Source organism: Urocitellus parryii, chromosome 5, assembly GCF_045843805.1.
Source record: "Urocitellus parryii isolate mUroPar1 chromosome 5, mUroPar1.hap1, whole genome shotgun sequence".
NCBI lineage: Eukaryota > Metazoa > Chordata > Mammalia > Rodentia > Sciuridae > Urocitellus > Urocitellus parryii.
In genome coordinates, this window is record NC_135535.1 from 35,066,590 (window position 1) to 35,354,947 (window position 288,358).

General features: G+C 34.4%; 1 pseudogene; it reads left to right on the forward strand.

The window, feature by feature from the left end:
- The first annotated feature begins 47,786 nt into the window (after nucleotides 1–47,786).
- LOC113184635 (NTF2-related export protein 1-like) lies at nucleotides 47,787–186,421 on the forward strand (annotated as a pseudogene).
- Nucleotides 186,422–288,358: the final 101,937 nt, after the last annotated feature.

Genomic DNA, 288,358 nt, shown 5'->3' on the forward strand with positions numbered 1-288,358 from the left:
CTTGTTGTTAGGACAAGGTCGTCCTTCCAAGCTCCTTACATACACAACAGGAAACCTATGTTCCCTTAATATTTCACATTAGTATATAACCTATTCTTTTTTCTTGTTTATTTATTGTTTTCAGTTGTTTTTGTTTTAGTGTTGAGGAATGTCACAAGGATTCTCTGGGGTTTGTGGTTGACTTTGCCTTTTATTTTTTATTTTTTTTTTAATACACCATAGACCCTATCAATCTACTGGAACACCATCAATTTCTTTCTCTTTTTCTCTTCCCCCTTTCCCCTCCCTCTCTCACACACTCCCTTTCTCATTGCATGAAAACTTTCTTACCCTAAAATCTTTTTTATGTCTATCTTTGTCATATTTTATTCTTATTCTTAAATATACATATTTTATGCATTAAAATTTCATTTCAATACCTGCCTTCCCTATACAATATTTAACACTTTCTCTGTGATTTCTGTATTTATTTATTGACTTCTGACAGTTTCTTAAATCCTGTCAAAAACAAAAATGTTGGCAGCTTAAATTTTAAAGGTACAAGTATATTTTATTAGCAATTATTGAACAGGGCGAAAGCCAGTCTACAAGAAAGATAAGGCTGAAGGAAAAAGCAGAAAAAAATTAGATTGGTTGTCTCCAAGTTACTTTCCTTGAAATATTATTGTCCTTAGGAGGTTTGGCTGCCACCTCCCTCCTGATTTTTTAGAAGGTCAGATGTTATAAGGGAATAGTGTAAGTTTTTATTTTGTGACATGGGACTTTAGCAAGAGTTCTCTATTCAAAAGTGCAAAAGCTCAGTCCAAATCAGTAGATGCTCAGAAAATTTATTTAAAAATCCTATTCCATTTTATTAAATTTTGTCTTGTGTGGCACATTATTGTGATATTGTGAGTCTACATTTTGCTACTTTAAGTTTATAGAATGGTTTTTATATTTCAGAAGGTACAGAAGGTATTAATGATGTTTGATTTGTACTATTGGTTATTTAATTTTCTATTTTCTTTCCATATACTTACATTTTCATAGTTTTGTTTATATAATCTGTATTGAATTTCTTTTCGAAAGTTAAAATATTTTAATATAATGTTCTCAAAATTTCTAGACAAATTATTATTGGAGGATTTTGGTGTCTTATGTCTTTCTCCTGTTTAGTGTGTGTGTGTGCGTGTGTGTATGTGAGAGAAAGAGAGAGAGAGAGAGAGAGAGAGAGAGAGAGAGAGAGAGAGAGAGTGAGAGAGAATATTGTTTATATATAGGGCCTTTATTTATGAGCATCAATTTGCTTTTAATGGAGGTGGTTATATCCAGGCATGTTCTTTCTGTAATAAAACAGGTTGTGTTTTTTATTAAGTCCCATCTACATTTATGAAAATATTCTCTCAATTTTAAACCAAGAACTTGAGCAGGAAGGTGAACAGTTTTTAATCAGTTATCTAATCCTTCAGTATTGGGGTTGTTGAGAAAAATATTGGACGAGTTAAAGTGAAGAAGCACCTAGAATAAATATGATACTTTTATGGTTTTCAGTGGTGCATGATAATTATACATAATAGTGTGATTTAATGTGACATATTCGTTTATGCACATAACATCATTTGATCAGTCTCATTCCCTAGTACCTCCACTGTCCCTTCCCTCTCTTCTTTCCCTAATCCTCTTCCCCTACTATACTGGTCTCCCATCTATTATTTTCTAATTAGTGCATTGTAATTATACATATCAATGAAATCCATTGTGGTATATTTGTACAGGGATATAGCATAAGTAGATTGATTTTGTTCCCCAGTACATACCCGGCTTTTCCTTCCTACCTCCATCTCCATCCCCTTTTACTCTATTGGTCTCCCTTCTATTTTTATGAGACTCTTTTCTATTTCTTTTTTCTCTTTCTCTAGCTTCAACATATGAGAGGCATTTGAGCTTGTATCCTTCTGTACCACAGTACTAAATCTAGCTGTCAAATATGCTGAGTCCTGTGATTCTTTAATGAGGGAGACTGTTCATGGGGACTCTGTAATAACTCCCACATTTTAGCAATTAATTTTATTTAATTCATCCTGTTGGTTCTTCATAATATGATCTTGAATCTTTTCGACAGCAAGAAACTTGCAATTGCTAAAATGTTTTCTTTTTACCTAAATTTATTTTTGAGGAAAGTATTTAGAACCTCAGATACAGCTGTCCCCTTTATAGTGTTGTTTGTGATTGTTGTTTTACTATTCTGAAGGGCCTGCTTCTTATGCTACTGTTTACTGCTTCACCATCTGAAAGCAGGAAGACCACCAATACAGGTCTAACGACTTAAACCAATGTAAAATATTAAAGGAATAGACGCTATGATACTGAGAACATTTAATATATAACTAACTTTGCCAGTTCCTAAACCAGATCTGACAGGGTCTAGTGCTTTCTATATTCTTTCTTAGAATCTAGTCTCTTACATAGAGCAATAAGAACAAATCCAGACTTTCCCCCTAGAGAATAAGATGAATCAATCAGAGACGATCGTAGCAACTCATTTTGTCAATCTCCACAGACTTGTGATGGAAGACAGTGTTAGGTAAACCAACCCATATCAGCACAATCACACAGCTGACTCGGGAGCAATAACACATACTGTTTTCTTTTATTTTTAAAGTTTCTTTTCTCTGTCTTGTTAATGTTGTTTCTACTTGGTATTTTTATGCTTTAATTTTTACTGATTATTTTTTGCATTGTTCTTTATTTGTATGTTTATATTTTAATATTATTTTACTTATTTTGATTTTTAATTATTTCTTTTCTAAGTCATGTGCCAGTTTTCTAATGATTTGAAAAAAAAATTGAGAAAATTAAGGAGGAAATATTACTTTGAATCATGGTTTCAGAGGATTTTGTCCATGGCCACTTAGTATAGTTGCTTTTAGGCCTTGTGGCAAGTCAGAACATCTTAGTGGGAAGCACATAATAAACTAAAGCTCCACATTTCATGACAGTTGTGAAGTAAAGAGGGGAGAAAGACTCAGACAACATATAGCCTTCAAAGTCATATTTCACCTACTTTCCCCAAATAGACAGCATCTCCTATAATCCTACCACCTCTCAATGCCTAAATTTTACCAATTCATAAATGAATTAACAATCCATGAGGTCAGAGGGCTCATAATCCAATCATATCCCCAAGTCTCCAGCTCTGAACACTGTCACATTGGGGACCAAGCCTGCAACATATGAGGTTATGGGGGACATTTCAGGTTCAATAAATATATATAGCTAACTGATACAGTCAAGAACTATTTGAAAAACATCACATTATATAAGCAATTAACATTTTCATGAATTATAAATCAAACTAACTAGGGATATGTTTTAATACTGAGTATTTAAAAAGAATTGCACAACAATTATCAGTGTATCGTTCCAGAAATAAATATCCAAAGAGTCAATGATATAAATAACCTAACATACCATGAATTTCCACCTGTTCTTTAAGTAGTGATTAATTGATTATATTCATTTGAATAACAAAACTTCCTATTACTGTCTAAAAATATAGATAAACATGATGGGAGCAAGTTGAGTTGAAATATTTGAACTTCAGATATAATTGGGGTTGTTGTAAGCAGTAATTTAAACTTTGACACCAAGAAGAAAATGACACATTATTCCCTTTGAGAAACTGAGGGTTTTCATATGTTTCTTAGCATGGTGGAACAACATAATAACATTGGAATTCTATGTTTATACTTTCTTAGTTATGAACTTTACTGCAAGGCACTCACAAAAAGAAAGAGAATAATAAGCATAATAATAGGAATGAGGTGATCCAAGGACAAGTTCATTTCTGCAACAATCAATCTGTGGGATTTGGCATGTCACGTTGCTTAATCCAAGACTCAGTTTTCTCATTATGTTAAAATTTTCCAGTGCTATCCTTTATAATCTAGGATGTCTTTGTATGAAAGTGATTTAACAATACACTCATATTGTCTTCAAAATCAGAAGTTTTATTCTCTCATATAACATGAAGTCCATGGGAAGAAAATATTTCAGATTGTATTTCTTCCTCCTATGAGTCTACTGACTCTTCTTTCCTCTATGTATTGGCTTCATTCTCATGTGGACAGTAAAATATCTTCAGCCATTTTGAATGGCATTCCACATATAATGCCTTCCAGAAAAAGGGAAAAGAGAGGGTATAATGTAAGCTCAGCATTCCAATCAAGCATCTTTAATCTTATTAAATCACTTTGGTTACATTCCACAACTGAACCAGTGATCTGGGCCAAAGTAATGCAATAGTTGAATGGGTGAAACTATCCAAGAATCACCTCTGGGATTCACTTCCTTGAGTAAAATTAGTTCTTTTCTAGAATAGAATTCCAGAGAGACTCCTTCATCCTAGGAGAACCTTGAAAGGCTCATGTTTGCTGACCCAGAATGGCCACAGTTTTTGGCTTATGTAATTAACACATTTTTGCAATAAAATATCTATGATAGACTTTACTATGGAGTATTATGAATATAACCTTCATGTTTTGAAAAATGACTCAGTTTTAAAGGAGTTGTTAAATAATGGAAGAATATAATCAGTGGTTTTTATGTCACTATTTCCTTAGGATATAAAAATAAATGGCCTTTTCAAACTCTGACCAACTTTAATACTGGATTTTTCCATTCCTCCTTTTCTATAAAATGGCTTTGAAGAATAGACTTAAGAGATACATGTGAAGAGGAGTAAAAGGTAGGAAAAAAGACAAATAATGGAGAAAACTTTCTCTAATAGATAACACGTTTAAAGTGGAATCAATATTAGAGAAAAATAGAATAATAGAAATTCTTCTGTTTTTCTACCTTCTAGTCACTCTGTATATAATTATTTTAATTTGTACAGATTATGAATTTGAGAAACAGAGATCTCAAAATTTTCCCATTCACCCATGATTCTGGGAAATGTTATAAGTATATGATATACCACCCTTATTCTTGATCCTTTTTACACCATGTTTAAAATTTAACACAAAACAAGTATTATATATCTCAAAAATCTAGAAGTGGAGAAATTAATGTTTTTCCCATTAAAAATGATAAGTGTTTTAGGAAATAATAATGTTTAAATTAGTTTAAACATATCTAATATATATGAATATATATACAATTTGAATGTTTTATGTTTAAGTTTAAAATACATTTAATCTTTAAGATGAACAAAATAATCCATGTAAAAATTTTTAATGTTTTCTACCAAATTTGAAGTTTTAGGAATTTTTCTTCTTTCTGGAAGATATATGTTTTTATATTTTAAGAAAGAGTCATAGGCTCTTCAAGGTATGTTCTTGAAGGAAAAATTTTAAGCAACACATCCACCTAAATATTTCATAGGTAAAGACAGCTGCTTGATACAGTGCAACATAATGTAGTTGTATGTTCACAAGGTCACTTTAATTGGCAATTTAAAAATCAATTTTCTGAAATTTTTAGTTTTAAAAAGATATATACAAAGCTCTGAAATGTTCTGTTGAAGGGAGTGGAATTCCAATGTTTTACCACGTGAAAATAGATTTAGTATTTCAGAGTGTGTTCATAGCCCCTTCAATTCCTTCTACTATTATAGTCAAGACTTTTTCTTGTGAAGACTCTCTCTTGTTCCTTAAAGCTTTAAAATATATAGTCTTATGCCCCACCTATTCTCAATATCTATGCTCCTATAACATGTATTTTCTTCATTAAACAGTTCATTCATTTCAACAAGGACATTTTAATTTTTTAAACAAAAAAAGTATGATAGCTAACCAAAAGGTGGACAGTTAGGGAAGACTTTGCATGAGACATACTAGAACTGAGAATGAAAAATTAATAGAAAAAAATGGATCAGAGACTGAAAGGGGCTTAGAAAATGAGTTAACTGATTGTATACAAAGCATATGCACACCAAATTGTGTCTTTAAACATGTACCTTGGATAATAATGTCCATCACATTCAACCATCATTTCTACCCCATGCCTCCTCTCTTCCCCTCCCACCCCTCTGACCTATCTAGAGTTCATCTATTCCTTCCACAGTCCCCCTCCCTACCCAAATATGAATCAGCCTCCTTATATCAGAGAAAACATTCAGCATTTGGTTTTTGGGGATTGTTTAATTTTACTTTAGCATTATCTTTTCTAACTCTATCCATTTACCTGAAAATGCCATGATTTTATTCTCTTTGATTGCTGAGTAATATTCCATTGTGTATATATGCCACAATTTTTTTATCCATTTATCTATTGAAAGACATCTAGATTGGTTCCATGGTTCAGCTATTGTGAATTGTGCTGCTATAGATATTGGTGTGATGTCTCTGTAGTATGCTGTTTTTAAGTCCTTTGGGTATAGACCGAGGGGAAGGATAGCTGGGTCAAATGGTGGTTCCATTCCCAATTTTCCAAGAAATCTTTACACTGCTTTCCATATTGGCTATACCAATTTGCAGTCCCACCAGCAGTGTGCCTTTTCCCTACATCCTCACCAACACTTATTGTTGATTGTCTTCATAATAGCTGCCATTCTGACTGGAGTGATAGGAAATCTTAGAGTAGCTTGGATGTGCATTTCTCTAATTGCTAGCGATGATGAACTTTTTTTATTATTTGTTGATTGATTGTATATCCTCTTCTGAGAAGTGTCTGTTCAGGTTCTTGGCCCATTTATTGATTAGATTATTTGTTTTTGTATACAACCAGAGATATGAAAAATTGTGCTCTATATTTGTGATAAGAATTGTAATGCATTCCACTATCAAAAATAAATAAAAAATAAAAAAATATTTAAAAGATTAAAAATATTCATCTTTTTCTATGCTTTAGACCATAGAAGCCAGCACTCACACTCCTGTCTCCATAGCTCTTCCTTTTCCAGTGTTTCATTATCTGGAATTATGCAGTGTATGTATAGCTTTTCAGATTGGCTTTTTTTCAGTTGATAAGATAGACTTAAAGGCCTGAATATTCCATTGTGTAGACGTTCTACAGTTTGTTTATCCACTCACTTACTAAAGGAAAATTTGGTTGGTCTCAAGTATGAGTAATTATGAATAAAACTGCCATAAACATCTTTGTGCAGATTTTTGCATGGATATACTTTTCAGTGCTCTGGGGAATACCACAAGTGGGTTGTATGGTAAGAGTAGTTTACTTTTGTAAGAAATGAGCTGACTGTCCTTCAAACTGGCTGTACTGTTTTCTAGTACCACCAGCAATAAATATTGAGAGTTCCAGTTGCTTCACAATCTCAGAAAAAGAAAATGAGTTAACTGAAAAGTTTGTATGTTTGAATCAAATACAGCAAAACATATCATTAATGAGGTTAAAGAGGAAGGAGGAGAATTATGCTTCAGGTTTCCTGGTCCCTTCCAGATAAATGCAAGATATCTTAAACTGGTGGAAAATGATCCTTGCTATTTCCCCTTTGCCCTTTCTTTCAACCCACATGCCCATCAATGGATGAATTGATTAAGAAATTTGTGGTTAATATATACAGTGGAGTTCACTCAGTCATAAAAAGGATTGAAATTATGGCATGTGCAGGTAAATGGGTGGAAATGGAAACTATCATGCTAAGTAAAATAAGCCAAATTCAGAAACTCAAAAGTCATATGTGGACGCTAGCATAAAATAAAGGGGGAAAGAAGGATAGGGTAATATAAAGAAACAATCAAATACAGATTAATAAATGAGAAAAAGAAAGTCAATTAGAATAGAGGAAACATGGGAGAGGGGAAGGAGGATGGAAAGGAAAAGTGTGGAGGAAAAGGGAAAGGAAAAATGGGGATCATGAACAGAAATTGACTTACATGCATGTATGAGTTGTCCAGATGAACCCAACTAGTAGGTATAATTATAAATCTAGAAAAATAGAAAACAAGGAAGGAAGGAATGGGGGAAGGAAGGATGAAAAAGCAGAGGTAAGGAGGTATGGCAGACATAAAATTCAGTTACAATTTCAACGTATTCTATGTAATTGGGGGCAAGTTAGTTTACCTCCTTAATAACTAGCAAGTTACTTTACTATCAGATTCTTAATTGTAAAATGAAATTAATAATATCTTGGAAAGCAGATATGAATATGAATTAATTTAGCAAAGGTAAGGTGTTGGTCTTTTATTGGTAAATAGAATATAATACATAAAATTGGCTTTAAAAATCTATCATAGATGAAACTCAATAGGAATAACATTATTTTTACTCTATTTTCATTTAGCATAAGAATTCCAGAAAGCAATTTTAAAAGTAACTCATGGTGTTACAGTTGGTGTGAACAAAAAAAGGATCTTTGATACTGACATTTAGATTCTATTCCTGATCTGAGAAATTTAATTTAAGAGATTATAGTCATCATTAAAACTCTGTTAACCCATAATTTAGCAGTTTTCAAAAAAGGAATTAATTGCATTCTCAAGTGAATTTTTTAGTGTACTCTTAAACATTTTCAAAAAGAAGCAATGCTGCAATAATTACCACCAATATCCAAATACAAAATAGCCTTGGAGAGCTTAGTTTATTAAAAGATGCTATTTGATGTCAAGGTTTTTCATAACCCTGCCTTAAGCTTCCCATTTAAAATTTTCTAAATAACCATAATAATTATCTAGAAACCAAGAATTTAGGAAAATTCTATTTCTGTCACTTAAACAATTTACTGAATATCAGTTGGCTAAAATTAATTATAGCTCCATCAACTCTTCTGTTTTTATTTGCAGTGTCCAACATGCAAGCCATTTAATAAGCTATTTATTTAAAACATTATTCAGAGCATGTGGTAAAAGGCTGAAGAATACAACTAATGTTGCTGAGTGAAGGCCTGGATGGGAGGAAGCCATGCGATTAAGGAAGGCCTGCCATCTGGCCAGGTTGTGCTTCACAGGGTGGCATTAACTTGATGAAACCATTAGATCAAATCCTGTTCTCACCAAACAACACCCAGAAACATGGATTAATACAAACAAAACTACAAACAACTACCACAAACCAAAGCAAAACAATCAAGTGATTAAACAGAAAGTAAACCTAAAACGGATCATTGGCACTTTGAACATTTCCTTCCAGTGTGAGTTATTTGCAGCTACTTTTCCAAATACACGTTCTAGGAATATAACATTTGTAAAGGCAAGTGTATTTGATGGCCAGCATCAGGTATAAGAAAATAGCTAAAATATTCAAATAACAGAAATGACAAGGATAATCAACTATTGATAGCACTGCATTGATACATACATGCATCAGAAATTGTTCATCTGAATAGTACAAAGTGGACTCTAAAAGTTTTTTCTCTATCTCTAACTCCCACAAAAGCAAGGACTCTGCTTTAATCATCTCCACCCCCCCCCCCCCTTTGGTACTTAATCTATTACTGACACAAAGAATTTTTTTTTTTTTTTTGTAACAAGGATCAAACTCAAAGGTATTTTACTACTAAGCCACATCCCCATCCTTTTTAAAATTTGTTGTTTTAAGCCTGGATCTTGCTAATTTGTTTAGGGTATCATTTGCTGAGGCTGGCTTTGAACTTACAATCCTCCTGCTTCAGCCTCTCAAAAACACTGAGATTGAAAGCACGAATCACTGTGCCTGGTTCAAAATTTTTAATTCAACTTTTCACTTTCTTTTTTTTCTTTTCTTCCTTCCCTCTTTCCTTCCTTCCTTCCTTCCTTCCTTCCTTCCTTCCTTCCTTCCTTCTTTCCTTCCTTCCTTTCTTCTTTCTTCTTATTTCTATAATGACAGATTCTCCTGTAGAGCAGTCTTTTAACTTTATTAATGCTACCAGTTTGGTTAATAATAAAGTAACTCTCAATTACTCTAACAGATAAAACTTAAAATCTCAGGGGTATAGCAAAATGTCCTTTCTCATCAGGGGCAGTCTAATGCTGGTTTTGCTAGAGAAGAGCTGTCTTACAAGTAGTGATTCAGAGATCCCAGCTCTTTTGACCCACCACGGCTTGTCACCTTCAACAGACATTTCTGAGTTTGATATGGGGTCATCTGCTTTCTAAACAGGCAGAATACATAGAGGAAGCAAAATTTTACCTCTCCAGAGTTTTTGGATGGGGTTAAGAAATAAAATGACATAAAACAGATTAACTGGAGAAAAGCATACAAATTGAAGTGTATATAAATTTGGATAAAATGAGTTTTACATGAAACAGGAGCCCCCAGAAGGAAAAGCCTAAATACTTTTATATTATGTTAAATAAAGAGGTAACTTTGGGAAAGTAATTAACTATGTGGGAGGCTGAAGGAAGAAAATTATTTTAAGGAGGTCTGTTTGTGCAGAATTATCTCATAACATCAGTAGAAGGAAGTTTCTTTTCTCCTGGTACAGGGAAGAAACTTTCACATGGGGGTGTTTATCTCCAACCTTCAAGAAGTGAAGGGGGGATCAGAATGTTTTGTATCTGCTGTTTGTCCAGATGCCTTTAGCTCACAATAATTTATATGCCAAAGTGGCATATTGTGGGTTAGCACATTCTGACAACTGTAAGGGCCTGAAAAAAAAAGAAAAAAAGTAAGGCTCTCAAGTGGGAGTTTACAGGACAAGCTTTAAAAAAGACTTTTTTCCCTCTATTCCATCAAGCAAGAACCAGTCACGTGACCACAGGTACCTGATTACAAAAAGATAGATGCATTTACTCTGCAGGCACTGATGACCTTCCAGCCAATTTTTCTACAATTTGTAATTGTTTCTGCCTGTGTTGTATTATTTTACTTAGGAAGATTTTAGTGGTTATCTCATCCAACATGTATGCTATGAATTCTCAGAAATTATTTACTGGGCTCTCTATGTTTGTGACTGCATTTATTTTGTTAGTATTCCTCAAATACATGGTTTGCTCCCTACTATTCAGGCCTCTGAAGACATGGTATCATCTCAGTGAAGCTCTACAGATGCCCTAACCTGAAATAATAAGCCTTGCTTATTCCCATCATTCTCTGGTTTTCCACTTTAATTTTTATCAGAGCATTCTTTATTAAATGACTTGTATTATTTCTTTATTTGTACAGTAGTTCACTTTCTTTTCTCTAACTATAATGTGGACACCATAAGCATATAATTTATTTCTCTTTTGACTGTTGAGTATCCCCAATCTTGAGAAATTTCAGTTCTCATTAAATATTTTAGTCAATTAAGTATTTGTCTTTCTGCAGGGCAAGCATAATGACATCACTGGGAGATAAATCATAAAAAGAAGAAAAAAAGTTTGATGAAATGTAATTCATCTTATAGATATTCTTAAAATCATGCCATTAGAATATCATTACAATTTTGATAATGTTAAAGATAAAAGCAATTAAAACAGCATTTGATGGCAGTATCTTCTATACAGTGACTCATTAAATAAGGTATTTTAAATTCATTTTTTATAACTTACTGATATATATTTATTATAGAATCAAGTTGCTGAAAGAGTGTTAGTATTACACTCTACCATTTAGACATACACTCAACACATTTCCTTTATATTATTAACAATTGTCAGAGATCCCAACCTTGAAAGACATTCGCCTTTTCATTTTCCTTAATGTAGTTACTCTTCTCAATAATATTTCGGTCCCCATATTTTTGGAATGAACTGTTTTTCTTTTTAAGTGATGCAAAAATGCAAAGTGGGATAGTAGCTATCACAAGATTTTCCAATGTGCTGTACTTTACAAAGTCATTAGGACATTAATATTCTTTAAAAAAAAACTTATTTTCAATTTTGGTTGCCCATTTTAATAATGCAAGGGAAGCTTTTCACAAAGCCTATTTTTCAAGTCTATTAGTCTTCAGAGAACGAAATAAGATAAGGCTTTAATTTGCTTCCTATGGGGCAGATTAAATTGATTCTCTTTATTTCTTATTTCATTATTGACACCTTTTGTTAAGCAGAGACATTATTTTAATGCAAATCTCAAGATGTGAAAGAATACTTGGTTGAGTTTACACTGAAGTCTTTCTGAAGAAATCATAATTAGAGTTCTTTCCTTAAGATTTTAATTACTTTTCTGGAACTGGCACAGCAGTAACCTTTGCCAAGAATTTGAATTCTCAGAAAACATGCTGGAAAATATCTTTTTTGAGATTAACAACCACATTTTCTCCTCAGATGCATGTGCACCTCACTTAATAGCTTCAGCAGTCAAGTCCAAGTGTGTAAGACAATGAGAATGGCATCAAGGCTCACATGTGTACCACTTGTTCATACACAAAAGGAGGCAGAGAGGAAATGTCATGTATGGATTATCTCTTGAGTTGGTATTAAAAACAAAGGAAATACCTTCCCATGAGGTTTCTGTGTCAGAGGGTACTAAGGAGTGACTATCAGATTAAGCATGCTTGAAAACTTGAATGGAATCTTAATAATATCAGAAGAAGATAGCTATGAAACAGAGGAAAAATTATATGTACTAGGAAATTTATGCGGCACTATGATACCTTGGTGACTAAAGTTAAAGGAACCACAAAAGCATCAGCTGACTTGTCGTTTATTTTTGACTTCTCATTTGACTCACTTATACTAATTGACTTTTATTAATGGGACATAACTTTCATACTTTTTGGAAAAGAATCCTATAGATAATCTAATTCTAGCAACTTTGTTTATAAAGACAATATTTCTAAGAAGACTATCATGTCCAATATTCTTTCACATTTGCTTCAGCACAGAGCACAAAGCACCTTGGAGAAGAGAGGCCTCAAAGACACCTCACAAGATGATATTAAAGTAGAAAAGACATGTAGTTATGAATAATTATAATTTGTACTTAGAATATTATAAAAAGGCAAATATCAAAATAATGCTTTTCAGGCTTAGAGGAACAAATGATTGTGTGCTAGGATTAGCTGAAATGTGGAATAAAATGACAAGTTAGCTGGGCTGTAGGATATATGCAGGATTTGACTGACAAATGTGGAAAGAACTATAGAGGAGGAGAATATAAAGCATCTTATAAAAATAAAAGGCTTAGGAGATCAACTTTATACACAAGATGGTCCTATAAAGTTGCAGAAAGCCAAACATATGTAAGTTGACATATTTTAAAAAACAAACTGTTTCTAGAAAATATGTGTATGTATGCATATGTATGTAAACATACATAGTGTGTATGCAATTATTTCGGTCTCTCACACACATACACAAACTCATTGATGAAATTTACCACTATGTTTTAGCAGAAATTCATTCAGTCTCAATAATATTTAAAATGATTTGGCCAAGCTTGAGCAAAAGGAGTATTGCTCAAAAAGTATCTCCACTGTCCGCCTCCTAGGGAGACTCTGATAACCACTCTGGGATGGTGACAATCTGCCCTGTCTGTCCAGATACATGCCCATCTTGCCTGCACATTCTCAGGATCCCTCTCCTTCCATGAAGCACTCCCTCTCCTCCTTCTCCTTTCTCTGTTCCTAGAAATGGAAACTACCTTTCTGCATAAACCACAGAGCCCTGAATGGGTGCTGCTAAAGTCTGAGAGGACAGAAGGTCACCAAGTTAGTAAAGGATAAGGAAGAGAAAAAGGAAGACAGGAAGGAGAAAAGAGTGTGGGGAAGGATATTACTTTAGTTTCTGACTCAATCCTTCTCATTCTTAAGACAAAATATTCTCTCCTTCAATATTCACTAATTGTAAGCAAATTTATGAGCGTGTGTATGTTTGAGGAAGTATAGTTTTCTTATCTGCACAAACTGGCTGGATCCTATTAAGAATTTGACTTGTAGATAAATAGATGGATAGGTTAAATCAGGTAAAATAGGTAGATCAGGTGAACAGTGGCCAGACAGCTAAATTGGATAGAACTAGACAGAGAGATAATTTCGATGAAGCCTGCACTCTCCCAATACGTGTGTTACAACACTATGATATGATGCTAGTCCATTAGGTTATACTATGTCCATTTTATGTTTTAAAATTCTTATTTGGGACCAATAATCTACATAGTTTAATTTTTGCAAAAAAAAATCCAAATATTTAAAAAAGTAGCCGGACATGATGGTACTTATCTGTAATCTAGGTGACTCAAGAGGTTGAGGTAAGAGGATCACAATTTTGAGGCCAGTCTTTATGACTTGGTGAGAGCCTTTCTCAAAATAAACAAAGAATTGCAGATGCAGCTCAGAGATGAAGTATCCCTGGGGTCAATCCTCTACTCCCAGAAAGATTTCTAAACCCAATTACTTTGTCTTTCTGAGTTTTTATACCACTCTGCAACTTCTTCAAATCATATTTTTTTTCATTTTTGCTTTTCTTTATTAAAATTTCATACAGAAGTCTATATTAAAACTACTTAAATATGCATTTATCTAGTTAGGACAACAAGTGAAAGTGAGCAGAAGAGTCTTTCTTCTATTGTGTTCTTACAAACATTTTGGAAATCCAGTCTAAAAAAATTTCTAGAACTAGGAAAAACAAATACAAAAACAAACAAACAAACAAAAAATCCCCAAGAATATTACCATTCTAAATAAAAGGAACTGACTGATAAATAATGTTTTTAAAAACAAGTCAAAATCATTATGCAACAACTGAATTTACACAAAGAGCGGTTCTAACTTGAAAAAGATCTAAACACTTTTTACTTTAATGTGAACGCTCAATATATAAAGTCAAGGACTACAATTGTGTTACTAACACATTCTGAGATGTGCCCTTAGGTGATTTTATTTTACAAACATTAGAATACATTTTTCCCAAACTGAGGATGGTACAGTTTACTACACATCCAGGGTGTATGGTATGTAGCCTAAGAATACATCATATTGTTCTCAGGCAACCAACCTGAACAGCAGGTTGCTGTACTGAATACACGAGGCAGCTTGAGCTTAATGGTATTTGTGTACCTACAGAAGTAGTACAGATAAAAATACAATCGGAAAAAAAATGGGACAGCTGTATAATGGAATTTACCATGAATAGATAGAGCATGCAGGATTGGAAGTTGTTCTGATGAGTCAGTGAGTGAATGTTTAGGTAAATGTGAAGGTTGACACTAGTGTGGACTCTTTGAAACTATACACTGAGGCTATACTAAATTTATTTAAAATTATTTTCTTAATTAATTAGCTCTATTTTAATTCTGTAAACTTGATTCTTTCTATTTTTTTAAATTAAGGCTTAAAATATACATTGTACCGATACAAATGCAATGTCTTTTGTTATCTTTATTCCATAGGGATTATTTTTGTTGTTATTGTTGTTTTAAAATTCTTTTTAAAAATTAAGACACAAACATGGATATTAGCCTAGGTCCTATAGAGGGTCAGAATCATCAATATCAGTTTGTTCCACTCACATGTCTTGTCCCCCTAGAAGACTTCAGGGTCAAAAAACCAAGTGAAGCTGGAGTGTCATCTTCTGGAATGACTTGTAAAGAACATGCCTGATGTGTTTTTCAGCCCTCATTTGTATAAGTAGGAGGAGTACATTTAAAATAATCATTAAAAGTACAGTATAGCAAATATGTAAACCAGTAGCATAGATATTTATCACTATCACATATTTATGTTGCATAGTAGTATAGATTATACTTATACACAATTGGCAGTGCAACAGGTTGCTTACACCACCATCATCATAAATATATGAATAATACATTGTGCTACAATGTTATAATAGCTATGAAGTCACTAGCCCACATGAGTTTCTCATTTCCATTATAATCTTGTGAGATTACCATCATTTATGCGGCCTGTTGTTGACCAAAAGCAACCAATTTTACCAACATCACATTTTAAAGGAGGAGCTTATGATATCAAGCTGGAAGAATGCAATGGGAACAAGTTTGGCGGGGGGACTTGAACATGAGTCTAAGACATTTTCAGTAAATGAGCAATACAGTACAGAGGAAATTCAGAAACTATCATGGATTTAATCTTTTCAGTATGGCTATCACTTTCTTTCCACTTATCTATACATCACAAGAAATATATGAATTTACCTTTTTATCCCATCATGCAACTAAGAAGTCCAAAAAAGTTAACTAATTTTAGAGATACACAACTAGCAAGTGGCTGAATCAGGGTTTCTCCTCAAGTATATTCATCTTCAATCCTAGAATTGTTTCTATGCTGGTAAAATTTAGACTCATAGGACCCAATTCTTATCACTATGCGTACTCTTGTGGAGTACATTTTGCACCTGCATTACCTAAGATTTCCACGATCCACACATTTTTTTCCTCCTTCAACTCTTATTGTAACTTTTAATATCCATCCCATAAGGAAATTTTGTTTTTGTTTTTGTTTGATAACAGTAAAGTATCCAGAGTCTTCAAATATAACTGGAAAGTATATTAAATTTATCATGAGTGGTCTTGGTCACCTTTGCATTGGTCTTGGTCACCTCTATATTTAAGGTTATTTTATTGTTTTCAATTTTTTCTACTATTAATTAGGTTGCTTACATATTTTGAGTAATAGACTCAATATTCTCCATATTGATTGTGCTTGTGGGTTTTTGAGTTGGTCCTAAAAAAAATATGAATCAATACATTCCACTTCATTTCCCCCTCCAGTGTAATTTGGCTGTATGTACTTCGGAATAAACAGCCACAGGCTGGTTATAAATCATTCTACCTATCTTCCTACTGACAGTCTGCAACCAGGTTGGTAGATTTCCCCAAGGGAAAGGGGAGCAGGGCAACTATGGGTCAGGATGTGCATTCCAACTATAAGAGCTTACATCTGGAATGTGCCTGCCTTTCACCTAAGGGAAGGAAATATCCACAGAGAGCAATTGTGAAAGACACAATTCAATTTCAAATGTATTCCTTTGTTTTTGCTTAGGGATTTTAAATTAAATTTCCATTTAATGATAACATAGATGTCTTATTGATGGCATTAAGATCATCAGCATTTGAATGTTTAAAGATTAGGCCAACAATGCTTAAGCAGACAAGCAGAGCATATAATTGTGATTGTGAAAAATGTGTCTATCACATCTCACTTGCTGAAAGTATTTAATCCCCAAATGAGAGCAATATATGATGATACAAACCTATTCTGTAGATTATAAATTTTAATATGTATTATGCAATTCAAATACACTGTCCTACAGATATATTAAAATTGCATAGAGTTTTTAAATTTTTCTAAGTAGTTTTCTAGTACCATTACAAGTACTCAGGTTGTTTTATCGGTGAAGTGTACTTTTTTTTTTTAATATGTCAATGGACCTTTTTATTTATTTATATGTGGTGCTGAAAATTGAACCCAGTGCCTCCCACATGCTAGGCAAGTGCTCTACCACTGAGCCACCATCCCAGCCCCTGGAGTGTACTTTTTTAACCCAATAATTCCTTCCCAAGATCCTACCTATGACATGTAATTTTCTAATAGGGGTATAATCTTTCCTTGAATATTTTCTTCTGGAGAAGGTAATGAGCAAAGATCTTTTCTACCTTGTTTTCAATATTGTCATGTTTTGAGTAATCTATTCCCACTGTATAATCTGTTGTAATGGAAATATGCTCATGTATCTATTTATGAAAGGCTAAGGCATTTCAGAAAATCAGCTTTCATGAGAAAATGGATAAAACCTCAATATACAAATTAGCAAAAAATTATGATAAACTGATTCTGACTACCTTGAGTCTAGTTTGTGCTCTTATACTTATTGTCTAATATTAATCTGAGCAAATGTTTTTATTTCTGAAATATAAACTCATGTATGTTTAAAATGAAGATAAAAATTGTGCCTACCTCAGTGTGTGGTTGTCCAGAATAAACATGTAAATATAAAGCACTTGGCATTTGGCACATAGTGCTCAATAAATGTTCTACCACCAATAAATTTCCACATTATATTTGAAGAGAATTAAAGTGAAAATAACACTGGTTCATTATTTTTTTGTTTGTTTTACATAAGGTTTATTTTACTCTCTTATTTAAGGAAGGCTTGTGACTGTCAAAGGCTATCATGTGGATGCTTAGTATCAAAGTTCCCCAGACTGTTGTCTTTCTCAAAGGCAGATGGTAAATCTGTCAGCAGTAGCATTTAGAACAGCAACCCAGATGCTTTTAAGCTCAGTGTGTGAAGCTGCTCCTCCCACCAAGAGTACCATTGGGCAAGATGCCAAAGGAGGTCCCTGAGGCAATTAGCTGCTTCTGAATTCAACTCTGCCTGTCTAGGAAGTCAAATGAATGCAGCCTGCTTGGCCATGTACCATTTAATGCAAAGAGCATGCTCCTTATTTATAATCAAGCCAAGCTTCCATATTGCAACCTGGCTGCCTTCTAACAAAAAATGTGTATGATCTTTATTGTTCATTAAAAAAAGTTATATTACTTTATAGCTATTCATTTCCTCTGTCAATAGAATAAAACTATTAGATTTAATGATCATTTATCTGTAATTATTTTGCACATGCACAGTTACCTTTAGTGATATATAATAAGCCCAATATTTATGAGTCCCTAGATGTAATTTGAACTATGATGACTAAAGTAAACATAGACGTCCTGCTTTTAATATTTGGTAAAGTCATGAGGCCACGGCTCAATATGGTTCAAATGATCTATAAAAATGATAAAGGAAGTAGAAAATAGTGTTATACAATAAAAATAAAGTAATATTCATATTTATAAAAAATATCTCCAATATTTGCTATGTTTTATAAGGATTAGTCAAGAGTTTCCTATAGTCTCTGATAAAATTCAATAGAATTGAAATATTCATTGTGTGTTTATTATGTATCAAACACTGCTCAAGTCACTTTGTGTTCATTTTCTGTAAACATCAAAATTAAGCTTCAAATAGGCTTATTATTTCTTTGTAAAAGAGAAGGGTCCTGACCTTGGTCACAGAGCTTAATGGGTGCTAGAGGGGACATTTAAATGCTAGAATGGTTAAGGTCCCAGCATTCTTTTCATTGTATCATGGAAGAGGAAACAAAGGGATTCTTTAACTTCTGGAGTCATGAGTTCCTCATATTCGAAGCAAAGAGTTGTTTTGTGGTTGTTGTTGTTGTTTTGGTTTTGGTTTTGTTTATTTATTTGTTTGTTTTCTTGAACATTCAAGACAACTATCCTCATGCTGAATATTTGAGGAAAAAGTTTTAAGGTTTCAGCTTCAGGGCTAGAGAACACTGATTTTCATCACTGGCTGTATGAAGAGATGAATACTTACTGTAGGAGGGAGCAGCAGGGAATTAAAAGCATAAATAAGGGTTACATGGTACCAGGAACATACAGATTTAAAAGGAAAGTTCAGAAAATTTAAATAACTCAGTTGGGGTCACATGAATAGATAATAGAACTGCCTTCTAACACATATCTTTCAGATGCTTTCAAACTGAGAAAACACAGAAGCTAATCATAGATCATAAAACTTGAACAACATTATAAACAGATTAGATATTACTCACTATCATAGCATGACAATATTGTTAAAAATAATCAAAGCAGACAATATCTCCCAGATTACTTAATAATTTTTAATGATGATATCTCTTAGGCTGTGTGTGTGTGCTACCATAAGTGATAGAAGAAGAAAGGAAGCTTGGAAAGTCATACCACATTATAGCTTTTATTTCATCTATATTTTGTATTCATTTATTTTTACATAGTGAAGATATATTGCTTGGATGTTTTATCCAAGGAACAGGATATGAGGTAATTACATTCTAAGTCTCAATTTCATTTTTCTAAATATGTTTTCTCATTATAATCTTCTCATTTTATCTTGAAAACTCAAATGTGCTTAAACTGCTAATTTATATTGCAAACTTATTGTTCTGCTTATGGTCATCATTTACCAAAAAGATGCTGAAGTGTTGCATAGGAATAGCTCCTGCCATTTGGCAAGGAGATAACTGAGTTGAGAAATTAGTTATAAAAATAAATGTTGTCTTGTACATGCATTAATCCTCCAGCTAAATTTACCATACTTATAATTTCTTTAATATAGTATATAAAACCAGATTTTTAAAAATCTGTTCTGAAGAGATTTGATGTAATTAGTTTCAGGTGTATTTCAAAATTTGCACTTTTAAAAGCCTCCCAGGTGATTTAGTAAAGGACTATTCAGGTGTCTCCCTGAAATTTCATCCCATAACAATTGACCCTTTCACTATAAAGACATTTAAATTTAACATAGTGCTGCAGTCTTGTATCTGGACACAAATAGTTGCTATTCCACAGGGAAACACAGATAACTGAAGAAAAAGGCATAAAATTATTATTTTTTTCAAGCACAGTCCTTGTATCAATTTACATAGACTTGATTAATACGTAGTATGTCCAATATTTTTGTTCACTTTATAGGCACAACAGAGCAGTATTAGAGCTACACTTGGAATCAAAGACTTAGACTGATGGAAGTTTCTAGAATCCCCTCATCAGTGAGAAAAGAACATAGGAGACTACATATGGCTTTCAAACCTTTATTTCAGAGAGGGAAACATTACTTCTATTTATATTTTACATCACAGGAAATTATAAATCTGTGCTAAAATCAAATATGATGTGAAATTCAATTAGACCATGTGACCAAAAGAAAGATGATCAGAATGATAACGATTTTAATGTCTACCTCACCTGCTAAACTCAAAGTAGTTATGACAGAGTGTAGAAGAAAAGTCTGAAAGCTCAGGTTTAAATATTAGTGTTACTACTCACTAGTTCTTTGACTCTATACACATTATTAAACTTCTGCAACCCTCTGTGTTCTTATCACATTGAATGCCCCAGGTCTATTTTCATGACTGAATGGAATATTGTACATAAAATGTGTTGCTACTATCTGACATGTAGTATGAGCTCATGAGCATTCATATTTTTCACAACTGAGAAATTATAGTTGATATTCCAAACTATTTATATCCTAAAACGTGTAGATTAATACAAAAAGGTAAGGGATATTCTTTATCACTGATTCAACACATATTTATTTAGCTGTTGGGTAAAACATAACAAGGATTGTGGTTCTCAGACTGTGAGCAGAAAACTTAGTACTCCTCTGATTGAACTAATCATTCTTCCTGTCTTCCTAGTGCTTCATATTCAGACATTACTGAACTCTATAAAGTCTTTTGAATACACAGAAATTATTAAGATAGACATCTCTTTTATTAAATTGAAAGATTGAAATCATTTGAAATTTTACTTATAAATGGCTGCTAGCCATGGAGCTTTTTAACTTGATATATAACTTAAGTGGGCCCAGACCCATTAGATAGGAGATTGAGGCCTCCAAGCTATCTAACGCAAGAGAAATTCTCTCTTTTCAATAGGTATGGTATTAAATCAAAAACCTTTATTTTCAATTATGGCACTTGAGCTTCTGATTGAAACCTTTCTATTGCTGCCTAGGAGGCATGCCAACCTTTCTTGTAATATAAATCAATCAATTATACTCCATTATAATGAAGCCTTTTATTTTCATGATTCTCAGGGTTTCTTAACAACTCTCACATTAAAAGATCAGATATTCAAAGAATGGACATTAAAAAAATAAGCAAAGTGAACATTTTGATTTAAAAGATGAAATAAAATGAGGTACACAAAACCTAATAATTATGAAAAAAACGTTTGTAAAAAAAATTCACCATTTTTCCATATTTTGTATTCAGTTTTCCTGTACACCTAAAAGTACTCTCAATAGAATAAAGCCTGTTAATTTTTTTTTAACGCAACCATCAGTTCCTACAGTGTACATGAAGGAGTATCAGGTCTAGAAAATGAGCTCAACTGAAAAAATCATGGCTGTTCTTAAACTTCTATATTGCAATATTGTGTGTACATAAACATAAATACTAAATGTATCTGTAGTATCAGAATTGAGATAAATTGGGTAAATATTATCAAAATGATTTCAACTTCACTAGAGATTTTAGGTGACCTAAGGGTTTCTAACGCATTAGAAGAGTTTCTGGCCCAAATGTCTTCCCCCAAACTCAGATTTCCACCCTTGTTTATATCTTTATATTTAAAATTTGATGCAATAAAATGAAATAACTAGCATATTATTCAATAATATTTTCACAAAGATTTTCTGATTCCTTCCTTTAAAAGTTGTAAGAGGAAACAAAGATAAAGATAATATAATACACTTTAGTTTACATCCTGGGAGTTCAGATGAAAGTGAACATCTCTGACTAAAATAGAATCTGTGGAAGGTTTAATGGTTAAATGTCATGACCGTCATATTCAGAAGCACCATTCAACCATGCCTTAAATGTGGCTGCTTTTCTTTTGAAAATTTTGAGCCTCAATAAATCTATTCCTAGCTCAAATCCCCGATAGTTTAAACTGAAATGATCAATATACAAGGATAATTATGAAAGAACAGAAAGCAACTCATTCTTAAGCCACTGTGCTTAATGATAAAAGAGTTAATATTGCCAGAAAGTAAGGAATCCCAAGAGACCTAAAGTATGTTCATCATTTAAGTTGGAGGATATGGACATATGGCAATCAAATTCCTGATCAAAATGTTTGGAGGCACTTTAATGCCAAAAATACTCTTTTGAGCATCATCTATTTAGACATTCATATGCCTCCAGAACATATTGGCCAATGAAACATATTTCCATTTATGTCCTGCCAAGTCTCACTCATTAGCTAAAAATTCTCATTTTGCAGCTTTTATAAAAATAACTTTGGCTTAACTGTACCATGTTTCAAAGTTAAGGTTTTTCTAATTTGTTTTAATTTGCAATATTACCAAAGTACTGCAACTTAATTTTTAGACATTAACTTCATCCTTGTTCTTGACTAAGTCTTTGATTACATGTGCATATAACTTTTTAAAGATATTCATTTGGAATGTTTTCTGGAATCTTTCTGGCAATGAAATAATCGAAATTCAAAAATAAATGAGAAAGAAGCAGTGCAGGGTTATAAAACAAATCAATCTGAATTATCCACTTAAAAGTTAACTATAATAGAATTCAAATGTATTTGAAAAGTGTAAATAACATTCATATATTTACATTAGTTTCAACCTTATCCTATATTTGTAGGATAACAGTTTTTGAAATGTTGATTGAAAGAGGAAATTAAATGTCTTCAATTGTAAAGTGAGTAAGTGAACCAATAGAAGTTAAGACTCCTTTTTAAGTTTCTAGGGGGTTACATATATCTAAGAAGATAGATTCCAAGCCTATATTCTCTCCTTTACTGTATATAAATATTATTTATATTTCTGTGGTTTAGATATGGAAATTATTAAAGACATCATATTCATTTTCTATTGCCAAGTAAAAGTGAATTCACACAATACCCATTCATTTTCTCATGTTTCCTGTAGGTCAACTGTGCAAGCCTGGAGTATTTAGGTTCTCTTTCAAGACTCCACAGGAATGGTATCAGTGTCAGTTTAACTCTGTTGCTCTTTTGAGCTTGACATCAATTTCTAAGTTTGTTGGTTGTTGGCAGAATTCAGTTCCTTGTGGTATATGCCTGAGATCTTGTCTTTCTTACTAGGTAACAAGCAGTAATTCTGAGGTCCTAGAAGTCCTACCACATAAACTATCCATGACACAGCAGTGTGCTCCTTTAAGGCCCACAGGAAACTCTCATGTCGAACCCTTATCATTCCTAAGGAATGATCTTAGGAATGATTGGGTAAGATGACTGAATAGTCTCCCTTTTAATTAACTCCATCAATGAATTTCTTAAAACCTTAATCACATCTGTAAAAATCCCTTCTTCTCTATATCTTAGCATAAGCACCAGTGATTTTTGACCACATGGATAAGGCCTGCTGACACTCAGAAAGATATTGCCCAAATGTAGGAGTCTTGGGAACATCTTAGAATAGGATGTTTAATTTACCTTAACTGTCTTTGGAGTCTCTGTGCAGTAGTTAAGATCCTTTTTCTTAATTACTTCTGATCTAGATAAAATAGAACATTAATATCTATATCTGGAACTAAATTAGCCTCAGTTTGCAAATATGCATATAGCAGAATTGTCGGATAATCACTGCAACTGAGATTATCACTGTGTGCGAGACAGAGATTGTACGGGCTCAACAACACATTTCAGTTGTCATAAGATTGTACTTGGAAATATTGCATGATGGTTTTATCACACTATCTAGAGAAACAGAATCAACTAAATCAATTATTATTTAAGTTTAAAAGACAACATACCCTTCATTTGAAGGCTTGTATTATCAGCAGCTGAAAAGTCTCATAGGAGCAGTGAACATGCTGACAACAATCAAGACATTTAGGGCAAAAATAAAACTTTAATCAGACAGTTTCAAAAGAAGTAGACAAATCCAACTTCATATGAAAGATGAAAGTTTCATAGTTAGATTTGCAGTTAAGCAGGATCTATGAGGCAGCAAAAACCACATTTCCCATAAGAGTTAATTCTCTAAGTATGTGAAATAAAAGTAATGTTTGTGAATCATCTGGAATTCCTTAACAAAACATGTTACATAAGAACCAAAATTGAGTCCTGACTCAGTCCATGTCTGTTATGGAGTATGGTGTGTTTACAGTTTTCAAAGTTAAAACAATGATTATATGCTCAGTCTAGAAAATAGGAATCATCTCATAAGCTGAAGTTACATAGAAAGGCAGGGGATAGAATTTGTTTTTACATATTGATGATTCTATCCCTAATCCTAAATTGAGATTTATGCCGATCCAAACTTTATGAAATAAGTTCCTCCACTTTCCTCATAATACTGTTATGTATATTATCAGAATAGCACTGTGAAAAGATAAATAGTAATAACTACAGGCAAAGTATGACAATATATAATATTTATGTTTTTTTCACATGCCTTGTCACCTTTGACATCAGATTTAGAAATAAATATTGGTAATCACATATATTTATATATTCCACAAAAGATTAGTGGGATTCTAGTATAGGGCAGAATTTATGGTAGAATGTAGACGTTTAGTAGCAAAATGATAAAACCAAATAAAGTATGATTTTTTTAGACAAAGTACTGGGCCTCTGCGTGGCTTTGTTTTATCCTGTATGAACTGCTCTGTATCCTCCTCATCCCAAGATTCACAATCTCTTTCCCTTGTATTTAATTTTACGTTACCATTTATATTTGTTTTTCTTTTATTTTTCTGAAAGCCAAAATAAATTTATTTCTTAATTATCTTGGTGCTTATTTTTTTTTTCTGATAAGACTGTATTTTTCCTTCAAAAACCATGTTAACAACATTTGATTCTAAGTTTTTCAAGCAAAAGATGAAGATTGTACTCAGTTTGTAAATAATGAAACTAAGTCCCAGAGAATTCAGTAGCAAACTGGAATGAAAATTCTGATATACATACTGAAATCTTTTTTTTTCTGTTATCCTGTGCTGTTTGGATAAACTCCTTTAGAGTAATTCATCTTAACTGGAGGTGGTTTTGCATATGCTCGCATATATATACACACTCAAGAACATTTAGCAATGTCTGGAGACTTATTAAGTTGTTAGGACAGTCTTTGGGTGGGCAAGGGAGCAGTCATATTAGTATCTGATTAATACAAAACCTGGATGCTTCTAAACATTCTGCAATTCTTAGCACAACCCCACAACAAAAACTCAACCAGCCCCAAATAGTAATCTGTCCAAAGCCCTTTGCGGACCTTGTATGGAACAAACTGGCATTATAGACAGTAAATAGGAAAATCTGGTATCTGGAAACTTCCAGTGAAATCCTGCTGTAAGACCGTCCGGATACACATGAGTTCTATTCAGCTCTGTCAGGTTCCACACAGCACCAGGGATGGGGTAACCTGCTGCAGCCACCTAGCCACACAGACTCCCAGAGAAGAATGCAGCTGCCCCAAATGCCAATCAACCTATTGACTGCAAGACACCATGAAGCAAGAGTCTACCCACTGAAACCTTATCGCTGCCTTTGATAGTCTCCCTTAAATAAAGAATCAGAGCCATTTTCTAACTGTTCTGTTCCAGGTCTTACCAGGACTAGAAGAACATATCAGGCACTCCCTTAAAACTAATTCTGACTTTGTCTCTTATTTCTTCACTAATTACTTCAGACTTTAATTTTCTCAGGTGGCTTATCCTCTACTACACAGGAAGAATTACCCTGGCAATGTGTTGGCTACCTTGCAATATTAATCATGTTTCTGTTAGGACATTCAATCTTAAAATATTGAAGAGAAAAAAAATTAAAAATACTCATTTGTATCATTGGGTGTTTTTGACATACTAATGGTATAAAGATAGTACCCAAGTTCTTTCTATTACTTTGCATGGACTAATCTACTCTTATTATTTTATGTGAATTAACATCAACAAAATAAATTATAATCATAAATAGAATTCCTTGAAATTAAATTCATGGTGTGATTTGACAAATATATATTATCTGCCATGTGTCAAGAGCTGTGGAAGACATATGAGCATTTTTTTCCACTTTCCTAAAGAATTTTTCTGAATCTCTCTTGGCGTTTTATGAGCTCTCTAAATTCACAGCCAAGATCTTTATAAGGAGACACAGGCTAAAAATGAAATTGTCAGTCTTCATATCCTTGAAAGTATATAGTGCAAACTGTATTTTATAAGCAATCATCCAATATAAACTATTCCATACAAATCTCACACATTCCAAGCCAATGGAACAAACCAGAAACAATTGTCTCTTTTGTATTATTTATGAATAAGTGACCAAGTCATGTAAAAAATAGATAAAATATTTTACTCAGAACAGACAGAAGGTTATTTGGTGTAGGATATTTCCTCTGACTTCTGAAAAGTATTGTGGCTATGTATAGGCAAAGTATGGTACAATACAGACTGCCTGCAGGTAGCAAGAGCAGAAAGGTAGTTCTGCAAATGTCATTGGCACCACGGGCCCACCCAAAAAGGTTTAAGATTAATAGAGTCCAAGATCAGAAGGGCATAATCAGCAGCTTCTCCACCATCATTCTGCACTAGTCAAGCACAGCTCTCTGTTCTTAACAAGGCAAGACTGATTTCTACATTTTCCTTTGTACATTCTCCTTAGTTATAGGTTTCTTCTACAACCTCTCAAGCTCAGCCATCAAAATGATAAGGAAATCAACTAACAGAGTTATTTGAGAACATGGCAATCCCTTCCTCAAAATAAGTATCTTCAATGAGCAAAAGTGCTTATGTTACTGAATTAAGTCAAAACAATTAGCACATACATGTACTGCCACAGAAAGTTTTTATTAACTTTTTGATCTATTTTATTTTTTCACTATAACAATGATGGTTATTATTTTATTATTATTATCCATGATATTATTTTGCTTCTATATTTCGTATTTTGAGTAAAAGCATGGAGTTTGTCTTGTCCAAAACTGTGTGCTTGTACCTGGAAGAATCTTGACCACATCCCACATGGGCAAGGGAGTGGGTACCTGTCAGAGGGATGGGCTGGCTGTGAAATAAAAGCTCTTAAAGTAATATATCAAGAAATAAAGACAAAAAGTCAAGAATTATATATTTTCAAAGCAGGGGCATGACCAGTTGAGCAGACCAGAGGGGTTTGACTTGTAACAAAGAAGAACCCTGTGCTTGCTTTATTTATATTGGTACAGATCAAAGGGGATCAGTATGTATAAGGTTTCAGTGTCGCAGGGGATCTTGAGTAAACATGTTGTTTGGTGCTGGGCAGGTATGGAGTTAATATGCCCATCTCCAGGGGCTATGTGTGAATTTAGAGCTGTGAGCTGGGTCAGGGCGCCTGCATGATCTGGGCTTTCTCCAACCAAGGAATTTCACCCAGGAGTTCCCAGAAGAGCAGCTTCCCTGCCTTAATGGCTCTAACAAATGTCCAGAGTTCACAAAGGGCTCCCGACAGAAGAATACACAAGAATCTGCCATATATATGTACTCAATAAATATTTGTTGAACAGATAGATAAATTGAAAGATGTGATATATCAAGTGTATTAAGTCTGGTATGGCTGCTGTCAGATCAGGCGGGTCAGGCTTTATTGAGATATCACTCCCCTGTGGAACTCCATCAGACCCACAGAGGGGACAGGGGAAGGGTCTGAGGAGAAACCACGTGGAAGCTCAACCAGACTGGACTTTTATGGGGCTTACAGCAGGAAGGGAAGGGCTTGGGACAGGAAAAGGTGTCTCTAGGGTCTCTTGCCCCCTTAGAGTTGGTCAGGGGAGTTGGCTGAATTCCAGGATTGGCCAGGGCGTCCTGCTGATTGACAGGAGTTAGTCAGGAGATCTGGCTGATTGACAGGCGTTTCCGCCGTCATCTGATTGATGTTCAAAGCAGCGCGGGCTGCTTTGTTCTAAGTTGCCACTAAGTCGCCACCAAGTCGCTGCCACCGACCTAACAGCTGCCATAACAAGTACCAAAAACAAGGTAGTTTAAACAAACTTTATTTTCTCCTCGTCCTGGAGGTTAGAAGTCCTAGATCAAGGCATGGACAGGGTTCTTTTTGCCTAGGCTTCTCTCCTTGCTTGGCACATGGCAAGATTGTAGTTTGCTCCATTAAGTCCCACAGGAGAATTTCAGTTTGAAATCCTGATGGTGTTTAAGAGCTAACCTGATTGGGTCAGGTGATTGATTGATTTATTTATTTATTTATTTTGCGGGGGGGGGGGGGGGGGGTGCACAATTCACACCTAAAGAAAATCCATTACAAAGGGAAGGTGATCGCATTCAGTTCTTATATACTATCAGTCTCATAACAAGTGGTTAATCCTTTTGTTTACAGGTTCCACACCATAAATTGCTTATTAAATAAGCTTTAAGCAAGACAGAAATTACAAATTAGACTTCTCTCAATGTGGGTGTTCTAAAATTAACTGGATATTTTTAGTTTATCAAATTGTACATATGTGTGTATATACATACACACACACACACACACACACACACACACACATATATATATATATGATATAATAGTAGTGTAAGAAATTTTGAAATATATTGCCTAGAATAAATAAAGGTGGTGACTTCTACAAACCTGTATAGCTAGGATTAAATTTAAAATATTAGAGATAATTTTTGAGATATTTGCAGCAATGATTTATCCACTCATAATTAAATTTTCTACAGAAATAAAATGTTTTGCCTCATTATAAATGTTCTCAATGGTCACAAGCTTAGTTTTGCTATTACACAATCACAGATATTAAATCTTTTAAAGTATTTCCTTATTTAAAATAAATTGCACTTTTTTCACAAGAAAAATGTATGAATCTTTAATTGGAAATACAATGATAAATTATATCAGATATTATCACATATATGTGTATGTATACAACTTATTTTACAGTGGTGGAGACTGACCCCAAGGTCTTGTGCATACCAGCCAAGCCCTCTACTACTACAAGCCCAGCTCCCAATACATATATTTAAATATATGACAAATGCATGAAATTTTATAGGCAAGGTAAAAATAATGCCTAATATCCTGATATTAAAATCTACTTCCTTCCTTCTGAAGACTTGTGAAAATGGTTAGCTATGTAATATCTCCCACATCTTTGTCTTATCAGGTTTTCCTTTTTACTATTTTGACATGCATGGATGTATGTCAGCATTGTTTACTTTCACTCTACATCATAATGACTTCCTAAAAAAATTCAGATTGTATTACTACATTTATATCAAATTCTAGAAAATTCAAATTAATAGTGACATAAAATCAGTTATTGGCTTGGAATAGGAAGGAAAGAAAAGTCAAGAAGAAGAAAGTTATAAAATAGCTCTAGTGTGAAAAGAAATTTTTCTTTTACTGTAATGTAAGTACTTTGATTTGGGCTTTTAAACAGAACCTTGATTCAGTATTTCTCTATTTATAATGTATTCATTGTTCATATGAATAGTTCATATTTATAATGTATTCATAGTTCTCTCCCTCCCATCTCCCTCTCACACACATGCACAATTTCTTTTAAAGGGTGGGTTATAGCTTTTTACTCTATAATAGGATCTTTATTTAGAACCAGTTCTACATATCTTTGAATGTATTTTGGAGGAAATCGTTTTATAGTACCTGCTTTAGTTTTCATTTGGGGGAGGTTATTTGGTACCTGTCTTTTTAATATTTTTATGTTTTCAGTAATCAAAGAATTTAATTGAAGGCATTCCTATTATACCTAATATTGCTTATATTTAACGTACATAACTTGAGTTTGATTCTGTGCATCTATACATGAAACCATGATCATGATTAAGAAAATGGATAAGTCCCTTGCCTCTTAGAGTTTCTTTCTTTCTTGTTTTTTAAACATTGTTGTAAGAAAACCTGAGATCTAATCTAACAAAATTTTAAGTTGCAAAATATAGCATTATTAACTAGAGGCACTGTGTTATACAACAGTTATATTTAGAACTGATTTCTATTGTGAATCCTTATAAAATAAAGACTTAAATATAAAACCCAACACTGTGAAACACCTAGGAAAAAGCATAAGGTAAAAGCTTTTTTGACACTGGCCTCGGCAATCATTTCCTGGAGTTGATCCCAAAAACATAGGAAACAGAAACCAAAATACGTAAGTAGGAATCTATCAAACTAAGATATTTCTGTGCAGCAGTCAGCAGAGTGAAAAAGAAACCTCCAGAAAGGGAGAAAATATCTGTAGGCCAGATATCTGATATGGGCCAAGTATCCAAATATAGGAGAGAGTTCCTGCAACTCAGTAGCAAAATAATGACAATCTGTTTGTAAATGGACTAAGGAATAGATATTTCTCCAAATAAGGCAAATAACCAACAGGTATATGATGCTTAAAATCATTAATCATCAGGAAATTTCAGACCAAAATCACATGAGGTATCACATCTGTCAGAATCACTATTATTAAAAAAATAAGTATCACTGCAGATACAGAGAAATTGTAACTCTTGTATACTTGGTGAGAATGTAAATTGGTACAGCAGATTCTTGCAAAACTCAAAACAGAACTATCATATGATTTAGAAATTCCACTTCTGGGTATGTAGCCAAAATTGTTGAAATCAGGCTCCTGTGTTCACTGCAGCATTATTCCCAAAATATGTAAATAACTCAAAAATCCATGGAAAGATGAATGGATAAAGACAAATGTGGTATATTCATAATAGGAATATTATTCAGCCTTAAAGATGAAGAAAATTTTGCCATTTGCAACAACATGGATGAACCTGAAACATATTTACTTAATGATATAAGCCAGGAACCAGAAAGACAACTACTACATCATTCCACTTCTATAAGGTACCTAAAATATTTACTCCTATGACTATATTTTGGTTTTATAGGACAAAACAATAATTTACAAGTTGAGAACAACTGCCAATATTTCTGGCAGGACTTGGAAAGTCATGCCATTGAACAAAAAGTCCTCGAGTTATTTTTACCTAATGATGAAACACACTCTGAGAATAAAATTCACTGGACTTGTGCCTAATTGCTTTAGGTTTCTTTCTCATGGGCTACATTTGCATTATTTAATTCATCCATACACTAGTTTGGTAAAATGACATTTACTATCCCATTCATACTCTTCTGGAAGATGTTCTTAGAGGTTGTGATTTGTCATCATTGAGTTGGGAAGGAATTATAGCACTTTTATTTCTTATGAAATACCTTTATATTTTCATTAGTATGTTTATATCCTGTTTATAATGACCTTTAAGAAATTTTCTACTTTCCGTTCCAATATTAAAGTCACTAATAAATGCACACAAAGAAAAATTAAAAACCGCATTCAGATGTCTTCAAAGGCTGTATTTAGCATCAAATAATCATACAATAATCATATAATTTACATAGTATCTATCACACCCTTGAATGTATTTTTTATCCATAAGCACTGAGCTTTCATTACTTACAAAGAAAATTTATTATTCAACAAGGCTTATGAGTCTATAACTTGTATTTTGACTTCATAAATCTATAAATTCCCCAAATAACTTCACAGACTTCACAAAATTAATATAAAAAATTAACAATCTCTAAAATGATCTTTTACTACAGCATTATATTTCCATAGAGTTATCAACACTTTACTCATTTCTAAGAGAAAGATTGTTTTGTTTGCTGTCTTTTCTTTGTATTTTCAGTAGCATATTTTGTTTTGTTTTGTTTAGTGTCTGAGCAATAAACCTGGACAAGTTACCTTCTAGGCAGAAGCCTTACTCATTTATAGTTTAAAATTGCATTTCTTATATTGATCCATACTTTATACTATACCTCCAAGGGCTGAGTTCTTAAAAAAGAAACAGTCTTAGGAAAAAATGGACTCAATTATTAATCATGCCTCATCTATAGTTCATAGTCGATTTGGCCCATCACATATTCAAAAATTGCAAGTGCTTCTTTTTCTTTTCAAGAACATTGCATTCCAATTGCAATTCTAAGAATTTTGTTTTAAAATATCACAACATTCATGAAATAAACTGTTTTAACACCATGCCATATAAATATATATTGTCAGAATCCATAAATGTGTGATTTAAAATAATTTTCTTTGAATTCATAACCACAGAATTCTTCCCACCTGATTTCAGACAAGCATCATTTGCTTCCCTTTGGATTATAATAAATCTGAGTTATACTATTATTAAAGTTTCTCTTACACATGTGCCTACTGATAGGGGAATGCTGGTCCCACAGGCTCACCTTTGGTAGAGATGGGATCCAAAGATGGCTGAGTCAAATTGAAGGGCATAAAGGAAAAGGCTGTATGTCCACTGCCAAAAGGCAATGCCAAGTCCTCTGGGCCCTTTCCTCATCTTCACATGAAAGTGGCACCTCACTGGTAAGGTGAGGTAGAAAATCTGTATGAAAGCTCTCTAAGATGTTTGGAACAAACTAATGTAGAATGGGCATGCCAATACTCAAACATGGGAGGAGAGGAAATTAAACTTCAGGGATTTTGATCTTTTTAGATTTTAACATTCAGGAGTATGGCCTTTGGGATTGTGTCTTTCAGGATTATGATGAGCACCACATTTGATATCTCCTTGTCTGTTATTTACTGTCAAGGAGTGGAATCTTAAGGAAAAAAAATGAGCTTCAAAGTGTATTGATTTGACATTCAGCTTTTGCAGATTTGAGCCTTTATGACTAAGGCCTCAAGGAACAACATTCAGTATAGAAATAGCTCGTGAATTGTGGATAGTTATTACTATGGGAATGTGAACTATACTTAAGACTGCCGCTGTAAGGGAAAAGGGGCTCACTGTTGTCATGGAAGCACAGTTTCATTAATTCATGACTTTCGACAGATAAAATAAACTAATTCCCTGTAATTGTCAACATAAAAACATTATTTGTGTATCTAATATTTTAACAGTAATAGAGTACAGTATAAACGTTTTACAGAATAAAATACCTCAAAGCTAATAGTTTTGAGATACAAACATGAGTCAATTTCCTGATGGTTGTGAATCATAGCTTACTAAATACCATACTGCAGTGTGCATGTATTATGAAAATAGAAGAATATTAAGAAGATAAGGTGAGGCAGCAGCAAGCTATAACCAAAGAAAAAGTAAAGTAATTTGTCAGCTTAACATTTTTTCCTTACATAAGGAAAGACAGACAAACCTTATTATATTTGGCAGGCTGGAAATCTGGATTTCTTAATACTTGAACTTTGAACCCATAAGTACTTCTCTGCTTAACTAGTTATCTGTGTCATTTATTTGTCTGAAACACATGGATATTTATAAATATCTCAACTGATATACTGAATTTCATCTCTTAAGTTTTATGTATTCCACTGTAAAATAACTACTGTTTTGATTCGTGTTTCCCTCTACTATTGTAGGTTCCCTATTCCCAAACTATCCTGCAGGTTGTTAGTTCTCAATGCCTACTGGGTAACAGTTAGCAATTTCTGGAGGTACTTTTGATTGTTGCAACTGGGTGTAACTAATATCTTTGAGCAAAGACCAGGGAGGGATGTTATTGAACGTCCTACAATCAATAGAACTACCTCCCACAATAAACAATTGCTTGGCTCCAAATATTAATGGTGTCCAACTTAAAAACCCTGCCACAAAATAAACAACTAAAAATGAAAATGGCAATGTCAACAACAAAATAAATTCCCACTCCCCCCCTTTGGTATGAAGAATAGAATGAACAGGTTATCTTTTAAGTTAAATGATAATCATGTTGCACCAAATTTTAGGGAAAGCCATGAGCCTTATTTTTTCCTTATGGTAAGATTTTTTTTAAATATTGAAAAGAAAAAAATTCACTATCAAAAGGAATGAATACAAATGAGGCATTGAGAAATGACCAGGACAGAACTAAACATGGAAATGTATGGCATAAAAAGAGCCTTCAATATACTTTTCATAAGCGTTTCAAAATCTAGCATTATTTTGGCAGCTTAGTTGGGGTTTGATTTTCTTTACATTTACAAGTTGAAATCTGAAGATTACTAAAGATTCACAAGTCTGTGGAAATTAGCTTGCTCCTTTTTTAATCCTCTGCAGAGTCTATAGCTGCAAAATCCAATCTTCATCAGCACCAGTGTTTAAAGGTTTTACCATTTTTATACAATGTTTAGATGCAGTAGCCCATGTAAATCATTACATTTTCCCGCACAATCACACTGACATTTATTTAACATGGGTATCAGCTTTTAAAATTTATATAATCATATATGCTAACAACTCCCAACATTATAAAACCTCTTGTATAAATCTCAAAGCAGGATATATTAACATAAATATTAGTTTTAGAATAATAACTCTAATGCCAATATGCTTGGGTGAAAAACTGGCTAGGAATTTGCTTTCATGTATTTTGAGAATTTGAAGATATATTTTTAGAAACTGTAAAAAGCCAGGGGAAAATTGTTGCCAGACACAGAAACAGAATAAAAGGACAAAAATCACTACTTTGAAAGGATGTCATTGATAGTCACATATAAAAAAGTTCAAAAGTGTGACCCACCTCTAAAATTATTCTAAGTTCAAAAATGTTACAAGTCAATTCTTCCTCGGTTTTAACACAAATGTGAATATTTTCTGCTTATATGATACTATGGTAGTTTCATGTTCTTCTATATATGTTCATTAAACCTAAAACTTCATATATAAGAGAGATATAACTGTTTTTAAAGCACTTTAGATACTTTGAGCAATGCTTTTTCTTCAAAACATGATACTCTCCCATCTGTGAATTCTATAAACCTTATTTATATAGATGTGGAGAAAATACATAAAAATTAATATAAGAAAGACCAAAGGCATAGCAGTTATAAATTATAATAAATAAAAATCAATTTTTTAAGTTTAGTCATATTCAAAATGCTCTAATTCTAGTCTAAATGATGCACTTGATTTACAGAAAAATATAAAAGACATATCCTAGGTACTTTGGGACTGTCTTCAAGTGCTGCTTACATGAATTAATATCTTCCTAAAAATGAGACTAAAATGTCTTAGGGGTGAAATGGCTGTCTTATAAGGTTGTCTTTGTGCTGGAATGCATGAATTATCACACAAAACCTTTTCTTAGTATGGTTTCCCAATTATAAGAAATATCATATTTCACTATTGATTATGACATCCAGATGAAATTTTGTGATATGAAGCAAAAAGACAAATAATAAGTAGTTAATTGGTAATAGGAGAGAACAAAAATAATCATTTTAATCCAAATCTTATTATCAAAGCCCTAATTCTAGGGCTCTAGCAAACTTTTGTGAATGGTTAACATACATGATTATGTACATGTAAAGAACTGAAACAAATTCCACATCAGTGTCATGGGGTAGTGGTATATCGTTAGAGGAAGACTTTTTAAAATTTCTTTTCCTGGAATAAAAACATCAGTGCAGTCCTTTGGCACTTTTATTGAGCGGTATAGCTTTGAGAATATTAAGGTCTAACAACTATATTGCAGAACCAGAATTTTTTTGCTGATCTTTCATTTCTTTAGCTCAAAATAAAATCATTCACTGGAGGAACTGTAAATAGTGTTCAAGGCAATATTTCAAACTTTATCTTCCTTTCAAAGTACTCAGTGATCTATTTTTCTTAAGTCACAGCAGAGCTTATCCTATCCTACCTCAACTTTCACATATTTTATCTCACTTTTCAAGAAACTGAAACAGACATATTGAGTCAAAATAAGACTAGGTTAACACAATTTTGAAGAAAAATAAAATTTCTGTTGCCAGAAACTTTGTATGTGGCACAAAATTTTCACAAACCTTTCCCATACTTTTCAGAGAAAAAGAATAATACTTTTTATGGTTGTTGAAGAGCAAAATACCATGCACTTTTGTCAGTGGTGGGAGGCGGGGGTTTAAGCTACATAGAAGATAGCAAGGACAACTACTTAGACAAACACCAGAAACAGACATCCACACCCTTCTACCTATTTCATTCTGCACTGGAGTTGCCAAGGAAAATTCAACACAATCACTGGATGAAACAAGAATTTACTCACATAGTGAAGAGACCATGCAAGATCAGCTCCAACAGTGACAATGGTCCCTCCATATACCTACTCCTGCAGCCAAGCCAGGCCATGATTTCCAAGCACCTCTTCCTTACTTCAGTAGAAGTCTTAAATAGCATTCACATGCAAACCCAGAGTCCAAAATACTGAAAACTTGGTATCTGTGTGCCTGAGGGCCATTAACATACATGTTTAAACAAAACAAAACGAAAACAATTAGTCTGCTACAGAAAGATATACTCAACTCATAAATGTTGATAAACCCACCACAGGCTGTCTGGGCTCTCTGTCTTTCAGAAGAAGTGTTCCAGGCCCAAGGCCTATTCTTATGTGCATAGGCAGGGGTCCAAAGACTGCACTCATGAGACTGCCTTTCCAACAGTGATGAGAGTCGTCATCTTTGGAAAAAAAAAATTCTAATTGTTTTCTACATGTTTATGAAGTATTACTTGACCCAATGATTGATGCATTTGAAGTCTAGCTCAGTTTGTTGTTCTAAAACCCTGATTTTCTTGGCTCATATGAATTGGCATAGTTGCATCTTCCAAAGGTTCAATTTCTCCGGAGATGTTTATCACTCAAAATGATCTCTTCGAGTGACACACATCACTCCCATTATAAATGTCATTGCCTGCAAATTAAACTGAATCAAATGTGGGAAAATGACACCTCTCACCCCATTCTATTTGGGTAAGCGACGTGCTTGTATATCATTTACTTCCAATTATCTCTTTTCTTTCCTCCATTAGTTATGCTACAGCAGATGGCATCCTACAAGTGTGACTATTTGCTATTGGCAAATGCTACATTCCCTTCTGATGACCAGATGTGGCTCTGGGCTTCAGTTTGCAGAGGTCTGCATGTTTTTATTATTGTTCCCTATATATGCACTAAGTTAAGAGGTCAAAAATACAAAATTAGCAAGAACACTTTCTCTTTTTTGGAGGGGAGGAGAGATCATTATGGAAAATAACACACTACAGAATAAATATCCAGATAGCTGAGATTTCTGTTGAAATATTCAATGTATGTTAGCAATTTTTTTGATGTTTTAGTCTATTATTATTTTCTCCTATACCATGAAACTTTTATTCCAACCTAAAAAACAATGTTTATTTCACTAGAGAAAAGTGTAAAATCTGAGAATTAAAATAGAAAAACCTACATTTGTCAAAACAGTTAAAAAATTTCCAGTAGGATTTACCTAATATGGACATAATAATGAAGAAGTCTTATACTCAGAAGCTACTTAGTTGTGTGCACAAGTTTTCCCATGAACAATTTTAGAAAGATAAGTTGTACATAGTATGTGGAAAATTGACCTTGTCTCTTCAATAGTGACTTAACATTTTTAGAAGTCAAGAATGGACCATGATTCTTTAAAGGGTTTTATCAAATATAAAGAGCAGGAGCAACAGGTACCTCTGGACTGGAAAACTGCTTTATACAGCTCACTCAGCTTCTTGTTCCTAACTTTGTTTTATGTAAATGAATCAAATATGTGCTGTGAATTTTTTGGAGAATATAAGTTCCAGAGATAGTCTTTGTGAATAATAAGAGCAATAACAATAGTTTATGTACCTATGAAATTATTATATAGGAAAAATTGGGTGATTTGAGTGAGGCAGGGCAAATCACTCAAAAGATGTCCCTGAATAGGCAAGAGGGTTCTGTCCATTGTGGAGGGCTTAGTGTTAGGTAGGAGAATGGAGAAATCATCCATTCTGGAAGCATAAGATGAAAGATAAAAAGATGCACTCTAAGGAAACAGATTGGTAGATGTGGGGGGGAAGTGCACAGAAGTTTTTTTTTTTTTTTTCTGACTTACTTTTTCAGTGAAAGAGAAAGTATAGTCATCTGATGACATGAATAGGGACTATAAGACTGGACGTTGGAAGAGAGAGAAGCAGTTATTTAGAAGAGCAGCAGAGTAAATAGATAAGGAAATGTGATAGGACTCCTGGACCTGAATTGAGGATTATCACAACACAGGACAAAACCAGTCAGGTAACTTCAAGTGAATTTGGGGACTAAATAAAGACACAGACACAGAAAGCATCTTTTCTTTGGGTTCAGTGACTGCTCTTTAGCCACAGCTCCCACAAGGCGGGTAAGACAGGCAAGAAAGAGAAGGAGCATGCCTCAAACCTGGGTTTTATTGGGGAGAAACCATTCAAATGAGGCAAGGGGTAGGGTTACAACAAACAAGTGGGTATAATCCAACCCCACTGAGTGACACCCACTCCTGGAGCTGCACCTCTTTATCTGAGTGGAGGTAAACTCCAAATTTTATTGTGGGGTACAATACCTGTTCAGTATCTCTTTACTCAAGACTTAACCATGTGTACATAGCTCCTGTCCAGAGCAGCTCCCAACAGAGGATAATGAACCTAAATTGAAAATACATGTCTTAGTTGGATGTTTTTTTTTTCAATAACCACACTCAAAGTATGATGGATTATAATTTAGAAAAGAAAGACTGCAGAATTCCAATAGGAAGACTCATGCTCAAAACGAAGGCTTTTGCCTTAACTCAAAGTAGTCATTATTAAATGTCCACGGATATGTTATAATTAAAACATTTAAATATAGATATATTATTTTCAATATTTCCTGCTTCAACTGTATTTTTCAATTAGTGACTATATGCAATTAAGAATTTCCTTGATAAATTTCAGAAAAATTCAATATATATGTTTAAAATTTAATAGAATAGGAAATAAAACAAAGAGGGACAATGATTTAATTTTTAACCTATATCCTCTCTGTTTAAAGGCCTCTATTCTAAGGTATATGCTGCCTGAGTGTCTTACATATGAATGACTTTATCTGACTGCTGTGGAAAGCCCCTTGTGATCTGGGTGTAGTAAAGACACAGAGGAATGACTGTTAAGTAGAGGCTTGAAAGTCAGAAAGGGCAGAGAGATTGCAGACATTTTATACTAGGGTATATGAGAACCAAGAAGGTTGATGATGAGCAAAGGGAGATAGATATGTAAGACATGAACTATTTGCAATTTTTCCTGGATATAATCCATATGATGTAGACTTATTACCCAAAGACTGTGAGCATAGCACCTGAAAAATCATTTTGGCAAATGGGAACTTAAGATGTCTGAAATATCTTCTACCAAGGGAAAATTACATATAACCAAAAGTTGGTACAAGTTTTGGAATAGATAAAACCTACCCTTGCATTGATTCAGCAGGCACAACAGAGCTTCCAGTTTTACATTTGCTTAGGGGATTATCCTAAGTTCCTTGTGGAAGAGAGACCAGATGTCTCTTTTCAAAATTTTGATTTTAGAAACTATAATTTTAACCCATCCCCTAAATTCAATGAATAATCATAAAGATGAAGAATAAACAAATGGATAAATAGGTTGGTTGAATTTGAAGACATTTTTATGTATATTAAGTCCTACTATCTATCTATCTATCTATATATATATATATATATATATATATATATATATAGAGAGAGAGAGAGAGAGAGAGAGAGAGAGAGAGTTTGGTTAGGCATTGGCAACAATGTTACTTCTTACCTACTTTAAATCATGAGTACCAAAACAAGAAGACAGTTTAACTTCCCGTCTATATCAGAATCTCTATAAAGAATATTGTAATTTGGAGATAATAAAATATCTCAGGAAGAAAGGCAGAATAAGGAGCCCATATTCCCACCCCTAAGGGACCCTCAACATCCAATTAAACTATCTTTCACTAGGATGATAAAGATATAAAACAAAGGAACACTGTCTGGTCTATATAAATTACAGTCAAATGTTAACAAATGCTCAATAGCCAGAAAACTTTTCCAGATAAAATATGAGCACAATATAATGCCATATGGCAAATGTACTTTACTGCACAGATGGCTCATAGAAACTTAATGAAGATGGTTTGGAGATTTACTATACACACATAAGTTAGGATCTTTAAAAGGAGACAAGAGAGGAAGCTAAAAATCAAATGAATAAAATGAGTCTACAAGAATGTGCTATCATAAAAGAGATGAGATTAGATGTGAACTAGGAGAAAAATATAAAAATATAAAAACATTTTTTTAAATAATGGCAATCCATATTATTCTGACTTAAAGTAGAGAATATTAAGGGCATTAAAAATGGATGAGAGAAAATGAAGATCAAGAAAAGAGTAATCAGTTCTGATTATCTAATTAATAAATTGCTGCAACATTGTGTGATCAATAATAGTTTAAGGGTGGTGCTGAATTATTTTAATAATATTGACTATATCATTTAAACATATAATTAAAGTTTTAAACACTTTGAAAAATTTTCTATTCACTGGAAATTATATTGTGTATACACACACTCAGCTAAATCAATAGATAGATATGTAATTCTAAATTGAAGTATTGTATCAAATTACATGGTTTAACCATAATTGGTTTAACCACTTTTAAGAATAGGGATTTAAATAGTCCAGATTTTTCTATTATATATAATGCTGCAATGATCATCTCCATATAAATATCTTTAGATTATTGTATGGCTCTATCTGCAAAGTGTTAAAATGGAATGTTTTCCTCTAACATTAGGTCCTTATAAGCCTATACTGTGCCAAAGTGTCTACCAAATGACTAATTCTCATTTTTCCAGACTCACGTATCTCTCTTGTTCACATCCAATTAACATTGGCTACATTGGTGATACTGGTTTTGGAGATCAGGAACGGATCCTTGTCCACTGCCCGCCCCCGCCATGTTGAAGATTAAACACCCAAGAAATGCTGAGGCAAGCATAGAAAGCAAGTTTTATTTGAGACAGAAACAGCAGACTTCTCTGAAAAGAAGAAGAGCAGATCTAGGAACCTGCCAAAATGAGTGTGTCTTGCTCTTTTATAAATCCAGAACCCCCCTTTTAATCTCTGTGTATGTGCCTAAAAGCAAGAAGGAACAGGAACACAGTGGATAATCATTAGCAACCCACTGTCTTTTCTTTGATAACCAGTCCCCATCCTCTTGACCTCCATCATTCATTATCTACACTGATTGCCAGACCTTGGACCCCTGCCTCAGTTTGTTGAGGAAGGTGACACATCTTGTCCCTTGAGACCAGGTAGGGTTACAGGCAGATTGCTTTTTGGCAAAGAAAGCATGTGGGAAGTCAGTGCAGTGGGCTCATTTTATAGAATTGTTCTCTTAATCTTATGTTCCCACCATCCTCATCTATATGTCCCCTTATTTGGAACATCATGGTAATGTTAATATATAGATCTAAAATGCCCAAAATATTTCAATACTTTCCTATGTATAAACTGTCTTTTTAGTCAGCTTTTTGACCAATTTGACCAAAACACCTGACAAGAACAATTTTAGAGGTAGGAAAGTTTATTTGGCACTCAATGTTTTAGAGCTCTCAGTCCACAGAGAGCTGAGCCCATTGCTCTGGGCCCAAGGTGAGGGAGAACATCATAATGAAAAGGTGTGGTAGAGGAAAACAACTCAGGACAAACTGCCAAATCAAGAAGCAGATAAAGCACTCCACTCACCAGTGACAAAATATAAACCCTAAAGTCCAGCCCTCTGTGACCTACCTTCTCCAGTCACACTCTCCCCAACCACAGTTACCACCCAGCTAATCCATATCAGTGGGTTAATTTACCTCTGAACCTTCCTGCATCATCTCACATGTAAGTTTTGGAGATATATCTCATATCTAAATCATACATTGAACAACAGGAAATTATTTTCTCACAATTCTAGAGGCCAGAAATGTAAAATGTCCAAGAGATCTTTGATAATTTTGTAATTTTTCATAAGAAAACCTGCTCTATAAAATTAGGGATGCACCCTTAAGATTTAATTTAACCTTAGTGACCTCCTTAGAGGCCTGTCCCCAACTACTATCCCATTAGAGGTTAGGGATTCTATGCAAGAATTTTAGGGGGATGTGATTTAGTTATTCTTCTTCATACTTTAGCAGTAAAGATTTACAAACTTCTTTCTCTTCTCTCTACATGCTTTTCCCCTAATTAAACTTTTTCAAGGGCTTCTTTCTTCATGGTTCCTTTCAGTTCATCCTTCAAGCCTCACATTAAATGCAGCTTCTCAGAGTAGATTTGCCAAATCATTCTAGGTAGGTAGCTCTCTTTTTTTCACTGCCTGTCATTTAAAAATAATTCATTTATTTTTATGTAGTAATCACTCTATTTTTCTAAATTCCACTATGTACTATTTATTCCATAATGATTTTCCACTAACTTTACAAACTTAAAGCAATGCAAGTTTATCTGACAGTTTCAGAAATCTGAATTCAACAAGAGTCATATGAGACTAAATTTAAGACATCTTCATCTTCCTGGAGTGAATCTGTTGCACTGGTTTATCAGTTTCTGAAGAACACTTTACTCATTGGCCCATGGTTTCTTTCTCCATCTTTAAGCTCATCACAAGAAATGAGCTGTTTTTTTCTCAAACTCTGATCCTTCTATCTCCTTCATATAAGGACTCTTATGAGTACATCACACTTATCTAGATAATCCAGGATAATACCTCCAACTCGAAATCATTAACTTATTCACATGTGCAATGTCCCTTTTACTATGGAGAGTAGCATATTCATAGGTTCCAGGGATTAAGACATTAATGTCTTTGGGGAGCCATTATTCAGCCTATCATACTCTCCTAGATAAAAATTTCCTTTATAGACCGGTTCACAATTATATTCGCTGAACAATTTTGTGGAATAACTGATTTAATATATTAATTCTTGGAATATTGGATTACATAAATTTTTGACAATATGAATAATAAAAAATAATATATAAATATGTTATATCTTCATTATTTTTATTACTAATGAGAAAAGAGAGCATTTCTCACTTTTTACTATATATACACTGCAGTTTTTATTTCTGTGAGGCATTGTCCAAATTCTTTGCTTTAATATCCTTGTGCTTATTGTAATTTTTAGTTATTTTTAACAGCTTTTTCTATATTAAGAAATTGTGTTCTTTTCACGAATTTTTTATAGTGGGATAGTGTCATTTTCCCAGAGTAGTAACCCAAAGCTGTTTTTCATTGCTAAACTTTAATTATCTAAGAGGTTCAGAAGGGTAGTGATTCTTCATTCCCCAGAATTGTGCTGTGAGCTCCAGTCGCCAAGAATCCCATCAAGTACCACATATGTGTTTACGATTTGAAGTTGGACAGAAGTATTAATCCTGGTTCAATTAAGGCCAGCAATTCCACTTCTTTTGTTGTAGTAGTTTATAGCTAGATGCTGTGAAGAGTGATTTTAGTAATAACATTTCCTTTTGTGGGCTAACCACCCCCACAGTCATCCAATCTATATTCATGACTTTTTTTTTTTTTTCCCCAAATCATCACTTTGGTTCAGAGTTAGCTTTCCCCTACTTAAAGTCACCCTACTGAGTGCCCACACTTGGAATTGCTTTAACAAGCAATTTATACAATAGAAAATTGTAGTTATAAATTATTTTCTTATTAGACTTTGTCCTGTAGAATTAATTAAGCCCTTCTATAGAACTTCATTCATTCATCTATGGATGTATTCATTCAATAAATATTTCTTGGGTGTCTGTAATGTTCACCATGTCACTCATATTGTGAAGGTTAAATAAGTATAGGGTTAATCAATGAATAAATACCAGTTTACTGTTGCTGAGCATCTAAATGACAAAAAAAAATGGATTTTAGGGAGATAGTAATTTAATGTGGAAAGAAAACAAATATTAAACTACTTACAACTGTATAATTAATATTTTATATAATATATTTGATAATTACACTCTAATTATTTAGACAAAAGAATTAGTATAAAAATACCAGGAAAAACATAGTGTGCTGAGAGTATTGAAAAGGGGGACCTGACCTAGTCGGTGGAGTGAGGACAGCTCTCCTTGAGTAAGTATCATTTTACTTATTTTTTTCCTATTGAGACTTATTTGTACATCTTTCTGGGCCATATTATAAAATGCCATACAAGTATATAATATGTGGTAAACAAGATACATTTCTATCTTTCCATATGTTAATCATTTTTATGTTTGGGAATTTCATGCTTTTCTTTTCTAGTCATTTTGAACTTGTAATAAACGGGAGATTGTAATAAACGGGAGAGGACAAATATCTTTACAAATGTATACAACCAGTAGTAGAATTGCTGAATGATGTGGTAGTTTTAGTTCTTTTTTTATTTTTATTTATTGAGAAATATCCACACTGTTTTCCATAATGAATTCTTGTTTCTCAGAATTCTCATCAGCATTTGTCATTTTAAATATTTTTGATGATAGCCATTCCCACTTGGATGAAATGATATCTCATTTTGGTTTTATTTACATTTTCTTGACAATTAGTGAATTTGAGCATTTTTCTATGCTTCATAGCTATATATATATGTCTTGTCTGAGAAATATCTATTGAAATATTTAGCCCATTTGTAATTAGTTTATTGCTATTTTATTTTGGTGCTGAGTTTTTTGAGTGTCATATAGTTTAGATATTAGTTCCTTGTTATATGAGTACATAGAAAATATTTCCTTCTTCTGTGTAGGTTGTCACTTAACTTTGTTCATTATTTCCTTTGCTATGTAGAGCTTCATAGTTTGATATAATCCCAATTATCAATTTTTACTTTTGTTGCCTGTGCTTTTAGGGGTCCTATATCAAAAGTCATTGCCAACACCAATGTTCTGAAGTGTTTCTCTTATGTTTTTCTGTAGTTATTTCATACTTTTAGGTTTTATATTTAGGTCTTGGATCCATTTTGAGTTGATTTTTGTGTACAGTGAAAGGAAAGGATCTATATTCCTTATTCTGTGCATGTATATCCAGTTTTTCCCACACCAATTAACACAGAGACTGCCTTTTTTCCACTGATCCATTTTCATTAAAGGTTATTATTGATAGGTATCAACTTCCTCCTGTCATTTTGAAAATTGTTTTGTGTTTGTTTTTCATACTCTTTTTTTCCTGTCCACCTTTTATTTATTTTTGTGATTTTAAAGTTTTCTTTCATCATAAGGTTTCTCTTCCTCTTTCATTTATCTATTGTTATAGTGAGTATTGTGTAACCATGTGTTTTCACAATGGTGGTTATCATCCCTTTGTTTTGGACTAGTGTAGTGGTTAATGTCCTTTTGTTTCTAGTGTAGGACTCTCATAAACTTTTGTTGTAGAGCTGGTATGGTGGTAAAGGATTCCCTCAGTTATTACTTATCTGGTAAAAACAATATTTCCCCTCATTTATGATAGATAGTTTTGATGGATGTTTTTATTCTTACATGGACACTTTTTCTTTTAGGATTTTGAATATTTTATCTCATTTTGTTCTGACCTTCTGAGAAATCTGGTGTATATATATATATATATATATATATATATATTAACATATATATAAATATATATATATATTAACATACATATATGGACATACATTTTATGTGATTTGCCACTATTTTGCTGTTTTCTAGAATCTTCTTTATCTTGTACTTTTGACATTTATACTATAATACACCTTGGTGAAGGTATTTTTAAGATGAATCAAGTTGGAAACTTTTGAATTTTTTGCATTTTGATGCTTATTTCTCTTTAAATTTTGGTAATTTTTCAACTATTAATGATATTTTTTTTCCTCCTACTGAAATTCCCAAAATGTGAATATTTGTTTGATTTGTTTGCTCAATGTTATCTCATGAGTCTTGTAGGATTTCTTTCACTCTTTTAAAAATTTTCTTCTCCTTTTCCTTTTTCTTCACTAAAAGGGAGGGTCTGGCTAGATTAATTAAAAAGACCTGTCTTCAAGTTCAGAAATTCCTTTTACATTTGTTCTAGTCTGTTTGGGAAGCTGTATATTATATCTATTTTTATTCTATTGTTTGAAATTTTTATTTTCAATATTCTGATTCATTCTTTTTAATGATTTGTATCTCATTGGTTAATTTCTCATATATACCCTGAATCGTTTTCCCTCGTTTATTTGTATTGTTTATGTGTATTATCTTGTATCTCACTGAGTTTCCTTAGAATCATTATTTTGAGTTGTTTTTCAGTAATTTTATAGATTTCCTACAAATTGCAATTTATTTCTGGGGAAATGTTTTCCTTTGGAGGTGTCATGTTTCCTATTCTGTTCCTATGTTGATGTCTACATAATAGTCACCTCTTCCAATGTTCTGGAGTAACTTTTATCAGAAAAGATTTTATTTTTTTTTTATTTCAGTTGGGTAAGTGCTTTGGCTTTTGTTGTAGGTGAGCCCCAAAGTGTATCCTCTGTGTGATTTCTTCAGTTTGGGTGGATGTCAGCACTGTCCAGAAGTGCCTCAGTAGTATAGACTGTAGTGGTTCATTAAGGTAACTGTACAACCTTGTAATGGATATAGGCTTCCAAAAGTGTATGTCCACAAGTCCCACAAAAATCAAACACTGATGACACTTGTGGGCTTGTGGTCTAGCTTCCATGGTCTCAGTTGTATTGGATATGAAGAGGACTGTTGTCAAGCCTCTTGGACCAATTACAGTTTATACCAAGTGTTGTGGTGCTAGCAGGCATGATCTCCAAGCTACATAATATGAAGGAAACCTTTCTCAAGTCTCTTGAAATGTATATGAACATGAATGTCTACCAGAATGAATATGAATAGGAATGATGCCTGAATCTGTTGAAGCAGGAACCAAAGCTTTGGAGTCACAGGACCATAGGATAGGATGGAACATTCCTCAGGTCTTTTATTTTGGGGGTGGGGGGTACCAGGGATTAAACCCAGGGTCACTCAACCACTGAGCCATATCCCCAGCCCTATTTTGTATTTTATTTAGAGACAGGGTCTCACTGAGTTGCTTAGTGCCTTGCTTTTTCTGAGACTAGCTTTGAATTCTCAATCCTCCTGCCTCAGCCTCCAGAGCCACCTGGATTACAAGAATGCACCACCACATCCAGCCATTCCTCAGGTCTTGAGGGATGAGGACATGTCATGCTGGGGTCTATGTTACCAGTAATTATGGACTCAAAGTTGTAGGGATGCAAAGGTGACTTTCTCCACATCTTTGAGGTAAATGTTGATGAGACTAGGACTTGAAGCACTGACAATTATTTTCCTGGAGCTGCAGTACCTAGACGTTAACTTGCTCAGGTCACAAGGGACAGATACAAGTGATGCCAGATTGTTGGCCCCAGTAGATGTAGCTCCAGATCTGTTGGCTATGAAGAAGAACTTCCCTAGGTCCTATGAGATGTGTGTAGGTAAATTTGGACTTATGATACTGGTATGCATGTTCCTGGAAGTGTAAAACATGGAGAAGACCTCCCTTATCTCCTGTGGGTCAATTTAGGTATATATCCAAGGCATGTAATTTGTGATCCCAGAGCTGAAGGACATAGAAGAGAATTTCCCTCAGTCACACAAGGCAAATATTGATGGCACTGAAGCTATGGCATTGATAGCCATGGTCCTGGAGCTGCAGGACATGAATGGGAACTTCACCTCCTCTATATGGCGAAGTCTGGATGGGATGCCAGGTTTTCTGCACCAACAGCTGCAGTCCCAAGGTTGTGAGCTAAAAGAAGACTTTCCCATAGTTACCATGAGGTGAATACATTTAATGCTATGTTCAAGCTGAAAGTAACTTCATTCCTAGAACTGTAGAAAGGAGCTTGAACTATCCCCAGATTCTAACAGTCAGATGAAGCCAAGACTCTACACCAGCAGTTGCACTCCTGAGGGTGTTGGATGGTGTGGAGACATTCCCTACATCTGTGGGAGAAGCATGGGTGGAGTCAGATTTGTAATCATGCCAGTGGCTGATTCTACAGCTGCAAGATATGACAGGAACTATCTTCCACCTTGTGAGGCATGTGTAGGCCCAAGGTTTCTGGTAGCATCAGAGGATCTGGGTGCTGTCCCCTGAAATAAGATTGCATCTAGCTTTGATTGTTGTAGCAGCTTGGGTTCTTGCAGCCAGGGATGACTTTCTTTAGAGCAGAGCAATCACTCTTAGAACAGCCAGCTCTCCAAAAAGTTTTAAAGCCCTATGAGGGATATAACACTCTCCTACAATTAGGACTGTTGGTCTGCAGCTCTGATTGGGGTTTCTGGCATTTTCTTGCTTACTTTTCCCGGGAAATGTTTAATAACCTACTTGACAAGGAACCCAAGGTTGAAGCTGCAATTTGCTTTGTTCTTTTCTCTGTTTTCCTCTCTAATTTTCTTCTGCTTAGGTTTTTCATCACTTCCTTGCTGATTTCCAGAGTTCTTCCCCAATTCTTCAGCTCAAAATATAGTTTTTCCAGTCAGGCATGGTGGTGCATACCTATAGTCCCAGAAACCCAGGAGGCTGAGGCATGAGGGTTGGAATTACAAGTTTAAGGCCCACCTAAGAAATTTAATAAGACCTTAACTCAAAATAAAAAGTAAAGACTGGGGATACAGCTTGGTGATAATGTATCCCTAAATTCATTTTCCAGTACTGCTCCCCCCCCAAAAAAATATACATATAAAACATATAAATGTGTGTGTATATATATGTACATATACATACACATTGTATGTATACATATATTGCATGTATAAATATATATACATATATATGTACATATTTATATACATATGTATGTGCAATATATTCATATATACAATATATTTATATATACATATATACACTTATACAAATTTATATCTATACACACATAAATATGTTTATGTATATCATATATATGTGTACATAGGTCATTCATATATATACACACACATACACACACACACACACACACACACACACACACATCGTTTTTCTTTGTTTCCCTGATTCTTCATTGTGGCAGAATCACTCACAGAGAATCTCTATTCAGCTTTCTTGAATCCTTCTCTTTCCATTTTTAAAGGTTATATTTTGAGTGAGAAACATTGTATATTTATAATAAAATACTTTGAAATTTATGACCTTTCTATTGTGTTTGTTGAGACTATTCTAAATCCTGTATCTTTTCTTGCATATTTTTCATTTTTACTTTTATTTGTTCTATCAAGAGTATTTTTTGTTTGCTTATAAAACACAAAGAGTTACAAACAGAAACATATTTTCCTTAAATGAGAAGTCGATTGTTACAATACTATTTTGTAAAATATTTTTTAGTTTTCAAATGTACCTTCATTTTATTTATTTATATTTGGTGTTGAGAATTGAACTCAGTGCCTCACACATGCTAGGCAAGCACTCTACCACTGAGCACAACCCCAGCCCCACAGTACTATTTTTTAAAATCCCTTTTTTCTTCACTGTTAAATGGTACCCCTTCATAGAGTGAAACCCCATATGTAGCTAAGTATTATTTATATAGATTTTAGTGTTTTTAATATTGTCTTTGTCTGATTTTAGTTTCAGTAAAATGATGGTTTCTTAGAATTTCAAAGCTTTCCCTATTTATATTTACTAAAAGCTTCAGTGTTTTCAGAAGTAAATTATACCAATATATCTGAGCAAATATTTGAGTCTATTATAATCCTGGTCTAGTGAAATGTATAGAACTTAATTAGTATATTACATGCCATTTTGCTGATTGAGATAATCTTTCTTATATCAATTCAATTATGTAAAATTATAATTGAATTAAGATTCATCCAATTTAGCCAGGAGCAAGGGTACATGCCTATAATCCCAGTGGCTCAGGAGGCTGAGGCAGGAGGATTCCCTGTTCAAAGCCAGATTCTGAAACTTATAGAGGCCCTAAGCAACTTAGAGATACTCTGTCTCAAAATAAAAAGGGCTGGGGATATGGCTCAGTGGTTAAGCACCCCTGGGTTCAATTCCTGGTACCAAAAATAAAAATAAAAAAGTCATCCAATTCAATGAAGTTTTGGAATTTATTCTGATAATTTGGAATATTCTCTATAATTTTTTTACTTTCCTAAGTATCCGTTAATTTTCCCTTAGTATTTTGAGAATCCTCCTTTATATGGTGGTTAGGTCACTTAGAGTTTTACCCTTCATAATATCATGCTAGTTTCAGGTTTGTTTATTACCATGAATAAGTTTTTGAGCTTATTCATTATATATTTTTTCAATTTTCAAACTTATTACTTTGTAGTTTAATATTTTTGCTACTTTCTACTATTTTCCTTAATTTTTCTCTTCTAATTAAAAATGATTGCAAAATATTGTTGATTTTTAATAAGTGCCTAAATGTATGATTATTTTCCCTCAGCACATATCCTTAGCTAAATATCTTAGATTTGGGTCCATAAATATATATTATACTCACTTTTCTGAGGTTTCATTAGCTTTTAAATTAAACATACTGAATTGAACATATAGAACGTTTTGTAAATTTTTTATATATATAATAATTCAGTAGACTTTTTTCCTTTTTCTTAGGAACGCTGTAGAACAATAGCTATAAAATAATTTGCTTTACACTCTCAAAATGTATTGAGGGACCTAAACAACGTTGGATTATGTATTCTTTATACTTAAATTTACCTAGTTAAATTAGTTAAATTTAAAGATTTAACTAATTTTTTATTTCAAAATAATAGGCCTATTACATATTAGCATAAACATTATATTATATTAAAATAACTGTATTTTTCTAAACAAAAAATAATGGCATTGCTTTTCATTCTTGAAAATATTTAATGTCCAGCTTAACAGAACATGAATGTACTCTCCTTCATCAACGTCTTTAATATCACACATCATATATTCTTTAGGAAACTTCCACAGATAAAAAAAAATGGTAAAACAACAAATGATATCTCAGTGTTTTTATAAAATGAGATTTGACCTTATGAGCCAAGTGAAAGTTTGCAATGATCCATAAGTAATCCAGACTGTACTTTGAAGATTATGTCTGTAATAGATATTTTAAATCATATTTTGACACTTGATTGCTTGTGGCTGTGGCCACACTACCACTGAGCCACAGCCACAGCCCCTCCATTGTATTTTTTAAAGTAACAATTAGATGTAGGTTGGACCTTTTGTCTTTCATAGCTATTCTTCTTTATTTCCAATCATGTCTATTTATCTTTTAAATTTGCTTTCTGATATTCTTTCCCTCAAGTATTTCATCTTAATTGACTTTATCTGCAATTCAATTTTGGTGATAATGTTTACATAATCTCCCATTTCTTTAAGCACTGGTTTCTGTTCACATTGTGCATCATTCTGTTGCATTGAGTTTGTTTCATTGAGCCTTCTCTGAACAACATATTTTTTTGAATCCAGGGGTATTTATTTCAATGATTCTAAAGACATAGAATCTTTTTTTTTTAAATGTCTGTGCATAGAGTGATTTTCTTACGTCTCCTCCACCCACACACCCTGCTGCCCCATAGCCCTTTATTTACTTATTTCCTCTTTTTTATTTTATTGATTTAGTTGCTAGAATAGAGGAATTGATATCCCTTGAGCTTAAAACAAATATACAAACAGATTATGTAAAAGAATAGTTTTATATAGTCTGGTCTGGAAAATGGAACCAAGTCAGTTTCAACTTAAATTTGTGATATTACAGAGCATTTTTCTCCCCAGAAATGTCTTATTATCTACTTTAGGAAGGATTCAGGACTATGTCTTAGTGAACACTGCATGATGACTCATTACCCAGGCAGTAGGGCATTATAACTATGATAGATTGATAAGGGCTCCTAAAAATATGCCCACAGCCTGATCACTAGAATCTGCAAATATTACCTTATTTAAAAGAGAGAACTTGGGGCTGGGGATGTGGCTCAAGCAGTAGCGCGCTCTCCTGGCATGTGTGTGGCCCGGGGTTCCATCCTCAGCACCACATACAAAGATGTTGTGTCTGCCGAGAACTGAAAAATAAATATTAAAAAAATTCTCTCTCTCTCTCTCTCTCTCTCTCTCTCTCTCTCTCTCTCTCCCTCTCCCTCTCCTTCTCCCTCTCTCCCTCTCCTCTTTCTTTAAAAAAAAAGAGAACTTTGCAGATGTAATCAAAGGTATTGAGATGAAATTTTCTGTAATTATGTGTATGGGTACTAACAGCTTTCATGTGTCCTTATAAGAGGTGTGTGTGTGCGTGCACACACACACACACACACACACACACACACATTTAAAGTGGAAGCAGAGAGTGACTTTGTACAGTATATGTCAAGGAAAGCTGGCAACCAGCAGAAGCTGCAAAAGTCAAGGAACAAATTCACACCTAAATCCTATAAAGGGAGTATAACCCAGTAAACTCCTTGATTTTTGATAACTAGATTTTAGAACTCTGAGAGAATAAATTTCTATTATCTTAAACCACGCTTATTGTAGTAATTTCTTAGTCATAGAAACAAATACAGTACTCTACCTCAGAATGACTTTTGGTGATTCAATATGCATATTTCTCTGATCAGCTGACTTGCAAGCTGATTGCAAGTTGTAATATACTTTTGTTTTTGTAACTAAACACCTGAGAAAAAGCAACTTACTAGAAAAAAAGATTTATTTTGACTCACTGTTTCAGAGGGTTAACACCAGTCATCTGGATCTATTGTTTCTAGGCCCAGGGTGAACATGAATACCATGACCTAAGGATATCCTGAACACAGTTGACACTGCATCCTCATGGCAGCTGGAAGGAGGGAAAGAGAGAGGGGTTGAGGATAAAGCAGACGCTTTAAATTATGTTCTCGTGATCTACTTTCCCAAGTAAGTCCCATCTCATAATAGCACACCATCTGGGGATCAAGTCTTCAACATAGTCTAGATCCAAACTATAATACTAGTTGTTCTGTTTTGTAATCCTTCAACTGTTTCTTGAAAATAACCACTGAAGAAGGGAAAATAATGTTAGTATATCTGTAAAATTCCTTTTTCTCACTTTAGGCTGTTTTGCCAGTAACTGTCTACATTTCACATAGAAAGTAGTTTCTTAGAACTTTCAGAACTTTATTATTTTTGTAAAAATCTCTAGTTTTTCAGAAATCAAGGTAAGATAAATTATCTTATATTACTAAAATTAAGTAAACTATCTGTAAATATTGTTTAGGCAAAAGAAAAGTCTCACAATACTGTGTCATGAGAGCAAGGAATATAAACACTTGGAGTCTTTTAGAACTACAATTACTAAAGCACATTATTCATTGTCATCTAGTAATGTGTCTCCTAGGGACATTGCCAATGAGAAAATTACCTGTCTACAAAAGGAGTTGGCAAACTATGGCTTGTAGACCAAAAGCACAACACTGTCTAGTTTTGAAATAAAGTTTTCTTGGTATAGAGCTATATACATTTGTTTACACATTGTCTATGGCTGCTTTTATTCTACAAAAACAGAAATAGTAATTGTTGTATAGAACCAATAGCCCACAAAGGCTATGCTATTCATTATCTGAATCTTCACAAAAACGTGCTGATCCTTGAGCTACAAGAAGGTGGTAAAAGGAAACATGATAGAGATTATTCAAAGACTCTTTTCTTGCTCTATTGAGCAAGAAAAAGTAATTGTTCTATTGAGCTCAAAAATTCATAGATCTAAGAAAGGGAAGAGTTCTAGGTTTGAAAGAACAGATTGTTAGTTCTTTTTCTAAATGTATTACAATATTCACTGTGTCTAGGCTTCATCATTGGAGACACATTTTTATAAGTATTACATTTGAAAGAATTTTGTGCAAAAGTAATGAGTGTGCAAGTGTGTAATTGAATGTCAAGTGTGTATCTGTCGTCTAATTGATTCAGTGAGTTCTGAAACATCAACTAAAATATTTCTCTGAACAACAACAATAACAAAAATTAGAAATAACAGGATAAAAAATCTCAAGCATCACACAAATACAACCAAATATCTGACATTTGTTTAAGCTCCTAGGTATTTCTAACAAACAAAAGTGAATCCTATTTCAGATGAAACAAACTATTTTCCAAAAATAAATGATAGAATTATTCACCAAAATAGTGACTAGAAGTAACAAAAATAAGCTTGCTACTAAAGATAGAACATTTATTTCTGTGCTCTTCGGAGATGAAATTTATATTTGCTTTCCTACATGTCTTTACATGAAAAAAGGTAAAATGTGCATGTATTTTATCACTAGGTAGTCATGTACTAGCCGCACAGTTTATAAGGCCAAAACAAAATATCAAAAAGAACTCCAAAACATAGATTTGTTTCTAATGTAAAAGAGGATTTTGAGTTCCTTGGAGAGATTTTATATGTGATTTGTTATCAAAATATGCAATCTTAGATTGTTAATACATACTTGGGCATATTTATCCTTACTATAACAATGTTATGACCAGAAATTTCAAGTATAGAAAATATTAAAATTAAATGTTTGCAAATCTATTCAATACCATATAAAGAAATAAAAATAATCATTTACCTATGTGTTACTAAGGATACACAATTCTGTTGAAAAGCACAAAAATCCAACTCAAACTGCCTCAAGTCACACTGCCTTAAGTTATATGTCAGGAATTCACTGACACATGAATAAAATGACCTGGATTATTAATTACTCAATGTAATATAAAAGTAATAGGATTTCTGGTGTAGATTTTTCTTCAAATTCTCTCTTCTCCAATTAGCCACAAATAGAGTACTTAGCCATTATAGGTCATTGCATCCTAGCTGTATACAGTTTAAGAGATTGTCTTCCAAGTAGTTCTAGAAAAAGTTGCTTGATTACTGTAATTACATTAAACTTCTAAGTTTAAACATTAAAATGCTCATTTCTGGCTAAAGCCCAATAAATTTCATCATTAATGATAATGAAAATCAATAGAATGCTTTTAGAAAACAATTCATTGACATTTGAAAGGGAGGCAGCATAAGATGAGCAAATCTTTTGAAATCAAATGGCATCTCATAGGAATTTGGGGCCAAAATATCTAATTTCTGGAACATAATCTAAGGTTATAATCAGAATAGGAAAATTTTATTCATTAAAAATTAATCAAAATTTTATACTTCAAAAATTTAAAACCACTTAAATATTTGATAATATGAACACTTTAAGTCCCCTACTTAAAAGTCAAATGGGAAAATAAACCAATAATTCTATTATACAAAGGGAATGTAGAATGGGTAACATCTACCACATGATTTCATGAAGCAAAACCAAGTTTCATCTGTGTTAAAATATAAGCAAACTTTATTGTTAACAATTCCAGACTATTTTCTTCTAGAGACTCATTAAATTGTGTGTTGATGTGTGTGCTTTCTTCTACTCTGTTCCATTGGTCTTTGTGTTTATTTTGATAAGAATGCCATGTTGTTTTTATTACTACACCTCTAATAGAATTTCAGACCAGGTATTATGATGCTTACTGCTTCGCTTTTCTTGCTTAGTGTTTCTTTGAATATTCTGGGTCTCTTATTCCTCCCAAAGAATTTAAGAATCACTTGTTCTAATTCCATAAAGAATGTTATTGGTATTTTGATGAGGATTCACTGAATGTCTGTATTGCTTTTGATAGTACGGCAGTTTTGACAATATTGATTCTGTGTATCCAAGACCATGAGATGTCTTCTGTCTTCTAAGGTCTTCTTCAATTTATTTCTTCAGTGTTCTACAATTTTAATTGTAGAGCTACTTACAATGTTCTACAATTGTCACTATAGAATTCATTTATTGTCTTGGTTAGATAAATGGAACAAAGTAGGAGACACAGAGATAAATCTATGTACCTATAGCTCTCTGATATTTGACAGAGGAGTCAAAAATATTTGTCGGAGAGAAAAACAGCCTCTTTAACAAATGGTGCTAGAAAAACTGAATAGGTATATATTGAAAAATGAACTTAGACCCCTATCACTCACCCTGAACAAAACTCAAAACAAAATTGATTAAAGGATAAGAAATTAGATGAGAAGCTTTAGAACTGCTAGAAGAAAACAGCAGGGCCAACACTCCTTCATATAGATGCAGGCACTGACTTCCTTAACAAGACCCCCAAAGTGCAATAAATAAAACCAAGAATCAATAAGTGGGATGCCATCAAAGTAAAAAGCTTCTGTGCAGCAAAGGAAATAAGTAAGAACATGAAGAGAGAGTCTAAAGAAAGGGAGAAAATCTTGACCTTGCACTGCTCTGAAAAAGGTTTAATATCCAGAAAATACAAAGAACTCAAAAAAAGTTAACATCCAGAAAAAAAAAAGAAAGATAAAAAGAAAACCCAACTAATAAATGGGCAAAGGAATTAAACAGAAACACAAATGGCCAACATTATATGAGAAACATCTCTAGCAATTAGGTAAATGCAAATCAAAACTACACTAAGATTTCACCTCTCTTCAGTCAGAATGGCAATGATCAAGAATAAATGCTGGAAAGGTTGTGGGGTAAAACAGACACTTGTACATTGTTGGTGGGACAGTAGACTAGCACAACCACTCTGGAATGTGGTATAGAGATTCCTCAAAAAACTAGGGATGGAACCACCATATGATCCAGATATCCCACTCTTTGGTATTTTCCCAAAAGATCTAAAATCAGCATAATACAGCAATACAGCCAAATCAATGTTTATAGCAGAATAATTCACAATAGCTGAATTATGAATTCAACTAAGGTGGCCATTAATAGATGAATGGAATAAAAAATTGAACACACACACACACACACACACACACACACACTGGAGTTCTACTTAGCCATAAAAGAAAATAATGAAATTATGGAATTTACCAGTAAAAGGATGGAAATGAAGAATATTCTGCTAAGTAAAATTAGCCAAACTGAGAAACTCAAATTTCTAAAATTTTCTCACATATACAAAAGCTAGAGAAAAACAAAGGAAAGGGTGAAGGAAGGATAGGATACCATAAAGAACCAATCATGGATAAATCAATGGACAAACAAAAGGAGGTCTAATAGAGTAGAAGGAGAATGGGAGAGAGAAAGGAGGATGAGAGGGAAAGTGGGGAAGGAAAGTGGGGATTATGAACTAAAATCAATTTCCACACCTGTATGTGATATTGTTGGGATGAGCCCAATTACTATGTATATCTATAAAGCTTGAATAAAACATAATCTTAGCTTTCTGTAAGTTTTGATATTTTTCTGCTGTCTTGATTGATATGTTAATGAAAGACTGAATAAGACTGTGTTAGAGATTGTAAGACAGTAATCAGTCTGAATCAATGACCTGCTTACTGTTTTGTTTTGATTTTTAAAACTAGAACTGACATAGATTTCTTTAAGAGGGATATGTGAACAACTTTCAAGTTGTTATGTATGGAAATCCATAACTTCTAATCCTATTGGCAGTACAAGCAATTTTGTAAACTAAGATAAGCTTGGATTCTTCCTCAGTTTCAATAGTCTTATCCAGAAAGAAAAAGAATTAGTTATTGAAGCCAAACCTTGTGTAAAGGCATATTCCTCAGAAACACAGCACATGGAATTATTTTGTATTTTCCAATCACTTGTCTTAATCATCTTTTCTTGCTTTTTTATTTGTTTTAATTAGTTACACATGATAGTACAATGACCTTGACATATCATACATTTGAATCCCTTGGGATACAATATCTCATTTTTCTGAGTATACAGGTTGTAGAATCACATTGGTCATTAAGGGGTTGGGATGCAGCTTAGCTGGTAGAGTGCTTGCCTAGCATGCACAAGGCCCTAGGTTCAATCCCCAGCACCACAAAAAAAAAAAAAAAAAAAAAAAAAGAAAAGAAAAGAAGAAGAAGAAGAAGAAGAAGAAGAAGAAGAAGAAGAAGAAGAATGTGCTTATCTTTTCTTTCTAAACTTTATCTAGGAAAAATATAATTTAATAATCAGTATTAAAATGCATATGATTGTAATTTAAAATTATCTCCTCTGGGAAGTGGCAGGAGGGAACTTTTTGGATAATTAAAAATATTATGAATATTATATTTCATAGGTGTAATGCATTTGTGAAAAATCAGCAAATGTACATTTAAGATTTTAGTATTTCACTATGTGTACATATAACATCCACAGTCCATTTGTGCTAGGGCAGTGGGATCGTTGCCAAGTGGTCAAGGAAGACTCCTGGAGATGGGGATAGGTGAGACATAGGTTTATTGAAAAATGCTCATGGGGAAGATTCAGTAGTGAAGGCTGGACAGGAGCATCTCTGTCACTTGTGGTGCTTCACCAAGTAGCTGTTCGTTTACCTCATGATGCTACTCCTCCACTCTCTTATGGATTTTTGTCCAGTGGTAGCTGGCATGGATACTTTCCACAGCTCCCTCTGTCCACACCAGTCAGTCATCATGGGGAGAGATACAATAGTTAGGCTACAGAAGCATTGACAGTATCAGCTTTAACTTGCTTTCTTTTTGTCTGACCAGAGTAGCTTCCGAGAGCAGCTTTCCTGGAATATGTACAAAAAAGCAGCATAATATTGAAAACACTAACTGGCCCCAGTTCCTGGCACACATAATAGAAAGTTAGTTTCCTTCTAATTTATCTGGGTATCTGCTTTTTCCCATTCACATGGCCAGGTTCTTTAGAAATAAAGGAGTGTTCTAGGAATATGGTGTCTTACTCTCCTCCTATCTTTAAGGATGATGCCAACATTTTAACTATAGAAAAAATACAGACAATTTTTGAGGGGCTAGTATGTTTCATACTGAATGAACGCATAGTATGATACCCAAAAATATTCCACTTTGGCATTAGGATTACTTTAAACTTAAGGCAACTTGAAGAACAGCAAATGCAGGGAAATAATTCCAATCTCCCTTGTTTTCCAAAAAATAGAGATAAAAATTTCCTTGTACTAGAAGAAAAGAAACATTTAGTCAGGAGTCATAGCAGAGAATTCTGTACAAACCCCATGTTTAGATGAAAATTGTTGTCTTCCTTTGGTCTCCTCGTATAACTTAGTTACTTTTCCATAATTGCCACTTTTCATTAATCCTAATACAAAAAAACATGTAAGTTTTTACACTTCTTTGCATCTTCATTTCTTATGAGGACTCTTATATTATATAAAACTTATATTGACTTTGTATATTTTCTCTTGGTAAACTTTCTTATGTCAATTTAATTATTGGACTTAGCCCAGACCCTAGGAAGATGGAGATGAAATTTTGCCATACCCCACCCCCACGTACACACTTTCAATCAGTAATGGTTTAGAAATTCTCAAACTATTTTTAGTGATATTACACTTGTTTTAACAAATAAATAAAAATAGTAAAGGGTAGGTATTGTTAAAGAACATCCCTCAACTTTGTTCTTCTGAGAAGGCTTAACAATGGCATACAGTAAAAGCACATTCAAAGCCAAGATCTTGTTTTCCAAAAGCCAATCTGCTCTAAAGGAAAGCAGGGCTCATGGAAGAAAGATGATTGTAACTACAGGAAAAGTGAATCTTTCCTGGACCGTCTTGTTATGCAAAATCAGAAGAAATGTCCAAAGAATGCTGGGGACACATAAAAGTCTACAGATGTCACTTAGAAGTCACTCAAATTGGCCAATCTAGGATATTTTAAAGACTCATGAGCCATACAGAAATAAATAAGAATTGTTCATTTCATTAGAATGCCAATTTATAATGGTAAAAGAAATCGTACAGTTATACAATCAATGAATTTAAAAATAAGTGAGGGCATGAGTGTGGGAAGGAACATGATATCACATAGTTTCAAAGTGTCTCTCATTTAATGGTTGTAAAAGAGAAATGGTGACTTTATAAAGGAGAAACTAAACATAACATTTAAACTCATCAAACTACTATCACCAATATTATGACAAACTGACCTTACATGTGTCTTATATGATACCTTAAGCAGGACACAATATTTCTATGGTGCTCCTGCCAAAAATGTAGTGGTCGAAGTTAATTATGAATAATATCAGACAATACCATACTAAGACATATTATATAAGGGACCTATATCTAAAATACAAGATGTGTTTGGGGGGTGGGTATCAGGGACTGAACTCAGGGTCACTAGACCACAGAGCCACAATTCAGCCATATTTTGTATTTTATTTAGAGACAAGGTCTCAGTTGCTTAGTGCCTTGCTTTTTATGAGTCTGGCTTTGAACTCTCAATCCTCCTGCCTCAGCCTCCTGAGCTGTTGGGATTACAGGTGTGTGCCACTTCACTAGGCTAGGAGAATTTTTTAAAAAGAATACTGGCAAACTGCCTCATATTAAAGACATGTAACAAATAAATACAATGAGTGAATCTACATTCCATACTCTAGTGAGAAAGCAAAAATTAAATGCATTGTTGGAATAATTGATGAAATTCTCATATGGACCATGGAGAAGAAAATAATATTGAACCAATTTTAAACTGCCTGCTTTTTATAGTTGTAGAGTCATCTGTTTTGTTTTTAGGTGATACAAGCTGAAGGATTTAGGAGCAAGAAAATTTATCTCCAATCTCCACAAACTCTTATCCCTCCACCTTTGGTAAGACTTTTGGTTCCAGGGACTTGAAGTCAGAACTGGAAGATCATTTACACATCCATCCTTCTTTTCTCCTCAGCCAGCCAGGAATGGTCAGAATGAGGGTCTTGATAGTATTTGGCTAAATGTTATGTGTGGCAAGTTTTATTTTGAATAGCCTTTATCAAATCCTTAAAATAATTATGTCTCAAGTTAATTTTACTCTTTTAGAATCTCTGTTTCCAGATATTAAGAAGAAATAGGAAAAGTCCTATTTGGCTTTCTATGACATTAGCTTACATTTTTAACATTCAAAACTCTGGGCAAACAATATATCCTTATATTACACTCTTACATGTATATGATAAAATTGTTATCCTTGATAAAAAATTTTGTCATGATATCTAGTTTATATAAATATAGAAACATTAAATTAGATAAAAATTTTTCAATCTTACCAATATATATCCAGATCTTGTATCTCTAAGCCAATTAATTCGGTTGCTAGAAATCTTTAAAATTGTCAAGCCAAGTCTCTGCTCTTCTACAGACCAGTTAAATTTCCCAGATACTCTCATAGTCTTTGGAGAGCCACTAGCAAAAAGTATTTCTAGGTAGGAAGAAAACTTAAGGAGTCATTCAAGTGTAGTGTCAGAGAACTCTAGATAAACAAGAAAAACAAAGATTTATAGAGTAACTGTGAGAAGAGAATATGTGGGTGTAAAAAATAAAATTGGCTCCTGAGGTTTCACTACAAATATATTGTCATCAATTTTCTGGCGAGGAGGCAGAAAATTGCCTGATGACATTAAAACAAGTACAGATTGAGGCAGAGAACATGTAGGAGACATGAATGATACAAAAATGAAACTTGGCCTCATTCACAATGTTTACATCTACATAACTGTGGATCTGAAACCAACTTGCCAACTGCATTTCCTTTTGCAGCCAGATGATGTTTTTCATATTGACATCAAATTCCTCCCAGAATTAGGATATGGGACTTCATAAGCACTAATATTATGGAACAGAAAAGGTAAAGTTTGGCTTATATACCAAAGATATAAAGTATTGTTCCTCTGAAAAGTCATATAATCATCCAATACATTATATACAATGGCTGCCCAGAGGAGAATGTATGCTGGAATAAATTTGAAATAACTACTGAGCCATGTAAATCATATTCTGTTTTAAGCTTGACCATTCAGAATTCCAAGACCATAAACAATCTTTCTGATTTAAAATAAGACAATTTTCAAGGTCTTTTCTTCAATATATCTAAACTTCTGATTCAAAATATATGTAGAAAAATATCTTTCATATTTTTTACTCCAGAGAGAAAAATGGTCAAATTTTAACTGTGGATATCAACCATAGCTTGTTTTCCTTAGCATATTACAACAAATAAATTGATATGCTTAAAACAAAGGTCATATGCAAAGTTCTCATCACATGAATCTGGAAAGATGATGCTTGTCTTTCTCACAAATCCACTTTCTCTTACTGTTTTTATACCAAGACTGGAAGTCTCAGCATGGTCTCACCAGGAAAATATTATCCCTTATTTTTTTCTCTTAAGAAAGTCTATAAGCAATTACACACCAGTAACAAGGAGAACATCTGGAAGTCAAATATTTGTTTCTATAAAACCTCTTTCACTAAAGGAACTAAGGCTTCTTAAGTAAAAGGCTGATTTTAGGACTAAGAAAGGTAGATGATAATGGAATACTTTGTCATTGTAGAAATGCTCAAGGAACAACATAGGAACATCAAAGAGATAAACAAATCATTATAAGAGGCTCACACTAGCCAACTTAAGTCACTTTGAGCATCAAGATATGGAATGAGGCTGGGCATGGTGGCACACGCCTGTAATCCCAGTGGTGTTTGTTTATGAGGCTGAGACAAGGATTGAAAGTTCAAGACCAGTCTTAGCACCTTAGCAAGGCCCTAAGAAACTTAGTGAGTAGTGAGACTGTCTTAAAATACAACATAAAAAAGGGGTAGGGATATAGCTCAGTGGTAAACAAATTTTGGGTTAAATCTCCAGTACAAAAAAAAGTAATATTAATCATCTTAACTCATTGAAGAAATAAGTTCATGAATTCATAGTGATATGTGTATATTATATATATATATATATATATATAATATATATATATATATATATACATGAATGTAGTTTTTCATTATAGTTTAATGACAAAAAATATAGAAAAGAATGATGATATTAGAAAATTGTCAGTGGAATTAACATAAGGTGAAATGTGAAGAAGAAGGAGAAGAAGAGGAGGAGGAGGAGGAGGAGGAGGAGGAGAAAAGAAAAACCATTATCTGAGCTTTATAAGGAAACATCAGAAAAACCCACATTGAGGGGGATTTTGCAAATTAATTGTCTTTAACTCTTCATAAAAGGGAAGTCCAAAAAAGACAATAAAAACCTATATAGAAAGGTTTCAGAGTAAGAGACACTAAAGGAACAGAATACCTAAGTGCAGTGTATGTTTCTGAATTATTTCCTAGATTGGAAAATACATCAACTGTGAAAGATATTATTGAGACCTCTCATAAAATATGAAATGGGCTCTGAATTAAATAACAAGATTATATCAAGGTCATGGTTTTGTTTTGATAATTGTGCTGTGGCTATTAAGAGACTATACCAGTTCTCGGGCTGGGGATGTGGCTCAAGCGGTAGCGCGCTCGCCTGGTATGCGTGCGACCCGGGTTCGATCCTCAGCACCACATACCAACAAAGATGTTGTGTCCGCCGAGAACTAAAAAATAAAAAAAAAATTAAAAAAATTCTCTCTCTCTCTCTCTCTCTCTCTCTCTCTCTCTCTCTCTCTCTCCCCTCTCTCTTAAAAAAAAAAAAAAGAGACTATACCAGTTCTTAAGAAACACATAATAAGATGTTCAGAGTAAAAGGGGCATGTCATCTGCAAATTACTTTGACATGATTTATAAAAAATATAATCACATGCACACATAAAGGAAATACAATAAAAAACAAGTCAAGGAAAAATATAAACAATTGGCAAATCTAATTAAGGAGTATAATCAAGTGCCTTTCCTATTTTTGCAGCCTTTTCAAAGTTTAAACACATGTCAAAATAAAAATTTATACGTTCACGTTCAATGCAGCATTATTCTCAAAAGCCAAGATGTACATACAACTTAACTGCTCTTTGACAGATAAATGGATAAAGAAAATCAGTCATATCAGACAGACACACACAAAAAGGAATATCATTTGAAGCTTATAAAAGGAAACTCTGCCAATTGTATCAACATGGTTAAAACTCAAGGCCATTATTCTAGACAAAATAAGTCCCAAACAGAAAGACAGGTACTTTATGATTTCCTTTATCTGTGGAATTTAAGATAGTCAACTTTATATAAGTGAAACTAGAGTGGTGGTTGCAAAGGAGAGGTAAATAAGGAGTTTTAGTTTTTATGGTTTAGATGAGTGTTGTCTCCCAAAAGCTTATGTGTGAGACAATGCAAGCAGACTTAGAGGTAAAATTATTGGGTTATAAAAGGGGTTATAATAGATTTAACCTAATTAGTGCAGGAATCCCCTAACAGAGATTAGCTGGGTAGTAAAGTCAGCAGATAGGGTGTGGGTCCCTGGAGGCATACCTTTGGGGTTTATAGTTGGTGAGCTGAGCTCAGTTCTCTTTTTCTGCTTCCTGGGGCCATGTCCCTAGAGACTTTCCTCTGCCACACATTTTTTTGCCATAATATCTGGTCTCATTTCAGGCTATCTATGGATTGAGCCCTCTGAAACTGTGAGCCCCAACATAAACTTTTCCTCCTCTATTTGTTCTTGTCAGGTCTTTTTGGTCACAGCAGAAAAAAAAAAAAAAAAAAAAGCCGAAAAAAACATTAGTCAATCATGAGGGAGTTAAAAATATACTACTCAGGCATATTGACTATGTTGAATTAAAGACACTTGAAAAACAGCAGGTGTAAGAAAAACATTCTGACCTTCTGTTTCTTAAAAGCAGGATATGTGAAAGGTGACCTCCTTATACTAAAAAGAAAGAGACATTCTTATTAACAACACAAAATCAAACCTGACAATGCTATACAAACATTCCTAAAATAATGCTTATCTGTTAAGCCTGCCCTATAATTTAGCTGCTTTTTCACTGTTTACTATTCTTTCTCCAATTCAATGTATAAATAATGCTTTTTTGGGTTTTCATTTGTTTATGAAATCTCCCTTTGCACATACAACACACATTAAATAAATTTGGATGCTTTTCTCCTATTGATCTAATTCTCAGATCCAACCAAAAAGAAACTCCAAAGGCAAAGAGTTCAAAATCCACCTCAATTGCCAAGGAAGGTTACAAAATTCCAGTTATGCAAGATGGAAAGTTCTCAAATCTAGTGTACAGCATGGTGACCAGAATTACCAAATTTCAGGTGTCCAGTACAATACTGTTAAGAATACATCTTAAGTATTTTCACCACCAAAGAAAAAACAGTAATTGTGTGAGGTGACAGATATTTTAATTAGCTTGTCTGTGTTGATCATTTCACAATGTGGGTGTATATATCAAATCTTTGAGTTGTGCATGTTAAGTATATACAGTTCTTATTGTCAACTGTATCTCAATTAAATTTAAACTATTTTAAATTAAAAAATTTAAATTAAAAATGGGGGAGCAAAGGGCTGATATCAACTGCTACCAAGTTATAGAAATATAACTAATATTCACCCCCCATAATTAATTGTCATCGTTCCCATTTTTTTGTTGGGAACCTTTGTTCCCAAGAGGTGAATGCAACCTCTTGAGGAAGGTCCCTGCAACATCCATCAAGTATACAAAGTACTGATGACTTCAACATTTCTCCAAAAGAATCTGTGGCAACTTGCAAGAGTAACTTTCTGTAAAAAGAAGAATGATCAGATCGTCTATACCCAAAAGCAACTGCCCTTGAAAGAATTGGTTATCAATATGGGATTGATATATTAAAGGAATCAAATGCCACCATGGCTTCTACATGCATTTATGGCATATGAAGGCCACGTACCTCTTATGATTGATTTATATATATATATATATATATATATATATATATATATATATATATATATATATATAAAACACACATATGTATATATATATATATATTTAATGTCATTTGAATATATATATATATATATATATATAATGTTCAATTCACCCATATAGTTTTCCTATATGTATTTCCCACTCTATTGAGTGCTAAATTGGTATAGATGCAGTAAGAAACTCTTAGAATTGTTGCTATAATTCCCTGAGCTGTGGATTAAGAGCTTTTATGATAACAAAGGCCTTGTGGAAACCCTAAAAGTGTACATCCTTCTTGTCAAATAGGGAGTAAAAAGAACTACCTATTGCAGGTGAAGTACCATAGGTTACTGTCACATTAAGGGCTAATAAAAATTAAAGTGTGCATGTATGCTTGAGTTTATCATGTTCTTTCTAATTTACCAGTAAAAACCCTACAAAAGATAGAAAAACTAATGGTGGTAATGTTAAACCTGTTAGGAATTCACTGCTGGAAAAAAAATAGCACAAACTTGGTAACTGAAAAGATGATACATTTATTATACACAGTGTTGTGGTTTGGATGTGAGGCATTCCCCAAAAGCTCACATGTGAGGCAATGCTAGGAGGTTCAGAGAAGAAATGATTGGGTTACAAGAGCCTTAACCCAATCAGTAAGTTAATCACCTAATGGGATTAATTGAGTGGTAACTGAAGGTAGAGGAGGTAACTATGTGGTAACTGTGTGGCTAGAGGAGGTGGGACATTGGGGGCATGGCTTTGGAGTATATATTTTGTATCTGGTGAGGGAGTATCTCTCTCTGCTTTCTGATCATCATGTGAGCTCCTTCCCTCTGCCGCACTCTTCCACCATGATGGTATGTACCACCACAAGCCCTGAGGAATGGAGCCTGTTGTCTATGGACTGAGACCTCTGAAACCATGAGCCCCTAACTAAACTTTTCCTCCTCTACAATTTGACTGGTCAGATCTTTTACTCATAGCAGCAAAAATAGCTGAGTAAAATACCCAGTTTCCACAACTCAGTAATCTGGACATGGTTTAATTTGATTTCCAAGATTCCATGAGGCTGCATGCACATGTAGGTTGGGGCTGAAGTCTTATCATAGTAAATTAAATTTTCTGCTTCCATGCTCCTTCAGATTGTTGGTAGAATTCAGTTCCCGATTGTTGAATTTTAGATTGTTGAATTTTAGATTTTAGTTTCTTGTGACAGAATGCTCTTACACAGTCAGCCTACAGTTTTTTGCTACATGGACTTCTCTAACATGGCCTTCCCTTCACACCAGCTTGCCTCCTCAAGTCCAGTGAGGATAACCCACTCTAGCATGTCAACTTGCAAGATGGAGGTCATATGTAGCCTATGTCATAGCCACGCATCTTGGGTGGTTCTATTTAATACATTATATCTGGGATGACATTTTCCCTTTGGTTATGTCAAAGAATAATCTTAGACTATATCAAAAAAGAATCTTAGACATTATTGGATGCTCAAATAATATGTTCTGGTAGCACTCTCACAAGAAAGATAGAACAGGCTGGTGCCTTGGTCTGGATACAACCCAGGGATCAGATGACTGCCTGGTAGGGAGATCTCTGTTGGGAAACCATACTCAGTTTGAGACATTCTTCCTCCTTTCTTTACCTTTATGCAATCCAGATGAGTTAGTAGGTGTTTCGTTGACAAAGGGTAAGCTTTGTTCTAAGGTTATGAGATTTGCTTCTATGCTGTAGTGATCTTCACTCCTGGACATCCCTGGTCCAGCTTGCATCATACTGCTAAGTGACAGAGTGTCAACACTGAAAGATGTTAGAATGGACTTGTGGCTATCACTAATCATATAGTCATGCTGTGTCACTTATATTGCATCTTAACATAATTATAGTAGTGACACCTTAATACCTTAGTCATGCTCCATTGGTTAGAAGAAAATTGAGAAAAGAGATTATACAAGATTATTCATTTTATATGAATTCCAGAAGGCAGGAATCATTGGGGGTTAACTTAATATCATCCGTCACAGTGGATTTCTGTAAAGTTGTCGATCAGAGCTGCTGTCATACCAGGTATACTATAATTACCTGAATTGAGAGAGAAAACTCATAATTGTAAAAGGGTTCATCTTTTGTACTTTAAACAAGTTCCTGAAAATCTATTTAAAATAGAGTTATGTATGTGTACATTGAAAGAAGTGAGAGCACAAGTACTGACTTGGTATAAAACAGAATTCCAAACAAAAATATACGTAGTGAATTGCTAAAAATATAAACTACTATGAATGTTTGTCCTGTGTGTCAACCACCAGCTAAGAGTACACAAAGGGCAAGAGGAATATAAAATCTAATTATGAAGGTTTAACCATAAAAAGTGGCAAATGTTTTTTTCAGATATTTTTAAGCAAAACACGCATATACAGGAAAGAGGCTATAATAAAAAACAAAATAAATAATTATAAAATATTCAATGACGAAGGCAATACAAGATTTTACCAATACTTTTAGAGCCTCAGAAATATTAAGAACTTCACTTGCCTCTAGTATATTAACTTGCAAGGTGGGGCTCATATGTATACTATGTTAAATATTAAGAAATTCACATTTTAAAGCTAGAGGATATGTACAATTGTATATCTTCCATTGAATATAATGAATATGGAATTTGATCTTATAGTAGAACCATGAAGAATATTTCTGTAAAGTCCGTCATTTAAAAATTTAATATGGAACCCAAGAGAAATTTTTAAAAATTTCCATTCATAGAAAGATACTTATTGTTACTAGGTTATTCAACTGCAAGCCTTTCAAAGGCAAAGATCGTGGCTTCTCTATTAATAGTAATCACAATGTAATACACTAATAAATTATGTTATTTAGCTTTGATCTCCTTACTATATGACTTAAAACTATAAAAGAGTCATTCTAGATCCATTATTTGCTTGAGATTGGGAAGTAGAAACAAGAAAGAGGAGGAGAAATACAGGGAGAGTTAAGAGTGCCACATGAACTAATTCTAGTAAGTGCTCCACTCTGGGGTACTTACACTCTTGCAGATACCATGCAAAGCAGTTTTTATATATTAAAATAATTATGACCTCTGTGGAACAGGAGGCTACCATAAGACTATAAGGTACAAATAAATATGTGAAAAGTGTAAAATGCCACTAGCAATGTAAGAATAAATAAATAATACTATTTACCTATATATTAAAAATATTTAAAGGTTAAAACTCAGTGTTGGTGAACATGGAGAAAACAGACACTTTCAGACATTCCTAGTGGTAAGTTATTATTTTTTATGCTTTTGGATGACAATTTATAAATTGCATTGAACTTCTTTAAAACTCTCATTCTTTGATCCAGCATTTCTACTTATTAGGCCATATTTTTAAAAACCAATCAGTTACAAGCCATGATTTATATATAATGAAATGTTACTATACAAATTTTTACAGAGCCAAAAAAATCAACCTACATTAAAAAAATAACAAATTTTTCCTGTAGACACGGTGCAGAATCATCAACTTTTGAACTGTTTAAGTCATGAAATTTTAACAATATAGTATAGCAATAAAATAGAATACAAAAGTATACTATTATTTGGAGGAGTATAGCATAATAAACACTTGACTATTTTTAAGCTACAAAAAAATAATTTCAAATGATTCAACCTAATATATCTGTGCTATTGCTACATGATGAGACAAGGGGCAATATTAATTTCTTTAAATCTAACAATATTTTCTGACTTCTGATAAGCAAATTTTGTCTACAGAACAAAATCAGCAAAAAGAAAAATGTCCAAATTGGGACATGACAGAAAGATTAGAAATATGTGATATTGTATGATATGAATAAAATCATTTCTAAGTCAATATTATGACACAAGAAGTCTTATTTATCTTGAAATGAGAAAGTTATATTCTAGCAGCTAATTTATAAAAGGCCTTATTTGCTAATTAATAAAGTAGCCTGCTCAAGATATATCAGCATTATTAATAGATTGTTCTTTAATAATAAAAATTTTATCATCGATTTGTATAGTTACTATATACAAATATAGTAACTATAGTATCTATCTGTCTGTCTCTCTAGTAACTATAGTATAGATACTACAGTATCTTGAGGAATTGTTCATGCAATACCTTTAGTTAGCTATTAATCAGAGATTGGGGTATGCTACTTAATTCTATTTCTGCTGTAAAATTGTCAAATCAGCAGAATTAGATTTATGTCAGCCAGGATGTACCTTTATGCTTCCTCCGGGAACAGAAATGAAGACATCAAGATCTAGCATGCTCTTCACGGATCTTAAATAGCACTTAGACTGAGTTCCTTCAGCTACACTCAGTGGCTCGTTCAAAGAAAAAAAATATATGATATTTAATTGCTCAAAATGTAAATGAATTACTCATGTTCTTCTCTCATTCCATCACCTCAAAGTCAAAAGATATGGGGTCAATAATAACAGAATGAAATCAACTGCAAAAAAAAAAAAAACTCAAAGGAAAAATTTGATTTATATGCTTTAAGCAATATTCTTTATTTTGGAGTACATCAGACTTACTAGCCAAAGTAACAATATTGATAATTTCTAATATTTGAGTGCCTACTCCTTTTTAGACATGACTATAAGACTCAGTACATATTTTTATTCAATTCTTAGAAAATAAATAAAGGCGTAAGGAAGTCATAGGAACCTACGCAACCCTACAGAGTTTCAACCCTGGAGCAGACTCACTTGAAAGTTGGTAGTAAGAATGGAAATCCTAATAACATGAATTTATAAGGTTGGTAAAAGTTAGATGAGGAGTAAGATATGTCGATTTATTGTTTTCCCCTTAATTATAGTGATGTTTTTATGGTAGAGTGGAATAAAAAGGGATAAGAAAGGGGGTTGAATCTTAATTATGGTGAACTGATTATGTATTCTAGAAAACAAAAGGGACCATGACCAATTTTCCAGCACAGAAATAGCAAAATCAAAGTGATGCCTTAAGGAAAAAGAAGATTAATGGACTATGTTAATTCAATTTTTAAACTACTGTTAAACTATAACCTTGGCATCATTTTATGTGGGAGTATTGAGTTTGTTTTTAAAAAATAACTTTGCTTCACAGATTTATAATGAGTAAAGTTTCACTTTCTGGCATCTGTTAGATGTTTTGTGAATGATCTGGGACTGTATAAATACTTGGATAGACTTCATGAGAAATGAAGAATATAAATACAAACATTACATATTGATCAGATTTTTAATATTCCTAAATTTAAAAGAAATTCTAAAACACCCATCATCTTCATTCCCATTGTCACCAACCTAATTGCAGCCACATTACCTGTGCCCAGAACACTACACTAGCCTCCTCAGGATCTCTAAACTTGAGGCTTTTCCCTTCTCATGTACAGTTTGTCTTTCAATAACTGTGATCACATTGCTTTCCACAATTTTTTCAATGACTCTCAATAACCTATTAAAATAATTTCATACATCTTAACATAACATTTAAGACTTCCCAAAATTTTAATCCACAGACTACTTAATATCTCCCAATTGCTATGTCATTACCAAGTAATTTACAAGATGATTATCTTGCTCCTTGTCCCTGTGAAGGTCAAGCCTAGCATAACAGAAAAAGACTAAGCTTTGGGAACATACATAAGTTTTATCCTCCTCCTCCTCCTCCTCCTCCTCCTCCTCCTCCTCCTCCTCCTCCTCCTCCTTCTTCCATCCGTTTCTATTATGTTAAGACAGAATTTTCATGCCTCCCTCACAAGGCTTACTTGGGTTCCATCCAGGACCTGTATGAGGCACTGTGGCTACAATCAGAAAGATTTCAGAGACCAGGATATAATCAAGTATGAGCTAATGTTGGAACTTGACAGACTCCAACAAAGAATGCCTACTTCCCTCTCCTAAATACAGAACTGCCTCAGAAGGTGGGTGGGGCATGCAAAAATAACAATTTTGTTACTGCAGAAAAAGTCCAATGGTTCCAAAAACCTGTGCTTTACCTTACTCTGCACCTGTAAGCGAGGAATAACCATCCAGACACCTATACAGTCTGAAGGATGTTTGGGATCTGAAAAGCAGACACACGTGCCCCAAAATCTGCCTCCTATATTCTGTAGTGCATTATCTGGCCCTAGTGGGTATCAATCATAGTCTTGGTCTTTAGGCAAGGTCATTTTATTACATGGTATTTAAATTTATAGTAGAATCCAATAAAAAAAAACAGTGGTAGATATTTCTTAGTTGGCCTAAGCAGTACCTAATTGATATGGCCTTATCCTGGTCTATTCTTTTTTCTTCAGAGAAGAGTTTGTACCCAGATATTACCTATCTCTTCCCCCATTTACTTCCAAACAACCATCTTTAAGTCCTCAAGAGAGTCTATTTCCTAATCTTTGTCTTCTGTTGTGGACATTAATAAAAATCTTTTCATTTGTTTTTATATCTGTCATGGGTTCATTACATCTGTTAAAGTTTCATGCAGGTACCCTAAAATTTGGAAATAATTATATCCTTTGCATAACTTTTCCCAAAATTTATTTCTATACTTCTCTCTTTTAGAATTATAGAACAAATTTTATTTGTTATATCTCAATCCTTTTCTCAAGAGCCAACATTTTATAAAACTCTATAGTTACTATGGAAGCAGTTTCATTTGATAATGTCTTTGATTCCTCTACAATTTTATGGCCATATGATTTGTCTTCCAAAAGGGATCCTTCTAGGAGTGAAACATAATCATACAGCAACAAAACGTAACATAAAATAGTCCCAGGCAAATTAATATATATGATCATCTAATCTGAAATTGATGGTAAGTTTTTAAAGTCCCACTTGGATCAAATGAAGTACAGAAGCAAAGGCTATCAGTTCTTTTTGTATATATCCATCTCAGTTTCTGCTCTGTGTGATGTTCTGTTTGTTACCATTTATCAGAGAGTCCCCCTAAGACTTCCACTTATACAGAGGATGATCAACTATCTAAATGCGTACCCAGGCATTTATTTCTCTATGTAGTATTCATCTGAATTTTTTTCTAACTTCCCAGGAATCTAACAACAGTGAAATGTCATAATTCACCCTTTGTCATTTTATCTGTTTTTTAAATCTATGGTGTTTCTTAATTCAGTCAAACTCCTAAAACTTATTAAACTAAGAAGATCTCACAAAAGTACTTTCTCTACATTCTGATTTAAACTGATCTTTTAAGCTTTATAACCTCAGAATTCACAACCTTCCAATTTTTGGGTCTTAGGACAAATACAGTCAATCTTAGAATATAAAACTCCAATTTTAATAATGAAGTTCCAGGGACACAAGGTGCCCACCATCCCTGAAAATAAGGTAAAAACCCTCGTCCTGGCAAAGTGCCAGTATCACAGAAATGTTCTGCTTTCCCTACCACAGAATTATCTGTTATCCCATTTGGACTTTTAACTAGTACTAAAACTTCTGATTTTTCCTAGGATAGAGTGATCTGTATTAATAGCAGATCCTCCTGAGAGCAAAGTTCACAACTTTTTAATGTGGGTAACCCCCACTCATTTTCTGCCCATACAGTGCTCTGACCTCATGGCTGTCTTCCGTTTCCAAAAGACAATGAGTTCCACTGATTTTATAGTATTAATTAATGTATTTCCTTTGAAGAAGTGCTTGTCTTTGTGGTCTCTCTGATGTATATTTCTTCTGCTATTTAGAATCTTGGCGATAATAGTATCCTTAATTTCTATTTATCATCCCCAAAATGTGTAAGTCTAGTAAAGTTCTCTAAGTTTAACCATGTGGAATTATGGATAAGTAAGTGATGTAAAATTTATATGTTCTGTGTCATCTGAGTATTTTGATAAAGTTAAAAAAATCGACAACTCAAAATTGGCTTAAGTTACTTTCACTTGGTTAACTACTGAATCATCAAAAGCAATGCACAGTACATAAGAATATTAATTACAGTTTCCAGTATTCCCCTAGATCCTTATAAGAATAAAAACAATGTTTAATAGTAAATATAACTTGCTTTCAGTAAAAAGATCAGAATTATGAAAAAAACACAGATCCCTACTTTTTACACTATTTGACTATGTAAAAGGTCTCAGCATTGTTATGTACCTCTATTACAATTACTGTGGTATATTTCTTATGCACTGTCAGGTCTACCATGGGCCTGGCCATGAAATGCACCGCTCATTTTTCAAAATGATCTTATCACTCCTGAGTTAGCTCATCTAGAAGAAGTTCCCTCATTCTAGTATTTAACCCAGGATTTGTTTTACTCATTGTGGTCTTGCTTGTTTCTACTATAGTTTTATCTCATGCTCCTGCCACATCTCTTACATTTCTAATTCCATAAATTCTTAGACATTTCCCTCAGAGTTAAATCAATATTTCTCCTTAAATAATTGTGTCACTTTGAAATCTATTCATAATACTTTCAGTATTTTAGGCTGTGCACATTTTTGGTATTAATAATCTAGAGCTGTCCCAATCTTTAAGAGTGACTTTCCAACTGATTTGCTTATGAATGTTTTTGTTTACAATTTGAAAGGATAAACAAAAAGTATGTGTATGTATATATGTGTATATACACACCCCACCCATATGTAGTGAATCTGGGTTTTCATTCTAGGCTTCCAGTGGGATCTCATCATTCATATTATGTTTCATCTCTTTGAGTTTACACAGATTTCTATAACCTCGTAAACATTGAAACTTCTTTTTCTTTAGCATTATTTTTAAAAGAAATCATATCTCAATATATTTTTAAAAGAATATACCCTCCCCCACACACATGTATATATATATATATATATATATATATATATATATATATATATATATATTCATATATGTTAAACACTGGATTAATTGGCTTTCAAACCTGACATCTCCTATGAAGTCCATCTAAATGTATTCCCTATTATTTAAGAACAAAAGTTTTTGTTTGTTTGTTTGTTTTTTACCCTAGCAACCATCCTCTTTCATTAAAAGGAATGTTCCTAAACCTAGGGAGGTAATAGAAATGTAGCAGCCTCTTAAGATTGTCACAATGACTGAGCACATTTGGTATCTAGAAGGTTGGGGATGGAGTTTCAAATATAATGCCATAAATAGGATAATCCTCCACACTGAAGTGTTGTGCTTGAAAAACCAAAAGTGAATCCATAGAAAACACTAAAGAATACTCTGTTGTAGCTTCTAATCTAAGTACTTTCATTGATGCAATGACAGCTAAATTCTCAAACTGAGATATCCCTGATATGGGCACATTTTAGTTATTTGTTTTACATTTTTGTTTGTAATAATTAAAGATTTCTTTCTACCACTGTTTTAATGAGAAAATATTTCCAAAGATATAGAGTCCAAGTATAGTTTCATTTGTTGTTAATAAAACTCTCGCTATATGGGTAAATCTACAATCTGTCCTCCAAGTTTCACCACCAAAACTTATAAATTGTGAAGAGTAAGACCTCAGAATAGAGGCCTATTCTATAATTTCTATATTAATCCATTAGTTCTACCTGAAGTTATCACTTAACTAAAACTATACTGGAATGAGCTAGAGTTGAGACTGAAAAATACAACCATAGAAACCAAATGATTCCATAAACAAAATTACTATATACCTGTGTTCAAAGGATATTTTTTAAAAATAGCTTTGGAAAAGGACATTCAAAGTCAAAGAAATATATCAAACCATATCCATCCATCAAAATTCACCTGACATGGCACTAGACAAAGCATCACTCTCTAAGGGTTACTTGGTCTCCAAATTATATTTCTTTTATATTTTTAAATGTTAAAACAAATGCACCACAATGTGAGTATAACAGGTCACATCCTTTGCAGAATCCACTGAGAGAGCAATAAATTAAAATCAACATATTTTCTTTTTTACTATAAAGTTGTTGAAGAATATTAATACTTTGAGACTCACAGGGGTTTTCTGACTTATTTTACAACCCCCATCAATCTTGAACTTGCTCACTCACATCAAATGTTGGCTATGTAGTGCACACAAAACTACCTAGAGTGAATACTCACATAGATCTGGGATAAAAAAAGGAACTCAGACCGAATATATAGTGCTTACAGATTTTACAGATTGGTGGCACCTAACTGAGCAATATATAGGAGTGCATACCATTTAACAACTAGGAAAGGCATCCTCCAGGAAAAAGAGTCAAAAAGGGGACAAGAGGCTACTCTGATAAAGGGTCTTTTGCATGGCCTTGGTGGACAAACTTTTCCACCTTAATAGTTATTAAAGAACAGTGGGTATAGAAAGTTTTGATACAAAGTTGGTAATAATCAATTCTTGATGGAAAGCCCTCCAGAAAGCCGACAAAAAGGTATGCTTCTCATTGTTAAATTAGTAGTAGGGATTCATCAGGTGTACAAGGGTTAAAAAGGGTCCTTCAAGAAAAAAAAAATGACATTTACAAAATACAAAAGCATGAAAATAGCTTTGTAAATTACTTCTTTATGGATTTCCTTTGTAAATCCATCCATGTATGTTAGATACTATAGTGTTTTGGCATAATTGGTGAATTAGGGTTAGAAGAAGGAACTATTTGGTAGAAATGCCTAAAGGCATTCAGAAAGAAGCCAGATCATTGAAGGTTTTTCATGACAGCTCAGACGTTTAACATTATTGCAATAGTTACAAGCAACAATTGTGGCTTCACAAATCTTGTAAACAGATTTCAGTATTAGAACAGTTGTTTTGATTTCATTATGAAAAAGGGATATAAGATTTGGAGGACTGCAGGCCTCATAATGAAAGATATTGCCATCGCCCAAATGAGAGGTGACCAGAGCCTAGAACAAGTCAATGAGCCTCTTGATAAGAAGTTACATTTGAGAGCTGTTTGGGAGGTGACACAGAATTGAACAACCACTTGAATAAGTGACTCAAAAGCAGGAGTCTTGGCTAATCTCTAGATTTCATGACAGTGTTTGATTAGACAGCCATGCTGTAAGCACAATAAGGAGAAATGAACAAATTGAGGAAAAAAAACAATTAGTTTGTGAATAAAAATATTGAATTTCAAATACTTCATAAATGCCAAAAAGGAGAGAGATTCGGTTTGTTTGAATATACCATTTGGGGTCTCAAGAAATGAGATCCAGATGGAAATAGAGATTTATGAGTTATCAGCACATAGGGTTTATGGATAGCTAATTTAGAGAAAACATGTGGAACAAGAAAAGAAGTGAACCAAGGAAAGGTTAGCACTTAAGAATGTGGTTAGCTACAAATACCCAGAAAAATACCCAATTAATAATAGATTTTTAAAAAGGTTTTGTTTTCTCATGTGACTAGAAAACCAGAGGGGATTACTCTGAGGCTTTGCAATTGTTTAACTCTACTTTCACAGACCTATATATATATATATATTTTCTGTTTCTTATCTGAATCTATTAATTTGTTGTATTTCTTGTTGATACTTGACACTTCATAGTTACAAAATGGTGCTGCACATCTATCTCATAACCATATTCTAGGCAGAAGAGAGAGAGAGAGAGAGAGAGAGAGAGAGAGAGAGAGAGAGAGAGAGAGAAGATAAAAAGATCAGTTTCAACATTAGGAAAAAATTTTTTTCAGAAATCCCAGACTATACTTTATTGGCAAAAAGATTCACATGAATATCACTTACTGAAAGTGTATTGTCATCTCAGCACATTGCTATCTTAAGCAAACAAATTTCTATTAGTAAGAAAAAAGTATGCAATACTAATAATGATAGGCACCTAGTGAAGTCTCCCCTAAAATATGAGAACTGTGCTGTCAGCATTGTCAGAATTGGCTGCCCTTCTGAAAGACCTTGAGAAAGACCTATGTAAAAGGGCATGAAATACAGGGAGAGAACTATAATAATATGTAATTCAAACAAGTAGGAACTGAGCAGAAGCCACACATATGAGTAAAGAATTAGGAAAATGTTACGTTGAAAGATTGGGAAATAGTAGCATGTTGTCTTCCTGATGGCTCTGTTCCTTTGCAAATGGACTCTTTGAAATTTTTAAAACTTCCCTTTATCTCTATGGTTAAAATCTTGCATAATTCCCAGGCTGTACTCTACTCACGTCTCCGACTTCTATGATGAGCTTTTCTACTCTAATTTCTTAGTAAAGTAATTATATTGAATCATTAGGATCATTACAATAATTTGTTAGAGTTTGGAAACTCTTTAGTAATTCCTTTGCATCATCTTACTTGGAAAATTGGAACATAAAGATATTTTGGAGACTCTTAATACTAAAATACTTATTTCTCCAGATATTGTATAAGCAGGAAGCAGACACCCTGGGGTTGAGGTACAGGTAATACTGCCTTTATCTAAACATTGCCTCCTCTACCAATGACACATACTTTGCTTGATGCATATTATAAATATTTCCCTTATTGTGGCCCAAATTTTGGACAACTCTACAGTACTGTCTTAGTTCCATAGCTGTTCTAAGGATCACAGACTAACTTTTCCTTGACCTAATTCTGCTTTTTTCTCTTGCTTTGCAGGAGTTTATCCTAAGAGTATACCTGAATAAACTTTTTCATCATTAATCTTCATCTCAGATTCTGCTTCCTGGAAACTCAATTTTAAAAGTAGATATTTAATTAACTTTGAAAATATGGACTATTGACTAATTCATTCCAGCATTCACTCAATACACATATCTGTGAATTGGATGCAGACACTTTTCTTTTGCAACAAAGAGAATAAAACTAATAATATCTCTATACCGTGATGCTTACATTTTAGTGGAAGAATACAGATAGCAAATAAATGAATATCTAGATTGTCGGATCATAAAACGTGTTTTAGATGCCCCTACAATGCATTGAACACCTACTAGGTATCCCCAGTATAGAAGTTGCAGAGGCAGCTATATAAACAAATCTGGGGCTCAGAGTGAAATCTTGATTGGAGATATGGATTTAGGTGTCCCCAGCAGAACATGAATAGCATGAAAATCCCAAAGACTGCGATCATCTAAAAAGTAAATATTAATAGAGGTCTAAAGATTGAGTCTTAGGCTACCACCATATGTAGAGACCACAGAGATGAACAGACAGCAAGAGACACTCAGAAGAATGGTCAGAAAGACAGAAGGAGTGCCAAGGGAGAATCTTTCCCCCAAAATGTTTACTATGTTAATGAAATGTGAAACAAAGAAAAGATTGAGGAGAGTCTTCATTCTCAAGCAACAGGCTGTTGGAGAAAGAGGAGAATAAGTAGAAATGGAAAAGATGTGAGAAACATTTTTCATAAGAAAATGGATGTAGGTTAAAGCTGATTATATTTTAGAGAAAGGAAAATAACAAAAAAAAAGATGTCCGTGAGGATTTGAATCTTCATAGTTAAGAAATAATTAACCCAAGTAGGAGGATTATAGGTGGACCTGTTTGAAGACAACAATTCAACAAGTATTCCTTCCTAAAGTACAGAGAATGCAAAGGACAATATGCTAAACAGAAGTTCACATAAAGAAAATTAAGCCTAACCACTTCTAACATCAAGGATATATATTTATCATATTAAAATATCTCCAGTGCAAAGTGAAATCCAACACATAACTTATAGTAGAAGTCAATTATATTCAGACTATTGAGCATATTTTATAAACTGATTATTTTTTAAGGAAGACAAGATAAACAAGGTAAACTATCATCAATGGAATTCCAATTCACATGCAAAAGGGAGAGTGATTATAACAATCCTGACAGTGTCATGAAGGTGACATGAAGATGGCAGCGTTCTGTACAGCACTGGCCATTTGTTTCACAGGGTAAACACTCCACTCTTGTTCCTACAGCAACATGAAAAACTGGAGTATAGGGCTGGGGACGTGGCTCAAGCGGTAGCGCGCTCGCTCGCCTGGCATGCGTGCGGCCCGGGTTCGATCCTCAGCACCACATACCAACAAAGATGTTGTGTCCGCCGAGAACTAAAAAATAAATATTAAAAATTCTCTCTCTCTCTCTCTCTCTCTCTCTCTCTCTCTCTCTCTCTCCCCCCCCCCTCTCATTCTCTCTTAAAAAAAAAAAAAAACTGGAGTATAAACTACTTAAGATGTTAAATAATTGTGTAAATATTTGAACCCAAATCTATCTGACCTTGACTTTTCACTATGCCACATGCTTCTTCAATCATGATGAGATTCTGTACATTTGGAAGGGAGGTGGACTGGGGATTGAATTCAGGGGTGCTTAACCACTGTGTCACAGTTCTTTTTATTTTTTGAGACCTAGCCTTGCTGAGTAGCCAGGGCTGGCCTAGAACTTACAATCTTCCTGCTTCAGCCTCCCAAGCTACTGGGATTACAGGCATGTGCCCAGCACACCTGGCAGATTCTGTGCAATTTCAAGAGGAAGAGGTGACATTCAGTAGTGTTGAATTGGGGGTGATTTGTGAATTAATAAAGTGTCAGTTATTATAATTATTGTATACTTATTTTTACATTTTAAAAATATAGAAATATATACATTTAAAAATATAGAAATATACACATTTTTTTAAATTGACAGTTTAATAAGTATGGAATTTTAGTCTTATCATACAAGCAGGTATCCAGTGAGCAGTATGATGTCTCACTGACTTTCTCTTTATCCGTGGGTTTCATTTGCATCAGGGGTGGTAGTCATAGTAGCTTGCAAAGTTCAAGGTGTTAGAATTTGATTAAACTTCAAATGTTTATCTGACATGAACCACAAATTCACTGTTGTCATCTAAATGTGGGTTGTATAAAATACTAGTTGAAAAGCATGCCAAACATAGATTATTTTTCTGATGTTTATATAACATGATTTTAAAAACCAAGTTGAGGCTTGAACAAAACAATTTATCTGTGATATTTTGATCTTTTTCTGCGTGGGGCTATAAGTTCTGCATATGTGTCTTTTATCCCCTTCCATGTTTCATTAAAAAAAAAAATCCTTTTTATCCTGAATGGAAAAAAAAAAGGACTTGGCTAAGAAGGTTTATTTTATTTCTGTCTGAGTTTTGAAGGAGATGTCTAGATGTGTTTATTGTTTCTAAAATTGTTGGCAAGACAAAGAAAAGCCTTTTACTTATAAAAACCATAGGGGGGGAATTTAAATTAATAAAAAGAGAATGAGAACAAGTTTAGGCCAGTCCTTTGAAACTAGCTGGGCACCTCAAAGAAAGTCACAGATAAATGCATCAAAGATTCATTGCCTGGGATGTGCCCCTCCAACAAGTCAGACCTAAATATGCTGGGAGCAAATAATATGTGTAGGTCAATGTGCTTAAAATGTTTTAAATTCCCTGAGGTTTCAGTTTTTCAATGCCATTTGTCATTTTACTTCCCAGTTGACTTAATTAGTCTTTTACATGTTCCTGTATATTAATACATCCTTCCCCAAATAGCTTCCTTCTCACATATACTATTTCTGATTTAACCTGTAAAATGATATAATTGAGCCTGAAATCATGAAATATGAAAACAGAGATGAGACGAAGTTCTATGAATAACTTGAATCAACTTGAATATTTTTAATGGCCCCGACTAAGGAACCTGAATAGGATACAAAGAAATTGGAAGAAAATCAAAGGGCATTGTTTTAAGAAATTCAAATGATGAGAAGGTTTTCCATTCATAAAAGTGGAAAATAGAGATGAATGTTGCTGAAAAGTTTAGGTCAACAATTTTTTTTGGAAAATGAGAAGAAAATTGCTGATCCTAAGAAGAGCTGTTTTAGTAGAGATGAGGAACCTGATGCCAGATCAGAATTTGAAGAGTGGGGGATAATTATATCATCACTTTTAAACCTCTCTTTCGAGAAAATTCTAATACAATTTTCATGTTCCATATTTTTGTGAAATTACACCAAAATTCACATCCATACCAGAAACTCATAATTCTAAACTTAGCTCTCTCTTACCAGTCCTTGAAATGGGCAAATTTTGGACCTTAATCACTTGTGACAAAAAACTTCACAGACTACAAATTTGAATTGCTGATCTCTTTCTGGCTAGCTATATAACCATGGGTAAGCTACTTAGCCTTTCAAAGCCCTTATTACCTCATTATAATAAAATCTCTCTCATAGAATTACTTGGGAATTAAGTGAGATTACATATGTAAAGTACCAAGTAAAATCACAGAGAAAGTGAGAAAGTGCATATGAAATGTAACCCATTTTAAGTAGGAAAAATATGCATCTTTGGGCTCCTTTTCCCTCCTATATCAATACTTATGTTTGTGTTCTCCTCAATTTTTGCCGGGTTTACATCCGTTGTCTTTTTTTTTTTTTTCAGCTGTAAGTGGGCACAATACCTTTATTTTATTTTTATGGGGTGCCGAGGGATCGAACCCAGTGCCTCACCCACGTTAGGCAAGTGCTCTACCCCTGGGCCACAATCCTGCCCCACTCCCACACCCATCTACCCCCACAAAGGTTGTTTTTTAACCTTTCTTCAATTTCTTTCCTAGACTGCTGCCAGGATGACCTTTCTAAAAAGCAAGCATGATTGTATTACTGCTTTACATATAGCCCTTAAAATATGTCAATAGATCCCCGTAGCTCCTGAATAAAGTTCAGTGTCTTAGATTAATATTCAAAGTTCATCATGTCCTGATGCTTGTCCTAAAATCCTGGCTCTATTTCCTATAATTCTCCCACGGGAATACTTCTAATCAACCCCACAAAACTTTCTTCCTGTCCTCAAACACTCAGATCAAACAATTCCACACACTATCAAGTGCTTTTTACTATCCAGAGAGCTCTTCTTTTTTGTGTGTGTGGTGCTGGGACTGAAGGGCCTTGTGCATGAGAAGCAAGCACTCTACCAACGAAGCTATATCCCCATCCCTAAGAGAGCTCTTCTTATTCTTTGCCAAAACCAAACAGCCCCCACTATAAGGATTTTGTGGGACATCAACCTGATTGATAAGGATTTTTTTCTATTCCAACAGAATCCTGTGTATTTTAGGTGAAAGCATGGACATTGGAGCAGACTGCCTGGGTTCACATATTAGCTTTGCTATTTATTAGTTGCAACCTTTAAATTCTTACTCTTTCTGTGATTCATGGTTCTCATTTATAGAGTGGAGGCCATAATATAAAAAAACTCACATTTTTGAGTTGTTATAAGGGATAAATGAGTTAAGAGAGGTAAAGTTTTTTTATAATATTTTAATTTTTAGTTTTAGGTGGACACAATATCTTTATTTTACATTTATGTGGTTCTGAGGATCAAACCAAGTGCCTCATGCATGGTAGGTGAGTGCTCTACCACTGAGCCACAATCCCAGCCCCAATAAAAGTAAAGTTTTAACATTCAATAAATATTAATTGTTAACATAGTGATAACCCACTCCACTCTACTATACACTACTTGAACCTAAATTTTTTAAAGTTACAATTGATGACAGTTGCAACTCAATATATATTGAATAATGAACAAGTAGATGGACTAAAGAATAAATTTCACCACATTGCATCTGAGGCCTGAAAGCAACAATATGAAAAAAATAATAGTTTGGAGATTGATAAAACTTTTTCATTGTATTTTAGTAAAAAACTTTATCATTATGAGGTGGCTCTGTGCCATTATTTATACCCCATTCTTTACTACTGACTGAGGAAATCAAGTATTGTAAATACCAGTATTGAACAGTCCAGGAAGAGATATAAATTATATTTTATGAGAATTTGACTGTGTCTTTATTGAAATTTTACTTTTATTAACAAGATAACAAGATGGTAATTTTTAAAAACATCAAGCCAGGCATGTTGTGCACTCCCCTAATCCCAGCAGCTTGGGAGGCTGAGACAGGAGGATTGAGAGTTCAAAGCCAGACTCAGCAAAAGCAAGGCTCTAAGCAACTCAGTGAGACCCTCTCTCTAAATAAAATACAAAAACGGGCTGGGGGTGTGGCTCACTGGTTGAGTATCCCTGAGTTAAATCCCTGGTACCCCTCCCCAAAATTATTTAAAAATATTTAGCTATTTATAAAGTAGATGTATTTAAAAACCTAGCTACAACTTTAAAGCATTTTAAATAAATTTTCTATAGTGATTCAAAATGCCTGAATAGGGGTACACAGAACTCACATACTCCTCAATAAAGAAGAATAAAGTAACAGGTATATAGCTGCATTTTGAGGTGAGTAACCATTTGGAGAACAATGAAAATCTGCAAGAGAGAGACTGGAACTTTGAAAGACTCAGACTTGAGAATGACAGCACAGATAGAGAAACAAAACACCTCAACAACTGTCATCAGACTCCACAACCAGGGGAGGGATAAGGGTGAAGAGAAGTGTTTCAGCAAAATTGATCAGTGAAGATGCTGGCAGACCTATCTACTAGAAATTTGCATAGTCCTCACAAGTTTGCAGACCAATTAGATAAGCAACCTGAAATTTACACATTAAACCTGCTCTGGAAAAGAGTTTCATGTTTTCATCCAGTGAACTCCCAGGCTGCTGTAGCTAGGTGTCATCTTGAGAAGTATGTTAGTCAGCTTTCTGTCACTATGACAAAGTACCTGAGAGAAACAACATAAATGAAGAATGATTTATTTTGGCTGGTGCTTTCAGAAATCTTTCAGAGATTTCAGTTCATGGTTGGTTGGCTCTGCTATTTCTAGGTCTGTACTGAGGCAGAACATCATGGCAGGGAAAAGCTATTTACCTTATAGCTGCTCAAAGAAACACAGAGAAAGTGAGAAAAAGGGGGCCAGGGACAAGATATAGTCCCCAAGGGTAACCCCCAAGGACTCATTCTTTGCATCTAGGAACCACTTATACAGTTTCCACCACCTCCCAATAATGTCATCAAATTATGAATATCCACCAATGGATTAATCCACTGATGAGATAAAGGTCCTTATGGTCTAATCACTTCCCCAAATCCCCACTTCTGAACATTGGGGATCAAGGGAGTGCATTTTTCAGATCTAAACCACACAAGAAATAAGCAATTAAATTTGTGCTACTCTAGGAATCAGAAAATCCTGAACACTCCTATTTCTGGGACCCCATAAATATTTCATGGCACTGACTCCAGGAGAAACTGCCTTGTAAACCCAGGCTAATCAAGCAGTGTCTATGAACCAAACCCCTCAGTGCACTGCACTGTAGGAAATAGGTATTATGGGACTGAGGAGAATGGAAGGTGCTACCTTGAGAACTAGCAGATCTGGGTACATGTTCTTTGAGATCAAGGGCATGGCTAGCTGCACATGGACTCACACTGGCTTCAGAACTAAAGGTAGCACCCATATGGTTTCTACTCTCCATACAAGCTGCATGCACTCTGGGAGTCTGTTGCTGATAAGGAGGAGAAGCTGAATGTTGCTGACCAGGATGATGCCCCACCCATTGGAGTTCACTGAGGGAGTAACTCCAGGGTTTTAGTCACTGCCCTATCCTAGGCATGCAATGTCACTACAATAGAGTGTGTGGGGGGGGGCTTGGTTCTAAGCACTGCCTCACACCTAGACATGCAGTCACTGAAAGAGTCAAGAGGAATGTGGCAATTCCTGCTGCCATCACACCTATGTAGTTCCCACCATCATCTTATGTCTGAATACACACTGCTGTTGTCAGTGTTAGATGTGAGGACCAAGGAGCAAGTGCTCCCACCAGCACCACTCCCATGTAATGTCTGCCCCTGTACCACGGCCTGTCAGATGTTTCAGGAGCCTCACTACTGATGGGCCCTCCAGTGTCAGAGATTCTTGCTAGTATCAAAGCTGGCATCCATAGTATATGAGGAAATCTCCATCATCTGATAGAAGCTACCACCCCATTGTAGAAGCAGCCACACAGTGAAAACCCCACACCCATGGATGTCTGCACTATATACCTACTTGAGCCAACAGTGTCCCTATCTATGCATGGCCAGAGAGCCTCTCCACCTCTTCTATGATGCACTTTGCCAAAGTAGTTAATTACAGCTAAACTATAGGGAAACTAAACTATAGTGCCCGGATGGAAACCAAGCCAATACTGCATACCAAATTGACACCTCAAGACACATACATCTTCAGGAGAAAGCCATTTACTAAGAAGGCCATGTCATAGAAATGGTTAAGATAACCATCTATGAGCTGTGCAGATTTTGGGGAAGGAATACAATAAATATGAAGAAACAAGGAAGCATTGGCATGGCTAGCTGCACATGGATTTACACTGGCTTTAGAACTAAAGGTAGCACCCGTATGGTTTCTACTCCCCATATAAGCTGCACTCTGGGAGTCTGTTGCTGATAAGGATGTGTTCAACAGGACACAATAAATCAATAGAAACAGATCTTGAATAAATCATTATGGAAAGATACTTGATATAGAATTTAAAACAATAAATATAAAATATTCAGTGAAAATTTAAAAATTAGAATAGTTCAAATATTAATAAGAAAATAAGCAGGGATTTTAAAAAATAACCAAACATAAATTTTGGCAATGAAGATCTCAATAAGACAAAAAGTAGAGTTAAAAGCCTAAACAATAACCCAGGTCAAGCAGAAAAAAAAAAAAAAACAAAACAGAACTGAAGACAGGTCTTTTGAAATATCCCGTTCAGGAAAAAGAAAATAATGAGTAAAGAGAAGATTCAAGACTTTATATGACACAGTTAAAAACATATCCATCATTTTTGAGTACCCCAAGGAGAAAAAACAGAAGTTAAGGGCCTATACAAAACTAATTCAAAACAGAAAACTTCCCTAACTCAGGGAAGATATGGGTATTCCTATACATGATGCTTATAGGATCCCAAATAGACATAAACAGAAATATTCATAACATATTATAGTATGTTACCAAAACAGAAGACAAAGAATTATAAAATTTGCAAGCAAAAAGCACCAAGTCACATGTAAGTGTACCCTTTTTAGACTAACAGCAGATTTCTTAGCAGAAACCTCATGTACCAGAATGGATTGTAATGACAGAATCCAAATCCTAAGAAAAATTTACTGTTAATCCAAGAGTACCACCTATACCTAGTAGAATTATCCGTCAAATTGAAGGAGAAATAAAGACCTCCCAAGACAAGCAAAACCCAAGGGAATCCATGACCACTAAACTGGACTTTAAAAAGATGCTTAATGGAACCTTACATCCAGAATCAAAAGAAAGATAACTACAATCATGAACATATAAATCCATTAGAAAAACAGATATACAAAATAGAACTAAGAAACAATCAAACCTTATCAAATAACACAGATGAAGAGAGGAAGAAGAAAGAATAATCACAATTAGAAGAGAGTCAACAAAATTATAGAAATATTCCCTTACTAATCAATAATTACATAATTACAATAATAGTAAGGAACTTCCTTCAGCACCACACTTTCATCATTTATCTAGACCAAAAAAAAATCAACAAACATTGTGTTACATTATAATCTAGATCAAATGGACTTCACAGACTTACAGAACGTTTCATCAATAGTTGGAGAATGCACACTTTTATTAGTACATGAAACTTTCTTGAGAAAGCACAATACATTAGTCCATAAAAAGAGTTGTATCAAATTAAAAAAAAACCCTTGAAATCATATCCTACATCTTTTTTTCATTACAATGGAATAAAAGTAGAAGTTAAAAACAAAACAAAACCAAAACAAACAAACAAGATCTTAGAAATCATACAAATATGTGAAGATTGAGCAACACGGTTTTGAACAAAAAAATGATTGGTTATCAAATAAAATCAAAATAGAAATTTTAAAATCTATCAAAATAGGTAAAAATGGAAACATTAGTACTAATACACAAACACATGTGATACAGCAAAAGTAGTAGTATAGGGGAGGTTTACATAAGTGCCCATATCAAAATATAGAAATATTGTAAGTAAATAACCCCATGATATATCTCAAGGACCTGGAGAAGCAAGAACAAAACAAATAAACCCTAAAGTTACTCAAAGGAAAGAATTTACAAATACCAGACTAGAAACAAATGGAACAGAGACTATATACACATATAAATAAATGAAGACAAAGGATCAGTGAACCAAAGTACTATTTTTTAGAAAAGATAATCAATATAAACCTTTTGCTAGACTAACCATTCATGAAAGAGAAAAGAGGGCTAGGAATGTAGCTCAGTGGTAGAGCAATTACCTAGTGTCACACATCAGCCCTGAGTTCAATACCCAGTACTGCCAAAAAAACAAAACAAAACAAAACAAATAAAAAAACCCACAAGAATGAATCAAATAAATAAAATCACGGATGAAAACAAAGAAATTAGAAATTACAGCTGACACCACAGAAATCCGAAGGATCATTAAGGATTGTTTTAAAACTCTACATAGTAATATGTTGGAAAGCCTAGAAGAAATGGATAAATTATTGGATGTGTATGACCTACCAAAATTGAACCATGAGGAATTTTTAAATGAGAATAAAAATATAACACAGAGGCTGAATCAATAACACTCAATCTCCCAACAAATAAAAGCACAAGACTAGATGGCTTCACTGCTGATTTTAGCAAACCATTAAAGATCAATTAATTTTCCCATTCCCCCCACAACCTCTTATATGTAATTTTGTATAGCAATGAGGGTCTCCCTTCATTTCCATGCAATTTCCCTTTACTCTCCCTTTCCCTCCCATGGCATGTCTCTGTTTAATGTTAATCTTTTCTTCCTGCTCTTCCTCCCTGCTCTGTTCATAGTTGCTCTCATTATATCAAAGAAGACATTTGGTATTTGTTTTTTAGGGATTAGCTAGCTTCACTAAGCATAATCTGCTCTATGAATTACAGTAGATGGGGTAGAGAGAGAAGATGGGAAGGAAGGGGAGGGGGGATAGTAGAGGATAGGAAAGGTAGCAGAATACAACAGTTACTAATAGGGCATTATGTAAAAATGTGGATGTGCAACCAACGTGATTCTGCAATCTGCATTTGGGGTAAAAATTGGGAGTTCATAACCCACTTGAATCTAATGTATGAAATATGATATGTCAAGAGCTTTGTAATGTTGTGAACAACCAATAAAAAAATAAAAAATAAAAAAAAATAAAAAATAAAAAAAAGATGAATTAATGTCAATACTTCCCAGAATTGAGAAGGACAGACCCTGGTAAACATATTGTATGATGTTGGCATTACAGAATTACAAAAACCTGACAAGGATACAAAAATAACATTGCAAAAAGAAAACTACAGACAAATATTTCTGAAGAACATATATACAAAAGTTTTCAAGAAAATACTAATTGAATCCAACAGCACATCAGAAAAGATTACTCACCATAATTAAGTTTTCCTCCCAGGCACCAAGGATGGTCAAGATAGGCAAATTAATACATCTAATATATCACATCAACAAGATGACAAAAATCATCTTAATACATGCAGAGAAGGAATATTAAAAATTTCAGCACTCCTTCATAATAGATGCAGAACACAAATTAATATTGGAAGGATAATACTCTGACATGATAAAAGCAACAGATTACAAATCTATAGCCAACATAGAGAATGATCAAAGCTGAAAACCTTTCCACTAAGATCAGAAATACATGAATATCTACTATTTTCACTATTATTCAATAGAGTACAAAAAGTTTTAAAGTAATAAGTCAAGATACAGAAGAGTTATACAAAAAGAAGAAATTCAAATTATCCACATTTGCAGATGTTATTCTATGCAGAAAACCTAGATTCCACCACAGATTATTAGAATCAATAAATTCAGTGAAGTTGTAGGATAAAAAAAATCAACATACAAAATGAGTAAATATCTTTTGTGCACCAATTAAAAAAACTGCTGAGAAAGAAAGCATGAAAATAATCGTATTCCCAATAACTACTAAAAATGAAATAATTCATACATAAATAAATTTAACCAAACACATGAAAGACTTCTAAAATAAAAAATTAGCAAACAAGAAAACAATGAAGATAGAAAATATGGAAAAACTTCCAATGTTCATCTACTAAAAGAATTAATTTTGTTAAAAAAATCCATTTTTTAACAAAAATTGATTTATAGATTCAGTACAATCCACATCAAAACACCAATGACATTTTTAACCGAACTTGAAAAATAGCTAAGGCAAGCAATCTTAAGCAAAAAGAATAAAACTGGAGGAAATGTGATCACACCTGATTTTTTTTAATTGGTTGTTCAAAACATTACATACTTTTTGATATATTATATTTCACACTTTGATTCAAGTGGGTTATGAACTCCCATTTTTACCCCTTATACAGATTGCAGAATCGCATCAGTTACACTTCCATTGATTTCCATATTGCCATACTCATGTCTGTTGTATTCTGCTGCCTTTCCTATCCTCTACTATCCCCCCTCCACTCCCCTCCCCTCCCCTCCCCTCTTCTCTCTCTACCCCCTCTACTGTAATTCATTTCTCCCCCTGGTATTATTTTTCCCTTTCCCCTCACTTCCTCTTGTATGTAATTTTGTATAACCCTGAGGGTCTGCTTCCATTTCCATGCAATTTCCCTTCTCTCTCCCTTTCCCTCCCACCTCTCATCCCTGTTTAATGTTAGTCTTCTTCTCATGCTCTTCTTCCCTATTCTGTTCTTAGTTACTCTCCTTATATCAAAGAAGACATTTGGCATTTGTTTTTTAGGGATTGGCTAGCTTCACTTAGCATAATTTGCTCCAATGCCATCCATTTCCCTCCAAATTCTATGATTTTGTCATTTTTTAATGCAGAGTAATATTCCATTGTGTATAAATGCCACATTTTTTTTTATCCATTCGTCCATTGAAGGGCATCTAGGTTGCTTCCACAGTCTTGCTATTGTGAATTGTGCTGCTATGAACATCGATGTAGCAGTGTCCCTGTAGCATGCTCTTTTTAGGTCTTTAGGGAATAGACCCAGAAGGGGAATAGCTGGGTCAAATGGTGGTTCCATTCCCAGCTTTCCAAGAAATCTCCACACTGCTTTCCAAATTGGCTGCACCAATTTGCAGTCCCACCAACAATGTACAAGTGTACCCTTTTCCCCACATCCTTGCCAGCACTTGTTGTTGTTTGACTTCATAATGGCTGCCAATCTTACTGGAATGAGATGGTATCTCAGGCAGAGCCTGCAGGGTAGCAGGTCACACCTGATTTTAAGTTACATTACAGAGCCATGTTACTGTGGTATTGCCATAAAATACCAGGAATACAGGCATGATATTGGCATAAAAACAGACATATAGAAAACTAGAACAGAATAGCATCCCAGAGATAAAACTACATATTTGCATTCAACTGACTCTTGATTATGACAATAGAAACATACATTGGAGAAAACACAGCCTCTTCAATAAATGGTGCTGAGAAAACTGGATCCCCATATGCAGAAGATTGAAACTTGACACCTACCTGTTATTCAGAGGTGAAATGATTGGATTATGAGAGTTGTTACCTAATCATGGGTTCATCCACTGATATGTATTAGGTGGGAGGTAACTGTAGGTAAATGAAGTAGAGCTGAAGGAGGTAGGTTACCGGGGGCCTTCCTTAGGAGTTTATATTTTGTCCCTAGTGAGAGTAGCTCTGTCTGCTTCCTTGTAGTCCTGGGCTGTTTTCCTTCTCCATGCCCTTCTACCATGATGTTCTGCTTCATCTAGGGACCACTGAAGTCATGAGCCCACACCAACTTTTCCTCCTCTACATTGTCCTTATCAGGTCTTTTGGTCACAGTGACAAAAAAAAAAAAAAACTAATATACTAACTCTCCCCATGAACTCAAATCAACACAAACTGTATGAAAAACCTAAATGTAACATCTGAGATCCTGAAACTACCAGAAGAAAACAAATATAGAACACTAAGAGATTGACACAGGCAATGATTATTTTAGGAGGACTCTAAAAACTCATGAAACAAAAGCAAGAATTAACAAATAGGATGACCTCAAGTTACACAAAACAAAACAAAACAAAAACAAAATTGCTGCAGACCAAAGGGAAATAATCAGCAAAGAGCTAATGTACAGAATGGGAAAAAAATATTCGTGAAGTATTCATCTGATACAGAGTCAGCATCCAGAATAGATAAGAAACACCAAAGGCTTAGCAAAAATAAAAGTAATCCAGTTTGAAGAATGGGCAAGTGGGCCTGGCATCATGGTCCATGCCTGTAATCCCAGTGGCTGGGAAGGCAGAGGCAGGCAGATGGAGTTCGAAGAGAGCATCAGCAGTGACCAGGGACTAAGCAACTCAGTGAGACCCTGTCTCTAAATAAAATACAAAATAGGGCTGGGCATGTGGCTCAATGGTTGAGTACCTTGAGTTCAATCCCCAGTACTGCCCCACCACCACCACACACACACACAAAAAAAAAAAAAAAAAAAAAAGAAGGGGAAAATACAAATGATCTGAAATCTAAATCTGAATGGACAATTCTCAAAAGAAGAAACAGATGGTCAAAAATGTATGAAAAAAAGATCAATATTTTGAGCAATCAGGGAAATGCAAATCAAAATTATAAAGAGATGCCATCTCATTTTAAACAAAAAGTAACAAATGCCAGTGAGGCTATGAAGAAAAAGGAACTCTTATACACTGTTGGAATGTAAGTTAGTATAATCACGGAGACAGTATAGTATGGAGACTACTGAAAACCTGAAAGTAAATCTACCTTATGATCCAACTATCCCACCTCTGAGTATGTTTTTAAAAGGAATGAAATTTTTTTAAAAAAAATTTAAAAAGGAATGAAATTAGCATACCCAAGAGATACCTGCATGCCTATATATATTGCTGCACTATTCATAATAGCTAAAATATGGAATCATTCCAGGTGCTCAATCACAGATAAATGGATAAATAAAATGTGGCATATATACACAATGGAGTATTATTCAGACACAAAAAATAAAATCCTGTAGTTTGCAGAAAAATGGATGGAACCACTGAAGGACATTATGTTAAGTAAAATAAGTCATACACAGAAAGAAAAGTGCCATATATTCTCTCATATGTGAAGCAAAAAAAAAAAAAAAGTTGACCTGAATGTGGAATAGTGATCAATAGAGCTGGTGGGTCTACAAATGGAGATTGGATTTGATCACTATACTCTGTATGCACATGTGGAATTATTATAATGAACTCTATGAGCATGTACAATTAATACTTGTTTATCAAAATGGACTAATTATTTTTAAAATATTTTATAGTTGTGCTTCGATGAGATATTCATATATTTTAATATATAATGAATAAACCAAATATTATGCATACTGTGGTCCCAACTTTCAGTGAACCAAATTCATTCAATAATATGTCATTAAACATATTAGGGTTAATATTCAGGACCTTAGAATTACCTGTTTTAAAAAGGAAAATGGTTGCCAATCTTACTGGAGTGAGATGAAAAGGGCACTCTTGTTCATTGTTGGTGGGACTGCAAATTGGTGCAGCCAATTTGGAAAGCAGTATGGAGATTTCTTGGAAAGCTGGGAATGGAACCACCATTTGACCCAGCTATCCCCCTTCTCGGTCTATTCCCTAAAGACCTAATAAGAGCATGCTACAGGGACACTGCTACATCGATGTTCATAGCAGCACAATTCACGATAGCAAGATTGTGGAATCAGCCTAGATGCCCTTCAATGGACGAATGGATAAAAAAAAATGTGGCATTTATACACAATGGAGTATTACTCTGCATTAAAAAAATGACAAAATCATAGAATTTGGAGGGAAATGGATGGCATTAGAGCAGATTATGCTAAGTGAAGCTAGTCAATCTTTAAAAAACAAATGCCAAATGACTCCTTTGATTTAAGGGGAGTAAACAAGGACAGGGTAGGGACGAAGAGCTTGAGAAGAAGATTTACATTAAACAGGGATGAGAGGTGGGAGGGAAAGGGAGTGAGAAGGGAAATCGCATGGAAATGGAAGGCGATCCTCAGGGTTATACAAAATTACAAATAAGAGGAAAGGAGGGGTAAGACAAGATAATACAAGTGGAAGAAATGATTTACAGTAGAAGGGGTAGAGAGAGAAAAGGGGAGGGGAGGGGAGGGGAGGGGGGATAGTAGAGAATAGGACAGACAGCAGAATACATCAGACACTAGAAAGGCAATATGTCAATCAATGGAAGGGTAACTGATGTGATACAGCAATCTGTATACGGGGTAAAATTGGGAGTTCATAACCCACTTGAATCAAACGGTGAAATATGATGTATTAAGAACTATGTAATGTTTTGAACGACCAACAATAAAAAAAAAGGAAAATGGTAATTTTTAAGTAGCTAGCATAGAATGTTTTCTCTCAAAAAACAAAATTAGTGAACTAGGGACCATGAATTGACATTCTGACTCAGTTTTAAAAAGACAAAACTCATAAAACAGAATGACAATACTTAACTTTGTAGAGCAAATAATTGTGCCTTCTCAGTTCCTACTTCATAACTTCTCTTGTCATTTGGAAAATATTGCAAAGGAAAAATGTAATTCCAAACCATTAGTAGTTTGGGAAAGAAAGTAAATAAAAGTATGATCCACAAAGACAGAAGAGTAAAACAAACTTTTTAAAGTATATTCACAAATCAATAAAGAATCTGAGGCCATATGTAGCCTTCTGAAGATTTTTTCTTCAAATACTTTTTCTAACCCAAACCTGCCTATAACTTTTCTGCATAGACCCACACTTCTAAATGAGAACCCTTGAAGAATGTTCCTCACATCCTTACCATGCTCACATGTCTTATTGATGGTCTTATACTCATCTTTTGGAACAGTTGGACAAATCTTCTTTGACACTGATTTTGCTTTCCGATGTCTGATCACTCTGATTCCCTGAACCAGGCCTTTTGTGGTCATTCATCAGTGAGGAGGCCTGGAAGAACCCCACGCAGCCCTAGGAATAAATATGAAATTATTTTTAATGATAAGTAATAGAGAGTTTTGATCCTGCATACATTTCTACAGTCATAAGATGTTGTGTAAATTATTTTTCTCACACTTTGAAACACACTGACTTAAGAATTAATACATAAAGGTCATGTTATATTTTAATATTCATCATGAGTAGCAAAATGCAGGTCTTAAAAATAAATTTACAGAGGTTTGAAGTTTTGAGAATTATCCTAATAGGTATGATCTAAGACTACATAAATATAAATAAAAGGCATTTCACATATTTACTCATTAAATGCAGAACTTGAGCAAATGAAATATTAAGATTGAAATATTATGCCCAAAAATATTTTTAGAAGAGCATCCAATCAATATTTCAGCTATGTCAAGCAGAACAAGCTAGACCTAGCATTTGGGGACACTTTTATTCAGTTATCTTTTATAACTGCCACCAAATATAATATTCTTGAATAAGAAAAGATAACCATATAAGCCAGTTTTATTTATATTTTTTTTGCAGGTAAGAGTTATTTTTACCACATAAGAACAAGCATTTTAAACTAAAAGTGTAGATATCCAAAATATAAATAATTATTCTCTAAGAAATTATGCCTATGTAATCATAAATAAATGGTAAATGTGAGAAAATTTATTCTGACTCAGGTTTTTAAATATCAATCTCTAAAATTAATAATGAAAATAATAACCATTCACTTCAATTTTTTCTAAGACAAATCCAGCTTTCTTATTACAGCATTTTGAGCTTCAGTATAAATTTTAAAAACATTTAAAATATGCCATAGGCACAATTAACTGTCTATAGTCATAAGATGAAAATAACTGTTAAGAAACACAATTTAGGGAAAATATTTTTTAATTCATCTTTTTAGTTAACACTACTAGTTGCATTCTGTTTGAAATAATAATAGGGCTATCATAGTAAGCATTTTTTAACTCAAAATCACCTGTGATTTTTGCAGAATTGTCATGAATATTTGTATTTTAAATTAACTTAATTTTAACATGAGTAGCAAGAAACACCATAATAGCTAAAATCAATTGATTATTTGTTCATTTCTATAAGCAAAATCAGATTCAGCATTTCAGGGACAAATAATATATTCTTTTAATTTGGGTATTGGAACAAGGTTGCTCCTGTAACATTATATAAGCAAGCCTATATTTTCAAATGTTAAGTTTCCAGGGAAAACTATTCACTGGATGATTACAAATGTGAGAAAATTTCCATATACAGATACTTAACAACTTTCCATTATCCTTCAATATGATCTTTAGATTAATTGGCAGGCAGAGGAGAAGTTTGAGAACAAGAAAGAATAAGGAGACATATGTGTAATCAACAGTGACTCAAATTGAAAAAGAGTGAATACCACAGAGGAGAAAAATCAATGTCATTCACCTCCAACAATAGCCCTCTTGTATAAAAATTTATTTTGGACAATATGTTAGTGAGCCTTTCGTCATTGTGATTGATATAGCTGATAATAACTAGTTAGAAGAGGACAAGTTTTTTGTTTTTTTTTTTAATTTTATTTTTTTTATTATTATTTTTTTTATTGGTTGTTCACAACATTACAAAGCTCATGACATATCATATTTCATACATTAGATTGAAGTGGGTTATGAACTCCCAATTTTACCCCAAATGCAGATTGCAGAATCACGTCGGTTACACATCCACAATTTTACATAATGCCCAATTAGTAATTGTTGTATTCTGCTACTTTTCCTATCCCCTAATATCCCCCCTCCCCTCCCCTCCCATCTTCTCTCTCTACCCCATCTATTGTAATTCATTTCTCTCCTTGTTAATTTTCCCATTCCCCTCACAACCTCTTATATGTAATATTGTATAGCAATGAGGGTCTCCCTTCATTTCCATGCAATTTCCCTTTTCTCTCCCTTTCCCTCCCATCTCATGTCTCTGTTTAATGTTAATCTTTTCTTCCTGCTCTTCCTCCCTGCTCTGTTCATAGTTGCTCTCATTATATCAAAGAAGACATTTGGTATTTGTTTTTTAGGGATTGACTAGCTTCACTAAGCATAATCTGCTCTAGTGCCATCCATTTCCCTGCAAATTCTATGATTTTGTCATTTTTTATTGCTGCATAGTACTCCATTGTGTATAGATGCCACATTTTTTTTTATCCATTCATCTATTGAAGGGCATCTGGGTTGGTTCCACAGTCTAGCTATTGTGAATTGTGCTGCTATGAACATCGATGTGGCAGCATCCCTGTAGCATGCTCTTTTAAGGTCTTCAGGGAATAGTCCGAGAAGGGCAATAGCAGGGTCAAATGGTGGTTCCATTCCCAGCTTTCCCAGGAATCTCCAAACTGCTTTCCAAATTGGCCGCACCAATTTGCAGTCCCACCAGCAATGTACAAGAGTACCCTTTTCTCCACATCCTCGCCAGCACTTGTTGTTGTTTGACTTCATAGTGGCTGCCAATCTTACTGGAGTGAGATGGTATCTTAGGGTGGTTTTGATTTGCATTTCTCTGACTGCTAGAGATGGTGAGCATTTTTTCATGTACTTGTTGATTGATTGTATATCCTCCTCTGAGAAGTGTCTGTTCAGGTCCTTGGCCCATTTGTTGATTGGGTTATTTGCTATCTTATTGTCTAATTTTTTGAGTTCTTTGTATACTCTGGATATTAGGGCTCTATCTGAAGTGTGAGGACAAGTTTATTTTTGATCTTGGTTTCAGAGATTCAGTCCCTAGTTGGCTGACTCCATAGCTCTGGTACCAAAGTAAGACAGAGCATCATGGTGGAAGGTCATGGCAGAGGGAAGCTGCTCAGCTCAAGACAGATGGGAAGCAGAAAAAGTTTGCATTCAAGTAACCATCATGCCCCTGGTGACCTAATTCCTCTAGCCATGTCCTAGTTACCCACATTTACCACTCATTAATCCATTCATATTATTATTCCCCCAAATGGGCTGCTTCAGCTATAGTCCTAAGAATATAATCATTTCACCTCTGAACATTCCTGCTTTATCTCATACACAAGAGTTTAGAGGATACCTCATGTCCAAATCATAACATTCTGTCTTGACCCCCTACAACTTATGCCCATATCACAATGCAAAATATATTTAATCCATTTCCAAGAGTGCCTATATTCTTATATTTGGGCATTGGCCCGAAGTCCAAGTCCAAAATCTCCTTTGCAATTCAAGGTAAACTATCAGCATGAGCTCCTATAAAAACCAAAATAAAGTTACAAACATACAATATGTGACACAGAGTAAACATTTTTATTCTAAAAGGAACACATAGGGGCATAGAAAGAAGCTATAGGACCAAAGCAGTACCAAAATCCATTTTGGCAAACAAGTCCTGCAGTTCCCCATCCAGTATCTGAGGTGTATGGCATGGTGATGTTCTCTCCAAAGGGCTTGGAATAGCTTTGTTTCTATGGTCTTTCTGGTTGCAGCCCACATGACCTCTTTCTTGGCTTACTTTTGCATGATTTCAGTAGCATTTCTTGGCAGACATTCCATGTTATTGGTATCTCTTAGTCAGAGAGGTCTCCATTATAGCTTTGACTTCCTTCTCACCTCTTTATACCTCACCCTCTCAAAGGCTGCCTGCAGAGATTATGACCCTGCTACACTTTTTCTGACCGCCTAGATCTTCCTTTGTAGTCTTGATGGCATCCTCCATGATACCCTAACTCCAGCACCATAGATTGTAAAACCAGCACCATGTGGAAAATAGCAAGGTCTCCTGCCACCTTAGTGGTACACAGGTCTCCCGGGACCATAGATGCAGTGACCTCTGAGTTTCTGGGAAGGTCAATAGAGTAAAAATTCCCAGGCACCCTACCTCATCCCATGCAAATTAGTATGGCCTTATGGTCTATTCATAAATCAATTTTTATCTTTATTCCCTTTTACTTGAGATAAGTGTGGTCATGCCAATTCCTGAGGTGCCCTCAAGCTGTCTTTCCTACTGTCTCTATGTAGAGTATCTAGGGTCTCTTTAGTGGCTGTAACCTCTTCAACAACCACAACTTCCTTCTTCCTTGGCCTAGTTTTACATGAATTTTTTTGGCCAAATTCCAAAAAATCTTTCTACTCTGCTTTCTGCTCATGATTATCATAGTAAATTTAATTAAAAGGACTCGTAATATCCATGCCACAACCTGAATGTTGTGATGTCTTAACATTTCCTCCATCAGATTAATTAGTCCATCACCTTTAAATTTTATCCTCAAAATTCTCAGGACATGGGAAAATGTAGATCTCCTTGCCAGAGCATTACATGAATGGGCTCTAGTTTAATTTCCAGTAATGTTCCTCTTTCCCTCTGAAACTGGAATGACTAGTTTTACTGCCCACCATCCTACCATCATGTTCTTCTAAGCTCCTAACAGAAACACTCATTAATCTCCACTTACAACATTCTAAGGCTTTTCCAGCCTCCCTTACCAACCTCTTCTAAACTTCTCCCACAAACTTGTTCTAAATGTTTCTGAATCATACAGGAAACTTAGTCTTAGCAATGACTACACTCCTGATATCAATTTATATTTCAGTCAACTTTTCATCAATATGATCAAATACCTGGCAAGAAAAACTTAGAGGAGGAAAAGTTAATTTGGCTCACAATTTCAGAGTGTCAGTCCATGTTCAGCTAACTCCATATCTCTGGGCCAGAGATGAGGTTGAACATCATGGCAGAAGTGTGTGGCAGAAGGAAGCGTCCCAGTTTATGACAGTCAGGAAGCAGGAAGAGCTTGTGTTTAAAGAACCATAGATAATGTAATTTCCCCAAAAACATGACCCCAGTGATCTGTATCCTCCATACCCTACCTACCTAAAGTTACTACTCATTAATCTATCCAAATTATTAAATCCTTCAAGTGGACTAATAAACTGATAAGATTATAGGTCGCGTAATTTTATTTCAACCCTGGACATTTCTGCATTATCTCAGCATGAGCTTTTGTTTAAAATCTCATATGCAAATCATAACAGGCAATATGGAACATACCTTCAAAAGGACAGATGTTGATATGGTACATTCAGGTCTCAGACTAATACATACTCAACTATTCATATGTTATCTCAGACAAATTATTAAACATCAGTGAGTTTCATTTTCTTTGCCTGACCAATAAACAAAGTTGTCTGAAGATTATGAGATCAATATTAGTGCATTTGGTACAATGTCTGATAGAATGGTGTTTTGAATAATTTGAGTGGTCTGTCCAAAACTAAGGTTAAAATTTAATTGTCATAACAATCTTAAGAAGTGGGGCTTTCATGATTGATGTCATTTATATAAGGCCAATTTTATTCTATCTTTGTTTATCTTGCCTTCTCTTTGTCCTGTTTTCCACTTCCTCTCTTTCAAGAAGCTGGCTCCTGAACCTGGATTTTCAGCCTCCAGAACTATGTAAAATACATTTCTGTTCATTATAAATTATTCAGTCTCAGGTATTTTGTTATAGCACCACAAAACATACCAGACAGTGTCTCTTAGATGTGGTTCCTTATTATTAGTGACTCAGCTTAAATATAGGGCTTTGGACAAATTATTTACTGCACCCTCCATGTCAGTCACTTTTATAGTAGATACCAACTACATTATTCAAACAGTTCACAAAATCAGATACATAAATTATACCATTATTTTTCTATAACTTAAACTACAATCTTGAGATCACAAGTTCACAAATGTCAAAAATATTTAATTCTACTAATTTGCAGTAATTTCTTCTTTTTGAAACTCAATTCTTGTAGAATTCTACTTTCCCCACATAGCACCAACACCAACACTACTATGAGAATATATAAGCATACATATACAGAAGTGTGATTCTCTAGTTTATCTATATTTAGAGTGGATAGTGGCATTATACCTCACATTGACATTAGAAGCACTTCTAGTTATCATACTTTTTGGTTTTGGCTTCTTTGGCTTGTACTGAAATATTGCTCATCTACATTTGATTCACAATGCTACAATTGCCTTTAATGACCAAGTTCATGACCCCATACCGGGCTTTAAATGCCAAAGCCACCCAATTGCCTCTCCGTATTTGTAACCATAAGTTTTATTTTGGTGGTTTGGTCCACTTGTCAATTCTGAATCCTTGGACAGGGTTGAGTAATCAGGAATCTTGGTTCTTTCCCCACATTACTGTGGGAGTTCATTACAGTAAGACCGCCCTGATGTCTTGATTTGACTAAGAATATTCTCAGTCACTATTTCTCCATTTCTAGGTGCCTTTTGAACACTGAGTTTTTCCATAAGACCATCACATTCTACCATGGGAAGCCAAGCAATTAGTTTTTACTTCCTCATATTGAGAGTTAGACAAAAACACTTTCCTTTGACTAGAACTTTATTCAGACTACCCAGAGTCCTCTGTTTTATTAGGACTTTCTTTGTTAAGTAAGAATTTCACATACTTTATAGAAAATCCCCCATTCTTAGTATCTGATCATTTTGCAGTATTTTATCACCCTGTCTTATTTTTCACAATAATCTTAACAAGTAGGTTTGGTCATTAGGCCTTTTATCCATGATGTTTCCCTCAATATTTTTCCATTCACCAACCTTACCCTACAACTTGGTTATTAATCCTTATTTGTCTTTATTATAAAGGAGCAACATCTGTCTTATATCTTTAATAATGGGCATTTTTCCCTTGGCTGGGTTTCTATCATCTCTTCCATTCTTTAATGTTTTGTCCAAAAGTAAGGACATCTGACTATTTCCTGGACCATTGTTTCTAGGATCTAGTCACATTCCATTGTGTTTTCTCTTCCCTTAAACTAATCTAACAAATCCTTACTTTTCCTTTTTAGGATATCATTTCTAGGTCAAATTTCAATATTTTCTGGCTCTTGACATTTAAAAGGAAGCTTCTGGCAGTTAATGGGTAAAACAAGATAAGTAAAACTTAAGTCTCAGCAAGATTCTTGCAATTAAAAGTCAAGTCTGTCTTTTGAAATCTCTGTCTTGGTGGATACCAAATTGGCAGATTAGAGAAGATAACTTCCCTTGTTGCTCCATTGTGTGAAACCAAGAAAGCAGACACATAGCATCTCAGCAAGGTGTGAGTCGGGTGTAGAATTTACTGGAAATTAATTCTGGACATTTGAAGCAGATCAAGGACACAGGAGGTTGAACATAACAAAGAAGAAATCTTTAGCACCTGCCACTGGTAGTGGCATTTGCCAGTATGATCCTCCCCATGTGAAAATAGTGAAGAGATACATCAATTAAAGGAAACTGCATTTTTATGAGGCCTGTCTGGGTAGAGAGGAATCAGAGATCAAAGATACTCCCTGACTGACCTGAAAGGTATCCCTCACAAATATAACAGTGCAGGAAAATAGTTGCATCTCTCCCAGATGCCACAGAGAATTAAGGAAGAAACTGTTTTGCAGCTATGGTGAATGGGCTGGCAGATGGGGAAACTGTTAACTGTGACTGGCCCAAAATGCACACCACACAGCATACAGCGTGCCTAAGTGACCAGAAGAAAATCAATGTACAGAGGGGTTTATACAAAGAAATACTGTTTAGGGAAACTGACACAACTTACCCCCTCCACACATGCCACTTGAAAGATCAGCTGGGAGAGACTCACCCATCAGGGAATTTGAAAGGGTGATTGAGTTTGGAGACTGATCCCAAGAGTCCAGAAAACACAAAGTTTATGAATGACTGAGTAGAACACAGACTAACCCTTTCACCCCATGAGTGAAACTCAGGGGTACATCCTCGGGGGGACAGTTTTCCAGAGTGATCCAGCAACTGCAGAGCTGAAGAGGTGCACTGGATTAAAATCTTCAGACCAATAACCATTCATCAGAGATCCCAGAGTCTACCTAAACCTAAACCCCATACCCAGGATCGCCAACTGCAGAATTTCCCTTTACACTCTAGCAACCCCACCTAACACAACAGAGAAGAGAGGCTGAGAATATTTTGAACACCAACAGAAACAATTCTTTAAATTTTTATCAAGATTTTTTTTTCTCCTTTATTCTTCTCTCTGCTCATTTGTGACCTGAATGATTCATGGACACTTAGACATATTCTTAAGTGTTTCTTTTTTCTCATTCCTAGCATTTTTTGAAGGTGGTTATTTTCTGTGGATCGGTATTTTGATGAATAATGTGTTTGATTAGTATATATTGATTTTGTTCTTGTACGCTTTCATTTTTATTTCATGCATCTTTTGTCTCACTGATCTGTTTCCTTTGATTCTCTATTTTCTTCAGCTAACAGCAATCTCTATTGATCTCTCTTTCACTCTTCCTTTATTATTTTTACTTCTATTTTCTCTCCTCCTCCCTCATAAGAATCACATTCTACATAACTTCTGTTATATTCCTGTTCACCACTTAAAATTGTAAACCCTTTTGTAAACTTATCATTTGTACTGTGGGCAATCACTGATTATATAATTTCTGTTTATTGTAAAAATTAACATTGTAGCTACATAGCAGGAACTATTTGATTTAATGCTGTTATTGTTTGCATTGGTTTCTGTTATTATCTGCCTCCCCCTAAATTGTGAGGTACTGGAAACCTTCAAGGACACCAAGAGTCCACAGAGTATAAAAAAGTTGCATCTCTCCCAATAGAAACTCTACTGCCTCAAAAACCATACTGTTAAATGAGTAGACACACAAACAACATGAAAAAGCAAGGGAGCAAACTGCCCCAAACAAACCAAAATACTTCAATAACAGCCACCGTGGAAGAAATATCAGAGAAGGAGTTTAGAAAGCTCATACTTAAATTGATCTGTGTAGTAAAAGACAATGTAAAGAGTGAATTCAGGGAGGAAAATACAAAAAGCTAAAGATTACTTTAATAAATATGTAGGGATTCTGAAAAATAATCAGTCATAAATACTCAAAATGAAGGACTGAATCCAGAAAACAAATTAAATATTCATTGGAAATTATTTTAAAAAGCCTGGACAATTTGAAAGACACAGTTTCAGGCAATGAAGACAAATATATAATCTTGAAAATAAAGTTGACTATGGATAAAAGATGTTAAGAGACCATGAATAGAAATTCCAAGAGATATGGGATAATAGGAAAAAACAAACTTGAAAATTATTCCTGTTATAGTTTGGATGTGAGGTGTTCTGTAAAAGCTCATGTGTGAGACAAGACAAGGAGGATTAGAGAAGAAATTATTGGGTTATGATAGTCTTAATCCAATCCGTGAATTAATATCCTGAGTGGTATATATTTTATATCTTGAGAGTGGAGTATCTCTCTGCTTCCTGATCATCATGTGAAATGATTCCCTCTACTATACTTTTCCACCATGATGCTCTGCCTCACCTTGAGCCCCAATGAATGGAACCAGCTGTCCATGGACTGATACATCTGAAACTATGAGCCCCCAAATAAACTTTTTCTTCTTTACAATTATTATTCTTTTCAGGTCTTTTAGTGACATCAGCAAAAGAGCTGACTAAAACAATCAGGATAGATGAAGGCTCAGAAATACAAATCAAAGGAATGAACACTCTTTTTAATGAAATAATATCTGAAAAATTCCCCAAATTTAAGAACCAAGTAGAAAATAAATACATGAGGTATGCAAAACCCCAAATATACAAAATTAAAACAGACCCAAACCAAGGCACATTATTATGAAAATGCCTAACACTCAGAATAATGATAAAATTTAAAGCTGGCCAGAGAAAAATGACAGGTCACATTTGGAGGTAAACGAATATGGGTCTCAGCTAATTTTTCAACTCAGAACCTCAAAGCAAGGAGGTCTTGGAAAAACACATACTAATTTCTGAAAGAAAATGGGTATCAACCATGAATACTACACCCAGCAAAATTACACGTCAGAATTAATGATGAAATAAAAACTTTCCATGATAAACAAAAGTTAAAAAAAACTCACAACGAGAAAGCCTACACAAGAAAACACACTCAACAAAAATATTTCATAAAGAAAAAATGAAAGATAAAAAGGAGAAACAGCAAATGAGAAAATACACAAGAATAGTAGACAATCAATGGAGAAACTAATTCAAATTGAAAACCAGAAATACATCAAAATGACAAGTAATAAAAATCATATATCAATAATAACATTGAATGTAAATAGCCTAAACTCATCAATCAAAAGACAGATTTGTAGATTGAATTTTAACAAGAAGACCCAACAATATGCTGTCTTCAAGAGATTCATGTTATAGGCAAAGACACCCAATGAGGATAAAAGGATGGGAAAAAATATCATTCACATGGATCATGTAAACAATCAGGGAATTCTATCCTCATATCAGATAAAGTAGACTTCAAGCTAAAGGTGATCTAAAAGGACAAGGAAAGCCATTGCATACTGCTTAAGGGACTTTTACATAAACAAGACATAACATTTGTAAATATCAATAGCACAAACAATATAGCATCTACATACATCAAACAAACCCTTCTCAATTTTAAGAAAGAGTCCACAATTCAGTAATACTGGGTTACTTTAACATGCCTCTTTCATCACTAGATAGATGCACACAAAAAAGAAAAACAAAAAAACTAAAGAAGCTATAGAACTAAAAAAATACAACTCATAATTTAGACTAACAGACATACAGAATGCTTCATCCATCAATAACTCAATAAACTTTCTTCTCAATAGCACATGGATCCTTCTCTAAAATAGACCATATCTTAGGCCACTAAGAACTCTTAGAAAATACAAAAAAAATGATAATATCTTGCATTCTATCAGATTATAATGAAATGAAATTAGAAATCAATGATAAAAAATAGAAGCTACTCCAATACCTGAAGACTAAATATACACTACTGAATGACCAGTAGACAGCTGAAAAAAATCAGGATGAAATAAAACATACTTAAATGTAAGTTGGAATAGTGACACTAAATATCAAAATCTCTGGGACACTATGAAGGCAGTCCTTGAGTTCATTTATTGAAAGGATAGAAAATCACCAAATAAATAATCTAACATCTCAAATCCCTAGAAAAAATAAGAAAAAAGACAACATTAAAAGGAGGACAAGATAGGAAATAATTAAAAATCAGAGCTGAAATCAATGAAATTGAAACAAAAAAATCAACAAAAAGTTGTTTCTTTGAAAAAATAAATAAAATGAATAAACCTTTAACCAAACTAACAAAAAAGAGAAAAAACCCTCAAATGTCTAAAATTCATGATGAAAAAAAAATATTACCAGAAACACTACTGAAATGTAGATGATAATCAGATACTGTTTTGAAAATTTATACTCTAGTAAGGTAGAAAAACATAAAGACATAGACAAATTTTCAGAGATATATTACCTACCTGAATTGAATCAGGAAGACACAAAAATTTAAAGAGATCAATTTCAAGCAATGAAATTGGATATGCCATCAAAAGTGTACTAACTACGAAAAGCCCAGGACCAAATTCTCAGCCAAGTTCTACCAAACCTACAAAAAAGAACTAACACTCATCTTCCTCAAATTATTCCATTAAATACAAAGGTGGTAACCTTCTAAACTCATTCTATGAAGCTACTATCACCCTAATAACAGACAAAGACACATTAAGACAAGAAAACTTCAGACCAATATCCCTGATGAACATAGGTGCAAAAATTCTTTAAATAATCCCGGCAAACCCAACACAAAAATATATTAAAAAGACAGTGCATTATGATCAAATGGCGCTCATCTCATGAATGCAAGGTTGGTTCAACATGTAGAAGTCAATAAGCAGAATTCATCACATCGATAGTCTTAAAGCCAAGGATCTCATGATTATCTAAAAAAAAGCACTTGACAAAATAAAGCACCCATTGATGCTCAAAATACTAGAAAAATAGGGGTAGTTGGTACATGACTCAACATTGTAAAAGCTATATGTGCTAAAGCCAAGGCTAACATCATTCAAAATGGAGAAAAATTGAAAACATTCCCTCTAAAAACAGGAACAAAGCAGAGATGCCCTCTTTCACCATTTTTATTCAACATAGTTCTTGAAACCTGAGCCAGAGCAATTAGATAAAGAAAGAAATTAAAAGGCCATGAATAGTAAAAAAAAAAATTAAAAAAAATTATAAAAACATTATCCCTAGTTATGGAAAACATGATGCTATATTTAGTAGACTTAAAATAAAACTCAACCAAAAAATTTCTTGAACTCATAAATGAATTCAGCAAAGTAGCAGGATATAAAATACACCCTTGAATCAATTGTATTCCCATACATGAATCACCTGAAAGTAAAATCAGAAAAACTATCCCATTCACAATAGACTCAAAAATAAATACAATATACAACATATAATACTTAGGAAGTGAAAGACCTCTACAATGAAAATTACAGAACACTAAATAAAGAAATTGAAGAGGACTTCAGAAGATGAAAAGATCTCTATATTCTTTGATAGGCAGATCAATATTGTCAATATGGCCATACTATCAAAAAGTGCTATTCAGTCCCTATTACAATTCCAATGACATATTTTATAGAAATAGAAAAAGCAGTCATGAAGTTCATTTGGAAAAATAAGAGGCTCTGAATAGCCAAAGCAATCCTCAATAAGAAAAGTGAAGTAGGAGGCATCACAATACCAGACTTTAAATTATACTATAGAGCTATGAAAACAAAAATGGCATGGTATTGGCACAAGAAACAGGCATGAAGACAATGGAACAGAATGTAAGACACAGTGACAAACCCTCAAAAACATAAGTTATTTCCTGTTAGACAAAGGAGCTATAAACGTGCATTGGAGAAAAGATAGCCTCTTCAACAAATGGTGCTGGGAAACTAGAAATCTCGGTGTAATAGAATGAAATTGAACCTCTCTCTCTCACTAGCACAAAACTCAATTCAAAGTGAATCAATGATTTAGTTATTAGACCAGAAACTCTAAGCTTACTTCAAGAAAAAGTAGTACCAACTTTCCATCATATTGGCTTAGAAACTAACTTCCTCAATAATAACCCTAAAGCTCAAGAAGTAAAATCAAAAATCAATAAATGGGATGATATCAAACTAAAAAGTTTCTTCACAGCAAAGAAAACAAATCAAGAATGTGAATAGAGAGTCTACAAAATGGGAGAAAAAGTTTTGCCACCTTTGCCTCAGATAGAGCATTAATCTTCATTATATATAAAGAACTCAAAAAATTAACACCAAAAAAATCAAATAACTGAATCAATAAATGGGCTAAGGAGCTGAACAGCACTTCACAGAGGAAGAAATATGAATGGTCAAAAGTATATATAAAATAGTGTTCAACATCTCTAGAAATTAGAGAAATGCAAAATAAAACTACACTGAGTTTCCACCTCACTACAGTCAGAATGGCAATTATCAAATATAAGCAACACTATGTGTTGGCAAGGATGTAGAGAAAAGGTCCACTCATACATTGCTGTAGGATGGCAAATTGGTGTAACTGATATGGAAAGCCAAATGGAAATTACTCATAATTCTTGGAATGCAACCACTGTTTCACCCAGTTTCCCACTCCTAAGCATATACTCAAAGGACTTAAAATAAGCATATGCTAGTGGCACAGCCACATCAATGTGTATAGTAGCTCAATTCACAATAGCTAAGCTATGGAAACAACCTAGATGCCTTTTGACAGATGAATGGGTAGAGAAAAAGAAAATTTGGTGCATACACACACATACACACACACACACACACACACACACACACAAACACACACAATGGAATAATACTCAGTCATAAATAAGAATATAATTATGACATTTGCCATAAATGAATGAAACTAGAGGCTATCAGGCTAAGTGAAATAAGCCAATCCCCAAAATCTGAAGGCCAAATATTCTCTCTGTTAAGTGCATACTGACACACCATAAGAGGGGCGGGCAGTAGAACTTCATTGGATTATACAAAAGGGAATGAAGGGAAAGGAGAGGGTATGGGAACAGGAAAGACAGTGGATTGAATAGTATATAACTTTCCTATGTTTATATATGAATGCACAACCAGTGAAACTTCACATCATTTACAACCACAAGAATGGTAATCTTAATTAGAATAAGTTATACTCATGTATGTATGTCAAAATACATTCTACTGTCATGTGTATCTAAAAAGAACAAATAAAATTTTAAAAATAAAATAAAATAAAACCACTGTCGCTATTAAAGGTTAACAGACTTTCAGAAATAAAGAACTGAACTCCTTGTATTGTGATCTGTGCATGAGGCATCCCCAAAAGCATTTGTATTAATACAGAAATATTTAGAGATGAAATGATGGTGCTATACTGTAACCTAATCAGTGCATCATAGTTTGAATGGACTCACTCAGTTGTAACTGGAGGCAGGTTGGGCCTATGAGACAAGGTGGGTCACTGGAGCATGTCCCCTCTGCTTCCTTTATGCCATAAATAGAGATGCATTTCCCCATCACAATCTTCTTCCATGATATGCTGCCTCACCTTGGGCCCAGAGCAATGCAGTCAGCCTAACATGGATTAAACTTCTGGAACTATGAGCCAAAATAAAATTTCCTCCAAGTTGTTCTTGTTGGGCATTTTGGTCACAGCAATGAAATCTAACACACCTTGTTGGGTTTTGTTTGTTTGTTTGTTTTGTTTTGCATTTATCATCTCTGTTCTAAGAATATGGCTTGTAGAAAAACCTCCCTACTGGCTTCTTGCATGACCCCATGTGGAAGGAATTGAACAACATGATTTCGATGTCAAAACATTTCCTAGTGCATTTGCCGGTGCCAAAGAAATGTGAGAACAGGCTCAAGAGCATGGGTATTTAACACCTCACTCACATGTACCTTAGCAGTTTTGTTCACGCCGTTGCTTCTTAAAGTTCTTATAACCAATCTGTATGCTCAAATCCAAACTATCTTTCTAAGTTGCTGACTTTTCCACAGATTCCTTCTAGTCAAAGATGATCTCTTCCTCCCTAAAATTAATATGACATCATATCTGTACTATTGTCAAGAATCAAAGCAGTTCCCATAATCCTGGAAATGTTTTTGGTATATCTTATTCTTCATGATATTTTAAGTTTCCTAAACATATTTACTTTATCTGAGTCCTTATTTATCGTAAGTGGTCAGCAAAGTGTCTTGTCCTTATGAAACACTGAAATAAAAAGCCTGTATGATTGCATTCTAAATGAGATATTGCTACAGTTTACATCATAAATCAATGAAACCATTTAGCTTTTTCTTGGGTCTGTCAGAATGCATAGCAACTATATTCATTTCCTAGAGCTGCCACTATAAAAGACTACAAATTGAATGGCTTAAAACAAGAGAAATCTTTTCTCTTGCTTTTCTGGAAGCTAAGCATTATAAAAGCAAAGCTATGCATCCTCTGAAACACATAACAGTTTCTTCCTGTCTTCAGGTGGTGTCTGTCAGTCTTTCCCATTCCTTGGCTTGCAGCTGCTTTGCTCCAGGCTCTGCTCCTGATATCACATGGCATTCTCCTTTACATTTTCCCCCAGATGTTTCTTCATTGTGCATATATCTATGTCTAATTTTCTCTCTTCTTAAAAGGACAACATCCTAATGACCACATCTTAACTCAATTGCATCTGTTTGTAAATAAAGTCACATTTTCAAGTACCAAAGGTTGGGACTTCAGCTTATTTGGGGAAAGTCCCAATTCAACATGTAACAACAGACAATATAATGCTTGTCACAGAGTTGGTATTAATATTTGCCCGCTTGGAAAACATTCTACATAAGGTATTGTCATGATTTAACAATATCTACTATTTTGTGCATGCTGATTTATCAACACAACAGCACTGTACGTCTGTCCGTAGATTTAATAATTTTGATTTAAATAAGCCTTCTGTTATATCACTGTCTAGTTCCTTTTCTCCCAACAGTCTTTCATTTTTATTTTAAATCTTTTGATCTGAAGCCAAGTGCTACCGTGACATTCTTGTTAATGGGCCAAGCCAAGTCCATTTAATCAGTAATAGAATTGAGCCCATTAATCTATTTCATTACAAATCACAGAGAATAATCAAACCCCAAAGAAATAAAAAATGATGTTGTACAATACATTCACTTGTCTCTTCTAACCTAAGACCTTGGGTCAGCTCTTCAATTTCTTTGCAAATAAATTTAACATAATTCACATTTACCAACCTTCCACTGTGTCTTAGTTATTTTACCAACTTTGCACTGTGTCTTAGTGATTGAAACGTCTCTATAGGATAGTCCACTGTAACAAAATAAAAATTTAAATGTGTTCATGAAAACTGATACAGTCATGTGTCACAAATGGTATGTGTAATTACTGATAATGAAATAAAAATTCAAGGCTAAGTCATTAATACTGTGGACCAAATGGCATCTGGATTGTGATCACAATCAAAACTGCTTTCGTGAAAAGAGTATTATCACACTCCCACTGGAAAATCTTAAACTCCCACAATACTAAATTCTATCCAAATAGTATCATTTATATTGGACATTACTTTTAAAATGTCATTCAAAATACTTTATAACCACTGCCAACATATCCATAATGGCATTTATAACAGAGCAATGCCTGAGACAGCAGCACAGAGATAATGTTTGATATAAATAATTTTGAAAGCATTTCCATCTGCAAGTGTAATATAAGCCTTATAAAATTCCACAAATAGATGTTTCTCAAATTTCCATAATAATGCTACACCTTACTGAGAGAATATTATGTACAAAAGGAAGAATTACACATACATACACTTCAAAACAACTACTTCTTTCACACTACAATACAAAAACAAATAATAACTGACTAAAAGGTTTTCAAGGATTTATTTCATTGCACAAAATATACATTGTTATTCATCATCATAAAATTTGAAACCATAACAATATATACTACCATAACATCATCTATTGATTTTTTAAAAATGGTAATCTTTTGTTGTGGAAAATGACTTGCTTTGTTCTTCTTTTCATCATGATTTCTATTTTCCTGTTCCCTACTTCTTATACTTACTGCACACCTGCCTTTATGCCTTATTGCTTTTTTCAACTGTTCTTCTATCAAGATGGCCCTCTGATATTAATACCTCATCAAGCAAAAAAAAAAATATCACCTAAAATCAATCAATCAATCTATCTATCTATCTATCTATAATGTTTTGTTGTTGTTTTCTCCTAATACTATATTTTATTGATGGCTCAGATGGTTATTAATATTTTGACATCAGATAGAATATTCTAATTGAATCTGTCACCTCACACATACCACTACAAACTGTGCAAAGATGTTTGAGATGATGTTTGCAGGCGGGCATACAGAGTTTCAAAAACAAATGAGACCCTCTTCTCAGTAACATCTAGAAAAACTTCCAGAAAATTGTCTAAATGTGCTTAACCATTCCCAAAAATTAACAACCACTCTTTCCCAGCCCAAACCCTGATGAGCACTAGTCTCACTTTTCCTTACCGGCTCTTTTTCCCTTTTCCAAAGTGACTTCCATGTTTTGACAACCTCCATATACTATCAACCTAACCTCAAATAATATATTGAATGCTATTTCTCATACAAAATTGGGTATGAACACATTCTACCTCAGAAATCCATCTGTATTGTCACCCACCTTCACTCTGTTTCCCCAGTGGACTCTTTCTCCTAGAATAACCTTCCCTTTATACAGCTAATCCCCTCCTCTTATTCAAATCTCTGCTTAAATGTCACTGAACCTATGAGGTCTATTCCAACCTTCCTATTTAGACTTGAAACCCCTGACTCATTCATAATCACCATGATCTGTACTACTCTATCTTCCTTTGTTTCTTAACATCTCTTATCCACAAGAAAACTGTGTTGTTTACTTATTCAGTTTGTTTCGTGTTAGTTATTCCCAGAAAAAAAAAAGAAGCCCTGCCAGGAATTCTAGTACATTTGTTTAGTGAAAAGAGCTGGTAAATATCCATGGGATAAATATGTATTTCTTTTCACCTAACAACCCATCATCTATTTTGAATCTGAGATGAAATGTTAAATGTAATTATCTTATTAAAACCTTAAAATAGAGAAAATACATTTTTAAAAATATGACAAAGTCAAATTATCCCTTTTTTCAGATGATCATACATATAGAAAACAACTAAATAACCCCCAAAACCTTATTAGAACTGATAAATCCAGTAAAATGCAATATACAAAAATCAAAATATAAACATCAATTGCTATTTTATATAACAGTAACAAATTTGTTTAGAAATAAATCATGATAATAGTCCATGTACAATAGCTACAAAATAAATAAAACATCTAGGAATAAGTGCAAAGCAAGGAAGACAAAGTCCTTTATAAATTAAAAATAACAAAACACTGATGAAGTAAAGTGAAGAAGGTATATTTTTAAATTTTCAAATTCCTCCCATATGCATGGATTGAAAGAATTAATTTTGTGAAACTAGCCATACTACCCAAAGTGATTTACAAATTCAGTGCCTTCCCCATCAATATACCAATAGCATTCTTCATAGAACTAGGGAAAAAAAAATCCTATAATGCATATGGAGAAAAGAAAAAAAAGGAAAAAAATTCAAATAGCCAAATCAATCCTGAGCAAAAGAACAAAGCTGAATCACTATACCTGATTTTGCAACATACTACAGAACCAAAATAACCAAAATGGCATGACATTGGCATAAAAATGAACATACATAATAGTGGAATAGAATAAAGATCCCAGAAATAAAACCACACATTTACAGCCACCTAATTCTCAACTAAGGCACCAGAAAATTACATTGGAGAAAGAGCAGTCTCTTCAATAAATGATACAAAGAAAACTGGATTCCCATCTAAAACTTACCATGTAACCAAATCAACTATACAAAAAAAAAAAAAAAAAAACAACATAAATATGAGATTGAAACCCTGAAACTTCCAGAAGAAGACATGGGGAAACACTTTACAATGTTGATACATGCAATAATTTTTTTAAAGGACTCCAAAATCATTAGAAACAAAAGCAAAAACTGAAAAATGAGATGACATCAAGCTAAAAAGCATCTGAAGAGCAAAGGTAATAAGCAGACAAATAGACAATGTATAAAATGGAAGAAAATATTTAGCAACTATTTATCTGATAAGAGGACAATATTCAAAATATAAGAAATTCAAGAAACTTAAGAACAAAAGTAATCCAATTTAAAGAATGTTCAATGATTTGATTGGGCACTTCTCCTAAGAAGAAATACACATAGCCAACAAATATATGAAAAAAAAAATGCTCACTATCATGAGCCCTCAGAGAGTGCAAATCAAAATTATAACAAGATAATATCTCACCCCAGAGTAAATGACTAGTTTCATATTTTAAAAAATGCTGATGAGTATGCAGAGAAAAAAGGAATTCTCATACACTGGGTATGCAAATCACTATAGCCATTATGGAGACAATAGGAAGGCTCCTCAAAAAATTGAAAACAGATCTACCTTAGATCAGTTATCACACCTTGTATGTATACAAGGAAATGAAATCAGCCTACCAAAGAGTTAGCTGCATTACATTTTATTGCAATAGTATTCAAAATTGTTAGGATATGGTAGCAGTGCCCGACAGAAAATGAGTGAATGCAGAAAATGTGGTATATATACACAGTGAAATATTTTCAATCATAAAGAAAAATGAAATCCTATAATTTGAAGCAAAATGGAAGGAACCAGAAGATATTATATTAGATGAAATGAGTCAAACACAGAAAGACAAGAACCATACATTCTCATTCACAAGTGGAAACTAAAAAGGGTCATCCTGAAGTAGAATGATGATTAGTAGATACTGGGAGTGGTAGGTGTTAGGGTGAGATGGATATAATGGGAGGCAGACTGCTTTGTTCAGTGCATTCTGTTTGCATATGTGGAAATAACACACAGAACTCCATTAATATGTGCAATCAGCATATGCTGATCAAAATAAAAATACAAGTTAAAGAAGACAGGAAGTTAGTAAATAAAAATAGAAATGATTTTCAAAATTAATGAAACAGAAGATCTAATGAGACTATGATGGTTCTTGTTAGGATATATTGAACAGCACTTGAGAAAAGAGAAGATAGAATGTCTTCCCCATGTGTTAATTAAACAATATACATGACCAGAATCTCAGCTAATCTCTAAATCACAAAATACATATGTTGTATAGATTCTATTATATGATTAAATACAAAGAAAACTAAAAAAATTAAACAACCTAAGGAGAAAACTGAAATACCTTACAGGATAGAAATTAATAAAACCTGTTATAAATAAACATCTATTAAAGAAAATCAAATATTTAAAAACTATATATAAAACACAGCTAAAGCAGTACTAAAAATTTTATAATTTTTTGTATATCATATTTGTGGCATATCAATAAAAGTAGGCTAATTGATTTAAAGTGTTAGAAAATAAGTCACAAATTAAGACAAAAAATGAAGGCATAATTATTAATGTAAAAACATAAATTATTTATAAATCTGAATATATATATATATGCAATAAAACTAAAGTTAGTTTTTTGAAATAACCATGTAGTCAGAGTCAACCTAGTAATAAAAAAAGGAAAAAAAGTATACAAAATTTTTAAATGTGGACTAAAAGCATAAAGGAAATTTAAGAATCAAATTCTTGACCCAATAAAACGTTAATTTGAATACCTAAACAGAATGAACAATTTTATAGAAAATTCATTCAATTTTTGATAAATCTAAGCAGGTTAATTTCCACAAAAGAAATAATCGTAAAACAACACCAATTCCAGAAGTGCAAGGTGAAAATTTACAAAATCCTCAATAAATAGATCGTCTCAAAGTAATTTAAACTTCTATAGAAGTTATATTTTATATTTAAAAAAAATTTTCAATCTAATACAAAAGATATTAAAATCTGTCAATCATCATTTATGATCCACACTGAAATAATACAAAGCAAAATACATGTATACAGAGTTCAACAAATTTTCAAAAAATATTTTCAAGAAATATTTATTCCTGAAATATAAGGAATAATTAAAATTATTATTGAATATAAATATGAACACAATATAAATTTAAAACACTCAAAATGGAATTGATACTTTCTTAACATGTGTTTTTAAATCAACTTTGTTATTGCTGTGACCAAAAGACATGACAAAAACAATGGAAGGAGGAAAAGTTTATATTTGGGGCTCCCAGTTTCAGAGGTCTCAGTCCACAGATGGCTGGCTCCATTCCTCAGGGTAAGGCAGAACACCACAAGGGGAGAGTGTAGTGGAGGAGAGCGGCTGGGAACATGGTACCAGGAAACAGAGAGAGAAAGAAAGTTCTGCTCACCAAGGAGAAAATATATACCCCAGAGGCAGGCCCCAGCAACCCACCTCCTCTAGTCACACTCCACCTGCCTAGAGTCACCACTGGGTTAATGACTAACAAGAAATTAAAGTGCTTTTTAGGTTGAGGCTCTCATAATCTGATTATTTCATCTCTAAACTTTCTTGCATTGATTCACACATGAGCTTTTGAGGGAAACATACATGTAAACCATGACATGTTAAAAATCTATTCAGCTAGGCTCATAAGACAGATTTTTTTAATTAATTAATTAATTTATTTATTTATTTATTTTTTATTGGTTGTTCAAAACATTACAAAGCTCATGACATATCATCTTACAGATTTTAACTCTTTAATGCTGTACTTGAGTTAGGGGTCAAAATAGTTTTACATGAGAAACTGGAGATATAAAATTTTAAAGTAATTTGGCCTCACTCTTTATAGTTGATATGTTTAAATGCCTATAAAACAGAAGAGAATCCATAAAAAATTATTCTATAAGAAATAATCCACATACTACAGAGTCAATAAATAACTTTCAAATGAAATAGTTTGAACCATATTGAAGGGTCATTATGGTTGGCCAAAAATCAGTAAATATTAGTGAAAAATTAGTAATTTGATTTACTACCACCAACAGGAATTATTATAAAGATATAATGGAAGGAAAATAACCCCATTTAGAAAAGAAGAGAAAAGGTATTTTGTCTGTAAATAAACATAAATAATAGATCTTTCTTTTTTTTTTTATTGGTCGTTCATAACATTACATAGTTCTTAATACATCATATTACACGGTTTGATTCAAGTGGATTATGAACTCCCGCTTTTACCCAGTATACAAATTGCTGTATCACATCAGTTACCCTTCCATTGATTGACATATTGCCTTTCTAGTGTCTGATGTATTCTGCTGTCTGTCCTATTGTCTACTATCCCCCCTCCCCTCCCCTCCTCTGGTCCTGGGCTTTTCTTAGTTGGTAGTCTTTTGATGGTTTCTTCTATTTCCTCTATTGTTATTGGTCTGTTTAGGTTCTCTATATCCTCCTGGCTCAATCTGGGCAGATCATAGGACTCAAGGAATTTATCTATGCCTTCACTATCTTCTATTTTATTGGAGTATAAGGATTCAAAGTAATTTCTGATTATCTTCTGTATTTCTGAAGTGTCTGTTGTGATATTGCCTTTTTCATCCCGTATGCTAGTAATTTGGGTTCTCTCTCTTCTTCTCTTTGTTAGCATGGCTAAGGGTCTGTCAATTTTATTTATTTTTTCAAAGAACCAGCTTTTAGTTTGTCAATTTTTTCAATTGTTTCTTTTGTTTCAATTTCATTAATTTCAGCTCTGATTTTAATTATTTCTTGCCTTCTACTTCTTTTGCTGTTGTTTTGCTCTTCTTTTTCTAGGATTTTGAGATGAAGTATGAGATCATTTATTTGTTGGTTTTTTCTTTTTTTGAGGAATGAACTCCAAGCAATGAATTTTCCTCTTAGAACTGCTTTCAATGTGTCCCATAGATTCCGATATGTTGTGTCTGTGTTTTCATTTAACTCTAGGAATTTTTTAATTTCCTCCTTGATGTCTTCTAAAACCCATTGATCACTCAGCAAGCTATTGTTCATTCTCCAGGTGATGCTTGGTTTTTCCTTTCTTCTTTTATCATTGATTTTCAGTTTCATTCCATTATGATCAGATAAGATGCATGGTATTATCTCTACCCCTTTGTATTGTCTAAGAGTTGCCCTGTGACATAGTATATGGTCTATTTTTGAGAAGGTTCCATGTGCTGCTGAGAAAAAAGTGTAGCTACTTGATGTTGGGTGGTATAGTCTATATATGTCAATTAAGTCTAGGTTGTTAATTGTGTTATTGAGTTCTATAGTTTCCTTATTTAACTTTTGTTTGGAAGATCTGTCCAGTGGTGAGAGAGGTGTGTTGAAGACTCCCATGATTACTGTATGTTGGTCTATTAGACTCTTGAACTTGAGAAGAGTTTGCTTGATGAACACAGCTGCTCCATTATTTGGGGCATATATATTTATGATTGTTATGTCTTGTTGGTGTATGGTTCCCTTGAGCAGTATGAAGTGTCCTTCTATATCCCTTTTGATTAGCTTTGGCTTGAAATCTATTTTATTAGATATGAGTATGGACACTCCTGCTTGTTTCCGCGGTCCATATGAGTGATATGATTTTTCCCAACCTTTCACCTTCAGTCTATGTATATCTTTTCCTATCAAATGCGTCTCCTGTAGACAGCATATTGTTGGGTCTTGTTTTTTGATCCATTCTACTAGCCTGTGTCTCTTAATTGGTGAGTTTAAGCCATTAACATTTAGGGTTATTATTGAGATATGGTTTGTTCTTCTATCCATATTTGTTTATTGATGTTACTAAACCTGATTTGTTTGACTACTTTCCCCCCTTTACTGTCCTACCTCCCATTGTTGGTTTTCAATGTTATTTTCCATTTCCTCTTCCTGTAATGTTTTGCCAAGGATTTTTTGAAGAGATGGTTTTCTAGCTGCGAATTCTTTTAACTTTTGTTTATTGTGGAAGGTTTTAATTTCATCTTCTAACCTGAAGCTTAATTTCGCCGGATACACGATTCTTGGTTGGAGCCCATTGTCTTTCAGTGTTTGAAATATGTTATTCCAGGATCTTCTAGCTTTCAGAGTCTGTGTTGAGAGATCAGCTGTTATCCTGATTGGTTTACCCCTAAATGTAATCTGCTTTCTTTCTCTTGCAGCTTTTAAAATTCTCTCCTTATTCTGTATGTTGGACATCTTCATTATAATGTGTCTAGGTGTGGATCTCTAATGATTTTGCACATTCGGCGTCCTGTAGGCTTCTAGGATCTGGGATTCTGTCTCAATCTTCAATTCTGGGAAGTTTTCTCGTATTATTTCACTGAATAGACTGTTTATTCCTTTGGGATGGAGCTCTGTGCCTTCCTGTATCCCAATGACTCTTAAATTTGGTCTTTTGATATTGTCCCATAATTCTTGGATGTTCTGCTCATGGTTTCTTAGCAGACTTGCTGAGCTGTCTATGTTCTTTTCCAGTTGAAATACTTTGTCTTCATTGTCTGATATTCTCTCTTCTAAGTGATCTACTCTGCTGGTAGTATTCTCAATTGAGTTTTTAAGTTGGTTTATTGTTTCCTGCATTTCTAGAATTTCAATTTGTTTGTTTTTTATTACCTCTATCTCCCTGTGAAATTGATCTTTTACTTCCTGGATTTGTTTGTCAATGTGATCTTTCATTGTCTGATTTTGCTGTCTCATGTCTTCCTTGAGACTCCAGATCATCTGAAGCATATATATCCTGAACTCTTTATCTGATATTCCATCTGTTGCAGCTATTACCTCTTCTAAAGTTGAGTTGACCTGCATTGCTTGTGGTCCTTTCTTTCCTTGTCTTTTCATACTGCTCGCGTTTCTTTCTGCTTGGTGCAACTGTTGTGTTTTGAAATTTACCCCCTATTTATTTATGTTGCTCTTGTATACTTGAAAAGTCTCCCTTGCAGGTGCGGGCGGCGGCTGTGCCCCTACTCCAATTGGGGTGACGTTTCTACCACGCTGGCGGCTCTCTGGGCCTGTTCCGGGAGTGGAAGGCGGCTCTGCTCTGTCCCTATTCCAATTGGGGTGTCGTGACTACAATGCTGGCAGATCGCTGGGCCTGTTCCGGGCGTGGGCGGTGGGCTTGGCTGGCGGGATTCCACCTAATGGCAGTCCCTAACCCCCCTGCTTGCTAATTAATGGCTTCTCTGAGGCGCCACGCCTTCTGTAGCTGCGGGGCAGGCCGCGCGAATCAGTTGGCCTGGATCTCCGGGGTCCTGCTGCTGGCTGTTTTGATGTTGCAAGCTGTTGGAGAGTGGTGGTGTATTCTTCAGCTTTCCCGGATGGTGGCCGCTGACTGCCTGGATGGAGTGTCCGCTGTTTTGATGTTGCACTCTGAAGGAGAGTGGCGGTGTATCCTTCAGCTTTCCCGGATGGTGGCCGCTGACTGCCTCGGTGGAGTGTCCGCTGTGGGGGATGGGACTGTACCGCTTCCTTCCCCTTCTGAGATCCCGTGCTCGGCCCAAGGGTCCGTGTGGGCTTGGCTGGTGGGATTCCACCTAATGGCCTTCCCTAACCTCCCTGCTTGCTAATTAATGGCTTCACTGAGGCGCCACGCCTTCTGTAGCCGCAGGGCAGGCCACGAGAATCAGTTGGTCTGGATCTCCGGGGCCCTGCTGCAGGCTGCTGGGATCCCTGGCACTCTATCCCTTTGATTTTTTCTGCTTGCCCCTCCCCCAGCGCTGGCTAGCCAGGTTTCATTTTGGCTGCTACTGGGAGGAGGGGTTGGAGGTCAGGTGTCTCTGGTTTCCCCCTAGTCTTTATGGAGGCTCAGCTTGATACTCCCTCTCCCGGCAAGCCTAGGAGAGATTTTATGTGAATTCCCGCTGTCTGGGGGGTGAGCTGAATGACACCGACCTGTTTTGATGTTGCACTCTGAAGGAGAGTGGCGGTGTATCCTTCAGCTTTCCCGGATGGAAAATAATAGATCTTTCACTACAAGCTTTAAAACACTAATGAAGAAAGAAGTTCAAATAATTTATAATATGATTTCAATAACTATGTATTTTAGCTGACTGGATTAGTCTAAAGATCATATGAAAAAAATTAACATGAATAATCAGGAAAACTCTTTACAAGGAAGAATCTTTTAATGAGGATAACTAGCCCCCTGATGTTAAATATACAATAGAGCTTCCATAATTAAAAGAAGACAGTGCCTTAATAGAGCAACAGATCACTGAAGTAGAAATAAGGCATCCAGAAATAGATCTTAGATTATGTAACTGACACATTAATATAAATATTGATCTCAAGTTAGTAGATAAAAATGGCCCATTACATAAAAGATTTTATGTAAACCTGGTGACCATCTATTAAAAAAATAAATTTGAGCCTAAATCTCATATCATATATAGGAAAATTTCAAAATGAATCAATTATTGAAATGTCCAATCTTAACAATGTCATGCAAAGGATCAGGAAATGGATGACCGTAATTCCCTCATGCAAAACTAGAATGACATGGTAATTACAGGATCGAATGTTCTAAATCTTAATCTACTGGACATATCTGAACATTTTGTAACTGTTCATTTCAATTAGAGACTCTCCCAAACCTTTGGCTCCAGTGACTTCAGGGTTCAACTGAGGCTGACGCCTGGCAGACAGTTAAATTCTTCAGGACACCCATAAAGAACATTTAAAAGGAATTTCTAAGACTTCTCCTAAGGATATATTATGAAAATAATACCTAAATTGCTCAAGTATGTGGGAAACTCTACCTTAATGTATGTTCCAAGGAAAACTATGTTGGTAAACACCATTTTAGGGAGGTAGGTCTTAGTAACTCTAAACATTTGTTCTGCTGAGGACTATGAAGCTGAAGAAATGTTTTCTGCCAATAGTCATCCATGCAAATGTTTAGCTTTTTTGAATAAATGAGGAAAAGAATAAGGTTTGAATGGCACTCAGCTATTTATTGGCTTATCCGTGGACATCCATGTCTCTATGTGTTGTAGACACAAAATCTGATTTCTTTGCTCCTTTGAAAAAATCTTCCCTCAGGTCTTGACTTTTTCCAAATTTTTATTTTTTTTCCAGATGGGTTGACCTTCTGAGATATTACCAATTTGTATAACTTAAAAGTCAAAAATATATATTAATGACTCCTAAACTTATAAAATTGTGCTTTTAGTCTATAAAACTTTTGATTCAAGATCATTCTTACCAATTTCCTATTAAATTGTCTCAAGCCATAGACAATTATATTAGGGCACCTATCTTAGTAGTTAAGAATATATATACTGGGGCTGGACTAGCTGGGTTCAAATACCAGGTCAGCCAATTACCACCTATGTGAACCTGGACAAGTTGCTTAGTTTTAATGAGCTTTAGTTTTCCTACCAAAGTAAGAAAAGCACCTACCTAATGCAATTTTTAGATAATTAGGTTATTTAGTATTTGCAAAGCATGGAAGACTACAGTATGCATAGAGAAACAGCAATAAATTAAGAAAGTTTGGGGCCAAGTAGAGATGTTAAAAAAAAAAAAAAACTCAAAGAACTTACACACATGCTTCATTAAAAAACCTCTGTCATCCAGTGCTTTTTGGCCTACCAATATTATCCAGGAAAATACAGAAGATGATAATAAGAGAAAAATAATATTCCTCTTAAAAGTTCAATGTATTTCTTCCCAGACTGGTTAGAGATGCTAATAGCATAATGCAGATGTTGAAGGGATGTCCCTAAGAAGCATGCTACAGATTTCCTTGTGACTCAGTGATAGTAAGAAAGTTAGAGATTTTACTTTCCCACTCCAAGTCACTTGGCCCCAAACCAAGTCTATATTCTGATGAAGAAAGGTTGGTAGTTAAGAACTGTAAACTAGAGTAGATTTTTTAACTTAAAAGTATAAAGTGTTACAGAACATGCCCTAGAGGTCACTAAAAGATACTGTATTAGCCAGGAAAGGAAGATTTATCATTGCACAGGAGCAACATTGATTAGAAAAGATAAATCCTTTTTAAGTTTGTACCCCAAAAAGATCAGACTCTCTAATAAACCATGCATAACTATAAAAAAAATCTCTGATGTACAGAGGACAGACTGTCACACTCTGCTTGGAAGAACTTGTTGCAATATTTAAAATATTTTTATCAAAAAAATCAATAACACTTGATAGAAACCAGAAGTCACTCAAAATAGTTTATACTAGAACTAATCTTATTGCCATGACAATAGAAGATCTAATATTAAAAATTATTGTTTTTACCTTATAAAATTTCATTAAACTTAGAAATTTCTATAGGCGAATATGCATCTCTTTATACACACAGATACATTCCAAGTCATATTTTTGTTTTATTTTAGCAAAAAAAAAATTTATTATTAAATAGTCCCATTTTAGTTCAAAGTTTCTTATGAATTAGATTGCTATAAAAGTGATAAACAAGGCAAGCAATAAAAATAGAATGGGCAACCACCTACACAGTATTATTTCCAGGATAGCCAAATAGCAATCAGACTGAGAGATATATTTTTGCCATTCCATTTATTGACTCATGAATTGATTGTCTCAGCCTTGAATGTAGCTATTAAAACTACTCTGGTATTAGAATAATAAGTCTGGGGTCAGAGGGTTATTTCACCTTAATTCACCTTATTAACACATTAAATGACAGCTAAAACAATTACCTAACAAGCATTCACTCTATGAAAGCTTTTGTTTATTATTATAATTCTTAAGATGTGAGGAGCTTCCATACTTCTATCAAAGTGAATTACTTTATTACATGTGATAGTTAAGACTTGAAGCCCATAGTTGAGATAGAAAATTATAAACTCTTAAGTTTTAGATGAGTGAAAGGATAAACAGACTGATGATAAAATACTGGGATATATTGACAAAGTAAAATATAAATGCTCATTTGCCAAGAGCAAGTCTTATGGGGATCATGGCCAAAATGAAAGGAGATCCAGCTGGTTCTTCTTATACTTAAGACATCTTACTAAAATCTCTTTTGTTTTTAAACTTAACTTTCATAATAACAGTGATAGAAGACAGAAATACCATGGAAAATGGATGACACAGGAGAATGCTATGGGACCACAGAGGTAGAGATTGGAATACTAAGGATTGCTGGAAACCACTAGAAGCTGGAAAGAACAAAGAAGGATCTTTCCCAGAGCCTTCAGAGATAGCACAACATTGCCAACATCTTGATTTTGGAATTCTAGCCTGCATATCTGTAATAAAATTCAGTTCTGTTTTTGCAAGCCACAGCATACTCTATTACGATAACACTAGGAAACTAATACAGATTTTGGTTTTAGAGGTCGCCCTATCACATGAAAACCTCTGAACAGGATGAGATCCCTGCTTTGTGTTTTGTTTCTTTGTTGTTCCCTTCACAACCCTTTCTAAATGTGAATCCATAAATATCATAGAAATTTCACTGCAACACCAGCTTTTCCAAGTCAACAACTTGTCAACATGGTTCCCTCAGGCATTTCAGACATTTCTGTACTTTCAAAATCTCTACATATGTCAGCATCTCAATTATTCCAAATCCCTTCCTGACTTTCTCCTCTCTTTCTCCTTATCCTTTTATATATAAAACTTTCACCTCAGTTACACCAGGTTCCTCTCAAACAAAGACATAAGAGAAGGAGATGGTCTCATCCAGCCATTCTCCAACATGAGTCTCAAATTTTGGTCACAGGTCTAGCAGATTTAGCAACATAAGATAACAATTGGAAAAGATGAATTCTCTAGCACCACACCAGGCATGTTAAATCAGAAGCTCTGGGACTGGGAATGTACCATTTTTGTTTTGTAAGATCTCCAGGCAATATTGATGCATGCTCAGGTTTAAGAATTGCTGCTATAGCCAGGTGCAGTGGCACATGCCTGTAATCCCAGCAGCTGGGGAGTCTGAAGCAGGAGGATTGAGAGTTGAAAGCCAGCTTCAGCAAAACTGAGGCACTAAGCAACTCAGTGAGACCCTGTCTCTAAATAAAATACAAAATAGGGTTGAGAATGTGGCTCAGTGGTCGAGTGCCCCTCAGTTCAATTCCTGGTATCCCCTTTCCCCCCACAAAAGAATTCCAGCTATAGATGCTGCTCAGTGAACTACTTCCCCAATAAAAGAAAGTTAATTAGTGACTGAGTCAGGGATGAGGTCACCATGCTTAATTAAGAAAGTAATGGTGAAAAGCAAGAGCTGTGTACCATAGTTCCCTTACTGGTGTTTATTCAAACACTCAGAGGTAAAAAAAAAAAAATACACTTTAATCAGAATAAGTAAAAGGATTGCCACCAATTCACTAAATCCAGTTAGGGTCAATCATTTATGTATTTAGCAAATATTTATTAAAACTTTTCTAGACAACAGTGATATTACAGCCAGTGAGTCAGAGGCCCTGTTTCATGGAGTTAAGTTATAGTAAGTAAGACAGAAAGTAAAAAGTCAATATTATATAATTTTAAGTGTAGTAAAAATATTGAAAAAAACCTTATAAGGGATTGGGTAATACCTGGTGCTGGGTTATAGGGCAAACAGAAAATGCCGTTATAAAAGGGAAATATATGAACATAACATGAAGGTTTGGAGCCTTCAATTTGAGAGCAATGCATTCTGATAAATCAAACAGAAAACTGCAAATGTGAATGCCACAGGATGAACCAAATTTGAACGTTTCAAAACTAGCAAGAAGGTCTAGCAATGTAGCTTAGTGGTAGAATGCTCGCCTAGCCTACACAAGGCCCTGGGTCAATTCCAATGCTGTAAATAAATAAATAAATAAATAAATAAAGTAAGAAAACAGCATGGTCACGGCTGAGTTAGCACAAAAGGAGAAAAGGGTGGGAGCTAGAAATAGAGGCAAGAGGAAATGCCTTGCTGACATCCCCAGAATGTCAGATTTTGTTAAAAATACTGTGTGAACTCATTAATTCTTTTGTGTGTGTGTGCATATGAAAGGTTAACATGTTCACTTCAGCTGCTGTGTGAGGAGGTTGCTAGTGAGGAAAGAGTTCAGAAAGGTAAGAGCACTCAGGGTTCTAGTGAAGAGATGTAAACCACAGAAGATGGTAATATGGAGTAGAATGGCAGCAGAGGAAATACGAAGAATAGATGGATCATGGATGCAGTCTGAAGTGGCAGCTAATAATTTATGGATGGATTGGATTGAAGTGTGATAACACAAAGACATAAGAATGACATCCTTATTTGAGAGGGAAAAAAATGAGTACTTGATAGTGTCTCTTATTAAGATGGGAACATCCATGGGAGCTGCAGTCTTGGGGCCAAGTGTTACTTTTGTCCATCCAAGTGGTGATGTTGAACATAGCATGCCAAAGCAGACTGGTGGGGAAAACCAGGATGAATTCATAATTTAAGAAGGGGAATAATTTTGAAGACAACAAAATTTGTAGGAATAAGAAAAGAAAAATTGTTTGCAGATAAGTGGAGAGATACTGAACATTTTAGTGTGCACGTTAGCATTTCCACCTAGAAAATAAATGTCAGGATTGGGGGAAAAACAACCCAGTAATACTTTTTTTTCCTTTTTTTTATTGGTTGTTCAAAACATTACAAAGCTCTTGACATATCATATTTCATACATTAGATTCAAGTGGATTATGAACTCCCATTTTTACCCCAAATACAGATTGCAGAATCACATCAGTTACACATCCACATTTTTACATAATGCCCTATTAGTAACTGTTGTATTCTGCTACCTTTCCTATCCTCTACTATCCTCCCTCCCCTCCCCTCCCATCTTCTCTCTCTACCCCATCTACTGTAATTCATTTCTCTCCTTGTTTATTTTCCCATTCCCCTCACAACCTCTTATATGTAATTTTGTATAACAATGAGGGTCTCCCTCCATTTCCATGCAATTTCCCTTTTCTCTCCCTTTCCCTCCCACTTCATGTCTCTGTTTAATGTTAATCTTTTCTTCCTGCTCTTCCTCCCTGCTCTGTTCTTAGTTGCTCTCATTATATCAAAGAAGACATTTGGTATTTGTTTTTTAGGGATTGGCTAGCTTCACTAAGCATAATCTGCTCTAGTGCCATCCATTTCCCTGCAAATTCCACGATTTTGTCATTTTTTAGTGCTGCGCAATACTCCATGGTGTATAATCAACAATTTAAAACAGATTCTGTTCACATATGTGTCTGGCTACTTTAGTAAGTTAAAACATCAACAAGACTCCATATTCTTTTTTTCTTGTTCACCTCTCAGTGAGTTACAAAAAATTCAGTGATTTTCTATCAGTTAATCAGGGCTTGTGACTTTTTAACCTAGTGTTAATGAGGTATGAATGAAAATTTAAAATTGTCTCTCTATATATTTAAGATGTACAACATGATTCATTTATATGTATTGCAAAATAATCACCAACATCAAGCTAACCTATCTGTCACCTCATACAGTTTCCCTTCTGTGTGCATGGAGTCGGGGGAGAACATATGGATCTACCCCTCCGGGAAATTTCAAGTATATAATATCATTAATTATAGTCACTTTGATGTAAAATAGATCTTTAAAACTTATTCATCTTGCATAACTGAAACTGTACCTCTTATTGGTATCTCCCAATTTGCCCTACCCCCAGGTCCCGGCAGCCACAATTCTAATCTCTCCTTCTGAGTTTGACTATTTTAGATTCCACACATAAAGTGACACTTTAATACAAAGACAAAATAAAGAAGGAAAATAGCCTCAGAGGAAAAGTAGAAGTCAAATTTTAGATGTGTTTTTCTTATGTAGAAATGAGCCAGAAGAGAATTTTTATAGCAAATATACCGTTATTCATAACAAAAAAAGCACGGTAGATCCATAGCCAAATTTTAATGATTTATTTAAAATATTACATATTGTCAAGAGAATTTAATAAATGTGTTCTACTGCCCATTAATGTGGTATGCAGAAATAAATAAAATGATTTAATATATATTTTTAAATGTTTCTATATATCTTCTTGGCCAAGATATTAAAATAACTTATAACTAAATATTTTTTTCCATTATAGCCTAAAGCCACAGAATCTATTTTTGCAAACTTGTTAATATTTACATATTAAACAACTCTAATATTTGTATTAGAGAAATAAATTAATAAATATTAGTCCTATATGTTTTTGAGCTTTCTATATGTCCTATATGTTTTTGAGCTTTCTAAACAGATGACTTTTATACACCTTGTGTATAAAAACTTTATAATAAGAATAAGGAAACCCAGAAAAAATTAAATTATACTTCAATAAGCGAAATACTAACAGTAATACAGTGAGAGATTCAATTAATTTCATGGCTTTTACCAAAAACACTAGTAGAATATATAAATCAGTTTTTTAGAAAAACTTGTAGGAGAAACATCATTTGTAAACAATGTATTTTGGTTACAAATTCGCACTAGTAATTTCATAGTAAATGTATAACATGTGTACCACCATGAAGACAGGCCATGCTGTAATCAGACGGCTTTGTGAATTTACTATAACAAAATGATTAGACACTGGATTTAATCATGCCACGTCTGGGATTTGGCATTCAAACAAATGCAGCACAGCTGCCAACCCTGCCAGAGTGGTAGAAACTCACCAGTTCTTTGTAATAATCATGTCTGGAGCTATTCCTTTGATTATTTGGGAAGAAAAAAGAGGAATTGCATACTTCGCCTACATTTGCAGAGATGGCATGTACTCATGTGATTAGAGGCTTTCTTGCATATCTTACTACCCAGTGGTATCCATGATGTGAGTGATCACCACACTGAACTCAGGAAATGGGTGTCTAGATAGTTTCCATAACACTAATTATTCTAATGAATTCTGAGAAGATGCACTGACACAATACCCTCTATTTGGCCTCAGCATAGAGGAGCTTGCTATATCCTTGGCTAACCACCTTTCTGAGATCAAAACTGATATAAACTATTATAAAATATGGTTCATTATTATACAGAACTTAATTTTATATATGTTAAAATATTCCTGAATGTACCCAACCTTTATGGAAGAATTAATTCTCCTATAGTCAGATATTTAAATGCCTCTGATTCCCATTCTTACCCAAATTCCAAACTAAAGAGATTATCCATATTTATTTTTGACAACTTTTAGAATGATGACTACTATTAATAGGAAAACAAGAATACTGTAAAGGAGAATTAATTGGTTGGGAATACTAAGATTCTGATTGAAACTCTAATTTAAAAATGCCATTATAATATACAGATGAAAACTGAGGTGAGCATCTGTAACTATCTAACCTAGGTGCATGAAATAGGCTAAATAATACAAACTACTGAAATAACAAATCTGAAAATCTTATTTATGTAATAAAAACATTCCTTGCTCTGATGCAGACATTTCTGTTTTGGAAAGCACCTCCTGTTTATATATTCAGGGGTATTTATGCCTCCTAGCTTTGGCCTTGCCCTGTATCTCTAGTCAGTTGATAAGTAATTATGAGGAGAGTCAAGTACTGTGTATGGAAGATTTTTTGAAGCCTCACTTGAAGTGATGTATCACTCTTTCCCACATTCCACTGGGCAAAATTATACAGAAGCTGAAAAATATACTCTATTTTTTACTTCACCAGATTTAAAAGGCAAGCATGGAACAGCCTCTAGTGCCTTTTGTGTGGTTAAAAGGTAAGGAATTATAATGTAAACTGTAAGCAATGTAGGACCATAAAGTCTAATAATGGGTCAATATTTTGAAAAAGTTCATGTATTTGAAAAATTTAAAATTTAAAATGACTTCTTGTGGTACTGTGGTAGTTGTAAGACAAAAGTAAGTGTAATTTTTACAGTATATTAGTGTTAAATTAATCTTCATAATTTATTATGAACATTATATGTTTTACCAATAGGACAAATGAAATGCACAAAATTAATTGGTTAGAGTGGTCAAATTTTTTCATATTAAATATTATCCATCACTTACTTTCATATATAAAAATTCCATTTTTTTAAATCAATTTTATTTTTTTCTAGTGTGTGTCTCTGAAGAGGTATAGAACCATGTTAATTTTATGGAAAAACACTACTCATTTTAAGTCTTGCATTCCACAATGTTAAATCCTTCTGCTATGCTTTCTTCATGAATACTGTTTGAGTTCCTTATTAGACTACATCAAAACTATGCAAAACAAGGAACTAGCCACATTATTTGGCAATGTACACAAACAGAATTCATAACTAAATATGTTTAGCATTTAAAATTAAATATTACCAAAAAGTAGCATGTGGTAGAACACTCTACAAAAGACATTTCCCAGTAAATATTGTTAACTGAGATTTATAATTGAAATTTTACCACAAATTTTTTTTTAAAAATAGCATTTTTTTCAGTGAGTGTTTTTTCCCTAATTGGCACATTCTAATATCCTCAATGTTCATTTCAATTACAGACATGCTACTCTGACAGATGTTTCCAACAGAAATGTTATTTCAATATTAGCAAAGAAACATCTGCTGCTGGAAGAAGAGAGATGGGCCATTTTAATTCTCCAAAGTTTACATAGGCCAGTGGTTCATCATCAGAAACAACTACCATTCATCATGGACAAAAATATTTGTTATTAAAAATAGCCAACCATTTCCTTAATATTTCTTAGAATTCCAACTGTGTTCACTCAGCTACATGAAAATGCTTCTTCAACTTTATATTTTATATTTTTATTTGGCTGTATCCATACAACTAAAAAATAATAAAGATGAGATAGAAAACTTGTAATTTTGTTCAAAAAATCATAAAAGGGATTATAACATTGTCATGGAAAGAGAATATCATTTTAAAGACAATCAGCCCTTTTACTAATCCATCTGAAAATAACTTCAAACATGAAAGAGATTTTTCTCATGATGATTTAAAGGTTAGAGACTTAACCAATGTTTTTCTGAGTTCTGTAGTTGCACAGAAAAGTTTTATCTGGAACTGATTTTTATCTTCCAAAGAATGTTAGAGGAAATTAAATTATATAATCCATGGCATACATCTTCCTATCTCTACTTTTAAGGAGAAAGTCAAAGGACATGAGCTCTTACTTAGAGAATATCTTACAAGTAACAAACATTTTTTAAAAAACAAACTGAATGTTTCTAATGTAAAGACTCTTAAATATGATTGTTAATTCTGATGAACTGTGACACAATACTAAAAAGGAAAATATTCCAAATTTATCATTCCTTCAGAAGCAGGATGTCTAAAGATAAATCGCTGTCTTGATTTGAGTCCATACATTTTAGTCTAAGCCAAGTAAAAATTAGTGTCATTCTTGCAAAGTAAAAATAATTTCTTTAAGAAAAGTAAATATGAGGGCTGGGATTGTAGCTCAGCGGTAGAGCGCTCACACCTAGCACGTGAGAGGCCCTGGGTTCGATCCTCAGCACCACATAAAAATAAATAAATAAAGGGGAGGGGGGATAGTAGAGGATAGGAAAGGCAGCAGAATACAACAGACATGAGTATATCAATATGTAAAGCAATGGAAGTGTAACTGATGTGATTCTGCAAGCTGTATACGGGGTAAAATGGGAGTTCATAACCCGCTTGAATCAAAATGTGAAATATGATATATCAAGAACTATGTAATGTTTTGAACAACCAACAATAAAAAAAGATATTTTGTCCAACTGCAACTAAAAAAAAATAATATTAAAAAAAAAACACACAAAAAAAGAAAAGCAGATATGATAATTATACTGCTCTACTATATTTAGCCATGTGACATGGATGAATGAGTTGACCTCTCTGTCCTTCACTTATCTCTAAAATGGAAATAATTATAATCTATAATTCATAGATTGTAACTACTAATTTTGTAAAGATTTTGGAATATTATCTGACACAGAGTAAACTACTCTTGTTACTGATACTTAGTACTAGAAAAATAATCTGGGTTCGTACTTTATTTTAAAATAATGAGATGAAGCTATAGGACACATTTAACCAGTCAATAATATCTTTAAGTGATAGTCCATACCTGGCAATTTGTTAAGAATGTGATTACAGCAGTGAACAAGGCAGAAATTCTTGACAGAGAGATCAGAGAATTCTATCATTAAAGATTATTACACTACTGTTAAGGACTACAACTGCATTGAAGCCATAACTGTATACTATGAGCCTTTATAATTAATAACAGCAATATTAAATATCAGTTTTAATCAAAAGTTGTTTTACTTTTGTTATTTCTAATTTTCACAACATGTTGTAGGGTACATATTTTACCCATGTTCTAAATGAGATCGCACAGTATTTCATTGCTAATCTGACCCATATAGCTGGTAAAGTTAAAGGTCCAAATTCACATTTCTACCTTTATTCTCCCCAGTTGCTATTACAAAGCAAAGGTCACTCTTTTGGAGTCCCCTGGATTCTGTGCTCTGCAAACTTTTTCCTTTCTGGGTGCTTTTCTTTTCTTTCAGGGAACCATTCTCTATTTTCATCCTAAATCAGAAACATACATAGTTTGACTAAGCTACTGGTTCTCCCACTTGCCTGACCACTGGGTTCATCCTTCAGCATATTGACGCCTCCTGCCTGCCATCAGAGATTCTGATTTAATTACTCTGGGATGTCACCTGGGTATTGAGAAGTTTTAAAATCTGCTCAGATTATTTTAGTGTCTTATGAAGGTTGATAACTGAAGAAGTAGGAAATAAAGGAGTGCTTAACACAGGGATCAGAGATTTAAATTAAGGGGATTAAGTTATAAATAATTCTTCAAAGTAGCAGATGGCAAGAGAAACAAAATGTGAAAGAAAAAAAAACAGAATGTCACATAGATTTTTTTTAAAAAAATCACAGTAATGCTAAAAGAGAGGAAAAAGAGTTGAGGTAAGGCTAGATGGCAGGAAGGAAGGAGAAGGGATTCAGGAAATTAAAAATTATAATATTGACCTGTACAGATAAAGGCCTAAGAATCCAGATTTCTACATATTAAACTGTTTTACCAGGTACATTTGTAAAATGTGATGTTTACCTACAAGGTTCTTTAAAACATTTGTCACTAAGTTCAGAGCTGTGGCTCAGTTTAGACACTTGCCCAGCATTCAGAAGACCCTGGGTGCACTCACAAGCACCACAAAAAGCAGAATCAAACACTTGACACATGAAAATCATAAAAGCACTCATCCTGTTAAACTGAGTGAATCAGGGTTTTGTGAGCCAACATTTTATGAAATTTGGAGGAATATATTAAAAATTAAAAGAATAAAATTTACAAATATCTCTGTAATTTGTATAGAATGTAGGAAAAACTATGGTCACAAAGTACTACAGAATTTAAGAAGCTGGCAAATACCATACATACCTAGAAAAATATTGTGTTAATTAATTGCCTAAAACACAAACATAGTTGTCTATGTTTTTACTACATCCTCCTTAATTGCCCATTCATATCAAAGGTACTCTGTCATATTCTCTATGAAAAATAGAAATATAATTGATTGAAATATATATTTCTGTTATTAAGTGTTGATATTTTTTAACAAGGAATTGGTAAGACAGAACCTTCTCCATATGATTTTATGCTCTATGATTAAAAGATTTGTCACCAGATAGTTCCAGCTTCACATATTTCAGTTTGAATCTCCTCTCTCACATACATTTTTTTGGTTCCAACAGCCGTAGAATAAATTCACATTTCAGTATAATTTCTGGATTATCAGAATGCCCTGGTAGTTTTGCACGGAGAACAATAACAGAATTCTTTGAAATCTATTCATAAGAAGGACAGTTAGCAATTATTTAGTTGTATACCAAAGGTACCATGAACCATTTAACTAACTTCTAGTAAACTTAAACTACATGTATCCCCAATTCAATTTCCCCTTAATTAAATCCCAGTAATGCCTGTGGCCAATCCCCAGCCATGATATAAGGAAAGTATGATAAAATAAAAATTCATACAGGAAAGAAACAATGATCTCAACTGATTGCAATTATTATACTACTTTTGAAAAGTACATGCCCTTAAGAGATCTATATAAGCCCCAGATCCTGAAGAATAAGCTTCATTATATTCATGGCAAATCCATCTCTGAGTATTAGTCATTATTTTAATTATTTTCATTAGCAGCTCCATTATTTCAATGGAGTATGGGAATCTGCTTAGAAGATGAGCAGAGGTAACTAATATTAGTAAATGTCATCCTAAGTATCTTACATGTAATGCATTTACACTTCACAATGTCCTTATTCTTAACATCCCCATCTCTCAGAAAATTAAGGTGAGGCCCACAGAGGAAGGTGGCCTTAAATCCGTAATAAATGGTAGAGGACAGAGATATTATGCATCTCTTTGAGACCAGCCTCTTAGATTATTCTTGAGGCTGAAAATGCATAGCCCTTTACCTGTGTTTGAGCATGTCAGACATTTTAAATAACTGATTAGGAGGTAGATATAGATAGGCAAGCCATGTACTACTTAGGCAGCTCATACAGGTGCACACAGTTTTAAGGTAGTCCAGACAATTGTAAAGGAAACAACTGAAAGAAATGCCACGCAAAATGAAATTAGTGACAACTTCCTATCATATATTAAAGCAGAAGCCCAAAGCAAACATGTATTTATAATGTGACTTACTGAATGCAGAGGTTAGCAAGTTCCATATTTGTCATTTAGGATGCATATATAATAACAAACTTTTTAAAAATATGTTTTGAAATTTTTTGTTTGTTCTATTTAGATATATATGCCAGTGGAGTATATTTTGACATCCTATACATACAAGGAGTATAATAAACTTTAAGTACAGTGAAAGTTTTTCAAATAATGGAGTGGGATATCAGCATGGCAAAATGTGGTGGGGTGAATGTAAAATATTATATACATTCAACATAACACAAGTGTTACGTTAAGGATGTTGTTTGAGGGGAGAATTGGAACTAGTTCAGGATTAATGTTCCCCTGAGAGATAAATTTAGGAGATCAATTCCTATTTATCTTAGCTCAGAAGTCAGGAGACAAAATCAGATGCCCCAATCTTTGTCACATTGTGAGTGCACATGCTCACACACTCATAGAAGTCAACACAGCACTTATTATAATCTATTTTAATGCTTCTCTTTACCAACCTATGGTAACCTTACATATACTCTACATACACCACACAGTACCACCTACCTTTTGAATATGTATAACATTTTTGTACTCTGAGAATATCTATCAATCACATGCATTTCCCCAACAAATATATATTAAGTACCTACTAAGTGATATTGTTTCAGGCAATAGTGAGAAATTATGGAACCAAATGGTTATAACTTTGTGTTATGTGTATTGTGCCTAACCAATCCCTCTTAAACACTTCTCAGGTGCTACGTCTCCTATACCACCTAGTAATTCATCTTATACATGTTGAGCTCACTTTTGGATTGCTAAATTTATACTAAACAAAAATGTAAATTATGTATCAAAATTTGTGACTTAAATTCATTGTAAATGCATATTTTCATGCCATCACTGGCCCCATGGATACTCCTTCCCAATGAATAGTCTTTTCTGAGAAATTTTTATGCATATATTACTGCTACTGAAATAGGATCTATGTTTCAACAAAGAAATGATCTAGAAATTCTCTCATGAGACATCACTCTGTAGTTATGGATCCATGATCTTCAAAAACTAAGAGTCAAATACCAAATTATATGGCTTAGTTTAGGAGCATCCCTTGGGATCAACAACAAATTCCTGGCTTAAGTCTGAGATTACATCATCTCTTGTTAGCAATATTTGAAATTCTGATTCCTGCATCAATACAAGAAATTATCTCAAGGCTGTGAAACAGCAATGTGATTTTCACTTTAAAATGTTTTTCTGTTTTGTTTCAGTCGTTTTTTAAAATTATTTTATTTTAAAAAATTTCTGTGGCTTAAAACATACACTTTCAATATTCAAATACTCAACTCTTAAAGTTTTTGTCATTCAATTTCTGCCAAATATCGTTTTGTTTATTCTTTAAGAAATGAAGGTTATCTTTTTTAACATTACCAATATGTTCTCATATGAAGGCAGTGTTTATTTCATTGTTTTGATTTTACCTCCCCACTTCCCCAAAAACAAAATATAGTTTTACGATTTAATTTATCTTACAATTTAGTGTGTTCCTTCTAGGAATAATACATGAAGAAAACAAGGTTATAAAGAAAAACTGAGGATTTTAAAACTAAGTAAATATTGCTAGTTATTTGGAATACTAAGAAACATGAACTCTTAAACACTTTAATTCTTGCCATCCCTCCTATTTTGAAAGATATATTGCACAATGTATAATTCTTTTTGTTGATTTGGTGATGGTGCTAGGGATTGAACACATGGCCTTGCGCATGTGAGCAAGCACTCTACCCACTGAGCTATATCCCTAGCCCTACAATGTGTAATTCTATTGATAGTTGTCTTTTGTGGAAAAAAAAAACTCCTTGCATTAATTAACTACTTACATATCTATAGTTTTGAATCACTTTTCTTTCCCTTATACAAAATTAAGCAAATTGATTCTGGCATAAAGTTTAGATGATCTATAATATCGTTTCTAATTCAAATTGATTGTCCTTTCTCAGAATAGTTTTAATTTGGATCTTGAATGCCCACCCACCACACACATACACACAAAAAAAGCTCATGTGTTGAAGGAATTTTTGAAAAATGACAGGATCTTGAGGATTTTAACTTACCTCACCAGTGGATTAGCCATTGATTGACTCATAATATGATGGTTTGATTGAGAGGTGGTAGAAATTGAAGAAGGGGGATCCTCATTGGAGGAACTGGGTCACAGGGGCATGCCCTGGAAGGGTATGTTTTGATCATAAATGCATTCTTTCTCTCTCTGCCTCCTGTGCACTATGAGGTAAACTGCTTTATTCCACCACATGCTGCCCATCATGATGTACTGTCTCACCACAGGTCCAAAAGCAATGGACCTAAGTGTCCACACACTGAAAATTCTGAGACCATGACTCAAAATAAATCTTTCTTCCTTTCAGTTGATTTTCTCAAGTATTTTGTCATAACAAAAAGCTAACACAATTCCTGAATTACTATCATCTTTCAATGAAGTAAATGAAGAAGCTTGAATTTGTGACTTTGACAAGTTAGTAGACTCTTCAAAGTCAAGCATTAGCTCTTGTTCTCATCTTCTCATCTTACAGAGCTACCTGTGTTCTTATTTATGCATTAATTGGGCCTATAATTTCAGCTAAAATAAAGATGTGCTTATCCTCTATTCATATCAGGATTTTCAACTAATGAAAGGATTAACCTATTAGTTTTTATATCACTAAAATAATAATTTAGGCCTTGATATCCTTATGGAAATCAGAAATATGACCACTTATTCAGCCCTTGGCTGAGTAATATTCAGTAGAAGCAAGGGTAAAACTTATGTCCCCTATATGAGTAAAGATACAAAATTCAGATTTTCACATTGCAATGCCTAAATCAAAGATGCTGATGTGATAACTTAAAGGTAATTGTACACGTATGAAAACTCCTAGAATATATCATGCTATATAATGCTTTTTGAAAAGAAAGAAAAGGCCAAAACACATAGGCCAAATTTAAAAGACATCCTAAAATAATACCTTAGAGAAATCACTTTGAAATTTAATAATTAAAAAGGTCCCTCTTATTCATGGTGGACAAAAATCAACAATGAACTTCCATGTTATAGTCAATAATGCCTCAAAAGCATTTTGTGCAATATAGTGCTATATAAGACTGAATAAATAAGAGTTAATAAGTAGTATTTTCAAACTAGAAAATATTTAAAAACCAATGCAAAATTAAAAATTGGATTGTTCAGTGCTGCACAGCCAAATTTAACCCTTGCCTGCTTTTATTTCTCTCTGTGGTCCTTATTACCCATTGACACACTAAATGTGTTAGTTTATTATCATCTCCTCCTTCAAGATATAGATAGTCTGTCATGTTAACTATGTATTTATAGTGTTTAGAACAGTGTTTTGGCACATAATAAGCAATAAATAGCTACTTCAGGAATTAATGAAAGTTTTTAATACTATCAAAGAAAGACAGTTAAAAAAATAACTTGGGCAAAGACTTGAATTAAGTGACATCATTCTTTTGTAATTTCACCATTTATACACAAAACCTAAAGATCCTGAGAAGTAGAAGGAAAGACTTTGAAGACACGGGGGGGGGGAGGGGGTCAGTTGATGCAGGAATGTTCTGGCGATGGAGAAGAAAGGATACTGTTCATGAGAGCCAAAGGATAAGCACAGAAATTAATCTTAACTAGAAGGAGAAACATCTCACCTTATAGGAAACATTGCATATAAGTGAATCTGGAGGTTGATATTTCCTTGTTGGAGTGGCAAAAAAATTCAGAGAAAAGATATGCATGTTATAATGTTGCTTTAAAATATCAGTGGTGAAAACATAAAAAAAGGAGTTTCCTAGGGGAATGCTGAAAAATATAAGATGGATGAAGAATGAAGCCAATAAATGAAAAGATGTAGAATTTAATAAAAATAGAGCAGAGAGGTGCAATTGATTTAAAATATAATTTTCAATTATACTTTAAAGTAGATTGACTGACTCTTTTTTCTTTTGCACAAATACAACTATATAAGTCTCCCTAGTTCAACTCCAAGTGCCATTCATTGCCTTGGAAAGAATTAAGATTTCTATGACTGGAATAAAGAGCATAGAAAAAAGTTAATGAACAGCTTTGTCTTTCAAACAAAACTGTAAAGCCCATTTCACCAATAATCAGCAAAAACTTGGTTTATAATACCAGTGATTATCAAGAAGGAAAAAAATAAAAATGAGGATCAAGAATAGAAAACTCAAAGCCCTAAACAAGCATTGCATTGAGTTTACTCATAAAAATTGTTTCAAGAGATAAAGAAAAATATCTTAAAGTATTCTTTTTTTTAAGCTTTTTTTTTATTGTTGGTCGTTCAAAACATTACATAGTTCTTAATACATCATATTTCACAATTTGATTCAAGTGGGTTATGAACTCCCAATTATACCCCGTATACAGATTGCTGAATCACATCAGTTACCCTTCCATTGATTGACAAATTGCCTTTCTAGTGTCTGATGCATTCTGCTGTCTGTCCTATTCTCTACTATCCCCCCTCCCCTCCCCTCCCCTCCCCTCCCCTTTTCTCTCTCTACCCCTTCTACTGTAAATCATTTCTTCAATTTGTATTATCTTGTCTTACCCCTCCTTTCCTCTTATATGTCCTTATGTATAATCCTGAGGATCGCCTTCCATTTCCATGCGATTTCCCTTCTCCCTCCCTTTCCCTCCCACCTCTCATCCCTGTTTAATGTACATCTTCTTCTCAAGCTCTTCGTCCCTACCCTGTCCTTGTTTACTCCCCTTATATCAAAGGGGTCATTTGGTATTTGTTTTTTAAAGATTGACTAGCTTCACTTAGCATAATCTGCTCTAATGCCATCCATTTCCCTCCAAATTCTATGATTTTGTCATTTGTTAATGCAGAGTAATACTCCATTGTGTATAAATGCCACATTTTTTTTATCCATTCATCTATTGAAGGGCATCTAGGCTGATTCCACAATCTTGCTATCGTGAATTGTGCTGCTATGAACATCGATGTAGCAGTGTCCCTGTAGCATGCTCTTATTAGGTCTTTAGGGAATAGACCGAGAAGGGGAATAGCTGGATCAAATGGTGGTTCCATTCCCAGCTTTCCGAGAAATCTCCATACTGCTTTCCAGATTGGCTGCACCAATTTGCAGTCCCACCAGCAATGAACAAGAGTGCCCTTTTCCCCGCATCCTCTCCAGCACTTATTGTATTAAAGTATTCTTGATCATGTTGGTTTTAGCTTAAAGGATAGTAAAACCCATGGAAGTAAAAAAAAAAAAAAAAAAAGAGGTGGATTGGGGTTCTCCCCTACTTAATAAGACTATTCCTGTTAAGGAATGGAAACATCAGTAAGAACACTTCCCTTCGTCCATTAAGTACCTACTATTACTTTGAAGGAGACAATGGCTGAGCTGAGGAGCTACTTAAGTAGACCTTCTTTTTTTTTTGGCAGGGGGATACTAAGGATTGAATTCAGGGGTACTCTACCCGCAAGCCACATCCCCAGCCCTATTTTGTATTTTATTTAGAGACAGAGTCTGAATGAGTTGCTTAGTGCCTCACTTTTGCTGAGGTTGGCTTTGAACTCTCCTATCTCAGCCTCCCGAAGTAGTTCTTATTGCAGGCTGCTGAGGTGAAGGGCTCTACAGATACTTTCCTAATGCTTGCCAATCTCGGGAGGACAAATCCCCTTCATAACCCCTCTCCCCAAAATATCTCTTCTTTCATATCCCAAAGATACTCATGTGCTCTCCAAACATGATAAGGTACTGAAAAAACAGAGGGGAACATCTACAAGTAGAGGGAAGGCGCCAGATCCTTCCATAGACCTCTGGACTTGGATGGGAATAAACCAAATTGGCTCCAGAGTTCCAACGTCCACAAACAGAGGCAGAGTTGAGACAATTCCAATTCCACTTAAAAAAAATTGACAGTGGATACAAAAATATCCTAGGTGGGACAATGTAATCAAGAGCAAAGATAGATTATAACCATATATTAGGAAGTAGGAATACTTTCTTAGAGGTAAGAAGAAAGCAAAAAGAACTAAAATCATGGGAAGTGATAAAAAAAAGTAAAGAAACTAACTGAATTGTGACAAGACTCACATAAATACAGGAGACTAGGTAATTTTAGGGGAGATAATGCTGGGTAGAATGGTGAATGTGCTTTATATTTTTGGAACATTATTAAAAGAGATCTGCGGGTGATATGGCATGTTGTTAATAGAACATAATTATAAAGGTTCAGCTGCTGTTAGGTAGTACAAATTTGTAGTTTAAAATATCAATTAATTACCAAATTATAGCAACATTCACTATGGTTCAATTTATTTTGGTTTATTTTGCCAGTAACAGATGTCCATGTTATTTTCTAGTTGCCAAGACACATGAATCTGTTTTGATAATAATTGTGGGGCTTATTTAAAATATGATTGGTTTTATTGGATATTAAACTGAATATTTAAGTGTTGACAAATGAGATGTTTTAAAAAAAAGACTACAGAGTTCTGGCAAAATTACTCACTCTTCTTTCATCTGTTATGTAAAAATATTTCAGGCTTAAAAAATTTTAGTGTGTATAAACACTTGACTTTAGCATTTGTCTATCTACTGTGATTTACTAAATTGTTACTTTAAAATGAACAGAAAGAATAAAAGGAAAATGGAGCCAGCAGGAATCGACAGGTTTTATTAGCCCAGTGAGACATTATACAGAAATGTCAAACTGACCACCTACTGAAAACTGCAGGAACCCTTGCTTCTCTAAATGTCACCAACTTGCTCAAAATAAACAGTATGGGTTAACGTGCTACCAGCCACAGATGATGCTCTTTTAAAGTTATCTATATTTCATTTGCTCATTTTTCTTCCAAACTTTGAGTAACACTACATTTTATTTTGTCTTTTCTCCAGCAGTTATCCACCCCCCCCCCACACACACACACCTCAGGAAATTCTTGCTTTCCTTTCCCAAATGAACTTCCTATTGGTCAAGTTCCTTCATTACACCCTTACAATGTACTTCAGGGCCTACTGCAACTCAACATGAAAAGCACACAAGATTCTAAGCCAGAGATTTGAGTTCAAAATCTGCCCTTTGCTATTGATATGGCCCTTGAGCAAGGCTCTTTTTATCTTCCCTAGTTAGTTCCCTCTTTTGGAAAATAGAATATTTCTGAGTGTTTTCTTTCATTCTTAAAATTTCACAATTCAAACATATTTTAAGAATGCTATAGTAACAGAAATAATCTTCTAAACAAATGACTAAAACTTCAAAGAAAAGAGAAACCCAAACTTCTACATCAAATGCTTTTTCTTAATCAAATACTCTTAAGTCTGAATTTTGGTGTTCAAATTTTTATGTGAGTGAGACGACAGCCTATATTATTGATAACATAAGAAAGATTAATCTGTAAATAGGTATGTGTGTGTATATATATATATATATATATATATGTGTGTGTGTGTGTGTGTGTGTGTGTATACATTTGTTATGTATTTCTAGAAAAAAATATGTACATTTTAGGAATCAATATATTTTAGAAATACACACACACACACACACACATGAATATATATATATATATATATATATATATATATATATGAATAGATATATATTCTTGAAACCATCTTAAAATTTATTGAAGTCATTCACAAGGTATTGATCTGGCAATGCTAAAATTTTCTTACTTGACAAAAAATATCCAACCATATGATTTCTATGAAAGCAATCACTATATAAAAACATCAGATATGTTGTTTTTATGAAAATTTGCTTTAAATCACATGAATAAGCTAGTTCTGAGATCTTTTTCTGATTCTTAAATACTTAAAATTATTTTGATGAAAGTACATGCCTTATAGGAAATAACAATAAATACAATAAATACAAATAGTGTTTGTTTTTAAATCTCTGAAATAAAACAGCTAATTTACTAGTATATAGAGAAAATGTACAAAATCTTTTTTCACAATGACTAAGTTGAATGAGTTTGTAATTTTCTCTAAAAAGAATCATTGCAACATACATATAAACACATGTATTATGTGTATGTAAAATAAGTAAAAACAGCTCGATATGTTCAAATTCCTGTAATTTTAAAATATTTACTCAAGGGTTAAAGTTTCCAATTAGAAAGAATGTACTTTTGTGCAATACCAAGAATTAAGGCAAATTTTTCTTAAAATGTACTGCTTTTGAAGTTTTTAAATGCATAAAATATCTTTTTGTTTATCCAAGGCCAAAAGGTAAATTATACAGACCACTAAGATAAAATATGCAGAAGAAACCAAATCAATTCCAAGAATCGTTTTGCACTAAAGATACTAACTAAACTACTGTCTTAATAATGTAGAAACTTGTTAAATTGTCACTTATAATAAATTACTTCAGATGAGTATTAAGGTTGTCCAAAAAGATGACTTTTTTACATTTTATATTAATCCTTCAAACCTTTATGGTTCAAGTAAGAGCTATTCAGAATTATGAATTTTTATGTCATACTAATTCCAAAATGTCTCAAGGATGGGCCTTTACAAAGACTATAAATATACAAGGAGTATAACAAGAGTATAAAGAGTATAAAGAGTATTTTATACAAAGAGTATAAAAAGTATACGAAGAACATGAATCTTACAAGCGCCATATTGAAAACACTTCACATTTTCCATCACTCAGCATATCACATTACAGATTATCTGTTTCAGTTATTAATCTTGGAAACAACACTGCCCTCAGTACATGAATTTCTATTTCCAGCTCACTTTCTCTAATCTTAATCTCACTCCAATAACTATTCAACTCTTATGAGGCCACAAATCCACTGATGGATTTTGTCATATTTTTGTTAGCTATCAGTCCTTTTATGTTCTCATTCTCTCTTTACCCAGTTTAGATTCCTGGCTCATAACTCTTAGCTCCTTTGCCTATACTAACTTGAAAATAACAACAGCTCAATCCTGGTTCAGCCTGAGTTTCTTCCCATATCTGGCCCACAGCCATGTTGTTCAACATGACTAGAAAGCAAGCAACAGTGTTGGTTAGTCTTACTTTACATTTGTGACCATTTATCTCCACTGGAACATCAACTGTGCTCTGTGATTCTAATATAAATGCACCCCTGGTGAGTTCACTTTCCCAATCTCAAAGATGAATCCCTCAAACTTCCAATACACACCTTTCCTCCTTGGGTGAAAATCTCATTGTAAATTCACTGAGCAAATCAAATCAATCAGAATTGTCTTTCTCCTCTTCATGCCTCATCTCTTCTCATGGTAGTATCTGTATGTATCCTGAAGATCCTTCTATTTAAATGCCTGAAAAGACCCTACATCTACCTAAAGTTATCTCCTGTCTCAAAAGTAATTAAATTTTATTTTCTCTGATTATTTGATCATTTCTATTTGTATACATTCTGTAATAACTCACTACATTAAAAGAAAAAAAAACTCTCTATATTCTACGTGCCCAGCAAGTTACTTACCAATTTTCTGCTTGTATTTTGGCAAAATTCTTCAAATGATTTGTTTGTGTATACTGTCTCCATGTCATCTCTTAGGACTTTGATCATAACCACTCCACTAAAATTGTTTTGTTCAAGGAAAATGACAAACTCCATGTTGGTCAACTCTGGTTGTTTTTTGTTCTGTTTGGGGTTTGGTCTATATTTAGTCCTAATGTTCCTTTATTTCTCAGAAGCCTCTAAAAGACATTCCTTCCCTTGAAACACTCTCTTCTCTTCAATTCCAAGACCCTACATAATCCCCATTTTATTTTATTATTTTTTCTCATAGATTCATGTTCTGTGTTTTCTTCATCTTCCTATCAAACCTGGAAGGACCCAGAGCTTAATTTTTCTTTGTGCTTTCTCTATGTACTCTCACTTCCTAAGTGATGTCATTCAATCTTTCATATATACGTATATCCTACAGACATATATTTATATATCTGTCTCATATATATCATTTTGTATCATTTAATAACTTCTAAATTTATATTTTAATCCATCTCAGAACTTCCAATCTTTTGACTTGTCCATCTAACTGCCAAGTTTCTATAGCCTCATTTGCATATCTGATACCTCAAATTTGAAATTTCAATGCATTCAAAATAGAAACTCAATTACTTCTCCCTTCCCAAGTCTCCCCTAAAAAGGGGAGACAAATTATTTATTCAAATAATTTCTCAGGCCCAAAACCTTGTAAGCATGTTATTTCTCTTGGATCTAAAATTCAAATCCTAAACCATGAGTGATTACTTTGTTCACCATCTGTAGAATATATCTGAATCTGACTTCTCTTTACCTCCACTGTTAGCACTTCAGTATGTCCACAGTAACTGGAGTGATTCTAACTTAAAATATCAAGTTATGACAGTTCTCCTGCCAAAACCCCTCAACAGGTCTCATCTGTTTTCCTTGGGAAACTTATGCGAGAGTCTAGTAACTTCTCCATGATGTCATGCCTGTCTCTTAGACTTCATCTAACACTCCCTTTTTTCTAAACTCAATGTATTTGCCCTTGTTCTCTCTTAATTTCTCCTCATCTGTGATTTGGAAGCCTTTTTCATTCACATATTTCAAATTTACTTTCCAGAGAGTCCTTTCTAAAATAGCTCTTCCCTTTCATTCTTTGCCCATAGTCTTTATTTTTCTTCATAATATGCATTGCAAGAAATATTATAATAGCATATATGTATGCACATACTTGTGTATTGACTATCTCTACCAAGGGGTTATACATTCATAAGGACTTGGTTCCTGTCTTGCTACTCTATCTACTCTATCATCATTATAATATCTAGTAAATAATGAAAACACAATAACTGAGTGTTGAACAAAGGATAAAATAAACAGATAAATTCAAGACAAAATTCAACAACACAGAATTTTTATTCTATTGAAGATTCTATTACCTAGCCTTTTATACCATAAATAGTATATTTGTGGTGGATTGGGATAAGTAATCAAACTAGTAAAGAACATTTTAACTATAAACTTTAATATAAGAGCTGTGGATAGTTGTTAATTTGCACTACTTTAATATAATGTTCAAAGATAAATACTACTGAAATCTAATTATATTCATCCTAGGATCTGACCTTCCCTATATCTAGAATAGTAGTATAACATTGTAACTTTGGAATCAAACTGAGTTTTAATCCAGTCTCCTCTTTTTACTAACTGTGTTACCTTAAACTATTAAATATTTCTGTGCCTGTAGCTTCTCCTATATAATGGAAATAATGATCACGGCATAAACTATTATAAGAAACAGTGCATGCAAGATACTTATTTACTATATGTTTTCCAACGTTTACTAAAAAACTGTCAGCCACTATTATTACTTCATCAAACCATTAAATGAGTCTCTTCCAAGTGCTCTGTCTGTGACTCAACAAATGATAAAATACCTCAAGGGGTAGTGTCTTCCTTCTCATTATGAATAACTTTGTGACTCACCTGATAGTTAGTTTTTGAAAATAAAAATAAGAAGTTCTAGAATTAGAACTTGTCAGCCATACTTGCTCATGATATTACTCCTGAGTATCCACCCCTTGGTCTTCAGAAATGTGCCAAATTCTTTCTGCTCAGGTTCCCTTCCAGGACATTTTTACTTTTCTACAACCTCTAACAACTTACTTAATGGCCTAATATCATTTTGTGCCATTTGTCCCATCTTTGTTCTTCTCAAATCTAGGACATTTATCTCAGCCAGATTCAGTCTTTAAAATCATATTTTCGGCAGCTGCTATCTGATCTCGACCCATTTCTGACTATGTTCCATCACAAGCTTGCATATTTATACTCCCAGATTACTATGCTATAATTTTTAGCATAATTTTATATTATGCTTTTTGGAAGGCACAGTCAGAGATAAAATAACTAAATTTAAACTCATGTCTACTTCTGTTCTAATTTATTACAGTTTGCTTTACATATTTTATTTTTCAGAGGACTTTTCTCCTCTGCATATATTTTACTTCGCTACATGTGTCTAAAAATAAGTTCTTTATTGCCTACAGAAAATGATTTATATGATCAAATCAAGAAGATTGTTCTCTTAAACCTTGTTTTACTCATTATTTCTAAAACATTTTATTAGAGGGAGTTACTCTCAGAAAGTAGTTTCTCCTAAAATCTAGGAGCTATCATGTAGTATTACACCACTTGATCTAAATACTGAAGTTTAGAATTAAAACAAATAAATCACTATAAGTTATTAATAAAATTAAAAGCACAATCTGAGAAAATAAGTTTCTATTGCTACCTTGATATTTAACAACTCATTGATTTGAAACATTCAGTTAGAACAAGGTAAAAAAAATAACAATAAGCCAGGCACAGTGGCACACGCCTGTAATCCCAGCAGCTTGGGAGGCTGAGAAGGAGGATCATGAGTTCAAAGCCAGCCTCGCAACTTATCAAGACAGTTAGAAACTCAGTGAGAATCTGTCTCTAAATATAATACAAAATAGGGCTGAGGATGTGGCTCAATGGTTGAGCAAACTTGGATTCAATCCTCGGTACTAAAAAAAAAAATAGCAATAATTATGCTCAATATTTTTCATTTTTAGTTGGGCATATTTCTTCAAAAAACTAAAATTAATTTACTTTAGCATAGTCAATTTTAATGTATATTCTACATGCTGAAGCCTGTCTCCAAATTTTAAACTTTTTTATGTACATATAAATTTGAAGGTCACAACTAACAGAGATATTAAGAGAAAGCATTAGACTAAAATTATCCATAGATTTTATACTAAAGTTTATTACTTTCACAGTGCTAAATTACAGTGTGGAAAAGTGGGTATTGTGAATTTTAACTGTATTAAACAAACATGAAATAAATAGCAAAATGAAACAGAATGAATATCAAGTGCAATATTCAAGCAAATAATTAAGGAGAATTCTGTGCTGTAAGTCTCCCAAAATGAAATTGAAGTCCTGAAGGTCATGCTGATTAGTATGCTAAATAAATATAAATCATTGCTGTGCTTCTGCTATTAAAGTTAATGAGTTACTGAGGTGATTTTTTATACACTAAAAGGGCAACATGGATGGAAAGTGAAGCTTTCTAAATTACTTAAGTACAGGAAAATGCACAAGGGTTAGGAAGTACTCAGAAGAAATATCTAGAAAACAATTTGATACACTGGAAGACAAAGATATAGCAGAGAATGATGAATATTATTTACAAAGTATACAGAAGATTATGCAAGACATAGGATTTAAAAAAAGAGCAAAATGTGTAGTCCTGTAGTAAAATATTATAATAATAAAGATAGGTAAACACCACCCTAATTCTAAGTGAAGTTACAGAATCAATTTCCTGGAAATATTTGAACCTACAATCGGTCTTCATTTGATCACATAGCTGGAATAGAGTTCTTTTGGAAATACCAAGATGTTCACCAGACTTTGGAAGAAATATTCAGAACACATGACTATTAAAAGACAAACCAGGCACATTACTTGGCATTTAATAAAAACATTTTTCCTTGGCATCCATCTCAAACTGTACTTCTTAATGAGCTTAGATTATATTTTGAAATTCCAAAAAAAATGAGACAGAATTTAGAACCAGAGGTCCTGATTCTGAATTCCAGCTGAAACAATCTTAATTACCGTAATATGGTTCATTGTTAGCAAGAAAAGCAAATTCAGACATGCACATTCATGATAAAGACACATGCATTCTAGCAGCCACAGCCACTATCACTAATTTAAATATACATGTGTATAAATTTTAAAATTAAAAACAAGCTGTAATACTTTGTGACATGCATATCCATAGGAGTTGCACAAAGTCTTCTGTAAAAATTACAAATAATGTCTTATTGTGTTGAATATATTTTCAATAAATTAGTAACAAACACAAAGAATTGAACATGATTATTGGTCATGATTCATACACAAAAGCTTGGTATCCCAATCCTGAAAATCTTGGTTATGAGACTGAAAAGAGGAAAAGCAGAATTTAGATAAAGAATCTGAATCACACTAGAAAAGGGCCTAGTTCCTTAGGTGCAAGGTTAATAATTATAAGTACTTTCTAGGTTAGAAGAACTAGAAATTAATATTAGAAACTCCATGTGAACATTATAGATGATCATAATTATGTCTGAATAGAAAATGTGCATATTGCTCATTCCTTAAGGGGTTTTCTCATTGCAAAACAATTCTTTGTAATCTTCAATAAATTCTAATTTTTAAAACAAAATATTAAACTCTAAATGCTCCATGTGTTGCTTTGAAAAACCACAACAAACTAGCTTATCCATTTGTAAATATTAGGTTAAAGTCAAAACTCAGTAAGCAGTACCCCATAAGATTCTCTAAAGGAAGAATGATTTTGTTTTGTTGAGTCACAAATGACAAAATTTAGATTAGTATTTCCCAAATTGGTAATTTTCTGAAGACACTAGAAAGTTTTATTTAAAATACCACATTTTATAAGTTAGCATCAGAAATTTTGAGATTATATAGAATGAAACTCTTTAGTGACTATTATACAACTGAGAGTGGTTTATGATGGATAATGAAGACATAAATACACATTTTACTTTTAAACATCAAAGTCACAATGAGACAGTACTTTCCTCTGTTCAACAAGTACTATGCTGAATGATATTAAATTATCATTTTAAGTCAGAAGTGGATAATTTCATGTCATTCAATTTAATATTTATTAAATAACTTCTGTGTTTATGAATACACTATAGTCAATGGAGACACAATTTGAGAAAAACCAGAGTCTGATGTGTAAATAAAGAAATCCTCTGTAATTTTAGGGGCCTTTTAGGATCTCTATAGTTATCATGTATAGTTATTTTTAATTCATCCATCCATTGGCTAGCTCATTCATTCCATGAAAAAGTATTGTTTGGCACATGATACACGCTAGGTATTTGCCTAGGGATTGAGAATTCTTTATCAAAAGACACCCAATCATTGCCATAATGAAGTTTGTCTCAATCACAGAATAGACAAAAATAAAATAAAAATTATGAGATCATAAGTATATACACCATGTACATTAAAAAGAATAGGTATAAGAAACTTTAAAAGACAGGGCTGGGGTTGTGGCACTGCTTCAGTGGTGGAACGCTCACCTAGCATGTGCAAGGCACTGGGTTTGATCCTCAGCACCACATGAAAATAAATTAAAAAATAAAGGTATTTTTAAAAAAAATTTAAAAGAATAGACTAGAAAATTATCACCCAATTTTTAAGATTCCACATTTTATATCTAAAGTATACTCTTTGAGATATCTCCAGACTGCAATGGGGGAACCTGTGTGTAATAATAGCTAATATCCAGTATAACTCACTGTTTTTTAGGTTTTATCTTATATAAACATCATATCAAACCAGACATTCTGGTCCACATTTTACTGGTCTAGAATTGAATCTTGGTGACTTAAGTAACTGGCTCAAGAACACAAAGCTTGTAAGTAGTAGTATGCAGATATAAACTCAACCAGTCTCCCTCCAGTACCTGTGCCATCAGCAGTCACCTAGGGTACCTGATTTATCCTGTCTGACCTAGGGCTCCAGGACTAATATCCATAGTCCTAGAGCATAACTCTTCTAAAAATATCTCTCAGTTTTTGAACTTAAGTGTTCTCATGATGATCTGTGATGGAACTGGGAGAAAGCGGGGCAAGAGAATGCCAGAAATCAGTGGCACAATAATTTAGCTGAGAAATGCTGGTGGCCATGGTGTTTCAAGCAGATATCCAATAAATCCACATAATCCTGTGAAAAGTCATAGGAAATTCCTTTGCAATTTAGTACTGGTACCTGAGATTAAATATTTATGAAATAAAGCAATCCCATATACCTCTATAAATGCATGCTCCAAAGAACTAAATTTTACAAACAAAAGAGTAAAATAAGGGTACTAGAGTCTCATAATTACTGTTTGTAGACATTCAGGATGAATTTAAAAACAAAATTCAACTTCAAATTGCAGCAAAGATAAAATTTAAGAATTAAGGAAAACAATATTAAATCACTAAACAGAATTAATGTAATTTAAATAAGTGAAAGACATCTTAGTATACTTGACAGATTCTTCCCAAGTTATTAATTTTATATCAAATGACACTGATTTATCTCTTCTCCTCATCAATCCTTACCAAAAAAAAAAGAAGAAAAAGCTATACTGTGACCACTATCATTTAATACACTTAATGTGAAAGGTAAAATGACATTTATAAATAACGTTATTATAGTCAATAAATATCAACTACAGCAGTATCCTCTGAATACCCATCTCTTCCTATGGCCACTTTCCCCAGGCCTTATTAGTAGGAAGCACTTACATCCTGTCCAGAAAGCATAAATATATTTTAATGGATATCTTCATCTCTATGTAGCTACCAAGATTATTTTGAAATCCATTGTATTCATTAGAGAAAGTTGAATGAACAGTTATCTGTAGCACAGTGAGAAAAAAGTTGCTACTGATGTGTAATTATTAAGTTTGTGTAATGCACAAGTTTCTTTGGTTGCAAGCAACAGAAACCAACATAGATATTTGGATCAAAATTTAAAAAGGGTATATATTGGGACAAGACAGAAGAATATAGGAAGGCAATTAACCAGGCTGGTGGTGACAAAAAACAGGCAACTACAAATCGTACCAGACTCTGCAAGTCATCACTGCTGCTGCTGGGATCCAATGCCAGCCATTTGTTCTGTTTCAAATTATTCTGCTCAAGATTCAAATACCCAAAAAGAGAGAATCTTGCCAAATAAGCTTTGATCATAAGCCTCTATATTTTTCCTGGAGAAAGGAAAATTCTAATAAAGTTCTAGTAAAAGAAGATTCCAAGGACCCTGTCTGCTTCTGGAATAGAAAATTCTGATTTGTTGAATTTTAAAGAAAAATGGTGGGTCTTTTCCCAAAAAGAAACAAGGATGCAGTTGCGAACTATGAATTGATACTGCTGTAAAAAAGATAAGAAAATAAAATAATTTGTTCACTAAAGTATCTATATGAAAATTCTGTGACCCAATAATAACACCCTTAGTCACCAAAAATATGTTCCCTACAACTGTGTACAGGAACATTCAAAGCAATATTTTTTTTTATTGTGGGCAAAATCTAGAAGCTATCCAACTGTCTATCAGCAGTAAAATGTATAAACACCACTTTAAAAAATATAGAAGAATCTCCCAAATATAATGTTGAGCAGAAGTAGCCAAGCACTAAAGAGTGCCTAACGCATGATTCTGTTATCAAATTTAAAACCCAGCAAAACCAACCTATGATGTTAGAAATCAATAGACAAGATGAGTGGAAATGACCAGGAAAGAGGTACACATTTCTAGTGTGCTACTCATGGCCTATTTATTGATCTCAGGGCTGCTAAATGGCTATGTTCAGTTAGTAAAAAATCATACATCTCTCTACCCTTTTGAGTGTGCTGTGTTTTTGTGTGTCTGTATGTGTGTGTGTGTGTGTGTGTGTGTGTGTGTCTGTATGTGTGTGTGTGGCTTTGTATTTGCATAAGTTATATAAAGGAAAGTAGGTGACATACAGTTATAGAAGAAAATTTTAAAGGATTAAAGAATCTAGGTGCCAGCCTGCACAGGACCCAGGCTCACAGTAGGCTCCACCCACCCCTCCACCAGCAGGCACCTGCTGGAGCCCAGCCTCCTGCCCAGGACAACCCTTTCTGACCAGCAGACTACCATAGGAGCCCCGGTCCAGCCCAGATCCTCCCAAACCAACTTGCACAGGACCCAGGTCAAGAGTAGGTCTAAGTTTCTCCCCCCAACACACACACACACACCTGGGAGCCTAAGCCTAACCCACTTCTACCTTGGGAAAATACAGTCATCAGCATAGCCTTCCCCATGCAGTAGTCTCTAACTTTTTGACAACCGACAGGGCCTAGAAGCAGCTTCATCTCCAAGCAGGCATCCCAAAGAGAGTGTGAAGCCCACCTTTTCAGCCCCATCTCTGTAAGACATTGCTTCCATTTGGAGGCACCTCAACTATTATCTCGAGTTACCTCAGCTATTGTTGCCACCACCTTTAGATGCAGTAGCATACATTGAGGGACACCAACAGGGTCTGGAAACCCAACATCAAGGTGAGGTGCAGACAATCTGCATGGGTACTACAACAATATAGGATATAAACTGTAATATCTCAGATCCACACTGCAAGAAAGGAAAACATATAAATGACATGAAAAAACAAGGGAGGAAAGTTCCCCAAACAAACCAGGACACTATAATAACAGAACCCATGGACAACAAAGTTGATGAAATGTCAGAAAGGGAGTTCAGAAATTTCATAAAGAATGAACAAACACAGGCAAAAATTGATCACTCCAACAAAGAGGTAAGGGAGCAAATACAGTTAGCAAAAGATTACTTCAAGAAAGAGATAGAGCTGCTGGGGGAAAAAAAAGTCAGAAATCTTTGAAATGATGGATACAATAAACCAAATAAAAAACTCAGTAGGACTCATAACCAACATACTAGATCACGTGAAATAAAAAAAAAAATAAAACATCAGATAATGAAGACAAAGTATACAATCTGGAAAATAAAGTTGACCACACAGTGAAGATAGTAAGAAACCATGAAGAGAACATCCAAGAATCATGGGACAGCATCAAAAAGATTCAATCTAAGAGTTAACTGCGATAGAAGAAAGCACTGAGTTTCAAATCAAAGGAATGCACAGTCTCTTCAATGAGATAATATCAGAAGAAGAAATTGGAAAACCAAATACAAGAGGCTTACAGGACACCAAATGTACAAAATTACAACAGATCCACACCAAGTCACATTATAATGAAAATGCCTAGCATACAGAATAAGAATAGAATCGTAAAAGCTGCAGGAGAGAAGAATCAGATCACATATCATCGGGGGAGGTCAATTTGTATCTCAGTAGATTTTTCAACCCAGACCTTCAAAGCCAGGAGATCATGGAACAATATATACCAAGCTCTGAAAAAAAACATGGATGTCAACCAAGAATCTTATATCCAGCAAAATTAAGCTTTAGATTAGATGATGAAATAAAAACCTTTCATGATAAACAAAATTTAAAAGAATTTACAACTAGAAAACATTTACAACTACAGAACATCTTCAGCAAAATATTCCACGAAGAGGAAATGAAAAACAATGATGAAGATCAGCAGAGGGAGAGATTACACTAAAGGAAAATCTAATCATTGGAGAAACCAAGTCACATTAAATACCAAAAATATAGAAAAATGGCTGGGAATACAAATCATGTCTCAATAGTAACCCTGAATGTTAATGGCCTAAACTCACCCACCAATCAAAAGAATAGAGTAGCAGATGGATCCAAAAAAAAATAAAAAGAAAGAAAAAGAAAAAGAAAGACCCAACAATATAATATGCTGCCTCCAAGAGACTCATCTCATATGAAAAGATATCCACAGACTGAAGGTTAAGGGTTGGGAAAATCATACCACTCACATGAACTGTGGAAGCAAGCAGGAGTTTCCATCCTCATATCAAATAAAGTAGACTTCAAGCTAAAGTCAATAAAAAAAAATAAAGGACACAACATACTGCTCAAGGAACCATACATCTGCAAGACTGAACAATTATAAACATATATGCCCCAAACAATGGAGCATCTATGTTCATCAAACAAACTCTTCTTAAGTTCAGTAGTCAAATAGACTACAATACAATAATTTTGGGTGACTTTGACACACCTTTTTCATCACTAGATAGATCTTCCAAACAAAAGCTGAACAAAGAAACTATAGAACTCAATAATACAATCAATAACTTAGACTTAACTGACATATGTAGAATTTTCATCCTTCAATGAGAGAATACACTTTCTTCTCAGCAGCACATGAATCCTTGTCTAAAATAGACCATAAAATGAACCTTGTCTAAAATAGTCTAAAAATGCCACAAATTGACTCTTAGCAAATACAAAAAAGTAGAGATATTACCCTGCATTCTATCAGATGATATTAGAATAAAATTAGAAGTCAATGATAAAATAAGAAATAAAAGCTACTCCAACACCTGAAGACTAAACAATATGCAACTAAATGAACAATGGGTTGCAGAAGACATCAAGGAGGAGATTAAAAATGTTTTTAGAGGTGAATGAGAACACAGATATAGCATATCAAAATCTCTGGGACACTATGAAAGCAGTTCTAAGAGGAAAGTTCATTGCCTGGAGTTTATTCCTTAAAAGAAGAAAAAGTCTACAAATAAATGACAATATTACATCTCAAAGCCCTAGAAATAGAAGAACAAATCAACACCAAAAGCAGTAGAAGCTAAGAAATAATTAAAATCAGAGCTAAGATCAATGAAATTGAAACAATTGAAAAAATTAACAGAACAAAAAGTTGGTTCTTTGAAAAAATAAGTAAAATTGATAGACCTTTAGCCATGCTAACAAAGATAAGGAGAGAGTAAATTCAAATTACTAACATACATAATGAAAAAGGAAATATCATGACAGACACTACAGAAATACAGAAAATAATTAGAAATTATTTTGAAAACTTGTACTCCAATAAAATAGAAAATATTGAAGGCATCAACAAATTTCTAGAGTTATATAACTTGCCCAAATTGAATCAGAATGATTCATGCAATTTAAACAGATGAATTTCAAGTGACAAAATAGAAGATGCCATCAGAAGTCTACCAACAAAGAAAAGCCCAGAACCAGATGGATACAAAGCCAAGTTCTACAAGACCTTTAAAGAAGAATTAATATCAGTACTCTTCAATTATTTCAGGAAATAGAAAAAGAGGGAGCACTTCCAAACTCATTCTATGAGGACAATATCACCCTGATTTCAAAACCAGACAAAGACACATTAAAAAAAAAAGAAAGAAAGAAAACTTTAGACCAATATCTCTAATGAACATACATGCAAAAATTCTCAATAAAACTCTGGCAAATCAAATACAATAATATGTCAAAAAGAAAGTGGACCACGATCAAGTGGGACTCATCTCAGGGATGCAAGGTTGGTTCAACATACGGAAATCAATATATGTAATTTATCACATCAATAGATTTAAAGATAAGCATCATATGATCATCTCAATAGACACATAAAAAGCATTTGACAAATACAGCACCCCTTCATGTTCAAAACACTAGAAAAATGAGGAATAACAGAAACATACCTCAACATCATAAAGGTTATCTAAGCTAAGTCCCAGGCCAACATCATTATAAATGGGGAAAAATTGAAGGCATTCCCTCTAAAAACTAGAACAAGACAGGGATGCCCTCTTTCACCACTTCTATTTAACATAGTTCTTGAAACACTGGCCAGAGCAATTAGGCAGACGAAAGAAATTAAAGAGATATGCATTGGAAAAGAAGAATTCAAATTGGCACTATTTGCTGATGATATGAGTCTGTACCTAGAAGACCCTAAAAGTTCCACCAGAAAACTTCTAGAACTAGTAAATTAATTCAGCAAAGTACTGGGTTATAAAATCAACACCTATAAATCAAATATATTTCTGTATATCAGTGACAAATCCTCAGAAAGGGAAACAAGGAAAACTACCCCATTTACAATAGCCTCAAAAAAATAAATAAATAAAATACTTGGTAATCAACTTAGTGAAAGATCTACATAATGAAAATTACAGAACCCTCAAGAAAGAAATCAAAGAAGATCTTATAAGATGGAAAGATCTACCTTGCTCTTGGATAGGCAGAATTCATATTATTAAAATGACCATACTACCAATATATAGATTTAATGTAATTCTGATCAAAATCCCAATGACATTCCTCATAGAAATAGAAAAAGCAGTCATTAAATTTATCTGGAAAAATAAGAGACCCAGAATAGCTAAAGCAATCCTCAGCAGGAAGAGTAAAGCAGGTAGTATCACTATACAAGACCTTAAACTATACTACAGAGTAATAGTATAAAAACAGCATGGTGTTGGCACCAAAACAGACTGGTAGACCAATGGTACAGAATATAGGACACAGAGACTAACCCACAAAACTACAATTATCTTATATTAGAGAAAGGAACCAAATACATGCATTGGAGAAAAGATAGCCTCTTCAACAAATTGTACTGGGAAAATTGGAAACCCATATGCAACAAAATGAAATTAAACCCCTATCTCTCACCATGCACAAAAGTTAACTTAAAATGGATCAAGCACCTAGGAATAAAACCAGAGACCCTTCGTCTAATAGAAGAAAAAGTAGGCCCTACTCTTCATCATGTGGGATTAGGCTCCAACTTCCTTAATAAGACTCCTATGGCACAAGAATTAAAATCAAGAATCAATAAATGGGATGGACTCAAACTAAAAAGTTTTTTCTCAGAAAAGGAAACAATCTGTGAGGTGAATAGAGAGCCTACATCTTGGGAGCAAATATTTACCTTTCACACACCAGATAGAACATTAATCTCTAGAGTATATAAAGAACTCAAAAAGCTAAGCATCAAACAACAAATAAACCAATCAAAAAATGGGCCAAGGACCTGAACATACACTTCTCAGAAGATGATATACAACCAATCAACAAATTATGAAAAAATATTCATCATCCCTAGCAATTAGAGAAATGCAAATCAAGACTATTCTAAGATTTCATCTCACTCCAGTCAGAAATGTCAGCTATTATGAATACAACAATAAGTGTTGGCAAGGATGTAGGAGAAAAATTACACTCATGCACTGCTGGTGGGACTGCAAATTGGTGCAGCCAATATGGAAAGAAATATGGAGATTTCTTGGAAAATTAGGGATGGAACCACCATTTGACCCAGCTATCCCTCTCCTCAGACTATATCCAAAAAACTTAAAAACAGCATACTACAAGGACACAGCCATGTCAATGTTTATAACAGCACAATTCACAAAAGCTAAACTGTGGAACCAACCTAGATGTCTTTCAGTAGATGAATGGATAAAAATAATGTGGCATATATACACAATGGAATATTACTCAGCAATAAAAGAGAATAAAATCATGGCATCTTCAGGTAAATGGATGGAGTTAGAGAAGATAATGCCAAGTGAAGTTAGCCAATCCCCAAAAAAAACAAATGCAGAATGCTTTCTCTGATATAAGGAGGCTGATTCATAGTGGGGTAGGGAAGGGGAACATGGGAGGAATAGAGGAACTCTAGATAGAGCAGAGGGGTGAGAGGTTAAGGGAGGGGGCATGGAATTAGAAATAATGGTGGAATGTGATGGACATCATTATCCAAAGTACATGCATAAAGACACGAATTGGCATGAATATACTTTGTATATAGATATGAAAAATTGTGCTCTATATGTGTAATAAGTATTGTAATATATTTCGCTGTCATATATAAATTAAAAAATTAAGACAAATAAAATAAAATTGTAACTATAAAAAAAGAATCTATGCAACCCTTTTAGTGGAAAAATTAGTCAAAAAAACAACAAAATTTAATTGTCAATATATTCCTATTTTCTTATGTTATATTAAATGTAAATCATATTTGTAGCATTCTCTGAAGTTAGACAAGCCAGGTTTCAAATCACTGCACTACCATTAATTAATTAATTAATTAATCTTGAGTCACCTAATCTCTTTAAGTTTTCATTTCTTCATCAGTAAAAGATAAATACTAATACCTACATCATGAGATTATAGACATTAAACAATAAAATATATGTAAATGGCTGAGCATGTGTTCTGACACATAGTGGCAATTACTGCTAATGCCACTGAAGTGCTTTCACACATATTATAAGAAACTCACTGTGACCCTGAGAGGCAGTCATGCTAGGTGCGATGCTGTTTAGTGTTCTCCACAATGTGGGACAAACACCCACTGGTGGTACACAAATTGATTTTAGAAGGCATATAGGAATGGCCTTCAATAACAGTGAATTGCATAGTGAGAAAATGGTCCTCTTTCAAAGCCTTTGATTACATTAAGAAAGTTCCCAGTTGGACGCCAGTTCCACCTCTTTATATGCCTTGCTAATTTCCCTTTTTAAGAAAACAGAGCAAATCTCAGACTAGCCTTTGATGACATTGATTTAGATTTGGCTTTATGCTGTTGTATGTGTTTTAGGGATACCTCCCATTTACGGCAAATGTTACTGATTACCAATTTGTAATAACCGTATCTAATTTACCTATAAGGGAATCAATTAAAATATATTTAAGTTATAATAGAATATTTGGAGCAGACTATGAAAAATGGGTAATCTATGATATCACTTGACAGAAAACATATATAATTGGGGAAGGGAGATAGAGAGAAAAAATAACTGCATTTGGGGTCTAAAGTCTAGATTCTAGATGCAAATCCAAATCTTACTATGAGGACTCTTTATACAGGCATTCTGGCTTTGGGCAATATACATAAACTTTTTGAGTCTCAGCTACTTTTCCTATCAAATATAGATATTTTGTCGGAGCTATTTGTCTTACAAGTATCTCATAAGAATCACATGAAGTTCAATAAATGTACTCCTTATAAGCAAAACACATACAGTGTTCATAGTTTATGGAGTTTGTATTTACAGAAAAATTAGAGACATGGGTTAAATGAGGTCTTGCCACTTCAGGTGTAATGAGATATGGCTAAATGGGTGTTCCTGCCTATTGCACACTAGAAAGGAAAGTCACAAGCCTGGGAGCCACAGCTCCTTCATACACTTAACAATCAACTGTCATTCAAGTCTGTACTAGCCACTCTTTGACTGCCCTGGACTTAGAGGCCTTGCTACTGTGACACCACCTCTTAGTTAAAAGGGACTAGTCATTTTCTATAATCGAAGCCTTAAGTAAAGACCACATGTAGGTGAAATTACCATAGAAAAATCATTTATATCATCTCGACTTACATACGTATCTTCTGTGTGTACTCCCATAGAGTAATTCTTTTTCACTGAAAAAGGTTGAGCTCACATAAGAAGAAACCATAGGAAAATCTATATGTTCATGCTAGAAGAAGCAAACACATTTTTTGACTTTAATATAATGATCAGATTCTTAGTAGCAAATGAATGAGGAACAAATTGAGTACTGTATGATATTTATATTTATGTTTTTAATATTATGTCTCTAAATTCAACACATTCAATTCTTTTATGACTGATGAGTGTATGCAGGAGAGGGATCATTTCTTAAGACAAATTGAAATAAAGTGAATTTATGATGGAAATTTTATGATAATGCAATCTCATTACTGAACTATAAAGACACCTTCAGAAGAATATGTTGAATCCTTTATCTATTTTTTATGTATTGCCTAGAAACCTCTCCATATGGCTAAAATTTCTCTTACAAATACAAATTCTAAGTCATGATACATAAAAGATTGTTCTACAAACAAAAGTACTTCCAATATATAAAGAGATCCACTGGGGAGATTTGGACTATGTTTGGAATTACATTGAAAAAGTTATAGATGGTCCCCAAGTTACAATAACTTAAGTTTTTTTTTTTTTATTTTATGATGATATAAAAGTGATACTTACTTGGTAAGAATCATAGTTTAATTTTTTAATTTTGATCTTTTCCCAGGCTAGTGATATACAACATGATACTCTCACAACTGTAACCATTCTAATCTCAACTTCTGTGAAATCAACTTTTTATATTCTACATAAGAGTGAGATTATACTGTTTTGTGTGCGGGCTTCTTTCATTTAACATAATGACCTCCAGTTCCATCCATGTTGTCACAAAAGAAAGGATTTACTTTTTTTTTTTTTATCACGGAATTGTATTCCATTGCGTTTACATACCATATTTTCTCTATCCATTCATTAGCTCTAGATCACTTAGGTTGTTTCCATTTCTCAGTTATTTTGAATACTGCTTCAATAAACATGGATGTGCAGATGTCTTTGACATAATGATATCATTTGGAAATGACTGAGAGATTAGATAGATAGATAGATAGATAGATAGATAGATGTAGAACTGCTGTATTATATGCTAGTTCCAGTTTAAATTTTTTTTAGAAACCTCCATAATGTTTCCATAATGTTTGTAGTAATTTACATTCCAACTGACAGTATTCAGGTGGAGAATAATACAAAGAAAATTAAGGTTTATCTTGTTGTAACCCTGACCAAATCTTTCTCAAGTTTGTGAAGCTAAACAGCAGTTGTTAAGGCAGAAGTCAATCTTACTCTCCATACCTCCTCTTCCTTTCCCTATACTATCCAGTCTAAAACAGGTCTCTGTATATAAAGACAGAGTAATAGTAGAAGGATAAGAGACTTAATGCATGCAAACTCTGCTTAATTACAGATGCCAAACATTTTAATCTGAGTTGGGATTATATATGGCTTAGAAATATCCATGTCTTGATTACATTATAAACTATGCATTTTTAGGCAGCTAACATTTATTAAATAAGAAAGAAATTACAACATGCTTATCATGGACTAGTCTCATGAATATGTACATAGCATTCTATATTTTTACCTAAATACTATTTTCTTGTTCAGAATGAACCTGAAGGATATACCATAGGTTTTTTGCAAATGGAAGAGCCACTCTCAGAAATATTGCATTAAGATTATAAAAGTAGAAAATTGTGATTGTAAGAGATAAAAATACTTGAAATTAGAAATCATAAACTCAGTGCCATAACTATCTTTGATACAAAGTTATCCTTAATTATGGCTTACGAGTCAAATAATATATATTTCAGAAGATTGACTAAGGATTTTGTAGTTGTTGTTAGCTACTAGAGGTTGAACCCAGGCGCATTTTGCCACTAAGCTACATCCCCAGTGCTTTTTTATTTTTCATTTTGGGACAACTTACCCTGAGGTAAGTTGCTAAGGCTGGCCTCTAACTTGCTATCCTCTTGTCTCAGCCTCTCAAGTCTCTGGGATTTTTAGCATGCACCACTCCACCTGGCTGATTTAGTGAGGTCTTATATCATAAAATAAAAGCAAGATAATTCAGAGTGGAAATTCCATTTCTTTTTGAACTATAAACTGCAAAGAGAAGCAAAACTTTATATTCCACAGCTTCAGTGATTTAGAGGATTTTTATCCTATTTTAATCTGTACCAATGCTGCTGTATATGTGTGTGTATATACACACACACACACATACATACATATACACAATCTGCTCAAATAATGTTTTACATACAGATATTCATCCCACAGATATTCTGAATGCCAGCTTAACATTACAGATATTCTTTCCAATAGTCTATAAACTATGGTGAACTAGACATAAATGTTCACTATTCTAAAGAAGCTCTGAACAACTGAGAACAGGGCTGACAGATGTCACAACATGGTAAAAGCATAGAAGCACTTGAAGGAATCATGCACTGAGCAAGGGAAAGTGAGGAAAGGTGACAGATTTCTCACTATTTTTGTGAACCATTCAAAATTTGATAACTAAGTTTCAATATACTTTTAAATGACAATTGAAACACTGTAATGTCTATATGGAACTAAATAAATGAGTTCAAGTCTGTCTGGGATATTATTTTAAGTAAGAGTAAAAATTTCAGAGTAAAAGTCTAACAGAAGTATTTTGATCATATGATATCTCAGAATTTTACTAGAGAAATGTGAGACATTTTCTGACAATGGTTCAAGCTCATCTTCATTCCAACTTGTCTAAAAATTTCTATATTATCTTTTATTATCTTTGTCTCTCTCTCTCTCCTTTTTTTTTCTTTTGCTTAAATATATGACTATGGCTATGATCAGCACAAATCTCCCTGTCCATTTCAGAACAAAGTCAAAAGGTAAAGAACAAGACAGTCAAATAAGAATCTCTTGGAAATATCTGACAAGAGGCATATTTTTAAAAAGTACCCAGAGGTATGAGGGAGGTTAATTTTGACTTTGAAAATACTACTTTAGAAAAACAATACTGTTTATTTGGAAGAAAAAAAAATGAAAGAAAAGAACAATGGGTTAGGTGTAGAACAAAACAATCTACAAGAAAAATAAGCATGAAGGAAAAAACAAAAACGAGCCATGTGGAAAGACATATTTCTCCAATGTGTTATGAAAAGTAACAAATACCACCAATCACACTGAGGCAGAAGTGTTTCTTCCCAGTGATTTTCTGCAGATGTCAGCTGTGGCAGGCCACTAACGTTCTGCTCAAAAAAACAAATAAGAGTGGAGGGATTTATTTGAAGAATTCTTAGGTTTGATGTTTAAGCCTCCTTGGAAGGATGGCTGGCTGGTATGTGCAAAGAATACTTGCAAACGCATATGTAAAAGATCCTTATTTCTAACAATGAAGGCAGTAATGATCTGTAAAAAGTGAATCCATCACTATGATCATAAAATCTATGGCCTCTCTTTTCACCTCCACCCTTCCCACCAATAGTGGTATTCCAATTCTCCTGGATTCCAAACTGGAAAACGGCTTTTAGATCACAGGTATGGAATTAGCCACTTGGAGCCCAGCTCTAGCACCAGCTGTTGAACCTGAACTAACTACTTGACCTTTTATCCTGACTTCTCTTTACCATAGCTTCCTCACCCACCTTCTGTGAGAATCACAGTACACATAACCTGAAAAGAGAAGGCATTCACTCCCTGAGGTCGTGTAGGGTATTTTCTGTTGTCATCCACCCTCATCCATGCTTCCCTCTCCTTTTTCATCTTCATCCAATCACTGAGCCTGTTAACCCTCACTTCCCAATGTCTCTAACTTCATTTTTCTCTTCCTACCCTCTAGCATTTCTACCATTTTTAGGGCACAGATCCATTTTAGCCTCTTTGTGAATGAAGGCAAAGTTCCTGGTTCCTGCTCTATGTACAACCTGTTTTCCCACAGGTTTCCAAACCCACCAGATGTGATACACCAGCTGCACGAAATCACCAGCAAATATTTGTATCCAACATAAAATATTTCCAGATAGGAACGCCTTGAATTACTAGATAAGCTATCTGGTAAGCAGTGTCTTGCTCATCAGCGTAAGATGACTCTCTCTGACCTAAGACATTTAACTTCTGTCAGTACCTTTCATCAGGGGTTCATCAGACTTTCCCCCTTAGAAGCCCTGGTGCTCATTGTAAAGAAGAAAATCTAAGCAAAGAAAAGGAATTTTTTTTTATTTGTCCACAAATACCACAATTTCCACATGTATATTATAAGTGTTTCCTTTGATTCCTCTCCACAGCTCTTTGGAGTACAAAGTTGTTTTGTTTACTTTTTCTTTTCTTTCCCCTCTTCCCCTCCCCTCCTACTCCTTCCTCTTTCTTTTTTATTAGACATGAGCAGATGAATTGTTTTTTTTTTTTCAGAAGATCTTAAATCTGGGTAAATCAAAGTGTACTGGGTTTCAGCAATACTCTGTCAGTTACTGAGCACAATATCTAATGAATGACATTAAAAATGGTGAAAAGTGTAAATAGTCTGTTTGGAAAAAGGGGAATTCACTTTTTGCATTTTGTTTCTTTTGTTTGCTTCAGAAAGATGAAACCCATTTAAAAGAAGAAGGAAGAGGAACAGGAGGAGGAGGAGGAGGAGGAAGCATAAGGGGTACTGCCAGTCGCTGAACACTGCTCTGAGAACAATATGAAAATATTTTTACCTTGCTTCTGATGAGTATTTCACATTTAAACATGTCCTTGCCTCTAAGGGAAAGGAAATTTGGTTGTGGCTACAAGTAGTTTCAGGCTCTATCATTTCATTAAGATTTACAGAGAGAGAGAATTTGAGGCTAGGAATCCTTGTAGAGGAATGAAAAGGAATCTTGTGAAATACAAGAGGTTAAGGGGACCTAGCAGGATGGTTACTAGGCAGAATTCAACAGGTGTGGGAGGAGAGGAAGTGGTTGTCTGTAGTGGTGAGAAGCTTGAGCCTAAATGTAAAATAGTTGACCCCAAAAGTTCATCCTAATGACCTCTAAGTGCTAAAATCATAATGTATCAGAGCCCTTAGCAACTGTCCACGGAGCTTCACTTGAATGAGACTCTGCTATCAGTCATATTCAGACCCTTTGGTCTTAATGAGGTGTTTCTCAGAGAATTTTCTATAAATGCCCACAGGAAAATGGCTGAACCACTTCATGAAACTTTAGTCTGACCTTACCTTATTTTGTTCCTTGAGCAAATCTTCCTCCACTGCTTCGAGAGTGCCTCTAAACCAAGTGGCCCCTGGCAATTAGCAAGATACTAGGGAATAATTCTCAGACGTTTATGGGGGAGCTAAACTGAATAGACTCACATCATTATGTTTGGGGACAATGAATACTTGACATACACCATTCCCATCACCCTGGTCCAAAAAGCCTTTCACAACTTGCTGAAGTTCTTCCTCCCTGTCAGTGTGGGTCTGAAGACTTCAGTCGTATAGACTTCTGCTTGAGGCTCAATAAAAGATTAGCAATGCTAGACTAAAAGCCCCCAAATACAAGATTGTTTAATAATTTATGAAAAATAATTCATAAGTAATTTATAATATTACTGATACAGGATAGTATCAATGACTCATTTTATATTTCTCTCTTATGATTTTCCCAATCACCAACTTTTTCAGTAGGGTGATGAGTGGGGTACTAATCTTTATATATCAGTGACTACAGAACTATATCATTTCAGCAATTTACTTTTATCTTCCTTTCCTTATCCTTTACCCTTCTTGGTAAATTATGGGCAAACCTAGTCAAATTCCTCATCACATTGTGATTCCCTTCCATACTACCATCCTATTGATCCAAAATCACATCCCACATAACCTACTTTTCTGTGAAGTTGTCCCAAAAGTAGATATAAAGTCACACATCTAGTCAGAACAGCTTGACATCAAGACCCTCTTTAGGGATTGGAGCATTAATTCAAGGCCAAAAAAAAAAGGATTATATGAAAAAGTACTCAGAACCAAGTAATATGAAGGAACTAAGACAAAAATCACAAAACCTTCACATGATAAAAAAAAATTGCCTCCTTCTTTAAGCATTTTAATTTCCCAGTCTCTTGAGGGCCTGGAAGGCAAAAGGATGTGAAAATGTACTATCTGTAGCAAAGTCTCACCCCGGAGTGAAGTTGTGATCTGTTTCTAAAACTGAATACTCTAGTCTATGGGGAATTGTGCTGTTCTTGCTCCTACTTTTCCTTATACTCTAATTTCCATCATCTATTCCCAAGTCAAGGACAAGCCCAGGTGACCAAAGGGACCACTAGATTCTGCAAATCATTATGCTCTCTTTTACCCACACACCTTTCGGAATTATACCCATCTTCTCTCTTAATAATAAATGCCTCCCCCTATTTAGGATAATTCCTACCAGATAAACATTTTGAAATGTCTCTCATCTTAAAACAAAACAAACCCTTTTCCATGAGGTTTGCATCCTCCATCAGCTAGCCTCTAGTATTTTGTTCCTATTTTAGCAAAGTGCATTTAAAATATTTCTGTCATCTGTGCTCCACTTGTCTCGTTCTTTCTTGAATCAAATCAGGCTTTGTCTTTGCTGTTCCACTGAGACAACAGTTGACAAATGTGGCAATTATCTCCATTGTTGCTGAACCCTGTGGCTGCTTTCTGGTCATGATCTCATTTACTTAGCTGCAGCGTTTGACAGTCTACCCTCCTCTCCCTCTCATGGGTTTCCTCACTTTTTGTTCATGCCACTCTTCTTTTTTTCCCCCAGAATCCTTAATCTGCTCACATGGATTCTCTATCTTCTAAAACTAAATTTTTGAGTGGCCATGGGATAATTTTCAGGGTCCTTTCTAGTCTAATAATGCTTTTTCATCTATATCCTCACTCCAGAGTTTGTATGTACAGCCCAGCATCCCTCCCCACAATTTTATTTAATGAAATAAACCATTTCAAGTGTCCCTGTATCTAATTTGCCATGTGACTTTAAGGAAGTGAATAGTTTATTGTCTAAAGTTGAAATGAAATACCTAAAGTGAACACATTTTAAAGTGAAAAAGTATATAAGGGATTAAATATTAGAGAACAACCTTATTATTACTTCTAAAACATGCCCAGATATTTAGTACTTCAAATATTGGGCTACTTTTCAAAATGCATTCAACTATTTGATGTATAATACATCTATCTTGTAAAAAAATAAATTTTTTGAAACTCCTTAAAAGAAAATGTTAATTTTTAAAATATGTCTAGCAAACATCTTTGCTTTTCCTGAATTGGTCCTTCAGGAGGAACAACAACAACAACAAAAATGTTGTTTTACAAAAAGACACCTGCAGTAACTCCAGACCAACTCAGTAAAACAAACTCCACCTATAAAGTTACTTGTTGGCATGTCTTTGCAGCAAATTATTTCTTGAGAGAAACATTACTAAAAATTGATTGATAAAAACAATAAAGAAAATATATTTCTTAAAATCTTAAAGTTCAAACAGGAGTTGAATTAATTTCTTATATTTTTCAAATATCTATGACGTATGGGCACAGTGGACACTACAAGATATTTCTTGCTCTGCAAGTCTAATTACACAGTGTTGCTCTAGGATGTAAAAGAGGGTCAGTAGGGGACACAACTGACTGATAAATGTGGATGGGATTAAAGAACACTGTACAAACCAAATACTATTTTTGCAACCTAATGATTTTTGAAAACTATTTGCTGGGTAATTATGATTAATCCAAAAGAAAACCTGGCAACCAGTGCTTTTAATTCAATTTATGGGTGATTAGGGCATTGAGAAGGTAAGATAATAGCTCCTTTAATGGGGCAGCTTTTAAGCACAAAATTACCTTTTGAATGCTTGATGGAAAAAAAACATTTAAAGATTTGAAGAACCCTGCGGTTATTATTAAAACCTCTGAAGAACATTCTCTATTCTCTAATAATCAAACAAAATAAAAGTTATTTTTCCCCACTCAACTTCAACCTTTCAATCCAGGTCAGTCAATCCACCCACAGTGTCACATCTTCAATCTCAATTTCTTTACAAACTCTTATAACCTCAAACCAATTTTCTGCTTTCTGAGCACATCTTCCATTTTTCCTGTTTACCAGTTCTTTAATATTACAGAATCTGAGAATCTGATCCTCTTCCTCATTGTGTTCTCTTGTTTCTTTAATTATTTTTGTTATCCTAGATTATTTTTTTCACCTAATTCTTTATATCCCCAACCTCTCAACCAGTGACATATATTCCAAATTCTGAACAAACATTCCTTGAAAGTCAGCTAAAATATGCAAAGGAAATATACAAAACATCAATGGGTAGGGCCAAGACACAAGCAAGGTTCTTATGACTTTGAAATGAGAGGTCAACATTGATAACAGTAGCAAAATAAAACATCAAGATAGACAAGAATTAAAACAACTTAATGAAGAGCAGAAAAAGATTTTATCAGGAAGGAAATCTGGGTGAAAGCAAGATTCCTCTGCCATATATGGAAAATCTGGCTACATATGTAGATAAGAATTGAACAGATCCTCTTACACTATTGGGCCTATTTCTATATTTGTGAATTCACCTGTTGGAAAACTTTGACATATGCTGGTGGTGCATTTCTCAAGTGGGCTCTTGTATCTTCTGACCATTGTTATGATATTTATGTCTTAGTAAACAGTTATCAAAGATTCCCATTTTGCTCACAATAGTTGTATATCTCTCCAATGATATTTGCAGCTTTCCTATCTGAGGTCATCAATTTGTTTCTTGGAGTACAGACTATCAGAAAATGTGGTCGAACAGGGAGAAGTAAAACACATTGCTTTTACTTAAAAGTAAGAAAGTATAATCAGAAAATAAAAAGGCAGGAAATTCTTTTGCTGTATTGATCTATTGTAGTGTTGAAGAGATCAAAGTTTTTATTTACCATGTGTAAAGGAATGTATGTTTTATATGTGTGGGGTGTGTGTGTGTGTGTGTGTGTGTGTGATGCTCACACACACACAATAGAACCCAGATAAATGTAGGAAAGCATACACATTCACATTTAAAGACCTTTGTCTTCATCCATCTCACCTGAAATCTAAAGGCCAAAGGAATTATATTTTATAATTAGTTTTGTCCTATTACCCAAAAAAGATACATCAGCTGTAGAATTTTTACATTTTAACTCATATCTTCAACCTATAATTCCTCCTTCTAGTGCAGTTATGAACTCTCATGATGCTAACTTAAAGCTAAGGCCTAAGGAATCAAAGGCTGACCAAGGGAGTATCAGATGTATATGCTCATCTTTAACAGTGAATTTTTTTCCAAGACTTCCTATCAAACATGTGCTTGATGATATATGTAATCCTTTGTGAAATAATTCTTATGTGATATTTAACAAAAGCCATCATTCTAAGATCAAGACTGAAAAGTAGAATGGGTAACACTGAAGTATTCTTCCAAATCCTTTTCAATAATTACATCATCCTACCACCTTTTATAAAAACACAGCATTATTCATAGTCAGTGCCTTTAAAATATAAATCAAAAGAAGTTTTTTACACATTTTTCCCCATAACACACTTAGAAACATCTTTTATTTGAACAAAATTTCTGGTTATCATTTCCCATTGATGCTTTGGTGCATGTAGCCTATTAGGAGAAAGAAATTAGATACAACTGTTGACTTTTTCATAAAGAAAGGATGTTATTATCTTTACCACTGCTTTGCAGAAACTAAACTTTAAAGAAAGAGTAGAGTAACATTCCATAAATTGCATTTAATTTGACTTTTCTTTGTCATAATCAAACATTACGCTCTCTGTGTTTATATTGACCTTGATGTTTATACTATCCTTTGTGTTTAGAGGAATTCAATCTGGGAATATCTGGTGATTGACAATCATTTTGATTATCAAATAAAAGTTGTAAAACAGTAATATATTCTTCTTGAACAAGTGGTTTTGGAGGATGATTATATGTTACAATGCCCTGATATTCAATTGTCCATAAGACAGATTCTCGAGGGCTTAGACAGTGTTTTGTATATCTTTCTATACCATATAGCTTCTCTACAGAGATAGCAACCAATATATGTCAAAGGTTGTTTCAAAGTCTTGGATATTTTATTTTAAGGATTTCGCATTTGTTATTTTAAAAGAATACTTTCTAGAATTAAGGTGAAATAACTTTTTAAAGTATCTAAATTCAATTATAGCATAGTCTTATAGAAAGATTACTAGATACTGAGTTGGTAAAACACAGGCCACAGTCCTAAACTGGAACAAACTTCAACTATTTCAACCTCTGAATCTTTAATTTTTTTTATCTGTAAAAGGAAATTATTGAACAAAATAATAATTTCCAGTTATAAATTATTACACAACCTGAGCATAAATGAAACCTGTGGTTAAGTCTGCATGCACAACTAATAAAGTTTGCATGCACAACTAATAAAGAGATTATATAGCCTTATCAAGAATGCATTGCATGAACTAATTCAAAGGGGTGGGTAGGGCCTTTATGAGAAAGTTTGATTACAGGACCTTAGGGGAAAGTAATTTTCAGTATTCCATGAAAGACATTAAGCAGAACTTTCAGACTGTACCTTCAATATGACTGCCATATTTCCTTGAAACTAAGAAGCCATTCTTCATCACATATACTATTCATCATAAGTTTTCACAGAAAACAAAAAAATGCACTGCATTAAATTTACATATCAATGTAATATATCTTGCAGAAGCGATAAAATATAAAGAAACCTTGTGACTCAGATGGAAAAAAAAATAAAGTAGTTGAAGTATGAAGCACATTCTATGTTACATTGCTATCCAAACCATGTCAAGTATTTATTATCTCTCCTTTCCCCATAAATATAAATACCATGATAAGAGACCACTACTATCCTGTTCATTGTTTTACCTTTACTATCCTATTCATTGTTTGGTCTCAGTGACTTTAACAGTGATTCATGCATAGAGAAACTTAAACATATAGCTGTTCATTAAAAACAATGACAACATTTGTCACAGATTTGTAAAGAAGTCCACAGACCTCATTTTACATGGAAAACAGTATGATACCTAAACAGTATTGGCTGAATGGAACACAGTGCTGTTTCAGCAGCTTAAGATTTTCCAGGTTTGGGAAGTTCATGCCAACTTACCAATAGTACATGGCTTCAATTAGCTTTGTAGCTTAGGCAACAGTAACCTAACAGAGACCACAATAGTGAGCTAGAATTCCACACAGCAAGCCAGCAACTTTTGAGCAATGACTGTGAATGTGACTCCCTGGAGAAATCTAGGTTAAATTCTATTATTTCATTTATTCAACATATATGTACTGAGTGCCCATTATAAAAAAATATGATGTTAAGTGCTGAAAATGCAGAATGAAGACATAATTTCTGCTCACCCTACTCTGCTTACCCCTGCCAAAAGTTTACAATTCTATTCGAAGAAGAACAAATTATTTTTACATCTTTTATATAAATGTAATTAAAATTACAAGAAATGATGTGTAAACAGACAGGACTTTACTTCTCACATCTTTTAGGAAACCAAAAATGGAGAACATTTGGCCCTCTTGCTTCTCAAATAAGTAGACCCTCCTTCATTCCTCCCAAGAGTTAAGCCCCAGTCCATTATGTGTAAGAAGACTGATGGGTGAAGCCAATATTATGGTTTAGATATGAGGTGTCCCCCAACAACAACAAAAAAAATGTCTAAAATGATGCAAGAAAGTTTAGAGGTGACATGATTAGGTTATGAGAGCCTGGACTTAATGCATTAATCTGCTGATAGAGATTAACTGGGTGGTAACTGTATGCAGGTAGGGTTTGGCTCTGGGGGATATATTTTGTGCCTGGTGAGTATCCCTCTCCCTCTGCTTCCTATTTGCCATTTTCTGAGCTTCTTTCCTTCTCCACTGTCTTCTGCCATGATCTTTTGCCTTACCTCAGGCCCAGAAAAACAAGTCTCCTTTGTTTGGTCTGAGACCTCTGAAATGATGAGCCTCAAATAAGTTTACCTCCTCTAAAATTATTCTTGTCAGGTTTTTTGATCACAGTGGGAAAAAAAAAAAACTAACTAAAATAGCTGGTGATCCAAGACAGCAAACTATTGCTCTTATATGTAACTATAAGAAAAATACTTCTTAATGAAAAAAAAAAGACACATTGATGTCTTTATGAAAAAAAACCTGAAATTTTGGAGAATAGACACTTTTCAATAGGGAACTATTACCATTTGGATATGGTTTGATTGCCCCTAAAGGTCTAAGTGTTGGTCCCCAGCCAGGGTGGTAATGTTGGGAGATGTGACCTATTAGAAGGTTCTTATGTCATCAGGGGTGTGCCCTCAAAAGAGATTAAGATTTTTTTTTTCTCATGGGACCCTGGTTAGTTCTTTTGCAAAGATTATTATCATAGGAGCAAGCCTGGCCCCACCCAGCCCACTGCCTTGTACAAGGTGCAATCCTTCATCTCACATATGCTCCACCCTCTCTATATGGGACCTTTGCCAGAGCATGTGCCATGCTGTTTTTTTTTCTTTCAACCTCCAAAATTGCAAGTTAAATAACCTTCTTTTTAATGTTAACCTACCTCAAGTGTTTTGTTATTGTGATTAAAAGCTGATTAATAGAGGGATCTTTGAGACAAAGCTTCTAGGTAACCAAAAACAAGGAGTATAAAGAAGTCATATAGTACTGGAAGGATTTCATAGAGGCATAATTATAGAGAACCAACCTAATGTGTGTAAGAAAAAGAAAATTGAGAGCAAGTTGTATGCGAATATTTAATAATTTCCATTAATAATCACCTTACTTTGATAGAAAAAAATGGATCATAGCCTCAAGAAACCAGTAGATTTGAAAAGACAAAGGACATGAAATCTATTTATTTTTTCTTCTAAGTATAATTGATATAGCCATGCTCTGTTCTTTCCTTAATTGATGGGGTTTAAGGGTTGTCTCAGTTTCTAAAACATTTATTTCTCTCTACATTGAGTGAAATGGTGTCAAAACAAACAAATCAAGATCAGCTTAAATGTTGAACAAAGGAAATGTGATGAATGAATAAAAATAACTGACTAAACTCTGGGAAAATTATCAAGCACATTTGTTGTAGAAAACTATTGAATGTAATAGCAATCTCTTATAAATATCCTTACCTGGGGAGATGTGAAACAAAACAACATGTATACTGATGAGTAATGAATAAAGGGAATTATCTACTATTTTGAATAACCCACCCACACCCATCATTGTTTCTCTTATCTATATTAGATTTTTATTATTACATAGAAATTTTCTTTACAAAAGTTTAGATTTCTAATAATGAAATTAATTGCTCATATAAAATTCCTATGATTTGAAATAAAACCGAAAAGCAATTTATTTTACTACTCCTGAAAGTGAAAAGATAGAAAATTGGGCAGGGGCAGAAAAGAAACTATTTCTGTGTCCCACAGATTTCTTCTTCCTGGAGTAGAAATTTTTGCAGACCCATATTAAAGTGTTGTGAGTGAATACCATATTTCAGGTCTTCTACTTTCCTATATTCAATTATTTATTTAAGCAGGGGTTCCCTAGGCAGTGGCTAGCATTACCAAGACACACAGGCTTCCATTTCTTTTTCACAAAAGCTTAGACATACTCATCATTTTTCATTTGTAAACTGGTTGAAGGGTTGTCTACAAAATTTCTGGGATCTGTTTCAAAAGTAAAATGTAGCTCCCCTTGTTTAAAGAACAACTTAAAAAGTAACACAGATTTCTATATACCAAAATAAAACACTTTTTGCTCTTCCAGAGTCTCTCAATTGACTTACCATGGTGTTTTCTATTTGGAACTTAATGTCATCCTCAGTCAACAAAAATCAAAATGTTCAATTATTAACATAAATTGTACTGTTGATGTTTACATTATGCAATTCTAGTTTTGAATAGAACTATGAACATTTAAATGGAAGGCAGAACCACTGAACATACAGCCAACACTTGGTGCAAGTGAAAAGATTACACAAAACTCAGCTGTTTGCACTTCACACTTTGAGACACATTCCACCAACACTCTCTGCCTCTAGTTACTGATGGATAAAGAAAAGGAACTATAGGTTTTCCTATCTTTTTCTTTTTGTACCATCCTTTTGAGTCCAGGTGTGCAGCTAACACAAATATGAATGTTATGTTAGGCTTTGTTTGTCATTCATGATTTTACAATAATGGCTTCTCATCCGTTTAGAAACAAGCGCTGGTTCTAATAGAAAGTGTGGCCTTCTGAGGTGGTCAGGCCCTGCTTATTCAGTCAAACATGTAACACATCTACCAGGCATTGACTTTGAGCCTTCTGGTAATGGCACGTGATGTGTGTCCAACAATATGCTGTGCTCGTGGGGTACTGAAAGTGCCTTGTGCTAATGGGTGACAAAGAAGAGAGAAGGAAAAGCATATTGTGCATCTCTGCTGTTCATGCACATCGTCCCTGTGTAATGATATTAGGGTGCAGCCTTGGGAAGAGATGCTGTCACAAGGGTAGAGCCTTCATGAATGGGATTGATGCCTTTTTATTACAGACCCCATAGAGCTCTCACATACCTTTCCTTCATGGAAGGATAAAATAGGAAACTAGCCGACTTCAATCTAGAAAAAAGCTTCTCACCAGGACCCAAGCATGACAGCAGCCTTATCTGTGTCCAGAGCTGGGAGAAATAAATTCATGATGTTTATAAGTTACCCCATCTATAATTCTTCCTTATGACAGTCTGAACTACAACACTCTATGGTAGCCACTCTAAGGTGGTTCTAAAGCAATTGATCCCTGAATTAAATGCTATCAAATAAGATAAGTCTATGTCATTAATATTAATCATTTAATATCATCACTTAATTGCATAAAATTAGCAATGACATTAGAATGAAAAAATCAATACATAAACCATTAGAATATATTCATTCACATAACAAATTATTGAACACCAAACATACAACCAAGAATTATTCTAGCTCTGGGAACAAAACTTAAATCACTAATGGCATCCAATTTATAAGTGTTATTATCATATTAAATCACCTCTGACATAAGAAAAAAATCAATGGATATATTTATGTGTATTCATTTGATATTCACTTAATATCTATTGTGCTTCATTTACTACTCTAGGCTTGGGTGATACCTCTGAACTCAACTTACATCCTACTGGTAGAGGCAAACAAATATGTAAATAAGTATAATAATAATTCTAGATTATGATGGATGCTATACAGGAAAATTAAAGAAAAGCAAAAGGAAGGACTCTTTGGGTCATTGCTATTGTAGATCTAGGGAGCCTTCTTAGAATGAACAGCACCTAAGCAAAGAAAACGTGAAGCAGAGGCAAAGATGAGAGAAAATCTGAGAAAAGACTGCCAGGCAAAGTTAACAGCAGAAAGGAAAACCTTGAAGTAATAACATGTTTGACACATTAATATGTATGATAGTAATATGTTTGACACACTAAATAATATAAAGGCCAGTGTGTCTATCAGAGAGCAAATCTGCAACCAGATTGCTCAAATGTCAAGATTTCACATTTCATTCTCAATGTTATACATGGAAAGTGATTGGAGAGTTTTCTATTGAAGCGGGTAGGAGGAGGGCGAGTCCATTATTTTTGTTATTTTATTCTTTTATTCTGCCAAACAAAGCTCTACAATCTAGAATAATCTACTTCCTGAACTTTTCTCAACTGCACTCTTCCATATGTCTTAATTCTGTAAGAAAAAATCCTGTCATCATTTTCCATTACTCCTGTCACCGCTTACCAAAATCTAATCATCTTTCAAGCCTTCCAAGGTTCAAATGCCACCTCCTTTACAAAACAGACATTTCTGATTGAAGCAATTTCTCTATCCTCAAATCTCTATATCCTTTTTCTTTCTTCATGAGATCTTATTTCTGTGTCATTCCTTAGGTGCCTTGCTATTCCATACAACTTTGCAGAAATCAAATAAATAAAACACTCTATAAAATTGAGGGCCATTAATGAGATTTTTCACATTATACATATGTTAAAATATATATTTATACATTCCTGGTGCATATTTTATGTAAGGCCATAAGGCAAACACCTTTCTTTGAGTGAGGATTTATTGATTAGAGTTTTGCATTAATGATCTATTCTAAACCACATTTATAATGTTTTGCATTCGAAGTCCAACTTAGTTCTTTAATATTGAAGAGCAACTTAAAGAAATTGCTTTATAAATCTGAGTAGAATCCTTAAAGTTTTATCAATGTTAGTATTTGTCGTTTAGAGTCTTCTAGAACCTTCTTGTTCAAAGAATAATCCATGTGTCAGGATTCTCTTCGTCAGAAATTGTAACTCATTAAAAATACAGAATCTCAGGCTTCATACCAGAATTAATTCAGTATGAATACTCACTTTAACAAAATCCCCAAGTGATTCCTAGAAACATGAAAATTGGGTAAGTAATGGTTTAGCACATATTATATTCAACTGCAATTATTTTTAACAAATTGCTTTTACCAAGCCCTTTCAAAATATTAAACTTAGCTTTCATAAAAATAGCTCTCTTGTGTGCTCTCTTTTATTCCCACATGTCTCATTGGTTTATGCATATACAGAAAACTTAACATAGGAGGCCTAAGACTATTATCCTTAAGTCTGCTTACAAAAGTTGGCTCTTGGCTAGAGCAAGAGAAGAACTTGACTGGTAAATAGTTCCCTACACTGACATAATTTCCTCAGATGGCTGGCTGTGTCAAAACTGTATCAAAAATGTAGTTTGTGATAACACATCTCCTCTCCTCTGGCAGTCTACAAGTTTGGTATGCAACCAGCAGAGAGTGTCTATGTGACTGACCCTCAATAAGACCCTAAACCCCTCTGCTCACATGAGCTTCCCAGATAGACAACATTTTACATGAATTCTCACAAGTAGTTGCAAGACAAGCGCATCCTGTGTGACACCACTGGGAGAGAATCCTCAGAAGTGTGTGCCCCTTTTGATTTCCCTTTGCTACCTTTGCTTTGTATCCTTTCTGTGTAATAAATATTAACTGTGATTACAACAGTATATTGAGTCCTTCTAGCAAATCACTGGACTTGGAAGCAATCTTGGGACTGAAAATACAATGTAATTAAATTACCTTATTTGTAAAGCAAATACAGCTGATTCTGGAACACACTTAACTGATTTTTTTGTAGGCATACAACTCAATTACTGAGAGCAAAAGTACATGAATATTCAAGAGTCACCCTGAGCAATTAGTGCATCGCAGTCATAAATCAGCATATTTTCAGAAAGATGAGGTGATGCTGGTCAATTTACCAAGAAAATAAAGTTCCCCCTAAGGCAAGGCCCAGGCTTAACAGATCTCTAAATCCTATAAGGAATAACACTGTGCCCCACACTTAACAAGCTTGCAGGGAATATTTATTAAAAAAAAGTATTTCAGCCATTTAAACATCGCTTGAATTATATTCTATGTAAGGTAAAAGATTCACTAAGATCTTTTTATGAGAAGAAATATAAGTGGCATGCATGATTAAAATCACATTTTGCCTATAAATATGTTCCAGAGGAAAAAACTATGTTTCTAGTTTTTCATTACCAACTGAATATAAAAACATATCTATAAGTTTCTGTATCTCAATATACATGAAAACATTCACTGTGTTTTTATTTTAGTGATTTTGGCTGCTTCTTTCATGTCTTATGGTTTTTATACTGATTCACAAAGCCCTGTAAGGCAGAGAAAATCTGCAGTGTTATTCTGGCTGCAAAACAAATGTGACATCCCCCAAAGCCATCTTTCTTCTTCACTTGTCAACAGATTCAGTTCAATTTGTTATATTGATATGAAAGTTGAACTCTGAAAACTAAATACCCCAGGAAGCTATGATCCTTCACTTCTGGTTTGAAGGACTCTGCCATTGAGACACACCAATGACTTTGTTTAGAAACTATCATTTAGCTTTACTGTAATAATCAAGAACAATTGTTAAAATGCTGATTTAGCATAATCTAAACAAAATTGCTTCACTTTATTGCTAACATGATTTCCCACAGCTTTTGGTCACCTAAATTTAGCTTTATAAATATTAACTTAAAATAATCAGACACACATGTGCTAAAAATCATTTCATTATCATTTTTTTCTTGGGGGAGGGGGTTAGAATCTTTTGAATAGTTAGACATCTGGTACCAACCAAATCTATGTGATTATAATTCTATCTGATTCCCCCAAAGTACTCATCAACTTCAACTGGTACTGGGCTGACACAGTGACCCAATGGATTAGAGTACTGTAAAGTGTAATTTTCTACTTTCTATGATCCAGAAATTATTTTTATTGTATATGAATAGCCACAGAATAGCATCTTGCTGAAAACATTTAAAACTTTATTAACAAGAATAAAAATAATTGAAAAGTTCAATTACAGATTGAATTTTAAATTAAAATAATTCCATAACTTCATTTAGAATCTTTCTCCTTGATCTTACCCATAAATTTCACAAAAATATTAGCATGATGAAACAATTTGAGGGTTTTTCTTTTTCTTTTTTTAATTTTTAAGGCAAGAAAAATATTTCCTGTCATTCTAAGAAACAATGGAAATGGATTTCACATAGCTCATTTTCCATTCAATACTGCAAACCTTAGGACAATAATTGAAACATCACATGGTACCACATAAATTTATATAATTTTTATGCTTTTATGTATCACTTATAAATAAATTTAATGCAAGTTTTTAAATCCCATAGCATTGTAAAATTATTTAAAACCATTTACTCAGATGTGAAATCTAACATATGTTGATTCAGAGCCTAGTAGTTTAACTGATGCATAAAGAACTCAGAGTCTCTTGAATGAAGAATAAAGAGAGCTTTACATAATAATGAATGAATGTGTTAATTAGTGACAGATTTTTAGAGGGACAGACTGAAACTGTAAAATTCACTAGGAGGAAAAAAAGAGGTACTACATATAAAAGTTTGATACTTTTTTCATATTGACAAAATAATAGAAATATTAGATAATAGAACATCATATAGTAGTAATTCTTGTGATATATGATTTACCCCTCAATTCTTTATCTAAATTAGTCAAGTACATTTCTATCGTACAATTTTTATTTTTGTGTTTTTTTCTATTTACCAATCTCTAATAATAGTATTAAAAATATTTATAGAGCATTCAAGTGTATGTTATACTGCTCATTTTCTTTCAGATGTTTTAGAAAACCTTACTAAAGGGTTTAGTAAATCAATTTACTCACTTTTAATATTGAAAAATTGGAAATTAAGGAATTGCATGACCATACAGTGAATTAAAAGCAGTACAGTAGAAAATTCGTGTAAAAAATTTACTTTGCAATGTGATGCAAGGGTGATATCTGTACTAACACTGTCAGTATTAGAGAAACATGATGGCAGATTTTAAGGTATTTTTAGCTTAATTTTTAATTTCAAAAATTAATTTTAACTACATTGAAAAATGAAAAGAGAGTCAAACACACTGACCATTAATGTTAAATAATTCAGAAGATTTTTCACCAAAGATAAAATAACAAATGGGAGATGGCCTTTTAAAAAAAATATGAAAACCCAAGTCTGAAAAAAATAGTAAACACTTTCATTCTAAATTTCTGAGTTTAAGAGCTACATATAATATTTCAGCTTCTATTTTTTATTGATTTTTTTTAAATGTCCCATCCAAAATTAAAATTTTAATGTCCTTATATACTTTGTATTGGGCTATTTCTACTGACATAATTCTCTAGTAGAGAATGATGTGATTCAGTCTGTGCCTTGGGATGATCATTTATCATTTTTCCTCCCTTTTAGTATAAATTAGGTTTAAAATTGTCCATTTTAGCATATGGTTAGGAAGTCTGGAGGATACATATAAACTGAATGCATAAGAAAGGAGATAATGAAAATTGTTATTTATGAAGAGAAGAACTGTTCCTCAAACAATCTTGAAAAAAATGAGAATTTGAGACAAATATGGATCTTAAATCTTTTTTATAGAATGTTATACATCAAACTAAAATGATGTCAGAAAAATTGGATTTTTAGAAATGCAGAGTTTGGTGTAATTTTGCAGGCTTCAGGCCCTGTAACTGTCCCTTTCATTCTCTTCTCTACATTTCTTTGTATGCTGATTTAATTTGCTCTTGCTGCCAAGAGATATGTTCTGCCAATCAGAGGAACAACACCAATAATTACTTGAGTGAATTTTCATGTATTTTTGAAAAGCTAAAGAAGCTTTTCCCCCTAAAGTAGTTCTAAACCTCTTAGGGAATGGCTATGACTGGCTGCACTTAGATTAGTGGCCCCCTCTAAACCTACTGCTCTGGCCAGGAAGCAAGTTCCATGAGATATCTGTCACTTCCCTTCCAAACCACACTTTTGCTAAGAAGAGAAAAAGATAACAGCAATCAAAACAACATGATTACTTAACAAAATATCCTTTAATTCTATCCATGATGACACAAAAGACAAGATTTCATTTCTTCTTACAACTGAAAATACTCCCACTGTATACATATGCCCTTTTAAAATTTATTCATCCATCAATGGTCATCTTGGTTAGTTCCATATCTGGGTTATTGTGAATGGTACACAGAAAAATACTACATATTCTCACTCATTAGTGGAGGTTAATAAATCTGATCTTACAGAAGTAGAAAATGGAGGTCACTAAAGTCTAGGAAGAGAATCAGGAGGAGGGAGAGAGACAGGGCAGACATTAGATACCAAAATACAATGAGAGGGTAAGAAGTAGTTCTTAATAGGGTAAATATAGTCTACAACAATTAATCAGAATTTTTTTAATTACTATAGAAAACTTTGAAGTTTTTCAACACAGAGGAATGATAACGAGGAGACTGGAATACTAATTACCTTGATTTGTTCATTATACATTCTATATATGTATTGGACTATAATATTTTCCCCATGAACAAGTACAAATATTTCATATCCATTCAAAATAGAAATTATGATAAGTTAGATTATCCAAATTCAGAAAGTTAAGGACCATGTGTTTTTTTTTTTTTCCCCAAATGTGGAAGCTACAGAGAAACAAAAAAAAAGAAAGAAAGAAAAGGGATCTCATGAAAATAAAAAAGACCAGTAGACTAGTGGAAGGGAATCTGGGGAGGGAAGAGGAAGAGGGAGACAGTAAAATGAAACACAAAATTATGACCTATGCTGGTATGAAAAAAATCAAAATGAATCCCATTATTATATAAAACTATAATGTACCAATAAAAATAAAATTTAAAAAATACAATTATAAAGCCAGGTGCTGTGGCACAGGAGGCTGATACAGGAGGATCGAGAGTTCAAAGCCAGACTCAGCAACAGTGAGGCATGAAGCAACTCAGTGAGACCCTGTCTCTAAATAAAATACAAAATAGGACCGGGAATGGGGATGAGTGGCCAAATGCCCTGGATTCAATACCAGGTATACACACACACACACACACACACATATATGACTATAAAAGACACATACAGAATTACTTGTATTAACTATTAGCAAAATATGTGAAACTACTTATAAACAAAATTTGAATATGTTTATCAGTGTGTGACCATAGGCATATCTTTTTCATTTTCCTGTCTCTTTTAAACCTATAAAATGAGATTTATAATGTTTTATGAAAATGTTTTTCTACATGAAAATACTAAATTTCTTTAATATATCTTTAAAGTGACAAAGACCTAAGTTGTGACTATTGTTCACAATTTAAATAGTCAATCTGTCTTTTTAAATAGTCTCCACACTGTTCTCCATTTTTCTATACTAATTGATATTCCCACGAACAATGTACGAGTTCCTTTTTCTGGACATACTCACCAATATTTGTAAAATTTTATTTTGCTTTAGAATATTTGTTTTCACTGTAATGAGACCATATCTCTTTGTAATTTTGCTTTCCCATTTCTGGTATAAATCTAAAGGAAAAGAAATCAGAATATCAAAGAAATACCTGCACACCCATGTTTATTGTGCCACTATTCACAATAGCTAAGATATGGACATAGTCTAAGCATCCATTACTGGCTACATAAAATGTGGCATATACACACCTTAGAATATTATTCAGTCATAAAAAGAAATAAATACTGTAATTTGTAACAAAATGGATGAAAATGGAGCACAATATGTCATGTGAAATAAGCCAGACGCATATTCTCTCATATGTGGAAGCTAAAAAATAAAACTGAAAAAAATCAAACTTTACATCAGGCAAACTGAATGTAAAATAATGATTAATAGAAATTGTAAAGTGTATATATTGAAGAAAGTTGAATAAAGGGAAGTTGGTTTTATGAGTAAACATGGTAGGCATGTGTGGAAATATCACAAGGAATTTTTTTAATTTGTATTATTAATGTATAAAATAAATGTAAAAATAAAACAAGTACTAAAATGAAAAAGAAAGTAAATGTTCATAATCAGTATTCTTTGAAATAATTTTATTAAGTTTTATTTTCAAAACAATATGTCTCTGGGTTTATCTTGTTTTGTTAATATTAATGGCATGTATTATTTTGTCACTCTGGATCATATTATATCATTTGTATGATATCAGTACGTAACAGCACAAGATACATATAATGCCCAAAGGGATAACATTAAAAAGAAAACTATTGCTATCTTTTACTATGGATGCATTCATATACCAAGGTTTATATTTAGAAGGGTGATTTTATAAGTAATCTACTTCCAGAGTTTCTCTCAAGAGACTAGTTCCTAAGAGCATTGATTGTACTCAAAATAATTACTCTGTGGCTATATTGTGTTTTTCTACATTAGCTAAGTTCAATGAAGGTGAAAGACCCTTGCATTCAAGTCAATGAAACAACAAAACTTTCCACAGTTCAATACTACAAAAAAAGAAGGTCTGTGGAACTCAATTACATGAGTGAAAACTTGTGATAGTTCCCATATTTGTAAAATGTAGGTTTATATTGTCAAACTTTGTGTTTAATGATGCATTTATGTACCTTTTCTTTTATTTATGGAATACCCTTTTCCTGAAGTTAATTTGGAAGATGAATTTTGTTTTTGTAAGTCTGTAGTAACCAATTATGTATCTACTGTCTAAATAACTGTTGATCATTGACACACAACACAGGGTTTCATATTGAGATTCATTAGCAACCATAAGCTCTATTCATTGTATGCCAAGATAGGTTTCCTGGTTTGCTCCATACAAAATTATGGTAGATTCCTAAGAGGTAGCCTAGGCCATCTCTCGAACAAATTCAGATAGTTTCTTCACACTCTTTCTTTGGTAAACTGTAAATCCTTCTGTTACAATTGTCCTCTCCAAGGCTAATGCCTGTTTTAAGAACCACTATTTTCTTTGTATTCCCTCAAGTCCATTAACCACCAAAGCTAGCCCTACTAGGTACCAACTACCCCAAGGCATAGCAACCACTCCCAGTGGACAATACCAAACCTATCAGCCACTACCTTTTCCAGCTGTTGTGATAAAAATAATACAGAATATCTGTCTCTTTTATTATCTGTAATTCAAACTCCAAAGCAATGCTTAACAATAGTAATCACTAATTTAACACTCCCAAAATTCTAGGAGCTGTGCTAAAAGATCTCATTTAATGTTTACATCACATTATTTTAAAAGGTTACCATTATCATCTTTTATAGATTTAACAACTAATAATTATGGCTAAAAACATTGAATAAATCATTCAAGAAAACTTAGTAAAGGGAAGGGCTGATTTTCACATTTATGTTTGACTAAAAACCCAAGTTCTGAAAACTACATACAATTAAAGTGAAGGGAACTGATTTCCAAGATGTTGGATACCAAACAACATAGGACAGTGATTGCTCAGAGGCAGGAAGTAAATGAGGTGAATCCCACAATTGCACCTGCTTACTAACTTCAGATACTGTCTAGGACACGATGCCAGAAGAAGAAATCCAGATGGAGTTCTATTGTCTCCCTTAATTGAGAAAGTGAAGCTGAGAGCCAGGATACTAAAGTGGCTAGCATCCACAGGGCCAAATACTGGTGAGGCAAAAGCCACACAGAATAAGAATTTCAGAGACTTGTAGCAAGACCACTGTAATGTTCAGCAATGTACCAAACCACACGTGTATGAGGAAATTACTCAAATCCAGGAAAGAGCTACCCGAAAGCATTAGAGGAAATATTACTCAAAGTACACAGAAGACTAGGAAAGCACCTGTCCCTGAGCCAGAATTAAAACCCTCTATTCTATAGAACATTGGGTAGAGTACTCAGATCTCATCTCAGTAGTAGGAAAAAAATAATTAGTCACAGTGAAAGCACTACTCTGGTTCTACCTAATAAATCTTAGAAGCAAGACCCAAAGAGATCAAATAATTTTCCTGGTAACTCAACTATGTGACAGAGAAGGGCTTAAGAATAGAAAAAAAAAAATTCTTCTTCCAGAAAGATGGAGAAGTGCTTTTCCCCATTTCTTCTGCTAAGCATAACCAAAACTTCTCAACATTACAAATAAAACAAATGTAAGAAGATTCTGAAAGGTAGGAAAAAGAGAAGGCAGACTGGTTAGGGAACTTGGGACCCAAGGAATGACATGGTGGTGAGCACCTTGGTTTTCTTTTTGCTTCATATATCACAAACTTGGAGCAGAAGTTAGTAATCTGCAGAATGAACATTTATGAAGAAAGTTATTTATTTTAAAAATAAATGAGGGGTTGGACTGTGGCATAGCAGTAGAGCGCTTACCTAGCACATGGGAGGCCCTTGGTCTGATCCTAAGCACCACATAAAAATAAATAAATAAATAAATAAATAAATAAATAAAAGGTATTGTGTCCACTGCAACTAAAAAATAAATATTAATAAGAAGAAAATAAATGAGGATTTATGCTTCTGACCAATTTGTAATATCAGGAACTAGATTTACCCTTCTTAAAAAATCATATAAAAGAACAGACTAAGTGTAGGAAACAGTGATTTTAAAGAAAGTGAATATCAAACAACAGAGAGAGAGAGAGAGAGAGAGAGAGAGAGAGAGAGAGAGAGAAAGAAAGAGAGAGAGCGCCAAAACAAAAGCCTCTGATAGACCAGAGGCAGGCTAGCAGGTCAGCAAATGCTGAGGCAATAACAATTCTATTCCATCCAAACATTACAAGGTGTGGGGAGAGGGAATGTATAGTCACATATCAATAAACTCCAGCTCAGGCTAAGAAGTCAGACTTGTCAGCTATCAGGATGTAATGAGGCATTCCAACACCTCACCACTGCCAAGATGGTATCAGAGAATGCCAGACTTTCATCTCTCCTGTGTAGTAACAAGCCTTCCCACAAAGTGCTTCCAGTAAATACTAGCAAGAAAGGAGAAACTGTACCTCCCAGTCAGGGTGGTGCTAGTGGAGGCCCAGAGGAAAGCTAGAATTCCCCATCCTACCCAACTATCATGAGGAGCCACCCTCTCTGGTGTTTACTGACCCCAAGCAGGGAATTTTCACTTCAATAATGAAGTAAAGCTCATCACTTGCTGGCTTGAGTAAAGTCAGAAAAAGAATTAAAATGGAAGATTCAAATAAGATTCAGATATCCAAAGAAAACAGTATCTGTGTTCTGATTCAAAAATCATCTGTCATACCAAGAATTTAAAGAATGTCAACTTGAACTTTAAAAAAAAGACAATATCTATGGCTAACATCACACTTAATGATCAGAAACTAGAAGAGTCTCAGTAAGATCAGAAATAAGACAAGAATGCGTCTGCTCACCACAATTTTTCAACATTGTATCACAAGTCCTAGTTAATGCAATAAGGTAACTAAATAAATGGTATACTGATAGGAAAGGAAGACTGAATTGTCTATATAAAAAACATCAATCAATCAACCACCACAACAAAATATTCCTGGAACTAAAAATCAATTATACCAAGGTTGCAAGATGCACAGTTAATATAAAAAAGTCAATTATGTCCTTGTATACCAGCAATGAACAAGTAGAATTTGTAATTAAAAACACAATATCATTTACATAAGCATACCTCAGAATGAAATACTTAGCTTTAAATGAAGTATGTATGAGGGAAAAAAATGTAGAAAACTCTGATCTAAAAAAAAATCAATAAGGAACTAAGTAAATGGAGAAATATTGTATGTTCATGAATAAGAAGTTTCAAGATCTTAACAACATTAATTTTTCCCAACCTGATCTATAGATGAAAGCAATCTCAATCAAAATCCCAACTTATGGATATCAAAAAACTGATTGAAGATTTATACAAAGAGATAAAAATCAAGAACAGCCAACATAATATTGAAAAAGAACAACAATAGAGGAAAGACACCACTAAATTTCAAGACTGATGAAAAAGCTATAGTCATCAAAGACCATGGTGTGGGCAAAATAGACAAATAGATCAATGGAAGAGAATAGAGACTAGATTGGATTAGATTCTAATTATAATCCAATTGGATTCATGCAAGTATAGACAGTTGATCTTTGACAAAGGCGTAAAGAAAGTACAATCTATTGAAAATGTTCTTTTTAACAAATGACACTGGCCATTTGTCATATGCTTTAAAAAAAGTGAAAGCAGACCAGACCTCACACTCTTTGTAATTTTCATTCAAAAGTTATCCCAGACCTGACTATAAAATACAAAACCATAAAACTCTTAGAATATGACATAAGAGGAAATCTAGAAACAAATCTTCAAAAGACATCTCTGATAAAGCACCGTTATCCAAAATAGGGAAAAAACCTTGAAACCATACAAATAAGCTGATTTAAAAATGGGGAAAAGAACTAAATAAACATCTCATGAAGGGGCACATAAGCAAATGAAAACATGTTCCATATCAGTAGAGAAATTCAATTTGAACAACAAATAAGAGAGGAAAGAAATGACGAGTTTCACTAAAGGTGTACTGAAGTCAAAGATGTGCACGAAGCCCAAAGGACTACCACACAGACCCTGGAACCAAGTGAGAGGGGACACCCTGGCAGAGGCCTCCTTTCACAGACCCTGAGTTGGCATCCATGCATTTCAAGACCTACGTGGATTAAGCCTGCAGAGCTCCTGAGGAGTCTGTCAGAGTCTCTCTACCACCATGGATAAGCAGCACTGTCCCTGTGCCCCCTGTGCATGGTTGGTTACAGCCACCCTGGTATGAAATGGAGATTCTGTTCTTGACAAGAATTCTTGATTGGGTTTTTGGAAATGCTGCCTTCCAGTGAGCTCCAAATCAACATGGTAGACTGCCAGCACCTTCATGATGAAGCCACATCAGAGCCAGACCACAGTCCCTGTTATGATCTGTGGAACAGTGAAGTATTAGGGCAACAGACAACCAGACTTGATCCAGAACTTCATCCTGACCACCCAAGCCCCACCATGCAACAGTGTAGAAAACAGCATGTGAACGCTTCTACTTCTAGGACTGGGCTAGTAGTGGGGGGTGAGAAAGGCTTCCAGGCTGCAGCCCCAGCTCCAAGAGAAATGCCAGTCTCAAATCTCAGGATAAGGGGGAACACAGTTAAATTTTATTGTTGTAGTAATGCTGCAGACAACATTGTGCTGCAGCTGATCTCTTGGGTTTGTTCCAGACTTAGGAGCCCCTTTCCTGAATAAATATTTGTTTGTCTTTTAAAGGTAGTAAACTTTTCTGTTTTTCTACTTGTCAGATAGAGACCCTGATTCTTGAAGTCCGAATAAAACACAATAATACAAATGTTGGGGGGAAAAAAGATATTTAAAATATATTTAACATTATTAACCATTAGACAATTGCAAATTAAACCACAATAAGAAATCCCAACACATATCTCAAATATCATATGTAAAATGATAAGCTGGGCTGGGCATGGTGGCATACACCTGAAATCCCAGGAGCTCAGTAGGCTAAGGTAGGAGGTCACGAGTTCAGAGCCAGCCTCAGCAATTTACGGAGGCGCTAAGCAACTCAGTGAGACCCTGTCTCTAAATAAAATACAAAATAGGACTGGGGATGTGGCTCAGTGGTTGAGTGCTTCTGAGTTCAATCCCCAGTACTCAAAAAAATAAAATAAAAATGACAAACTGGATTACTCACACATTGCTAGTGAAAATGTAACACTGTACAATCACCCTTGAAAATATTTGGACAATTTCTTAATGAAGCAACTACCATATGACCTGACCCATAAATTGCATTCCTGGGCATTTATCGCAAAGAATAGAACTGAAAGTTCTTGTCAGCTTTATTCATTATTGCCCCAAACTAGAAATAGCTCAGCATCTTGAAGAGATAAATTATTAAGCAGACTGTCATACATTCAATACCATGAAATACTACTCAGATAAAAAGGAATAAACTATTAATATACCTAAGAAGTTGTATGAATTTCTAGAGAATTATCCTGAAGGAAAAATTGCAATGCCCCCAAACTTACATATAATTCCATTTATATAACAGTCTTGAAGTGACAAAATTATAGGAACAGAATCCAGATTGATGGTTACCAAAGTTTAAGTATAAGACATGGGCAGGCAGAAAAGAGGGAAGAGGATGTGTTCAGAAGGGAGGAAATTTTTGTGATAATTTGGATTGGTGCTGGCCTTGATTCTATCAGTGTCAAGATCCAGATTTTGTGGTTTTTTTATACAATGTTACCATTGGGGTACACTGACTAAAGTTTACAAGATAATTCTTGATATGATGGCTTACAACTACATGCAAACTATAATTCCCTCAAAAATTGAATTAAAAATTATATAAAGTTTTTATCCAAAATAAAAGTACACACCAAGCACAAAAAGCTGCATACAAACTCCACAACAAAAATGTTAAATGATACTGAATGATATTTCTAATGCAAAATATTAAGTTACATGTAATAGCATGCAAAAAGACATAGAATATTTAGTGTCACGAAAAAATATATCTGATATAATGTGTAGAGGAAATTAGATTAGAAAATAAAACATATAGCATTATTTCATTTAATATTTCAGTGGCAAATTATTTCTATTTTGTCTGATTTGAGAGATTCATACTGTTATTTTAATTTAGAATGATTAAGAATATTTTATTTTTTAATTCATCTACATTTTCTAATTTTTTTCTAATATATAGATGTTATATACAGATGAAAGTGTAAGGATGGACAAAGACATAATATGATACAAATAAGGTAGAGTCTTAGTGTAAGACTCTATAGGAGTCATGTAGACCAGAGTGAAAATTGTCTGGGACACTCATTTCATACTAATAAAAAAGCAATTCATAATACTGTCTTGGCCTGTTTCATGCTGCTCTAATAGAATAGCACATGCTGGGTAATTTATTTTAAAAATAAATGATTTCTCATAGTTTTAGATACTGGGAAGTCCAAGATTAAGGTACTAGCATCTGGTGAGAGCCTTTCTGATTCATTATAACATGGAAGATGGCACCACAGGGCCAAAGAACATGCATGTGAAGAGTGATGGGAGCCAGAGAAATCTGAGGAAACACTCATAAACTTAGGTTTATAAGAACCCACTCTTTCCATAACTAACCCAATCCCCATGATAGAGGTCTAAATATATATAGACCAAGGGAAAAATCTTAATCACTGAGCCTTTCTTAAATGTCCCACTTCCCAGTATCACAAAATGGCAATTAAGTTTTAGTATGAGTTTTCGAAGAAACATTAAAAACCATTGCAATCACTAAATGTTTATGCATTCAATATAAGAACTTCAAAACATTAGTGAAAAAATAAAACTTCAAGGAGAAACAGACAAATCCAGAATAATAATTGAAGATTTCACTAGATCTCAATAAATTATAGAAAAAAATTCCTGTAAAAACATTTCAAATTTGAACAGCATTATTGACCAACTTGACATCATTAATATTTATAGAATCCTCCACCACCAAATGCCAGTATGTGTTTAGAGCATGCACAACACACACACACACACACACATACACACTTTTTTTTTCAAATGGAAAGAGTATTTTTAACAATATAAAGCACTCTGGCTTACAAAAGAGGTCTTAAAACTTAAAATGAATTAAAAAGTACAAATGTTTGTCAGGCATGGTGGAGCCTGCCTGTAATCCCAGAAGCTCCAGAGGCTGAGGCAGGAGAGTCACAACTTTAAAAACAGACTCAGCAACTTAGCAAGGTTCTGAGCAACTTGGCAAGATTCTGTCTCAAAACAAAAGTTATAAGGGCTGAGGATGTGGGATGTGGTTAAGCAGCCCTGGGTTTAATCCCTGATATAAAAAAGAAATACAAATGTTCTCTCACTAGAATTAAATTAAGTGTTATATCAGAAATCAGTAACAGAATGACATCTAGAAAATCCTTAAGTATTTGGAAAATGAATAACACATTTTAAATAATCCATGGTTAAAGAAGATACAAATTTTGGTATCTTGTGTTTTCATGTTTGTATTGAATAAACATGAAAACACAAGATACCAAAATTTGTAGGATATTGATAAAGTATTATTTTATGTAAAATTTACTATATTAAACCTTTATATTAGAAAAAAGGAAAGAAATCAAAGATCAACTACCTCATCCTGTACCATCAAATAAATACTAGAAAAAGAAAAGCAAATTTGGGGCTGGGGTTGTGGCTCAGCAGTAGAGCATTTTCCTAGCACATGCGAGGCCCTGGGTTCAATCCTTGGTACCACATAAAAATAAAGAAATAAAGGTATTGTGTCCAACTACAACTAAAAAATAAATATCTTCAAAAAAAGAAAAGAAAATTATGCTCAAAGTCAGTGGCAAAAGGAAATAATAAAGAGCAGAAATCAATTAAAGAGAAAATCAGTGAAGCTAAACTCTGTTTCTTTGAAATACAGGTAAAATTGGTAAACCTCTATCCAAACTGAGTAGGAAACAAAAAGAGAAGATGTACTCTACCAATATTGGAAATAAATAGTGTGACATACAACAGATACAATAGGTTCTTAAAGGATAATAAGAAAATATTATCATAAAGTCAAAAAATAGACAAATGGTCCTCTGGAGAGAGAAGTGTCAGGGAAAGGCAATACAAGAGGGAGGTGTCGGAAAGGTGCAAGGAGAAACTTTTAGTAGTGATAGGGATGTTCATTATTTTGTGTGTGGAGATGGTTTTACAGGTGCATGCATATGCAAAAATATATTGTTATATTCTTTAAATATGTCCAACTTTTGTTTCATTTATTCCTCAGTAAATCTATTCAAAATGATGAGGTAAACCATGTAAAATTTTGAAATTTTCCCCCTGTATATGGACGAAGAGCATGAGAAGAAGATTAACATTAAACAGGGATGAGAGGTGGGAGGGAAAGGGAGAGAGAAGGGAAATTGCATGGAAATGGAAGGAGACCATCAGGGTTATACAAAATTACATACAAGAGGAAGTGAGGGGAAAGGGAAAAATAATACAAGGGGGAGAAATGAATTACAGTAGAGGGGGTAGAGAGAGAAGAGGGGAGGGGAGGGGAGGGGAGGGGGGATAGTAGAGTATAGGAAAGGCAGCAGAATACAACAGACACTAGTATGGCAATATGTAAATCAATGGAAGTGTAACTGATGTGATTCTGCAATCTGTATACGGGGTAAAAATGGGAGTTCATAACCCACTTGAATCAAAGTGTGAAATATGATATGTCAAGAACTATGTAATGTTTTGAACAACAATAAAAAAAAACATGTAAAATTAACTATAAGAAAACACTATCTACTGACCAGAAATGAACCACAGATGATTCCACTTAGTCTACACAGTTGTAGAGCCATTTGGGGCTTTTTATCAAATCTGTCACTAATTCTTAGAGCTAGTTTTACTGTAAGTATCTCATATAAAAATGGGGATTCTGGTTGTTGGGTTTTTTTTCCTGCATTATTTTGAAAAATATGGACATCTGGTAACACTAGGGACTTTTTCTTGTAGAAAGACACTTTTTTTCATTTTTCCTGTTAAGGAGGTCACACTGGCCAGTTCTACAGGAGATGCTCGATTCCTTTCACTGAGGATCAATTGCCATCTGTTATTACATTGCTATTTCCTCTGAAGAGGGGGAAAAATGTTTCTTGCTGGCTTCCTTCACTTAGGCTCCCTGGCTTGTACTTGGAGTATTTAGTTGGAGGCCTTGCTATAGACACTGTTATTAAAATCTTAATTGATTAATACTTTGATTTTACCTGGTCTTCTCAGGGTGGCCCAAAGACTGTCAAGTTTAATATACTTAAACAATGACATTTCTGACCTTCTGCTGCCTTGAGCACATTTAAGTTGGTGCCCCACAAGTGTATTGATGCTGCACTGTCGGACACTGCCTTTCCATTTTTAGTCTCTAAAGGGTCTATTCCTTGACAAAAGGAGCAGAAATAAAAGATTTCCTTTTGATTTTCTGAGAAAGAGAATCGAGTTAGCAGAAAGAAATTATTTCTGTGGTTATTAGTAAAGAGCCAACAGTACTTTACAAAATGTACTGGAGGGAGGAAAGAAAGTCTCTCATAAGTAACTCTGTACAAATTTGAATCTATGGATTGACAAATATAATACTAAGTACCTACTTCAAAATGTATTTTGGCTCGTGACTGGACAAATGTAAGTTTTTGATATTCTTTTAAGTAGCATAATTTGGAAGAATTGAGTCTGGAAATAAATTAAAGGACCCTTGGTCAAAGTGGGATTAGAATCCTTCCTTAAAAAAGAATCCAACATTTCTATGAATAAGACACAATGCTAATCCTTCCCAAGACTTTATTGCTTGGGTATAATTTCTTCATTATATATAGGAAGATTCAGAGGCTTATGTGAATATGATACTCAAATCTGTATGATTCCAGAGTTCCTGTTTTCACCAACTCTATTGCCTGTTTTCCCTGGTGTCCAGAAACTGAATATCAAAACAAGAACTCAAAATGTCATGCTTACCCTTTGTTTTATGTGTATACACACATACAAGTAAAACTGTCAAATGTCCCTAGGACCTAGGGGCATCCAGATAATTCAGTTTGTTTATAATGTTGTATCAGGACACACAGCCTATTCTCAGATTCCCTCAGTTGCTCCTTCTCATACAAAGCACATTGAATTTGAATAAAACATCACATAATGAGTTTTAGTGTTTGGATTTCTGATTCAACCAGGCATGGCAGTAACTTTCTCTGTGGCAGAGGGAGGGGATAAGTGTTGGCGAGCAGGAAATGAGAGGGGATTTCCTCTACTGATGCCTTCTAGTTGAAGTTTTCCTTGCATTCTGAAGTTCGGACTGCAAACATATATACCTAGCTAGCAGCCTGTCTGTCTCTTTCAACAATATTGTGAACCAGTAGCTTAGAGGTAATGCATAGCAACCTCCCTTCAAGGTGTTTACTTTCCTTACTCCTCCCAGGCAGTACTCTGGGCTTCTACTTCCCAGATAACTATCAGTACTTTAATCCCCATTTCAGACTGCTACCTAGAGGACCTAGGTGAAGAAAATTGATACTACAAAATAGACAAAACAGATCTTTGGGATAGTATATTGGAACTGCATTGCTCACTTGTTTGAAAACAATTGCTTATGATAGAGACTATGTATTAGGAGCTGCATATATACTGCTCTCTTAACTCATCGAATACCTTCCTCCCTTAGGTTGTGTCCAATCCCAACTTTGTCAGATGGTGTTAAGGTCTTCTAATCTCACCAAAGCATATGGTGTCTATAGAATTTACTTTTGTCTGGATCATGAGATAAGATATGATCTGAAAAAAATATGTATCAATCAGGAATCAAAGAATAAAACTGAGCAGACTCTTATTCCTTGATAGTTGATAATCTTCACTCACTAATAGCTCACTGCCAAAACAACATCCAATCATCTTTCTTGTCATGGAAATAAAAGGTCTATCTCTTCACTTCACATTAAATTGGCTGCTATTAGAGGGCTACTTCTGGCTACAATTCTGTAATTATGAATACCTCTTATTCCCTTGCATTCCACATGACCTGACACCTTTTTCCAACCCAAGGCAAACAAAATGGTTTATATATGTTGTTTACTAAGATATGACCTATAACAAATATCAAAGTTAAAGTTACTTTTATGGACATTAGTCAATGAATCTTAGTATTAAACTTGAAAATTATAATTATAAGCAAAATATTGTGAATTCATGGGCATCCAGTTCATAACTTTCTAAAAATCTGTCTATAATGACCAATTTTAGGATCAATCATTTAAAATTAAAAATTTGAGCTTCAGGGCTGGGGATGTGGCTCAAGCGGTAGCGCGCTTGCCTGGCAATCGTGCGGCCTGGGTTCGATCCTCAGCACCACATACAAATAAAGATGTTGAATCCTCCGAAAACTAAAAAAATAATATTAAAATTATCTCTCTCTCTCTCTCTCTCTCTCTCTCTCTCTCTCAAAAAAAAAATTAAGCTTCAATCACAGATTGATCAAAATTTGTAAAAATCTAATAGAATTCATTTCTTGATGGAGATCAACTTTTCTATAGTTTCCAAACTCATTTTTAGTAATAGTGACTGGGAAAGAACTTCATGATGGAGTGATTGCCTAACATGTGTGAGGCCCTGGGTTCAATCCCCAGCACCACAAAAAAAAAAAAAAAAAAAATGACATCAGAAAGACAGCCAAATAGAGACCCCTAACACTCATCCCTCCCCAACTAAGAAAGATTAAAGCATGAATAAACAACTCCATTTCAACAACAGCAACTACAAAAGAGTACTGGAGTATAGCAAGAAAATGGTAGAAATCCTGTGGAATGCAAGAACTGAGAATGGCTACACAGAGACAGGAATGAAACACCTTGCCTCCACCACTCCATCTACAAAGCTGGCATACATTTAGAATCAGGAAGGATATCTCCCATGAAGAAAAGTTAAGCAGGAGGCCACCAATGGTGCTTATCACTGCCATTGATACCTGTAGTATTTGCTACTGGAAAATCCTGCAATCCTCATAGATTCTGAGCCCAATTCAGGAAGCTGCCTGGAATTCACAAGAATCTACTACTCCAGAAAACGAGCCCATAACATACTTCACTCTCAATGACCCAAGCTGCTACAGTGCTTCAGCACCCTGAGACCAGAGCAACTGCTGGAGTGCATCTTGCTCTAAGGGCTAATAGTTGCTTCATGCCTTCATCCCTGAGGCTCAGCCATTGCTGCAGTATGCAATTGTACGCTCAGTAGTGTACCATTCTCCAGTCAAGATGATTAAGGTTCCTATACCCTGAAAATCAGTTATTTAGGAGTCACTCCATCTATCCTATCTCAGTTGTTGTTATGTCCTGCCCTTTGTTGCTTGGAGCCTACATCCAGTGGAACACGTGCACCCTTCCTCCCAGCACCTTAGCCAACCCAGTGCCCTAGTCCCATGTAACCAGAATTTTAGCCCAATGTAGTAACTGCAACCACAGCACCTGAGCCCACATAGTTCCTTATTCCATCTTTCCTCCTCATTATCAGGAGCCCAGGCCCAAGTTGAGAAGTCACACCCAAACCAAGTTACTCACTCTCCTAAATTAGAGCTTAATTCCAGAAGAATGGCCTTGACCGCAGCCTCTGGGAGACCTATAATTCAGCCCTGCAGAGTAGAAGGGTCCACCATTACCTGAGCTGCCATGTTATCCTACTCCCAGGGAAACAGAACCTTGATTGAGCTGTTATCCCACCACCTAGGTAAAATAGCCAGAAAGCCTCACATCATTAAGTCTGAAGCATCCTTTTAGAGTCTGAGCTAATGAGGTGCACCACCTCCTTGGAAGTGAAACCACTATTTCACTACTCCCTGATTCTCAGATCCCAAGCCACAATTGTGCCCCACCATTTCTGAGTCCTTTGCTGCTGCCACATGCAGCCTCACAGAGCCTAGGCCACTGCTATCTTGTCACTCTAGGGTTCCAAGGTCACAACTATAGATAGATTCTCATGATGTCCAAGTAGCTACTGTACCCTATTGGCTCCACGACCCAAATTATAACTGTTCTTTGCTTTATAGGGTCTGAGCCAATGGAATAACCTGTCTTTCTCAGAGCAATGCTACTGCTATGCTCTGATCCCCATAACCAGAGTCATAGCTACCTTCTTGCCCCACATCCCAAACTTCTGAGGAATGTTTTAGAGACAGAAAAGAGAATGCCCATGATTATATGAGTTTAAAAAATATAATAAATGAATATAAATATTTTTTAAAAGATGAAAGATAAATGGAATCTTTCCCAACAAGCAAAAACTTAGAGAATTTATAACCTTAGATTTCCCTTACAAGAGAAAGTTTCCACTGAAAACAAATGGATCATTACTATCATGAAAAGATATATATATCTTTTTGATATATATATATATATATATATATATATATATATATATACATTCAAATTCAGAATACTATTACTATGCTGATAGTGTGTAAATTTTTAAAAATCTCTAGCATGAAGGTTTAAAATCAAAATGGTCAAGCATAATAATAGCTATAATAAGTTGATAAAGAGTTCACAATATAAAAGATGTAAATTGTGACTAAAATATAAATTATAGTGAAAGGATATAAAAAGGATAGAATATTTGTACACAACCAAAGTGAATTGTTTATCAGTTCAACATAGACTCCTATGATTATAAGAAGTATAACGAACCCCATAATAACCACAAAAACTACAAAGAAGAGAAAGAAATCAAAAATCACCACTGCAGAAAAATCACCAAATCACAAAGACAAGAAAAAGCAGAAAAACAAAGGAACAAAAGATCTACAAACCAACCAGAAAATAATTAACAGGAAGTCAGAAGAAATTCTTATTCATAAAAAATAACTTTGAATATAAATGGTTTAAACACTCTAATCAAAAACTACATATTTCCTAAATGGATTAAGCCAAAACAACATCCAATATGCTGACCCACAACAGACCAGTTTTAAGCCAAAAGAAACATGCATGCTGATAGTGAAGGGACAGAAGATATTCTATGCAAACAGTAACAAAAGAGCATGAATAGCTATACTTACATAAAATAGATTTCAAAAATAATAATAATTATTATTATTATTATTATTATTATTATTATTTGTGGTAGTTTGCCACTTAGCTACATTTCCAGCCCTTTTTACTTTTTGTGACACAGTCTCATTAAGTCGCTTAGGGCCTCACTAAATTCCAGTGGCTAGTCTTGAACTTTCAATCCTCTGGCCTCAGAAAGAGATAAAGAAGGCCATTATTTAATAGTGGAGCAGTCAATTCATGAAGAGGCAATAACAATTATAAATATATATGCACCCAACATCAGAGCACCTAAATATATAATGCAAATATTTACAGAAATAGAGAAATATATAACAATAAGAGTATTGTGCAGATTGAAATTCTCTACTTTCAACAATGGATGGATCAATTAGGTAGAAAATTAACAAGAAAAAGCTAGGCTTGAAAGGCACTTCAGAGAAAATTAAATGCTTTTTAGTACAGACAAGCCCAAGAATATATGATTTTATTGCTTAATTTTACCAAAACTTCAAAGAGGAATTATTCCCACCACTTCTCACACACACTCTTCAAAAGAACATATCTATGTTGGAGGTGATGGTGCGTACCTGCAATCCCAACCATTCAAGAGGGTGAGACAGAAGAATCACAAGTTTGAAGCAAGCCTTAGCAATTTAGCAAAACCCTGTCTCAAAATAAAAATTTTAAAAAGGACTGGGAATATAGTTCAGTGGTAAAGCAACCCTGGGATCAAAAAAAAAAAAAAAACAGGCACAGTGGAACATACCTATAATTGCAGCAGCTCTGGAGGCTGAAGCAGGAGAATCACAAGTTCAAAGCCAGTCTCAGCAAATTAGCAAGGCCCTGAGCAACTTAGTGAGATCTTGTCTCATATAAAATATGAAAAATATGAAAAGGGCTGGGTATGTAGCTCAGTGGTGATTAAGCACTGTTGGTTTCTATCCCTGGTGTTAAAACAAAACAAAAAAATGAGTAGAGCTAGACAGCTACAGGGAATAGTTTAAATCACATTTTATGAGGACAGCACCAAGTGGAAACAGCCAAACAGAACCATCACAAGAAAACTAAGACCAACAATATCTGTGATTAGCATTTATACAAAATTCCTCAATAAAATATTAGTGAACTTAATTAAACACCCCATCAAAAAAAATTATAAATCATGACCAAGTGGGATTTCTCCCTGACATGAAAGTCTCATCCAACATATACAAAATCAATCAGTATGATACATCACATTAACTGACTAAAGGACAAAACCAACATGATCATCTCAGTTAACTCAGTAAAAGCATTTGACAAAATTCAATATCCAATCTAATAAAAACTGTCAACAGTTAATAGAAGAAAAGGTCCTCCACATAATAAATCATTTAAGAAAAGCCCACAGCAAATACCATAACTGATGGGGAACAACTCAAGTCTTTTTCACTAAGACCAAACACAAAGCACTTGTACTCACCACTTCTATTCAACATATACTACAGGACTCTCGACTGAGAGATTGGCAAAAAGAATAGAACAACAACAACAAATAAAAATAAAAGGTATCCAAATTAGAAGGGAAGAAATAAACTTATCTCTCTTTACAGATGACATGAGGCTATATAGAGTAAACCACAAAGACTGTACCAAGAAAGATGTCTGAACTCAGTTCAGTGAGGTTGCAGGACACAAAAGCAATACACGTAAGTCAGTAGCATTTCTGTACATGAATAGTAATTTAAATGAAATTAGGAGAATGATTATATTCATAATATCATCCAAAAATAGAAAGAATTCAACCAAGGAAGTTTCTGCGGATTTAAATGTCACCAAAGCCCTATATTTTATAGTCTGATCCCCGGGCAGTACTATTAGGCTGATAGATAGTATATCCCCAAGGGAGATGGTGGGATCTACCCTTTTCCTTTTCTGCTCCTTTGTTCCCTGAGAGATGAGTAGTTTTGCTTTGCTATAGGTCTCCAGGAATGACATTCCGTACCACCAGATGTCCCTAAAGAAAGCAATTAGTATGCCTGCTCATGAACTGGGAATTTTAAAGCCAGAGCAAAAACAAAGCTTTTCTGTTTGTAAATTATCTCAGTATTTGACATAATGATGATGATCTGACTAACAAAGGAAAAAAGAAAGATATTCCATATTCATGGATTAGAAGAATTAATATTGTGAAAATGTACATGCCATTCAAAGCAATATACAGATTTAATGCAATCCCTATCAAAATGCCAACAGAATTCTTTAGAGAAATAGGAAAAACAATTGCTTATTTTTACTGGAAAAAAATCATACAATGTGTATAGAACAAGAAACCTAGAGAGCCAAAGCAACACAGAGAGAGCAGAACAAAGTTAGGGCAACACATTTGCTGATTTAAAATATTATTGCAAAGCTATAGTAATCCTAACAGTATATTACTGGAATAAAGAGACACAGAGATGTGGAATGGAATAAAAAACCCATAAATAAGTTCAAATGCATATGATCAGATGATTTTCAACAAAGGCACCAAGAAGACAATGAAAAAAGAATAATCTTTTCAATAAAATAGTTCTAGGAAAACTAGGTTTACATATATAAAAGAATGAAGATGTTACTTCTATATTGTACACAAAAATCAACTCAAAATGAATAAGGAGCCAGGCACTGTAGCACATGCCTATAAACCCAGAGCCTTGGGAGGCTAAGACAGGAGGATCAAGAGTTCAAAGCCAGCCTCAGCAATGGCAAGGCACTAAGCAACTCAGTGAGATCCTGTCTCTAAATAAAATACAAAATATGCTGGGGATGTGGCTCAGTGGTTGAGTGTCCCTGAATTCAGTCCTCGGTTATCCCCCCAATACCAAAAAAATGGATAAGGACCTAAATGTAGGACCAGAACCATAAAATTCCTAAAAGAATACATAAAAGAACAGCTTGGCAATGGTTGGAATATGACACCAAAAGCTAAGGTGACCTTAAGTAAAAATAAATAAATAGGACTACATCAAACTTTTAAAAAAAATACCTCTGCACAGTAAAAGAAAGTCAACTAAATGAAATGGAAAATGAAATCAACTAAATGAAATGGATGAAAAATAAAATTATTTGCAAATGACATATCTCATAAGGGATTATTAATTTTAGATATTGATCTGAAATATGTAAAGAACTCTTATAATTCAATAACAGAAAATAAATAACCTAATAAAAAGTTGGCAAGGGACCTGAACATATATTTCTCAAAAAAAAAAAACAAAAATGATTAACAGGTATGTGAAAGTGTTCAATATAAATGAGTCATCAGGAAAATGTACTAAAACCACCAAGAGTATTGCCTTAAACATATAAGAATGGCTATTATCAGAAGACAAATATTGGCAAAAGTATGCAAAAAGAGAACTTTCAAACTTTAGCACACTGTGGGTTGGAATGTAGATCAGTGTATGGCCAGTATGGAAAATGGTTGTACATTCCTAAAAAATTGAAAATTACAATCCAATATAGCAACTGTCCTCTTGGTATAAACTTGAAGTCAATTATGCCACTACCTCATATAGATACCTGCACTCCCATGTTTCTTATTCACAACATCTGAGATACAAACAACATCAACCTAAGTGTTCATCAATGAATTGATGGATAATGAAAATGTGATACACACACTCAGATGTTCACATACAATGGAATATCATACAGCCTTTAAAACAGGTTAACATGTCATTTGCTGTGACATGGAGGGAGGTAGAGGACATTGTACTAAGTAAAATAAACTAGAAACTCAATATTATATGATCTCACATGTGGAATTAAAAAAAAATAAGCCAGAAAAGATCAAATATACAGATAGAGAATAAAACAGTGGTTATCATAGGTATTATTGGAGAGCTATATGTCAAAGTAAAATATCAGATATCTAGGATGAACAAGTCCAAAGATCTAATGCACATGAGTACTATAGTTAATAAAACCATACTGATGAGATTTTTGTTAAATAACTAGATTTTAGATGATCCTGTCACAAAAATGTAAGATGATAGACACGTTAATGTGCTTTACTTTACTATAGTTACCACTTTATTATCTATGTGTATACCATGACATGTTCTTAACCTCAAATATGTACACAAATTTTTTTCACAAAATTTCACAAAATTTTTTTCACAAAATTTTCACAAAATTATTTGGTTGCACCAAGTGTATCAAGATCCAAGGAAACTACAACCAGAGCATACAAATAATAGCTTTCTCATGTTTTGAGTGCCTGTCAGTTTTTTGTCACTGTGACCAAAATACCTGACATAAACTGAAAGGAGGAAATATTTATTGAGGCTCATGGTTTCCGAGGTTCAGTTCATAGGTAGCTGGCGTCAAGACAGAAGCATCCTGATAGAAGGGTATGAAGGAAGAGAGCTATTCAGCACAAAGCAGAGGAAAGGAAGACAAAGAGCACAGTAGCAGGTAAGAAAGGGCCAGGAAAGAGAGAAACCCTTCCAGAAAAGGCCCCTGTTACCTACTTCCTTCAAATATGCTCCCCACCCCCTGACCCCAGAAGTCTAATCAGCTGTCAATGGATAAATCCAGCAAATGGATGTCTACATGAGGTCAGAGGTCTAATAATTGCCCAAAAGTCCCACCTCTGAATCCCACCACCTCCTTGCTCCTAAAGAGCCAGTGTTTTCAACATATGATCTTCTTGAGGAACACTCTAGATCTCAACCATAACAGCATTTTCCTACATCATTCCAATTTCAAAACAACCTTCAGACTTTTTAATGAAGTGTCTTATCTTTTAGGGGCCACTGAGCCTTCTTTTATCATTATAAGGTAAATCCTCAATTGCTTAATAGTCAAGTGACACTCCTCAGTTTCTCCCTTAGTAATCACGACCCTGGCAAATGACCAGTTTCTGTAATGTATAGGTGAAGTTCAATCAGTGATGGTGGATAATTTTTAAGGTTGCTTAGATACTACCAAAATTATATTTCATAAAAGTGTGGAAAATTTAATACCTGCCTGGAGACATCTTAAGCCAATACACTGCAAGGAAGCTAGCACCTATAATAGCTTTGTCAATATTTTACCTTAAATAGCATAATAATATTTCAAGGGGATTCTTATCTCCAAATTAAAATTAACAAATTTAGGGAGATTAAAAAGTTCTATGAGGTAGTTTTAGTGATGGTGGTGGTGGGTTTTTTTTTGTCCTCACAAGTTTGGTACTTCCTAAAAATCACTTAACTTTTTTAATTGACCACTGGTCCCCAAGGATCTTTATAATGAATTTTAAATTCAGGGCATGATGGATTCATTGACTTCAATGTAGTTCTACTTGATTTTTTTCCACACAACCATAAATATGTATTAAATGCTATACAACCTGGAGATTCTGCTATGTTGTAAATTTTCAGTGTGATTCTTTAAATTCTTGATTTTGAACAATACTATACTCCTAGAGCTTTCCCCAAATTTCCTAAGTCCTTTCAACTTTTTCTGTATTCTCCATAGAAGGAGAAGTCATTTCTTCTGATTTGGAGTTTCTCCCACAGATTTTTCTTTCATTCTGAATATATTGGGGGAGGAATTCCCAAATCACATTTTTCTAGACTTTTGTGATAGAGAATATTCAAGTTGCCACCCCTGACGAGACAGGAAAATAGAAGAGAATGACTTGTCAGTCTTTCTGGTCTGTTTCTCATGCACTGTACACAGAATGTGAGAAGGAAGAGCATCTAGCATTGAATGCCTTCCTGCTGCTGAGAGTGCTGAGCTAGCAGTTTAAAAATAATGTTAGAACTTATCGCAATCAGTGCCTAAACCTTCAGAACTCATTCCAAGTCTGTGCATGTATATGTGGCAATAGCTACCTACCAAATGTTATTATTCACCATTAAGGACATTCCAATTAAATGAAACCATTATCTAGATAGGCATAGGTTCAGAAACCTAACCAAAAAAATAAAGAAAAAACAAAGGAAGGTAAAAGAAGAAAATGTGAGAAAAGTGCATGTACACTAAAGTAGTGAAAGAAAATGTCTAAGCCAGAAGCTATCTCCCATGTTTTTCAAAGAACACATACTGCTTGGACTCTCATTATCTCCCAACACTGCGCTTCTTTACTTCCTGAACCCAGGACAAGATCAAGGTGCCCTAACTAAAGCATCTCCCCTAAGCTCTCTGAAACCTTAGAACACTACCATTGAAACTAACATCTGTTTTGTTATATTCTTACTGGCACTAGTGGGTTTGAACTGTGACCTGTGTCATTTCCGTATACTTTTCCTGGGAATTGATTTTTTATTCTTTCCTCAGTTGCCTTCAACTTCTAACCCTTCTCCTTCCTTGACCTGATTGGATATTTTAAAGATTTTGAGAGGGAAGGAGAGTAATAATACCCCACACGTGGAGAAATTCACTTGGAAAAGCTTGAGACTGAAACTGATTTAAGGGTATTTGAAGTTATTTCCAAATTCCATAGATTTTCAGAATGTAAAGACTTTTTTTTTCCCCCTAGTATTCTGGGAAATGATTCAGAAATTAGCTAGAACGGCCCTTCAGCTATTTACTCAACAAAAAATCCACTTGAGCACTTGAGGACATCACACATTTTTCCACAGTAACTGACTTGTTTATTTTGATATGCTTTGGTTTGGCCTGACATGCTCAAGCAGCACAATGTTTTCTGACTCTGATATTTCTCTGTCCAGCAACAGCTCAATCAAACCCCTGGGTCATGGTTCAATAGGTCCCCAACCTGATGCTGGGTAAGAGTCCCTAAAAAAGATCCCATCTTTTGATTATGGTTTCTTCCAGTAAAAGAGGAAATAATTTCTCCAACAATATACCCCAGGGCTGAGGTACATCCACCAGGTGACTGGAAATGTTTTCTGACATTTCCCAGTCACCTAGTATCATGCTCTCCCTCAGGGAAAGAAAGCAACTCTTATTTTCTAAGGATTCATCAGTTACCCAGATCTTTAGACAATGATGTCACACTAATCATCATGTCCTGCTCCTTGCCTCCCACACATGCATGGGATACTGAGATGTGTCCAGTATGTTTTCCAGTTTAAAGGTCATTTATTCCGTGGGAACAAAATTGCACCTGAGTCTTTTGCTCACTGGTATATCTATCATTTCTCTCTCAATATTTAGTTTCTGTTTCTGAATAGAGAAATGGAGCAGCTACTGAAGGCTGAGGAATAAATGGGGGAAAAGGGGGTCCTGAGGGTGACACTGAGACAAGAAAGAGATCTAATATCACACAGGGATAACTGTGTGATGTGTCTTTTCATCTCCTCTGCAGGTGAATTTATTTTCTCCCCATCTTTCCCAAGGAGTACTAACACACTATTAAATCATGATTATTTCTGATAATGGAACAACATAAGCACAGAGATCTCTGCAGAGGCTGCCTGTGTGCAGCCTACTGTTCTATCACTTGTGCATTCTGACAGTAGGGCATTCAAGCTATCATAACCCCATGCTACATGAGAAGGTCGAAGACCACACTGGTTGTTAGTTCTTATTCTAGTAATCCATTAACTGAGAATTACTTGCTTTGTTAGGTCCCTACACTAAAGCCAGCAAGTCTAACTCTGATCTTGGCCAGTAACAGTAACCTGGGGAAAACTCTCTCTGATGGCTACTGTTAGTCTATCTAAGGTAGAGACACGAGTGACATGCAGCCTTAACCGTCAGCTCTCTGGTGGATGTGGGAACCCCATGGTTTGTAGTATTTTAAGAATAAATGTTTTCAATTCCATAGAATAAATAGTCTTATCATGGCCAATGTCAAACTATCAATATATTGTCACTGAAAACACAGTATCGCTTATGAGAAATTAATGTGACTCCATTTTTGAGAAACCAGCCTCTACCTCAGAGCAAAGCCTGTCCTAAGGAAGGGGCATGACCCTTGTCCTTGGAAAAAACCACAGAGCACTCCTAAGCACATAGCCACCCTGAGTTGTTTGTCTGTAAATAACAGGAGAGGTCTGAGGCGCCAGGTGTCCCTGACTCAGGCTAGGTGAGGACCCATAGCAACACCCCCTAGCAACCTCCAATCACATGAGACAGGGAAAATACCTGGGATGCCAGATGACCCCCAAGTAGTTTATGGTGGTTGATAACATGTTGGGAAACCATGTAGTTCAGCATGAACACCCCTCGTGGCCTAAACCAATCAGTTCAAAAGTTTTCCCCTATTGTACTAACCAATCACCCCTACCCAACTTGTTCCTGCCACTAAATGTGCTAATCCATGTTAAGAGTTGTTGTTTGATTTTCCCGAGGTATGGAATGATTTGCTGTGTGATGTTGTGACGCATAGAGTATCCCCCCAAAACCTATAAAATCTCACTGAACAGAGGACCGGGACTCACTCCTTGGGACCGGGACCGCTGCATCGGGAACGGTTGTGAGTCCAGGCTTGAGCTTGCAATAAAGACTCTTGTGTGATTGCATTGGATTTGGCTCCTGGAGGTCTATTGGGGTCCCACGAATCTGGTATAACACTTACATGAGCAGCAAAACCTGCTCAACACACCTGTCTTGATGACCTACCAATTCCTTTCTCCCTATTTCAATTATTTATCTTGGAACTTTATATAGCCAACTATTTTACCTGAATAATAAATAGAGATGACTTGTAGATTGTGAAACCCATCCCATAAGCCCCCAACAGTATGTCTAATAAGTAAACATTTTTCAAGCAGACCATCCATATTGCTATCCCTATTCTCACTAAATTAAATGTTTAACCGACACTCCAAATATGTTTAGTGGCAGACACCAATCATGGTCATCCTACCAATACCAATAAACCTTGTATCAATCTGCTTTTCAATATTATGACAAAATACCCAAGGTTGAGTAACTTTATAAAGAAAAGTGATTTATTTATCTCACAGTTGTGGAGGCTGAAGGGTTCTCACCTTTTATGGCCTCCTTGCTGGTTGAGACTCATGGTAGAGCAGTGTATCACATGGCAAAGGACATGTAGCACATGTGTGTATCTGGTTTGAACTCTCTCCCTCTTCTTATAAAGCCACCAGTATTCAATCATGAGGATGACGCCTTAACAACCCCATCTGAGCCTGATCTTAATACCTCGTGATGGGAATTAACTTCAGCACATGAATCTTGGGTGGCACATTCAAACCAAATCCAGACTATATCAAACCCTGAAAATTGACAGGTCAAGAATGGTACAATATATCCAGAATATATTTTTTTATTTTAGGCCAATTAACTGTAAAGTAAGTTGATTACCTACTTATCACTTATTTCATACCAATAGAGTGAAAACAATTGACTTTTGTTGTTGAGCTACAAAAGTACTGATAGACAAGAGGATACAGGGTGTCAATTTTTTGGCTGTGATTTGTCATTAAGTAATCTAGCCTTTGGTTATACATCTGAGCTTTGAAGTTAGTATCCTAATTGAGATTTCAGCTGCTCTTGTGTGATTTGTCACTGTCCCCAAACACACCAAGTACTGAGGTTTTTTTTCTGATATTATCTAAATTAAAAGTAAAACAACAAGAACAGAACATGAGAGCTGGCAATTTAGCAGGTTTAGAATTTTAAATCAACTAATTATACAGATGGAAGCCATCTGGTAAAATATAAAATGTAGTAGGAAAAAGTGGTTCAGTTGGAGTTGGAGATCATGTTTCAATTCCCACCTCTGTTAATATCAGTTGTCTTAATATTGAACAAATTAGCGGACATCTGTTTGCAGAGGCTGCTAGCTAATCATCACAATTACTTTCACTTCTTCAAGGTTCCTGACAAGACTTTATCTCCAAACCTTTCCTGCAGTGAATCTCAGCCATCCCTCCAGTTCTTAACAATGGAACACGAACAGAAAAGCAATGAGTAGCTTTGAAATTAAGGCTTTTTAAGCTAACATTTCCTCCTGGATTTTCCTTTTTAAATACAGGCTGACTCGGGTGACAGTTAAGATTCAGGGGAAGTTGGAGCAACAGACTGGAAGCAGCATCGATTCTAGAATCACCAGGGAGAACAACTTCCTGGTGACTTGGGATGTTTCCTGACTTCTACCTGAGGGCATTGCATTAAATCCTAGGAGCCCTATTTGTTACAGCAGTTTAACCCACCTTAATGCATTCAACATCTTTAAGTGAAGTATAATACTAACTACTTTAGTTAACATGTATTAGTTGGGAGTAACAGGGTTCTACTCAAGCTAGTTTTAAGCTAAAAGGTGGATTTTCCTTAACTTAAGCTCAGTCCAGAATACAGTTCAGCCTCAAGAGACAATGGAAACAGAAAACAGGAAAGCCATCTAAAACCTCAGAAGCCACTTTATAAATCTCTTCTTCTCATCTCTGACTCCACGACCTTATATATTTTTATTATTTGACCTTGTATGTTTTCATTATTCTAGCTTCTCTTTCCAGGTAAATAACTTCTACAATTAAATATATATATATATCTACACACACACATATACCCATATCCATGAAACAAAGATCTCTCAGCAGAAATTTCAACTCAAAAGGACAGAATTTATTTGACCAGCTTCAGCCAGATGATCACCACTGTACTACTTAAGGATCAAGCCATGAAATCATAAAATACTACCTATCACCACTCCCAAAAGCCCACTCCTATGTGCAAGTGAGGAATGGTGCTCAGGGATAAGAGGCTTGGGTTAAAAAGACTTCTCAGAATGAATCAAGTACACTACATCATGAATTATCATAAAATCAAATGAAATGCTTATAAAGCTCTTAGCAAAGTTTATAACAGAGAATTACATGAGAATTACATGTTGCTTGTTTTTATTATGACTGTTAGACATCAAATTTATTTTCTCTTATCATAACAGATTATGATAACTTTAGAAGTAAAAACAATATATATTATCTCCCATTTGCATGACTTAGAAGTCAGAGGACAGTGTAGCTCAGCTGGTTCCTATGGTCTAGGTCTCACAAGAACCAGACTGAAATGTGGATGGGCTGGGTTTCTTTCTAAAGGCTGATTATTGGAGACACTTCCAAGTTCACTTAGTTCCTTGGAAGAACTCAGTTCTGTATGCTTATAGACCATAGCTGTGACTATGGTCTATCTTTAGTTCCCAGAGACACCTCTTTTCCTTGCAGTTGGCACCCATTATCCCAGACCCAGAAATGGTGTCCTGAATCCTTCTTACAATCAGAATTTCTGTTCCCTTCTGCAACATCTCTGCTACCTTTCTTCTGCCACCTCTCACTTAAGCTAGATAAAAACAATCTGCTTGTAAGCCATAAATCATCATCTGTTTTCCAAATGAACTTGGTCATTCTGACCTGGAGGAAATGGGTGTTCATACTGTCCTCTTAGCTTTCAACAAAACAGCAGTTGCTCTGACTCCTTTATTCTCTGTAACAACTCACCTCAGCTCAGGTTTGATATAGGAAACTCCAAATTCTTCTGATTCACAACATAGTGCATTTTAGAAATCTTGTTTCAACTCTCCACATAACTGCCATGTCACAGAAGGCTTTTCCTTTTCATTCTTAAAGAATACTAAAAAGTATTTTATTGAATGGTATTTTTTTTCCTTACCAGAAATTCTGTGTTGGACTAATTTTTTTTCTCCCTGCTTTATAATGATGAACACATTTTTTCAAAAGGCATAAATTATTTTTCCCATTCTCTACCAACAAATTCATGCCATACATGTCACACACACTGTCTCTCTGTGAAAATGTGCTCTATAAATGCAAAATGACAATAATAATAACAACAACAACAATAATAATTCATGGCTTCCTGTGATGGGCTGGAATTCATCTGTCAAATGATCTATTGCTGAAAGGTAGACAGAATGAGAGATATTTCAAAGAGTAGGAGGGAAATGTAGTTGAAATGTATAAGTTTTGTTTTATTCACCAACCTTATTTTAAAATGGCCTTGCTAAAAGGGCTGATTTAAATTTTAGTGAATAGAAATCTAAATTTAATTAATCTTTTGGCTTGAAAACTTTTGGAACGTGCTCTCGTTATAACAAAGTCCCAAGTCTATAAGCAATCTTTAACCTTTTTGTTCATTTGAATCATATGACTATGTTCAAGCTACTCCTATTTTTAGTGCTAAAAATACATAGTAAAAGTCAGCATTCTGACTCTTTTAAATTAGATAATAAACATCTTACACTGTTAAAATGCCATTCAGTCAATCAATGTCTTCAATATAAATGTGATGAACATTTTTCACAGAAATTTGTGTGTATTTAAACAATCAATCAAAATAGGCCTTATTTTAATGAGAAAAACACTAAAAAGGCCCAAATTCTGGTGGGCTATTAATTCCAGTTCTGTAATGTACTAGGGAGCTGTGTCACATTTCTGTGCTTTAGTCTCTTCATCTAAAATATGGGCAATAGCCATACAGTTAATGTAAAAATTAAATGAATCAATGCTTAACATAATAATCATTCAAAATTTATTGGCTATTTTTTATCATTATTGAATTTTATTTTAATTTAACAAGTAAAAAATCACATTTGTGGTGTAAAACACAGTATTTTGAAACAGACACTGTGTAATGACTAAACTAAACCAATTCACTTATGTAGTAATATACATACTTTTTTGTAATGATAACATTTAAAGTCTATTCTCATAGCAAGTTTTAAATATATAATACAGTAACTATAGTTACCCTGTTTTATGATAGGTCTTGTGAACTTATTCCTCCAATTTAACTGAAGTTTTGTACCTTTGACAAACATATTCCCAATTTTTATCTCCCCTCCTTACCTACACCTGGATAACCACTATTCTACTCTATACTTTAGTGAGATTATCTCTTTTAAATTCTATATTTAAGTGAGATTATGTACTATTTCTGTGCCTGGTTTACTTCAATTAACATAATGTCTTCCAAGTATTAGCTGTTAAGATATAAAACTGTACAATTTAGACATAAAGTTATTATGTTCAACTGAACTAAAATAGAGGGAAAAAAATACTATTACTCTTCAGAAAAGGTTGAAACCAGCAGGTTATCTGAAACTTTTACTTCAATCAAGTATCTAATGGACTAAACCCAATTGAGTGATAAGTTAGGAATGAAAATGTACAAATGCTGGGAAAATTTAATCAGGATTCTCTTATTTTTCTTTCAGCCCTTGAAAACATAATCAAACACCACTCATCATATTTTAATAACAAAGAGTTTGTAAGTTACCTGCATTTCTTATACTTTACTTCTTCATCACTGTACCTCTAAAACGAACTTTCCTGCATGCTCAAATCAAAATGCATTAGCAAGATATTCATGTAATTCACAACATTTAGGCATTTATTCTCTATGAGGCATCTCTGTTTTAAAATTTGAATTGAAGCATCACCGAAGGTTGATTTCTTTAAGGGACATGTTTTAGTTTTTAAATGTTCACAGGACCTTCTCTTGAAATATCCATGATTATCAGTGATTTATAAAGATAAAAAAATTTTAAGAATGGAAGCCAAAAGCCAAAAAATTTACAAAAAAATAATAATAAGCACTACATGACTGAATAGAGATACTGGGTTAGTGATGATGGTGACCTGCACTAATCACATATTTTCCTCCCTACTGCTCACACATGACAAAGGACGACACAGGAGAGATCAGGAAATGCTAGAAAAGGGACGGAACTTTGATCATCTCTAACACTTTTGTACAGGTGAAGGTTACAGGTAAGGCCTTAAAGAAGTGTTGCTATAGTCATTTATTTTCTTCTTCCTTTTTTACCTTCTTCTGTTTTTTATCTGTCCATATACACCTTACATAAACTTGCAATCTTACATAAAGATATGCCATCATAGACCACATTAGGCTTAAATGACATATCACCTTCTCCCTCATATTCTGTGTGGCATGTATTTTTTAATCACAGTCTGAAATGACCTTGCTCTTATCTGTTTTGAGGTGCATATGTTTTATTCTCCTTTCCCTTCTCCTGTCACTAAATTTCTCTCCATTTGAGGAGTCTGAATCATTCCAAATATTGCTTTTATGGGAATAAGCATACACAACATGAACATGGGCACACACATGCACAGATGCGTTTTTCCATCATTTAAAATCAGGTAATATTCAGCAGTGAACGTAGCTAGTCACTTTTCTAATAGTTGATATTGAACTGTCTATTCACTACCTTCCAGTTTAATTTATTTACAGAAGTATTTAAATATCTTCTTAGTCAATTTTGATATATTCTACTTTGATGGAAAATAACCCATTTCTTTTAATTATAAGGGACTTCACCAATAGGTGATATATTCCAGTAGGTTTGCATGTGTTAGCTTCTTCTAATTCTTTAATCTTTTATGTAATTGGGATATTTTTTTTCTTCTCTTCCTTAAAATCTCTCATTGCCTTGTATTTTATTAATCAAATAAACAAGCATTTTGTATTTTTATCCATATTATTTGTAGGATATTTTTTTCCATTAGTTTGGCTTTTACCCAAAAGTTATAATGACTAATTTAGAAAAAGAAAATTTTATACATACACTTATATACGTACACATATATGTATGTGTATAAGCAAGAGTCACCTAAGAATCCATGATGAAACCCAGTATTAGCAAGGTATTTAATAGAGAGTGCATAAACATATATTTATGTTTCAGTGAAATTCAAACTATTAATCAATGAACCTTTAGTCTGTTTCTTTTATAATTATTGTTTCTATTATAAAATTATACTTTAATGTCAATCACTTTATATTAAAAGAAAATAACTTAAAACTATAAATTCACATTTCAAAAATATTTTTACCGTAGATAAAATAACAAAATTTTAACACTCTTCAGTTTTTCAAGATAAGGCATTATTTAAATGATTTTTAATTATGGATATTTAATTGCAAACAACTAGGAATCACATTCTATTTTCTCCCATGATGGTATTGCATCAAATGACATATTTAAAGATAAATCAATTGAATTTAAGATAAAATTATGCTATTTGTTGTATTCATGACAATATAGTTTTTATATCTGTTATATAAAAGATGTGTTGTTATTAATCATCATAATTCCAAGTGCAAAATTAATAAGATAGTTTTTTATTCTCATTATATAAGTGGTCAAGTTGATTAAAGGATGAATTAGTTCTGGGAGAACAAGTGACTATTAAGATATTATAAAAACAAAAAAAATTGTTTTATACAAATTCATAGTTTTTATACAAATTCAGTATGAAGGAGATATATATATATATATATTCTTTAAGACTTACTTATCACTTAACCTATAAAGTATCACAGTAAAACCTTCATATGAGAGAGAATAAAGAGAAAAAATAACCACTAATTCTAAGTATTGAGCACAATTTTCCAAAAGGAAAAACCTATATCTTTTAATAAACTAAAATTACACATCCTTACAAGGTCTAAGCCTGAAGAGCTTTCCTATTATTCTTGACTGTAATTAGAATTCCCTTTGCAATCTAATTACTCCTTAAATATCTTGGAAACTTTGAACTTCAGACCTTTTGGAGTGACAATAAAATCATTTGCCCAGAGTTCTATCCTTTAGTCCAGCCTAAGATATCCTCTCTAATGACAAGCATGCCATGTCATCAAGCTATGAGAACACTTGCAGAAGAGATATATTCGAAGGAGTCAGAGACTCCTGGCCTGACTAATTCTGCCAATCCTCTAAGGCAATTAATGTGTGGCTTAGCATTTTGTTTATTTTTGAAGAAACCTAATCTGCATTTATTATCAATATATAATAGAAACACTTTCCTCATAAACTGGTTCTGATGTCAGTTCTGGGCTTAACTGTTTAAAACAAAAGAAAGGGAGGAAGGAGAGAGACAGGATGAGATGGGTAAAAAAAATAGAGAAATGTCATAAGTTACTTTAACCTTCTATAGTGAAGATATAGTTACTAGGACATTGATGTGACCCTGCTCCAAAGCAAGATTAAAGTTTTAGAAAAATGGCCCTGTGTGAATCATCTTGAAATGAGGAAAAGCATTCTGTTTAAATAGGAAGCAGAATTATAAAGAATTTGTAGATGCTTTAATCTCAAATGATTGAACAAGAAAAGATCAAAGTGTCATTTGCACCTACAGAATATTCGTTTCAGTAAATCTTTGAACAAGAAATCTGAAGCAATCATCCCTTTAATTTTACTGGAACATTAAGTCTTAAACATTACAACTTCACATCAGATTATTTGCTTTTGAGAATGTACTTTTAATATATAATGTTTATTTATTAAAAATGAAGGTAAATCAATTATTTAAGTAGGTTGGCTGTGCGAACATTGCCTGCAATGCTAATTTCTCCTTAATATTTTTGACATTTTCTACATACACTAAGAAAAGAGAAACTTAGAATTGAAAATGTTGCTTTAGGGCTGTCTATGCTTGTCAATTCAAAGTTATCCAAAAGAATTCCCATAGATACTCAATAGCTGATTCATCCTTCACAAACGGCAGATTTTGCTTCACAGATCACATTGTCTGTCCCATTAAAAGAGAACAAAACCTCAATAATCCATGCTGTTCTGTTACTTTATTATCTGTTACAATATTCAAATATATTCAGAACTTTGTCCATGTTTTTGCCATTCTAAAAGTTGTATGTAATGGTTGATTTTGTTTTGGAATTATTTTATAAATCTCTACACTATCATTTTAAAGTTCTAATATCAAATTCTGTTGATCCCATAATGCTCTTTCTATAGGTCAAATAAAAAACAACATTAAAAAAATGTGAGAGCTGGCACTTTGGTTAAATGTTTCATTGTCTATTGTGAAGCTCTAACTAAACAACTTTTCTTTTTTTAAGCCAAAACTTCATCATAATTAAAGATGTTATAGAAATCCAACTCAGTGAGCTTAGAAGCAATTTAGGAAAGCAAATAAAAAAAACCATAAATGAGCAATTTGCATGTTTTTCTCCTCTATTTCACTGCCATGGTGGTAGGAAAATAGATAGTTTATGGATTATGGTGGTCTCATCATTTCTAGTAAATCAACTGACTGACCGAAGTCTCCAGAAAGTTTCAAGGTTCATGAAGTTTTAAGTTACAAATTACAAATTCTCACATCATCTATCTTCTACTTTATAGCAGCTGGAGCAAAAATCCAGTTCTAAACAATTAGCTCAGAAAGCACTGGCCCCTTTTTGTTTGATTCATCAGTATCATTCTTAAATGTGAATCCTATGTCTCTAAACCAGTTCCTTGGACACTTCTCAAAAGAGTTCTAAACATGTGCTCTTTCTTCTTGGACTAATTATACAATGACAGATATTTTGATAGTATTAATTACAAATGTTTCACAGTTTTTGTTTTTTGGTTGTTGATGTTTTTGAGAGATAAATATTATGGTGAATCTAGGAGAAAGAGATTCAGTACGAGATAAATAGCCAACTGACTATAAAACAAATGAAAGCATGTGAACTGAAGGGCATGCCTTGAGTTGCTCTAACTAGTTTGTAATCTATGGTTTGTAATCTATGGACTAAAAGGGTCAATATATGATAGGAATGCAGTCAGACATGGTGCACATGCCTGTAATCCCAGCAAGTTGGTATGCTGAGGCAGGAGAATCTCGAGTTCAAGACCAGCCTGGGCAACTTAGTGAGACTCTGTCTCAAAATAAGAAAATAAAAGCTAGGGTGCAGCTCAGTAGTAAAGTGCCCCTTGGTTTGATCCCCCATACTGGATAGGGAAAAAAATGACGTTTAGGTCTTAAGAACATATCTAGATTATTGTACTCTCAGTTTACATATATCTTAAAGCCCTTGGACAATAATACCAATACATAACTTTATACTCATTTCTCCTTATTTTCTGATACATTTACTCAATTTTTTCTTTTTCCTTTATTGTTTTTTCTTCCTCTATCATCTCCCATTGCTGACTTTTCCTTTCAATAGTATTGAATACTTTACCTGCATATTTTTTCCCTTTGTTTTGTGCTAGGGATCATTGACCCAGGGTCTTACACATGTTGGATATTATAATTTAAGAACTTTAATAGCTTTAAATTATCTCTACACTGAAAATTCCAAAAACTGTATCTTTTCCTCAGACTTTTCCTTGGGTTCCAGGTTCTCATATTTAATTTCCTATATAATTTGTTTAACTGAATGTTTTACACAAGCATCTTAGATATTTGAAACCAAACACTGTACAATGTTCATTTTCACTTTTTCTGAATTTACATCATACTGTCACATACTTAAATTGCTTAAAGTGATATCGCATAGGTGATAATTCTAGAAAACTGGGAGTAATCCTAGTTTCTGTGCTCTTCCTTACCACCCATATCTCATCTGTCAGCAAATCCCATGATTTCAGCCTCAAAAATATATGTGGACTATGTCTACTGTTGTTCACAGCTTTGCCTACCACCTTTATCAAAAACTTTCTCCAGTGTTACTGAAACAGTCCCCTTGAAGGTGCCCTCCTGTGTCTTCCTGTGGTCTTTCTCCAATTCATTGTTACACAGCAGTTCAGGTCTTATCTTATGTCTCCCCATTGTCCTTCAAATGCAACACTGGCTTACCAATCTTTGCAGAGTGTGATTCTTGGTTGTTTCCCCCAATTTTGTATATCCTCTCTTAATGATTATTAGTAACGTTTCTGTTTTTTGGTTGTTTGTTTGTTTGTTTAAATATTTATTTTTTTAGTTTTAGGTGAACACAATATCTTTATTTTGTTTCTTTTTGGTGCTGAGAATAGAACCCAGTGCCTCACACATGCTAGGCGAGCACGCTACCACTTGAGCCACATCCCCAGCCCATGTTTTATATTCTATAATTTACCAGTTTTTCCTCCCAACTTAGGGATATACGTGAGGTTTTCCATCTACCTGAAATCCTGATCTCCAGGTTCTGAATCTATCACATTCTTCAAGTCTCGATTTTAATGTCACTTCTTCAGTGAAACTTTCCGTAACCACCTTGTCAATACAGTTTATTCCCCATAGTGGTTCTTTGTTCAACAGTCCTTAAGAGCTGAGAGCACAGACTGCATAAGATTACAGCCCAGCTTTATATCACTCAGCTATATGACAATGGAAAACAACTTTGACCTCTTTGTGCCTCTGTCACTTCCTTTTAAAGGGCAAATGACAACAGTACCTGCCTCATATACTGAGAAGGTTGACTTAGTTAAAGTGAATAAACACATAGAACAGATTCTGGCAGCGTTTTGTCAATACCCAAATTTACTTTTCATCATAGCAGTTCAAAATGTATTATTACTTATTTATAGGTTTGCTCCATTTTGGTTTTGTTCATAATCTGTGTTCCCTAGATTAAGAACTCCATTAAGCCAATGTATTTTCTTTTATATATACATTGCATACTCAGTGAAAAATACAATGTCTAGCACCTAGTATATGTGCAATAAATAATTACTGAACTGAGAAACTGACTATGAATAGATTTTAAAACTCTTAAAGACACATCTAGCTGGTTTTCTTTTTTCCTTTTGACTATGAAAAATGTGACTCATTGCTTTAGGTATACCTCATAAACCACTCACTGACAATTAATGTAGATGTATATATAAAGAATTATGATTTATCTGTTATATAACCATTCTTCTTTTAAATCCTAAATTTACTCTTAATAAAACATTTTAGCAAAGATTCGTCAAATACATTTACACATTTTTCAGTGATTACTTTTGTCTAAAACAATTAATCTTTTATTGTGGAGCTTCTATAGTTTTCCATATCATCAGAGGCTTTAATTGTAGGGTTTCAGACCACATCTGATCTTTCAGAGAAGCTAGTATTAATGTTTTCCTGAAAAACTCATCAGGCAAATGTTTTATGTTACTGTTGTTGCTGTTGAAATTACAACACTTTCTCTTGACCTCTGCATACCTCAGCTCTGCAAAACAATGTTTTAGGCTTTAGATCACAGGGCTATTTTAGTCTGTTTTCGTCTATTTTACTTTGAAGTTTGTCTTTGACCATCTTCTATCCAAAGATAGTTCTCAGAGTTCCCAGCCTTCAAAAAGATTGAGCCCTTAACTATATTTCTATTGGATGACTCTTCTCCCTCTGGACTGCCCAGAAATATTGGCTACATTCACACCTTGTCATGCCCTGAAAAATGTACAGGAAGCCTCTTAATGAATCATCATTTCCACTCAGAATATAAGAGCATATCACCTATTTTAATCAATAGTTTCCTTATTTGATGAAGCTATATCATAGTAAGAGCTGGGTGTCGTTAAAAAAAAAGTTGGCTCTGAAAATATTCCCTCCCTTCTCTGTACTCCCTCTTTGCCTCATCTGGTTACCAAACCTAACCTCTACATAGGTAAAATTATCTTTGAATTAAATAACATTAGTTGAGAAACATTTAAGTTAGTTTTTAACACTTTGGCACAATTAGAAAACCACATAAGCAAGGAATTTGCAACAAAGGAAACAACACACACAGAAAAAAATATAAATGGGGGGAAAAACAAACACTCATCAAGAGTTATTGTTAGAGAAAAGCTTAATGAAATGACAATGAGATTTAATTTCTTCACTCTTTGGTTGGAAAAGATTAAATGATGAGTCCTAGAATGGACATAGTTATGCATTATCAGAGTGTAAACTTAGGTACTCATTTTAGATATAGAGGAAATTATGAGAATATTCAGGAAAATACAAGTACATATATATTTAACCTAGCATTTGTACTCCTAATATTTTATCAAATATAATGCAGACGGTGGGGTATTCAGGAGGTATAAATTATAAGGGTAGAGGCCCCATGAATGGCATCAAGATCCTCTTAAAAGAGTTCCCAGTGAAGATCAATGGAGTACAAGAAGGAGATTGAAGGGAGGTGAGGAGGGAGGAGAGACAAGAAAGGGAGGAAATATGCAATGAATTTGACACTATTATGTGCATGTATAAATATACCACAGTGAATTCCACCTTTATGTATATCTATAAAGCACAAACTAAAATAAATAATCCAGTGGAAGGAAGATCAGTAGAGGAGAAGAAAGGGAATGGGGGAAGGAGGAGAGGGAAATGGGGTACAGGAACGGAGTCACCTAAACTCCATGCATGTATGATTCTATCAAAATAAATCCAACTGTTATATACAACTATAATGCACTAATAAAAGTATAAAAACAAAGTGTTCCCAGAGAGGTCCCTTGTCCCTGCTGTCTTGTGAGAACATAGCTAAAAGTTGCCATCTATGAAACACAAAAGTGGCTCTTAGCAGGCTCTGAATGTGCCAGCACTTGATCTTGGACTTGCCAGCAACCATAACTGTGAGAAGCAAATTCTGTTTATAAGCTACCCAGTTTTTATGCTGCCTAAATAGACTATGATATGACCAAAACTTGAAAATCAGAATATTCCTTCCCTTCACTCCAACAAATGATTAAGAGCTAACAAATCAGACTCAAACAGAATTATTTCTATTGCTTTTGCTTGAGGAAAAATGGGAGGAGCCTTCTTTTTGGTTGGTTCCCTGGGAGGAGACTCAGTCTGGAGCAGCTGGTATCTTAAATGGAGATCACCCAGACTAGTGGGAGATTTATCCCAGAGGAGAGCAAATAGAAAGATGGAGAGTGATCAATTACAGATGATATTAACTGAGGTCTTGTCAATTACACTCAAAAGTTAGACTCCTGATTTCTTTAATCTGTGATGGCAAATTTCCTTTTCAATTGAAATTGGTTTAAATGGGATTTTAGTAATAAAAAGATATATTTTAGTATACAAATAGAAAAATCATATCTGCAGAGAATTTTAATTATGACAATTAAGAAACACTTGACTATTAAATACTCGTTAAAGATAAAGAGACAGAACGATGCATAATTTTAATGATGGACATCCAGAGTATGAGCAAGTTCTAAAAAGTACATTATAGTGTCATTTATAAAATTTTTAAAAAATCTACTTACGCATGTGTAAGTGTCTATACATAAACATAGTGAATGAATAGTGATTACTTTCATGGTTTCTCATTTAATAGCTTACTTTTCCTTTATACTCAGCTATACTATTTAAATATTTTACCATGAACATTTTATTTACATTTATAATAAAAGTCTATGTAAAAAAATAAAGCAGAAACAGCAAAATATGGGAGGACTTTTGTAGCCTCATTCAAACTGAAATCAATTTCTTTAGAAGAGGAAGTAAAATCTAAAACCTCTTACTATTTCTTTCCCTGTTTATAAATCAATGATATAAAACCATATAATTTGCAATTCTTCCTGATGCAAATTGAAATTAAGAGTCAGTAAAAATATGTTAATGCATTCAAGCGAAGTATTTTTTTTTTAATTTTTCCTAATGTCACCTACAGAAGTGATGCATTATATGAGACAGATGGTACGGTGGCCACCATGATTCCACCTCCCGGTCTTCATTCCCTTAGAAAACTGCTTTCCCTTAGAGGATGGTTGGAAACTGACTTGCTTCTGTGTATTAAATTATAGCAGATTTGATAAAATGTCACAGAAAGGTGAAGGAATGTTACTTCTATGATTGTGTTATATAATTCTCTTCTATAAAGTCATATACTCAATCTAGGGGCTCCATTTCTCCTACTTTGCTCCCTCATCCAAGGATTTTGAAAAAATAAACTTCCATATTCATTATATGAAATATTAGAAACTAAAACATGTCTTAAAGTTACAATAACTAGGAGGTGTGCATGTGAGAAAGAGAGAAAAAGAGAAAATGTCAAGAATAAATTACATTTTCCTTTCTAAAAGATAAACTCCTGCCTTGCTCTGCTAGCTTCTGGCATGGAATGAGATTTAACACTACTATTCAGCAAAGTAAAGCCTGCAATAGAAGATCTTGGTGCTTTCCACAAAATACTTTTTAAAAAATGGTGAAACTTGGGAGAATGAAATAAGTATATACCAAACCAAAGGGAGATGTAAGAATAGTTTGGTTTACATAAAAATCATTTAGTATCATTTCAATACTGGCTTCAATACAATGCAAATTTAATGCAATATCCCATGCAGAAGTACATAGGTGAAGTTTTCATTAATTTCAAAGGGAATTGTGACTAAAAACTCAAATTTTTCCTCTAGAAAAGTAATGGCAAAAACATGCAGGTGTTTATAGATACATTTAGAATATGTTTTTAACAACTAACATTTACTAAACTAAATGCATACTAAAACACTGATTTTAAAATGTAAAATGGGATCCTCTATAATTTTTCATGAATTCAAACACATTAACCCCCAAAGTCTACATAAAGACATTTTTATGTGAAACACGTTTAGTAACTGTGGCAAAAAACATTGATTGTGGATTTATTTTTCTTACAGCTAGCATATGTTTTCTTTTTCTTGGACTGTCTGCCCTGGTAGATGGGGGGATTTGAACAATTCTTTCTACAATAGTAATATAGTCAGAGGTCAAAAGTTTCCAAGCAAGGACTAAATCTAAACAGCAAGAAAAACACCAAAATGTATGCGAAAATATACAGAAAGGTTACTGATCTTGTAAAAACAAAACTTAAAACATACCAGAAAATTGCATTAAGAAAATAAGTCTTGTGTTTGTCTACCAAAACCCATAAAGAAGTATGTAATAATCATATTAACTGCCTTAAAAGTCTTTTAAAAAATCAATCATGTCTATAGCTGAATATTGTTAGGTCAAGAAAAACATAAATGTTCTGTTTCTAATAATAATCATAGTGGAACAGATAATAGCCAGCCTAAACGATGGACCAGAAATAAATGAAGTAGAAAAAATTGACAACTAAAACTTAAAAAAAAATAGAAGAAAAATCAGGCCAATGTTGTATATAAAAGTTTCCAGAATGAAGGAGAACTGAAGTAATTATCTGGATAATTAAAGATCAAAAATGTAAACTTTTCTGCTCTACTATTTATGTTTTTCAGGCAAAATTTTATTTAGAATTTTCACTTTCTGTGACTGCATAGCTATCTTTCATGCATTAGCATCTTTCCACACAAAAGCTGCATGGTTTTAGCAAACTTTTTACTCAAGGGTTGAAAGTAATTAAAGAGAATTACAACATACAAATCTCTTAAACTGTATACTTTCAAAACTTCACAGGGCTGACTAAGCGTTGTAAGTCATTGGGGCTTTAACCTAAGCCTAAGAGAAAGCCATCTATATCATCAGATTTTTATTTGGAAAAATTTTGGCCTGTCTGCAGGATGGAGAATCAGTTGTTAAAACAAAGGTGGAAGGTAGAAATACAGATATCAGAGTGTGAGAATATGAACATACCACACTGTTTCATATTTCTGGACCTCGCCAACATCATTTCTCTTCTTTCTCTTTGTTCATAATTTTGGCTCAAGTAACATTCCTTCTGTGAAATACTTTATGAAATTCCAGTCCATTCTATGGAATCGCCCATTCCTACTTTTATACCCCACTGAAACCAGCATATATTTTATAGTTTCCTATTAATCATTGAAATGCATTTGGTTGCATAAATATATTAGTCCTTCTACTAGTCAACACATTTTTTAAATGAAACTTATTTTCTCTCCCAAGCACTTAATATTTAGTCTTGTACTGATCAAGAAGTTTCTGGTTTAACATAAAATGCAATTATTTTGATAACTCCTTTTCAATCCCTCCCTAAAGACTACTCTTCTTTTTTTTCTTTTTTTTTAAATTATTTTTAGTTACATACAACATTAGGATACGTTTTGACATAAAACACAACAGCATGGAATATAATTTGTTCTAACTCTGTCTCCTCCCTTTCTTCACTCTCCCCCTACACCCCTCCCTCTATTGTACTGATATTTCTGTCATTTATTAATAGTTTTTTTTAATTAGTGTCTTGTGCATATACTCACTGTTGGGTTGTTGGGATTCACTATGCTACTGTGCTTTATTCATGTATGTACATACAGAGGTTTGGTCATTTTTATTCCACTGTTCTTCCCTTTTCCTGTCTCTTCTTCCTTCTCCCCAATCCCCTTCATCTACTCTATTGGTCTTTCCTCTATTTCAATGAAATTCCCTTCCCCTTTTTCCCCCTTTCTCTTTTTTTTTTTTTAACCTTGCCCCCGTTATTTTGACTTAGGTACCACATATCAGAGAAAACATCCAACTTTGACTTTTGGGGCCTGGCTTTTTTAACTTAGCACAATAGTCTCAGGTCCCATCCATTTACCAGTAAATGCCATGAAGTCATTCTTCTTTATGGTAGAATAGTATTTCATTGTGTATATACCATATTTTCCTTATCCATTCATTCATCTGTTGAAAATCACCTAGGTTGGCTCCATAGGTTCTTGGCTATTATAAATTATGCTGATATAAACACTGATGTGGCTGCTTCAATGTAGTGTGCTGATTTTAGTTCATTTGCATAGATACTAAGGAGTGGGATAACCAGGTCAAATGGTGGCTCCATTAGATTTTTGAGGAATCTCCATACTGCTATCCAGAGTGGTTTTATTATTTTGCAGTTGTAACTCAGTGGTAGAGCACCTTCCTGTCATACACAAGGCCTTGGGTTCAATTCCTAGTCCCACCAAAAAAAAAAAAAAAATTAAAAAATTAAAAAATAAAACAACTAAAGACCACTGTTAATACATTACAAATATATTCATTTTGGCACATTTGAACAAACTTTTTCAATGGAACTAATATGTAGGATTCCCAAATTAGCAGGGAGAGATAGATCTTGTCTGTGTTGTTTACACTGTACCTCTGGGACAAGATAAATAAATGCCTGGCACATAGTAGATATTCATCAAATACTTGAAAAATAATTAGAAGAATAATTTGCTTTAATTAAAGATTCAAAATTTCCTTTCCTCTTGAAAATATTACCCATTACTGTTATATATGGAAATCATGATTCACAGAGACTCCTAGAGTCTCCATTGTTGGTTGGCCACAATATGGAAGCCTGGACTAAAATACCAATGGTCTAGGGATTAGTGTAGAACAGATGCATATTCTTCCATTACCATACAGACATGAAAATGGAAAAGAAGTAAACTGTGGTCACCTTCATCCAAAAGAAACTAGATTCAAAATATTAACACTTTCAAAGAAATTGCCTTGGGAATACACCGTTTCCCTAATCCTTTTCAACTTTTGCCATTAAGTGAATTCTTCTCTTAAATATTTTCAGATCTACTCAGTACAAATATATAACCCCCTTTAGATAAAGTATACCCTTTGGAGTCCTCAATGTGTTGTTTCCTTATTTCAGCAGGCATGTGTGGATCATAATAAGAACATTTCCAAAAGTCTATATTTGATATAGAGTAACAAAAGAGATCAGGGAAAGTGGTGTTTTGGGAATTCAAAATTATTCAAGAAATTTCTCTTTCCCTTTCTCCTATCTATGTGTATGTGCATAGTGAATGCATACAAGCACTTGTTCTCTCTCTCTCTCTCTCTCTCTCTCTCTCTCTCTCTCTCTCTCCACATACATAATCTCCTACCCCATGTCTTTAAAGAAAATAATTTCGTTCTTACTTTTTAGAGATTAAATAGTCAAGGTCAGTATTAGGAAGGAAACACCCAAGAACACTCAGGTAACAATGGTTATATTAAAACTACTTTATACAGACAGAGAGTAAGACTCCACAGTCATCTGCCTATACTTGTTTCCTGGGGTAGCCATAACAGAGTACTACAGGCTGAGTTGCTTCAAACAATAGAATTCATTCTCTCAAAGTTCTGGAAGCCACAAGTCTGACATCAAGGTGTTGGCAGAACCCTGTTCACTCTGAAACTTCCAGGAAAAGCTCTTGGCTTAAAGATACATCAGTCTGATCTGCCTCAATCTTCACATGATGTTTCTCTGTGTGTCCATCTCTGTGTCTCACAAGAACACCATTCTTATTGAATAAAGAACCCACTCTACTCTGTTGCAACCACATCTTGGCTAGTTACATCTGCAACAATCCTATTTTAAATAAGATCATATATTGAAGTTCTGAAACAGATCTGAGTTTTATGGGGGTACTATTTAACCCCCTCTGGATAAAACCACTCTGAACAAAACTTCTAAGTACTGCTGTGCTTGTGATACTTAGCTGTCATAGCAAATAGTAACACTACTCGAATAATCAGCAGAAGCTTTAAAATTATAGAATTTATTTAAATTCAAAATGAAGTTATTATCTTTTGAACCTTATCTTCTATTATATGGAGGTGGTAACATGTAGAAATTCCATAATTGTTTCCTCATGAAAGTGATTGCAAAAACTATCACCTTTGTCTTCTGAAAGCTATAATAAAAATATCATAAACTAGATGACTTATGAACAACAGAAATTTGCAGTTCTTTCAGTTCTGGGGACTGTGAAGTCCATGATTAAGGCACTGGAAGACTCTGTTGAGGGTCAATTTTTCAGTTCATTGTCATCTTCTCATTGTATTCTCATGTAACTAAGGAGGCATGGAGACTCCCTCTTATTCTACTGTATAAAACATTGATGAAGGTTCCTGATCTAATCACCTCCAAAAAGCCCCACCCACAAATACCACCAACTTGAGAGTTAAGATTTCATCAGATGAATTTGGAGTAGCCATAAACATTCAGTCCCCTGCACCTAGTTTCCTAACTTACAATTACTCTGGAAAAGACAGCTTCTCAATATATTTTTCTATCTGCACTAATTTTTTTTAATTTTTTTGTGGTTATACATGAACACAATACCTTTATTTTATTTGTTTATTTACATGTGGTGCTGAGGATTGAATCCAGTGCCTCACACATGCCAGGCAAGTGCTCTACCACTGAGCCACAACCACAGCCCCTACCTGCACTAATTAATGTTAGTTCCATAAATTGTCAATATCGAAGCACTACTTCCTTTCATATTTTCCAAAGCTTTGTTCAAGCCACAATAAAAGTTTAGATGCCTTGTAGTTAAAAGTATAATGTTTAAAACTTTAGATATTATACATCTTTAAGTTTTATACTTTGTTGATTTCTATTAGTTATTATGGTGACCACATAATGACTTAACCTCTGCTATTGCTTCCTTTAGATTAAAAGGCTCGGGGATGGGGAGGACCCCTGTGGTACTGTAGTGTAGGCGTTCTTGTCACTGGTGTGGTCAATTTGTCACTCAGGTATCTCAGTCTGGGGTCAGTGGGGGGGGGGGGAGTGGAGACTCAGAGTCAACACACAGACACTGGGAGCTGGTGAGAGCGCTGGCAGGCAACCCAGGCAAGATTGTTTTAATGAGGAAGTGATTACAATTGATATACAATGCATCTTCCAATCATACACAAGCAAGCAGATTATACAACATCTAGAAACCAATCATCTTATCATTAATGTAGCCGCACTATGAGGAAGTTCTAAATATTGCTACGGAGTGGAAGGCAGACTGGAAGGATCATTGTCCCTTTGAAAAGGGGGCCTTATGAGTTGGGGATTTCATGCCCTGAAGCATCTGATTCTCGGGGTTTTCTGGCCTGGTAGCTTGGCAATGCTGACTTCAAGCCAAGGATGTGGTTTCACTAATGGCTTGCTAGGGCAGAGCGCCCTGACCTGCAAGTGTTCCTGTCAGGCCTGTATGAGCATAGGTTTTCCTAGCACTCTGAGCTGCTCAGAACTGCTAGCTGCAAACCAAAAGTTATTCCAACACTGTAGGAAGAAATGGACTTCATGATAGACCAATATAGACACTCTGTTTAACTCCATTCCACTTTCTGATGATGCCAACAGTCTTGATACCTTTATTGACAACATAACAATCACATTGTTGAGTTAGTACAAATGCCACTCCTCAGTCATGAAGTTTGATTGTGAATTGCTCTCCTATAAACATATTCAGAGTTTAGATTTGGTTTTTCCTTAACTCTTCTGGAAAGTCATATGTGACTTCTCTATATACACCCTGCCTCCAGAGATCTTCTGCAGCTGTACACCCATCAAAATGGAACTTTGTTACATAAAAGAGCACGGGAATATATGGAGATTGGGAGTGGTTTTTGTTTTGTTTTGTTTTGAGGTATTGCTCTTTCACCAGATTATGTTAAATAAATCTGGGCCCTGCAGCAATATACGGAGGACTCTACTATTTATTTTTGTCCATATAGGAAAGTGACTGTTCATCATTTTTTTTTGTCACTAACATAATTCCCTATGCATGACTAAACAACTCCCCTACTTCCCATCTCAATTTCACAGTAATTCACATACTTACAAAATAGTCTTTGATTAGGAACTTTGCCAAATCTAAATGAAGTCTAAATAACATATACCCCCTTGTCCTCACTAATCTATTATTTTAGTTACCCACTCAAAGATCTATAATAGTCAAGCCTGATTTCTCTTTACCAAAACCAGGTCCATTTCCCACCAGAAGGTCATATTTATTTATGTGCTTTCTGTATTCTTATCTTTTATCATAGATTCACCTGTTTACTGGTTCCATAACTTCACGCCAGATGAAACATCTAATCCTAGAGACTTATTTACATTTAAAATGTCACGAGGGAATTAGATGTATATGTATCTATCGTTCCTTAACAATGCTAATCATACAATCCTTGTAAAAAAACACATTTGAGGAAAAAAGCAAAACATCCCCACAGTTCCCTCCGTAAAGAGAGAATTTAAAGATGGAACTATCATTACAGAAAATAAATTCTCCAAATCTGGTCTTATTTGAGCGTATAGAACAAAGAAACTCAAAGTGCCAAGATAATAGAGGGATAGGGAAGAGAAGAAGAACAGGAAAATCATAAGGTATGTTAGATCGCATGCAAGATTCTGAGTTGAGCACTATTATCTCCATAGACCCCTGCTTATTTTACTACAGTGAAATACACTCCTTAAAAAAAGAACAAGGGGAAGAGAAAAAATACTTATGGTACTCTTTTGTTATACTTCATATCTTTCACAATAAATGGCTAATTCTCTGGCAGGAAACTATATTCTATTCAATGTGCCCCTTTTATATAGTAACTATATAGTTAAAACACTGAATTGACTATGTTTACAAGAAAGAGTTGAAATCGTTTCATGAATCGTTACAGTTCTTTCTAGGTCAAAACCTGGCAGACAATGGAACAAATGTTTGTTTTTCCTTTCATAATTAAATCTTTTTTGTGTGATTTTTTAGTTATAGGTGCCAAAAAAAGGGCATCTGTAGTTTTCAGTCTCAGCATGAATACTAAAATATCATTCCTCTTCCCAAACCACCATGACAACTAATTGATCTAGCCAATTACTCTGCCCAATTAGAATTCAGAAATTCACATTTCTGTTTGCCAATAATTTACCATTTCTTTCCTGCCAACTCTTTCCACTATTTATAATTTGCTTTTTTATATATAAATTTCAATTTCATTATTATCCTTCCATGGCATTTTTAAACAGTTCTCAAGTCAAAAATGACAGTAGAGACTACAATTAACGGCTTGAAAGCTTTATATTCATAACTTATTTGACTGTTTTCTAAGTTACATATGAGATTAAAATTATTTCTCTTACTGTCTTAACTACCATTTTCCTTCTGTACATTTGTTCTTTTAATTACCCAAGTAACATGTGAATATAATTTTCTCATAAAAACATAAACTTCAGTTATAAAAGAAGTGAAAGTCCTTTCATCATATCATTAACTCCAGTCCTAGATATTTTTATTATTACATATATTCTGTTGTATGCATGTCTGTACATGTATATCATATGTGCACCACAGGAAAACTTGTACTATAATGAAGTTTTTTAAAAACATGATGAAACAATGTCTTCATGATTTATCATATTACTTCATTCTTTTCATCATTATCTATAGGATTGGAATGTAACAGTGAATTGATTCTTATTAACGTACACTGTGTCATTCCAAAATGTTTGTTATTTTAATAATGCCTGTGAATATGCTTTCTTGAACCCATTCTATGTTCTTCCAGTGTACTCTAAGTCATAGAATTTCTGGGCATGGAATACATACTTAAATTTTAATTTGAACTACATAACCAATGTCCACAATTTTTTGTACCTCATTACATTATGCTGATTCTCAGACATCTGAGGAAATGTAAGAATTTTCAAAAGATGGATTCATTTTTGTTTTTCTATTGTCTTATCAAAATAATTTTAAAGATATTCACTTCAAAGTTATACCTTCTTTCCTTAATTTCTTTCTTGTAGGGCTCATCTTTCTGGCTTCCCAACATTGTACTCATTTAAAACACAGTGGTTATATTTTTAACCCACATGGTATAGGATTTCCATTTATTATGGGCAATGCAGGTTTTAGAACACTAATAAGGACAGGAAGTTCACTCCTTTGTCTAATTAAGAGTTATAGGGACAGGGCAACCTATATGTGGCATATTTTCTCTTCCATTACCATCCAAGGATCAGGCTTGGGGCACAGACACTTCCTTTCTTGATTTAAAGATGGAGATCCAGGGATGATCCTTTACATGAACAACTGCCAGAAAAACTTTCATAAAATTTTTTTGCAATACAAAGACTATGAATTTTCTTCCCAACTTTCAAAGTACTCAGGCACAAAATCATTTTTACAAGTTTATTTCCAGCCAATTAAATATGCTATACCCTTACACTTTTATGCACCAATTTAGCTAGGTCACCTACGTAATACTCCCTCTCTTCTCTACCTGATTCAACTTCTATTTAAATGTCATTCAGAGTTTCCCAAATATTACTGATCTAGAACTCTTATTGTATTCTTCCTTTGGCTTTCCTTAGAATATGGTTGACCTTCCATTTTGATAATATATCCCAGCTTCTTTTATAGCTACTTGTATACTTCTTGGGACATCCCAGCTAATCTCATTATTTTTTCTTTTATTAAACAACATATTTATGAGCATGTTCTATGTCACAAGACTGGGAATGCTGCAAGAAAAAAATAAACATACTCAGAACTTAGGCTATATGAAACAGCTTCTCTCATATATATCGAATCTTTTCCAGTGCCAAACATAATGTCATAATCTCATAAAAAGAATTAAATGCTCAATAAGTATTTTGGGAGGGCTGACCCATGTACATGATACGATACAGATAAACAAATGATCTAGGATAGCTATATAGATGGTGTGGTGATTAATTTGTGAGTGAGTATGGTGGAGCCACTATGCCCGGATATGTGATCAAACACTATTCTGGATGTTTCTGTGTGGGTGTTTTGGGATGTTATTAACTTTTAAATTGGTGAATAGTGAGTAAAGCAGATGCACTGTTAATGTGAGTGGGTTTCGTTTAATCAGTTAATGATCTGTATATATATAAAAAAATGACCTCATTTAAACTAGAAGGAATTCTGCTAGCAGATGGACTCTGGACTTGAACTGAAACACCAGCCTTTCCCAAGATCTTCAGCCAAACAGCCCTTTGACTTGACTACAGATTTTCGACTTGCCTATCACTATAATCACATGACAATTTCTTAAAACAAATTGCTATGTCTGTGTATATACATATCCCATTTGTTCTATTTCTCTAGGAAACCATGACCAATAAACCTACTGGAAAGAGTCAAATAATCCACGTGCTTACTCAGGGACCAGGACAGGCATTATATTACCTTCATTATGGTTTCCCCTTCCTTTGGGAGCACCATCAAAATCAGGCTTGAATGATAGCTAGTGGTACCACTTTCTATGTAGAACTGTACTTCCCTACTCCATTAACAATGTAAGGCTGTGCCTTGAGCCTTGCGTTGGCCAATAACAATCAGTGAGTGGATATGATCAATCCCACTTATAGGAAGATGGAATTTTCTCTCTTACCCATAAAGAGCATGTCCTGGAAAGACAGGGCTCCTTCATTTTGAACCAGAGTGAAAAGGATCAGGAGCTAGAGTTGTGACTGGTTTATAAACATTGAACCTCAAATGTAAATAAAATAAAAGCTTTGCTTGTTTCAATGGTTTTTTAACTTCTATTACTACAGCAAAACTAACCTTAAGTGACTGATACAATCTTAATGGGTTATTAAGCTCATACCCTCCTTCATAACCACAAGACTATGAAAAAGATTACGTGTGGATAGATGGATAAAGAAATATATTCTTTCTCCTGCCCTCGGGAAAGGGCCAACGTATATCTTGTGGAATTTTGAAAGTGCTCTTTACCTAAAAAGATTCATAACCATGGCAAATTGCTGAACAGAAAAAGAAAGAAGATATTCAAAATTAGATGTGACAAATATTCTGAGGAAGCAGGCTTCAGCAGTCTTCTACATTATACTGATTTACTCTCTGTGAGTGTTTTACAAGCTTTCATATGAGAAAAAAAAATACTGTGTCTACTCAAGGCAGGAAGCTGTAAGGCAAAATTCATTTATTGGGCAAAATATAAACTGAGCTCTGACTATGCTACAGAGAATGGGAAGTACTAGTAACAAAGATAGATTTGATTTCTACTCTCCAGGGTCTTCTATTCCAGAAAATGTATGTAGAAATCTAGATTTCTTAAAAATAATAAATAATGTGATTGATGAATCTGGAATTTAGCCTACTAAGAATATACACATAAGTTAAAATCCTAACATTTCTCATAAACTTTACCCATTCCCCAGCCTTCCTTTTAATAAGTATCAGGCCATGAACTAGATAAAGGGAGACTAATTTGGAATAACAATACTTATTTTAAAATGTAACATTTCAATAAAAATGTTTCATTTTCTAAAAATTTTTAGACATACATAAAAATTTGTATACATATGTAAAATTCTGTATTCTTTGATGAATACTATATTGAACATATGATATGATATCAATAAATATTTCCTGAAAAGTGCTCTTTCATGTATCAAGTACATTGATTAGTACCTTTCATGTTAAGTATCTAAATAGGTTCATATCACCTTTAGGATTAAACAAAAACTTAATTCATGTCAAAGGATCATGTAAACCATTAATAACCAATCCTCATTGTCAGCATAGAATATTTTAATAAAATAATCAGTGATTCATTCACATAGTTCAATATTCCATCCATTTTTTTTTTTTTTTAAGTAGAGCACTTCCAAAGCAATAATGAACCACTAGGAACTTCTCAGTTGCCTATATGTGTGATTTTGATTAGGGAAAACAGGGAACTGGCCAGGAACTTAATGGAAACTACATCAATGGAAAATTTTTTCAGATACATCCTTAGAGATTCTAAAAGGATGAATATCTGCCCAAGAAAGATGCAACAGGAAAAGGCACCAGTGGCTCACATTCATTTGCTCTTAATGTCTGCATGATAGGGAAGTAAAAGATAAGATTGTGTTGTAAAATGTGTGACATTTTAGGTGAACCTTATCACAAAGATCTTGCTTGCAAAGGGTAAAAAACACACAGGCAATTCATTTAAAGAAGTCCAACCAATCATTGACAGACAACTAAGTTATACTGACACAGATGTGACCCCCTATGAAGCAGGCTTAAAAATGAAAACAGGAACTTGAAACAAAACAAACTAAAAGCTAGTCAAAATCAGTTTCCAGACATTTCATGGGCTATAGAAGCCACAAAATTAGTTCAGGAAGACTGCCAAATAATAAGCATCATCATCAACAACGAAAAGAATAGCAATAACAGCAAATGCTAGCGAATGGAAAAATCTAATACCAAAATTGTTATATTACCAAAATGACTGATTTTTCTCAAAATTTGTAACACATGAAAACAAGTATAAAGATCTGCCAGATACACAGTAGTATGAAAAGCAGACACCGATAATTCCCAAAGAGGGTAGTCAAATATTAGAATTAGCAGATAAAGATTATTACCAGGTATTTAAAATGTGCAAAGATATAAAGTCATGCTGAAAGAATTAAAGAAAATTATGACAACAGCATGTTATTGAAATACAGAAGGTCGGCATCAATAAACAGTGGCATAAACTATAAAATGTCTAATAGAAATTCTACAGTTGAAGACATGGAAAACCAAGGAGAAGGAAGAAGAAGAGAAAAAGGGGAAAAAATAAGGAAATGAAGTTAATCCAATTATGCCATTTGCTTGTGTGAATATGTCACAATGAATTTCATTTTATATATAACTCTAATGCCCCAATTTTAAAAAACATCAATAAGTATAAGGAAGACCATTAGAGTAGAAGTAGGGAATGGGAGAAAGGAGGAGGGGAGAGAAAGAGGAGATATTGGGAATTGAAGCAAACTATGTTATATGCCTTTATGCATATGTTAAAGTGAACCATAGCCTTATATATAAGAATAATGTACTAATAAAAACATTTTTAAAGTTCCAAAGGAAAAACTAAAGAAATTTCACAGTTGAAAATACAATAAGCTAACCAAAAAACTCACTAGAGGGGCTCAACCATAGATTTGAACTAGTAGAAAAGAATCTGTAGATTTGAAGAGAGATCAATAGAGATTATTTACTCTGAGAAACAATCAAAGAAAATGAAAAAAAAAAAAGAGTGATTACAGAGTCTGAGAGAGCTGCGGGATATCATCAAACAAAGCCAGAAATAAACGAGAATTCCAGGAGGAGAAGACAGAGAAAAGGGCAGAACAATTTGAAAAAAAATATCCAAAGACTTCACACATTTGATGAAAAAAATATTAGTTGACTTATTCAGAAAGATCAAGTAGAATAAAGTCAGTGATTCACACTTAGACATATCTTAAGCTAACTGACAAAAAGACTAATAGAGAAAATCTTGAAAGCAGCAAGACAAAGTGAGTTATCCGAGAAATGCACAATAAAAGAGTGGATGTCTCTTCAGAAACCAATGACCCAGATGCACAGTAGGACAACATCTTCATAGTTCTGAAAAAGACTGCCAATCAGGAATTCTATGTGCAGATAAACTCTCCTTCAAAGATGAAGCAGAAATTAAGACACTCCTAGAGAAACAAAAAAAACTGAGAAATCTTGTTGCTAGTAAATATGCCCTCTAAGAAATACTAAATGGAGGGTTTCAGGCTGAAATGAAGGGTATTTGATAGTAATTTAAATCAATACAAAGAAACAAAAATTACCAAATAATAGTAACTAAATGGGAATTCATGAAAACCTGCATAAGCTCATTTTTATTGCATCTCTTTTCTTCTATTTATTTCATGGATAACAGCATATGTCAATAATTACAAAACTGTTTTTATGAATGCATAACTTGTATTTATGAAATTTACATAACAGTAATAATATAGAGAAGGAGGAAAAATAGATCAAAGTTTAGGATTTATCAGGTACTAGTAATCCAAACTACATTGTTTTAAGATGTTAATTGTATTTCACAAAGCAGCCAGGAAAAAAGGAAGAGCAAAAGAAACATCAAGGAAATTTTTGAGTACCCCCAGAAGATACCTATTTAACAAAATTAACTGGGAGACATACAGAAATGAAAAAAATATATATAATGTATATAAAAAACAAATAGCAACCAATAGTGGCTACACTGATAGTGCAAAATGGTCATTATCTATTAGATACAAAGGAAGATATTTTGTAATGATGAGAAGGAAAATAACTATGATGAACATATATTTACTTCTTCAGTCCCCAAATGCATGAGGGTAAACCAACATAATTGATTTGAGAAACAGATAATTTAACAGTAATAGATGAATACTTTTGAAGCCCCTTTCACTATTGAATAGCCTTAGAAAGATGATTCAAAAGGAAAATCTTGGACCAAACCATCAACCAAGTAGCACTAAGAGATATCTGTTCAATGTTCCACCCAACCATAGCAGAACATCTATTCTTCAAGTACACAAGGGACATGATCCAAGTATACCATATTCTGTAGTAGGCCCAAAACAAGCCTCCACAAAGCTGAAAGTACTGAAACCACAAAGAATGTTCTCAATTAGGAAACAATAACTCAATTTATAAATTGAATTAGAAAACAATAACAGAAGAAGTGGCAATATATTTCTAAACAATCAAAGGATCAAAGGAAAAAAACACAGCTGAAGTAAGAATTCTACTTTCAGATGAATAAAAATTATGGTTCTAAATGCATAAAAATATATACATATTTATGTGCACACATGCACACATACACACACACACACACATAACTGAATAACCTTTAATCTTGGGAGCAAACTAACCCCAAATCAAGCAGAAAAAGAAGAAATAACTGAAATAATTCATATGAAGAATAGAAAATTTAGTAGACAATAAATCAATAAAATCAAGACTTGCTTCCTTGAAATTATCCAAAAAATGGACAAAACTGTAGCCAAAATGATGAAAAAATAGAGATGGCCCATATTAAGAAGTCAAGAATGAAAATAGGAATGCCTTACACAAAAAGATAAATGAGAAAAATTCCTAAGATAAAAACTACAAAACTGACTCAAAAACTCAAGACTAACCACAATTAATTTAATTAGTAATTTTAAAATTACTAAACAAAGTCTGGTGATTTCACACAGTCAGCAACCCTCTTTATGGCACAGCATATGCATATGGAATTAAATATAAAACACGTTAACTGTACACTAAAATTTCAAAATTTTAAAATAAATTTGATTTTGATCTCTTAGGTAATGAACAACTCAATTCACATTGCATATGATTACTTAGTACTCAATCTATGAAGTTAGAAATCTACCCATAAATTCTTTTTAAACATAATGAAGTTTTTATGATTATATTAAGTGTAATATATAAAAAAATTATTTAATGAATGGTAAGTGTAATATGTAATGAGGCTATTAAATTTAGTGATCATCTAAGCATTTTTTCTAATTTTGAGTTCTTTTATTTTTGACAACTTCGTTTATATTTCATGTACATTAATAGGCTTTGAGTTCCAGACACAGTATTTAAAACATTTAGAGAAAACAGAAGCTTGACTGTATACATGATATTCTGTAAATCAATTGCATTCTCTCAGTTTCTATTTTCTCATCCTTAAAATAATACTGAGTAGTTATTTTTATATGGTAGTTTTTAGGATTAAATCTGTCATGCATTAAATACTTAATTCAATGCCTTACACACAGAGTGTTTATGAAACTTAAGTTCATAAATATCTTGAATACTTTCAAAGTGCCAGATATTGTGCTGTGCATCATGGATAAAGGGAGAAATGAGACATGTTCCCTCCTTGAGTGATATCAGCAAACCACAAATGATTAAAGTCTAATGTGATGAGAATTTTCATAAACATACAGAAAGTAGACTAAACTCAACATTATCACAAAATGAGCAAGTAAGTTACACTAGGGAATAAATAAAGTTAAATAGAAAGGTATATATAGCTGCCTTTTTAATAGATCTGAAAGTTCCAGCATAACTCGATGCTGTGTGAGAACCCTTTCCCTTTCCCTACTGATGCTCTTAATGCTTCTAATTATAAAAGGTATTCCAGCAAAATGAACATGGACATAGGGAACCAACAAATCCCAAGTCAAATTCTAGCTGTGTCATAGATTCCCAAGTGACTGAAATGGTTCAGGGTAGCACTGTCATGCAAGATGTTAATGGTGTATGTTTTTGAGAAGGAGAGGAAGAGAGAGAGAAGAAGAAGATGAAGCAGGAAGAGGAAGAGGGGGAGAAGTAGTATATGAAACTCTACTTTCTAATCAGTTTTGCTGTGGACTAAGAAGTGCTCTAAAAAAATTAACTTTACTCATTAAAAAAGAAGTGATTTAGACCGTATGCCCTACACAACAAGTAAAACAAAAAGTATCCAACGTGAGAAGCTTTTCCTCCTGATTGTACTTCCAATTTTAAAAAAATACATTCTTCCATTCTACAATATTCAGGTATACAAATTTCTACTTTAACCATTGACTAAACTCATAATATTTTAAAGATTACATAGTAAATATTATAATAGCATGATGAAAAAAATACTAAAACTCAAAAGGGAAAAAGCAGGCACTGATCTCTTGAGCGGAGTTTCTACATTGTCATCTTTTGAAAACTAATGCCTATATCATAAGACTTTTGTGAAGGCTAAATTATATAATAAGTATTTAAAAGCCAATTACACTATGCCATAGAATAGCATGTTAATAAACATTGATTCTTCTCCCAATCATTGTATAACTTAGGTAATTAAAAGATCCTATGAAGGCATCAGTTCAGACCTGTTAATTATATTTTGATGTTAAGCAATAAGAAATTAGTTACAAATCAGCATATTAAAAAGAGTGATTTTGATAGAGGCATATCAGAGTTTATGTTATTCTGGGCTTTTGATTTAATATAAAGTAACATTATCTATATTAGTTACCAGAACTGCCACAGCAAAATACCAAAACTGAGTGGCTTCTAACAAAAGAATGTATTGTCTGGGTCAGCCGAGCCAGGCTCTATGATAAACAAGAGAGAATCTGTTCCATGTTTTTTTTTTTTTCTAGCTTCCTGCAGTTGTTGCATTTCCTGACTTACAGCTTCAATCTCACTCTTTCCTGTCTTCACATAGCCAAGTGTGTGTGTGTGTGTGTCTGTGTCCATGTGTCCACATGTGTGTCCACATTTCCCTCTCTTTTAAAGATACCAGTCCATTCAAATAAGGGCCACTGTAATCCAGAACTCATCTTAACTTGATTACATCTCCAAAGATCCTCTTTCAAAATAAAGTCATATTTAAAGGTTTTGAGTATTAAAACTTGAATATACTGTTTTGTGAAGGGAAAAAATCTATACATTTCACTATGTTAGAATAAAATCTAACTTTTAATTTGAAGAATCTTCTGGTTCTGAGAAAAACTACCATCATCTAGGATAAAAATAACATTCATGTGTTATTGGCATAATATAATACAGGTCTTTTTTTATTTATATATGAGAGCAGAATGCATTACAATTTTTCATATCTCTGGTTGTATACAAAGCATATTCACACCAATTTGTGTCTTCATACATGTACTTTGGATAATATTGATCCTCACATTTCATCATCACTAATAACCCCATGCCCCCTCCCATCCCCTCCAACCCCTCTGCCCTATCTAGAGTTCGTCTATTCCTCCCATGGTCCCGCTCCCTAACCCACTATGAATCAGCCTCCTTATATAAAATAAAACATTCAGCATTTGTTTTTTGGGGATTGGCTAACTTCACTTAGCATTATCTTCTCTAACTTCATCCACTTACTTGCAAATGCCATGATTTTATTCTCTTTTATTGCTGAATAATATTCCATTGTGTATATATGCCACATTTTTTAATCCATTCATCTATTGAAGGGCACCTAGTTTGGTTCCATAGTATAGCTATTGTGAATTGTGCTGCTATAAACATTGATGTGCCTGTGTCCCTGTAGTATGCTGTTTTTAAGTCTTTTAGGTATAGACCAAGAAGAGAGATAGCTGGGTCAAATGGTGGTTCCATTCCCAATTTTCCAAGAAATCTCCATACTGCTTTCCATATTGGCTGCACCAATTTGCAGTCCCACCAGCAGTGGTGCAAGAATTAAAATAAAGAATCAATAAATGGGATGGACTCAAACTAAAAAAATTCTTCTCAGCAAAAGGAACAATCTGTGAGGTGAATAGAGAGCCCACATCCTGGGAGCAAATCTTTACCCCTCACACATCGGATAGAGAACTAATCTCTAGGGTATATAAAGAACTCAAAAGGCTAAGCACCAAAAAACAAATAACCTGATCAATAAATGGGCCAAGGACCTGAACATACACTTCTCAAAAGAGGATATACAATCAATCAACAAACATAAAAAAAAATGCTCATCATCACTTGCAATTAGAGAAATGCAAATCAAAACCACTTTAAAATTTCATCTCACTCCATACTAAGACAAACAAAAATAAGTATTGGCAAGGATGTGGGGAAAAAGGTACACTAATACAGGTGTTATTTCATAATTCCTTATGTCTACAAACACTAATACTAAATGAAAGTAGACAGCTTCAGTGACTGATATGAATTTAAAAACTATTCATTCAATTATGCATTCTAACTCTTTGGAAATTTAAATATTTGACAGTGAAAGACTATAGCAAATTAAACAAATACACACATATTTTAATAGTCCTTCCATTGAGAGGTAAACTTTAGTTCTCCTTCCTCTGAATTTGAATTGCTTTAGTAGATTACTTCTAACCAATAGAATGTAATGGTAGCAATAGCACAGATACCAAAAAACATGTCAGAAAATACTCTGTCTTTTGCGTTGATTTTCTGAAACATTCTTTCTAGCAGAAACCCACCTGATTTAAAAAGTCCCACCAATTTCTGGAGAGGTCCTCAGAATATATGCAAAAGGAGAAGGGTCTAGTAGAGTCCCTATTTCCAATTGTTCCAACTGACACCAGGAACTGAGTAAAGCTATCATGAACCCTCCAGCCCAGCCCATTTGTCCATGAAATACCTCCAAATGGTTCCAGTCAATGTCATGAGGATGAAAAGAACTACTCAGCAAGACATCTATCTAAATCCCTGACCAATAGAGTTCCAAGACATAACACTCTGGTGGTGTAAGCCACAGAATTTGAGGTAGTGATTACACAGCAATTGATAATGGGAGTAGTAGCATCCTTCACAAATTCTAGCTTTATTTCCTGTCTCATAGGAAAAACATAACTTTGGAGCTTTGAAAAAGTAACTTTACCAGTGGGATTCTATAATAAACCAGGATCTGAGGTACCAGGAACTTGGAAAGGCAGGTGGCGATAGCTTGCCCAGTGGGATTCTTGAGTAAAGAATTATGAAAAAACTAAACCAAGATTAGTAGCTGAGGACCTGGCTGGAGAATGAAGTGTTGATACCCCCAGAGTGAAGATACCAGTGGAGCAATCCTCCTCGTAACTTCTAACTATTACATAAAGTGGGAGCACAGTGATTTCCGTATTTGAATAAATTCCACTGCTCCCACCAATGAACAATGAAGAGATTGGCAATATAAAATCCAATCTGTTTTTACATCAACTGAAATTTTTACTTGTGCAGAGAAATATATCCTAACTACCTGTTCAAATCTCATCTGGAATATAATTTGAAATGAAACAGAAAGGATTAAATAATTAAGGTGATTATAAATCATTTTTGAAAGACACTGAACTTTTTCAAGTAGAAATAGAACATAAGTTAACTTCAAATAAAAAGAAATAAGTGAACTTGGTATCATGAGCAAAGTTTTAAAAGAGTATCACATCAAAGTATAAGTTATCATTAGAGAATTCTACTTCTAAGATTAAAAACATTACTACCGGGCGTGGTGGCACACACCTACAATCCCATTGGCTTGTGAGGCTGGGGCAGAAGGATCGCCAATTCAAAGCCAGCCTCAGCAATGGTGAGGTGTTAAGCAACTCAGTGAGACCCTGTCTCTAAATAAAATACAATTGATAAAAACTGACAAATATTGACAATTAATGTTAAATATTAAATCCACAAAACTATATTGAAAATTAGTCTCAGTGTGGCATGAATGACATTTTTAAAGTTAGTTGTATGTATATCTTCAGATGAAAAGGGCTTAATACTAGAAGGATATAGTTGTCAGCACCAATTTTATTCTTGTTTTGTTTTGATACCTGTAAGAAATCTGAAATCTTGTTCATGTAAGTAAGTAGGTAAAAATCAGCAGCATTCTGTTATAGAAATGTCTTTCAATTTTTATCACATTTTGAGGTATTTGCCAAAACCTGCATAGTGATAAGAAATCAAAAATTACTCTTTAAAGATCCATCATCTCCCATTAAGTCTACTCTCAAATTTGGTTAAAAGCAAATAATTGGAAACAACCTCACTTGCCAAAGGATGGTGATACAGTGTTGGAGCCACATACTTTTGCTTCTGGGAAGGACACCAAGGCAGGTGTCCTTTCATCAAGACCTAGCAAGTCATTATCACTTCTACTATTATTTTTCACTTAGGGGCACTTTATTAAACTCAATATATCTGAAACAGTTGGAAAATCAAAATATTACTAACATTATCACAAACTTGCAAATATGTATGATAAAGTCGTTTGTTTTCAGTATGACTTAAATACATTCTAATTAAAACCTTTACTTTGAAAATTTTAGCTCATTTTTTAAATAAATACTACCTCATAAGCTAGTTGACAAAGCCAGGCCCTATTATCAGAACAATCAACAAGATCTTATTTTAAGTCTAAAAATATAACATTATTTAAATTTTAATTTAATGAATATTACTTTAAAAACACTGAGATAAAAAGATGATAGATAAATAAAATATATTACTAGAAGGAATTATGCCAAAAGCAAAATGATATAGATCCAACATTCCTAATTTAGTCATTTCTAGTTAGAAAAATAAGGTAATAAATCAATATGCTGATTATTTTATAGTATCTCAATGTAATGAATAATTCGAACTGGAAAGTATTTATGAAGTCAGAATTCCTTTTGGGTATATTTGTTTGAACATGCATATATTTATCAAAATCCTGGAGTTCAGCTTTTGAGAATCATTAAATAAACAAACAAAAATTAACGAAAACTATTAATGCCAATATGTATCATGATTATATTTTTCTGTTTTTAGCCAAAGAAAAAAATTGTAAACTGTTATAAAAACTAGCTCAGTTGCTATGAATTTTATGGTGTCAACATGAAGTACAAAATATTAAACTTTGTTGAAGGAAATAAAATGAAGTTTTATTATGACTGGAACAAAGGGTCCATGATATGATTTGATATACAATCAGTTTGTACTTTTTAAAAAATAATCCACATTGGGTCTTAAAGCAATAATACAAAAGTGTTATCTTGGGGATTTATCCAATGTACATTGATAATTTTTGTAGAACAGAAAACATTTTATTTAAAGAGAATTAGCATTACTAATGTATTTAACTCTGTGCCTGCTTTTTTTTCGAGCTAATTACACATGCCAGAGATGAGAGTCTAGAGTAGCTGAAAAGAACTGCTATGTTTAACAATTTAAAGATGCTACTTTTAGCAGTTAGTAATTTTTTTTTATCACAGGGGACCCTTAATTCCAGTGGGGGAAATGAATTTTTTTTTTCCAAACTGTGAGTGTAGGGATGGAAATGAAAATGAGGAGAGAAAATTATTAAAAAGACAATTGTCATTATCCCCAAGATGCCATTCTGACATATATCTGAACTCGTAATACCTCAAAAGACCAAAATATCCAATTTATGAAATGTTCTTCACTTTTAAAAAGAAATATTCACAAGGAAGGGAAAATGAGGAACACTCAGGCTTCAGGATGCTTGATTAATTACTAAATGGTATGCACTCTTTGTGTCTCAGAGATATTTACAAAGAGGAGCAGCCCACCACAGCATGATTAGGGATTGGCAATAAGACATGCCTTGGTTTTGTACATTTTATTATAAAAGTATGATATTAGAAATTTTCTCTTGAAAGTACAGTAGAAGTGTGAGGCAAGAAATATCTCAGACAGAGTGGTTTTTGAATAGAGTACATGAAGAAGTTGAAGAGCTAGAATTGCCTGTCTCTTGGAAATTCTGTTGGATGACCACTAAGTTAATGTAGGGATTTGGGGAATGGTAGAAAACAAGAAAGAAGGGCAGAGATGCCGGAAGGAACAAGAAAATGACTTCACTTGGCAGTAGGCTGGAGCATAGTGGAAAGCTGGACAGGGAGTAATTAGAGTGGCCAAAAAACTGTTTAATGTCATTGTGCTAGGATTCAGAGATGGTTCCCAATGTTCCCTGTCTCCTGGCATTCATGCCCTTGAGGAATGTCCTCCCTTTCTAATGCACTGGGATTAGTGTCTGACTTCTGATAAATAATACTGCAAATATGATTAGATAATAACTGTCATCTTAGATTACTCAGCCTGACTCTGGATGCACTGAACTGATGTTTTGGGAGGAGCCCTGTGCAGAGGCCATTAAGGCATAGGGCTTAAGACTCCCACCAAACATCAGAAAGAAACAGACTTACCAAAAGCCAGGAGGTTGCGCTTGGAACTCCCCTTACAGGGAGAGCTTTGGCCCCTGATCTTTTCTTGACTGCAGCCTTGTAAAAGACTGAGTTAGAGGCACACAGTGAAATTGTCTTTGGATTTCTGATGCTGGAAAATTTTAAATAATAAATGTTTGTTGTTTCATGATGCTAGGATTGGGGGTGATTTATTATGCAAAGATGGATAACTTACAGATATGAATATCTTTTGTTAAATTTCATGTTGTTTATGTGCTTATTACATAACCACTACCTACGAAAAAATACAAGTGTGGATGCTTTAAGAATCAATATCAGATATCTCATGATTATGGCAAACAAATATATATATATCTGTCTCTGATCAGAATTTTCAATTTTCAGTTACCTTTCCCCATGTTTAGTTCAATTTTATCTACATCTCCACTTCCATTTCCTCAACTGTGGATATAAGTGTACACAAGGATGCAAAAAGATTCGTGTGCACACGACATGCACATACAGAGAAACTTATTTAACTGCAAATCAGATTTACTATTGCTGTAGACAAAGCACCTGAGATAATTCACATTTTGTGGTTGTTACATTTCCATAACTCCTTAGATTTGTGCAAAATAATTCTTGCCAAAATTTCACCTCCTTTTATAGCCATGAATTAAAATTAACACTCTGTAGACTTAAAAATTCAGTCAGAGTTAAAATGACTAGAGAGTAATAATAAAGCTGATAAGAACTTCTCTTACAGCTTATTTGACTTCTGGCTTCTCATTTTTGATGGAAGAGCATTTCTTGTGCACGGCAGGAGTCCTCTTCTTATGAGGTTCCAGGAAAATGTCAGCACCTCCCATGGAGAGAGATGTTAGCATTATACCCTGTGCAGATATTCTGAAATGATTGCATTATTTACTTTAGGGTTTCAGAATATTGTGAGGTTACATTCACACTACACATGTTGTTCACTTAAGAAAAGTTTTTCTTATCCAAACATTTGAACACAACACTTTCCATACCCTAAAACTCATTGCTTTGTCCCAAATATCTTTTGATATTTTAATGGCTCCTATGGAGACTATAACATATTTTATGTCACATTTGATACGATATAATTGTTTTAATCCCCAAATGTACTTTATTTCCATTTAAATAAGATATACTTTTACTATAGAAGATTTCTTCTCCTGTGAAATATATACTCTGCACAAAATAAACCATATTACTCTCAATCTATTTATCCATTTGGAGTAAGCTTATGGGGAAAAAGAATTTTTCCAACAAATAAAGAAGAACCACAGATTTTGCTCTGAACTAAAGAATCCATTAAGCTTTGGAGTAAATCCGACTCTGTTTAAATAGTCCCAATGCTTTATAAAATTAAACTTGGCTGGTCGTTTGTTTTCCAGGGTGATCATTAAAGGACAAAGCAGAGTGTTAGAGCTGCAGCATTACTGGCAAGCTTTGCTCGTGTGCTGCTTTCTGTAAATGAGCAGCCAGTGGAACTTCTATGCTGATTACAGTGTTCCAAGCAGCCCACCTCTAAATAACACATCTATGTGGCTTCTCAATTCTTTTATTGATCCATCTTCTACTCTTCGTGTCCACTGTAGCTGCCTTATTTTAGACTCTTGTTTTTTTAAAATTTCTTTAAATTTAAATTTGATAATTCATTTAAAATAATTTCAAACTAAAATTTAAGTAGCCAATTGTCCCATATTCCTTTCAACCATGATACCCAATGTTTAACATTTTACCACATTTGTCCCATTCCCTTCCTTCTCAATTTCCTCCCTAAATCTCTCCTGAGAGATATGCACAAACCCCATGTGCATGAATGTATATATACATTAGTCCTTTCCGGAACCTTCTGAAAACAAGATACTGAAGTCTCATTTTCCCTAAATATTCCAAACATTCCAGTGATTGTTTATTTAAAAGTAGAACTAATAACTACTCAAAGTGTAACTGTAGAAATACATATTTATCAGATAACCCTCCAAACAAGCTATTCAACATTGCTGTACAACCATCATTCACTCCTCACTGCCTATTCCAAATATGTTGATTGTCCCCACAGCAGAAGATCAAAGAGGGATTCAATAACCTTGCTACTTCTCTCATTCATATTCAAAGTAACTTCTTTTCCCTGAGCTTCTAATAAGAGGTCAGATTTCCAGAGACCCTTATGCTGGAGATGTGACATATAAGCACTCCTTCTATACACCCGATTAAATCTAGCCTTCCAATCAACCTTATCAAAACTCAAAAAGTATGATCCAAGCCCTCTGAGACCCTCTAGAGAGCCCACCTGACAATGATAAATACAACAATGAACAGGAGAATTAGTCACTTAAACTATCTTCAAATTCTTATCCTACATAATCATGAGATATCATCCAATGGCTAGGTTCTGTGTCACTAACTCGTGGTACCATTTTAGCCTTAAATAGATAACCAAAACACCTATATTCTCTAATTTTTCTTGCCACATCAATATTCTACAAATAAGTATCACATTGAGCTGTTAAGTATTACAGACTTCTTCAATCTAAATTAATTCTTTAGTCTTCCTCCATCATATATTCTTGACAAGTTTGAAGACATTGGTAGAATGGCCTTTATGGTAGGTCCATATCAAGAGTCCTTCTGATCAGCCTCTAGTCATGTGTTCTCAGCAGGGATATCACAGAAATTTTACTTTTTTTTCTGGTGTATCACATCCAGTACCACACAGTTTCTACCTGTCCCAGCACTGATGGTGTCAGTTTTCATGACCTAGACACCGCAGTGTCAACCACCTATTTCAACCTTACATTCACAAATTTCTCCCTTGAGTTGATTATTTTTGTGTGTATTTGGAAAAGCATGCCAAAATTATAGTAATACCTTGCAGCCTATCTACCCACCAGCCTTATCGTCTCTGGACAATTCTCAACTGAATCAAACTCATCTTATAGCTGTCAAGTAGAGATTCTCTATCTCCAACATTTATTAGTGGATATGTGACTGTAAAAAAGAATCTTCTGCTTCTCCTCTGTTTATAATCAATCTCTCTCTCTCTCTCTCTCTCTCTCTCTCTCTCTCTCTCTCTCCATATATATATATACACATATGTATATTGATACTCTATGTATACCAGTATATCAGTATACATTCATGTATTTTATCTTATTAAATGGGAAGTAACCCATTATAATCATTATTTTGATGCTCAAGTCGCCCTCCATTTATCCAGTGGGAATCCCTTCAAACTGATTTCGTTTGTCCCTGCTATGGGACATCTTCACTATATATTTTTTAATCTTTTAGCATTCCTCCCCTTTTTTTTCATAAGATGTTTAAAGCATACTGTAGGCTTCCCTGTTCCCATCCTCATTCATTTCCCTCTAGTAAGAATTAGGCTTTGTAGGCTATAATGCCTGCTTTACAACTACTTACCTCAGCTGTTACAGCAACAAAGCAGTGAAAGGTAATTACATAAATGAGTATGGCTGTACTTCAGTAAAACTTAATTTACATGATCTAAGTTTGTTGCTCTGTGGTAGATCGTATTCTTATGTGGGAGGCAAGTTCAAGGCCCAGGATTCAATCGCCAGCAAATAAGTAAATAATTTTTTAAAAATCAAGCTTAATTTACAAAACTAGACAATAGGCTGAACATGGACTAAAGAACTAGAAATATTTAACCATAAAAGATAGATAACTATTAAGATTCATAATACCTTAAGGTCTATACCTCAAAGTAGAAAGGAAATGTAAGGATGACCTGACATGGTGAGGGGAAAAAATAAAAGTGCAAGTAAAAACTTAAGGCAAATACGAAATTTCTTGACTTCCTGAAAATGCCAAAAAAGGAAACCTACTAACATTAGGCAGATAATTTGTGAGATACTGTGTAAAGATAGAAGCTTGATGGAAACAGCTTCTAGAAACATGTGGTCATTGGTTTATAATCACTTAGCAGTAAGTTATAATATTTTTCTAGGTATATGTTCACATAGAATTATTTTATTATTAAACATATACTATTTCAACATCAACCAAATCTGTGAAAACAATTCTTCTACACACTCCATAAATTAGAACTAATCTCAAATGTTAGCATATATGAAACACTCTTAAAATGCTCACTAAATATGTTTACTTCATTGTTCTGCCTCCAAAGATAGTGATTCAGTAGGTCTTAGGAAGCCATAGAGCAAGAAAGAAAGACCCATTATCAGATTAAAAAGACAAAATAGGATATCATGTTTGCATCTCCTCTAAAACGCCTATGTTGGAGACCCAACCCAGGGGCTCCTAAGGCAATAAATAGGTTGAAATGAGATCAGAGGGGCAGAGTACTAATCCCATAGTGTCAAAGTCCCTAGAAGATACTCCAGAATTCCTGTGCATGCATTCTTTTTCCTTGCACATGTACTGAGTTAGAACCATGTGAGACAGTTATTTATAAGTCAGGAAGACAGCCTCATCCCAAATCAAATCAGCCAGAACCTTGAATTTGAGCTTCTATCCTCCAGAGTTGTAAGAAAACAAATTTCTGTGGTTTAAGCCACACAATCTGTGGTATTGTGTTATGGCAGCTCAAGCATACTAATATAAGGAAAAAGAACAAAGGAGGTAAAGAATTAAGGGCCTAATCAAGAACTTAGATTCATATAGGTGTCTTATAGATCTGAAATTTGGCCAATGCAATCCCATTTTTAATCTACTCAGCTAAACCTAATTCCTAGTCAGTGAGTTGACTCATATTTATAGGTTTTTAGAGATACACTAGGGAAATAGTTTTGAATTAACAGATTGGCAGTTTTCCATTCAATGCAATAAAATTCACTTGGAAAAAATAAATAAGATTTTTTGTGAATATTTATTGTGTATTTATAGTATTTTAATATATAAAATACAAATGTGAATAAATCATATTAATCAATACATTCTATGTATGTGCTTTACAGGTAACTTAATTGATATGTATTTATTCAATGTGATCCAAACTCACTTGAATTTTCAAACTAAGAATTGAAGTCTTCTTGAAAAATAAAAAAATTTTGTTTGTCTCCAAAAAAAAGTTCACTCTTTTTATATTCATGAGTCAGTCATTTCTTGCTTGAATAAATTTGTTTTCAAAACTAAGGTTTTAATATTCCGAACACCTCTCAGACTATTTGGAGTCACAAAATCAGAACTTTAGAATCAGAAGATAACTTAAAATACTGTATTTCCCTAATATTTTATTTATTACTGAAGAAACATACTTTAGGAAACAGACAAAAGGACAGCCTCAAGCACTAGAGCCCCAGTTTTTCTCTGGTTTTATCCACACCTACCTATATTTTGTTTTACCCTAGGAAGTCTGGTAGCCATGGATACAAAATAGGAGTGCATGGAATGGAATAGAGAATTACTTAGGATTTATGGGGCCTTGTGTGAACTTGAACCAAAATCATCTTGAATGTGTTGATGAACCTAGTAAGATGAGTTTGAGCATGTCAGAATGACATAACAGACAGTATATAGGTGCTATCCATGAACATAAGCCACATATTGGACATCCCTTTTATATCCCAATTATCCACTCTTGGCAAGAAGTACAGTAGTTAACAGAACAGGAAGTGCTTAATGGCACAATTGGTTAAAGAAGTAACCCTCACACATGATACTCTCCTTAGATAGTTAAGCAAATCAGAAACAATGAAATAATGAAAAATGTTAATTTCTGTTTATACCTTAAGAAATGCAGCAAAGGAGTTCCTCAAATGCTAGATTGCAAGGTTCAACTGAGTTCTATTTTTGCCTTTTTTTCTGGTCCCCTATGGGACATATACTCCCTCAAAGCACTTAAGATTCAGGAAGAATGAGGATCAGTTTAGTAGTTCCTACTGATTGTCACTTGTGCTGAGGTTGCCATCTTTACACACACAATCCTGAATGAACACTTTTGAGATAGAAGACGGCACTGTTGGTTTTTTTAGTCTCTTGACATCCAAACATCCCTAAATGCAGTCATGCCACCACATCCAGATTCTTAAATCTGCCACATGCATAGCCAAATCATCCCTATGTACAATTTTCTTTTAAGGGAACCAGTGAAGTTAGTCAAACTAAGTAAACCATTTGTCATTGTGGATACCTCCCAAAGTGCACTCTACATCACCCAATTTTTCACTCACTTACTTTTCCTCTTGTTTCTTATTATCTTAATGAGATAAAAGGTAGTAAAATAATAATCTGCACTTGTATAACCACCTCATTTTTACCATTAGCAAAATTGCTAGAGATATTTTATGGTGAAATTCTATAATGGAAATAGAGGGGCCCAACCCTAAATTAATTAATTTAAAAAGATTAGTGGAAAATTGAGAAGGAAAGTGAAACTCATTATAGTCTTGGAACTCACATGTGAATTTAAATTAGTTTAAAAATGAACTAAATGTGTATTGAGTTTAACTGTCTAATGATCTATAAATATTTAAAAATGCAAACACCAAAATCAATATATAAGCCATTTAAAATAATGTAATTAGAAGTTCCCTAATCAGAAGTGATAAGCTAAGCTAAGTGAAAGCAACTTTAGGTACCAGTGAAACTCTTCCTTATATGACAAGAAATTTCACAGGATATCCTCATCAATTGTTGACTGCTGTGATAAGTGTCTGAGGTCATAATAAGATAGCAAGCCGATGTCCAATATCACCAGCACGGCATTGTGATCGGGGTGATCAATCCACACTAATGCTGGCCCATTTTCCTGAGACAGAGATTGGCCCAAGATGTTCTCTTTTAATCATCTTCCAATACAAATAAAACTCTATAGCTAACTTTAAATACAAAAACCTAAAATGTTGGATCCATTTCTGCTTTTGACAGAATGCCGAGTCCTTGAGATTTTATTTCGTACCATACTAACCAAACCAAAAAATAAATAAATAAATAATTACCAAATGCTATTTTTTTGTAGCCAAATCCAACATTAAAGCAATGAAGTACAAAGTTTAGTTATTTATATAAAATGTTATTTTATATAACTACAAGAGCAGTCACAGAAGATCTATTTGTCTGGGTCAGTCTCTCTGTGTTTCAGGAAAGGAAGTTAGGAGAGTAAGGATGGCCAGAGAAGACCAGAGCAAAGCTGCCAAGGAGGGGTTTTAGGAATTTGGGAGGCTCAGGGAAAACTTCACTGGCTAAAGAATTGTGCAGTGGATTAAAGCAAGGGTAGAACTTAGGTAAATTGAGGAACAAAATTCAATAGTGACCCTTGTGCAACAGACAGGTGGTATGCGAAGACTTTGAAGTCTGCCTGGTGAGAAACAAATCCAGAGGATCTAAAGAAGAGAAAAAGTATTTGAGAAGTAAAAGGCAAAACAGAGACTTAAATTTCTCATCCAGGATTGAAGGTTTGCTTTTTCCTCGATTTCCCTGTCTTAGTTTATTTGTTCACAAGGAAAATAATTCCTCAGCATGGATGTTAGGGTGCTGAGCAACAACTACAAGGAGTTGGCACAATCTGGGAGTGTGGGCGGAGGTGGAACTGTGTCCTTCTGGCTTATATATCAATAGCTTGAAAATATTTCTAGGCACTGGGAGTAATGAAAGGATTTTAATACAAAAACAATGTAAATAATACATTAAAAGTAAACACACATGTTATTTTACATAATCAGGAAGGAGTGATATAAGCAAAGCAGTGTTTGGAAAATCTATCTGAATTAAACATAAAATCTATTAGAAGAGGGAAGAAAGGAGGCAGGAGATGTGTTAGGAGACAAAAACTTGAAATAAAATAAAAGACTAAAGAAGATCATAAGGGAAAGTTGGTACACTTAAGAAGAGTTAAGAATTATAAAGTTACCTCCAAAGCTGGTGTTTCAAGGTCAGCAAAATCTAGAATAGTGGACTTGAAGACTGGATAAATGCATTCCTGCTTCTTAGATTTCAATTGATCCTAAAGATGATGAAATTCCACACCATTAGGTTCAGAAGCAAGTACCTTCGGTCTCAAGGAAAGGAGGGGGCATATAAAGCAAGGGTTCTTAAAGTTGCACAACCAGTATCACCTGGGGATTCTGAGCTCTCCAAACCTTCAGCATTGCCCCAAATCTGTTAAACCAGTTATTGTGTACTCTGTGGATTGGGCCCTGCCATCTGTGCTTAACAAGCCCTCCAGATAATTCTGATGCATGTTCAACTTTGAGAAGAATAGGTGTTGCCCATTATGTAGAACTAACAGAGGTAATTAATCTTAGCTCATGACCTGGGATTAGTTCATAACACAGGAGGCCTAGCCACCAATCATAATTTGATCACCGGTGGGTAATTAAACTTTTCAGTTTGGACATCCCTAATAATACAACCTTACTAGAAATGATCACTCTAAAAGACATCTTTAAAAAGATACATTTATTATAAAAATCAAGATTGAGAATATTTTACAAATCCAAATCTGATTTATTTTTGGTGGGGGGAGTGCCATTGCCAAACTCTTTCTAAAGATGCACCTGCTACATTAAAAAAAAAGAAGAAGAAAACAAGAGAATTTTTACAACCAGAGAAAAGAAAATGATTTGATAAAATTATTCACTATCATAACATGTAGTGATAATTTCCTACGGATTCAACATATTCAGCTGAAGAATATGCTTTTATACCATTCCATTATGATATACTATTTTATTATTATATTTAAAATTTCCCCACCCATTTTGTTTAGCAAAGGTTTAGTCAACTCATTCTAAATGACCTCAACAAATATAATTTAAAAATTAAAATAAGTAAAATTATTTCTCACATTACCTAGGAAGCTCCACAATAAGATGAACAATGTTATATACTTGACTAAATACATGATTTTGTTTTGAAATGTACAATGTGCTAATTTATGCATAGATCAGACTTTCTAAGAAGACCAAGAAGGAGAGAAGACAGGAAAAGGGAGCAGGAGAGAGAGAGCCAGAGAGAGGGATAGCAAAAGAAAAGAGAAACAGGGGGAAAAAACTGAAGTCATTAGAGCTTTGATCTCTTACTTATTTCACTCAGTTTCAAAGTCAGTCTAGTTATAAAAGTTCTAGACATGCCACATCATGTTTTATTTCTGCACTATTACTTTATATAGAATTCAGGAATCATATCAAAGAAAATATTTTAAATCATTCCAGACTCTATGTTAGTATGATATAACCTTTATGTATTTTTAAAATTTCCTATCCTATAACTATCTAAACTTTATTAAAGTTGGTGATCTAAAATAAGAAGATCCCATTAAGAAGAAACACAAACTCTGACGGTATGTTTGACAAGATTTCTCTTTCCCTGATCTGTTTGTTTTATCAGAATCCTGACAAAATCATCAGGGAAAACTTGTGCTCTCAATATATTTACAAACCCTTTTATCTAGAGTGGAGATGCTCAGTAACCTTTCTATGAGCTAATTACCCTTTCATTCTTAAGGGGATTCTTCCTTTTGTCAATTCAAGGTCCTTTACACCTACCTTGATCTTAGCTCTTTCACCCTTTACAATGAAGATGCGCAACAACTATTACCTTGTAAAACATTGCCCCACATACTCACCAAACACAAGGAGAAACGTCAAAATATGCAAATGTCACTGAAATTATATAAATGCTTTCTTAGGGGGACAGGATTAGCTAACATAATTTTATACACAGCACTTGATCACATTTATTCTTTCAATCATAAATTTGTCATACATATACATTAATGATGTAAAGGAGAGATGGGACTTCATTATATTTCTGTAGTACATAGTAATTTATTGAGCCACTGCTTTTTTTATTAGTTAACTAAAAGAAAGCCATATTGTTATTTAAGATCATATCAAGGTGAGTTAACCAGCAAATATTTCATATGCTCAGATTTATCAGATTTATCTTTTCCCACATTCTTATTTTGGATAGAAAGATGAGATCTGAAAAAGAATTGACTAAAACAATTAAAATTTGAGCGGCCAGCATCCGGGAAAGCTGAAGGATACACCGCCACTCTCCTTCAGAGTGCGACATCAAAACAGGTCGGTGTCATTCAGCTCACCCCCCAGACAGCGGGAATTCGCATAAAATCTCTCCTAGGCTTGCCGGGAGAGGGAGTATCAAGCTGAACCTCCATACAGTCTAGGGGGAAACCAGAGACACCTGACCTCCAACCCCTCCTCCCAGTAGCAGCCAAAAGGAAACCTGGCTAGCCAGCGCTGGGGGAGGGGCAAGCAGAAAAAATCAAAGTGATAGAGTGCCAGGGATCCCAGCAGCCTGCAGCAGGGCCCGGAGAGCCAGGCCAACTGATTCGCGTGGCCTGCCCTGCGGCTACAGAAGGCGTGGCGCCTCAGTGAAGCCATTAATTGGCAAGCAGGGAGGTTAGGGAAGGCCATTAGGTGGAATCCCACCAGCCAAGCCCACACGGACCCTTGGGCCGAGCACGGGTTCTCAGAAGGGGAAGGAAGCGGTACAGTCCCATCCCCCACAGCGGACACCCCGCCGAGGCAGTCAGCGGCCAGCATCCGGGAAAGCTGAAGGATACACCACCACTCTCCTTCAGAGTGCGACATCAAAACAGGTCGGTGTCATTCAGCTCACCCCCCAGACAGCGGGAATTCGCATAAAATCTCTCCTAGGCTTGCCGGGAGAGGGAGTATCAAGCTGAACCTCCATACAGTCTAGGGGGAAACCAGAGACACCTGACCTCCAACCCCTCCTCCCAGTAGCAGCCAAAAGGAAACCTGGCTAGCCAGCGCTGGTGGAGGGGCAAGCAGAAAAAATCAAAGTGATAGAGTGCCAGGGATCCCAGCAGCCTGCAGCAGGGCCCGGAGAGCCAGGCCAACTGATTCGCGTGGCCTGCCCTGCGGCTACAGAAGGCGTGGCGCCTCAGTGAAGCCATTAATTGGCAAGCAGGGAGGTTAGGGAAGGCCATTAGGTGGAATCCCACCAACCAAGCCCACACGGACCCTTGGGCCGAGCACGGGTTCTCAGAAGGGGAAGGAAGCGGTACAGTCCCATCCCCCACAGCGGACACCCCGCCGAGGCAGTCAGCGGCCAGCATCCGGGAAAGCTGAAGGATACACCGCCACTCTCCTTCAGAGTGCGACATCAAAACAGGTCGGTGTCATTCAGCTCACCCCCCAGACAGCGGGAATTCGCATAAAATCTCTCCTAGGCTTGCCGGGAGAGGGAGTATCAAGCTGAACCTCCATACAGTCTAGGGGGAAACCAGAGACACCTGACCTCCAACCCCTCCTCCCAGTAGCAGCCAAAAGGAAACCTGGCTAGCCAGCGCTGGGGGAGGGGCAAGCAGAAAAAATCAAAGTGATAGAGTGCCAGGGATCCCAGCAGCCTGCAGCAGGGCCCGGAGAGCCAGGCCAACTGATTCGCGTGGCCTGCCCTGCGGCTACAGAAGGCGTGGCGCCTCAGTGAAGCCATTAATTGGCAAGCAGGGAGGCTAGGGAAGGCCATTAGGTGGAATCCCACCAGCCAAGCCCACACGGACCCTTGGGCCGAGCACGGGTTCTCAGAAGGGGAAGGAAGCGGTACAGTCCCATCCCCCACAGCGGACACCCCGCCGAGGCAGTCAGCGGCCAGCATCCGGGAAAGCTGAAGGATACACCACCACTCTCCTTCAGAGTGCGACATCAAAACAGGTCGGTGTCATTCAGCTCACCCCCCAGACAGCGGGAATTCGCATAAAATCTCTCCTAGGCTTGCCGGGAGAGGGAGTATCAAGCTGAACCTCCATACAGTCTAGGGGGAAACCAGAGACACCTGACCTCCAACCCCTCCTCCCAGTAGCAGCCAAAAGGAAACCTGGCTAGCCAGCGCTGGGGGAGGGGCAAGCAGAAAAAATCAAAGTGATAGAGTGCCAGGGATCCCAGCAGCCTGCAGCAGGGCCCGGAGAGCCAGGCCAACTGATTCGCGTGGCCTGCCCTGCGGCTACAGAAGGCGTGGCGCCTCAGTGAAGCCATTAATTGGCAAGCAGGGAGGTTAGGGAAGGCCATTAGGTGGAATCCCACCAACCAAGCCCACACGGACCCTTGGGCCGAGCACGGGTTCTCAGAAGGGGAAGGAAGCGGTACAGTCCCATCCCCCACAGCGGACACCCCGCCGAGGCAGTCAGCGGCCAGCATCCGGGAAAGCTGAAGGATACACCGCCACTCTCCTTCAGAGTGCGACATCAAAACAGGTCGGTGTCATTCAGCTCACCCCCCAGACAGCGGGAATTCGCATAAAATCTCTCCTAGGCTTGCCGGGAGAGGGAGTATCAAGCTGAACCTCCATACAGTCTAGGGGGAAACCAGAGACACCTGACCTCCAACCCCTCCTCCCAGTAGCAGCCAAAAGGAAACCTGGCTAGCCAGCGCTGGGGGAGGGGCAAGCAGAAAAAATCAAAGTGATAGAGTGCCAGGGATCCCAGCAGCCTGCAGCAGGGCCCGGAGAGCCAGGCCAACTGATTCGCGTGGCCTGCCCTGCGGCTACAGAAGGCGTGGCGCCTCAGTGAAGCCATTAATTGGCAAGCAGGGAGGTTAGGGAAGGCCATTAGGTGGAATCCCACCAGCCAAGCCCACACGGACCCTTGGGCCGAGCACGGGTTCTCAGAAGGGGAAGGAAGCGGTACAGTCCCATCCCCCACAGCGGACACCCCGCCGAGGCAGTCAGCGGCCAGCATCCGGGAAAGCTGAAGGATACACCACCACTCTCCTTCAGAGTGCGACATCAAAACAGGTCGGTGTCATTCAGCTCACCCCCCAGACAGCGGGAATTCGCATAAAATCTCTCCTAGGCTTGCCGGGAGAGGGAGTATCAAGCTGAACCTCCATACAGTCTAGGGGGAAACCAGAGACACCTGACCTCCAACCCCTCCTCCCAGTAGCAGCCAAAAGGAAACCTGGCTAGCCAGCGCTGGGGGAGGGGCAAGCAGAAAAAATCAAAGTGATAGAGTGCCAGGGATCCCAGCAGCCTGCAGCAGGGCCCGGAGAGCCAGGCCAACTGATTCGCGTGGCCTGCCCTGCGGCTACAGAAGGCGTGGCGCCTCAGTGAAGCCATTAATTGGCAAGCAGGGAGGTTAGGGAAGGCCATTAGGTGGAATCCCACCAACCAAGCCCACACGGACCCTTGGGCCGAGCACGGGTTCTCAGAAGGGGAAGGAAGCGGTACAGTCCCATCCCCCACAGCGGACACCCCGCCGAGGCAGTCAGCGGCCAGCATCCGGGAAAGCTGAAGGATACACCGCCACTCTCCTTCAGAGTGCGACATCAAAACAGGTCGGTGTCATTCAGCTCACCCCCCAGACAGCGGGAATTCGCATAAAATCTCTCCTAGGCTTGCCGGGAGAGGGAGTATCAAGCTGAACCTCCATACAGTCTAGGGGGAAACCAGAGACACCTGACCTCCAACCCCTCCTCCCAGTAGCAGCCAAAAGGAAACCTGGCTAGCCAGCGCTGGGGGAGGGGCAAGCAGAAAAAATCAAAGTGATAGAGTGCCAGGGATCCCAGCAGCCTGCAGCAGGGCCCGGAGAGCCAGGCCAACTGATTCGCGTGGCCTGCCCTGCGGCTACAGAAGGCGTGGCGCCTCAGTGAAGCCATTAATTGGCAAGCAGGGAGGTTAGGGAAGGCCATTAGGTGGAATCCCACCAACCAAGCCCACACGGACCCTTGGGCCGAGCACGGGTTCTCAGAAGGGGAAGGAAGCGGTACAGTCCCATCCCCCACAGCGGACACCCCGCCGAGGCAGTCAGCGGCCAGCATCCGGGAAAGCTGAAGGATACACCGCCACTCTCCTTCAGAGTGCGACATCAAAACAGGTCGGTGTCATTCAGCTCACCCCCCAGACAGCGGGAATTCGCATAAAATCTCTCCTAGGCTTGCCGGGAGAGGGAGTATCAAGCTGAGCCTCCATACAGGCCAGGGGGAAACCAGAGACACCTGACCTCCAACCCCTCCTCCCAGTAGCAGCCAAAAGGAAACCTGGCTAGCCAGCGCTGGGGGAGGGGCAAGCAGAAAAAATCAAAGTGATAGAGTGCCAGGGATCCCAGCAGCCTGCAGCAGGGCCCCGGAGAGCCAGGCCAACTGATTCGCGTGGCCTGCCCTGTGGCTACAGAAGGCGTGGCGCCTCAGTGAAGCCATTAATTGGCAAGCAGGGAGGTTAGGGAAGGCCATTAGGTGGAATCCCACCAGCCAAGCCCACACGGACCCTTGGGCCGAGCACGGGTTCTCAGAAGGGGAAGGAAGCGGTACAGTCCCATCCCCCACAGCGGACACTCCACCGAGGCAGTCAGCGGCCAGCATCCGGGAAAGCTGAAGGATACACCGCCACTCTCCTTCAGAGTGCAACATCAAAACAGCGGACACTCCATCCAGGCAGTCAGTGGACACCATCCGGGAAAGCTGAAGAATACACCACCACTCTCCAACAGCTTGCAACATCAAAACAGCCAGCAGCAGGACCCCGGAGATCCAGGCCAACTGATTCGCGCGGCCTGCCCCGCAGCTACAGAAGGCGTGGCGCCTCAGAGAAGCCATTAATTAGCAAGCAGGGAGGTTAGGGACTGCCATTAGGTGGAATCCCGCCAGCCAAGCCCACCGCCCACGCCCGGAACAGGCCCAGCGATCTGCCAGCATTGTAGTCACGACACCCCAATTGGAATAGGGACAGAGCAGAGCCGCCTTCCACTCCCGGAACAGGCCCAGAGAGCCGCCAGCGTGGTAGACACGTCACCCCAATTGGAGTAGGGGCACAGCCGCCGCCTGCACCTGCAAGGGAGACTTTTCAAGTATACAAGAGCAACATAAATAAATAGGGGGTAAATTTCAAAACACAACAGTTGCACCAAGCAGAAAGAAACGCGAGCAGTATGAAAAGACAAGGAAAGAAAGGTCCACAAGCAATGCAGGTCAACTCAACTTTAGAAGAGGTAATAGCTGCAACAGATGGAATATCAGATAAAGAGTTCAGGATATATATGCTTCAGATGATCTGGAGTCTCAAGGAAGACATGAGACAGCAAAATCAGACAATGAAAGATCACATTGACAAACAAATCCAGGAAGTAAAAGATCAATTTCACAGGGAGATAGAGGTAATAAAAAACAAACAAATTGAAATTCTAGAAATGCAGGAAACAATAAACCAACTTAAAAACTCAATTGAGAATACTACCAGCAGAGTAGATCACTTAGAAGAGAGAACATCAGACAATGAAGACAAAGTATTTCAACTGGAAAAGAACATAGACAGCTCAGCAAGTCTGCTAAGAAACCATGAGCAGAACATCCAAGAATTATGGGACAATATCAAAAGACCAAATTTAAGAATCATTGGGATACAGGAAGGCACAGAGCTCCATTCCAAAGGAATAAACAGTCTATTCAGTGAAATAATACGAGAAAACTTCCCAGAATTGAAGATTGAGACAGAATCCCAAATCCTAGAAGCCTACAGGACGCCGAATGTGCAAAATCATAAGAGATCCACACCTAGACACATTATAATGAAGATGTCCAACATACAGAATAAGGAGAGAATTTTAAAAGCTGCAAGAGAAAGAAAGCAGATTACATTTAGGGGTAAACCAATCAGGATAACAGCTGATCTCTCAACACAGACTCTGAAAGCTAGAAGATCCTGGAATAACATATTTCAAACACTGAAAGACAATGGGCTCCAACCAAGAATTGTGTATCCGGCGAAATTAAGCTTCAGGTTAGAAGATGAAATTAAAACCTTCCACAATAAACAAAAGTTAAAAGAATTCGCAGCTAGAAAACCATCTCTTCAAAAAATCCTTGGCAAAACATTACAGGAAGAGGAAATGGAAAACAACATTGAAAACCAACAATGGGAGGTAGGACAGTAAAGGGGGGAAAGTAGTCAAAGAGGATAACAAATCAGGTTTAGTAACATCAATAAACAAATATGGATAGAAGAACAAACCATATCTCAATAATAACCCTAAATGTTAATGGCTTAAACTCACCAATTAAGAGACATAGGCTAGTAGAATGGATCAAAAAACAAGACCCAACAATATGCTGTCTACAGGAGACGCATTTGATAGGAAAAGATATACATAGACTGAAGGTGAAAGGTTGGGAAAAATCATATCACTCATATGGACCGCGGAAACAAGCAGGAGTGTCCATACTCATATCTAATAAAATAGATTTCAAGCCAAAGCTAATCAAAAGGGATATAGAAGGACACTTCATACTGCTCAAGGGAACCATACACCAACAAGACATAACAATCATAAATATATATGCCCCAAATAATGGTGCAGCTGTATTCATCAAGCAAACTCTTCTCAAGTTCAAGAGTCTAATAGACCAACATACAATAATCATGGGAGACTTCAACACACCTCTCTCACCACTGGACAGATCTTCCAAACAAAAGTTAAATAAGGAAACTATAGAACTCAATAACACAATTAACAACCTAGACTTAATTGACATATACAGACTATACCACCCAACATCAAGTAGCTACACTTTTTTCTCAGCAGCACATGGAACCTTCTCAAAAATAGACCATATACTATGTCACAGGGCAACTCTTAGACAATACAAAGGGGTAGAGATAATACCATGCATCTTATCTGATCATAATGGAATGAAACTGAAAATCAATGATAAAAGAAGAAAGGAAAAAGCAAGCATCACCTGGAGAATGAACAATAGGTTGCTGAGTGATCAATGGGTTTTAGAAGACATCAAGGAGGAAATTAAAAAATTCCTAGAGTTAAATGAAAACACAGACACAACATATCGGAATCTATGGGACACATTGAAAGCAGTTCTAAGAGGAAAATTCATTGCTTGGAGTTCATTCCTCAAAAAAAGAAAAAACCAACAAATAAATGATCTCATACTTCATCTCAAAATCCTAGAAAAAGAAGAGCAAAACAACAGCAAAAGAAGTAGAAGGCAAGAAATAATTAAAATCAGAGCTGAAATTAATGAAATTGAAACAAAAGAAACAATTGAAAAAATTGACAAAACTAAAAGCTGGTTCTTTGAAAAAATAAATAAAATTGACAGACCCTTAGCCATGCTAACGAAGAGAAGAAGAGAGAGAACCCAAATTACTAGCATACGGGATGAAAAAGACAATATCACAACAGACACTTCAGAAATACAGAAGATAATCAGAAATTACTTTGAATCCTTATACTCCAATAAAATAGAAGATACTGAAGGCATAGATAAATTCCTTGAGTCCTATGATCTGCCCAGATTGAGCCAGGAGGATATAGACAACCTAAACAGACCAATAACAATAGAGGAAATAGAAGAAACCATCAAAAGACTACCAACTAAGAAAAGCCCAGGACCGGATGGGTATACAGCAGAGTTTTACAAAACCTTTAAAGAGGAACTAACACCAATACTTTTCAAGCTATTTCAGGAAATAGAAAAAGAGGGAGAACTTCCAAATTCATTCTACGAGGCCAACATCACCCTGATTCCGAAACCAGACAAAGACACATCAAAGAAGGAAAACTACAGACCAATATCTCTAATGAACCTTGACGCAAAAATCCTCAATAAAATTCTGGCGAATCGGATTCAAATACATATCAAAAAAATTATACATCATGATCAAGTAGGATTCATCCCTGGGATGCAAGGCTGGTTTAATATACGGAAATCAATAAATGTTATTCACCACATCAATAGACTTAAAAATAAGAACCATATGATCATCTCAATAGATGCAGAAAAAGCATTTGACAAAGTACAGCATCCCTTTATGTTCAAAACGCTAGAAAAATTAGGGATAACAGGATCATACCTCAACATTGTAAAAGCAATATATGATAAGCCACAGGCCAGCATCATTCTGAATGGAGAAAAATTGAAGGCATTCCCTCTAAGATCTGGTACAAGACAGGGATGCCCTCTCTCACCACTTCTGTTCAACATAGTCCTCGAAACACTGGCCAGAGCAATTAGACAGTCAAAAGAAATTAAAGGCATAAAAATAGGAAAAGAAGAACTTAAATTATCACTATTTGCAGATGATATGATTCTATACCTAGCAGACCCAAAAGGGTCTACAAAGAAGCTATTAGAGCTAATAAATGAATTCAGCAAAGTGGCAGGATATAAGATCAACACGCATAAATCAAAGGCGTTCCTGTATATGAGCGACAAATCCTCTGAAACGGAAATGAGGACAACTACTCCATTCACAATATCCCCCCAAAAAATAAAATACTTGGGAATCAACCTAACAAAAGAGGTGAAAGATTTATACAATGAAAATTACAGAACCCTAAAGAAAGACATAGAAGAAGACCTTAGAAGATGGAAAAACATACCCTGCTCATGGATAGGCAGAACTAACATCATCAAAATGGCGATATTACCAAAAGTTCTCTATAAGTTCAATGCAATGCCAATCAAAATCCCAACAGCATATCTTGTAGAAATAGATAAAAGAATCATGAAATTCATATGGAATAATAAAAGACCCAGAATAGCAAAAACAATACTAAGCAGGAAGTGTGAATCAGGCGGTATAGCGATACCAGACTTCAAACTATACTACAGAGCAATAGTAACAAAAACAGCATGGTACTGGTACCAAAACAGGCGGGTGGACCAATGGTACAGAATAGAGGACACAGCAACCAATCCACAAAACTACAACTATCTTATTTTTGATAAAGGGGCTAAAAGCATGCAATGGAGGAAGGATAGCATCTTCAACAAATGGTGCTGGGAAAACTGGAAATCCATTTGCACCAAAATGAATCTGAATCCCTATCTCTCGCCGTGCACAAAAGTTAACTCAAAATGGATCAAGGAGCTTGATATTAAATCTGAGACACGGCATCTGATAGAAGAAAAAGTTGGTTATGATCTACACGCTGTGGGATCGGGCTCCAAATTCCTCAATAGGACACCCATAGCGCTAGAGTTAACAAATAGAATCAACAAATGGGACTTACTCAAACTAAAAAGTTTTTTCTCAGCAAAAGAAACAATAAGAGAGATAAATAGGGAGCCTACATCCTGGGAACAAATCTTTACTCCACACACTTCAGATAGAGCCCTAATAACCAGAATATACAAAGAACTCAAAAAATTAGACAATAAGATAACAAATAACCCAATCAATAAATGGGCCAAGGACCTGAACAGACACTTCTCAGAGGAGGACATACAATCAATCAACAAGTACATGAAAAAATGCTCACCATCGCTAGCAGTCAGAGAAATGCAAATCAAAACTACCCTAAGATACCATCTCACTCCAGTAAGACTGGCAGCCTTTAGGAAGTCAAACAACAATAAGTGCTGGAGAGGATGCGGGGAAAAGGGCACTCTTGTTCATTGCTGGTGGGACTGCAAATTGGTGCAGCCAATTTGGAAAGCAGTATGGAGATTTCTCGGAAAGCTGGGAATGGAACCACCATTTGACCCAGCTATTCCCCTTCTCGGTCTATTCCCTAAAGCCCTAACAAGAGCATGCTACAGGGACACTGCTACATCGATGTTCATAGCAGCTCAATTCACGATAGCAAGACTGTGGAACCAGCCTAGATGCCCTTCAATAGATGAATGGATAAAAAAAATGTGGCATTTATACACTATGGAGTATTACTCTGCATTAAAAAATGACAAAATTATAGAATTTGGAGGGAAATGGATGGCATTAGAGCAGATTATGCTAAGTGAAGCTAGTCAATCTTTAAAAAACAAATACCAAATGACTCCTTTGATATAAGGGGTGTAAACAAGGACAGGGTAGGGACGAAGAGCTTGAGAAGAATATTTACAGTAAACAGGGATGAGAGGTGGGAGGGAAAGGGAGTGAGAAGGGAAATTGCATGGAAATGGAAGGCGATCCTCAGGGTTATACAAAATGTCATATAAGAGGTAAGGAGGGGAAAGTCAAGAGAATACAAATGGAAGACATGATTTACAGTAGAAGGGGTAGAGAGAGAAAAGGGGAGGGGAGGGGAGGGGAGGGGAGGGGGGATAGTAGACAATAGGACAGACAGCAGAATACATCAGACACTAGAAAGGCAATATGTCAATCAATGGAAGGGTAACTGATGTGATACAGCAATTTGTATACGGGGTAAAAGCGGGAGTTCATAATCCACTTGAATCAAACCGTGTAATATGATGTATTAAGAACTATGTAATGTTATGAACGACCAATAAAAAAAAAAAAAAAAAAAAAAAAAAGAAAATGAAAGGGTAGATTCCAGAAATGTTTGAGCAATAAAATTGGCAGAATATGGTGATTCACAGGAAGTAAGAGAAACAGAGTAGTTGTATTTGTTATCATAGTAAATTACCTCTGCAGCTGCAAACAACAATAAATATTTATTATCTTAAAAAAAAAAAAAAAAAAAAATTAAAGACATTTTCATTAATTTTTCATGATTTAAAAAAAAAAAAAAAAAAAAAAAAAAAAAAAAAAAAAAAAAAAAAAAAAAATTAAAATTTAATATTTTCTCATCATCCTTCTCCTCTTAAAAAAAAAAGAGAGAAGGGCTCAAATAACTCGATTTCATAAATTAGAAATAAACACATAACATAAAAGCCAGGACATATTCACTTCATATAATTGAAGTACAAAGAATGCCAGATATGTCAGTTTAATAACTAGGAGTTTAGTCTATAGAAATATTTGAATCTTTGCACACACAAAAAATGTAAAAGTAGGTTGACTACAACATTTTTAATAACAAAAAATCAGAATTGTAAACCTCCCAGTTCAATATGGGCATTTTCCATTCATACCTATCTTTATAAATTAATATAAGTTATGTGTGTTTTTATTATTTCTCAGTACCACATATAAATAAATAAATAGTCCATCAATAATTTAAAATTTTTTTTAAAAAAGTATATGGATAATTTATGTGTGAATGCATAGATAACAGTCTAAAAGGGTGATAATTATAATTTATGAATCATAATAAAAAGAAGTAATATTTTTGACCAATATGATTCTTAATATACTAATATCATATGCCAGGTACTCTACTATATGTTCTTCTAAGATTTATTTCAATTAATCCTCATATTGAACTTGTGTCCATTAGGTACAATTTCCAAATGTAGAAAATGAAGAAAACCATCAAGTTTTTAACAAAATTACATTGTGTAATGGAAATGAGAGTGAATGACCAAGTTAAATTAGATTTGTTTTTACTGTTGCATTAGAATTTTTGATAAAAAAAATAGTTTGTTAATTAAAAATAAAGCATACCAAAAGAATTATTGTACATAACATTGGTGCAGGGGAATACAAAGGAGGTATTGGATGTGAAAAATCTGGCTTGAATGCCACCAATGTAATATGATATTGACCTTCTCGAGGCTTATCAAAGCAAAGAAATGTATATTATTTTTTGCTTAAGCTTGTGTCCTTGTATTTCTGGAGACTCACCCTCCTGTGGGTGAATGCTAATAGCTCTAGGTCCCTCAGCTCTGTTTTAAAGTCCTTCATTTACATAACTCTATACAGACATTTTATTTCCTCTTGAGCCACAGCTTTAATTTTCCGTGGAAGCATGGAGTCTTCTTTCATCTGGAACAACCCTGTGAGTACAAGTTATTTCCAAAACTATTCTAATCTTACTAATCCACCATTAGGGCCACTGTCTCGTCACCATTTCTCACCTCCACATCTCCCAGAAGTGAGTTCCTTATAGCTCAGAAATAACTGGTGACACCGCTGAAGTTCTTCAACTGGTCTTCTTAAAGCTCTAAGACTTCTTAAAGAGCTTTAAGAAGTTGAGGAGGAAGCATTCTCTTCACTGTGGATGAAGAGCTTGTCAACATCCCAGCAACACTTTCCAAAGAATTCTCCCCCAGATTTGGTCACTTCCATACCAGCTCTTCAATAATATATATAACGTATGTGAAGGGCTGAGGGTTACAAAACAAATAATGGATCACTGCTTTTTAAGTCCTATTACTTTCTCTTCTTCCTTGGGAATGTGGAGATACTTGGCAAAAATCATCCTGAAGCTTGTTAGAAACTTAAGAATTAATTCTAATTTAATATCTAGTTACAGACCTAACTAAAGCGGAATTCAAAATTAAACATAAAAATTTAAATGTGTATTAATATGATCTGCAATATGGTACATAAAATCTAATATGAAATGATGTATACCATTCACTACTTCATAGTGTTCATTGACATGAGCAGTTCCTTCATCTTTCTAACTTTACACTCAGACTCTCTGTGCCTTCTACTTTCTACTCCACTAATGCCAATTTTCATATGATTAATTTCACTCTCCAAGATGTTTCTTCTCTCCACACGTGTACCTCTGCCTGTCTTTCTACAAAAACTAGTGAATAATGAATGAGTTTTGGAAAATGTCCACCTCAAGTAACTACCACTCCAATCAAGATCTGGAACATTGACTTCACATGTTCACAAGAGAGAAATCTCTCTTCAGTTGCTTAGCTACCAACTTACTACCCTACTCCCATTTTAGACTATTATTATTTTAAATTATGTTCCTAGATATTACATTTTTCTGTTCTAGAATTTTGAAAATAAATCATACAGCAAGGATTGGCAAATTATGTCTTATATGGGAAACCAAGCTTTGTGCCTGTTTTCATAAACAAACCTTTATTGGAACACAGTGACACTCATTTGTGTCTTGTCTATACCTGATTTTACACTCAAATGGCAAAACTGACTACTCATGATAGAGACTGGAGGGTTCAGAAAACCTGAAATATCTATAATATTTATAGAAAAAAATTGTGAAGCCTCATTATACAGTATGTACTCTATGTCTGATTTCTCCCAATTAGGATGGTTTAGAGGTTTATGACTTTGTTATATTTTTCTATATTGTAAGAGTTGGTCATCTCTTTTTATTGCTGTGTAGTGTTCCACTACATGAATATAATAAAAATTTATCAGCTACTTTCTTGATTAAAACTTGTGTTGTTTTAAATTTAGGCTATTAAAACTAATACATTTTATGTATAATAAATAACTCAAATAGAATACTACCAATATTCTAGTATACATCTATATTTTTTTTGTTTTCTTTTGGGAAAACACCTAAAAGTAGAATTCTCTGGTCATATGGTAAGTGTATCTATCACTTTCTTAGAAACTTTCAAACTATTTTCCATTGCAATTATACCATGTTACATTCCTAATATCAGTTTATAATAGTTTCATTTGCTCAAAACTTTCATCAATATTTGGTATCATTTCAAAGCTTTTATTACACATTACTGTGTGTAATTACACATTACACATTATTGTGTGTAAATGATATTTCTCTAAGTTTTAATTTGCATTTTAATGACTAATCACCTTACACTTCTAGCTATATATTTGTTGTCCATTTATATATTATCCTCTATGAAGTATCTGCTCAAGTTCAACATGCATGCTCATTGTTTAAGTCCATATAATCTTTTCCTCTTTGGTTGTAAAAGTTTCTTATCTCAAATACAGGTATTGAAAATATTCTCTCTCCCTGTGTGATGTCTTTCATTTCACATGGTACTTTTTAAAAAGTGTTTGCTTTTTACAAAGCCCAATTTATTATATTTTAAATGTTTAATGTTCAGAGTTTTCTTGTTTGTTTGTTTCAGTCCTGGGGATTGAACCCAGGGGCACTTAACCACTGAGCCACATTCCTAGCATTTTTTAATATTTTATTTCAGGACAGGGTCTCCCTGAGTTGCTTAGGATCTTACTAATTGCCGAGGTAGGCTTTGTACTTGTGATCCTCCTGCCTAAGCCTCCCCACCCCTGTGCCCAGCAATGTTTAGTGTTTTACGTGACCTAAGAAATCTGATTCTTAACTATTATTTTCTTGTAGAAATATCATACTTTTGCTATTACATTTATGTCTGTAACCTAGAGTGAATGTAATCTGTGTAAAGCATTAGGGTGAATTTTATTTTTTTAGGAAAATATTCAGTTGTCTCAGCATCATGTGTTGAAAAGTTATCATTTCTTCCAAAGAACTACCGTTAGCTAGCTACCTTTATTTGACATCAATTAACAATGTATAGGTGGGTCTATTTCGGGACACTTTCTGTTCCATAAACATATGTGTCTTGCCATTAGGTAATTCTGGAAGTCAGGCCAGAAAAGTACATATTTTTTCTTCTTCTTCTTTGTAATAGCTGTTTTAGTTCTTCTAGGTACTTGGCATATTCATGTAAATTAAAATATCTTTTAAATTTCTTCCAAACAAAACCAAAAGGTGTCTGTTGGAATTTTGGTTAAACTGTCTTGAATACTCACCTGAGTCTTGAGAGATTGGTCATCTTGATAATGTTTAGATTTCCAATTTATAATTTGGACTATCTCTTCATTTTCTCTATTTCTTCAATAGAAACATAACACTTTTGGGTTAAGAGGTCTTGCACATATTTTGTTTAGTTTAATCCTATAATTATGCATCATTTTATTGGAAGTGGTACTTTATTTTTATTTGATTTTCCATTTCTCAGTTGTACTATAGAAAAACACAATTTTTTCCCCCAGTATAATGGCCTTTTATCCTGTGGGTTTGCTAAATTGACTTCCTAATGGTACTAGTATTTCCCAGAAGCCTTGTTATGTTAATTTACATAGAGAATGCATAGTAAAACAGAAAGTTTTAATAATTCCATTTTACTTTTTATGTCTCTTTTTCTCCCTTTGGCAAATGCCTTCAATATGTCCTTGGTAGAAAACATACATAATTCCCCATAAATATTGTTAGCTGAAGGACATTTGTAGATGTTCTTTATCACACTAAGGAAATTTCCTTTGAGTTCCAGTCCTTGGGAATTTCTTTCATAAATAGATACTGAATGTTGTCAGATGTATAAGAGATGATCTCCTTTATGCTATTAATGTAATTAATTTTGTTTGAATTTTCAATGTTAAATCAATTTTGCACACATGGAGTTAACTGACATAGATATGTTTTGTTTTGATAATTTAATTTTTAAATAATTTATTAAGGATTTTTTGCTTGTATGTTCAGAAATGTGAGCTATAATAATTTTTCTTGCAATGTTTTATCAAGGGTTTGTTGAATAAGTAGGCTTCAGTAAATGAACTGGAAAGGACTGCCTACTCTAAATCTTCCAATATAGTTTATGTAGAATTCACATATTTTTTTCTTAAATGTTTTATAAAATTCACTTGTGATGCTACCTGAACTGAAGTTTTCCATGTAGGAAGAACATTTTTAAGAATATTTTTTAATAAAACTCCAATGTTAGGACAAAGGGTAGGGAGAAAAAGGAAGGGGACATGGGTGTAGGAAAGATGGTGGAATGAGATGAACATCATTACGCTAGGTACATGTATGAAGACACAAACAGTGTGACTACTTTATGTACAACCAGAGAAATAAAAACTTGTCTTCCATTTGTGTACTCTGAATCAAAATGCAGTCTGCTGTCATGTACAACAAATTAGAAAAAATAAATAAATTGAAAAAAAACTCCAATTTCTTTGACAAATTTGAGGATAATTTCAATGTTCTATTTCTTAAGTAATTGGGTAAAACTCTCATTTTAAAAATTTGTGTTATTATCTTTTCAAATTAATTGGCATAAACTTATAGTCCCTTATAAACTTTTAATTATCTGTAGAATTTATGGCAATGTGCTCTGTTTATTCTCTGATATTATCAATTTGTTTAGTACCTTTTTTCCTTGATTAGTTATGGTTTATCAATTTCATTAATATAGTCCAACAAATTTTTATTTTATAAATAAATATTCTCTGTTTATCTGATTTCTATTTTGTTGCTGTCTGGTCTTATCTTTATTTACTCATTTATCCTACACGGTATTAAATTTAATTTTGAATCTCCAAAGTGAGCACATAGTTCCTTCAATTTAATTCTTCTTATATTCCAAAATAGGACTAAATTTTAAAACTCCCCTCTAAGCACTAATTAGTTGCATCCCATAAATTTTCATTTTTTTAACATAAAGTTTGAGATGATTTTGTACAGTATTGTCCCTGGTGGTTTTTTCTTTGACACATGGATTATTTAGAAGGGTAGTTTTCAAATATTTGGAAATTTTCTACAAATTTAAGGTTTTGATCTCTAATTTGTTCCATTATGGTTTTATGAAAAAGTTCCTCTATGTCAATTATTTGAAATTTATTTAGAGTTATTTTATTTTCTGGCATATGTTTTATCTTGTTGTATAGTTCCTATGTCGACATTGATGTTAATCTTTCTTAAATTTCAGTTTGCTCAGGTTGAGTGATAGTACTATTCATATCTTCTACAAATAAAGATTTTGGATTTTCTTATTTAATTGTTGTTAAGAGAGGATTAATTCATTCTCCAATTGTGTTTGTAAAGTTTTCCCTTAGTTCTATCTGGCTTTGCTTGACATATTTTATAGCTCTGTTATTAGGTTTATATGCACTAAAAGTTTCTTGGTCTTCCTAATGAATTGCCATGAACTTGAAAAGTTTTATTATGAAGTTGAAATGTTATTTAACATTCAGTCACAATTAGGTTTTGACCCAAGCTGCTGTTGGTTTTGGCCAAATAATTCTTCAAAAATCATATCATACTATCTGTCTCATTCTATTTAGCTGTGTGATAATAGCTACACTTACAATTTTTAGTGAAATATGCTTATCTCAACTTAATCACAGCTACTTTATTTAGGCTTCCCTGGAACTATTCTCTTTGCCTAAGCAATTTTGTCTAACTCAAAAAATATCTGGAGAGCACATTTAATCTACTCAAAACTTAAAGGATTTACTAACAAAGTAACCACACCATGCCATGACTTTTTATATATATTTTTTATGTTTTGTTTCTTTGTTTGCTTCAAGACTATCTTAACATCAATATTAACCACATTTTGTCACAGAATTTATTAATATATTTTAAACATAAGGGAAAATTCCGTCTTTCCCAATTTTCAAGACTTCCAAGTTTTCCATTTTATTTCTCACTCTTTCCTTAAAAATAAATTCTTTGAGTTCATATCTTTCTCATAGAACTTTATTTAATGCAGCTGATAACAACCAGTTCACTCTAGTAACATTCTTTAACAAAATGTTTGCACCCAAAGCCTCAATTCATCATGTCATTATGTCTCTTGAAAGTTATCCATTTATAGCTTTCTATTATCTGCTTTAAACATTGAAAGCACAGGTCTCTATTTCTCCAGATTCTTGCTTCTTCCCTAGCCAACAACAGAAGAAATAATCTATAATTTTGTCTTTCAGTTTGAACAGTCACTCACTTCCACTATCAGTTTCATTATTGGCCAAGTGCACTTCAGTTACAACCCCAACATCTCAGTGGCTCACTGCATCATATATTTACTTCTTCATATTCTATGGGAACTAATGTTTGAGGATCTGTTTGACCCAGGTTGAAGAAGTACTACCAACAAGGCACATGTCCCTTGTGTAATGTGGACTATGCATTTTGTTAATCTGGGAACTCCTTCCTAGAGTACCATTCTCTATAAAGCTCCATGCTACATTTGGCCAGAAGAGGATTTGGCAGAAGTGAAGAAGTTGCTGTTACTCTCTGAAAGTTGTGAACATAAGATGCCATGATGAACAGATTGGGAAATGCATCTAGTTTACTCTTGCTCCTTTGTTCTGCATTTAATTATCCTTCCTGAATGCTATTCTTATGACCAATAGTAGCCTTCTGATCACCACCAGATGTTTGGTTGTGGATCCACATGGCAAAAGACCACCCTGTAAGCTTTGTCTTCTGTGTCTGAATGTGTTTGACTTCTCAGAATGACTCATGACTTCTTCTCTGACCTTTAGAAGTCCCCTCTAAACCTTTACTTCTTCATCTCCTTCCACATTTGTATGAATTTTAATTCTTAAATCCCTCATCCGACAAACCTTATATTGATTCTGTCTCCCTTTGGAATCCTCACTGATACACCCATTCCCTGGCAGACAGGAAGGTCACATTTAAAGTGAGCACTTAAATGTGGAATGGATTATCACTTTTCAGGTTCCATTGGCATTGACCAGATCAAACAGCTGTGAGATGGGAAAATATCCTCACATGTGGATAGGAGCATGTGAATATTTGTCAAAACAATACAACCTATGACCCTTACTTATCCCTGAAGCAATCACCAGGTTTACATTTGAGGATGGGCACAATTCCACATTAATCACATGGCTGAGTAGAAGGGAAGGAGTTTAAGATGAAGTTGTAAGGAAAGAAGGGTAATCTATGAGGAGCAGTGATGTACAGATGTCCATGGTGATTCATTGATAAAAAAGAGTCGTTCATTTCATAATGAAGTTTCAAATATCTCTAAATGATGTTTTATTATTCATATATTTTAAAATTTAGAATTAAAGACTGCACAAAGACATCCTTAAGGATAACTCCTTGGACTAAAGATAAAAAGTAATACAATTCATATCCTTCTCCCAAATTTGGACATATAAATACACCAGAGAATGGGGCACCCAAACTAGCACTATTCGTGTTGAAAAGTGTTATTCTTGCTCTGGAGTGCACTGCTGTCTTTCTGCAACTTCCACATTTGTTTTTGGGAGAATTTAAGGAAAATTATTTCTTAAGTAAAGGAGAATGATTTATCGACTGTAGATAAATCATAATCTGAAATAGCAATAGAGAAAGGTCTTTTAACTTGGTTAATAACACACAAGCTCTACTAATCATCCTCAAGAGCAAACCAAAACCAACTTAATTCTGGCATTAGAGAAGTGACTTCTGTAGGATTGTCACTAACTTTGCCATTTTATTTCCTTTCTGACATATTCAATGAAGACATTAATATCAAGGCAGAGGCAAGAACACCCATAGCCTTATAACCACCTCCCATTCCATACTTTTACAAATATTTTTATCTGGATCAAGTCCACAGTGCTAAATATGCTCTGTTGTATCCATTCCCATGGAAACAGACAAGATGTCACAACCACAGGATTATAAACTTTGTCCCTGATGAGAGAGAGTGAGTGAGAGAGAGAGAAGAGAGAGTCTACTTTGGCTTACAAAAATGAGAGCTCTCATATTAAAGATAAATCCTGCATCAAGAACAAGACATACGAAACAACCAAAAACATATTTTTTTTCTTTTAAAACAATGAGTTACAAAGAGGAAAAAAAGATCTAGTTTGAAAGCAAGAAATGACCTATTACATGGAAATTTAATGAGGAAATAATTTCGAGTGATGTCAGCTACTTAAAGCTGGAAGTTATTTTCAGGGTTAGTCATTCAATTTTTTTACTAGCAGCTGCTTGTAAAGAAAACCATACTTAATGTGGTAAGCCACTTCTAGACTATTACATCAGCTTCCTAACTCTGCCTCTCCACTTTCAATCCTGTCACTCAGAACCCATAATAACTACCCTTACCTCACAAAATAATCTGAAACTCCTTCAACTAGCCTTCCAGGTTCTCCAAAGTCTGACTCCCAGCCCACTTGGGAACTTCAAACCCTAGTACTTCACTATAGGCACCTCACATGCAAGTCAGGTCACATGGAGCTGTTGGTCTGTACACATTGCTTGTACATTACTTCTGCCAGCTACATTTTGACCTTTTTTCTTTCTGAAGTAAAGCTCTTATGTATCATCTCTGCAACTTAAAATCCTACTTATCTTTCAAGTCCCACACCAAATTCATTTTGAATCCTTTCTTCATTACCCTGTATAAAACTGCCCATCTTAAGGAGCCTTATTTTCTAACCCTGTCATAAATGTAAAACTCATTGGTTTGAATTGACTTTATTTCTTAGACATAATTTTTTTTCTTTCAACACAGAAATCTATAAGCCAAACTAAGGAATGGAAAATTACTGCCCTATGCATAATCAATATTCAGTAAATATTACTGAAAGTAACGGCCAATGAAAATGTTAGAATTTTTGTGTGCATAAATTTTTAATCAAAGTATACCAAATCCAAATCAAACTTAAGCTAGAAAAGAGGCTCTTGTAAATCTTAGTGCTGCCTTGGAGAGAATGGGGTAATAACTCATTTGGAACACTTATATTTGATTTAGAAAAGTCCCATCAGCAAAAGTAAGGAGAAGTGATGTTTTACCATCTTCCATAAACAGGAAAGTATATATACATAAAGAATGTATAGTACATTCAGGTCCCAGAGGAAATCACAGTCAAAGCTAGGATTACAACTGACAACTTTCAGATCAACAGCTTCTCCCACTCAGCCATAACACCTCTAAGAAGACATTTCTAAGCTCCCAAGAGTGTGGCTTTGAATTATCCCATGATACTGACATTCTTCTTTTTAGTTATTTTTTTACCTGAATGTCTTTCCTGAAAATCACTACTAACAAAATAAAAGTAATCAAAGAACATGAGAAATCAGTCAACCAATGTTGGCTCATGGTTTTGTATTTTGTGTGTGTGTGTGTTAAAAATCACTAAAATAGTTCTCTTTGATCTGATTTGGAAGGTTTATAGGACTTTGTACTGAACCTCTCTAATAGAGATGTAGCCTTTAAACTTCAACTATTGATAAATAAGAGAAGCACATTCTCTTATCTATGTTGCCTGAGTTCACAGGTGGCTGATAGATGTCAAGGGTACTATCTTTCATGAACCAATCATTTATTCTGCTATAATTAGGATGCCCCAAAGTGGTTAAAAGTAACATGTTCAATTTTCAGGATATTTGCCTGAGATTAGTGTAAAGGCCTTTTTGTACCTACAAAATCAATTTTCTAAGCATATTGACTTTAGGAACTTAACTATTCCTTTTCTTTTTGCTACAGTTGATGCCTACTTTTTTTAATACAATGCCTCAGAAAGGAGAGAGATTTTAATGTATAAGACATCATACAGATAATATCTTAATTCAAAAGCATAGTGATTCTGTGCTCAGAGGTCATATCTTCAAAATTATTTGCCAGTGATATAAAACAGTAAAAGTCTAATCAGCCAAAGCGAATTGATCCAGGGTGGTAGACAGCTGCTGACATGTCTCCATATGGACCCTATTGCTTAGTAGTCAAGTCCTTGTGCTGTCCCTTTATGTGTGGATAGAACTTAGAGACTTGCTTTTAATGAATAGAATATAGAAAAAGTAATGAATAAAACTTATGTGGTCAGATTGTTTAAAAAAGAAGTATCATTTTTCTCTTGCTGAAATTCTCTATTGCCTTCTTTACTTGCAACTTTAAAAAAAAACAATGTGGCCTATTGAAGGGAATGATATGGGGAGGAACTGAGAGGACTTCAGACAGTAACTAGCAAGCCTCTGGGTTCTTAAATCCAATAATCTACAAGGAAGTGACTTCAGCCAACAGCCATGGGAAAAAGTCTTAAAGCAGATCCTTTCCCAGTTGAGCTTTGAGATAGCCATGGCCCCAGCCAACACCTGTCTGAATCTTGAGAGGCCCACCCAGCTAAGACCTCCCCATATCCTCACCCACATATACTGTAAAATTAATAAATGTGGTTGGTGAAAGTTGCTGAATTTTATTTTGTTATGTGGTAACAGATCATTGATATGGGGAGCAATAATGTTCTAAAGAAATTGAGTCTATTGTTGGAACTAGGGATATAAAGTATATTTTATCTCTAAATGCATGGTGATGAGCTTAATCAGGACAGGGCATGAATTGAACTTTCAGAGCTAACCTAAGAAAGCTGATGAACATGCTTAAAAGTCTACAAGTTGCTGGTAGCCATCCTAAAACTACAAAGGGAGCCAAACGTACAATGAATTTCAATCCAAGAAAGGCAGAGTGATACATAGAAACACAAACCTTGATAACATTCCTAGACCCTAAGTCAATTTTGCTTGAAGCTAACATAGCTCTAGATTTTTAAGTAAAATAAAATATTATTTAAGCTAAAATGAAATGAGTTGTCAATTAATTTGCAGCATTAAAATCATCCTAAGTGGCAGAATTCCTACATTCTCATATATTTGAGTAATTCAAATTAAGAAACACAAAAGGCATTAAAGAGCACCCTGAACCTTTTCTAATTAAGTGACAAAGTATATTTCTTATCATAAGAAACAATCATAAAAGCATATATTATAATTAAATATTTGATATAAGATAATTGAATTAAATAAAATGCAATGAAATTAGCAGATAAACAATTCAAGAAAACATCAACACAATTTAATTGTATTATGATTGCTTTGTAATAATTAAACTTCAAAGCTAATACATATAAAAGAATATTCTTAAGCTGCAGAATAAAGTGCCTTAAAGCCAACTTCACTTGAAGACAAGTACAAAGTCTTTTAAAGAGAAAATTAAAAATGCCCTCTGTAAAAAATTTTTTAAAAAATGTTTGGAAATTGAATGGAAATTCAAATAGTTTTTGAACTGAATAAATTATGGTTGCTATTTTTTATTAACTTCAAAACATTTTCAAACAATTCAATATTATATCCGTTTCTCTCCAATTCCCCAACTTATGAATAAAATTTCTATTAGACTACATTATCCAAGAAAATTATATCCCAAAATTTACATGCGTTTAAAAAAGGGAGTGTGCAATTTTTGCATTGGTGAGTAAATGAGTTATAGTTTCCCTTTGATGGTGAGAAGCAATGACTTCACAGCCATTTCCCCAAACTTAGAACTCTTTCCACAGCAGTCTATTCCTTTCAGGATGATCATTTCTTTAGTGACAAAAAAAATTGACCCCAGTTTTTTCCCCCAGGTACTAGAGATTAAACCCAGGGTGGTGACCCGCAGAGCTACATCCCCAGCCCTTTTTCTGAGTCAGAGTCTGACTAGTTGCTGAGGCTGACCTCAAACTTACAATAGTCCTGCCTCACCTTCCCCAGTCACTGGGATTACAAATATGTACCATCACACTCAGCTTGACCCAAAGTTTCTATCTTATTTGTACAAATGCACCAAGTTTTGAAGGCTCTAGAAAACTAGATAATACCCTTATGAAATTATAAATGCAAAATGTATCAAATGCATTTCCTAACAATGTAAATGGTTCTATTGAGACAAATACCAGGCAGATTCCTTTCCTCTTAAAATATATTCAGTCAATTCCAATGCTAGGAGGTAAAATAATTAAACTTTAACGACAGCCTATTAGTAAAAACTAACGCCTGAGTAGTTGAACTTCTATTATTATCTTTCTGTATTTTTATACAAGTGGTGACATAAATTTACCCTCTTTTCCCCCGTCAAAAAAAGAACTATGTCCAAAGATAATAAAATTTCCTTCTTTGCATGAACCTATAAATCAGTTCATAATAATGAGAACAGAGACAGACAGCCACCTCAAGAATTCTGAATTACTTCCACATGAAGATGTCCTAATATATCTAATTGTCAAAGCACTCAAATCAGAAGTAGAGTTGGTCAACTGTGGAATTATATATAAGCCAAGAAGTAAAATATGGCCGTTGAGGATGGCTCAGACCAGCATGCTTCCTTAGCTGAGTGGCTCTCTTGTAGCAGATTGGAATCACAGGGAGAGATTCCAAAATGATTGACGCCTACCTTTAGAGATTCTGATGTTAACTGACTTGTTTTGTGTCTGGGATACTGTAATATTTTTCACCACTTCTCAGAATCAATACATTAACTCCAAGCTGTGATCAACTCATCTACCTATTGTCGGGATATGCCCATTAGGTCATTGAGAGAGGTAAAGAATATGTGCTTTCCATAGTGTGTTTCATAGAGATGAGGCACCAAGTCATGTTGCACTTGGAGAACAAATGTGGTGAAATCATCAGCAGCATCTAAGTTTGCTTAACTCAAATAGTCTGCTTTAATTTACATTACCTTCAGACTCAAGGAGCCTGACTACATGAGAATGAGGATAAGTCCTGACCATCTTAATTGATAAAGTGAAATGAAATTAATCATGGATTATATCATAAATAGAAGTACTCACAAAACATTGTCTTTTCTCCTTCCCGTACCACAAGGATCCATGTTTATAAGTGTAAAACAAAGTTGTGATCATAATTGCAATGATATAAAAGCTTGTATTTAGTTTAACTTTTAAGAATAGGTATTTAGATATTTAATTAATATTAAATATATAATTACATGTTTTACCCTGTATGTTATAAAACTATCACTAGGAAGCTCAAAAGATTGATTATTTGATTTTTAGGTTAATCCAACACTGAAGGAAGAAAATCAGAAAAGAGCACAAAAAATATAGTGGAAAATAAATAGTTGCTTCATGTAGTCCCCTGCCTTGGAATTTATTTTGTGATATACATGCATGCCCTTTTGAAACTTACAATCTTTCTCTTTTATGACATTACCCATTTTTTCAGTATGACCAAGAAATATATGACTTAAAAATCAGTACATAACTAACATTTTCTCAAGTTCTACCACACTTGGGATTCAAAGTAATTCCCATGAAAAATAAAAATAAAATTTCAGTTGCATATTGCTATTACCTCTCTAGTTCTAGATTTCTAGCCTCGTCCCAACCCCTAGGAGACTCTTTAGAAATATCTCCAATGCATTCACCAACAGTTTACTGTTACTCCATTCATCCTTCACTCCAGCTATGTCTGAGTACCTTGAAAGTACTAGATAAATTACATTAATCCCTTTGAAAGAGGATGACTTATGATGTCTCTTAAGGCCATACAATTTGTGCCTCTGTCTCAGAGAATTCCCTGTAAAAATTAGAATCTTCAAACTTCTGTCTTCTAACTGTTGCAGTAAGGCTCATTCCCAGTCCATGGATTTGTGATAGATATTACTCACTCTCTAGTCTCTTGTCTCTAAGAGCTTACCCTTCCCAGTGTCCTTTCTCCAATTCAGCACAATGCCTGGAAACCAATGGCCCTAATATTTCATTATCCACTCTCATTCTGGTTTATAGTTTTATGTGAGAGATAATTCAATTCTATTTGTAAATTTACAGTTTACTTTGGGAAACAAAAATAATGCATAAAAACAATTAATATTTGACAGTGCAAAAAGTGACTTTCAACATATCCTAAGTTAATGGAAGCAGTAAATAAATTTATTTAATAAAAAAGAGAATCTAATCTAAAATAATATCAGACGTGTTATTTTGCAAATAGACCTAAGCAATTCATGACAACAAGGGAATTACAGGTTGAGGTAGCTCCGAGTATCTCTGGCTAACAACAATGTGGCCAGATCCTAAGCAAACTACACAACTAGTCAAACTGAGGGAAAAGCATGTACATAATGAAAGGAATATAAGTTGAGGATGATTTATGTTGTGGCACAAAATGTGTCTTCATATTGTAGAACAGAAGAGTCAATTATGCATTTATTCTTGTTTTAAGAAAAGCAGTTTCATGGCTACACAATTCTAGCCACAGACCATTGGCCACAGACAGGAGTCTAACTAGAAAGCCAGAAATCTATACAGATGACTCAATAGCTGGCTCAAAAGCTAGCAATCAATCTTATATAGATTGACATTCACCAGTGAAATCAACATGATTCTTTTTCTCAGGGAGGTTGAATATAAGACAGAGAAAGAGCCAGCTGGTCATAGAAAAGATAGACACAAAAACAATAACAAAAATATAGTTCTTTAAAAGAAAGAAACAGAACAGATTGTTGATAATGGTCAGAGGGAAGTCCAGGCACCATTCTGACGCAGGATTGTAGGAAGGATGATGACGTAAGGGCACTTACAATTATTATGTACAAAATCCAGGCACTATTCTAGGTGCTTACCATGTTTATACTTTAAAAGCATATGATGGAGATAAAATTGTATATTTACTTTACAGAACTGATGGTACCTGCTCAATGTCAGAGCTCAGAAGTGGTTGAGCTCTGAGACCGACTGTATGGGTTGAAATATTTGCACTATTATTATGAAGACCAAAGGAATTAATATTTAAGGGTATCCTGGAAAATACTGCCTGGTGCATAATAATCACTACATAAATATAGACTAAATTAAAAAATATAAATAAACATAAAAATGTGAAGCCAGGCCGTCTGACTTCATTTGTATTCTTTCAATCACGACGACTCTGATGCAATATAAGAGGAGAAAATGACATGTGCTACTTCGAGGAGACAAAACATCAATGTGTGTAAGACCTGTGTGTGCTATACAGGATGATGTTTTGCACAGCTCCAGGGTAGGGGGTGGTGTTCACATAGGCTTCATTATGAATGGCAAGCTCCCTATGGGGCACAGTGCTGTCAATGGTACTTCTGGATTTGTGCAATGTGCCCATTCAGATGGGAAATGAAGTTTTTGTTCTTTCAAGTTGAGGAACTATATTCCCATGAAGTTTGCTTACAGTGAAGAACACAGCATCCTTGTTAGCTACAAATGGACTATCACTACAAACTGCTGTTATGTTAGGATTCAAGAAATATTTCAGTAAACTAACAATGGACCATTGCCTTGGGTCCCAAAAGAGTCAAGTCAACACAGGCACACTAAAACAATATTTAAGATCGCTTTTTAGGGAAGTTGGCTTCATCTCTTGAATCTGAACCTGTTAATAATCTGTTCTAATTTTGAGTAAAGTTCATGTGTTTTGTACATGTCTTTGATTTGACAGATACACACCTAGAAATCTGAGGAACACTTCAGTAATTTATCTATTATCTGTTAACCAAGACACTAATTAAAATCTGTCACTTTATGGCCTACTTATAAGATAAAAAGAAAGATGAACATTTGGCATTGTTTGTAACCTAATAACTCAGAGTATTTTTCTGGGCTATGGATCTGCTTTGGGCTGTTTGTGCCAACCTATCCAGTGATAAAGGAAACTAATTCCTTAAATGTCTTTATTTTTTATTCTGGATATGTCAATGTTTCTGCAGTGTAGCAGATTTTATTGTTTTATTATTCAATAATCAGTATTGATAAACAACTCTTTCATTTTGAATGTTTTGGAAATTATCAAGAATTTTATACATATCATATAATAAGGTTGAAGAGTAAAAATAGGTCTAGGATATATATAATTTCAATCAAGACATATACTAGAGGAATAATTTTGGTGGAAAAAAAAGCTTTTAAATTATTAATATACTTCTCTAGAAAAAAATCAACATATTGATTAAGCATTGGCATTCTCTTATGACTTAATATCCTATGTGCTCCAAAACAGAAATTTTGAATCTTAGTTTATATTTAATTTTCTCAAATTGAGATATTGATAAATTACCACTGAAAAACTATCATAACCATTTTATGATTTTAGTATGAAGGCATTCAAAGCAGATAAATTCTTGGAAAAAGAGGTTTGTCTTATACATTTTAAAAGACAAGATGTAGAAAAAGTATGCTCAGAATTAATATTAAAAATAATTTCTCAAGCTAATTATTTGCAAGTACAAAAATGAAAGGTTTGGTTTAAATGCAGAGGTCAGTATAATAGCTCCACTTTTTCACAATTACATGAATAATTAGGTAATAGAAAAAAATTGTGCTTCAATTGCTTGGGCACTTATTTCAAATTGCCCAAGATTAACGGAATTATGGTTGTAGCAATTGGAATATATTTATGACAGTACAGCCAAACTACTTTTTCTCCTATTCAACAATCCACATAGGTAGCTCAATGGCATGCATTCAGCTATAATGTTTCTGCTACTCAAGTCAGTGACAGGACAGTAATGGGCAAAATTCAGCAAGATCCTATTCTGGAAAATAATTATTTCTCTTTTTCCTAACCCTGCTGAGATAAGAGAGGGCTCAATCTCAATACACTTTAATTTCCATGAGCTTCTCAAATGCTTGGAGCAGAATCAGATATTGTTTTATCTAACACCAAATTTATGTATCTTTTCTTTTATACTAGCTGGTTCCTCAGGTTAAAAAATAAATCATCTTTGACTTAATATGAAACTTAAAGAAGGAAATATCATTTCTGTAGTTTATTTTCACAACACTGATTTATTTTAAAATAACACTATTGAAACGGTGCATATATTCAAGACATTGAAAGAAGATTCACAACAGAGAATGTTTTATAAATATCAGGAATTCTCTTCAGGAATAATAATGAGGTGTTGTTTCTGAACATAAATTGGAAGACAAATTACAAGACAATTTTGTGAAACTGCTCGTATCACTTTGTAACCCTTTGATTTTGTTCCCTGTCTGACTTTTAAAAAACTGAAAAATTATCTGGGCTGAAAAGAAAGAAAATTACCCTCCTAAACTTATCAGACTTAACAAAAAGATCTTAACTGATATGTTAAAATATAATTTGAAATTCACATGCTCCTTAACTCAGGATGTGGTTATGTCCTGATAATAAAATGCATTTACTACACCTAACCTACTGAACATCAAAGCTTAGCAGCTCAGCACACTGTAGAGTGGCAGTTTTTTATCCTCGTGATTGCATGGCTGACTGGGAGATATAGCTGACTGAAAAATGCAAATTCAAAATCAGTTTTGACAGAATGAATATTACTTTCACGTCATCATACAGATGAACCATCATAGGTTGAACAATTCCAAGTTGGGGGCTATATGTATATGAAGTCTTAGGATTCAAAGTTATTATTAAAAATCGATGTATATATATTTGCTATTCAATAAATTATGGATATATGAAATACTAGAAACTCATCACTTCCTAATCAGTTTAGCATAAATTGCCATTATATTTATATTTGAGATTATTTAATATCTTGCTTCCATATAGGAGAAGCATTCTAGGGTGCCACTACCTACCTCTTTCCACTTCCATATTCTTTGGCATTAAGTCAGCAGCTTGAAGTCAGCCATTGCAAGAATATTTAAGGCATAGTAACTGGCAGACACTATAAATCAGGACTTAATTGGTTTTATTAATTATCTAGACTTTAAAAAGTGATGAATACAATACTTATAGAGCTGCATAAATAGTCTATCATAAGTGTATCTGTTACACTGTGGATAGCAAAAAAAACTTGAGGGTATACTCTATTATTATTTGTAAACTGTTATCCATTTCAGGAAAGCAGTTGGTTATGTCATTGGCAATTAAGTTCCAAAATACATCTTTGTGGTTTTATCTTATAAACACAAATGAAAATTCCAACCATGATCATGTTAGAAATAGAACCATTCATTAGTTGTAACTGTAGCCTATCTACAAATATATGAATTTTGTAAAAATAAAGAAAGAAAGAAAAAGCTTTTGTGGGAATAAATTAGTTATAAGGAGTTTAGAATCTTGTGTTTTATTATTATTTGTAAAATAAGTATACATGAATATATACTTTCCATTTGTTTTATTTTATAAAGCCAGTTGTTAAATTTTTCAGAGCTAAGCACAGATTTTGTGTCACAATACAGTCTCCAATAGGTGGATAAGTAGTCGTGTGAAGTATGTTCTAGACCTGTATCACACAGCTGAGTCTGCTACAAGTGAGTGGAATCTGGATCCTTCCTAACAGCTATAGACGTACTTGGCTGCTTGCCAGTTATAAGGAAGAATCTTCTTTTATGGCTTCTTTTAAGGTTTCACATTTGATCATACAGGAAAATTTACAATAATCATTGGTATAGAAGTGGCAGATAATTGCTCTGATTAAATGATCTAATACAATAGAAAGGTTTATAAAAGGTTTATAAAGAGTTGTTTTGAAAGCTGTTCATTCAGAAACTTACAGTGGCAGATTCTTCTTTCTGTTCTACCATTCTCATTTTGGTTTTAGTCCAAATAGCAGAAGCAACTCAAAACCAGGTGTAAATTCCTAGTTCTTCCTGAAACTTATTTGAGTTATTGAGCAAATTTCTTAAATATTTGGTAACCCAGTTTCCTCATCTTTCAAAAAGGGAATTTGCCTATTAAATCAAATTTAAAAGCAGAAGAAAAAAAGTAATAATGCAAATGAAGTGATTTCTTGTGAGATATACAATGAACATTATCCAGTCCAATAATAATAGATATGTTTTTTCTCTATATATCAGAGGGAATTTTTCCTAAAATGTAGAGCAGAAAAACATTGAAAGGAATATTTCAGCTACATTAGAATGCTTTCATTAGATCAAATTGAAATTAGGACTCTCAAGAGAAACAGTGCATCTGACATGGGAAAAGCAAGAATATGAGAAAATTAGTCAGTGAATGCTCCATTGTTAGCACCATTACACCTCCAACTTCCTAAGACTCCAGCCATTCAGTCAATGAATATTTGTTTTGTGAGCCATTTTTTAGATTAGACAATGCTTTTTTTTAGTCCTTAGGACTACAGAAAATCAATGGTTTTTGGGAAAAGAAAAAGGGAAAGCTCCCAATGTATAAGGGAACTGTATGACCATTGCACACAGTGTGCACGTATGTAAATATCATGATGAATCCCATTAATATGTACAATTAATATTTATTAATGACATATTATATATGCAGGTATGTATGTGAATGTACTTGTGTGATTGAATGAAGGAGTCTGTGGTGATGACACACTTCTGCCACCTAATGTCTACGAGCCAAAATTACAGGACCAGCTTTATAAGGCATGAGCCAAGAAGAGAATTTCTTCTTTCCATTTTTCTTTCTTTTTTTTCCTCCATTCCTCTACCACATCTTAATTGCAGGCATCGTATGCAGCATTCTGAGAATGCAAATAATTTTCACCATGGTCTCAGCTGTCAAACAAATTACTATCCAGTGAAACAACAAAATGTATGACCCCCAATGCCACATATTAACTGCTTCAGTAGATGCATAGGCAACATGGTCTAGAAGCCCAAGGGAGGGTAACAGAGCTTTTAAAACGAGATTTTAGATGGCTAATTTTTTTATGAGTGAAGTTTTTATAAATCTGGTCTCTGTCTCTATGCTTAGTTTATGAAGAAGTAGCAATACCTCTTTGGATATGCTATGTCTGCTTCAATAAAATCACTCAACCATAAATTAGAAAAACCCACAATTCTCATCTCATCTAGGGATTCACTACCCAAAACACTGTCTAAATCATTCAATCACAAAGCTGTCAAGAAATTCCGTGATTCCCCAGAGATTAAGATGCACAACAACCACCAATCCTTGGTAACCTACTTCAGTACTTGATCTAAATTACTGTCAAAAACATTTTCCTCATGTGTGAACACTTCCTTAACAACAAACAGAATCCATCTTTTTCCTAAGTCCACACCTGAAAAGTTGAACAGGTAAACAGAAGAATATCACCTTATAAATACATTTTTTAAAAATTTAATGATAGTTATGATCTTACCCTTTCTTATTAATCTTTCCACAATAAATAATGCCAACTCTCTTTCATATTCCCATTACTTCAATCATGTATTATGCTTCAATCAGGCATTTATACTCTCTTGACTTTTTTCCAGTTTTCTGATTTGTGTGATTTTACTTGGAGGCAATATTCAAATAAAGTTCTTTTTATAACAGTTTTTGTAGAAAATGGTGTTTTATAAAGGAAAGCAGAATTGCTATTTTTTGGAATTATTAAAATATATAAAAATCTAAATGTTAAAATAACTTTAGTTATTTTGTGATACTAAAATCAGAAAATAGCAACAATGTCAAAAATGGAAAGGCATTTATTAAAGTATTCCTTTATTGTAAAAATATTAATGAAATGTGACTACACATTCCCAAGTATAAACCTATAGAAAAATATCATTATAGGCCTTGTCACACAGTAGTTATTACAGGATAAAATTCTGACAAAAATTTTTTAAGTCAATGGTTATATCAAGTTACAAAAGCTCTGTGAGCTGATTGGAAAATTTATCAATCTTTAGCCTTGAGTTGGCATAGATTCTAATTTAATTTTAGGTCATTCTAACTGATCAATAGTCTGTTTGTGGTGAATTTTATTTTATGTGGATGAACTTACTGACTTAGAGAGAGCAACTTGAAGAATATTTTGAAATGTTAGAAAATTTGGCCAGGCAACATTCATTATCCATAAATTTATATACAAACTTTAACCTTTCACACATATACCCACACAAATTTAGGAGAGCAACTAATAATACCCAAGAAACTGGATATACAATTATAGAATTGAACACGAAAAGTGATTAGAAGAGAAAGTTAAGCATTTACAAGAATTCTAATATGTAAGCCATATGGAATAGAAAACTGGGCTCCACTTTTGTGTTTAAGCCTCCTGAAAATCAGAATAGAAGAGGGCTTATATAGTCTATTACATAATTATATGTCTCAGAAAGTCTCCCCACCCCCAGGACTGCATTATAAAGAAAATGCCTTACATGGATCTTTAAAGTGTGCAGCCTTAAATGGTCAAGTGGAAAATAACCTCAAACTATTCAAAGAGAGAATACACCAACAGAATTTCACAACTTACCAAATTCATTAAAGTTAACTCACAGCTCAATGAATGTATTTCATGAATACAATAACTTGGCTTTCATATTTGGGATTGGTCACGTTGAATTAACAAGAACAAGCACAATTAATATTTTAAATGTATGAATATATTAATAAATAAAATATGACTAGATCATCTTGTTTCTGATTATCTAATTTCTTTTAGTATTTTTTGCAAGCAGAAAATAACTTATTATTCCTTTTATTCTTTTAGACTCATAGCAAAAGAAGATTATTTCTCTCAGATTTCTTTCCTTTTTGAGTACACAGCAAGAAACTATTGGATATGCTGGGCACCTGCATAACTAAAGATTTTTCTTATCTAATATTAGATAAGAAAACAAAAGATAAAGCTCTCTTGTCACTTTCAGCTTAGACTAGCTTTCAGCAAAACTCTCTCATGTAACAGAGCAGATAATGTATATAGCCCTTATCCTATTGTATGACACATAAAGTCTGATAAAAACAGACTTCTCTTATTTTATTTGTTTCTAGAAGGTGAGCAACTCGGCCAGAATGCACAAACATTTAAACATTTTAAAATAAAATCAGGATCAAGGGCATATTTTGGGGAAGTAAATGACTTCCTTTGCAAACCATCAATCCAGGCTTATTTGGGTACCACTAGCTAGAATGCAGTTCAAGAAAACTGCAAAAGTGATATTATAGAGATGAGTCTCCTCATTATCATTGCTCCAACTAATTTGAAATGCCTGGGAATCTGGATGCAATGAAGACCATAAGTTACATAAGCATCCCATAAATTCAAAGATTATATAATGTCTGAATGACTTTGCACATTCACACATGGGCACACACATGCAAGCTTACACACACACACACACACACACACATTCTCACACACTCACATATATATCCCTTTATTATTACCAGCATTCCTTTCTTACCATTTCAAGATGAAAACTTAACAAAATTCCAGGCTTTCACAATAAGAACTCTTCTTGTTTTCTCTCTCTCGAATCTACACTATTATAAAGAAAGTATGCAAAAATAATGAAGTAGTGATTTACTATGCAAATTTTTTATTCCTAAAGACTAGATTTGCTACTCACATTTTCATATTTAAAATACCTAGGTTGTATCCTCAAAGAAAGGTGAAGTTTTTTTTTTTTCTGCATGGCTAACGTGACTACTAAAGAAATATCCTACAATTACAACCAGAAATTTAAAGGAATATTGTCCATTACTTGATTAATGAAGTTTAATTCTGTGTTAAAAACCAAAGTTATGTTTCTTACACATAGTGTATGTAATTCTTATGGCAATGCTCTTACTATATAATAACATGATTAAATAACTCTAGTAATATGCTAACATCTTTGCATGTTTACCAACAAGTAGGCTGGATATGTTACACATATAATCACATTTAAATCTGGCCTTAAGACGGGCACACTGTTGTGCTCCCGAAAGTGCACTGCACAGTATCATCATAAGAGAAGGTTTTCTGATATTAATCTGCTTAAGGCTCACATTTAATTTTACTTTCAATCTAAGATAGAGCTAGAGAATTTTATGACCCTTCTGAGAACATTCTCATGATAAAATCCCTTCATTTTAACATTGATTCAATATTCCATACTAATTAAACAACAACAACAACCAAAGACTCTTAAAAACCCAAGAACCCTTTCTTAACAACTTCTCAGCTTGCTCAGAATAAAAGCCAGTGTACTTATTGTGACCTTTAAGGCTACATGGCTTGCTGCCTCAGTAGCTGTCTGATCTCATCTTCCATTTTCTGTGCAGGGAACACTTGCCTTCCTGTTCTTTAAATATACCAGACAAACTCCTACCTCTGGGCCTTTGCATATGATGTTTCCTCTTCAAATAATGCTCTTTGCCCAGATATCAATATGACTCTCCTCTTCATATCTTTAAGGTCTTTGTTCAAAAATCATCTTCTCTGAGAATTCTTTCCTAGTCATTCTCTCTGAAATTAACCTACTAAATGTCTCACTCTCTTTCTTGTATACATTTTATCCTTAACATTTCCTATTGAGTAACTTAATAAATTCACTTACTTATCTAGTTTGTTTTTTGCCTCTTACTCTAGAATCTGCAAAAGTATTTAGTACAAATTAGGTGCTTAATAAATATTTTTGAGTAAATATCTCAACAGTAGCTCATCATGCTCTTATTAAGAGTAAATAATTACAAGGCAGGAGAAAAGAAATTATATCTATCTTATAAAACAAAGCAATGGCTAATAAAAAGTAAAAAAGATAAAAAGAAATTCCATTTTTTAGATGGTCATGACCATATTTTTGAATGACCAATAACTTTTGTATGACTTACAACAGTAGTGTGAAAATTAGGAATTTCAATAACCTATAATTTTTGTATCTCATATATCAAATGTATTAACATTTTATTCCAGAATATAGGCAAGTTAGAAAATAGGGAAATATAAAAAATCAGAAATATAAAAAGTTGGAAAAACAGCATCCAACTTGTATAATATCTTGTGATAAAACTGAAAAGAAATCAGAGAGCTCATATGAAGACTATAAAAAGTTGGTGAGAAATAAAAGACAGCCTGAATAAACTGATGAAAATTCAATGTTGTAAAATGTGATTATCTGCAAATTAATTAAATATCAAATTTTTGCCAAAGTTAGTTCTAGATTAATTATCCTATATAAAACTAAAATATGAAAGGAAACAAAACCAGAGGAAATGGTAAATTAATTAATTCTCTCATATTAAAGTGAGAATATCCACTCAATGTGAAAATTAAGTAAGAAAACACTATGATAAATTTTGATGTCTTTAAAATACATTTTTAAACTTCTATTTAAAATAACTTTAAGCATATTAAAGAGAAACAATAAACTAGAAAGAAATATTTGCAACACATGGGAAAGTCAAAGTTCGATTTTTTTTTTGACAGTGGAAATCATACTTGGAAAACAATAAAAAAATTATCTCCTGTGCCAAGGAAAACAGACACTCACAGGAGAAATTAAAACAACCCAATGACATACAGCAAACCCTTATCCCTTGCTTGTAACAAAGTAATTTGAATGAAACAAACATTTCCCAGGATATATTGCAAAGGGCACTTTTGCACTATTCTTGGGAAGATAAGATAAAGCAAGATGACTTTGAGGAGGTAATCTGACAGTGTTTCAAAAGCTTATAGGTGTTTATATGATTTACCCAAAAGATTCCCTTTGAAAAACATGTTAAAAGACACAATGAGAAATGTATGGCAACATCTGTAGATAAAAAAAATATATTTCAGTACCTCTTCCTGGAATTATGAAAGGATAAAAACCATCTAAAACTTCATATAAAGATGTTTTTGAATACAAACTCATAAGAACTACACTACATTATACTTAAATAAACATGTTTCATAACGCACATATATATTAAATATCAGGCATTTTGTGTGTGTGTGTCTATAATTTCCTATAGTTAATTTTAAATTATACATTAAAAGGTAGAACTGGAACACACACAAAGGGGAAAATGTGCATTGGATCAATCATTTCCAATCCATTATATAATTCACTTGACATATACAACTATAAGTTAAATATCAGGTGTATACATTATATATATCAGATATACATACTCATCAGATGATTATCATTACTATTTAAATTCTATGATGGTTATCATTACTGTGTAAATACTTTAACAGACTTTTTTCATTCAATAAGCATAAACTTACTGGTTTTTTTATAAACAGAACTTTTGTATACATTTTATGCAAGTTGGTTTGGAAAAGAATAGGAATAAAGGTGGTGGTACCCATCTTCCAATCTAAAGAAACTATGGTACAGTACAGTAGTGAATAGGAGTGATTCAGGACTCAAACAACTAGGCTCAGACCCAGTTGACTTATTGTCATGAATGTGAGCTTGGGAAAACTGCTTACATTCTCCATATCATCTCTTCTACCTATAGAGGGGCGGGGGGGATAGTCATTGTCAGGACTAAAGTAGTTGATATCTATAAATCCTTGGAACCATTCTGTTATACAGAAAAAGATCTATTAGTGTCAGTTATTATTATCAACACCAACACCATTGTACTGAATCCACAAGATCCTCAGTAAATCACTATTCCAATTCCCTACATCTATTCTTAATCCTGGGCATTGATAGATTTTTCATTTTTTATATATTAGTCAATGACAATATGAATATTAAGCTACAGCGGTGACTGGCAGTATAAGTACAATCCAACCAAACTGGCAACTAAGTTTTAGATGCTCTATGAGATCATATTTGTCTCAAAGGAAGATTTTTTTTTAACCAATGTCTGAATATGATGGAAATTGGATGGGGGACCATTATTTTCCAGATTTTACAATGTGTGGTTGAAAATTCTAAAAGCCATGAACTCCCTGATAAAAATCAGGATTACTGAAAGGTACAGCCCATTTAGAAATATGCATGTACTAGAAACAGCACAGCCTATACCTCCTTTGTTGTTCACATGCCTGCCGACATCTCCCTGTGAATCATACACAGAATCTCTGAATTGGAAATGATTGCATCACTGCACATTTTCCCCTTTGTGTGTGTTCCATTTCTACTTCTGAATGTATAATTCCAAATTAACTATGGTTACCAATATATTAAAAACTTCATGTGGAATTTTCAAGCAATGTGGGGCAGGGTAATTTATTGAGCGATTAATCTGTGTAGTGTTCTCATTGTATTTTTCTCTGCTTATGTTCCAAATGAGGTGTTCAGGGTCCCTTTGCTCTATTTCAGGAGAAGCTGCTAGTTTTAGGGCTAACAAAGCCTTAATTGCCTACAGATTTCTTTCCCAGGGGTTAGGATTTTGAAAGCTAGATTTCAAGGATGAGAAGATTGTGATAGGGTGAAGGAAAAAGAGAAGAAGGTTTTGACAGGGATGGGGAAAAATAAATAGAGGATCTAAGATGTCATGCAGCTAAGGGGGACAGAGGTCATTAGATTCTGAGAATGATGGGATCCCATGTAATCCCTGACAGCATTCCACAATGTGGCAAGATTTCAGCTGTGGGCTGCACTGGGGAAAATTGGACCTATCACATGGACTTTTGGACACTAAAAAGGTTCTCATGTCCTTATTTGGACAAAAGCAACAAAGATGATTAACTAGAACCTTCAGTGAAGGGTACATTTGCAACTGCACTGCTAGACCAAAGGAAAGGGGATTGCCTTCAGTTTGCCAGATCTCTGTTCTACAATGGAAATTGGAAGTACAGCCAACAATGACCAGATATCTGAAATTTTACTTCCTACAAGCTCAAAGTTAGGTTGTGTTTGTGTGTGTGCATATGTGTGAGTAAAAATATGTCTTTATTTACCCATCTGAATTTATAGACAATGATTGATCCCTGATTAAAAATGTAG